Source organism: Macaca fascicularis, chromosome 3, assembly GCF_037993035.2.
Source record: "Macaca fascicularis isolate 582-1 chromosome 3, T2T-MFA8v1.1".
In the NCBI taxonomy this organism is placed as follows: domain Eukaryota; kingdom Metazoa; phylum Chordata; class Mammalia; order Primates; family Cercopithecidae; genus Macaca; species Macaca fascicularis.
This window is the reverse complement of record NC_088377.1, coordinates 66,636,170-66,924,527: the sequence shown is the minus strand read 5'-3', so window position 1 is coordinate 66,924,527 and position 288,358 is coordinate 66,636,170.

The following is a 288,358-nucleotide window of genomic DNA, read 5'->3' as shown; positions in this document are numbered from 1 at the left end:
TAGCCTTATTTCTGTGGAATCTGAGAACAGATATTTCGGATCCCTTTGAAGACTATGGGGCCAAAGGAAGTATCCTCCGATAACAAAGAGAAAGGAGGTTTCTGAGAAACTTCTTTGTGTTCTGTGAAATCATCTCACAGAGTTACAGCTTTCCCCTCAAGAAGCCTTTCGCTAAGACAGTTCTTGTGGAATTGGCAAAGTGATATTTGGAAGCCCATAGAGGGCTATGGTGAAAAAGGAAATATCCTCAGATGAAATCTGGAAAGAAGCTTTCTGAGAAACTGCTTAGTGTTCTGTTAATTCATCTCACACAGTTACATCTGTATTTCGTGGATCTCTTTGCTAGCCTTATTTCTGTGGAATCTGGGAACAGATATTTCGGATCCCTTAGAAGACTATAGGGCCAAAGGAAATATCTTGCGATAACAAAGAGAAAGAAGCTTTCTGAGAAACTTCTTTGTGTTCTGTGAAATCATCTCACAGAGTTACAGCTTTCCCCTCAAGAAGCCTTTCGCTAAGACAGTTCTTGTGGAATTGGCAAAGTGATATTTGGAAGCCCATAGAGGGCTATGGTGAAAAAGGAAATATCCTCAGATGAAATCTGGAAAGAAGCTTTCTGAGAAACTGCTTAGTGTTCTGTTAATTCATCTCACAGAGTTACATCTGTATTTCGTGGATCTCTTTGCTAGCCTTATTTCTGTGGAATCTGAGAACAGATATTACCGATCCCTTTGAAGACTATAGGGCCAAAGGAAATATCCTGCGAAAACAAAGAGAAAGAAGCTTTCTGAGAAACTTCTTTGTGTTCTGTGAAATCATCTCACAGAGTTACAGCTTTCCCCTCAAGAAGCCTTTCGCTAAGACAGTTCTTGTGGAATTGGCAAAGTGATATTTGGAAGCCCATAGAGGGCTATGGTGAAAAAGGATATATCCTCAGATGAAATCTGGAAAGAAGATTTCTGAGAAACTGCTTAGTGTTCTGTGAATTCACCTCACAGAGTTACATGTGTATTTCGTGGATCTCATTGCTAGCCTTATTTCTGTGGAATCTGAGAACAGATTTTTCGGATCCCTTTGAAGACTATAGGGCCAAAGGAAATATCCTCCGATAACAAAAGAAAGAAGCTTTCTGAGAAACTTCTTTGTGTTCTGTGAAATCATCTCACAGAGTTACAGCTTTCCCCTCAAGAAGCCTTTCGCTAAGACAGTTCTTGTGGAATTGGCAAAGTGATATTTGGAAGCCCATAGAGGGCTATGGTGAAAAAGGAAATATCCTCAGATGAAATCTGGAAAGAAGCTTTCTGAGAAACTGCTTAGTGTTCTGTGAATTCATCTCACAGAGTTACATCTGTATTTCGTGGATCTCTTTGCTAGCCCTATTTCTGCGGAATCTGAGAACAGAGATTTCGGATCCCTTTGAAGACTACAGGGCCAAAGGAAATATCCTCCGATAACAAAGAGAAAGAAGCTTTCTGAGGAACTTCTTTGTGTTCTGTGAAATCATCTCACAGAGTTACAGCTTTCCCCTCAAGAAGCCTTTCGCTAAGACAGTTCTTGTGGAATTGGCAAAGTGATATTTGGAAGCCCATAGAGGGCTATGGTGAAAAAGGAAATATCCTCAGATGAAATCTGGAAAGAAGCTTTCTGAGAAACTGCTTAGTGTTCTGTGAATTCATCTCACAGAGTTACATCTGTATTTCGTGGATCTCTTTGCTAGCCTTATTTCTGTGGAATCTGAGAACTGATATTTCAGATCCCTTGGAACACTATAGGGCCAAAGGAAATATCGTCCGATAACAAAGAGAAAGAAGCTTTCTGAGAAACTTCTTTGTGTTCTGTGAAATCATCTCACAGAGTTACAGCTTTCCCTTCAAGAAGCCTTTCGCTCAGACAGTTCTTGTGGAATTGGCAAAGAGATATATGGAAGCCCATAGAGGGCTATGGTGAAAAAGGAAATATCCTCAGACGAAATCTGGAAAGAAGCTTTCTGAGAAACTGCTTAGTGTTCTGTGAATTCATCTCACAGAGTTACATGTGTATTTCGTGGATCTCTTTGCTAGCCTTATTTCTGTGGAATCTGAGAAAAGATATTTCGGATCCCTATGAAGACTATAGGGCCAAAGGAAACATCCTCCGATAACAAAGAGAAAGAAGCTTTCTGAGAAACTTCTTTGTGTTCTGTGAAATCAACTCACAGAGTTACAGCTTTCCCCTCAAGAAGCCTTTCGCTAAGACAGTTCTTGTGGAATTGGCAAAGAGATATTTGGAAGCCCATAGAGGGCTATGGTGAAAAAGGAAATATCCTCAGATGAAATCTGGAAAGAAGCTTTCTGAGAAACTGCTTAGTGTTCTGTGAATTCATCTCACAGAGTTACATGTGTATTTCGTGGATCTCTTTGCTAGCCTTATTTCTTTGGAATCTGAAAACAGATATTTCGGATCCATTTGAAGACTATAGGGCCAAAGGAAATATCCTGCGATAACAAAGAGAAAGAAGCTTTCTGAGAAACTTCTTTCTGTTCTGTGAAATCATCTCACAGAGTTACAGATTTCCCATCAAGAAGCCTTTCGCTAAGACAGTTCTTGTGTAATTGGCAAAGTGATATTTGGAAGCCCATAGAGGGCTATGGTGAAAAAGGAAATATCCTCAGATGATATCTGGAAAGAAGCTTTCTGAGAAACTGCTTAGTGTTCTGTTAATTCATCTCACAGAGTTACATCTGTATTTCGTTGATCTCTTTGCTAGCCTTATTTCTGTGGAATCTGAGAACAGATATTTCGGATCCCTTTGAAGACTATAGGGCCAAAGGAAATATCCTCCGATAACAAAGAGAAAGAACCTTTCTGAGAAACTTCTTTGTGTTCTGTGAAATCATCTCACAGAGTTACAGCTTTCCCCTCAAGAAGCCTTTCGCTAAGACAGTTCTTGTGGAAATGGCAAAGAGATATTTGGAAGCCCATAGAGGGCTATGGTGAAAAAGGAAATATCCTCAGATGAAATCTGGAAAGAAGCTTTCTGAGAAACTGCTTAGTGTTCTGTTAATTCATCTCACAGGGTTACATGTGTATTTCGTGGATCTCTTTGCTAGCCTTATTTCTTTGGAATCTGAGAACAGATATTTCGGATCCCTTTGAAGACTATAGGGCCAAAGGAAATATCCTCCGATAACAAAGAGAAAGAAGCTTTCTGAGAAATTTCTTTCTGTTCTGTGAAATCATCTCACAGAGTTACAGCTTTCCCCTCAAGAAGCCTTTCGCTAAGACAGTTCTTGTGGAATTGGCAAAGTGATATTTGTAAGCCCATAGAGGGCTATGGTGAAAAAGGAAATATCCTCAGATGAAATCTGGAAAGAAGCTTTCTGAGAAAATGCTTAGTGTTCTGTGAATTCATCTCACAGAGTTACATCTGTATTTCGTGGATCTCTTTGCTAGCCTTATTTCGGTGTAATCTGAGAACAGAGATTTCGGATCCCTTTGAACACTATAGGGCCAAAGGAAATATCCTCCGATAACAAAGAGAAAGAAGCTTTCTGAGAAACTTCTTTGTGTTCTGTGAAATCATCTCACAGAGTTACAGCTTTCCCTTCAAGAAGCCTTTCGCTCAGACAGTTCTTGTGGAATTGGCAAAGAGATATTTGGAAGCCCATAGAGGGCTATGGTGAAAAAGGAAATATCCTCAGATGAAATCTGGAAAGAAGCTTTCTGAGAAACTGCTTAGTGTTCTGTGAATTCATCTCACAGAGTTACATGTGTATTTCGTGGATATCTTTGCTAGCCTTATTTCTGTGGAATCTGAGAAAAGATATTTCGGATCCTTAGAAGACTATAGGGCCAAAGGAAATATACTCCGATAACAAAGAGAAAGAAGCTTTCTGAGAAACTTCTTTGTGTTCTGTGAAATCATCTCACAGAGTTACAGCTTTCCCCTCAAGAAGCCTTTCGCTAAGACAGTTCTTGTGGAATTGGCAAAGTGATATTTGGAAGCCCATAGAGGTCTATGGTGAAAAAGGAAATATCCTCAGACGAAATCTGGAAAGAAGCTTTCTGAGAAACTGCTTAGTGTTCTGTGAATTCATCTCACAGAGTTACATGTGTATTTCGTGGATCTCTTTGCTAGCCTTATTTCTGTGGAATCTGAGAAAAGATATTTCGGATCCCTATGAAGACTATAGGGCCAAAGGAAACATCCTCCGATAACAAAGAGAAAGAAGCTTTCTGAGAAACTTCTTTGTGTTCTGTGAAATCATCTCACAGAGTTACAGCTTTCCCCTCAAGAAGCCTTTCGCTAAGACAGTTCTTGTGGAATTGGCAAAGAGATATTTGGAAGCCCATAGAGGGCTATGGTGAAAAAGGAAATATCCTCAGATGAAATCTGGAAAGAAGCTTTCTGAGAAACTGCTTAGTGTTCTGTGAATTCATCTCACAGAGTTACATGTGTATTTCGTGGATCTCTTTGCTAGCCTTATTTCTTTGGAATCTGAAAACAGATATTTCGGATCCATTTGAAGACTATAGAGCCAAAGGAAATATCCTGCGATAACAAAGAGAAAGAAGCTTTCTGAGAAACTTCTTTCTGTTCTGTGAAATCATCTCACAGAGTTAGAGCTTTCCCATCAAGAAGCCTTTCGCTAAGACAGTTCTTGTGTAATTGGCAAAGTGATATTTGGAAGCCCATAGAGGGCTATGGTGAAAAAGGAAATATACTCAGACGATATCTGGAAAGAAGCTTTCTGAGAAACTGCTTAGTGTTCTGTGAATTCATCTCACAGAGTTACATCTGTATTTCGTGGATCTCTTTGCTAGCCTTATTTCTGTGGAATCTGAGAACAGATATTTCGGATCCCTTTGAAGACCATAGGGCCAAAGGAAATATCCTCCGATAACAAAGAGAAAGAACCTTTCTGAGAAACTTCTTTGTGTTCTGTGAAATCATCTCACAGAGTTACAGCTTTCCCTTCAAGAAGCCTTTCGCTCAGACAGTTCTTGTGATATTGGCAAAGAGATATTTGGAAGCCCATAGAGGGCTATGTTGAAAAAGGAAATATCCTCAGATGAAATCTGGAAAGAAGCTTTCTGAGAAACTGCTTAGTGTTCTGTGAATTCATCTCACAGAGTTACATGTGTATTTCGTGGATATCTTTGCTAGCCTTCTTTCTGTGGAATCTGAGAAAAGATATTTCGGATCCTTATGAAGAATATAGGGCCAAAGGAAATATCCTCCGATAACAAAGAGAAAGAAGCTTTCTGAGAAACTTCTTTGTGTTCTGTGAAATCATCTCACAGAGTTACAGCTTTCCCCTCAAGAAGCCTTTCGCTAAGACAGTTCTTGTGGAATTGGCAAAGTGATATTTGGAAGCCCTTAGAGGTCTATGGTGAAAAAGGAAATATCCTCAGATGAAATCTGGAAAGAAGCTTTCTGAGAAACTGCTTAGTGTTCTGTTAATTCATCTCACAGAGTTACATCTGTATTTCGTGGATCTCTTTGCTAGCCTTATTTCTGTGGAATCTGAGAACAGATATTTCGGATCCCTTTGAAGACTATAGGGCCAAAGGAAATATCCTCCGATAACAAAGAGAAAGAAGCTTTCTGAGAAACTTCTTTGTGTTCTGTGAAATCATCTCACAGAGTTACAGCTTTCCCCTCAAGAAGCCTTTCGCTAAGACAGTTCTTGTGGAATTGGCAAAGTGATATTTGTAAGCCCATAGAGGGCTATGGTGAAAAAGGAAATATCCTCAGATGAAATCTGGAAAGAAGCTTTCTGAGAAACTGCTTAGTGTTCTGTTAATTCATCTCACACAGTTAAATCTGTATTTCGTGGATCTCTTTGCTAGCCTTATTTCTGTGGAATCTGGGAACAGATATTTCGGATCCCTTTGAAGACTATAGGGCCAAAGGAAATATCCTGCGATAACAAAGAGAAAGAAGCTTTCTGAGAAACTTCTTTGTGTTCTGTGAAATCATCTCACAGAGTTACAGCTTCCCCCTCAAGAAGCCTTTCGCTAAGACAGTTCTTGTGGAATTGGCAAAGTGATATTTGGAAGCCCATAGAGGGCTATGGTGAAAAAGGAAATATCCTCAGATGAAATCTGGGAAGAAGCTTTCTGAGAAACTGCTTAGTGTTCTGTGAATTCATCTCACAGAGTTACATCTGTATTTCGTGGATCTCTTTGCTAGCCTTCTTTCTGTGGAATCTGAGAACAGATATTTCGGATCCCTTTGAAGACTATAGGGCCAAAGGAAATATCCTCCGATAACAAAGAGAAAGAAGCTTTCTGAGAAAATTCTTTGTGTTCTGTGAAATCATCTCACAGAGTTACAGCTTTCCCCTCAAGAAGCCTTTCGGTAAGACAGTTCTTGTGGAATTGGCAAAGTGATATTTGGAAGCCCATAGAGGGCTATGGTGAAAAAGGAAATATCCTCAGATGAAATCTGGAAAGAAGCTTTCTGAGAAACTGCTTAGTGTTCTGTGAATTCACCTCACAGAGTTACATGTGTATTTCGTGGATCTCATTGCTAGCCTTATTTCTGTAGAATCTGAGAACAGATATTTCGGATCCCTTTGAAGACTATAGGGCCAAAGGAAATATCCTGCGATAACAAAGAGAAAGAAGCTTTCTGAGAAACTTCTTTGTGTTCTGTGAAATCATCTCACAGAGTTACAGCTTTCCCTTCAAGAAGCCTTTCGCTCAGACAGTTCTTGTGGAATTGGCAAAGAGATATATGGAAGCCCATAGAGGGCTCTGGTGAAAAAGGAAATATCCTCAGACGAAATCTGGAAAGAAGCTTTCTGAGAAACTGCTTAGTGTTCTGTGAATTCATCTCACAGAGTTACATGTGTATTTCGTGGATATCTTTGCTAGCCTTATTTCTGTGGAATCTGAGAAACGATATTTCGGATCCCTATGAAGACTATAGGGCCAAAGGAAATATACTCCGATAACAAAGAGAAAGAAGCTTTCTGAGAAACTTCTTTGGGTTCTGTGAAATCATCTCACAGAGTTACAGCTTTCCCCTCAAGAAGCCTTTCGCTAAGACAGTTCCTGTGGAATTGGCAAAGTGATATTTGGAAGCCCATAGAGGGCTATGGTGAAAAAGGAAATATCCTCAGATGAAATCTGGAAAGAATCTTTCTGAGAAACTGCTTAGTGTTCTGTGAATTCATCTCACAGAGTTACATCTGTGTTTCGAGGATCTCTTTGCTAGCCCTATTTCTGTGGAATCTGAGAACAGAGTTTTCGGATCCCTTTGAAGACTACAGGGCCAAAGGAAATATCCCGCGATAACAAAGAGAAAGAAGCTTTCTGAGAAACTTCTTTGTGTTCTGTGAAATCATCTCACAGAGTTACAGCTTTCCCCTCAAGAAGCCTTTCGCTAAGACAGTTCTTGTGGAATTGGCAAAGTGATATTTGGAAGCCCATAGAGGGCTATGTTGAAAAAGGAAATATCCTCAGATGAAATCTGGAAAGAAGCTTTCTGAGAAACTTCTTAGTGTTCTGTGAATTCATCTCACAGAGTTACATCTGTATTTCGTGGATCTCTTTGCTAGCCTTATTTCGGTGTAATCTGAGAACAGAGATTTCGGATCCCTTTGAACACTATAGGGCCAAAGGAAATATCCTCCGATAACAAAGAGAAAGAAGCTTTCTGAGAAACTTCTTTGTGTTCTGTGAAATCATCTCACAGAGTTACAGCTTTCCCTTCAAGAAGCCTTTCGCTCAGACAGTTCTTGTGGAATTGGCAAAGAGATATTTGGAAGCCCATAGAGGGCTATGTTGAAAAAGGAAATATCCTCAGATGAAATTTGGAAAGAAGCTTTCTGAGAAACTGCTTAGTGTTCTGTGAATTCATCTCACAGAGTTACATGTGTATTTTGTGGATATCTTTGCTAGCCTTATTTCTGTGGAATCTGAGAAAAGATATTTCGGATCCTTATGAAGACTATAGGGCCAAAGGAAATATACTCCGATAACAAAGAGAAAGAAGCTTTCTGAGAAACTTCTTTGTGTTCTGTGAAATCATCTCACAGAGTTACAGCTTTCCCCTCAAGAAGCCTTTCGCTAAGACAGTTCTTGTGGAATTGGCAAAGTGATATTTGGAAGCCTATAGAGGTCTATGGTGAAAAAGGAAATATCCTCAGATGAAATCTGGAAAGAAGCTTTCTGAGAAACTGCTTAGTGTTCTGTTAATTCATCTCACAGAGTTACATCTGTATTTCGTGGATCTCTTTGCTAGCCTTATTTCTGTGGAATCTGAGAACAGATATTTCGGATCCCTTTGAAGACTATAGGGCCAAAGGAAATATCCTCCGATAACAAAGAGAAAGAAGCTTTCTGAGAAACTTCTTTGTGTTCTGTGAAATCATCTCACAGAGTTACAGCTTTCCCCTCAAGAAGCCTTTCGCTAAGACAGTTCTTGTGGAATTGGCAAAGTGATATTTGTAAGCCCATTGAGGGCTATGGTGAAAAAGGAAATATCCTCAGATGAAATCTGGAAAGAAGCTTTCTGAGAAACTGCTTAGTGTTCTGTTAATTCATCTCACACAGTTAAATCTGTATTTCGTGGATCTCTTTGCTAGCCTTATTTCTGTGGAATCTGGGAACAGATATTTCGGATCCCTTAGAAGACTATAAGGCCAAAGGAAATATCCTGCGATAACAAAGAGAAAGAAGCTTTCTGAGAAACTTCTTTGTGTTCTGTGAAATCATCTCACAGAGTTACAGCTTTCCCCTCAAGAAGCCTTTCGCTAAGACAGTTCTTGTGGAATTGGCAAAGTGATATTTGGAAGCCCATAGAGGGCTATGGTGAAAAAGGAAATATCCTCAGATGAAATCTGGAAAGAAGCTTTCTGAGAAACTGCTTAGTGTTCTGTTAATTCATCTCACAGAGTTACATCTGTGTTTCGTGGATCTCTTTGCTAGCCTTATTTCTGTGGAATCTGAGAACAGATATTTCCGATCCCTTTGAAGACTATAGGGCCAAAGGAAATATCCTGCGATAACAAAGAGAAAGAAGCTTTCTGAGAAACTTCTTTGTGTTCTGTGAAATCATCTCACAGAGTTACAGCTTTCCCCTCAAGAAGCCTTTCGCTAAGACAGTTCTTGTGGAATTGGCAAAGTGATATTTGGAAGCCCATAGAGGGCTATGGTGAAAAAGGAAATATCCTCAGATGAAATCTGGAAAGAAGATTTCTGAGAAACTGCTTAGTGTTCTGTGAATTCACCTCACAGAGTTACATGTGTATTTCGTGGATCTCATTGCTAGCCTTATTTCTGTGGAATCTGAGAACAGATTTTTCGGATCCCTTTGAAGACTATAGGGCCAAAGGAAATATCCTCCGATAACAAAAGAAAGAAGCTTTCTGAGAAACTTCTTTGTGTTCTGTGAAATCATCTCACAGAGTTACAGCTTTCCCCTCAAGAAGCCTTTCGCTAAGACAGTTCTTGTGGAATTGGCAAAGTGATATTTGGAAGCCCATAGAGGGCTATGGTGAAAAAGGAAATATCCTCAGATGAAATCTGGAAAGAAGCTTTCTGAGAAACTGCTTAGTGTTCTGTGAATTCATCTCACAGAGTTACATCTGTATTTCGTGGATCTCTTTGCTAGCCCTATTTCTGCGGAATCTGAGAACAGAGATTTCGGATCCCTTTGAAGACTACAGGGCCAAAGGAAATATCCTCCGATAACAAAGAGAAAGAAGCTTTCTGAGGAACTTCTTTGTGTTCTGTGAAATCATCTCACAGAGTTACAGCTTTCCCCTCAAGAAGCCTTTCGCTAAGACAGTTCTTGTGGAATTGGCAAAGTGATATTTGGAAGCCCATAGAGGGCTATGGTGAAAAAGGAAATATCCTCAGATGAAATCTGGAAAGAAGCTTTCTGAGAAACTGCTTAGTGTTCTGTGAATTCATCTCACAGAGTTACATCTGTATTTCGTGGATCTCTTTGCTAGCCTTATTTCTGTGGAATCTGAGAACAGATATTTCAGATCCCTTGGAACACTATAGGGCCCAAGGAAATATCGTCCGATAACAAAGAGAAAGAAGCTTTCTGAGAAACTTCTTTGTGTTCTGTGAAATCATCTCACAGAGTTACAGCTTTCCCTTCAAGAAGCCTTTCGCTCAGACAGTTCTTGTGGAATTGGCAAAGAGATATATGGAAGCCCATAGAGGGCTATGGTGAAAAAGGAAATATCCTCAGACGAAATCTGGAAAGAAGCTTTCTGAGAAACTGCTTAGTGTTCTGTGAATTCATCTCACAGAGTTACATCTGTATTTCGTGGATCTCTTTGCTAGCCTTATTTCTGTGGAATCTGAGAAAAGATATTTCGGATCCCTATGAAGACTATAGGGCCAAAGGAAACATCCTCCGATAACAAAGAGAAAGAAGCTTTCTGAGAAACTTCTTTGTGTTCTGTGAAATCATCTCACAGAGTTACAGCTTTCCCCTCAAGAAGCCTTTCGCTAAGACAGTTCTTGTGGAATTGGCAAAGAGATATTTGGAAGCCCATAGAGGGCTATGGTGAAAAAGGAAATATCCTCAGATGAAATCTGGAAAGAAGCTTTCTGAGAAACTGCTTAGTGTTCTGTGAATTCATCTCACAGAGTTACATATGTATTTCGTGGATCTCTTTGCTAGCCTTATTTCTTTGGAATCTGAAAACAGATATTTCGGATCCATTTGAAGACTATAGGGCCAAAGGAAATATCCTGCGATAACAAAGAGAAAGAAGCTTTCTGAGAAACTTCTTTCTGTTCTGTGAAATCATCTCACAGAGTTACAGCTTTCCCATCAAGAAGCCTTTCGCTAAGACAGTTCTTGTGTAATTGGCAAAGTGATATTTGGAAGCCCATAGAGGGCTATGGTGAAAAAGGAAATATCCTCAGATGATATCTGGAAAGAAGCTTTCTGAGTAACTGCTTAGTGTTCTGTTAATTCATCTCACAGAGTTACATCTGTATTTCGTGGATCTCTTTGCTAGCCTTATTTCTGTGGAATCTGAGAACAGATATTTCGGATCCCTTTGAAGACTATAGGGCCAAAGGAAATATCCTCCGATAACAAAGAGAAAGAACCTTTCTGAGAAACTTCTTTGTGTTCTGTGAAATCATCTCACAGAGTTACAGCTTCCCCCTCAAGAAGCCTTTCGCTAAGACAGTTCTTGTGGAAATGGCAAAGAGATATTTGGAAGCCCATAGAGGGCTATGGTGAAAAAGGAAATATCCTCAGATGAAATCTGGAAAGAAGCTTTCTGAGAAACTGCTTAGTGTTCTGTTAATTCATCTCACAGGGTTACATGTGTATTTCGTGGATCTCTTTGCTAGCCTTATTTCTTTGGAATCTGAGAACAGATATTTCGGATCCCTTTGAAGACTATAGGGCCAAAGGAAATATCCTCCGATAACAAAGAGAAAGAAGCTTTCTGAGAAATTTCTTTCTGTTCTGTGAAATCATCTCACAGAGTTAAAGCTTTCCCCTCAAGAAGCCTTTCGCTAAGACAGTTCTTGTGGAATTGGCAAAGTGATATTTGTAAGCCCATAGAGGGCTATGGTGAAAAAGGAAATATCCTCAGATGAAATCTGGAAAGAAGCTTTCTGAGAAAATGCTTAGTGTTCTGTGAATTCATCTCACAGAGTTACATCTGTATTTCGTGGATCTCTTTGCTAGCCTTATTTCGGTGTAATCTGAGAACAGAGATTTCGGATCCCTTTGAACACTATAGGGCCAAAGGAAATATCCTCCGATAACAAAGAGAAAGAAGCTTTCTGAGAAACTTCTTTGTGTTCTGTGAAATCATCTCACAGAGTTACAGCTTTCCCTTCAAGAAGCCTTTCGCTCAGACAGTTCTTGTGGAATTGGCAAAGAGATATTTGGAAGCCCATAGAGGGCTATGTTGAAAAAGGAAATATCCTCAGATGAAATCTGGAAAGAAGCTTTCTGAGAAACTGCTTAGTGTTCTGTGAATTCATCTCACAGAGTTACAGGTGTATTTCGTGGATATCTTTGCTAGCCTTATTTCTGTGGAATCTGAGAAAAGATATTTCGGATCCTTATGAAGACTATAGGGCCAAAGGAAATATACTCCGATAACAAAGAGAAAGAAGCTTTCTGAGAAACTTCTTTGTGTTCTGTGAAATCATCTCACAGAGTTACAGCTTTCCCCTCAAGAAGCCTTTCGCTAAGACAGTTCTTGTGGAATTGGCAAAGTGATATTTGGAAGCCCATAGAGGTCTAAGGTGAAAAAGGAAATATCCTCAGACGAAATCTGGAAAGAAGCTTTCTGAGAAACTGCTTAGTGTTCTGTGAATTCATCTCACAGAGTTACATGTGTATTTCGTGGATCTCTTTGCTAGCCTTATTTCTGTGGAATCTGAGAAAAGATATTTCGGATCCCTATGAAGACTATAGGGCCAAAGGAAACATCCTCCGATAACAAAGAGAAAGAAGCTTTCTGAGAAACTTCTTTGTGTTCTGTGAAATCATCTCACAGAGTTACAGCTTTCCCCTCAAGAAGCCTTTCGCTAAGACAGTTCTTGTGGAATTGGCAAAGAGATATTTGGAAGCCCATAGAGGGCTATGGTGAAAAAGGAAATATCCTCAGATGAAATCTGGAAAGAAGCTTTCTGAGAAACTGCTTAGTGTTCTGTGAATTCATCTCACAGAGTTACATGTGTATTTCGTGGATCTCTTTGCTAGCCTTATTTCTTTGGAATCTGAAAACAGATATTTCGGATCCATTTGAAGACTATAGAGCCAAAGGAAATATCCTGCGATAACAAAGAGAAAGAAGCTTTCTGAGAAACTTCTTTCTGTTCTGTGAAATCATCTCACAGAGTTACAGCTTTCCCATCAAGAAGCCTTTCGCTAAGACAGTTCTTGTGTAATTGGCAAAGTGATATTTGGAAGCCCATAGTGGGCTATGGTGAAAAAGGAAATATACTCAGATGATATCTGGAAAGAAGCTTTCTGAGAAACTGCTTAGTGTTCTGTGAATTCATCTCACAGAGTTACATCTGTATTTCGTGGATCTCTTTGCTAGCCTTATTTCTGTGGAATCTGAGAACAGATATTTCGGATCCCTTTGAAGACCATAGGGCCAAAGGAAATATCCTCCGATAACAAAGAGAAAGAACCTTTCTGAGAAACTTCTTTGTGTTCTGTGAAATCATCTCACAGAGTTACAGCTTTCCCTTCAAGAAGCCTTTCGCTGAGACAGTTCTTGTGGAATTGGCAAAGAGATATTTGGAAGCCCATAGAGGGCTATGTTGAAAAAGGAAATATCCTCAGATGAAATCTGGAAAGAAGCTTTCTGAGAAACTGCTTAGTGTTCTGTGAATTCATCTCACAGAGTTACATGTGTATTTCGTGGATATCTTTGCTAGCCTTATTTCTGTGGAATCTGAGAAAAGATATTTCGGATCCTTATGAAGAATATAGGGCCAAAGGAAATATACTCCGATAACAAAGAGAAAGAAGCTTTCTGAGAAACTTCTTTGTGTTCTGTGAAATCATCTCACAGAGTTACAGCTTTCCCCTCAAGAAGCCTTTCGCTAAGACAGTTCTTGTGGAATTGGCAAAGTGATATTTGGAAGCCCATAGAGGTCTATGGTGAAAAAGGAAGTATCCTCAGATGAAATCTGGAAAGAAGCTTTCTGACAAACTGCTTAGTGTTCTGTTAATTCATCTCACAGAGTTACATCTGTATTTCGTGGATCTCTTTGCTAGCCTTATTTCTGTGGAATCTGAGAACAGATATTTCGGATCCCTTTGAAGACTATAGGGCCAAAGGAAATATCCTCCGATAACAAAGAGAAAGAAGCTTTCTGAGAAACTTCTTTGTGTTCTGTGAAATCATCTCACAGAGTTACAGCTTTCCCCTCAAGAAGCCTTTCGCTAAGACAGTTCTTGTGGAATTGGCAAAGTGATATTTGTAAGCCCATAGAGGGCTATGGTGAAAAAGGAAATATCCTCAGATGAAATCTGGAAAGAAGCTTTCTGAGAAACTGCTTAGTGTTCTGTTAATTCATCTTACACAGTTAAATCTGTATTTCGTGGATCTCTTTGCTAGCCTTATTTCTGTGGAATCTGGGAACAGATATTTCGGATCCCTTTGAAGACTATAGGGCCAAAGGAAATATCCTGCGATAACAAAGAGAAAGAAGCTTTCTGAGAAACTTCTTTGTGTTCTGTGAAATCATCTCACAGAGTTACAGCTTTCCCCTCAATAAGCCTTTCGCTAAGACAGTTCTTGTGGAATTGGCAAAGTGATATTTGGAAGCCCATAGAGGGCTATGGTGAAAAAGGAAATATCCTCAGATGAAATCTGGGAAGAAGCTTTCTGAGAAACTGCTTAGTGTTCTGTGAATTCATCTCACAGAGTTACATCTGTATTTCGTGGATCTCTTTGCTAGCCTTCTTTCTGTGGAATCTGAGAACAGATATTTCGGATCCCTTTGAAGACTATAGGGCCAAAGGAAATATCCTCCGATAACAAAGAGAAAGAAGCTTTCTGAGAAAATTCTTTGTGTTCTGTGAAATGATCTCACAGAGTTACAGCTTTCCCCTCAAGAAGCCTTTCGCTAAGACAGTTCTTGTGGAATTGGCAAAGTGATATTTGGAAGCCCATAGAGGGCTATGGTGAAAAAGGAAATATCCTCAGATGAAATCTGGAAAGAAGCTTTCTGAGAAACTGCTTAGTGTTCTGTGAATTCACCTCACAGAGTTACATGTGTATTTCGTGGATCTCATTGCTAGCCTAATTTCTGTGGAATCTGAGAACAGATATTTCGGATCCCTTTGAAGACTATAGGGCCAAAGGAAATATCCTGCGATAACAAAGAGAAAGAAGCTTTCTGAGAAACTTCTTTGTGTTCTGTGAAATCATCTCACAGAGTTACAGCTTTCCCTTCAAGAAGCCTTTCGCTCAGACAGTTCTTGTGGAATTGGCAAAGAGATATATGGAAGCCCATAGAGGGCTGTGGTGAAAAAGGAAATATCCTCAGACGAAATCTGGAAAGAAGCTTTCTGAGAAACTGCTTAGTGTTCTGTGAATTCATCTCACAGAGTTACATGTGTATTTCGTGGATATCTTTGCTAGCCTTATTTCTGTGGAATCTGAGAAACGATATTTCGGATCCCTATGAAGACTATAGGGCCAAAGGAAATATACTCCGATAACAAAGAGAAAGAAGCTTTCTGAGAAACTTCTTTGGGTTCTGTGAAATCATCTCACAGAGTTACAGCTTTCCCCTCAAGAAGCCTTTCGCTAAGACAGTTCCTGTGGAATTGGCAAAGTGATATTTGGAAGCCCATAGAGGGCTATGGTGAAAAAGGAAATATCCTCAGATGAAATCTGGAAAGAATCTTTCTGAGAAGCTGCTTAGTGTTCTGTGAATTCATCTCACAGAGTTACATCTGTGTTTCGAGGATCTCTTTGCTAGCCCTATTTCTGTGGAATCTGAGAACAGAGTTTTCGGATCCCTTTGAAGACTACAGGGCCAAAGGAAATATCCTGCGATAACAAAGAGAAAGAAGCTTTCTGAGAAACTTCTTTGTGTTCTGTGAAATCATCTCACAGAGTTACAGCTTTCCCCTCAAGAAGCCTTTCGCTAAGACAGTTCTTGTGGAATTGGCAAAGTGATATTTGGAAGCCCATAGAGGGCTATGTTGAAAAAGGAAATATCCTCAGATGAAATCTGGAAAGAAGCTTTCTGAGAAACTTCTTAGTGTTCTGTGAATTCATCTCACAGAGTTACATCTGTATTTCGTGGATCTCTTTGCTAGCCTTATTTCGGTGTAATCTGAGAACAGAGATTTCGGATCCCTTTGAACACTATAGGGCCAAAGGAAATATCCTCCGATAACAAAGAGAAAGAAGCTTTCTGAGAAACTTCTTTGTGTTCTGTGAAATCATCTCACAGAGTTACAGCTTTCCCTTCAAGAAGCCTTTCGCTCAGACAGTTCTTGTGGAATTGGCAAAGAGATATTTGGAAGCCCATAGAGGGCTATGTTGAAAAAGGAAATATCCTCAGATGAAATCTGGAAAGAAGCTTTCTGAGAAACTGCTTAGTGTTCTGTGAATTCATCTCACAGAGTTACATGTGTATTTCGTGGATATCTTTGCTAGCCTTTTTTCTGTGGAATCTGAGAAAAGATATTTCGGATCCTTATGAAGACTATAGGGCCAAAGGAAATATACTCCGATAACAAAGAGAAAGAAGCTTTCTGAGAAACTTCTTTGTGTTCTGTGAAATCATCTCACAGAGTTACAGCTTTCCCCTCAAGAAGCCTTTCGCTAAGACAGTTCTTGTGGAATTGGCAAAGTGATATTTGGAAGCCTATAGAGGTCTATGGTGAAAATGGAAATATCCTCAGATGAAATCTGGAAAGAAGCTTTCTGAGAAACTGCTTAGTGTTCTGTTAATTCATCTCACAGAGTTACATCTGTATTTCGTGGATCTCTTTGCTAGCCTTATTTCTGTGGAATCTGAGAACAGATATTTCGGATCCCTTTGAATACTATAGGGCCAAAGGAAATATCCTCCGATAACAAAGAGAAAGAAGCTTTCTGAGAAACTTCTTTGTGTTCTGTGAAATCATCTCACAGAGTTACAGCTTTCCCCTCAAGAAGCCTTTCGCTAAGAAAGTTCTTGTGGAATTGGCAAAGTGATATTTGTAAGCCCATTGAGGGCTATGGTGAAAAAGGAAATATCCTCAGATGAAATCTGGAAAGAAGCTTTCTGAGAAACTGCTTAGTGTTCTGTTAATTCATCTCACACAGTTAAATCTGTATTTCGTGGATCTCTTTGCTAGCCTTATTTCTGTGGAATCTGGGAACAGATATTTCGGATCCCTTTGAAGACTATAGGGCCAAAGGAAATATCCTGCGATAACAAAGAGAAAGAAGCTTTCTGAGAAACTTCTTTGTGTTCTGTGAAATCATCTCACAGAGTTACAGCTTTCCCCTCAAGAAGCCTTTCGCTCAGACAGTTCTTGTGGAATTGGCAAAGTGATATTTGGAAGCCCATAGAGGGCTATGGTGAAAAAGGAAATATCCTCAGATGAAATCTGGAAAGAAGCTTTCTGAGAAACTGCTTAGTGTTCTGTGAATTCATCTCACAGAGTTACATGTGTATTTCGTGGATATCTTTGCTAGCCTTATTTCTGTGGAATCTGAGAAACGATATTTCGGATCCCTATGAAGACTATAGGGCCAAAGGAAATATACTCCGATAACAAAGAGAAAGAAGCTTTCTGAGAAACTTCTTTGGGTTCTGTGAAATCATCTCACAGAGTTACAGCTTTCCCCTCAAGAAGCCTTTCGCTAAGACAGTTCCTGTGGAATTGGCAAAGTGATATTTGGAACCCCTAGAGGGCTATGGTGAAAAAGGAAATATCCTCAGATGAAATCTGGAAAGAATCTTTCTGAGAAACTGTTTAGTGTTCTGTGAATTCATCTCACAGAGTTACATCTGTGTTTCGAGGATCTCTTTGCTAGCCCTATTTCTGTGGAATCTGAGAACAGAGTTTTCGGATCCCTTTGAAGACTACAGGGCCAAAGGAAATATTCTGCGATAACAAAGAGAAAGAAGCTTTCTGAGAAACTTCTTTGTGTTCTGTGAAATCATCTCACAGAGTTACAGCTTTCCCCTCAAGAAGCCTTTCGCTAAGACAGTTCTTGTGGAATTGGCAAAGTGATATTTGGAAGCCCATAGAGGGCTATGTTGAAAAAGGAAATATCCTCAGATGAAATCTGGAAAGAAGCTTTCTGAGAAACTTCTTAGTGTTCTGTGAATTCATCTCACAGAGTTACATCTGTATTTCGTGGATCTCTTTGCTAGCCTTATTTCTGTGGAATCTGAGAACGGATATTTCGGATCCCTTTGAAGACTATAGGGCCAAAAGAGGTATCCTCCGATAACAAAGAGAAAGAAGCTTTCTGAGAAACTTCTTTGTGTTCTGTGAAATCATCTCACAGAGTTACAGCTTTCCCCTCAAGAAGCCTTTAACTAAGACAGTTCTTGTGGAATTGGCAAAGAGATATTTGGAAGCCCATAGAGGGCTATGGTGAAAAAGGAAATATCCTCAGATGATATCTGGAAAGAAGCTTTCTGAGAAACTGCTTAGTGTTCTGTGAATTCATCTCACAGAGTTACATCTGTATTTCGTGGATCTCTTTGCTAGCCTTATTTCGGTGTAATCTGAGAACAGAGATTTCGGATCCCTTTGAAGACTATAGGGCCAAAGGAAATATCCTCCGATAACAAAGAGAAAGAAGCTTTCTGAGAAACTTCTTTGTGTTCTGTGAAATCATCTCACAGAGTTACAGCTTTCCCTTCAAGAAGCCTTTCGCTCAGACAGTTCTTGTGGAATTGGCAAAGAGATATTTGGAAGCCCATAGAGGGCTATGTTGAAAAAGGAAATATCCTCAGATGAAATCTGGAAAGAAGCTTTCTGAGAAACTGCTTAGTGTTCTGTGAATTCATCTCAAAGAGTTACATGTGTATTTCGTGGATATCTTTGCTAGCCTTATTTCTGTGGAATCTGAGAAAAGATATTTCGGATCCTTATGAAGACTATAGGGCCAAAGGAAATATACTCCGATAACAAAGAGAAAGAAGCTTTCTGAGAAACTTCTTTGTGTTCTGTGAAATCATCTCACAGAGTTACAGCTTTCCCCTCAAGAAGCCTTTCGCTAAGACAGTTCTTGTGGAATTGGCAAAGTGATATTTGGAAGCCCATAGAGGTCTATGGTGAAAAAGGAAATATCCTCAGACGAAATCTGGAAAGAAGCTTTCTGAGAAACTGCTTAGTGTTCTGTGAATTCATCTCACAGAGTTACATGTGTATTTCGTGGATCTCTTTGCTAGCCTTATTTCTGTGGAATCTGAGAAAAGATATTTCGGATCCCTATGAAGACTATAGGGCCAAAGGAAACATCCTCCGATAACAAAGAGAAAGAAGCTTTCTGAGAAACTTCTTTGTGTTCTGTGAAATCATCTCAGAGAGTTACAGCTTTCCCCTCAAGAAGCCTTTCGCTAAGACAGTTCTTGTGGAATTGGCAAAGAGATATTTGGAAGCCCATAGAGGGCTCTGGTGAAAAAGGAAATATCCTCAGATGAAATCTGGAAAGAAGCTTTCTGAGAAACTGCTTAGTGTTCTGTGAATTCATCTCACAGAGTTACATGTGTATTTCGTGGATCTCTTTGCTAGCCTTATTTCTTTGGAATCTGAAAACAGATATTTCGGATCCATTTGAAGACTATAGAGCCAAAGGAAATATCCTGCGATAACAAAGAGAAAGAAGCTTTCTGAGAAACTTCTTTCTGTTCTGTGAAATCATCTCACAGAGTTACAGCTTTCCCATCAAGAAGCCTTTCGCTAAGACAGTTCTTGTGTAATTGGCAAAGTGATATTTGGAAGCCCATAGAGGGCTATGGTGAAAAAGGAAATATACTCAGATGATATCTGGAAAGAAGCTTTCTGAGAAACTGCTTAGTGTTCTGTGAATTCATCTCACAGAGTTACATCTGTATTTCGTGGATCTCTTTGCTAGCCTTATTTCTGTGGAATCTGAGAACAGATATTTCGGATCCCTTTGAAGACTATAGGGCCAAAGGAAATATCCTCCGATAACAAAGAGAAAGAACCTTTCTGAGAAACTTCTTTGTGTTCTGTGAAATCATCTCACAGAGTTACAGCTTTCCCTTCAAGAAGCCTTTCGCTCAGACAGTTCTTGTGGAATTGGCAAAGAGATATTTGGAAGCCCATAGAGGGCTATGTTGAAAAAGGAAATATCCTCAGATGAAATCTGGAAAGAAGCTTTCTGAGAAACTGCTTAGTGTTCTGTGAATTCATCTCACAGAGTTACATGTGTATTTCGTGGATATCTTTGCTAGCCTTATTTCTGTGGAATCTGAGAAAAGATATTTCGGATCCTTATGAAGACTATAGGGACAAAGGAAATATACTCCGATAACAAAGAGAAAGAAGCTTTCTGAGAAACTTCTTTGTGTTCTGTGAAATCATCTCACAGAGTTACAGCTTTCCCCTCAAGAAGCCTTTCGCTAAGACAGTTCTTGTGGAATAGGCAAAGTGATATTTGGAAGCCCATAGAGGTCTATGGTGAAAAAGGAAATATCCTCAGATGATATCTGGAAAGAAGCTTTCTGAGAAACTGCTTAGTGTTCTGTTAATTCATCTCACAGAGTTACATCTGTATTTCGTGGATCTCTTTGCTAGCCTTATTTCTGTGGAATCTGAGAACAGATATTTCGGATCCCTTTGAAGACTATAGGGCCAAAGGAAATATCCTCCGATAACAAAGAGAAAGAAGCTTTCTGAGAAACTTCTTTGTGTTCTGTGAAATCATCTCACAGAGTTACAGCTTTCCCCTCAAGAAGCCTTTCGCTAAGACAGTTCTTGTGGAATTGGCAAAGTGATATTTGTAAGCCCATAGAGGGCTATGGTGAAAAAGGAAATATCCTCAGATGAAATCTGGAAAGAAGCTTTCTGAGAAACTGCTTAGTGTTCTGTTAATTCATCTCACACAGTTAAATCTGTATTTCGTGGATCTCTTTGCTAGCCTTATTTCTGTGGAATCTGGGAACAGATATTTCGGATCCCTTTGAAGACTATAGGGCCAAAGGAAATATCCTGCGATAACAAAGAGAAAGAAGCTTTCTGAGAAACTTCTTTGTGTTCTGTGAAATCATCTCACAGAGTTACAGCTTCCCCCTCAAGAAGCCTTTCGCTAAGACAGTTCTTGTGGAATTGGCAAAGTGATATTTGGAAGCCCATAGAGGGCTATGGTGAAAAAGGAAATATCCTCAGATGAAATCTGGAAAGAAGCTTTCTGAGAAACTGCTTAGTGTTCTGTTAATTCATCTCACAGAGTTACATCTGTATTTCGTGGATCTCTTTGCTAGCCTTATTTCTGTGGAATCTGAGAACAGATATTTCCGATCCCTTTGAAGACTATAGGGCCAAAGGAAATATCCTGCGATAACAAAGAGAAAGAAGCTTTCTGAGAAACTTCTTTGTGTTCTGTGAAATCATCTCACAGAGTTACAGCTTTCCCCTCAATAAGCCTTTCGCTAAGACAGTTCTTGTGGAATTGGCAAAGTGATATTTGGAAGCCCATAGAGGGCTATGGTGAAAAAGGAAATATCCTCAGATGAAATCTGGGAAGAAGCTTTCTGAGAAACTGCTTAGTGTTCTGTGAATTCATCTCACAGAGTTACATCTGTATTTCGTGGATCTCTTTGCTAGCCTTCTTTCTGTGGAATCTGAGAACAGATATTTCGGATCCCTTTGAAGACTATAGGGCCAAAGGAAATATCCTCCGATAACAAAGAGAAAGAAGCTTTCTGAGAAAATTCTTTGTGTTCTGTGAAATCATCTCACAGAGTTACAGCTTTCCCCTCAAGAAGCCTTTCGCTAAGACAGTTCTTGTGGAATTGGCAAAGTGATATTTGGAAGCCCATAGAGGGCTATGGTGAAAAAGGAAATATCCTCAGATGAAATCTGGAAAGAAGCTTTCTGAGAAACTGCTTAGTGTTCTGTGAATTCACCTCACAGAGTTACATGTGTATTTCGTGGATCTCATTGCTAGCCTTATTTCTGTGGAATCTGAGAACAGATATTTCGGATCCCTTTGAAGACTATAGGGCCAAAGGAAATATCCTGCGATAACAAAGAGAAAGAAGCTTTCTGAGAAACTTCTTTGTGTTCTGTGAAATCATCTCACAGACTTACAGCTTTCCCTTCAAGAAGCCTTTCGCTCAGACAGTTCTTGTGGAATTGGCAAAGAGATATATGGAAGCCCATAGAGGGCTGTGGTGAAAAAGGAAATATCCTCAGACGAAATCTGGAAAGAAGCTTTCTGAGAAACTGCTTAGTGTTCTGTGAATTCATCTCACAGAGTTACATGTGTATTTCGTGGATATCTTTGCTAGCCTTATTTCTGTGGAATCTGAGAAACGATATTTCGGATCCCTATGAAGACTATAGGGCCAAAGGAAATATCCTGCGATAACAAAGAGAAAGAAGCTTTCTGAGAAACTTCTTTGGGTTCTGTGAAATCATCTCACAGAGTTACAGCTTTCCCCTCAAGAAGCCTTTCGCTAAGACAGTTCCTGTGGAATTGGCAAAGTGACATTTGGAAGCCCATAGAGGGCTATGGTGAAAAAGGAAATATCCTCAGATGAAATCTGGAAAGAATCTTTCTGAGAAACTGCTTAGTGTTCTGTGAATTCATCTCACAGAGTTACATCTGTGTTTCGAGGATCTCTTTGCTAGCCCTATTTCTGTGGAATCTGAGAACAGAGTTTTCGGATCCCTTTGAAGACTACAGGGCCAAAGGAAATATCCTGCGATAACAAAGAGAAAGAAGCTTTCTGAGAAACTTCTTTGTGTTCTGTGAAATCATCTCACAGAGTTACAGCTTTCCCCTCAAGAAGCCTTTCGCTAAGACAGTTCTTGTGGAATTGGCAAAGTGATATTTGGAAGCCCATAGAGGGCTATGTTGAAAAAGGAAATATCCTCAGATGAAATCTGGAAAGAAGCTTTCTGAGAAACTTCTTAGTGTTCTGTGAATTCATCTCACAGAGTTACATCTGTATTTCGTGGATCTCTTTGCTAGCCTTATTTCGGTGTAATCTGAGAACAGAGATTTCGGATCCCTTTGAACACTATAGGGCCAAAGGAAATATCCTCCGATAACAAAGAGAAAGAAGCTTTCTGAGAAACTTCTTTGTGTTCTGTGAAATCATCTCACAGAGTTACAGCTTTCCCTTCAAGAAGCCTTTCGCTCAGACAGTTCTTGTGGAATTGGCAAAGAGATATTTGGAAGCCCATAGAGGGCTATGTTGAAAAAGGAAATATCCTCAGATGAAATCTGGAAAGAAGCTTTCTGAGAAACTGCTTAGTGTTCTGTGAATTCATCTCACAGAGTTACATGTGTATTTCGTGGATATCTTTGCTAGCCTTATTTCTGTGGAATCTGAGAAAAGATATTTCGTATCCTTATGAAGACTATAGGGCCAAAGGAAATATACTCCGATAACAAAGAGAAAGAAGCTTTCTGAGAAACTTCTTTGTGTTCTGTGAAATCATCTCACAGAGTTACAGCTTTCCCCTCAAGAAGCCTTTCGCTAAGACAGTTCTTGTGGAATTGGCAAAGTGATATTTGGAAGCCTATAGAGGTCTATGGTGAAAAAGGAAATATCCTCAGATGAAATCTGGAAAGAAGCTTTCTGAGAAACTGCTTAGTGTTCTGTTAATTCATCTCACAGAGTTACATCTGTATTTCGTGGATCTCTTTGCTAGCCTTATTTCTGTGGAATCTGAGAACAGATATTTCGGATCCCTTTGAAGACTATAGGGCCAAAGGAAATATCCTCCGATAACAAAGAGAAAGAAGCTTTCTGAGAAACTTCTTTGTGTTCTGTGAAATCATCTCACAGAGTTACAGCTTTCCCCTCAAGAAGCCTTTCGCTAAGACAGTTCTTGTGGAATTGGCAAAGTGATATTTGTAAGCCCATTGAGGGCTATGGTGAAAAAGGAAATATCCTCAGATGAAATCTGGAAAGAAGCTTTCTGAGAAACTGCTTAGTGTTCTGTTAATTCATCTCACACAGTTAAATCTGTATTTCGTGGATCTCTTTGCTAGCCTTATTTCTGTGGAATCTGAGAACAGATATTTCGGATCCCTTTGAAGACTATAGGGCCAAAGGAAATATCCTCCGATAACAAAGAGAAAGAACCTTTCTGAGAAACTTCTTTGTGTTCTGTGAAATCATCTCACAGAGTTACAGCTTTCCCTTCAAGAAGCCTTTCGCTCAGACAGTTCTTGTGGAATTGGCAAAGAGATATTTGGAAGCCCATAGAGGGCTATGTTGAAAAAGGAAATATCCTCAGATGAAATCTGGAAAGAAGCTTTCTGAGAAACTGCTTAGTGTTCTGTGAATTCATCTCACAGAGTTACATGTGTATTTCGTGGATATCTTTGCTAGCCTTATTTCTGTGGAATCTGAGAAAAGATATTTCGGATCCTTATGAAGACTATAGGGCCAAAGGAAATATCCTGCGATAACAAAGAGAAAGAAGCTTTCTGAGAAACTTCTTTGTGTTCTGTGAAATCATCTCACAGAGTTACAGCTTTCCCCTCAAGAAGCCTTTCGCTAAGACAGTTCTTGTGGAATTGGCAAAGTGATATTTGGAAGCCCATAGAGGTCTATGGTGAAAAAGGAAATATCCTCAGATGAAATCTGGAAAGAAGCATTCTGAGAAACTGCTTAGTGTTCTGTTAATTCATCTCACAGAGTTACATCTGTATTTCGTGGATCTCTTTGCTAGCCTTATTTCTGTGGAATCTGAGAACAGATATTTCGGATCCCTTTGAAGACTATAGGGCCAAAGGAAATATCCTCCGATAACAAAGAGAAAGAAGCTTTCTGAGAAACTTCTTTGTGTTCTGTGAAATCATCTCACAGAGTTACAGCTTTCCCCTCAAGAAGCCTTTCCTAAGACAGTTCTTGTGGAATTGGCAAAGTGATATTTGTAAGCCCATAGAGGGCTATGGTGAAAAAGGAAATATCCTCAGATGAAATGTGGAAAGAAGCTTTCTGAGAAACTGCTTAGTGTTCTGTTAATTCATCTCACACAGTTAAATCTGTATTTCGTGGATCTCTTTGCTAGCCTTATTTCTGTGGAATCTGGGAACAGATATTTCGGATCCCTTTGAAGACTATAGGGCCAAAGGAAATATCCTGCGATAACAAAGAGAAAGAAGCTTTCTGAGAAACTTCTTTGTGTTCTGTGAAATCATCTCACAGAGTTACAGCTTCCCCCTCAAGAAGCCTTTCGCTAAGACAGTTCTTGTGGAATTGGCAAAGTGATATTTGGAAGCCCATAGAGGGCTATGGTGAAAAAGGAAATATCCTCAGATGAAATCTGGAAAGAAGCTTTCTGAGAAACTGCTTAGTGTTCTGTTAATTCATCTCACAGAGTTACATCTGTATTTCGTGGATCTCTTTGCTAGCCTTATTTCTGTGGAATCTGAGAACAGATATTTCCGATCCCTTTGAAGACTATAGGGCCAAAGGAAATATCCTGCGATAACAAAGAGAAAGAAGCTTTCTGAGAAACTTCTTTGTGTTCTGTGAAATCATCTCACAGAGTTACAGCTTTCCCCTCAATAAGCCTTTCGCTAAGACAGTTCTTGTGGAATTGGCAAAGTGATATTTGGAAGCCCATAGAGGGCTATGGTGAAAAAGGAAATATCCTCAGATGAAATCTGGAAAGAATCTTTCTGAGAAACTGCTTAGTGTTCTGTGAATTCATCTCACAGAGTTACATCTGTGTTTCGAGGATCTCTTTGCTAGCCCTATTTCTGTGGAATCTGAGAACAGAGTTTTCGGATCCCTTTGAAGACTACAGGGCCAAAGGAAATATCCTGCGATAACAAAGAGAAAGAAGCTTTCTGAGAAACTTCTTTGTGTTCTGTGAAATCATCTCACAGAGTTACAGCTTTCCCCTCAAGAAGCCTTTCGCTAAGACAGTTCTTGTGGAATTGGCAAAGTGATATTTGGAAGCCCATAGAGGGCTATGTTGAAAAAGGAAATATCCTCAGATGAAATCTGGAAAGAAGCTTTCTGAGAAACTTCTTAGTGTTCTGTGAATTCATCTCACAGAGTTACATCTGTATTTCGTGGATCTCTTTGCTAGCCTTATTTCGGTGTAATCTGAGAACAGAGATTTCGGATCCCTTTGAACACTATAGGGCCAAAGGAAATATCCTCCGATAACAAAGAGAAAGAAGCTTTCTGAGAAACTTCTTTGTGTTCTGTGAAATCATCTCACAGAGTTACAGCTTTCCCTTCAAGAAGCCTTTCGCTCAGACAGTTCTTGTGGAATTGGCAAAGAGATATTTGGAAGCCCATAGAGGGCTATGTTGAAAAAGGAAATATCCTCAGATGAAATCTGGAAAGAAGCTTTCTGAGAAACTGCTTAGTGTTCTGTGAATTCATCTCACAGAGTTACATGTGTATTTCGTGGATATCTTTGCTAGCCTTATTTCTGTGGAATCTGAGAAAAGATATTTCGGATCCTTATGAAGACTATAGGGCCAAAGGAAATATACTCGGATAACAAAGAGAAAGAAGCTTTCTGAGAAACTTCTTTGTGTTCTGTGAAATCATCTCACAGAGTTACAGCTTTCCCCTCAAGAAGCCTTTCGCTAAGACAGTTCTTGTGGAATTGGCAAAGTGATATTTGGAAGCCTATAGAGGTCTATGGTGAAAAAGGAAATATCCTCAGATGAAATCTGGAAAGAAGCTTTCTGAGAAACTGCTTAGTGTTCTGTTAATTCATCTCACAGAGTTACATCTGTATTTCGTGGATCTCTTTGCTAGCCTTATTTCTGTGGAATCTGAGAACAGATATTTCCGATCCCTTTGAAGACTATAGGGCCAAAGGAAATATCCTCCGATAACAAAGAGAAAGAAGCTTTCTGAGAAACTTCTTAGTGTTCTGTGAAATCATCTCACAGAGTTACAGCTTTCCCCTCAAGAAGCCTTTCGCTAAGACAGTTCTTGTGGAATTGGCAAAGTGATATTTGGAAGCCCATAGAGGGCTATGGTGAAAAAGGAAATATCCTCAGATGAAATCTGGGAAGAAGCTTTCTGAGAAACTGCTTAGTGTTCTGTGAATTCATCTCACAGAGTTACATCTGTATTTCGTGGATCTCTTTGCTAGCCTTCTTTCTGTGGAATCTGAGAACAGATATTTCAGATCCCTTGGAACACTATAGGGCCAAAGGAAATATCGTCCGATAACAAAGAGAAAGAAGCTTTCTGAGAAACTTCTTTGTGTTCTGTGAAATCATCTCACAGAGTTACAGCTTTCCCTTGAAGAAGCCTTTCGCTCAGACAGTTCTTGTGGAATTGGCAAAGAGATATATGGAAGCCCATAGAGGGCTATGGTGAAAAAGGAAATATCCTCAGACGAAATCTGGAAAGAAGCTTTCTGAGAAACTGCTTAGTGTTCTGTGAATTCATCTCACAGAGTTACATGTGTATTTCGTGGATCTCTTTGCTAGCCTTATTTCTGTGGAATCTGAGAAAAGATATTTCGGATCCCTATGAAGACTATAGGGCCAAAGGAAACATCCTCCGATAACAAAGAGAAAGAAGCTTTCTGAGAAACTTCTTTGTGTTCTGTGAAATCATCTCACAGAGTTACAGCTTTCCCCTCAAGAAGCCTTTCGCTAAGACAGTTCTTGTGGAATTGGCAAAGTGATATTTGGAAGCCCATAGAGGGCTATGGTGAAAAAGGAAATATCCTCAGATGAAATCTGGAAAGAAGCTTTCTGAGAAACTGCTTATTGTTCTGTGAATTCATCTCACAGAGTTACATGTGTATTTCGTGGATCTCTTTGCTAGCCTTATTTCTTTGGAATCTGAAAACAGATATTTCGGATCCATTTGAAGACTATAGGGCCAAAGGAAATATCCTGCGATAACAAAGAGAAAGAAGCTTTCTGAGAAACTTCTTTCTGTTCTGTGAAATCATCTCACAGAGTTACAGCTTTCCCATCAAGAAGCCTTTCGCTAAGACAGTTCTTGTGGAATTGGCAAAGTGATATTTGGAAGCCCATAGAGGGCTATGGTGAAAAAGGAAATATACTCAGATGATATCTGGAAAGAAGCTTTCTGAGAAACTGCTTAGTGTTCTGTGAATTCATCTCACAGAGTTACATCTGTATTTCGTGGATCTCTTTGCTAGCCTTATTTCTGTGGAATCTGAGAACAGATATTTCGGATCCCTTTGAAGACTATAGGGCCAAAGGAAATATCCTCCGATAACAAAAAGAAAGAACCTTTCTGAGAAACTTCTTTGTGTTCTGTGAAATCATCTCACAGAGTTACAGCTTTCCCCTCAAGAAGCCTTTCGCTAAGACAGTTCTTGTGGAAATGGCAAAGAGATATTTGTAAGCCCATTGAGGGCTATGGTGAAAAAGGAAATATCCTCAGATGAAATCTGGAAAGAAGCTTTCTGAGAAACTGCTTAGTGTTCTGTTAATTCATCTCACAGGGTTACATGTGTATTTCGTGGATCTCTTTGCTAGCCTTATTTCTTTGGAATCTCAGAAAAGATATTTCCGATCCCTTTGAAGACTATAGGGCCAAAGGAAATATCCTCCGATAACAAAGAGAAAGAAGCTTTCTGAGAAACTTCTTTGTGTTCTGTGAAATCATCTCACAGAGTTACAGCTTTCCCCTCAAGAAGCCTTTCGCTAAGACAGTTCTTGTGGAATTGGCAAAGTGATATTTGGAAGCCCATAGAGGGCTAGGGTGAAAAAGGAAATATCCTCAGATGAAATCTGGGAAGAAGCTTTCTGAGAAACTGCTTAGTGTTCTGTAAATTCATCTCACAGTGTTACATCTGTATTTCGTGGATCTCTTTGCTAGCCTTATTTCTGTGGAATCTGAGAACAGATATTTCGGATCCCTTTGAAGACTATAGGGCCAAAGGAAATATCCTCCGATAACAAAGAGAAAGAAGCTTTCTGAGAAAATTCTTTGTGTTCTGTGAAATCATCTCACAGAGTTACAGCTTTCCCCTCAAGAAGCCTTTCGCTAAGACAGTTCTTGTGGAATTGGCAAAGTGATATTTGGAAGCCCATAGAGGGCTATGGTGAAAAAGGAAATATCCTCAGATGAAATCTGGAAAGAAGCTTTCTGAGAAACTGCTTAGTGTTCTGTGAATTCACCTCACAGAGTTACATGTGTATTTCGTGGATCTCATTGCTAGCCTTATTTCTGTGGAATCTGAGAACAGATATTTCGGATCCCTTTGAAGACTATAGGGCCAAAGGAAATATCCTCCGATAACAAAGAGAAAGAAGCTTTCTGAGAAACTTCTTTGTGTTCTGTGAAATCATCTCACAGAGTTACAGCTTTCCCCTCAAGAAGCCTTTCGCTAACACAGTTCTTGTGGAATTGGCAAAGTGATATTTGGAAGCCCATAGAGGGCTATGGTGAAAAAGGAAATATCCTCAGATGAAATCTGGAAAGAAGCTTTCTGAGAAACTGCTTAGTGTTCTGTGAATTCATCTCACAGAGTTACATGTGTATTTCGTGGATCTCTTTGCTAGCCTTATTTCTTTGGAATCTGAAAACAGATATTTCGGATCCATTTGAAGACTATAGGGCCAAAGGAAATATCCTGCGATAACAAAGAGAAAGAAGCTTTCTGAGAAACTTCTTTGGGTTCTGTGAAATCATCTCACAGAGTTACAGCTTTCCCCTCAAGAAGCCTTTCGCTAAGACAGTTCCTGTGGAATTGGCAAAGTGACATTTGGAAGCCCATAGAGGGCTATGGTGAAAAAGGAAATATCCTCAGATGAAATCTGGAAAGAAGCTTTCTGAGAAACTTCTTAGTGTTCTGTGAATTCATCTCACAGAGTTACATCTGTATTTCGTGGATCTCTTTGCTAGCCTTATTTCGGTGTAATCTGAGAACAGAGATTTCGGATCCCTTTGAACACTATAGGGCCAAAGGAAATATCCTCCGATAACAAAGAGAAAGAAGCTTTCTGAGAAACTTCTTTGTGTTCTGTGAAATCATCTCACAGAGTTACAGCTTTCCCTTCAAGAAGCCTTTCGCTCAGACAGTTCTTGTGGAATTGGCAAAGAGATATTTGGAAGCCCATAGAGGGCTATGTTGAAAAAGGAAATATCCTCAGATGAAATCTGGAAAGAAGCTTTCTGAGAAACTGCTTAGTGTTCTGTGAATTCATCTCACAGAGTTACATGTGTATTTCGTGGATATCTTTGCTAGCCTTATTTCTGTGGAATCTGAGAAAAGATATTTCGGATCCTTATGAAGACTATAGGGCCAAAGGAAATATACTCCGATAACAAAGAGAAAGAAGCTTTCTGAGAAACTTCTTTGTGTTCTGTGAAATCATCTCACAGAGTTACAGCTTTCCCCTCAAGAAGCCTTTCGCTAAGACAGTTCTTGTGGAATTGGCAAAGTGATATTTGGAAGCCTATAGAGGTCTATGGTGAAAAAGGAAATATCCTCAGATGAAATCTGGAAAGAAGCTTTCTGAGAAACTGCTTAGTGTTCTGTTAATTCATCTCACAGAGTTACATCTGTATTTCGTGGATCTCTTTGCTAGCCTTATTTCTGTGGAATCTGAGAACAGATATTTCGGATCCCTTTGAAGACTATAGGGCCAAAGGAAATATCCTCCGATAACAAAGAGAAAGAAGCTTTCTGAGAAACTTCTTTGTGTTCTGTGAAATCATCTCACAGAGTTACAGCTTTCCCCTCAAGAAGCCTTTCGCTAAGACAGTTCTTGTGGAATTGGCAAAGTGATATTTGTAAGCCCATTGAGGGCTATGGTGAAAAAGGAAATATCCTCAGATGAAATCTGGAAAGAAGCTTTCTGAGAAACTGCTTAGTGTTCTGTTAATTCATCTCACACAGTTAAATCTGTATTTCGTGGATCTCTTTGCTAGCCTTATTTCTGTGGAATCTGAGAACAGATATTTCGGATCCCTTTGAAGACTATAGGGCCAAAGGAAATATCCTCCGATAACAAAGAGAAAGAACCTTTCTGAGAAACTTCTTTGTGTTCTGTGAAATCATCTCACAGAGTTACAGCTTTCCCTTCAAGAAGCCATTCGCTCAGACAGTTCTTGTGGAATTGGCAAAGAGATATTTGGAAGCCCATAGAGGGCTATGTTGAAAAAGGAAATATCCTCAGATGAAATCTGGAAAGAAGCTTTCTGAGAAACTGCTTAGTGTTCTGTGAATTCATCTCACAGAGTTACATGTGTATTTCGTGGATATCTTTGCTAGCCTTATTTCTGTGGAATCTGAGAAAAGATATTTCGGATCCTTATGAAGACTATAGGGCCAAAGGAAATATCCTGCGATAACAAAGAGAAAGAAGCTTTCTGAGAAACTTCTTTGTGTTCTGTGAAATCATCTCACAGAGTTACAGCTTTCCCCTCAAGAAGCCTTTCGCTAAGACAGTTCTTGTGGAATTGGCAAAGTGATATTTGGAAGCCCATAGAGGTCTATGGTGAAAAAGGAAATATCCTCAGATGAAATCTGGAAAGAAGCTTTCTGAGAAACTGCTTAGTGTTCTGTTAATTCATCTCACAGAGTTACATCTGTATTTCGTGGATCTCTTTGCTAGCCTTATTTCTGTGGAATCTGAGAACAGATATTTCGGATCCCTTTGAAGACTATAGGGCCAAAGGAAATATCCTCCGATAACAAAGAGAAAGAAGCTTTCTGAGAAACTTCTTTGTGTTCTGTGAAATCATCTCACAGAGTTACAGCTTTCCCCTCAAGAAGCCTTTCCTAAGACAGTTCTTGTGGAATTGGCAAAGTGATATTTGTAAGCCCATAGAGGGCTATGGTGAAAAAGGAAATATCCTCAGATGAAATCTGGAAAGAAGCTTTCTGAGAAACTGCTTAGTGTTCTGTTAATTCATCTCACACAGTTAAATCTGTATTTCGTGGATCTCTTTGCTAGCCTTATTTCTGTGGAATCTGGGAACAGATATTTCGGATCCCTTTGAAGACTATAGGGCCAAAGGAAATATCCTGCGATAACAAAGAGAAAGAAGCTTTCTGAGAAACTTCTTTGTGTTCTGTGAAATCATCTCACAGAGTTACAGCTTCCCCCTCAAGAAGCCTTTCGCTAAGACAGTTCTTGTGGAATTGGCAAAGTGATATTTGGAAGCCCATAGAGGGCTATGGTGAAAAAGGAAATATCCTCAGATGAAATCTGGAAAGAAGCTTTCTGAGAAACTGCTTAGTGTTCTGTTAATTCATCTCACAGAGTTACATCTGTATTTCGTGGATCTCTTTGCTAGCCTTATTTCTGTGGAATCTGAGAACAGATATTTCCGATCCCTTTGAAGACTATAGGGCCAAAGGAAATATCCTGCGATAACAAAGAGAAAGAAGCTTTCTGAGAAACTTCTTTGTGTTCTGTGAAATCATCTCACAGAGTTACAGCTTTCCCCTCAATAAGCCTTTCGCTAAGACAGTTCTTGTGGAATTGGCAAAGTGATATTTGGAAGCCCATTGAGGGCTATGGTGAAAAAGGAAATATCCTCAGATGAAATCTGGGAGGAAGCTTTCTGAGAAACTGCTTAGTGTTCTGTGAATTCATCTCACAGAGTTACATCTGTATTTCGTGGATCTCTTTGCTAGCCTTCTTTCTGTGGAATCTGAGAACAGATATTTCGGATCCCTTTGAAGACTATAGGGCCAAAGGAAATATCCTCCGATAACAAAGAGAAAGAAGCTTTCTGAGAAAATTCTTTGTGTTCTGTGAAATCATCTCACAGAGTTACAGCTTTCCCCTCAAGAAGCCTTTCGCTAAGACAGTTCTTGTGGAATTGGCAAAGTGATATTTGGAAGCCCATAGAGGGCTATGGTGAAAAAGGAAATATCCTCAGATGAAATCTGGAAAGAAGCTTTATGAGAAACTGCTTAGTGTTCTGTGAATTCACCTCACAGAGTTACATGTGTATTTCGTGGATCTCATTGCTAGCCTTATTTCTGTGGAATCTGAGAACAGATATTTCGGATCCCTTTGAAGACTATAGGGCCAAAGGAAATATCCTGCGATAACAAAGAGAAAGAAGCTTTCTGAGAAACTTCTTTGTGTTCTGTGAAATCATCTCACAGAGTTACAGCTTTCCCTTCAAGAAGCCTTTCGCTCAGACAGTTCTTGTGGAATTGGCAAAGAGATATATGGAAGCCCATAGAGGGCTGTGGTGAAAAAGGAAATATCCTCAGATGAAATCTGGAAAGAAGCTTTCTGAGAAACTGCTTAGTGTTCTGTGAATTCATCTCACAGAGTTACATGTGTATTTCGTGTATATCTTTGCTAGCCTTATTTCTGTGGAATCTGAGAAACGATATTTCGGATCCCTATGAAGACTATAGGGCCAAAGGAAATATACTCCGATAACAAAGAGAAAGAAGCTTTCTGAGAAACTTATTTGGGTTCTGTGAAATCATCTCACAGAGTTACAGCTTTCCCCTCAAGAAGCCTTTCGCTAAGACAGTTCCTGTGGAATTGGCAAAGTGATATTTGGAAGCCCATAGAGGGCTATGGTGAAAAAGGAAATATCCTCAGATGAAATCTGGAAAGAAACTTTCTGAGAAACTGCTTAGTGTTCTGTGAATTCATCTCACAGAGTTACATCTGTGTTTCGAGGATCTCTTTGCTAGCCCTATTTCTGTGGAATCTGAGAACAGAGTTTTCGGATCCCTTTGAAGACTACAGGGCCAAAGGAAATATCCTGCGATAACAAAGAGAAAGAAGCTTTCTGAGACTTCTTTGTGTTCTGTGAAATCATCTCACAGAGTTACAGCTTTCCCCTCAAGAAGCCTTTCGCTAAGACAGTTCTTGTGGAATTGGCAAAGTGATATTTGGAAGCCCATAGAGGGCTATGTTGAAAAAGGAAATATCCTCAGATGAAATCTGGAAAGAAGCTTTCTGAGAAACTTCTTAGTGTTCTGTGAATTCATCTCACAGAGTTACATCTGTATTTCGTGGATCTCTTTGCTAGCCTTATTTCGGTGTAATCTGAGAACAGAGATTTCGGATCCCTTTGAACACTATAGGGCCAAAGGAAATATCCTCCGATAACAAAGAGAAAGAAGCTTTCTGAGAAACTTCTTTGTGTTCTGTGAAATCATCTCACAGAGTTACAGCTTTCCCTTCAAGAAGCCTTTCGCTCAGACAGTTCTTGTGGAATTGGCAAAGAGATATTTGGAAGCCCATAGAGGGCTATGTTGAAAAAGGAAATATCCTCAGATGAAATCTGGAAAGAAGCTTTCTGAGAAACTGCTTAGTGTTCTGTGAATTCATCTCACAGAGTTACATGTGTATTTCGTGGATATCTTTGCTAGCCTTATTTCTGTGGAATCTGAGAAAAGATATTTCGGATCCTTATGAAGACTATAGGGCCAAAGGAAATATACTCCGATAACAAAGAGAAAGAAGCTTTCTGAGAAACTTCTTTGTGTTCTGTGAAATCATCTCACAGAGTTACAGCTTTCCCCTCAAGAAGCCTTTCGCTAAGACAGTTCTTGTGGAATTGGCAAAGTGATATTTGGAAGCCTATAGAGGTCTATGGTGAAAAAGGAAATATCCTCAGATGAAATCTGGAAAGAAGCTTTCTGAGAAACTGCTTAGTGTTCTGTTAATTCATCTCACAGAGTTACATCTGTATTTCGTGGATCTCTTTGCTAGCCTTATTTCTGTGGAATCTGAGAACAGATATTTCGGATCCCTTTGAAGACTATAGGGCCAAAGGAAATATCCTCCGATAACAAAGAGAAAGAAGCTTTCTGAGAAACTTCTTTGTGTTCTGTGAAATCATCTCACAGAGTTACACCTTTCCCCTCAAGAAGCCTTTCGCTAAGACAGTTCTTGTGGAATTGGCAAAGTGATATTTGTAAGCCCATTGAGGGCTATGGTGAAAAAGGAAATATCCTCAGATGAAATCTGGAAAGAAGCTTTCTGAGAAACTGCTTAGTGTTCTGTTAATTCATCTCACACAGTTAAATCTGTATTTCGTGGATCTCTTTGCTAGCCTTATTTCTGTGGAATCTGGGAACAGATATTTCGGATCCCTTTGAAGACTATAGGGCCAAAGGAAATATCCTGCGATAACAAAGAGAAAGAAGCTTTCTGAGAAACTTCTTTGTGTTCTGTGAAATCATCTCACAGAGTTACAGCTTCCCCCTCAAGAAGCCTTTCGCTAAGACAGTTCTTGTGGAATTGGCAAAGTGATATTTGGAAGCCCATAGAGGGCTATGGTGAAAAAGGAAATATCCTCAGATGAAATCTGGAAAGAAGCTTTCTGAGAAACTGCTTAGTGTTCTGTTAATTCATCTCACAGAGTTACATCTGTATTTCGTGGATCTCTTTGCTAGCCTTATTTCTGTGGAATCTGAGAACAGATATTTCCGATCCCTTTGAAGACTATAGGGCCAAAGGAAATATCCTGCGATAACAAAGAGAAAGAAGCTTTCTGAGAAACTTCTTTGTGTTCTGTGAAATCATCTCACAGAGTTACAGCTTTCCCCTCAATAAGCCTTTCGCTAAGACAGTTCTTGTGGAATTGGCAAAGTGATATTTGGAAGCCCATAGAGGGCTATGGTGAAAAAGGAAATATCCTCAGATGAAATCTGGGAGGAAGCTTTCTGAGAAACTGCTTAGTGTTCTGTGAATTCATCTCACAGAGTTACATCTGTATTTCGTGGATCTCTTTGCTAGCCTTCTTTCTGTGGAATCTGAGAACAGATATTTCGGATCCCTTTGAAGACTATAGGGCCAAAGGAAATATCCTCCGATAACAAAGAGAAAGAAGCTTTCTGAGAAAATTCTTTGTGTTCTGTGAAATCATCTCACAGAGTTACAGCTTTCCCCTCAAGAAGCCTTTCGCTAAGACAGTTCTTGTGGAATTGGCAAAGTGATATTTGGAAGCCCATAGAGGGCTATGGTGAAAAAGGAAATATCCTCAGATGAAATCTGGAAAGAAGCTTTCTGAGAAACTGCTTAGTGTTCTGTGAATTCACCTCACAGAGTTACATATGTATTTCGTGGATCTCATTGCTAGCCTTATTTCTGTGGAATCTGAGAACAGATATTTCGGATCCCTTTGAAGACTATAGGGCCAAAGGAAATATCCTGCGATAACAAAGAGAAAGAAGCTTTCTGAGAAACTTCTTTGTGTTCTGTGAAATCATCTCACAGAGTTACAGCTTTCCCTTCAAGAAGCCTTTCGCTCAGACAGTTCTTGTGGAATTGGCAAAGAGATATATGGAAGCCCATAGAGGGCTGTGGTGAAAAAGGAAATATCCTCAGACGAAATCTGGAAAGAAGCTTTCTGAGAAACTGCTTAGTGTTCTGTGAATTCATCTCACAGAGTTACATGTGTATTTCGTGGATATCTTTGCTAGCCTTATTTCTGTGGAATCTGAGAAACGATATTTCGGATCCCTATGAAGACTATAGGGCCAAAGGAAATATACTCCGATAACAAAGAGAAAGAAGCTTTCTGAGAAACTTCTTTGGGTTCTGTGAAATCATCTCACAGAGTTACAGCTTTCCCCTCAAGAAGCCTTTCGCTAAGACAGTTCCTGTGGAATTGGCAAAGTGATATTTGGAAGCCCATAGAGGGCTATGGTGAAAAAGGAAATATCCTCAGATGAAATCTGGAAAGAATCTTTCTGAGAAACTGCTTAGTGTTCTGTGAATTCATCTCACAGAGTTACATCTGTGTTTCGAGGATCTCTTTGCTAGCCCTATTTCTGTGGAATCTGAGAACAGAGTTTTCGGATCCCTTTGAAGACTACAGGGCCAAAGGAAATATCCTGCGATAACAAAGAGAAAGAAGCTTTCTGAGAAACTTCTTTGTGTTCTGTGAAATCATCTCACAGAGTTACAGCTTTCCCCTCAAGAAGCCTTTCGCTAAGACAGTTCTTGTGGAATTGGCAAAGTGATATTTGGAAGCCCATAGAGGGCTATGTTGAAAAAGGAAATATCCTCAGATGAAATCTGGAAAGAAGCTTTCTGAGAAACTGCTTAGTGTTCTGTTAATTCATCTCACAGAGTTACATCTGTATTTCGTGGATCTCTTTGCTAGCCTTATTTCGGTGTAATCTGAGAACAGAGATTTCGGATCCCTTTGAACACTATAGGGCCAAAGGAAATATCCTCCGATAACAAAGAGAAAGAAGCTTTCTGAGAAACTTCTTTGTGTTCTGTGAAATCATCTCACAGAGTTACAGCTTTCCCTTCAAGAAGCCTTTCGCTCAGACAGTTCTTGTGGAATTGGCAAAGAGATATTTGTAAGCCCATAGAGGGCTATGTTGAAAAAGGAAATATCCTCAGATGAAATCTGGAAAGAAGCTTTCTGAGAAACTGCTTAGTGTTCTGTGAATTCATCTCACAGAGTTACATGTGTATTTCGTGGATATCTTTGCTAGCCTTATTTCTGTGGAATCTGAGAAAAGATATTTCGGATCCTTATGAAGACTATAGGGCCAAAGGAAATATACTCCGATAACAAAGAGAAAGAAGCTTTCTGAGAAACTTCTTTGTGTTCTGTGAAATCATCTCACAGAGTTACAGCTTTCCCCTCAAGAAGCCTTTCGCTAAGACAGTTCTTGTGGAATTGGCAAAGTGATATTTGGAAGCCTATAGAGGTCTATGGTGAAAAAGGAAATATCCTCAGATGAAATCTGGAAAGAAGCTTTCTGAGAAACTGCTTAGTGTTCTGTTAATTCATCTCACAGAGTTACATCTGTATTTCGTGGATCTCTTTGCTAGCCTTATTTCTGTGGAATCTGAGAACAGATATTTCGGATCCCTTTGAAGACTATAGGGCCAAAGGAAATATCCTCCGATAACAAAGAGAAAGAAGCTTTCTGAGAAACTTCTTTGTGTTCTGTGAAATCATCTCACAGAGTTACAGCTTTCCCCTCAAGAAGCCTTTCGCTAAGACAGTTCTTGTGGAATTGGCAAAGTGATATTTGTAAGCCCATTGAGGGCTATGGTGAAAAAGGAAATATCCTCAGATGAAATCTGGAAAGAAGCTTTCTGAGAAACTGCTTAGTGTTCTGTTAATTCATCTCACACAGTTAAATCTGTATTTCGTGGATCTCTTTGCTAGCCTTATTTCTGTGGAATGTGGGAACAGATATTTCGGATCCCTTTGAAGACTATAGGGCCAAAGGAAATATCCTGCGATAACAAAGAGAAAGAAGCTTTCTGAGAAACTTCTTTGTGTTCTGTGAAATCATCTCACAGAGTTACAGCTTCCCCCTCAAGAAGCCTTTCGCTAAGACAGTTCTTGTGGAATTGGCAAAGTGATATTTGGAAGCCCATAGAGGGCTATGGTGAAAAAGGAAATAACCTCAGATGAAATCTGGAAAGAAGCTTTCTGAGAAACTGCTTAGTGTTCTGTTAATTCATCTCACACAGTTACATCTGTATTTCGTGGATCTCTTTGCTAGCCTTATTTCTGTGGAATCTGAGAACAGATATTTCCGATCCCTTTGAAGACTATAGGGCCAAAGGAAATATCCTGCGATAACAAAGAGAAAGAAGCTTTCTGAGAAACTTCTTTGTGTTCTGTGAAATCATCTCACAGAGTTACAGTTTTCCCCTCAATAAGCCTTTCGCTAAGACAGTTCTTGTGGAATTGGCAAAGTGATATTTGGAAGCCCATAGAGGGCTATGGTGAAAAAGGAAATATCCTCAGATGAAATCTGGGAAGAAGCTTTCTGAGAAACTGCTTAGTGTTCTGTGAATTCATCTCACAGAGTTACATCTGTATTTCGTGGATCTCTTTGCTAGCCTTCTTTCTGTGGAATCTGAGAACAGATATTTCAGATCCCTTGGAACACTATAGGGCCAAAGGAAATATCGTCCGATAACAAAGAGAAAGAAGCTTTCTGAGAAACTTCTTTGTGTTCTGTGAAATCATCTCACAGAGTTACAGCTTTCCCTTGAAGAAGCCTTTCGCTCAGACAGTTCTTGTGGAATTGGCAAAGAGATATATGGAAGCCCATAGAGGGCTTTGGTGAAAAAGGAAATATCCTCAGACGAAATCTGGAAAGAAGCTTTCTGAGAAACTGCTTAGTGTTCTGTGAATTCATCTCACAGAGTTACATGTGTATTTCGTGGATCTCTTTGCTAGCCTGATTTCTGTGGAATCTGAGAAAAGATATTTCGGATCCCTATGAAGACTATAGGGCCAAAGGAAACATCCTCCGATAACAAAGAGAAAGAAGCTTTCTGAGAAACTTCTTTGTGTTCTGTGAAATCATCTCACAGAGTTACAGCTTTCCCCTCAAGAAGCCTTTCGCTAAGACAGTTCTTGTGGAATTGGCAAAGTGATATTTGGAAGCCCATAGAGGGCTATGGTGAAAAAGGAAATATCCTCAGATGAAATCTGGAAAGAAGCTTTCTGAGAAACTGCTTATTGTTCTGTGAATTCATCTCACAGAGTTACATGTGTATTTCGTGGATCTCTTTGCTAGCCTTATTTCTTTGGAATCTGAAAACAGATATTTCGGATCCATTTGAAGACTATAGGGCCAAAGGAAATATCCTGCGATAACAAAGAGAAAGAAGCTTTCTGAGAAACTTCTTTCTGTTCTGTGAAATCATCTCACAGAGTTACAGCTTTCCCATCAAGAAGCCTTTCGCTAAGACAGTTCTTGTGGAATTGGCAAAGTGATATTTGGAAGCCCATAGAGGGCTATGGTGAAAAAGGAAATATACTCAGATGATATCTGGAAAGAAGCTTTCTGAGAAACTGCTTAGTGTTCTGTGAATTCATCTCACAGAGTTACATCTGTATTTCGTGGATCTCTTTGCTAGCCTTATTTCTGTGGAATCTGAGAACAGATATTTCGGATCCCTTTGAAGACTATAGGGCCAAAGGAAATATCCTCCGATAACAAAAAGAAAGAACCTTTCTGAGAAACTTCTTTGTGTTCTGTGAAATCATCTCACAGAGTTACAGCTTTCCCCTCAAGAAGCCTTTCGCTAAGACAGTTCTTGTGGAAATGGCAAAGAGATATTTGTAAGCCCATTGAGGGCTATGGTGAAAAAGGAAATATCCTCAGATGAAATCTGGAAAGAAGCTTTCTGAGAAACTGCTTAGTGTTCTGTTAATTCATCTCACAGGGTTACATGTGTATTTCGTGGATCTCTTTGCTAGCCTTATTTCTTTGGAATCTCAGAAAAGATATTTCCGATCCCTTTGAAGACTATAGGGCCAAAGGAAATATCCTCCGATAACAAAGAGAAAGAAGCTTTCTGAGAAACTTCTTTGTGTTCTGTGAAATCATCTCACAGAGTTACAGCTTTCCCCTCAAGAAGCCTTTCGCTAAGACAGTTCTTGTGGAATTGGCAAAGTGATATTTGGAAGCCCATAGAGGGCTAGGGTGAAAAAGGAAATATCCTCAGATGAAATCTGGGAAGAAGCTTTCTGAGAAACTGCTTAGTGTTCTGTAAATTCATCTCACAGTGTTACATCTGTATTTCGTGGATCTCTTTGCTAGCCTTATTTCTGTGGAATCTGAGAACAGATATTTCGGATCCCTTTGAAGACTATAGGGCCAAAGGAAATATCCTCCGATAACAAAGAGAAAGAAGCTTTCTGAGAAAATTCTTTGTGTTCTGTGAAATCATCTCACAGAGTTACAGCTTTCCCCTCAAGAAGCCTTTCGCTAAGACAGTTCTTGTGGAATTGGCAAAGTGATATTTGGAAGCCCATAGAGGGCTATGGTGAAAAAGGAAATATCCTCAGACGAAATCTGGAAAGAAGCTTTCTGAGAAACTGCTTAGTGTTCTGTGAATTCACCTCACAGAGTTACATGTGTATTTCGTGGATCTCATTGCTAGCCTTATTTCTGTGGAATCTGAGAACAGATATTTCGGATCCCTTTGAAGACTATAGGGCCAAAGGAAATATCCTCCGATAACAAAGAGAAAGAAGCTTTCTGAGAAACTTCTTTGTGTTCTGTGAAATCATCTCACAGAGTTACAGCTTTCCCCTCAAGAAGCCTTTCGCTAACACAGTTCTTGTGGAATTGGCAAAGTGATATTTGGAAGCCCATAGAGGGCTATGGTGAAAAAGGAAATATCCTCAGATGAAATCTGGAAAGAAGCTTTCTGAGAAACTGCTTAGTGTTCTGTGAATTCATCTCACAGAGTTACATGTGTATTTCGTGGATCTCTTTGCTAGCCTTATTTCTTTGGAATCTGAAAACAGATATTTCGGATCCATTTGAAGACTATAGGGCCAAAGGAAATATCCTGCGATAACAAAGAGAAAGAAGCTTTCTGAGAAACTTCTTTCTGTTCTGTGAAATCATCTCACAGAGTTACAGCTTTCCCATCAAGAAGCCTTTCGCTAAGACAGTTCTTGTGGAATTGGCAAAGTGATATTTGGAAGCCCATAGAGGGCTATGGTGAAAAAGGAAATATACTCAGATGATATCTGGAAAGAAGCTTTCTGAGAAACTGCTTAGTGTTCTGTGAATTCATCTCACAGAGTTACATCTGTATTTCGTGGATCTCTTTGCTAGCCTTATTTCTGTGGAATCTGAGAACAGATATTTCGGATCCCTTTGAAGACTATAGGGCCAAAGGAAATATCCTCTGATAACAAAGAGAAAGAACCTTTCTGAGAAACTTCTTTGTGTTCTGTGAAATCATCTCACAGAGTTACAGCTTTCCCCTCAAGAAGCCTTTCGCTAAGACAGTTCTTGTGGAAATGGCAAAGAGATATTTGGAAGCCCATAGAGGGCTATGGTGAAAAAGGAAATATCCTCAGATGAAATCTGGAAAGAAGCTTTCTGAGAAACTGCTTAGTGTTCTGTTAATTCATCTCACAGGGTTACATGTGTATTTCGTAGATCTCTTTGCTAGCCTTATTTCTTTGGAATCTCAGAAAAGATATTTCGGATCCCTTTGAATACTATAGGGCCAAAGGAAATATCCTGCGATAACAAAGAGAAAGAAGCTTTCTGAGAAACTTCTTTGTGTTCTGTGAAATCATCTCACAGAGTTACAGCTTTCCCCTCAAGAAGCCTTTCGCTAAGACAGTTCTTGTGGAATTGGCAAAGTGATATTTGTAAGCCCATAGAGGGCTATGGTGAAAAAGGAAATATCCTCAGATGAAATCTGGAAAGAAGCTTTCTGAGAAACTGATTAGTGTTCTGTGAATTCATCTCACAGAGTTACATCTGTATTTCGTGGATCTCTTTGCTAGCCTTATTTCTGTGGAATCTGAGAACAGATATTTCAGATCCCTTGGAAGACTATAGGGCCAAAGGAAATATCCTCCGATAACAAAGAGAAAGAAGCTTTCTGAGAAACTTCTTTGTGTTCTGTGAAATCATCTCACAGAGTTACAGCTTTCCCTTCAAGAAACCTTTCGCTCAGACAGTTCTTGTGGAATTGGCAAAGAGATATATGGAAGCCCATAGAGGGCTATGGTGAAAAAGGAAATATCCTCAGACGAAATCTGGAAAGAAGCTTTCTGAGAAACTGCTTAGTGTTCTGTGAATTCATCTCACAGAGTTACATGTGTATTTCGTGGATATCTTTGCTAGCCTTATTTCTGTGGAATCTGAGAAACGATATTTCGGATCCCTATGAAGACTATAGGGCCAAAGGAAATATACTCCGATAACAAAGAGAAAGAAGCTTTCTGAGAAACTTCTTTGGGTTCTGTGAAATCATCTCACAGAGTTACAGATTTCCCCTCAAGAAGCCTTTCGCTAAGACAGTTCTTGTGGAATTGGCAAAGTGATATTTGGAAGCCCATAGAGGGCTATGGTGAAACAGGAAATATCCCCAGATGAAATCTGGAAAGAAGCTTTCTGAGAAACTGCTTAGTGTTCTGTGAATTCATCTCACAGAGTTACATCTGTATTTCGTGGATCTCTTTGCTAGCCTTATTTCTGTGGAATCTGAGAACAGATATTTCAGATCCCTTTGAAGACTGTAGGGCCGAAGGAAATATCCTCCGATAACAAAGAGAAAGAAGCTTTCTGAGAAACTTCTTTGTGTTCTGTGAAATCATCTCACAGAGTTACAGCTTTCCCCTCAAGAAGCCTTTTGCTCAGACAGTTCCTGTGGAATTGGCAAAGTGATATTTGGAAGCCCATAGAGGGCTATGGTGAAGAAGGAAATATCCTCAGATGAAATCTGGAAAGAAGCTTTCTGAGAAACTGCTTAGTGTTCTGTTAATTCATCTCACAGGGTTACATGTGTATTTCGTGGATCTCTTTGCTAGCCTTATTTCTTTGGAATCTGAGAACAGATATTTCGGATCCCTTTGAAGACTATAGGGCCAAAGGAAATATCCTCCGATAACAAAGAGAAAGAAGCTTTCTGAGAAACTTCTTTCTGTTCTGTGAAATCATCTCACAGAGTTACAGCTTTCCCCTCAAGAAGCCTTTCGCTAAGACAGTTCTTGTGGAATTGGCAAAGTGATATTTGTAAGCCCATAGAGGGCTATGGTGAAAAAGGAAATATCCTCAGATGAAATCTGGAAAGAAGCTTTCTGAGAAACTGCTTAGTGTTCTGTGAATTCATCTCACAGAGTTACATCTGTATTTCGTGGATCTCTTTGCTAGCCTTATTTCGGTGTAATCTGAGAACAGAGATTTCGGATCCCTTTGAAGACAATAGGGCCAAAGGAAATATCCTCCGATAACAAAGAGAAAGAAGCTTTCTGAGAAACTTCTTTGTGTTCTGTGAAATCATCTCACAGAGTTACAGCTTTCCCTGCTAGAAGCCTTTCGCTCAGACAGTTCTTGTGGAATTGGCAAAGAGATATTTGGAAGCCCATAGAGGGCTATGTTGAAAAAGGAAATATCCTCAGATGAAATCTGGAAAGAAGCTTTCTGAGAAACTGCTTAGTGTTCTGTGAATTTTTCTCACAGAGTTACATGTGTATTTCGTGGATATCTTTGCTAGCCTTATTTCTGTGGAATCTGAGTAAATATATTTCGGATCCTTATGAAGACTATAGGGCCAAAGGAAATATACTCCGATAACCAAGAGAAAGAAGCTTTCTGAGAAACTTCTTTGTGTTCTGTGAAATCATCTCACAGAGTTACAGCTTTCCCCTGAAGAAGCCTTTCGCTAAGACAGTTCTTGTGGAATTGGCAAAGTGATATTTGGAAGCAAATAGAGGTCTATGGTGAAAAAGGAAATATCCTCAGATGAAATCTGGAAAGAAGCTTTCTGAGAAACTGCTTAGTGTTCTGTTAATTCATCTCACAGAGTTACATCTGTATTTCGTGGATCTCTTTGCTAGCCTTATTTCTGTGGAATCTGAGAACAGATATTTCGGATCCCTTTGAAGACTATAGGGCCAAAGGAAATATCCTCCGATAACAAAGAGAAAGAAGCTTTCTGAGAAACTTCTTTGTGTTCTGTGAAATCATCTCACAGAGTTACAGCTTTCCCCTCAAGAAGCCTTTCGCTAAGACAGTTCTTGTGGATTTGGCAAAGTCATATTTGGAAGCCAATAGAGGGCTATGGTGAAAAAGGAAATATCCTCAGATGAAATCTGGAAAGAAGCTTTCTGAGAAACTGCTTAGTGTTCTGTGAATTCATCTCACAGGGTTACATGTGTATTTCGTGGATCTCTTTGTAGGACTTATTTCTGTGGAATCTGAGAAAAGATATTTCGGATCCCTTTGAAGACTATAGGGCCAAAGGAAATATCCTGCGATAACAAAGAGAAAGAAGCTTTCTGAGAAACTTCTTTCTGTTCTGTGAAATCATCTCACAGAGTTACAGCTTTCCCCTCAAGAAGCCTTTCGCTAAGACAGTTCTTGTGGAATTGGCAAAGTGATATTTGGAAGCCCATAGAGGGCTATGGTGAAAAAGGAAATATCCTCTGATGAAATCTGGAAAGAAGCTTTCTGAGAAACTGCTTAGTGTTCTGTGAATTCATCTCACAGAGTTACATCTGTATTTCGTGGATCTCTTTGCTAGCCTTATTTCGGTGGAATCTGAGAACAGATATTTCGGATCCCTTTGAAGACTATAGGGCCAAAGGAAATATCCTCCGATAACAAAGAGAAAGAAGCTTTCTGAGAAACTTCTTTGCGTTCTGTGAAATCATCTCACAGAGTTACAGCTTTCCCCTCAAGAAGCCTTTAACTAAGACAGTTCTTGTGAAATTGGCAAAGAGATATTTGGAAGCCCATAGAGGGCTATGGTGAAAAAGGAAATATCCTCAGATGATATCTGGAAAGAAGCTTTCTGAGAAGCTGCTTAGTGTTCTGTGAATTCATCTCACTGAGTTACATGTGTATTTCGTGGATCTCTTTGCTAGCCTTATTTCTGTGGAATCTGAGAAAAGATATTTCGGATCCCTATGAAGACTATAGGGCCAAAGGAAACATCCTCCGATAACAAAGAGAAAGAAGCTTTCTGAGAAACTTCTTTGTGTTCTGTGAAATCATCTCACAGAGTTACAGCTTTCCCCTCAAGAAGCCTTTCGCTAAGACAGTTCTTGTGGAATTGGCAAAGTGATATTTGGAAGCCCATAGAGGGCTATGTTGAAAAAGGAAATATCCTCAGATGAAATCTGGAAAGAAGCTTTCTGAGAAACTGCTTAGTGTTCTGTGAATTCATCTTACAGAGTTACATCTGTATTTCGTGAATCTCTTTGCTAGCCTTATTTCTGTGGAATCTGAGAACAGATATTTCGGATCCCTCTGAAGACTATAGGGCCAAAGGAAACATCCTCCGATAACAAAGAGAAAGAAGCTTTATGAGAAACTTCTTTGTGTTCTGTGAAATCATCTCACAGAGTTACAGCTTTCCCCTCAAGAAGCCTTTCGCTAAGACAGTTCTTGTGGAATTGGCAAAGTGATATTTGGAAGCCCATAGAGGGCTATGGTGAAAAAGGAAATATCCTCAGATGAAATCTGGAAAGAAGCTTTCTGAGAAACTGCTTAGTGTTTGTTAATTCATCTCACAGGGTTACATGTGTATTTCGTGGATCTCTTTGCTAGCCTTATTTCTTTGGAATCTGAGAACAGATATTTCGGATCCCTTTGAAGACTATAGGGCCAAAGGAAATATCCTCCGATAACAAAGAGAAAGAAGCTTTCTGAGAAACTTCTTTGTGTTCTGTGAAATCATCTCACAGAGTTACAGCTTTCCCCTCAAGAAGCCTTTCGCTAAGACAGTTCTTGTGGAATTGGCAAAGTGATATTTGTAAGCCCATAGATTGCTATGGTGAAAAAGGAAATATCCTCAGATGAAATCTGGAAAGAAGCTTTCTGAGAAACTGCTTAGTGTTCTGTGAATTCATCTCACAGAGTTACATCTGTATTTCGTGGATCTCTTTGCTAGCCTTATTTCTGTGGAATCTGAGAACAGATATTTCGGATCCCTTTGAAGACTATACGGCCAAAGGAAATATCCTGCGATAACAAAGAGAAAGAAGCTTTCTGAGAAACTTCTTTGTGTTCTGTGAAATCATCTCACAGAGTTACAGCTTTCCCCTCAAGAAGCCTTTCGCTAAGACAGTTTTTGTGGAATTGGCAAAGTGATATTTGGAAGCCCATAGAGGGCTATGGTGTAAAAGGAAATATCCTCAGATGAAATCTGGAAAGAAGCCTTCTGAGAAACTGCTTAGTGTTCTGTGAATTCATCTCACAGAGTTACATCTGTATTTCGTGGATCTCTTTGCTAGCCTTATTTCTGTGGAATCTGAGAACAGATATTTCGGATCCCTTTGAAGACTATAGGGCCAAAGGAAATATCCTCCGATAACAAAGAGAAAGAAGCTTTCTGAGAAACTTCTTTGTGTTCTGTGAAATCATCTCACAGAGTTACAGCTTTCCCCTCAAGAAGCCTTTAACTAAGACAGTTCTTGTGAAATTGGCAAAGAGATATTTGGAAGCCCATAGAGGGCTACGGTGAAAAAGGAAATATCCTCAGATGAAATCTGGAAAGAAGCTTTCTGAGAAACTGCTTAGTGTTCTGTTAATTCATCTCACAGAGTTACATGTGTATTTCGTGGATCTCTTTGCTAGCCTTATTTCTGTGGAATCTGAGAAAAGATATTTCGGATCCCTATGAAGAAAATAGGGCCAAAGGAAACATCCTCCGATAAAAAAGAGAAAGAAGCTTTCTGAGAAACTTCTTTGTGTTCTGTGAAATCATCTCACAGATTTACAGCTTTCTCCTCAAGAAGCCTTTCGCTAAGACAGTTCTTGTGGAATTGGCAAAGTGATATTTGGAAGCCCATAGAGGGCAATGGTGAAAAAGGAAATATCCTCAGATGAAATCTGGAAAGAAGCTTTCTGAGAAACTGCTTAGTGTTCTGTTAATTCATCTCACAGAGTTACATCTGTATTTCGTGGATCTCTTTGCTAGCCTTATTTCTGTGGAATCTGAAAACAGATATTTCGGATCCCTTTGAAGACTATAGGGCCAAAGGAAATATCCTGCGATAACAAAGAGAAAGAAGCTTTCTGAGAAACTTCTTTGTGTTCTGTGAAATCATCTCACAGAGTTACAGCTTTCCCCTCAAGAAGCCTTTCGCTAAGACAGTTCTTGTGGAATTGGCAAAGTGATATTTGGAAGCCCATAGAGGGCTTCGGTGAAAAAGGAAATATCCTCAGATGATATCTGGAAAGAAGCTTTCTGAGAAACTGCTTAGTGTTCTGTTAATTCATCTCACAGAGTTACATCTGTATTTCGTGGATCTCTTTGCTAGCCGTCCTTCTGTGTAATCTGAGAACACATATTTCGGATCCCTTTGAAGACTATAGGGCCAAAGGAAATATCCTCCGATAACAAAGAGAAAGAAGCTTTCTGAGAAACTTCTTTGTGTTCAGTGAAATCATCTCACAGAGTTACAGCTTTCCCCTCAAGAAGCCTTTCGCTAGGACAGTTCTTGTGTAATTGGCAAAGAGATATTTGGAAGCCCATAGAGGGCTATAGTGAAAAAGGAAATATCCTCAGATGAAATCTGGAAAGAAGCTTTCTGAGAAACTGCTTAGTGTTCTGTGAATTCATCTCACAGAGTTACATCTGTATTTCGTGGATCTCTTTGCTAGCCTTATTTCTGTGGAATCTGGGAACAGATATTTCGGATCCCTTTGAAGACTATAGGGCCAAAGGAAATATCCTGCGATAACAAAGAGAAAGAAGCTTTCTGAGAAACTTCTTTGTGTTCTGTGAAATCATCTCACAGAGTTACAGCTTTCCCTTCAAGAAGCCTTTCGCTCAGACAGTTATTGTGGAATTGGCAAAGAGATATATGGAAGCCCATAGATGGCTATGGTGAAAAAGGAAATATCCTCAGATGAAATCTGGAAAGAAGCTTTCTGAGAAACAGCTTAGTGTTCTGTGAATTCATCTCACAGAGTTACATGTGTATTTCGTGGATCTCTTTGCTAGCCTTATTTCTGTGGAATCTGAGAAAAGATATTTCGGATCCCTATGAAGACTATAGGGCCAAAGGAAATATACTCCGATAACAAAGAGAAAGAAGCTTTCTGAGAAACTTCTTTGTGTTCTGTGAAATCATCTCACAGAGTTACAGCTTTCCCCTCAAGAAGCCTTTCGCTAAGACAGTTCTTGTGGAATTGGCAAAGTGATATTTGGAAGCCCATAGAGGACTATGGTGAAAAAGGAAATATCCTCAGATGAAATCTGGAAAGAAGCTTTCTGAGAAACTGCTTAGTGTTCTGTGAATTCATCTCACAGAGTTACATGTGTATTTCGTGGATCTCTTTGCTAGCCTTATTTCTGTGGAATCTGAGAAAAGATAATTCGGATCCCTTTGAAGACTATAGGGCCAAAGGAAATATCCTGCGATAACAAATAGAAAGAAGCTTTCTGAGAAACTTCTTTCTGTTCTGTGAAATCATCTCACAGAGTTACAGCTTTCCCCTCATGAAGCCTTTCGCTAAGACAGTTCTTGTGGAATTGGCAAAGTGATATTTGTAAGCCCATAGAGGGCTATGGTGAAAAAGGAAATATCCTCAGATGAAATCTGGAAAGAAGCTTTCTGAGAAACTGCTTAGTGTTCTGTGAATTCATCTCACAGAGTTACATCTGTATTTCGTGGATCTCTTTGCTAGCCTTATTTCTGTGGAATCTGAGAACAGATATTTCGGATCCCTTTGAAGACTATAGGGCCAAAGGAAATATCCTCCGATAACAAAGAGAAAGAAGCTTTCTGAGAAACTTCTCTGTGTTCTGTGAAATCATCTCACAGAGTTACAGCTTTCCCCTCCAGAAGCCTTTTGCTAAGACTGTTCTTGTGGAATTGGCAAAGTGATATTTGGAAGCCCATAGAGGGCTATGGTGAAAAAGGAAATATCCTCAGATGAAATCTGGAAAGAAGCTTTCTGAGAAACTGCTTAGTGTTCTGTGAATTCATCTCACAGAGTTACATCTGTATTTCGTGGATCTCTTTGCTAGCCTTATTTCTGTGGAATCTGAGAACAGAGATTTCGGATCCCTTTGAAAACTATCGGGCCAAAGGAAATATCCTGCGATAATAAAGAGAAAGAAGGTTTCTGAGAAACTTCTTTGTGTTCTGTGAAATCATCTCACAGAGTTACAGCTTTCCCTTCAAGAAGACTTTCCCTGAGACAGTTCTTGTGGAATTGCCAAAGAGATATTTGGAAGCCCATAGAGGGCTATGTTGAAACAGGAAATATCCTCAGATGAAATCTGGAAAGAAGCTTTCTGAGAAACTGCTTAGTGTTCTGTGAATTCATCTCACAGAGTTACATGTGTATTTCGTGGATCTCTTTGCTAGCCTTATTTCTGTGGAATCTGAGAAAAGATATTTCGGATCCCTATGAAGACTATAGGGCCAAAGGAAATATACTCCGATAACAAAGAGAAAGAAGCTTTCTGAGAAACTTCTTTGTGTTCTGTGAAATCATCTCACAGAGTTACAGCTTTCCCCTCAAGAAGCCTTTCGCTAAGACAGTTCTTGTGGAATTGGCAAAGTGATATTTGGAAGCCCATAGAGGGCTATGGTGAAAAAGGAAATATCCTCAGATGAAATCTGGAAAGAAGCTTTCTGAGAAACTGCTTAGTGTTCCGTGAATTCATCTCACAGAGTTACATCTGTATTTCGTGGATCTCTTTGCTAGCCTTATTTCTGTGGAATCTGAGAACAGATATTTCGGATCCCTTTGAAGACTATAGGGCCAAAGGAAATATCCTGCGATAACAAAGAGAAAGAAGCTTTCTGAGAAACTTCTTTGTGTTCTGTGAAATCATCTCACAGAATTACAGCTTTCCCCTAAAGAAGCCTTTCGCTAAGACAGTTTTTGTGGAATTGGCAAAGTGATATTTGGAAGCCCATAGAGGGCTATGGTGAAAAAGGAAATATCCTCAGATGAAATCTGGAAAGAAGCTTTCTGAGAAACTGCTTAGTGTTCTGTGAATTCATCTCACAGAGTTACATCTGTATTTCGTGGATCTCTTTGCTAGCCTTATTTCTGTGGAATCTGAGAACAGATATTTCGGATCCCTTTGAAGACTATTGGGCCAAAGGAAATATCCTCCGATAACAAAGAGAAAGAAGCTTTCTGAGAAACTTCTTTGTGTTCTGTAAAATCATCTCACAGAGTTACAGCTTTCCCCTCAAGAAGCCTTTAACTAAGACGGTTCTTGTGAAATTGGCAAAGAGATAATTGGAAGCCCATAGAGGGCTATGGTGAAAAAGGAAATATCCTCAGATGAAATCTGGAAAGAAGCTTTTTGTGAAACTGCTTAGTGTTCTGTTAATTCATCTCACACAGTTACATCTGTATTTCGTGGATGTCTTTGCTAGCCTTATTTCTGTGGAATCTGGGAATAGATATTTCGGATCCCTTTGAAGACTATAGGGCCAAAGGAAATATCCTGCGATAACAGAGAGAAAGAAGCTTTCTGAGACTTCTTTGTGTTCTGTGAAATCATCTCACAGAGTTACATCTTTCCCCTCAAGAAGCCTTTCGCTAAGACAGTTCTTGTGGAATTGGCAAAGTGATATTTGGAAGCCCATAGAGGGCTATGGTGAAAAAGGAAATATCCCCAGATGAAATCTGGAAAGAAGCTTCCTGAGAAACTGCTTAGTGTTCTGTTAATTCATCTCACAGAGTTACATTTGTATTTCGTGGATCTCTTTGCTAGCGTTATTTCGGTGGAATCTGAGAACAGATATTTCCGATCCCTTTGAAGACTATAGGGCCAAAGGAAATATCCTGCGATAACAAAGAGAAAGAAGCATTCTGAGAAACTTCTTTGTGTTCTGTGAAATCATCTCACAGAGTTACAGCTTTCCCCTCAAGAAGCCTTTCGCTAAGACAGTTCTTGTGGAATTGGCAAAGTGATATTTGGAAGCCCATAGAGGGCTATGGTGAAAAAGGAAATATCCTCAGATGAAATCTGGAAAGAAGCTTTCTGAGAAACTGCTTAGTGTTCTGTAAATTCATCTCACAGAGTTACATCTGTATTTCGTGGATCTCTTTGCTAGCCTTATTTCTGTGGAATCTGAGAACAGATATTTCGGATCCCTGGGAAGACTATAGGGCCAAAGGAAATATCCTCCGATAACAAAGAGAAAGAAGGTTTCTGAGAAACTTCTTTGTGATCTGTGAAATCATCTCACAGAGTTACAGCTTTCCCTTCAAGAAGCCTTTCGCTCAGACAGTTCTTGTGGAATTGGCAAAGAGATATATGGAAGCCCACAGAGGGCTATGGTGAAAAAGGAAACATCCTCAGATGAAATATGGAAAGAAGCTTTCTGAGAAACTGCTTAGTGTTCTGTTAATTCATCTCACAGGGTTATATGTGTATTTCGTGGATGTCTTTGCTAGCCTTATTTCTGTGTAATCTGAGAAAAGATATTTCGGATCCCTAAGAAGACTATAGGGCCAAAGGAAATATCCTCCGATAACAAAGAGAAAGAAGCTTTCTGAGAAACTTCTTTGTGTTCTGTGAAATCATCTCACAGAGTTACAGCTTTCCCCTCAAGAAGCCTTTCGCTAAGACAGTTCTTGTGGAATTGGCAAAGTGATATTTGGAAGCCCATAGAGGGCTATGGTGAAAAAGGAAATATCCTCAGATGAAATCTGGAAAGAAGCTTTCTGAGAAACTGCTTAGTGTTCTGTGAATTCATCTCACACAGTTACATCTGTATTTCGTGGATCTCTTTGCTAGCCTTTTTTCTGTGGGATCTGGGAACAGATATTTCGGATCCCTTTGAAGACTATAGGGCCAAAGGAAATATCCTCCGATAACAAAGAGAAAGAAGCTTTTTGAGAAACTTCTTTGTGTTCTGTGAAATCATCTCACAGAGTTACAGCTTTCCCCTCAAGAAGCCTTTCGCTAAGACAGTTCTTGTGGAATTGGCAAAGTGATATTTGGAAGCCCATAGAGGGCTATGGTGAAAAAGGAAATATCCTCAGATGAAATCTGGAAAGAAGCTTTCTGAGAAACTGCTTTGTGTTCTGTAAATTCATCTCACAGAGTTACATGTGTATTTCGTGGATCTCTTTGCTAGCCTTATTTCTGTGGAATCTGAGAACAGATATTTCGGATCCCTTTGAAGACTATAGGGCCAAAGGAAATATCCTCCGATAACAAAGAGAAAGAAGCTTTCTGAGAAAATTCTTTGTGTTCTGTGAAATCATCTCACAGAGTTACAGCTTTCCCCTCAAGAAGCCTTTCGCTAATACAGTTCTTGTGGAATTGGCAAAGTGATATTTGGAAGCCCATAGAGGGCTATGGTGAAAAAGGAAATATCCTTAGATGAAATCTGGAAAGAAGCTTTCTGAGAAACTGCTTAGTGTTCTGTGAATTCATCTCACAGAGTTACATGTTTATTTCGTGGATCTCTTTGCTAGCCTTATTTCTGTGGAATCTGAGAAAAGATATTTCGGATCCCTATGAAGACTATAGGGCCAAAGGAAATATCCTCCGATAACAAAGAGAAAGAAGCTTTCTGAGAAACTTCTTTGTGTTCTGTGAAATCATCTCACAGAGTTACAGCTTTCCCCTCAAGAAGCCTTTCGCTAAGACAGTTCTTGTGGAATTGGCAAAGTGATATTTGGAAGCCCATAGAGGGCTATGGTGAAAAAGGAAATATCCTCAGATGAAATCTGGAAAGAAGCTTTCTGAGAAACTGCTTAGTGTTCTGTGAATTCATCTCACAGAGTTACATCTGTATCTCGTGGATCTCTTTGCTAGCCTTATTTCTGTGGAATCTGAGAACAGATATTTCGGATCCCTTTGAAGACTATAGGGCCAAAGGAAATATCCTCCGATAACAAAGAGAAAGAAGCTTTCTGAGAAACTTCTTTGTGTTCTGTGAAATCATCTCACAGAGTTACAGCTTTCCCCTCAAGAAGCCTTTTGCTTAGACAATTCCTGTGGAATTGGCAAAGTGATATTTGGAAGCCCATAGAGGGCTATGATGAAAAAGGAAATATCCTCAGATGAAATCTGGAAAGAAGCTTTCTGAGAAACTGCTTAGTGTTCTGTTAATTCATCTCACAGGGTTACATGTGTATTTCGTGGATCTCTTTGCTAGCCTTATTTCTGTGGAATCTGAGAAAAGATATTTCGGATCCCTTTGAAGATTATAGGGCCAAAGGAAATATCCTCCGATAACAAAGAGAAAGAAGCTTTCTGAGAAACTTCTTTGTGTTCTGTGAAATCATCTCACAGAGTTACAGCTTTCCCCTCAAGAAGCCTTTTGCTAAGACAGTTCCTGTGGAATTGGCAAAGTGATATTTGGAAGCCCATAGAGGGCTATGATGAAAAAGGAAATATCCTCAGATGAAATCTGGAAATAAGCTTTCTGAGAAACTGCTTAGTGTTCTGTGAATTCGTCTCACAGGGTTACATGTGTATTTCGTGGATCTCTTTGCTAGCCTTATTTCTGTGGAATCTGAGAAAAGATATTTCGGATCCCTTTGAAGATTATAGGGCCAAAGGAAATATCCTGCGATAACAAAGAGAAAGAAGCTTTCTGAGAAACTTCTTTCTGTTCTGTGAAATCATCTCACAGAGTTACAGCTTTCCCCTCAAGAAGCCTTTCGCTAAGACAGTTCTTGTGGAATTGGCAAAGTGATATTTGGAAGCCCATAGAGGGCATGGTGAAAAAGGAAATATCCTCAGATGAAATCTGGAAAGAAGCTTTCTGAGAAACTGCTTAGTGTTCTGTGAATTCATCTCACAGAGTTACATCTGTATTTCGTGGATCTCTTTGCTAGCCTTATTTCTGTGGAATCTGAGAACACATATTTCGGATCCCTTTGAAGACTATAGAGCCAAAGGAAATATCCTCCGATAACAAAGAGAAAGAAGGTTTCTGAGAAACTTCTTTGTGATCTGTGAAATCATCTCACAGAGTTACAGCTTTCCCTTCAAGAAGCCTTTCGCTCAGACAGTTCTTGTGGAATTGGCAAAGAGATATATGGAAGCCCATAGAGGGCTATGGTGAAAAAGGAAATATCCTCAGATGAAATATGGAAAGAAGCTTTCTGAGAAACTGCTTAGTGTTCTGTTAATTCATCTCACAGGGTTATATGTGTATTTCGTGGATCTCTTTGCTAGCCTTATTTCTGTGTAATCTGAGAAAAGATATTTCGGATCCCTAAGAAGACTATAGGGCCAAAGGAAATATCCTCCGATAACAAAGAGAAAGAAGCTTTCTGAGAAACTTCTTTGTGTTCTGTGAAATCATCTCACAGAGTTACAGCTTTCCCCTCAAGAAGCCTTTCGCTAAGACAGTTCTTGTGGAATTGGCAAAGTGATATTTGGAAGCCCATAGAGGGCTATGGTGAAAAAGGAAATATCCTCAGATGAAATCTGGAAAGAAGCTTTCTGAGAAACTGCTTAGTGTTCTGTGAATTCATCTCACAGAGTTACATGTTTATTTCGTGGATCTCTTTGCTAGCCTTATTTCTGTGGAATCTGAGAAAAGATATTTCGGATCCCTATGAAGACAATAGGGCCAAAGGAAATATCCTCCGATAACAAAGAGAAAGAAGCTTTCTGAGAAACTTCTTTGTGTTCTGTGAAATCATCTCACAGAGTTACAGCTTTCCCCTCAAGAAGCCTTTCGCTAAGACAGTTCTTGTGGAATTGGCAAAGTGATATTTGGAAGCCCATAGAGGGCTATGGTGAAAAAGGAAATATCCTCAGATGAAATCTGGAAAGAAGCTTTCTGAGAAACTGCTTAGTGTTCTGTGAATTCATCTCACAGAGTTACATCTGTATTTCGTGGATCTCTTTGCTAGCCTTATTTCTGTGGAATCTGAGAACAGATATTTCGGATCCCTTTGAAGACTATAGGGCCAAAGGAAATATCCTCCGATAACAAAGAGAAAGAAGCTTTCTGAGAAAATTCTTTGTGTTCTGTGAAATCATCTCACAGAGTTACAGCTTTCCCCTCAAGAAGCCTTTTGCTTAGACAGTTCCTGTGGAATTGGCAAAGTGATATTTGGAAGCCCATAGAGGGCTATGATGAAAAAGGAAATATCCTCAGATGAAATCTGGAAAGAAGCTTTCTGAGAAACTGCTTAGTGTTCTGTTAATTCACCTCACAGGGTTACATGTGTATTTCGTGGATCTCTTTGCTAGCCTTATTTCTGTGGAATCTGAGAAAAGATATTTCGGATCCCTTTGAAGATTATAGGGCCAAAGGAAATATCCTCCGATAACAAAGAGAAAGAAGCTTTCTGAGAAACTTCTTTGTGTTCTGTGAAATCATCTCACAGAGTTACAGCTTTCCCCTCAAGAAGCCTTTTGCTAAGACAGTTCGTGTGGAATTGGCAAAGTGATATTTGGAAGCCCGTAGAGGGCTATGATGAAAAAGGAAATATCCTCAGATGAAATCTGGAAAGAAGCTTTCTGAGAAACTGCTTAGTGTTCTGTGAATTCGTCTCACAGGGTTACATGTGTATTTCGTGGATCTCTTTGCTAGACTTATTTCTGTGGAATCTGAGAAAAGATAATTCGGATCCCTTTGAAGATTATAGGGCCAAAGGAAATATCCTGCGATAACAAAGAGAAAGAAGCTTTCTGAGAAACTTCTTGATGTTCTGTGAAATCATCTCACAGAGTTACAGCTTTCCCCTCAAGAAGCCTTTCGCTAAGACAGTTCTTGTGGAATTGGCAAAGTGATATTTGGAAGCCCATAGAGGGCATGGTGAAAAAGGAAATATCCTCAGATGAAATCTGGAAAGAAGCTTTCTGAGAAACTGCTTAGTGTTCTGTGAATTCATCTCACAGAGTTACATCTGTATTTCGTGGATCTCTTTGCTAGCCTTCTTTCTGTGGAATCTGAGAACAGATATTTCGGATCCCTTTGAAGACTATAGGGCCAAAGGAAATATCCTCCGATAACAAAGAGAAAGAAGCTTTCTGAGAAAATTCTTTGTGTTCTGTGAAATCATCTCACAGAGTTACAGCTTTCCCTTCAAGAAGCCTTTCGCTGAGACAGTTCTTGTGGAATGGCCAAAGAGATATTTGGAAGCCCATAGAGGGTTATGGTGAAAAAGGAAATATCCTCAGATGAAATCTGGAAAGAAGCTTTCTGAGAAACTGCTTAGTGTTCTGTTAATTCATCTCACAGAGTTACATCTGTATTTCGTGGATCTCTTTGCTAGCCTTATTTCTGTGGAATCTGAGAACAGATATTTCGGATCCCTTTGAAGACTATAGGGCCAAAGGAAATATCCTCCGATAACAAAGAGAAAGAAGCTTTCTGAGAAACTTCTTTGTGTTCTGTGAAATCATCTCACAGAGTTACAGCTTTCCCCTCAAGAAGCCTTTAACTAAGACAGTTCTTGTGAAATTGGCAAAGAGATATTTGGAAGCCCATAGAGGGCTATGGTGAAAAAGGAAATATCCTCAGATGAAATCTGGAAAGAAGCTTTCTGAGAAACTGCTTAGTGTTCTGTGAATTCATCTCACAGAGTAACATCTGTATTTCGTGGATCTCTTTGCTAGCCTTATTTCTGTGGAATCTGAGAAAAGATATTTCGGATACCTATGAAGACTACAGGGCCAAAGGAAATATCCTCCGATAACAAAGAGAAAGAAGCTTTCTGAGAAACTTCTTTGTGTTCTGTGAAATCATCTCACAGAGTTACAGCTTTCGCCTCAAGAAGCCTTTCGCTAAGACAGTTCTTGTGGAATTGGCAAAGTGATATTTGAAAGCCCATAGGGGGCTATGGTGAAAAAGGAAATATCCTCAGATGAAATCTGGAAAGAAGCTTTCTGAGAAACTGCTTAGTGTTCTGTGAATTCATCTCACAGAGTTATATCTGTATTTCGTGGATCTCTTTGCTAGCCTTATTTCTGAGGAATCTGAAAACAGATATTTCGGATCCCTTTGAAGACTATAGGGCCAAAGTAAATATCCTGCGATAACAAAGAGAAAGAAGCTTTCTGAGAAACTTCTTTCTGTTCTGTGAAATCATCTCACAGAGTTACAGCTTTCCCCTCAAGAAGCCTTTCGCTAAGACAGTTCTTGTGGAATTGGCAAAGTGATATATGGAAGCCCTTAGAGGGCTTTGGTGAAAAAGGAAATATCCTCAGATGAAATCTGGAAAGAAGCTTTCTGAGAAACTGCTTAGTGTTCTGTGAATTCATCTCACAGAGTTACATCTGTATTTCGTGGATCTCTTTGCTAGCCTTATTTCTGTGGAATCTGAGAACAGATATTTCGGATCCCTTTGAAGACTATAGGGCCAAAGGAAATATCCTGCGATAACAAAGAGAAAGAACCTTTCTGAGAAACTTCTTTGTGTTCTGTGAAATCATCTCACAGAGTTACAGCTTTCCCCTCAAGAAACCTTTCGCTAAGACAGTTCTTTTGGAAATGGCAAAGTTATATTTGGAAGCCCTTAGAGGGCTATGGTGAAAAAGGAAATATCCACATATGAAATCTGGAAAGAAGCTTTCTGAGAAACTGCTTAGTGTTCTGTTAATTCATCTCACACAGTTACATCTGTATTTCGTGGATCTCTTTGCTAGCCTTATTTCTGTGGAATCTGGGAACAGATATTTCGGATCCCTTTGAAGACTATAGGGCCAAAGGAAATATCCTGCGATAACAAAGAGAAAGAAGCTTTCTGAGAAACTTCTTTGTGTTCTGTGAAATCATCTCACAGAGTTACAGCTTTCCCCTCAAGAAGCCTTTCGCTAAGACAGTTCTTGTGGAATTGGCAAAATGATATTTGGAAGCCCATAGAGGGCTATGGTGAAAAAGGAAATATCCTCAGATGAAATCTGGAAGGAAGCTTTCTGAGAAACTGCTTTGTGTTCTGTAAATTCATCTCACAGAGTTACATCTGTATTTCGTGGATCTCTTTGCTAGCCTTATTTCTGTGGAATCTGAGAACAGATATTTCGGATCCCTTTGAAGACTATAGGGCCAAAGGAAATATCCTCCGATAACAAAGAGAAAGAAGCTTTCTGAGAAAATTCTTTGTGTTCTGTGAAATCATCTCACAGAGTTACAGCTTTCCCCTCAAGAAGCCTTTCGCTAAGACAGTTCTTGTGGAATTGGCAAAGTGATATTTGGAAGCCCATAGAGGGCTATGGTGAAAAAGGAAATATCCTCAGATGAAATCTGGAAAGAAGCTTTCTGAGAAACTGCTTAGTGTTCTGTGAATTCATCTCACAGAGTTACATGTGTATTTCGTGGATCTCTTTGCTAGCCTTATTTCTGTGGAATCTGAGAAAAGATATTTCGGATACCTATGAAGACTACAGGGCCAAAGGAAATATCCTCCGATAACAAAGAGAAAGAAGCTTTCTGAGAAACTTCTTTGTGTTCTGTGAAATCATCTCACAGAGTTACAGCTTTCGCCTCAAGAAGCCTTTCGCTAAGACAGTTCTTGTGGAATTGGCAAAGTGATATTTGAAAGCCCATAGGGGGCTATGGTGAAAAAGGAAATATCCTCAGATGAAATCTGGAAAGAAGCTTTCTGAGAAACTGCTTAGTGTTCTGTGAATTCATCTCACAGAGTTATATCTGTATTTCGTGGATCTCTTTGCTAGCCTTATTTCTGAGGAATCTGAAAACAGATATTTCGGATCCCTTTGAAGACTATAGGGCCAAAGGAAATATCCTGCGATAACAAAGAGAAAGAAGCTTTCTGAGAAACTTCTTTCTGTTCTGTGAAATCATCTCACAGAGTTACAGCTTTCCCCTCAAGAAGCCTTTCGCTAAGACAGTTCTTGTGGAATTGGCAAAGTGATATATGGAAGCCCTTAGAGGGCTTTGGTGAAAAAGGAAATATCCTCAGATGAAATCTGGAAAGAAGCTTTCTGAGAAACTGCTTAGTGTTCTGTGAATTCATCTCACAGAGTTACATCTGTATTTCGTGGATCTCTTTGCTAGCCTTATTTCTGTGGAATCTGAGAACAGATATTTCGGATCCCTTTGAAGACTATAGGGCCAAAGGAAATATCCTGCGATAACAAAGAGAAAGAACCTTTCTGAGAAACTTCTTTGTGTTCTGTGAAATCATCTCACAGAGTTACAGCTTTCCCCTCAAGAAACCTTTCGCTAAGACAGTTCTTTTGGAAATGGCAAAGTTATATTTGGAAGCCCATAGAGGGCTATGGTGAAAAAGGAAATATCCACATATGAAATCTGGAAAGAAGCTTTCTGAGAAACTGCTTAGTGTTCTGTTAATTCATCTCACACAGTTACATCTGTATTTCGTGGATCTCTTTGCTAGCCTTATTTCTGTGGAATCTGGGAACAGATATTTCGGATCCCTTTGAAGACTATAGGGCCAAAGGAAATATCCTGCGATAACAAAGAGAAAGAAGCTTTCTGAGAAACTTCTTTGTGTTCTGTGAAATCATCTCACAGAGTTACAGCTTTCCCCTCAAGAAGCCTTTCGCTAAGACAGTTCTTGTGGAATTGGCAAAATGATATTTGGAAGCCCATAGAGGGCTATGGTGAAAAAGGAAATATCCTCAGATGAAATCTGGAAGGAAGCTTTCTGAGAAACTGCTTTGTGTTCTGTAAATTCATCTCACAGAGTTACATCTGTATTTCGTGGATCTCTTTGCTAGCCTTATTTCTGTGGAATCTGAGAACAGATATTTCGGATCCCTTTGAAGACTATAGGGCCAAAGGAAATATCCTCCGATAACAAAGAGAAAGAAGCTTTCTGAGAAAATTCTTTGTGTTCTGTGAAATCATCTCACAGAGTTACAGCTTTCCCCTCAAGAAGCCTTTCGCTAAGACAGTTCTTGTGGAATTGGCAAAGTGATATTTGGAAGCCCATAGAGGGCTATGGTGAAAAAGGAAATATCCTCAGATGAAATCTGGAAAGAAGCTTTCTGAGAAACTGCTTAGTGTTCTGTGAATTCATCTCACAGAGTTACATGTGTATTTCGTGGATATCTTTGCTAGCCTTATTTCTGTGGAATCTGAGAAAAGATATTTCGGATCCCTATGAAGACTATAGGGCCAAAGGAAATATCCTCCGATAACAAAGAGAAAGAAGCTTTCTGAGAAACTTCTTTGTGTTCTGTGAAATCATCTCACAGAGTTACAGCTTTCCCCTCAAGAAGCCTTTCGCTAAGACAGTTCTTGTGGAATTGGCAAAGTGATATTTGGAAGCCCATAGAGGGCTATGGTGAAAAAGGAAATATCCTCAGATGAAATCTGGAAAGAAGCTTTCTGAGAAACTGCTTAGTGTTCTGTGAATTCATCTCACAGAGTTACATCTGTATTTCGTGAATCTCTTTGCTAGCCTTATTTCTGTGGAATCTGAGAACAGATATTTCGGATCCCTTTGAAGACTATAGGGCCAAAGGAAATATCCTCCGATAACAAAGAGAAAGAAGCTTTCTGAGAAACTTCTTTGTGTTCTGTGAAATCATCTCACAGAGTTACAGCTTTCCCCTCAACCTTTTGCTCAGACAGTTCCTGTGGAATTGGCAAAGTGATATTGGAAGCCCATAGAGGGCTATGGTGAAAAAGGAAATATCCTCAGATGAAATCTGGAAAGAAGCTTTCTGAGAAACTGCTTAGTGTTCTGTTAATTCATCTCACAGGGTTACATGTGTATTTCGTGGATCTCTTTGCTAGCCTTATTTCTGTGGAATCTGAGAAAAGATATTTCGGATCCTTTTGAAGATTATAGGGCCAAGGAAATATCCTGCGATAACAAAGAGAAAGAAGCTTTCTTGTAAACATCTTTCTGTTCTGTGAAATCATCTCACAGAGTTACAGCTTTCCCCTCAAGAAGCCTTTCGCTAAGACAGTTCTTGTGGAATTGGCAAAGTGATATTTGGAAGCCCATAGAGGGCATGGTGAAAAAGGAAATATCCTCAGATGAAATCTGGAAAGAAGCTTTCTGAGAAACTGCTTAGTGTTCTGTGAATTCATCTCACAGAGTTACATCTGTATTTCGTGGATCTCTTTGCTAGCCTTATTTCTGTGGAATCTGAGAACACATATTTCGGATCCCTTTGAAGACTATAGAGCCAAAGGAAATATCCTCCGATAACAAAGAGAAAGAAGGTTTCTGAGAAACTTCTTTGTGATCTGTGAAATCATCTCACAGAGTTACAGCTTTCCCTTCAAGAAGCCTTTCGCTCAGACAGTTCTTGTGGAATTGGCAAAGAGATATATGGAAGCCCATAGAGGGCTATGGTGAAAAAGGAAATATCCTCAGATGAAATATGGAAAGAAGCTTTCTGAGAAACTGCTTAGTGTTCTGTTAATTCATCTCACAGGTTTATATGTGTATTTCGTGGATCTCTTTGCTAGCCTTATTTCTGTGTAATCTGAGAAAAGATATTTCGGATCCCTAAGAAGACTATAGGGCCAAAGGAAATATCCTCCGATAACAAAGAGAAAGAAGCTTTCTGAGAAACTTCTTTGTGTTCTGTGAAATCATCTCACAGAGTTACAGCTTTCCCCTCAAGAAGCCTTTCGCTAAGACAGTTCTTGTGGAATTGGCAAAGTGATATTTGGAAGCCCATAGAGGGCTATGGTGAAAAAGGAAATATCCTCAGATGAAATCTGGAAAGAAGCTTTCTGAGAAACTGCTTAGTGTTCTGTGAATTCATCTCACAGAGTTACATCTGTATTTCGTGGATCTCTTTGCTAGCCTTATTTCTGTGGAATCTGAGAACAGATATTTCGGATCCCTTTGAAGACTATAGGGCCAAAGGAAATATCCTCCGATAACAAAGAGAAAGAAGCTTTCTGAGAAACTTCTTTGTGTTCTGTGAAATCATCTCACAGAGTTACAGCTTTCCCCTCAAGAAGCCTTTTGCTTAGACAATTCCTGTGGAATTGGCAAAGTGATATTTGGAAGCCCATAGAGGGCTATGATGAAAAAGGAAATATCCTCAGATGAAATCTGGAAAGAAGCTTTCTGAGAAACTGCTTAGTGTTCTGTTAATTCATCTCACAGGGTTACATGTGTATTTCGTGGATCTCTTTGCTAGCCTTATTTCTGTGGAATCTGAGAAAAGATATTTCGGATCCCTTTGAAGATTATAGGGCCAAAGGAAATATCCTCCGATAACAAAGAGAAAGAAGCTTTCTGAGAAACTTCTTTGTGTTCTGTGAAATCATCTCACAGAGTTACAGCTTTCCCCTCAAGAAGCCTTTTGCTAAGACAGTTCCTGTGGAATTGGCAAAGTGATATTTGGAAGCCCATAGAGGGCTATGATGAAAAAGGAAATATCCTCAGATGAAATCTGGAAATAAGCTTTCTGAGAAACTGCTTAGTGTTCTGTGAATTCGTCTCACAGGGTTACATGTGTATTTCGTGGATCTCTTTGCTAGCCTTATTTCTGTGGAATCTGAGAAAAGATATTTCGGATCCCTTTGAAGATTATAGGGCCAAAGGAAATATCCTGCGATAACAAAGAGAAAGAAGCTTTCTGAGAAACTTCTTTCTGTTCTGTGAAATCATCTCACAGAGTTACAGCTTTCCCCTCAAGAAGCCTTTCGCTAAGACAGTTCTTGTGGAATTGGCAAAGTGATATTTGGAAGCCCATAGAGGGCATGGTGAAAAAGGAAATATCCTCAGATGAAATCTGGAAAGAAGCTTTCTGAGAAACTGCTTAGTGTTCTGTGAATTCATCTCACAGAGTTACATCTGTATTTCGTGGATCTCTTTGCTAGCCTTATTTCTGTGGAATCTGAGAACACATATTTCGGATCCCTTTGAAGACTATAGAGCCAAAGGAAATATCCTCCGATAACAAAGAGAAAGAAGGTTTCTGAGAAACTTCTTTGTGATCTGTGAAATCATCTCACAGAGTTACAGCTTTCCCTTCAAGAAGCCTTTCGCTCAGACAGTTCTTGTGGAATTGGCAAAGAGATATATGGAAGCCCATAGAGGGCTATGGTGAAAAAGGAAATATCCTCAGATGAAATATGGAAAGAAGCTTTCTGAGAAACTGCTTAGTGTTCTGTTAATTCATCTCACAGGGTTATATGTGTATTTCGTGGATCTCTTTGCTAGCCTTATTTCTGTGTAATCTGAGAAAAGATATTTCGGATCCCTAAGAAGACTATAGGGCCAAAGGAAATATCCTCCGATAACAAAGAGAAAGAAGCTTTCTGAGAAACTTCTTTGTGTTCTGTGAAATCATCTCACAGAGTTACAGCTTTCCCCTCAAGAAGCCTTTCGCTAAGACAGTTCTTGTGGAATTGGCAAAGTGATATTTGGAAGCCCATAGAGGGCTATGGTGAAAAAGGAAATATCCTCAGATGAAATCTGGAAAGAAGCTTTCTGAGAAACTGCTTAGTGTTCTGTGAATTCATCTCACAGAGTTACATGTTTATTTCGTGGATCTCTTTGCTAGCCTTATTTCTGTGGAATCTGAGAAAAGATATTTCGGATCCCTATGAAGACAATAGGGCCAAAGGAAATATCCTCCGATAACAAAGAGAAAGAAGCTTTCTGAGAAACTTCTTTGTGTTCTGTGAAATCATCTCACAGAGTTACAGCTTTCCCCTCAAGAAGCCTTTCGCTAAGACAGTTCTTGTGGAATTGGCAAAGTGATATTTGGAAGCCCATAGAGGGCTATGGTGAAAAAGGAAATATCCTCAGATGAAATCTGGAAAGAAGCTTTCTGAGAAACTGCTTAGTGTTCTGTGAATTCATCTCACAGAGTTACATCTGTATTTCGTGGATCTCTTTGCTAGCCTTATTTCTGTGGAATCTGAGAACAGATATTTCGGATCCCTTTGAAGACTATAGGGCCAAAGGAAATATCCTCCGATAACAAAGAGAAAGAAGCTTTCTGAGAAAATTCTTTGTGTTCTGTGAAATCATCTCACAGAGTTACAGCTTTCCCCTCAAGAAGCCTTTTGCTTAGACAGTTCCTGTGGAATTGGCAAAGTGATATTTGGAAGCCCATAGAGGGCTATGATGAAAAAGGAAATATCCTCAGATGAAATCTGGAAAGAAGCTTTCTGAGAAACTGCTTAGTGTTCTGTTAATTCACCTCACAGGGTTACATGTGTATTTCGTGGATCTCTTTGCTAGCCTTATTTCTGTGGAATCTGAGAAAAGATATTTCGGATCCCTTTGAAGATTATAGGGCCAAAGGAAATATCCTCCGATAACAAAGAGAAAGAAGCTTTCTGAGAAACTTCTTTGTGTTCTGTGAAATCATCTCACAGAGTTACAGCTTTCCCCTCAAGAAGCCTTTTGCTAAGACAGTTCGTGTGGAATTGGCAAAGTGATATTTGGAAGCCCGTAGAGGGCTATGATGAAAAAGGAAATATCCTCAGATGAAATCTGGAAAGAAGCTTTCTGAGAAACTGCTTAGTGTTCTGTGAATTCGTCTCACAGGGTTACATGTGTATTTCGTGGATCTCTTTGCTAGCCTTATTTCTGTGGAATCTGAGAAAAGATAATTCGGATCCCTTTGAAGATTATAGGGCCAAAGGAAATATCCTGCGATAACAAAGAGAAAGAAGCTTTCTGAGAAACTTCTTGATGTTCTGTGAAATCATCTCACAGAGTTACAGCTTTCCCCTCAAGAAGCCTTTCGCTAAGACAGTTCTTGTGGAATTGGCAAAGTGATATTTGGAAGCCCATAGAGGGCATGGTGAAAAAGGAAATATCCTCAGATGAAATCTGGAAAGAAGCTTTCTGAGAAACTGCTTAGTGTTCTGTGAATTCATCTCACAGAGTTACATCTGTATTTCGTGGATCTCTTTGCTAGCCTTCTTTCTGTGGAATCTGAGAACAGATATTTCGGATCCCTTTGAAGACTATAGGGCCAAAGGAAATATCCTCCGATAACAAAGAGAAAGAAGCTTTCTGAGAAAATTCTTTGTGTTCTGTGAAATCATCTCACAGAGTTACAGCTTTCCCTTCAAGAAGCCTTTCGCTGAGACAGTTCTTGTGGAATGGCCAAAGAGATATTTGGAAGCCCATAGAGGGTTATGGTGAAAAAGGAAATATCCTCAGATGAAATCTGGAAAGAAGCTTTCTGAGAAACTGCTTAGTGTTCTGTTAATTCATCTCACAGAGTTACATCTGTATTTCGTGGATCTCTTTGCTAGCCTTATTTCTGTGGAATCTGAGAACAGATATTTCGGATCCCTTTGAAGACTATAGGGCCAAAGGAAATATCCTCCGATAACAAAGAGAAAGAAGCTTTCTGAGAAACTTCTTTGTGTTCTGTGAAATCATCTCACAGAGTTACAGCTTTCCCCTCAAGAAGCCTTTAACTAAGACAGTTCTTGTGAAATTGGCAAAGAGATATTTGGAAGCCCATAGAGGGCTATGGTGAAAAAGGAAATATCCTCAGATGAAATCTGGAAAGAAGCTTTCTGAGAAACTGCTTAGTGTTCTGTGAATTCATCTCACAGAGTAACATCTGTATTTCGTGGATCTCTTTGCTAGCCTTATTTCTGTGGAATCTGAGAAAAGATATTTCGGATACCTATGAAGACTACAGGGCCAAAGGAAATATCCTCCGATAACAAAGAGAAAGAAGCTTTCTGAGAAACTTCTTTGTGTTCTGTGAAATCATCTCACAGAGTTACAGCTTTCGCCTCAAGAAGCCTTTCGCTAAGACAGTTCTTGTGGAATTGGCAAAGTGATATTTGAAAGCCCATAGGGGGCTATGGTGAAAAAGGAAATATCCTCAGATGAAATCTGGAAAGAAGCTTTCTGAGAAACTGCTTAGTGTTCTGTGAATTCATCTCACAGAGTTATATCTGTATTTCGTGGATCTCTTTGCTAGCCTTATTTCTGAGGAATCTGAAAACAGATATTTCGGATCCCTTTGAAGACTATAGGGCCAAAGGAAATATCCTGCGATAACAAAGAGAAAGAAGCTTTCTGAGAAACTTCTTTCTGTTCTGTGAAATCATCTCACAGAGTTACAGCTTTCCCCTCAAGAAGCCTTTCGCTAAGACAGTTCTTGTGGAATTGGCAAAGTGATATATGGAAGCCCTTAGAGGGCTTTGGTGAAAAAGGAAATATCCTCAGATGAAATCTGGAAAGAAGCTTTCTGAGAAACTGCTTAGTGTTCTGTGAATTCATCTCACAGAGTTACATCTGTATTTCGTGGATCTCTTTGCTAGCCTTATTTCTGTGGAATCTGAGAACAGATATTTCGGATCCCTTTGAAGACTATAGGGCCAAAGGAAATATCCTGCGATAACAAAGAGAAAGAACCTTTCTGAGAAACTTCTTTGTGTTCTGTGAAATCATCTCACAGAGTTACAGCTTTCCCCTCAAGAAACCTTTCGCTAAGACAGTTCTTTTGGAAATGGCAAAGTTATATTTGGAAGCCCATAGAGGGCTATGGTGAAAAAGGAAATATCCACATATGAAATCTGGAAAGAAGCTTTCTGAGAAACTGCTTAGTGTTCTGTTAATTCATCTCACACAGTTACATCTGTATTTCGTGGATCTCTTTGCTAGCCTTATTTCTGTGGAATCTGGGAACAGATATTTCGGATCCCTTTGAAGACTATAGGGCCAAAGGAAATATCCTGCGATAACAAAGAGAAAGAAGCTTTCTGAGAAACTTCTTTGTGTTCTGTGAAATCATCTCACAGAGTTACAGCTTTCCCCTCAAGAAGCCTTTCGCTAAGACAGTTCTTGTGGAATTGGCAAAATGATATTTGGAAGCCCATAGAGGGCTATGGTGAAAAAGGAAATATCCTCAGATGAAATCTGGAAGGAAGCTTTCTGAGAAACTGCTTTGTGTTCTGTAAATTCATCTCACAGAGTTACATCTGTATTTCGTGGATCTCTTTGCTAGCCTTATTTCTGTGGAATCTGAGAACAGATATTTCGGATCCCTTTGAAGACTATAGGGCCAAAGGAAATATCCTCCGATAACAAAGAGAAAGAAGCTTTCTGAGAAAATTCTTTGTGTTCTGTGAAATCATCTCACAGAGTTACAGCTTTCCCCTCAAGAAGCCTTTCGCTAAGACAGTTCTTGTGGAATTGGCAAAGTGATATTTGGAAGCCCATAGAGGGCTATGGTGAAAAAGGAAATATCCTCAGATGAAATCTGGAAAGAAGCTTTCTGAGAAACTGCTTAGTGTTCTGTGAATTCATCTCACAGAGTTACATGTGTATTTCGTGGATCTCTTTGCTAGCCTTATTTCTGTGGAATCTGAGAAAAGATATTTCGGATACCTATGAAGACTACAGGGCCAAAGGAAATATCCTCCGATAACAAAGAGAAAGAAGCTTTCTGAGAAACTTCTTTGTGTTCTGTGAAATCATCTCACAGAGTTACAGCTTTCGCCTCAAGAAGCCTTTCGCTAAGACAGTTCTTGTGGAATTGGCAAAGTGATATTTGAAAGCCCATAGGGGGCTATGGTGAAAAAGGAAATATCCTCAGATGAAATCTGGAAAGAAGCTTTCTGAGAAACTGCTTAGTGTTCTGTGAATTCATCTCACAGAGTTATATCTGTATTTCGTGGATCTCTTTGCTAGCCTTATTTCTGAGGAATCTGAAAACAGATATTTCGGATCCCTTTGAAGACTATAGGGCCAAAGGAAATATCCTGCGATAACAAAGAGAAAGAAGCTTTCTGAGAAACTTCTTTCTGTTCTGTGAAATCATCTCACAGAGTTACAGCTTTCCCCTCAAGAAGCCTTTCGCTAAGACAGTTCTTGTGGAATTGGCAAAGTGATATATGGAAGCCCTTAGAGGGCTTTGGTGAAAAAGGAAATATCCTCAGATGAAATCTGGAAAGAAGCTTTCTGAGAAACTGCTTAGTGTTCTGTGAATTCATCTCACAGAGTTACATCTGTATTTCGTGGATCTCTTTGCTAGCCTTATTTCTGTGGAATCTGAGAACAGATATTTCGGATCCCTTTGAAGACTATAGGGCCAAAGGAAATATCCTGCGATAACAAAGAGAAAGAACCTTTCTGAGAAACTTCTTTGTGTTCTGTGAAATCATCTCACAGAGTTACAGCTTTCCCCTCAAGAAACCTTTCGCTAAGACAGTTCTTTTGGAAATGGCAAAGTTATATTTGGAAGCCCATAGAGGGCTATGGTGAAAAAGGAAATATCCACATATGAAATCTGGAAAGAAGCTTTCTGAGAAACTGCTTAGTGTTCTGTTAATTCATCTCACACAGTTACATCTGTATTTCGTGGATCTCTTTGCTAGCCTTATTTCTGTGGAATCTGGGAACAGATATTTCGGATCCCTTTGAAGACTATAGGGCCAAAGGAAATATCCTGCGATAACAAAGAGAAAGAAGCTTTCTGAGAAACTTCTTTGTGTTCTGTGAAATCATCTCACAGAGTTACAGCTTTCCCCTCAAGAAGCCTTTCGCTAAGACAGTTCTTGTGGAATTGGCAAAATGATATTTGGAAGCCCATAGAGGGCTATGGTGAAAAAGGAAATATCCTCAGATGAAATCTGGAAGGAAGCTTTCTGAGAAACTGCTTTGTGTTCTGTAAATTCATCTCACAGAGTTACATCTGTATTTCGTGGATCTCTTTGCTAGCCTTATTTCTGTGGAATCTGAGAACAGATATTTCGGATCCCTTTGAAGACTATAGGGCCAAAGGAAATATCCTCCGATAACAAAGAGAAAGAAGCTTTCTGAGAAAATTCTTTGTGTTCTGTGAAATCATCTCACAGAGTTACAGCTTTCCCCTCAAGAAGCCTTTCGCTAAGACAGTTCTTGTGGAATTGGCAAAGTGATATTTGGAAGCCCATAGAGGGCTATGGTGAAAAAGGAAATATCCTCAGATGAAATCTGGAAAGAAGCTTTCTGAGAAACTGCTTAGTGTTCTGTGAATTCATCTCACAGAGTTACATGTGTATTTCGTGGATATCTTTGCTAGCCTTATTTCTGTGGAATCTGAGAAAAGATATTTCGGATCCCTATGAAGACTATAGGGCCAAAGGAAATATCCTCCGATAACAAAGAGAAAGAAGCTTTCTGAGAAACTTCTTTGTGTTCTGTGAAATCATCTCACAGAGTTACAGCTTTCCCCTCAAGAAGCCTTTCGCTAAGACAGTTCTTGTGGAATTGGCAAAGTGATATTTGGAAGCCCATAGAGGGCTATGGTGAAAAAGGAAATATCCTCAGATGAAATCTGGAAAGAAGCTTTCTGAGAAACTGCTTAGTGTTCTGTGAATTCATCTCACAGAGTTACATCTGTATTTCGTGAATCTCTTTGCTAGCCTTATTTCTGTGGAATCTGAGAACAGATATTTCGGATCCCTTTGAAGACTATAGGGCCAAAGGAAATATCCTCCGATAACAAAGAGAAAGAAGCTTTCTGAGAAACTTCTTTGTGTTCTGTGAAATCATCTCACAGAGTTACAGCTTTCCCCTCAACCTTTTGCTCAGACAGTTCCTGTGGAATTGGCAAAGTGATATTGGAAGCCCATAGAGGGCTATGGTGAAAAAGGAAATATCCTCAGATGAAATCTGGAAAGAAGCTTTCTGAGAAACTGCTTAGTGTTCTGTTAATTCATCTCACAGGGTTACATGTGTATTTCGTGGATCTCTTTGCTAGCCTTATTTCTGTGGAATCTGAGAAAAGATATTTCGGATCCTTTTGAAGATTATAGGGCCAAGGAAATATCCTGCGATAACAAAGAGAAAGAAGCTTTCTTGTAAACATCTTTCTGTTCTGTGAAATCATCTCACAGAGTTACAGCTTTCCCCTCAAGAAGCCTTTCGCTAAGACAGTTCTTGTGGAATTGGCAAAGTGATATTTGGAAGCCCATAGAGGGCTATGGTGAAAAAGGAAATATCCTCAGATGAAATCTGGAAAGAAGCTTTCTGAGAAACTGCTTAGTGTTCTGTGAATTCATCTCACAGAGTTACATGTGTATTTCGTGGATATCTTTGCTAGCCTTATTTCTGTGGAATCTGCGAAAAGATATTTCGGATCCCTATGAAGACTATGGGGCCAAAGGAAATATCCTCCGATAACAAAGAGAAAGAAGCTTTCTGAGAAACTTCTTTGTGTTCTGTGAAATCATCTCACAGAGTTACAGCTTTCCCCTCAAGAAGCCTTTCGCTAAGACAGTTCTTGTGGAATTGGCAAAGTGATATTTGGAAGCCCATAGAGGGCTATGGTGAAAAAGGAAATATCCTCAGATGAAATCTGGAAAGAAGCTTTCTGAGAAACTGCTTAGTGTTCTGTGAATTCATCTCACAGAGTAACATCTGTATTTCGTGGATCTCTTTGCTAGCCTTATTTCTGTGTAATCTGAGAACAGATATTTCGGATCCCTTTGAAGACTATAGGGCCAAACGAAATATCCTCCGATAACAAAGAGAAAGAAGCTTTCTGAGAAACTTCTTTGTGTTCTGTGAAATCATCTCACAGAGTTACAGCTTTCCCCTCAAGAAGCCTTTTGCTAAGACAGTTCCTGTGGAATTGGCAAAGTGATATTTGGAAGCCCGTAGAGGGCTATGGTGAAAAAGGAAACATCCTCAGATGAAATCTGGAAAGAAGCTTTCTGAGAAACTGCTTAGTGTTCTGTTAATTCATCTCACAGGGTTACATGTGTATTTCGTGGATCTCTTTGCTAGCCTTATTTCTGTGGAATCTGAGAAAAGATATTTCGGATCCCTTTGAAGATTATAGGGCCAAAGGAAATATCCTGCGATAACAAAGAGAAAGAAGCTTTCTGAGAAACTTCTTTCTGTTCTGTGAAATAATCTCACAGAGTTACAGCTTTCCCCTCAAGAAGCCTTTTGCTAAGACAGTTCTTGTGGAATTGGCAAAGTGATATTTGGAAGCCCATAGAGGACGATGGTGAAAAAGGATATATCCTCAGATGAAATCAGGAGAGAAACTTTTTGAGAAACTGCTTAGTGTTCTGTGAATTCATCTCACAGAGTTACATGTGTATTTCGTGGATCTCTTTGCTAGCCTTATTTCTGTGGAATCTGAGAAAAGATATTTCGGATACCTATGAAGACTATTGGGCCAAAGGAAATATCCTCCGATAACAAAGAGAAAGAAGCTTTCTGAGAAACTTCTTTGTGTTCTGTGAAATCATCTCACAGAGTTACAGCTTTCGCCTCAAGAAGCCTTTCGCTAAGACAGTTCTTGTGGAATTGGCAAAGTGATATTTGAAAGCCCATAGGGGGCTATGGTGAAAAAGGAAATATCCTCAGATGAAATCTGGAAAGAAGCTTTCTGAGAAACTGTTTAGTGTTCTGTGAATTCATCTCACAGAGTTATATCTGTATTTCGTGGATCTCTTTGCTAGCCTTATTTCTGAGGAATCTGAAAAGAGATATTTCGGATCCCTTTGAAGACTATAGGGCCAAAGGAAATATCCTGCGATAACAAAGAGAAAGAAGCTTTCTGAGAAACTTCTTTCTGTTCTGTGAAATCATCTCACAGAGTTACAGCTTTCCCCTCAAGAAGCCTTTCGCTAAGACAGTTCTTGTGGAATTGGCAAAGTGATATATGGAAGCCCATAGAGGGCTATGGTGAAAAAGGAAATATCCTCAGATGAAATCTGGAAAGAAACTTTCTGAGAAACTGCTTAGTGTTCTGTGAATTCATCTCACACAGTTACATCTGTATTTCGTGGATCTCTTTGCTAGCCTTATTTCTGTGGAATCTGAGAACAGATATTTCGGATCCCTTTGAAGACTATAGGGCCAAAGGAAATATCCTGTGATAACAAAGAGAAAGAACCTTTCTGAGAAACTTCTTTGTGTTCTGTGAAATCATCTCACAGAGTTACAGCTTTCCCCTCAAGAAGCCTTTCGCTAAGACAGTTCTTTTGGAAATGGCAAAGTGATATTTGGAAGCCCATAGAGGGCTACGGTGAAAAAGGAAATATCCTCAGATGAAATCTGGAAAGAAGCTTTCTGAGAAACTGCTTAGTGTTCTGTTAATTCATCTCACACAGTTACATCTGTATTTCGTGGATCTCTTTGCTAGCCTTATTTCTGTGGAATCTGGGAACAGATATTTCGGATCCCTTTGAAGACTATAGGGCCAATGGAAATATCCTGCGATAACAAAGAGAAAGAAGCTTTCTGAGAAACTTCTTTGTGTTCTGTGAAATCATCTCACAGAGTTACAGCTTTCCCCTCAAGAAGCCTTTCGCTAAGACAGTTCTTGTGGAATTGGCAAAGTGATATTTGGAAGCCCATAGCTGGCTATGGTGAAAAAGGAAATATCCTCAGATGATATCTGGAAAGAAGCTTTCTGAGAAACTGCTTAGTGTTCTGTGAATTCATCTCAAAGAGTTACATCTGTATTTCGTGGATCTCTTTGCTAGCCGTCTTTCTGTGTAATCTGAGAACACATATTTCGGATCCCTTTGAAGACTATAGGGCCAAAGGAAATATCCTCCGATAACAAAGAGAAAGAAGCTTTCTGAGAAACTTCTTTGTGTTCAGTGAAATCATCTCACAGAGTTACAGCTTTCCCCTCAAGAAGCCTTTCGCTAGGACAGTTCTTGTGTAATTGGCAAAGAGATATTTGGAAGCCCATAGAGGGCTATGGTGAAAAAGGAAATATCCTCAGATGAAATCTGGAAAGAAGCTTTCTGAGAAACTGCTTAGTGTTCTGTGAATTCATCTCACAGAGTTACATCTGTATTTCGTGGATCTCTTTGCTAGCCTTATTTCTGTGGAATCTGAGAACAGATATTTCGGATCCCTTTGAAGACTATAGGGCCAAAGGAAATATCCTGCGATAACAAAGAGAATGAAGCTTTCTGAGAAACTTCTTTGTGTTCTGTGAAATCATCTCACAGAGTTACAGCTTTCCCCTCAAGAAGCCTTTCGCTAAGACAGTTCTTGTGGAAATGGCAAAGTGATATTTGGAAGCCCATAGAGGGCTATGGTGAAAAAGGAAATATCCTCAGATGAAATCTGGAAAGAAGCTTTCTGAGAAACTGCTTAGTGTTCTGTTAATTCATCTCACACAGTTACATCTGTATTTCGTGGATCTCTTTGCTAGCCTTATTTCTGTGGAATCTGGGAATAGATATTTCGGATCCCTTTGAAGATTATAGGGCCAAAGGAAATATCCTGCGATAACAAAGAGAAAGAAGCTTTCTGAGAAACTTCTTTGTGTTCTGTGAAATCATCTCACAGAGTTACAGCTTTCCCCTCAAGAAGCCTTTCGCTAAGACAGTTCTTGTGGAATTGGCAAAGTGATATTTGGAAGCCCATAGTGGGCTACGGTGAAAAAGGAAATATCCCCAGATGAAATCTGGAAAGAAGCTTTCTGAGAAACTGCTGTGTGATGTGTGACTTCTACTCACAGAGTTATATCTGTATTTCGTGGATCTCTTTGCTAGCCTTATTTCTGTGGAATCTGAGAACGTATATTTCGGATCCCTTTGAAGACTATAGGGCCAAAGGAAATATCCTCCGATAACAAAGAGAAAGAAGCTTTCTGAGAAACTTCTTTGTGTTCTGTGAAATCATCTCACAGAGTTACAGCTTTCCCCTCAAGAAGCCTTTCGCCAAGACAGTTCTTGTGGAATTGGCAAAGTGATATTTGGAAGCCCATAGAGGGCTATGGTGAAAAAGGAAATATCCTCAGATGAAAACTGGAAAGAAGCTTTCTGAGAAACTGCTTAGTGTTCTGTTAATTCATCTCACAGAGTTACATGTGCATTTCGTGGATCTCTTTGCTAGCCTTATTTCTGTGGAATCTGAGAAAAGATATTTCGGATCCCTATGAAGACTATAGGGCCAGAGGAAATATCCTCCGATAACAAAGGGAAAGAAGCTTTCTGAGAAACTTCTTTCTGTTCTGTGAAATCATCTCACAGAGTTACAGCTTTCCCCTCAAGAAGCCTTTCGCTAAGACAGTTCTTGTGGAATTGGCAAAGTGATATTTGTAAGCCCATAGAGGGCTATGGTGAAAAAGGAAATATCCTCAGATGAAATCTGGAAAGAAGCTTTCTGAGAAACTGCTTAGTGTTCTGTGAATTCATCTCACAGAGTTACATCTGTATTTCGTGGATCTCTTTGCTAGCCTTATTTCTGTGGAATCTGAGAACAGAGATTTCGGATCCCTTGGAAGACTATAGGGCCAAAGGAAATATCCTCCGATAACAAAGAGAAAGAAGCTTTCTGAGAAACTTCTTTGTTTTCTGTGAAATCATCTAACAGAGTTACAGATTTCCCCTCAAGAAGCCTTTCGCTAGGACAGTTCTTGTGTAATTGGCAAAGAGATATTTGGAAGCCCTTAGAGGGCTATGGTGAAAAAGGAAATATCCTCAGATGAAATCTGGAAAGAAGCTTTCTGAGAAACTGCTTAGTGTTCTGTGAATTCATCTCACAGAGTTACATCTGTATTTCGTGGATCTCTTTGCTAGCCTTATTTCTGTGGAATCTGAGAAAAGATATTTCGGATCCCTTTGAAGACTATAGGGCCAAAGGAAATATCCTGCGATAACAAAGAGAAAGAAGCTTTCTGAGAAACTTCTATCTGTTCTGTGAAATCATCTCACAGAGTTACAGCTTTCCCCTCAAGAAGCCTTTCGCTAACAAAGTTCTTGTGGAATTGGCAAAGTGATATTTGGAAGCCCATAGAGGGCTATGGTGAAAAAGGAAACATCCTCAGATGAAATCTGGAAAGAATCTTTCTGAGAAACTGCTTAGTGTTCTGTGAATTCATCTCTCAGAGTTACATCTGTATTTCGTGGATCTCTTTGCTAGCCTTATTTCTGTGGAATCTGAGAACAGATATTTCGGATCCCTTTGAAGACTATAGGGCCAAAGGAAAAATCCTCCGATAACAAAGAGAAAGAAGCTTTCTGAGAAACTTCTTTGTGTTCTGTGAAATCATCTCACAGAGTTACAGCTTTCCCATCAAGAACCCTTTAACTGAGACAGTTCTTGTGTAATTGGCAAAGAGATATTTGGAAGCCCATAGAGGGCTATGGTGAAAAAGGAAATATCCTCAGATGAAATCTGGAAAGAAGCTTTCTGAGAAACTGCTTCGTGTTCTGTGAATTCATCTCACTGAGTTACATGTGTATTTCGTGGATCTCTTTGCTAGCCTTATTTCTGTGGAATCTGAGAAAAGATATTTCGGATCCCTATGAAGACTATAGGGCCAAAGGAAATATCCTCCGATAACAAAGGGAAAGAAGCTTTCTGAGAAACTTCTTTCTGTTCTGTGAAATCATCTCACAGAGTTACAGCTTTCCCCTCAAGAAGCCTTTCGCTAAGACAGTTCTTGTGGAATTGGCAAAGTGATATTTGTAAGCCCATAGAGGGCTATGGTGAAAAAGGAAATATCCTCAGATGAAATCTGGAAAGAAGGTTTCTGAGAAACTGCTTAGTGTTCTGTGAATTCATCTCACAGAGTTACATCTGTATTTCGTGGATCTCTTTGCTAGCCTCATTTCTGTGGAATCTAAGAACAGAGATTTCGGATCCCTTGGAAGACTGTAGGGCCAAAGGAAATATCCTCCGATAACAAAGAGAAAGAAGGTTTCTGAGATACTTCTTTGTGTTCTGTGAAATCATCTCACAGAGTTACAGCTTTCCCTTCAAGAAGCCTTTCGCTCAGACAGTTCTTGTGTAATTGGCAAAGAGATATTTGGAAGCCCATAGAGGGCTATGGTGAAAAAGGAAATATCCTCAGATGAAATCTGGAAAGAAGCTTTCTGAGAAACTGCTTAGTGTTCTGTGAATTCATCTCACAGAGTTACATGTGTATTTCGTGGATCTCTTTGCTAGCCTTATTTCTGTGGAATCTGAGAAAAGATATTTCGGATCCCTATGAAGACTATAGGGCCAAAGGAAATATCCTCCGATAACAAAGGGAAAGAAGCTTTCTGAGAAACTTCTTTGTGTTCTGTGAAATCATCTCACAGAGTTACAGCTTTCCCCTCAAGAAGCCTTTCGCTAAGACAGTTCTTGTGGAATTGGCAAAGTGATATTTGGAAGCCCATAGAGGGCTATGGTGAAAAAGGAAATATCCTCAGATGATATCTGGAAAGAAGCTTTCTGAGAAACTGCTTAGTGTTCTGTGAATTCATCTCACAGAGTTACATCTGTATTTCGTGGATCTCTTTGCTAGCCTTATTTCTGTGGAATCTGAGAACAGAGATTTCGGATCCCTTTGAAGACTATAGGGCCAAAGGAAATATCCTCCGATAACAAAGAGAAAGAAGCTTTCTGAGAAACTTCTTTGTGTTCTGTGAAATCATCTCACAGAGTTACAGCTTTCTCCTCAAGAAGCCTTTCGGTAGGACAGTTCTTGTGTAATTGGCAAAGAGATATTTGGAAGCCCAGAGAGGGCTATGGTGAAAAAGGAAATATCCTCAGATGAAATCTGGAAAGAAGCTTTCTGAGAAACTGCTTAGTATTCTGTGAATTCATCTCACAGAGTTACATCTGTATTTCGTGAATCTCTTTGCTAGCCTTATTTCTGTGGAATCTGAGAACAGATATTTCGGATCCCTTTGAAGACTATAGGGCCAAAGGAAATATCCTCCGATAACAAAGAGAAAGAAGCTTTCTGAGAAACTTCTTTCTGTTCTGTGAAATCATCTCACAGAGTTACAGCTTTCCCCTCAAGAAGCCTTTAACTAAGACAGTTCTTGTGAAATTGGCAAAGAGATATTTGGAAGCCCATAGAGGGCTATGGTGAAAAAGGAAATATCCTCAGATGAAATCTGGAAAGAAGCTTTCTGAGAAACTGCTTAGTGTTCTGTGAATTCATCTCACAGAGTTACAGCTTTCCCCTCAAGAAGCCTTTCGCTAAGACAGTTCTTGTGGAATTGGCAAAGTGATATTTGGAAGCCCATAGTGGGCTACGGTGAAAAAGGAAATATCCCCAGATGAAATCTGGAAAGAAGCTTTCTGAGAAACTGCTGTGTGATGTGTGACTTCTACTCACAGAGTTATATCTGTATTTCGTGGATCTCTTTGCTAGCCTTATTTCTGTGGAATCTGAGAACGTATATTTCGGATCCCTTTGAAGACTATAGGGCCAAAGGAAATATCCTCCGATAACAAAGAGAAAGAAGCTTTCTGAGAAACTTCTTTGTGTTCTGTGAAATCATCTCACAGAGTTACAGCTTTCCCCTCAAGAAGCCTTTCGCCAAGACAGTTCTTGTGGAATTGGCAAAGTGATATTTGGAAGCCCATAGAGGGCTATGGTGAAAAAGGAAATATCCTCAGATGAAAACTGGAAAGAAGCTTTCTGAGAAACTGCTTAGTGTTCTGTTAATTCATCTCACAGAGTTACATGTGCATTTCGTGGATCTCTTTGCTAGCCTTATTTCTGTGGAATCTGAGAAAAGATATTTCGGATCCCTATGAAGACTATAGGGCCAGAGGAAATATCCTCCGATAACAAAGGGAAAGAAGCTTTCTGAGAAACTTCTTTCTGTTCTGTGAAATCATCTCACAGAGTTACAGCTTTCCCCTCAAGAAGCCTTTCGCTAAGACAGTTCTTGTGGAATTGGCAAAGTGATATTTGTAAGCCCATAGAGGGCTATGGTGAAAAAGGAAATATCCTCAGATGAAATCTGGAAAGAAGCTTTCTGAGAAACTGCTTAGTGTTCTGTGAATTCATCTCACAGAGTTACATCTGTATTTCGTGGATCTCTTTGCTAGCCTTATTTCTGTGGAATCTGAGAACAGAGATTTCGGATCCCTTGGAAGACTATAGGGCCAAAGGAAATATCCTCCGATAACAAAGAGAAAGAAGCTTTCTGAGAAACTTCTTTGTTTTCTGTGAAATCATCTAACAGAGTTACAGATTTCCCCTCAAGAAGCCTTTCGCTAGGACAGTTCTTGTGTAATTGGCAAAGAGATATTTGGAAGCCCTTAGAGGGCTATGGTGAAAAAGGAAATATCCTCAGATGAAATCTGGAAAGAAGCTTTCTGAGAAACTGCTTAGTGTTCTGTGAATTCATCTCACAGAGTTACATCTGTATTTCGTGGATCTCTTTGCTAGCCTTATTTCTGTGGAATCTGAGAAAAGATATTTCGGATCCCTTTGAAGACTATAGGGCCAAAGGAAATATCCTGCGATAACAAAGAGAAAGAAGCTTTCTGAGAAACTTCTATCTGTTCTGTGAAATCATCTCACAGAGTTACAGCTTTCCCCTCAAGAAGCCTTTCGCTAACAAAGTTCTTGTGGAATTGGCAAAGTGATATTTGGAAGCCCATAGAGGGCTATGGTGAAAAAGGAAACATCCTCAGATGAAATCTGGAAAGAATCTTTCTGAGAAACTGCTTAGTGTTCTGTGAATTCATCTCTCAGAGTTACATCTGTATTTCGTGGATCTCTTTGCTAGCCTTATTTCTGTGGAATCTGAGAACAGATATTTCGGATCCCTTTGAAGACTATAGGGCCAAAGGAAAAATCCTCCGATAACAAAGAGAAAGAAGCTTTCTGAGAAACTTCTTTGTGTTCTGTGAAATCATCTCACAGAGTTACAGCTTTCCCATCAAGAACCCTTTAACTGAGACAGTTCTTGTGTAATTGGCAAAGAGATATTTGGAAGCCCATAGAGGGCTATGGTGAAAAAGGAAATATCCTCAGATGAAATCTGGAAAGAAGCTTTCTGAGAAACTGCTTAGTGTTCTGTGAATTCATCTCACTGAGTTACATGTGTATTTCGTGGATCTCTTTGCTAGCCTTATTTCTGTGGAATCTGAGAAAAGATATTTCGGATCCCTATGAAGACTATAGGGCCAAAGGAAATATCCTCCGATAACAAAGGGAAAGAAGCTTTCTGAGAAACTTCTTTCTGTTCTGTGAAATCATCTCACAGAGTTACAGCTTTCCCCTCAAGAAGCCTTTCGCTAAGACAGTTCTTGTGGAATTGGCAAAGTGATATTTGTAAGCCCATAGAGGGCTATGGTGAAAAAGGAAATATCCTCAGATGAAATCTGGAAAGAAGGTTTCTGAGAAACTGCTTAGTGTTCTGTGAATTCATCTCACAGAGTTACATCTGTATTTCGTGGATCTCTTTGCTAGCCTCATTTCTGTGGAATCTAAGAACAGAGATTTCGGATCCCTTGGAAGACTGTAGGGCCAAAGGAAATATCCTCCGATAACAAAGAGAAAGAAGGTTTCTGAGATACTTCTTTGTGTTCTGTGAAATCATCTCACAGAGTTACAGCTTTCCCTTCAAGAAGCCTTTCGCTCAGACAGTTCTTGTGTAATTGGCAAAGAGATATTTGGAAGCCCATAGAGGGCTATGGTGAAAAAGGAAATATCCTCAGATGAAATCTGGAAAGAAGCTTTCTGAGAAACTGCTTAGTGTTCTGTGAATTCATCTCACAGAGTTACATGTGTATTTCGTGGATCTCTTTGCTAGCCTTATTTCTGTGGAATCTGAGAAAAGATATTTCGGATCCCTATGAAGACTATAGGGCCAAAGGAAATATCCTCCGATAACAAAGGGAAAGAAGCTTTCTGAGAAACTTCTTTGTGTTCTGTGAAATCATCTCACAGAGTTACAGCTTTCCCCTCAAGAAGCCTTTCGCTAAGACAGTTCTTGTGGAATTGGCAAAGTGATATTTGGAAGCCCATAGAGGGCTATGGTGAAAAAGGAAATATCCTCAGATGATATCTGGAAAGAAGCTTTCTGAGAAACTGCTTAGTGTTCTGTGAATTCATCTCACAGAGTTACATCTGTATTTCGTGGATCTCTTTGCTAGCCTTATTTCTGTGGAATCTGAGAACAGAGATTTCGGATCCCTTTGAAGACTATAGGGCCAAAGGAAATATCCTCCGATAACAAAGAGAAAGAAGCTTTCTGAGAAACTTCTTTGTGTTCTGTGAAATCATCTCACAGAGTTACAGCTTTCTCCTCAAGAAGCCTTTCGGTAGGACAGTTCTTGTGTAATTGGCAAAGAGATATTTGGAAGCCCAGAGAGGGCTATGGTGAAAAAGGAAATATCCTCAGATGAAATCTGGAAAGAAGCTTTCTGAGAAACTGCTTAGTATTCTGTGAATTCATCTCACAGAGTTACATCTGTATTTCGTGAATCTCTTTGCTAGCCTTATTTCTGTGGAATCTGAGAACAGATATTTCGGATCCCTTTGAAGACTATAGGGCCAAAGGAAATATCCTCCGATAACAAAGAGAAAGAAGCTTTCTGAGAAACTTCTTTCTGTTCTGTGAAATCATCTCACAGAGTTACAGCTTTCCCCTCAAGAAGCCTTTAACTAAGACAGTTCTTGTGAAATTGGCAAAGAGATATTTGGAAGCCCATAGAGGGCTATGGTGAAAAAGGAAATATCCTCAGATGAAATCTGGAAAGAAGCTTTCTGAGAAACTGCTTAGTGTTCTGTGAATTCATCTCACAGAGTTACATCTGTATTTCGTGGATCTCTTTGCTAGCCTTATTTCTGTGGAATCTGAGAAAAGATATTTCGGATCCCTATGAAGATTATAGGGCCAAAGGAAATATCCTCCGATAACAAAGAGAAAGAAGCTTTCTGAGAAACTTCTTTGTGTTCTGTGAAATCATCTCACAGAGTTACAGCTTTCCCCTCAAGAAGCCTTTCGCTAAGACAGTTCTTGTGGAATTGGCAAAGAGATATTTGGAAGCCCATAGAGGGCTGTGGTGAAAAAGGAAATATCCTCAGATGAAATCTGGAAAGCAGCTTTCTGAGAAACTGCTTAGTGTTCTGTGAATTCACCTCACAGAGTTACATGAGTATTTCGTGGATCTCTTTGCTAGCCTTATTTCTGTGGAATCTGAGAAAAGATATTTCGGATCCCTGTGAAGACTATAGGGCCAAAGGAAATATCCTCCGATAACAAAGAGAAAGAAGCTTTCTGAGAAACTTCTTTGTGTTCTGTGAAATCATCTCACAGAGTTACAGCTTTCCCCTCAAGAAGCCTTTCGCTAGGACAGTACTTGTGTAATTGGCAAAGAGATATTTGGAAGCCCATAGAGGGCTATGGTGAAAAAGGAAATATCCTCAGAGGATATTTGGAAAGAAGCTTTCTGAGAAACTGCTTAGTGTTCTGTTAATTCATCTCACAGAGTTACATCTGTATTTCGTGGATCTCTTTGCTAGCCTTATTTCTGTGTAATCTGAGAACAGATATTTCGGATCCCTTTGAAGACTATAGGGCCAAAGGAAATATCCTCCGATAACAAAGAGAAAGAAGCTTTCTGAGAAACTTCTTTGTTTTCTGTGAAATCATCTAACAGAGTTACAGCTTTCCCCTCAAGAAGCCTTTCGCTAGGACAGTTCTTGTGGAATTGGCAAAGAGATATTTGGAAGCCCTTAGAGGGCTATGGTGAAAAAGGAAATATCCTCAGATGAAATCTGGAAAGAAGCTTTCTGAGAAACTGCTTAGTGTTCTGTGAATTCATCTCAGAGAGTTACATCTGTATTTCGTGGATCTCTTTGCTAGCCTTATTTCTGTGGAATCTGAGAACAGATATTTCGGATCCCTTTGAAGACTATAGGGCCAAAGGAAATATCCTGCGATAACAAAGAGAAAGAAGCTTTCTGAGAAACTTCTATCTGTTCTGTGAAATCATGTCACAGAGTTACAGCTTTCCTCTAAAGAAGCCTTTCGCTAACAAAGTTCTTGTGGAATTGGCAAAGTGATATTTGGAAGCCCATAGAGGGCTATGGTGAAAAAGGAAACATCCTCAGATGAAATCTGGAAAGAATCTTTCTGAGAAACTGCTTAGTGTTCTGTGAATTCATCTCACAGAGTTACATGTGTATTTCGTGGATCTCTTTGCTAGCCTTATTTCTGTGGAATCTGAGAACAGATATTTCGGATCCCTTTGAAGACTATAGGGCCAAAGGAAATATCCTCCGATAACAAAGAGAAAGAAGCTTTCTGAGAAACTTCTTTGTGTTCTGTGAAATCATCTCACAGAGTTACAGCTTTCCCATCAAGATCCCTTTAACTGAGACAGTTCTTGTGTAATTGGCAAAGAGATATTTGGAAGCCCATAGAGGGCTATGGTGAAAAAGGAAATATCCTCAGATGATATCTGGAAAGAAGCTTTCTGAGAAACTGCTTAGTGTTCTGTGAATTCATCTCACAGAGTTACATCTGTATTTCGTGGATCTCTTTGCTAGCCTTATTTCTGTGGAATCTGAGAAAAGATATTTAGGATCCCTTTGAAGACTATAGGGCCAAAGGAAATATCCTCCGATAACAAAGGGAAAGAAGCTTTCTGAGAAACTTCTTTCTGTTCTGTGAAATCATCTCACAGAGTTACAGCTTTCCCCTCAAGAAGCCTATCGCTAAGACAGTTCTTGTGGAATTGGCAAAGTGATATTTGTAAGCCCATAGAGGGCTATGGTGAAAAAGGAAATATCCTCAGATGATATCTGGAAAGAAGCTTTCTGAGAAACTGCTTAGTGTTCTGTCAATTCATCTCACAGAGTTACATCTGTATTTCGTGGATCTCTTTGCTAGCCTTATTTCTGTGGAATCTGAGAACAGAGATTTCGGATCCCTTTGAAGACTATAGGGCCAAAGGAAATATCCTCCGATAACAAAGAGAAAGAAGCTTTCTAAGAAACTTCTTTGTGTTCTGTGAAATCATCTCACAGAGTTACAGCTTTCCCCTCAAGAAGCCTTTCGCTAGGACAGTTCTTGTGTAATTGGCAAAGAGATATTTGGAAGCCCAGAGAGGGCTATGGTGAAAAAGGAAATATCCTCAGATGAAATCTGGAAAGAAGCTTTCTGAGAAACTGCTTAGTGTTCTGTGAATTCATCTCACAGAGTTACATCTGTATTTCGTGAATCTCTTTGCTAGCCTTATTTCTGTGGAATCTGAGAACAGAGATTTCGGATCCCTTTGAAGACTATAGGGCCAAAGGAAATATCCTCCGATAACAAAGAGAAAGAAGCTTTCTGAGAAACTTCTTTGTGTTCTGTGAAATCATCTCACAGAGTTACAGCTTTCCCCTCAAGAAGCCTTTAACTAAGACAGTTCTTGTGAAATTGGCAAAGAGATATTTGGAAGCCCATAGAGGGCTATGGTGAAAAAGGAAATATCCTCAGATGAAATCTGGAAAGAAGCTTTCTGAGAAACTGCTTAGTGTTCTGTGAATTCATCTCACAGAGTTACATCTGTATTTCGTGGATCTCTTTGCTAGCCTTATTTCTGTGGAATCTGAGAAAAGATATTTCGGATCCCTATGAAGATTATAGGGCCAAAGGAAATATCCTCCGATAACAAAGAGAAAGAAGCTTTCTGAGAAACTTCTTTGTGTTCTGTGAAATCATCTCACAGAGTTACAGCTTTCCCCTCAAGAAGCCTTTCGCTAAGACAGTTCTTGTGGAATTGGCAAAGTGATATTTGGAAGCCCATAGAGGGCTATGGTGAAAAAGGAAATATCCTCAGATGATATCTGGAAAGAAGCTTTCTGAGAAACTGCTTAGTGTTCTGTGAATTCATCTCACAGAGTTACATCTGTATTTCGTGGATCTCTTTGCTAGCCTTATTTCTGTGGAATCTGAGAACAGAGATTTCGGATCCCTTTGAAGTCTATAGGGCCAAAGGAAATATGCTCCGATAACAAAGAGAAAGAAGGTTTCTGAGAAACTTCTTTGTGTTCTGTGAAATCATCTCACAGAGTTACAGCATTCCCCTGAAGAAGCCTTTCGCTCAGACAGTTCTTGTGGAATTGGCAAAGAGATATTTGGAAGCCCATAGAGGGCTATGGTGAAAAAGGAAATATCCTCAGATGAAATCTGGAAAGAAGCTTTCTGAGAAACTGCTTAGTGTTCTGTGATTTCATCTCACAGAGTTACATGTGTATTTCGTGGATCTCTTTGCTAGCCTTATTTCTGTGGAATCTGAGAAAAGATATTTCGGATCCCTATGAAGACTATAGGGCCAAAGGAAATATCCTCCGATAACAAAGAGAAAGAAGCTTTCTGAGAAACTTCTTTGTGTTCTGTGAAATCATCTCACAGAGTTACAGCTTTCCCCTCAAGAAGCCTTTCGCTAGGACAGTACTTGTGTAATTGGCAAAGAGATATTTGGAAGCCCATAGAGGGCTATGGTGAAAAAGGAAATATCCTCAGATGATATCTGGAAAGAAGCTTTCTGAGAAACTGCTTAGTGTTCTGTGAATTCATCTCACAGAGTTACATGTGTATTTCGTGGATCTCTTTGCTAGCCTTATTTCTGTGGAATCTGAGAACAGATATTTCCGATCCCTTTGAAGACTATAGGGCCAAAGGAAATCTCCTCCGATAACAAAGAGAAAGAAGCTTTCTGAGAAACTTCTTTGTGTTCTGTGAAATCATCTCACAGAGTTACAGCTTTCCCCTCAAGAAGCCTTTCGCTAGGACAGTTCTTGTGTAATTGGCAAAGAGATATTTGGAAGCCCATAGAGGGCTATGGTGAAAAAGGAAATATCCTCAGATGAAATCTGGAAAGAAGCTTTCTGAGAAACTGCTTAGTGTTCTGTGAATTCATCTCACAGAGTTACATCTGTATTTCGTGGATGTCTTTGCTAGCCTTATTTCTGTGGAATCTGAGAACAGCTATTTCGGATCCCTTTGAAGACTATAGGGCCAAAGGAAATATCCTCCGATAACAAAGAGAAAGAAGCTTTCTGAGAAACTTCTTTGTGTTCTGTGAAATCATCTCACAGAGTTACAGCTTTCCCTTCAAGAACCCTTTAACTGAGACAGTTCTTGTGTAGTTGGCAAAGAGATATTTGGAAGCCCATAGAGGGCTATGGTGAAAAAGGAAATATCCTCAGATGAAATCTGGAAAGAAGCTTTCTGAGAAACTGCTTAGTGTTCTGTGAATACATCTCACAGAGTTACATCTGTATTTCGTGGATCACTTTGCTAGCCTTATTTTTGTGGAATCTGAAAAGAGATATTTCGGATCCCTTTGAAGACTATAGGGCCAAAGGATATATCCTGCGATAACAAAGAGAAAGAAGCTTTCTGAGAAACTTCTTTCTGGTCTGTGAAATCATCTCACAGAGTTACAGCTTTCCCCTCAAGAAGCCTTTCGCTAAGACAGTTCTTGTGGAATTGGCAAAGTGATATTTGGAAGCCCATAGAGGGCTATGGTGAAAAAGGAAATATCCTCAGATGAAATCTGGAAAGAAGCTTTCTGAGAAACTGCTAAGTGTTCTGTTAATTCATCTCACAGAGTTACATCTGTATTTCGTGGATCTCTTTGCTAGCCTTATTTCTGTGGAATCTGAGAACAGATATTTCGGATCCCTTTGAAGACAATAGGGCCAAAGGAAATATCCTCCGATACCAAAGAGAAAGAAGCTTTCTGAGAAACTTCTTTGTGTTCTGTGAAATCATCTCACAGAGTTACAGCTTTCCCCTCAAGAAGCCTTTTGCTAAGACAGTTCTTGTGGAATTGGCAAAGTGATATTTGTAAGCCCATAGAGGGCTATGGTGAAAAAGGAAATATCCTCAGATAAAATCTGGAAAGAAGCTTTCTGAGAAACTGCTTAGTGTTCTGTGAATTCATCTCACAGAATTACATCTGTATTTCGTGGATCTCTTTGATAGCCTTATTTCTGTGGAATCTGAGAACAGATATTTCGGATCCCTTTGAAGACTATAGGGCCAAAGGAAATATCCTCCGATAACAAAGAGAAAGAAGGTTTCTGAGATACTTCTTTGTGTTCTGTGAAATCATCTCACAGAGTTACAGATTTCCCTTCAAGAAGACTTTCGCTCAGACAGTTCTTGTGGAATTGGCAAAGAGATATTTGGAAGCCCATAGAGGGCTATGGTGAAAAAGGAAATATCCTCAGATGAAATCTGGAAAGAAGCTTTCTGAGAAACTGCTTAGTGTTCTGTGAATTCATCTCACAGAGTTACATGTGTATTTCGTGGATCTCTTTGCTACCCTTATTTCTGTGGAATCTGAGAAAAGATATTTCGGATCCCTATGAAGACTATAGGGCCAAAGGAAATATCCTGCGATAACAAAGAGAAAGAAGCTTTCTGATAAACTTCTATCTGTTCTGTGAAATCATCTCACAGAGTTACAGCTTTCCCCTCAAGAAGCCTTTCGCTAAGAAAGTTCTTGTGGAATTGGCAAAGTGATATTTGGAAGCCCATAGAGGGCTATGGTGAAAAAGGAAACATCCTCAGATGAAATCTGGAAAGAATCTTTCTGAGAAACTGCTTAGTGTTCTGTGAATTCATCTCACATAGTTACATCTGTATTTCGTGGATGTCTTTGCTGGCCTTTTTTCTGTGGAATCTGAGAACAGATATTTCGGATCCCTTTGAAGACTATAGGGCCAAAGGAAATATCCTCCGATAACAAAGAGAAAGAAGCTTTCTGAGAAACTTCTTTGTGTTCTGTGAAATCATCTCTCAGAGTTACAGCTTTCCCATCAAGAACCCTTTAACTGAGACAGTTCTTGTGTAATTGGCAAAGAGATATTTGGAAGCCCATAGAGGGCTATGGTGAAAAAGGAAATATCCTCAGATGAAATCTGGAAAGAAGCTTTCTGAGAAACTGCTTAGTGTTCTGTGAATTCATCTCACAGAGTTACATGTGTATTTCGTGGATCTCTTTGCTAGCCTTATTTCTGTGGAATCTGAGAACAGATATTTCGGATCCCTTTGAAGACTATAGGGCCAAAGGATATATCCTGCGATAACAAAGAGAAAGAAGCTTTCTGAGAAACTTCTTTCTGGTCTGTGAAATCATCTCACAGAGTTACAGCTTTCCCCTCAAGAAGCCTTTCGCTAAGACAGTTCTTGTGGAATTGGCAAAGTGATATTTGGAAGCCCATAGAGGGCTATGGTGAAAAAGGAAATATCCTCAGATGAAATCTGGAAAGAAGCTTTCTGAGAAACTGCTTAGTGTTCTGTGAATTCATCTCACAGAGTTACATGTGTATTTCGTGGATCTCTTTGCTAGCCTTATTTCTGTGGAATCTGAGAACAGATATTTCCGATCCCTTTGAAGACTATAGGGCCAAAGGAAATCTCCTCCGATAACAAAGAGAAAGAAGCTTTCTGAGAAACTTCTTTGTGTTCTGTGAAATCATCTCACAGAGTTACAGCTTTCCCCTCAAGAAGCCTTTCGCTAGGACAGTTCTTGTGTAATTGGCAAAGAGATATTTGGAAGCCCATAGAGGGCTATGGTGAAAAAGGAAATATCCTCAGATGAAATCTGGAAAGAAGCTTTCTGAGAAACTGCTTAGTGTTCTGTGAATTCATCTCACAGAGTTACATCTGTATTTCGTGGATGTCTTTGCTAGCCTTATTTCTGTGGAATCTGAGAACAGCTATTTCGGATCCCTTTGAAGACTATAGGGCCAAAGGAAATATCCTCCGATAACAAAGAGAAAGAAGCTTTCTGAGAAACTTCTTTGTGTTCTGTGAAATCATCTCACAGAGTTACAGCTTTCCCTTCAAGAACCCTTTAACTGAGACAGTTCTTGTGTAGTTGGCAAAGAGATATTTGGAAGCCCATAGAGGGCTATGGTGAAAAAGGAAATATCCTCAGATGAAATCTGGAAAGAAGCTTTCTGAGAAACTGCTTAGTGTTCTGTGAATTCATCTCACAGAGTTACATCTGTATTTCGTGGATCACTTTGCTAGCCTTATTTTTGTGGAATCTGAAAAGAGATATTTCGGATCCCTTTGAAGACTATAGGGCCAAAGGATATATCCTGCGATAACAAAGAGAAAGAAGCTTTCTGAGAAACTTCTTTCTGGTCTGTGAAATCATCTCACAGAGTTACAGCTTTCCCCTCAAGAAGCCTTTCGCTAAGACAGTTCTTGTGGAATTGGCAAAGTGATATTTGGAAGCCCATAGAGGGCTATGGTGAAAAAGGAAATATCCTCAGATGAAATCTGGAAAGAAGCTTTCTGAGAAACTGCTAAGTGTTCTGTTAATTCATCTCACAGAGTTACATCTGTATTTCGTGGATCTCTTTGCTAGCCTTATTTCTGTGGAATCTGAGAACAGATATTTCGGATCCCTTTGAAGACAATAGGGCCAAAGGAAATATCCTCCGATACCAAAGAGAAAGAAGCTTTCTGAGAAACTTCTTTGTGTTCTGTGAAATCATCTCACAGAGTTACAGCTTTCCCCTCAAGAAGCCTTTTGCTAAGACAGTTCTTGTGGAATTGGCAAAGTGATATTTGGAAGCCCATAGAGGGCTATGGTGAAAAAGGAAATATCCTCAGATAAAATCTGGAAAGAAGCTTTCTGAGAAACTGCTTAGTGTTCTGTGAATTCATCTCACAGAATTACATCTGTATTTCGTGGATCTCTTTGATAGCCTTATTTCTGTGGAATCTGAGAACAGATATTTCGGATCCCTTTGAAGACTATAGGGCCAAAGGAAATATCCTCCGATAACAAAGAGAAAGAAGGTTTCTGAGATACTTCTTTGTGTTCTGTGAAATCATCTCACAGAGTTACAGATTTCCCTTCAAGAAGACTTTCGCTCAGACAGTTCTTGTGGAATTGGCAAAGAGATATTTGGAAGCCCATAGAGGGCTATGGTGAAAAAGGAAATATCCTCAGATGAAATCTGGAAAGAAGCTTTCTGAGAAACTGCTTAGTGTTCTGTGAATTCATCTCACAGAGTTACATGTGTATTTCGTGGATCTCTTTGCTACCCTTATTTCTGTGGAATCTGAGAAAAGATATTTCGGATCCCTATGAAGACTATAGGGCCAAAGGAAATATCCTGCGATAACAAAGAGAAAGAAGCTTTCTGATAAACTTCTATCTGTTCTGTGAAATCATCTCACAGAGTTACAGCTTTCCCCTCAAGAAGCCTTTCGCTAAGAAAGTTCTTGTGGAATTGGCAAAGTGATATTTGGAAGCCCATAGAGGGCTATGGTGAAAAAGGAAACATCCTCAGATGAAATCTGGAAAGAATCTTTCTGAGAAACTGCTTAGTGTTCTGTGAATTCATCTCACATAGTTACATCTGTATTTCGTGGATGTCTTTGCTGGCCTTTTTTCTGTGGAATCTGAGAACAGATATTTCGGATCCCTTTGAAGACTATAGGGCCAAAGGAAATATCCTCCGATAACAAAGAGAAAGAAGCTTTCTGAGAAACTTCTTTGTGTTCTGTGAAATCATCTCTCAGAGTTACAGCTTTCCCATCAAGAACCCTTTAACTGAGACAGTTCTTGTGTAATTGGCAAAGAGATATTTGGAAGCCCATAGAGGGCTATGGTGAAAAAGGAAATATCCTCAGATGAAATCTGGAAAGAAGCTTTCTGAGAAACTGCTTAGTGTTCTGTGAATTCATCTCACAGAGTTACATGTGTATTTCGTGGATCTCTTTGCTAGCCTTATTTCTGTGGAATCTGAGAACAGATATTTCGGATCCCTTTGAAGACTATAGGGCCAAAGGATATATCCTGCGATAACAAAGAGAAAGAAGCTTTCTGAGAAACTTCTTTCTGGTCTGTGAAATCATCTCACAGAGTTACAGCTTTCCCCTCAAGAAGCCTTTCGCTAAGACAGTTCTTGTGGAATTGGCAAAGTGATATTTGGAAGCCCATAGAGGGCTATGGTGAAAAAGGAAATATCCTCAGATGAAATCTGGAAAGAAGCTTTCTGAGAAACTGCTAAGTGTTCTGTTAATTCATCTCACAGAGTTACATCTGTATTTCGTGGATCTCTTTGCTAGCCTTATTTCTGTGGAATCTGAGAACAGATATTTCGGATCCCTTTGAAGACAATAGGGCCAAAGGAAATATCCTCCGATACCAAAGAGAAAGAAGCTTTCTGAGAAACTTCTTTGTGTTCTGTGAAATCATCTCACAGAGTTACAGCTTTCCCCTCAAGAAGCCTTTTGCTAAGACAGTTCTTGTGGAATTGGCAAAGTGATATTTGGAAGCCCATAGAGGGCTATGGTGAAAAAGGAAATATCCTCAGATAAAATCTGGAAAGAAGCTTTCTGAGAAACTGCTTAGTGTTCTGTGAATTCATCTCACAGAATTACATCTGTATTTCGTGGATCTCTTTGATAGCCTTATTTCTGTGGAATCTGAGAACAGATATTTCGGATCCCTTTGAAGACTATAGGGCCAAAGGAAATATCCTCCGATAACAAAGAGAAAGAAGGTTTCTGAGATACTTCTTTGTGTTCTGTGAAATCATCTCACAGAGTTACAGATTTCCCTTCAAGAAGACTTTCGCTCAGACAGTTCTTGTGGAATTGGCAAAGAGATATTTGGAAGCCCATAGAGGGCTATGGTGAAAAAGGAAATATCCTCAGATGAAATCTGGAAAGAAGCTTTCTGAGAAACTGCTTAGTGTTCTGTGAATTCATCTCACAGAGTTACATGTGTATTTCGTGGATCTCTTTGCTACCCTTATTTCTGTGGAATCTGAGAAAAGATATTTCGGATCCCTATGAAGACTATAGGGCCAAAGGAAATATCCTGCGATAACAAAGAGAAAGAAGCTTTCTGAGAAACTTCTATCTGTTCTGTGAAATCATCTCACAGAGTTACAGCTTTCCCCTCAAGATGCCTTTCGCTAAGAAAGTTCTTGTGGAATTGGCAAAGTGATATTTGGAAGCCCATAGAGGGCTATGGTGAAAAAGGAAACATCCTCAGATGAAATCTGGAAAGAATCTTTCTGAGAAACTGCTTAGTGTTCTGTGAATTCATCTCACATAGTTACATCTGTATTTCGTGGATGTCTTTGCTGGCCTTTTTTCTGTGGAATCTGAGAACAGATATTTCGGATCCCTTTGAAGACTATAGGGCCAAAGGAAATATCCTCCGATAACAAAGAGAAAGAAGCTTTCTGAGAAACTTCTTTGTGTTCTGTGAAATCATCTCTCAGAGTTACAGCTTTCCCATCAAGAACCCTTTAACTGAGACAGTTCTTGTGTAATTGGCAAAGAGATATTTGGAAGCCCATAGAGGGCTATGGTGAAAAAGGAAATATCCTCAGATGAAATCTGGAAAGAAGCTTTCTGAGAAACTGCTTAGTGTTCTGTGAATTCATCTCACAGAGTTACATGTGTATTTCGTGGATCTCTTTGCTAGCCTTATTTCTGTGGAATCTGAGAACAGATATTTCGGATCCCTTTGAAGACTATAGGGCCAAAGGATATATCCTGCGATAACAAAGAGAAAGAAGCTTTCTGAGAAACTTCTTTCTGGTCTGTGAAATCATCTCACAGAGTTACAGCTTTCCCCTCAAGAAGCCTTTCGCTAAGACAGTTCTTGTGGAATTGGCAAAGTGATATTTGGAAGCCCATAGAGGGCTATGGTGAAAAAGGAAATATCCTCAGATGAAATCTGGAAAGAAGCTTTCTGAGAAACTGCTAAGTGTTCTGTTAATTCATCTCACAGAGTTACATCTGTATTTCGTGGATCTCTTTGCTAGCCTTATTTCTGTGGAATCTGAGAACAGATATTTCGGATCCCTTTGAAGACAATAGGGCCAAAGGAAATATCCTCCGATACCAAAGAGAAAGAAGCTTTCTGAGAAACTTCTTTGTGTTCTGTGAAATCATCTCACAGAGTTACAGCTTTCCCCTCAAGAAGCCTTTTGCTAAGACAGTTCTTGTGGAATTGGCAAAGTGATATTTGGAAGCCCATAGAGGGCTATGGTGAAAAAGGAAATATCCTCAGATAAAATCTGGAAAGAAGCTTTCTGAGAAACTGCTTAGTGTTCTGTGAATTCATCTCACAGAATTACATCTGTATTTCGTGGATCTCTTTGATAGCCTTATTTCTGTGGAATCTGAGAACAGATATTTCGGATCCCTTTGAAGACTATAGGGCCAAAGGAAATATCCTCCGATAACAAAGAGAAAGAAGGTTTCTGAGATACTTCTTTGTGTTCTGTGAAATCATCTCACAGAGTTACAGATTTCCCTTCAAGAAGACTTTCGCTCAGACAGTTCTTGTGGAATTGGCAAAGAGATATTTGGAAGCCCATGGAGGGCTATGGTGAAAAAGGAAATATCCTCAGATGAAATCTGGAAAGAAGCTTTCTGAGAAACTGCTTAGTGTTCTGTGAATTCATCTCACAGAGTTACATGTGTATTTCGTGGATCTCTTTGCTACCCTTATTTCTGTGGAATCTGAGAAAAGATATTTCGGATCCCTATGAAGACTATAGGGCCAAAGGAAATATCCTGCGATAACAAAGAGAAAGAAGCTTTCTGAGAAACTTCTATCTGTTCTGTGAAATCATCTCACAGAGTTACAGCTTTCCCCTCAAGAAGCCTTTCGCTAAGAAAGTTCTTGTGGAATTGGCAAAGTGATATTTGGAAGCCCATAGAGGGCTATGGTGAAAAAGGAAACATCCTCAGATGAAATCTGGAAAGAATCTTTCTGAGAAACTGCTTAGTGTTCTGTGAATTCATCTCACATAGTTACATCTGTATTTCGTGGATGTCTTTGCTGGCCTTTTTTCTGTGGAATCTGAGAACAGATATTTCGGATCCCTTTGAAGACTATAGGGCCAAAGGAAATATCCTCCGATAACAAAGAGAAAGAAGCTTTCTGAGAAACTTCTTTGTGTTCTGTGAAATCATCTCTCAGAGTTACAGCTTTCCCATCAAGAACCCTTTAACTGAGACAGTTCTTGTGTAATTGGCAAAGAGATATTTGGAAGCCCATAGAGGGCTATGGTGAAAAAGGAAATATCCTCAGATGAAATCTGGAAAGAAGCTTTCTGAGAAACTGCTTAGTGTTCTGTGAATTCATCTCACAGAGTTACATGTGTATTTCGTGGATCTCTTTGCTAGCCTTATTTCTGTGGAATCTGAGAACAGATATTTCGGATCCCTTTGAAGACTATAGGGCCAAAGGAAATATCCTGCGATAACAAAGAGAAAGAAGCTTTCTGAGAAACTTCTTTGTGTTCTGTGAAATCATCTCACAGAGTTACAGCTTTCCCCTCAAGAAGCCTTTTGCTAAGACAGTTCTTGTGGAATTGGCAAAGTGATATTTGGAAGCCCATAGAGGGCTATGGTGAAAAAGGAAATATCCTCAGATGAAATCTGGAAAGAAGCTTTCTGAGAAACTGCTTAGTGTTCTGTTAATTCATCTCACAGGGTTACATGTGTATTTCGTGGATCTCTTTGCTAGCCTTATTTCTGTGGAATCTGAGAAAAGATATTTCGGTTCCCTTTGAAGACTATAGGGCCAAAGGAAATATCCTGCGATAACAAAGAGAAAGAAGCTTACTGAGAAACTTCTTTCTGTTCTGTGAAATCATCTCACAGAGTTGCAGCTTTCCCCTCAAGAAGCCTTTCGCTAAGACAGTTCTTGTGGAATTGGCAAAGTGATATTTGTAAGCCCATAGAGGGCTATGGTGAAAAAGGAAATATCCTCAGATGAAATCTGGAAGAAGCTTTCTGAAAAACTGCTTAGTGTTCTGTGAATTCATCTCACAGAGTGACATCTGTATTTCGTGGATCTCTTTGCTAGCCTTATTTCTGTGTAATCTGAGAACAGATATTTCGGATCCCTTTGAAGACTATAGGGCCAAAGGAAATATCCTCCGATAACAAAGAGAAAGAAGCTTTCTGAGAAACTTCTTTGTGTTCTGTGAAATCATCTCACAGAGTTACAGCTTTCCCCTCAAGAAGCCTTTTGCTAAGACAGTTCTTGTGGAATTGGCAAAGTGATATTTGGAAGCCCATAGAGGGCTATGGTGAAAAAGGAAATATCCTCAGATGAAATCTGGAAAGAAGCTTTCTGAGAAACTGCTTAGTGTTCTGTGAATTCATCTCACAGAGTTACATCTGTATTTCGTGGATCTCTTTGCTGGCCTTATTTCTGTGGAATCTGAAAACAGATATTTCGGATCCCTTTGAAGACTATAGGGCCAAAGGAAATATCCTGCGATAACAAAGAGAAAGAAGCTTTCTGAGAAACTTCTATCTGTTCTGTGAAATCATCTCACAGAGTTACAGCTTTCCTCTCAAGAAGCCTTTCGCTAAGACAGTTCTTGTGGTATTGGCAAAGTGATATTTGGAAGCCCATAGAGGGCTATGGTGAAAAAGGAAATGTCCTCAGATGATATCTGGAAAGAAGCTTTCTGAGAAACTGCTTAGTGTTCTGTTAATTCATCTCACAGAGTTACATCTGTATTTCGTGGATCTCTTTGCTAGCCTTATTTCTGTGTAATCTGAGAACAGATATTTCGGATCCCTTTGAAGATTATAGGGCCAAAGGAAATATCCTCCGATAACAAAGAGAAAGAAGCTTTCTGAGAAACTTCTTTGTGTTCTGTGAAATCATCTCACAGAGTTACAGCTTTCCCCTCAAGAAGCCTTTCGCTAGGACAGTACTTGTGTAATTGGCAAAGAGATATTTGGAAGCCCATAGAGGGCTATGGTGAAAAAGGAAATATCCTCAGAGGATATTTGGAAAGAAGCTTTCTGAGAAACTGCTTAGTGTTCTGTTAATTCATCTCACAGAGTTACATCTGTATTTCGTGGATCTCTTTGCTAGCCTTATTTCTGTGTAATCTGAGAACAGATATTTCGGATCCCTTTGAAGACTATAGGGTCAAAGGAAATATCCTCCGATAACAAAGAGAAAGAAGCTTTCTGAGAAACTTCTTTGTTTTCTGTGAAATCATCTAACAGAGTTACAGCTTTCCCCTCAAGAAGCCTTTCGCTAGGACAGTTCTTGTGGAATTGGCAAAGAGATATTTGGAAGCCCTTAGAGGGCTATGGTGAAAAAGGAAATATCCTCAGATGAAATCTGGAAAGAAGCTTTCTGAGAAACTGCTTAGTGTTCTGTGAATTCATCTCACAGAGTTACATCTGTATTTCGTGGATCTCTTTGCTAGCCTTATTTCTGTGGAATCTGAGAACAGATATTTCGGATCCCTTTGAAGACTATAGGGCCAAAGGAAATATCCTCCGATAACAAAGAGAAAGAAGCTTTCTGAGAAACTTCTTTGTGTTCTGTGAAATCATCTCACAGAGTTACAGCTTTCCCATCAAGATCCCTTTAACTGAGACAGTTCTTGTGTAATTGGCAAAGAGATATTTGGAAGCCCATAGAGGGCTAAGGTGAAAAAGGAAATATCCTCAGATGATATCTGGAAAGAAGCTTTCTGAGAAACTGCTTAGTGTTCTGTGAATTCATCTCACAGAGTTACATGTGTATTTCGTGGATCTCTTTGCTAGCCTTATTTCTGTGGAATCTGAGAAAAGATATTTCGGATCCCTATGAAGACTATAGGGCCAAAGGAAATATCCTCCGATAACAAAGGGAAAGAAGCTTTCTGAGAAACTTCTTTCTGTTCTGTGAAATCATCTCACAGAGTTACAGCTTTCCCCTCAAGAAGCCTTTCGCTAAGACAGTTCTTGTGGAATTGGCAAAGTGATATTTGTAAGCCCATAGAGGGCTATGGTGAAAAAGGAAATATCCTCAGATGATATCTGGAAAGAAGCTTTCTGAGAAACTGCTTAGTGTTCTGTCAATTCATCTCACAGAGTTACATCTGTATTTCGTGGATCTCTTTGCTAGCCTTATTTCTGTGGAATCTGAGAACAGAGATTTCGGATCCCTTTGAAGACTATAGGGCCAAAGGAAATATCCTCCGATAACAAAGAGAAAGAAGCTTTCTAAGAAACTTCTTTGTGTTCTGTGAAATCATCTCACAGAGTTACAGCTTTCCCCTCAAGAAGCCTTTCGCTAGGACAGTTCTTGTGTAATTGGCAAAGAGATATTTGGAAGCCCAGAGAGGGCTATGGTGAAAAAGGAAATATCCTCAGATGAAATCTGGAAAGAAGCTTTCCGAGAAACTGCTTAGTGTTCTGTGAATTCATCTCACAGAGTTACATCTGTATTTCGTGAATCTCTTTGCTAGCCTTATTTCTGTGGAATCTGAGAACAGAGATTTCGGATCCCTTTGAAGACTATAGGGCCAAAGGAAATATCCTCCGATAACAAAGAGAAAGAAGCTTTCTGAGAAACTTCTTTGTGTTCTGTGAAATCATCTCACAGAGTTACAGCTTTCCCCTCAAGAAGCCTTTAACTAAGACAGTTCTTGTGAAATTGGCAAAGAGATATTTGGAAGCCCATAGAGGGCTATGGTGAAAAAGGAAATATCCTCAGATGAAATCTGGAAAGAAGCTTTCTGAGAAACTGCTTAGTGTTCTGTGAATTCATCTCACAGAGTTACATCTGTATTTCGTGGATCTCTTTGCTAGCCTTATTTCTGTGGAATCTGAGAAAAAATATTTCGGATCCCTATGAAGATTATAGGGCCAAAGGAAATATCCTCCGATAACAAAGAGAAAGAAGCTTTCTGAGAAACTTCTTTGTGTTCTGTGAAATCATCTCACAGAGTTACAGCTTTCCCCTCAAGAAGCCTTTTGCTAAGACAGTTCTTGTGGAATTGGCAAAGTGATATTTGGAAGCCCATAGAGGGCTATGGTGAAAAAGGAAATATCCTCAGATGATATCTGGAAAGAAGCTTTCTGAGAAACTGCTTAGTGTTCTGTGAATTCATCTCACAGAGTTACATCTGTATTTCGTGGATCTCTTTGCTAGCCTTATTTCTGTGGAATCTGAGAACAGAGATTTCGGATCCCTTTGAAGTCTATAGGGCCAAAGGAAATATCCTCCGATAACAAAGAGAAAGAAGGTTTCTGAGAAACTTCTTTGTGTTCTGTGAAATCATCTCACAGAGTTACAGCATTGACCTGAAGAAGCCTTTCGCTCAGACAGTTCTTGTGGAATTGGCAAAGAGATATTTGGAAGCCCATAGAGGGCTATGGTGAAAAAGGAAATATCCTCAGATGAAATCTGGAAAGAAGCTTTCTGAGAAACTGCTTAGTGTTCTGTGATTTCATCTCACAGAGTTACATGTGTATTTCGTGGATCTCTTTGCTAGCCTTATTTCTGTGGAATCTGAGAAAAGATATTTCGGATCCCTATGAAGACTATAGGGCCAAAGGAAATATCCTCCGATAACAAAGAGAAAGAAGCTTTCTGAGAAACTTCTTTGTGTTCTGTGAAATCATCTCACAGAGTTACAGCTTTCCCCTCAAGAAGCCTTTCGCTAGGACAGTTCTTGTGTAATTGGGAAAGAGATATTTGGAAGCCCATAGAGGGCTATGGTGAAAAAGGAAATATCCTCAGATGAAATCTGGAAAGAAGCTTTCTGAGAAACTGCTTAGTATTCTGTCAATTCATCGCACAGAGTTAAATCTGTATTTCGTGGATGTCTTTGCTAGCCTTATTTCTGTGGAATCTGAGAACAGCTATTTCGGATCCCTTTGAAGACTATAGGGCCAAAGGAAATATCCTCCGATAACAAAGAGAAAGAAGCTTTCTGAGAAACTTCTTTGTGTTCTGTGAAATCATCTCACAGAGTTACAGCTTTCCCTTCAAGAACCCTTTAACTGAGACAGTTCTTGTGTAGTTGGCAAAGAGATATTTGGAAGCCCTTAGAGGGCTATGGTGAAAAAGGAAATATCCTCAGATGAAATCTGGAAAGAAGCTTTCTGAGAAACTGCTTAGTGTTCTGTGAATTCATCTCACAGAGTTACATCTGTATTTCGTGGATCACTTTGCTAGCCTTATTTTTGTGGAATCTGAAAACAGATATTTCGGATCCCTTTGAAGACTATAGGGCCAAAGGATATATCCTGCGATAACAAAGAGAAAGAAGCTTTCTGAGAAACTTCTTTCTGGTCTGTGAAATCATCTCACAGAGTTACAGCTTTCCCCTCAAGAAGCCTTTCGCTAAGACAGTTCTTGTGGAATTGGCAAAGTGATATTTGTAAGCCCATAGAGGGCTATGGTGAAAAAGGAAATATCCTCAGATGAAATCTGGAAAGAAGCTTTCTGAGAAACTGCTAAGTGTTCTGTTAATTCATCTCACAGAGTTACATCTGTATTTCGTGGATCTCTTTGCTAGCCTTATTTCTGTGGAATCTGAGAACAGATATTTCGGATCCCTTTGAAGACAATAGGGCCAAAGGAAATATCCTCCGATACCAAAGAGAAAGAAGCTTTCTGAGAAACTTCTTTGTGTTCTGTGAAATCATCTCACAGAGTTACAGCTTTCCCCTCAAGAAGCCTTTTGCTAAGACAGTTCTTGTGGAATTGGCAAAGTGATATTTGGAAGCCCATAGAGGGCTATGGTGAAAAAGGAAATATCCTCAGATAAAATCTGGAAAGAAGCTTTCTGAGAAACTGCTTAGTGTTCTGTTAATTCATCTCACAGGGTTACATGTGTATTTCGTGGATCTCTTTGCTAGCCTTATTTCTGTGGAATCTGAGAAAAGATATTTCGGTTCCCTTTGAAGACTATAGGGCCAAAGGAAATATCCTGCGATAACAAAGAGAAAGAAGCTTTCTGAGAAACTTCTTTCTGTTCTGTGAAATCATCTCACAGAGTTACAGCTTTCCCCTCAAGAAGCCTTTCGCTAAGACAGTTCTTGTGGAATTGGCAAAGTGATATTTGTAAGCCCATAGAGGGCAATGGTGAAAAAGGAAATATCCTCAGATGAAATCTGGAAAGAAGCTTTCTGAGAAACTGCTTAGTGTTCTGTGAATTCATCTCACAGAATTACATCTGTATTTCGTGGATCTCTTTGCTAGCCTTATTTCTGTGGAATCTGAGAACAGATATTTCGGATCCCTTTGAAGACTATAGGGCCAAAGGAAATATCCTCCGATAACAAAGAGAAAGAAGGTTTCTGAGATACTTCTTTGTGTTCTGTGAAATCATCTCACAGAGTTACAGATTTCCCTTCAAGAAGACTTTCGCTCAGACAGTTCTTGTGGAATTGGCAAAGAGATATTTGGAAGCCCATAGAGGGCTATGGTGAAAAAGGAAATATCCTCAGATGAAATCTGGAAAGAAGCTTTCTGAGAAACTGCTTAGTGTTCTGTGAATTCATCTCACAGAGTTACATGTGTATTTCGTGGATCTCTTTGCTACCCTTATTTCTGTGGAATCTGAGAAAAGATATTTCGGATCCCTATGAAGACTATAGGGCCAAAGGAAATATCCTGCGATAACAAAGAGAAAGAAGCTTTCTGAGAAACTTCTATCTGTTCTGTGAAATCATCTCACAGAGTTACAGCTTTCCCCTCAAGAAGCCTTTCGCTAAGAAAGTTCTTGTGGAATTGGCAAAGTGATATTTGGAAGCCCATAGAGGGCTATGGTGAAAAAGGAAACATCCTCAGATGAAATCTGGAAAGAATCTTTCTGAGAAACTGCTTAGTGTTCTGAGAATTCATCTCACATAGTTACATCTGTATTTCGTGGATGTCTTTGCTGGCCTTTTTTCTCTGGAATCTGAGAACAGATATTTCGGATCCCTTTGAAGACTATAGGGCCAAAGGAAATATCCTCCGATAACAAAGAGAAAGAAGCTTTCTGAGAAACTTCTTTGTGTTCTGTGAAATCATCTCTCAGAGTTACAGCTTTCCCATCAAGAACCCTTTAACTGAGACAGTTCTTGTGTAATTGGCAAAGAGATATTTGGAAGCCCATAGAGGGCTATGGTGAAAAAGGAAATATCCTCAGATGAAATCTGGAAAGAAGCTTTCTGAGAAACTGCTTAGTGTTCTGTGAATTCATCTCACAGAGTTACATGTGTATTTCGTGGATCTCTTTGCTAGCCTTATTTCTGTGGAATCTGAGAACAGATATTTCGGATCCCTTTGAAGACTATAGGGCCAAAGGAAATATCCTGCGATAACAAAGAGAAAGAAGCTTTCTGAGAAACTTCTTTGTGTTCTGTGAAATCATCTCACAGAGTTACAGCTTTCCCCTCAAGAAGCCTTTTGCTAAGACAGTTCTTGTGGAATTGGCAAAGTGATATTTGGAAGCCCATAGAGGGCTACGGTGAAAAAGGAAATATCCTCAGATGAAATCTGGAAAGAAGCTTTCTGAGAAACTGCTTAGTGTTCTGTTAATTCATCTCACAGGGTTACATGTGTATTTCGTGGATCTCTTTGCTAGCCTTATTTCTGTGGAATCTGAGAAAAGATATTTCGGTTCCCTTTGAAGACTATAGGGCCAAAGGAAATATCCTGCGATAACAAAGAGAAAGAAGCTTACTGAGAAACTTCTTTCTGTTCTGTGAAATCATCTCACAGAGTTGCAGCTTTCCCCTCAAGAAGCCTTTCGCTAAGACAGTTCTTGTGGAATTGGCAAAGTGATATTTGTAAGCCCATAGAGGGCTATGGTGAAAAAGGAAATATCCTCAGATGAAATCTGGAAGAAGCTTTCTGAAAAACTGCTTAGTGTTCTGTGAATTCATCTCACAGAGTTACATCTGTATTTCGTGGATCTCTTTGCTAGCCTTATTTCTGTGTAATCTGAGAACAGATATTTCGGATCCCTTTGAAGACTATAGGGCCAAAGGAAATATCCTCCGATAACAAAGAGAAAGAAGCTTTCTGAGAAACTTCTTTGTGTTCTGTGAAATCATCTCACAGAGTTACAGCTTTCCCCTCAAGAAGCCTTTTGCTAAGACAGTTCTTGTGGAATTGGCAAAGTGATATTAGGAAGCCCATAGAGGGCTATGGTGAAAAAGGAAATATCCTCAGATGAAATCTGGAAAGAAGCTTTCTGAGAAACTGCTTAGTGTTCTGTGAATTCATCTCACAGAGTTACATCTGTATTTCGTGGATCTCTTTGCTGGCCTTATTTCTGTGGAATCTGAAAACAGATATTTCGGATCCCTTTGAAGACTATAGGGCCAAAGGAAATATCCTGCGATAACAAAGAGAAAGAAGCTTTCTGAGAAACTTCTATCTGTTATGTGAAATCATCTCACAGAGTTACAGCTTTCCCCTCAAGAAGCCTTTCGCTAAGACAGTTCTTGTGGTATTGGCAAAGTGATATTTGGAAGCCCATAGAGGGCTATGGTGAAAAAGGAAATATCCTCAGATGATATCTGGAAAGAAGCTTTCTGAGAAACTGCTTAGTGTTCTGTTAATTCATCTCACAGAGTTACATGTGTATTTCGTGGATCTCTTTGCTAGCCTTATTTCTGTGGAATCTGAGAACAGATATTTCGGATCCCTTTGAAGACTATAGGGCCAAAGGAAATATCCTCCGATAACAAAGAGAAAGAAGCTTTCTGAGAAACTTCTTTGTGTTCTGTGAAATCATCTCACAGAGTTACAGCTTTCCCATCAAGATCCCTTTAACTGAGACAGTTCTTTTGTAATTGGCAAAGAGATATTGGAAGCCCATAGAGGGCTATGGTGAAAAAGGAAATATCCTCTGATGAAATCTGGAAAGAAGCTTTCTGAGAAACTGCTTAGTGTTCTGTGAATTCATCTCACTGAGTTACATGTGTATTTCGTGGATCTCTTTGCTAGCCTTATTTCTGTGGAATCTGAGAAAAGATATTTCGGATCCCTATGAAGACTATAGGGCCAAAGGAAATATCCTCCGATAACAAAGAGAAAGAAGCTTTCTGAGAAACTTCTTTGTGTTCTGTGAAATCATCTCACAGAGTTACAGCTTTCCCCTCAAGAAGCCTTTCGCTAAGACAGTTCTTGTGGAATTGGCAAAGAGATATTTGGAAGCCCATAGAGGGCTGTGGTGAAAAAGGAAATATCCTCAGATGAAATCTGGAAAGAAGCTTTCTGAGAAACTGCTTAGTGTTCTGTGAATTCATCTCACAGAGTTACATGTGTATTTCGTGGATCTCTTTGCAAGCCTTATTTCTTTTGAATCTGAGAAAAGATATTTCAGATCCCTGTGAAGACTATAGGGCCAAAGGAAATATCCTCCGATAACAAAGGGAAAGAAGCTTTCTGAGAAACTTCTTTCTGTTCTGTGAAATCATCTCACAGAGTTACAGCTTTCCCCTCAAGAAGCCTTTCGCTAAGACAGTTCTTGTGGAATTGGCAAAGTGATATTTGTAAGCCCATAGAGGGCTATGGTGAAAAAGGAAATATCCTCAGATGATATCTGGAAAGAAGCTTTCTGAGAAACTGCTTAGTGTTCTGTCAATTCATCTCACAGAGTTACATCTGTATTTCGTGGATCTCTTTGCTAGCCTTATTTCTGTGGAATCTGAGAACAGAGATTTCGGATCCCTTTGAAGACTATAGGGCCAAAGGAAATATCCTCCGATAACAAAGAGAAAGAAGATTTCTAAGAAACTTCTTTGTGTTCTGTGAAATCATCTCACAGAGTTACAGCTTTCCCCTCAAGAAGCCTTTCGCTCAGACAGTTCTTGTGGAATTGGCAAAGAGATATTTGGAAGCCCATAGAGGGCTATGGTGAAAAAGGAAATATCCTCAGATGAAATCTGGAAAGAAGCTTTCTGAGAAACTGCTTAGTGTTCTGTGATTTCATCTCACAGAGTTACATGTGTATTTCGTGGATCTCTTTGCTAGCCTTATTTCTGTGGAATCTGAGAAAAGATATTTCGGATCCCTATGAAGACTATAGGGCCAAAGGAAATATCCTCCGATAACAAAGAGAAAGAAGCTTTCTTAGAAACTTCTTTGTGTTCTGTGAAATCATCTCACAGAGTTACAGCTTTCCCCTCAAGAAGCCTTTCGCTAGGACAGTACTTGTGTAATTGGCAAAGAGATATTTGGAAGCCCATAGAGGGCTATGGTGAAAAAGGAAATATCCTCAGATGATATCTGGAAAGAAGCTTTCTGAGAAACTGCTTAGTGTTCTGTTAATTCATCTCACAGAGTTACATCTGTATTTCGTGGATCTCTTTGCTAGCCTTATTTCTGTGGAATCTGAGAACAGATATTTCGGATCCCTTTGAAGACTATAGGGCCAAAGGAAATATCCTCCGATAACAAAGAGAAAGAAGCCTTCTGAGAAACTTCTTTGTGTTCTGTGAAATCATCTCACAGAGTTACAGCTTTCCCCTCAAGAAGCCTTTCGCTAGGACAGTTCTTGTGTAATTGGCAAAGAGATATTTGGAAGCCCATAGAGGGCTATGGTGAAAAAGGAAATATCCTCAGATGAAATCTGGAAAGAAGCTTTCTGAGAAACTGCTTAGTGTTCTGTCAATTCATCGCACAGAGTTACATCTGTATTTCGTGGATGTCTTTGCTAGCCTTATTTCTGTGGAATCTGAGAACAGCTATTTCGGATCCCTTTGAAGACTATAGGGCCAAAGGAAATATCCTCCGATAACAAAGAGAAAGAAGCTTTCTGAGAAACTTCTTTGTGTTCTGTGAAATCATCTCACAGAGTTACAGCTTTCCCTTCAAGAACCCTTTAACTGAGACAGTTCTTGTGTAGTTGGCAAAGAGATATTTGGAAGCCCATAGAGGGCTATGGTGAAAAAGGAAATATCCTCAGATGAAATCTGGAAAGAAGCTTTCTGAGAAACTGCTTAGTGTTCTGTGAATTCATCTCACAGAGTTACATCTGTATTTCGTGGATCACTTTGCTAGCCTTATTTTTGTGGAATCTGAAAACAGATATTTCGGATCCCTTTGAAGACTATAGGGCCAAAGGATATATCCTGCGATAACAAAGAGAAAGAAGCTTTCTGAGAAACTTCTTTCTGGTCTGTAAAATCATCTCACAGAGTTACAGCTTTCCCCTCAAGAAGCCTTTCGCTAAGACAGTTCTTGTGGAATTGGCAAAGTGATATTTGGAAGCCCATAGAGGGCTATGGTGAAAAAGGAAATATCCTCAGATGAAATCTGGAAAGAAGCTTTCTGAGAAACTGCTAAGTGTTCTGTTAATTCATCTCACAGAGTTACATCTGTATTTCGTGGATCTCTTTGCTAGCCTTATTTCTGTGGAATCTGAGAACAGATATTTCGGATCCCTTTGAAGACAATAGGGCCAAAGGAAATATCCTCCGATACCAAAGAGAAAGAAGCTTTCTGAGAAACTTCTTTGTGTTCTGTGAAATCATCTCACAGAGTTACAGCTTTCCCCTCAAGAAGCCTTTTGCTAAGACAGTTCTTGTGGAATTGGCAAAGTGATATTTGGAAGCCCATAGAGGGCTATGGTGAAAAAGGAAATATCCTCAGATAAAATCTGGAAAGAAGCTTTCTGAGAAACTGCTTAGTGTTCTGTTAATTCATCTCACAGGGTTACATGTGTATTTCGTGGATCTCTTTGCTAGCCTTATTTCTGTGGAATCTGAGAAAAGATATTTCGGTTCCCTTTGAAGACTATAGGGCCAAAGGAAATATCCTGCGATAACAAAGAGAAAGAAGCTTTCTGAGAAACTTCTTTCTGTTCTGTGAAATCATCTCACAGAGTTACAGCTTTCCCCTCAAGAAGCCTTTCGCTAAGACAGTTCTTGTGGAATTGGCAAAGTGATATTTGTAAGCCCATAGAGGGCAATGGTGAAAAAGGAAATATCCTCAGATGAAATCTGGAAAGAAGCTTTCTGAGAAACTGCTTAGTGTTCTGTGAATTCATCTCACAGAATTACATCTGTATTTCGTGGATCTCTTTGCTAGCCTTATTTCTGTGGAATCTGAGAACAGATATTTCGGATCCCTTTGAAGACTATAGGGCCAAAGGAAATATCCTCCGATAACAAAGAGAAAGAAGGTTTCTGAGATACTTCTTTGTGTTCTGTGATATCATCTCACAGAGTTACAGATTTCCCTTCAAGAAGACTTTCGCTCAGACAGTTCTTGTGGAATTGGCAAAGAGATATTTGGAAGCCCATAGAGGGCTATGGTGAAAAAGGAAATATCCTCAGATGAAATCTGGAAAGAAGCTTTCTGAGAAACTGCTTAGTGTTCTGTGAATTCATCTCACAGAGTTACATGTGTATTTCGTGGATCTCTTTGCTACCCTTATTTCTGTGGAATCTGAGAAAAGATATTTCGGATCCCTATGAAGACTATAGGGCCAAAGGAAATATCCTGCGATAACAAAGAGAAAGAAGCTTTCTGAGAAACTTCTATCTGTTCTGTGAAATCATCTCACAGAGTTACAGCTTTCCCCTCAAGAAGCCTTTCGCTAAGAAAGTTCTTGTGGAATTGGCAAAGTGATATTTGGAAGCCCATAGAGGGCTATGGTGAAAAAGGAAACATCCTCAGATGAAATCTGGAAAGAATCTTTCTGAGAAACTGCTTAGTGTTCTGTGAATTCATCTCACATAGTTACATCTGTATTTCGTGGATGTCTTTGCTGGCCTTTTTTCTGTGGAATCTGAGAACAGATATTTCGGATCCCTTTGAAGCCTATAGGGCCAAAGGAAATATCCTCCGATAACAAAGAGAAAGAAGCTTTCTGAGAAACTTCTTTGTGTTCTGTGAAATCATCTCTCAGAGTTACAGCTTTCCCATCAAGAACCCTTTAACTGAGACAGTTCTTGTGTAATTGGCAAAGAGATATTTGGAAGCCCATAGAGGGCTATGGTGAAAAAGGAAATATCCTCAGATGAAATCTGGAAAGAAGCTTTCTGAGAAACTGCTTAGTGTTCTGTGAATTCATCTCACAGAGTTACATGTGTATTTCGTGGATCTCTTTGCTAGCCTTATTTCTGTGGAATCTGAGAACAGATATTTCGGATCCCTTTGAAGACTATAGGGCCAAAGGAAATATCCTGCGATAACAAAGAGAAAGAAGCTTTCTGAGAAACTTCTTTGTGTTGTGAAATCATCTCACAGAGTTACAGCTTTCCCCTCAAGAAGCCTTTTGCTAAGACAGTTCTTGTGGAATTGGCAAAGTGATATTTGGAAGCCCATAGAGGGCTATGGTGAAAAAGGAAATATCCTCAGATGAAATCTGGAAAGAAGCTTTCTGAGAAACTGCTTAGTGTTCTGTGAATTCATCTCACAGAGTTACATCTGTATTTCGTGGATCTCTTTGCTAGCCTTATTTCTGTGGAATCTGAAAACAGATATTTCGGATCCCTTTGAAGACTATAGGGCCAAAGGAAATATCCTGCGATAACAAAGAGAAAGAAGCTTTCTGAGAAACTTCTTTGTGTTCTGTGAAATCATCTCACAGAGTTACAGCTTTCCCTTCAAGAACCCTTTAACTGAGACAGTTCTTGTGTAGTTGGCAAAGAGATATTTGGAAGCCCATAGAGGGCTATGGTGAAAAAGGAAATATCCTCAGATGAAATCTGGAAAGAAGCTTTCTGAGAAACTGCTTAGTGTTCTGTGAATTCATCTCACAGAGTTACATCTGTATTTCGTGGATCACTTTGCTAGCCTTATTTTTGTGGAATCTGAAAACAGATATTTCGGATCCCTTTGAAGACTATAGGGCCAAAGGATATATCCTGCGATAACAAAGAGAAAGAAGCTTTCTGAGAAACTTCTTTCTGGTCTGTGATATCATCTCACAGAGTTACAGCTTTCCCCTCAAGAAGCCTTTCGCTAAGACAGTTCTTGTGGAATTGGCAAAGTGATATTTGGAAGCCCATAGAGGGCTATGGTGAAAAAGGAAATATCCTCAGATGAAATCTGGAAAGAAGCTTTCTGAGAAACTGCTAAGTGTTCTGTTAATTCATCTCACAGAGTTACATCTGTATTTCGTGGATCTCTTTGCTAGCCTTATTTCTGTGGAATCTGAGAACAGATATTTCGGATCCCTTTGAAGACAATAGGGCCAAAGGAAATATCCTCCGATACCAAAGAGAAAGAAGCTTTCTGAGAAACTTCTTTGTGTTCTGTGAAATCATCTCACAGAGTTACAGCTTTCCCCTCAAGAAGCCTTTTGCTAAGACAGTTCTTGTGGAATTGGCAAAGTGATATTTGGAAGCCCATAGAGGGCTATGGTGAAAAAGGAAATATCCTCAGATAAAATCTGGAAAGAAGCTTTCTGAGAAACTGCTTAGTGTTCTGTGAATTCATCTCACAGAGTTACATCTGTATTTCGTGGATCACTTTGCTAGCCTTATTTTTGTGGAATCTGAAAACAGATATTTCGGATCCCTTTGAAGACTATAGGGCCAAAGGATATATCCTGCGATAACAAAGAGAAAGAAGCTTTCTGAGAAACTTCTTTCTGGTCTGTAAAATCATCACACAGAGTTACAGCTTTCCCCTCAAGAAGCCTTTCTCTAAGACAGTTCTTGTGGAATTGGCAAAGTGATATTTGGAAGCCCATAGAGGGCTATGGTGAAAAAGGAAATATCCTCAGATGAAATCTGGAAAGAAGCTTTCTGAGAAACTGCTAAGTGTTCTGTTAATTCATCTCACAGAGTTACATCTGTATTTCGTGGATCTCTTTGCTAGCCTTATTTCTGTGGAATCTGAGAACAGATATTTCGGATCCCTTTGAAGACAATAGGGCCAAAGGAAATATCCTCCGATACCAAAGAGAAAGAAGCTTTCTGAGAAACTTCTTTGTGTTCTGTGAAATCATCTCACAGAGTTACAGCTTTCCCCTCAAGAAGCCTTTTGCTAAGACAGTTCTTGTGGAATTGGCAAAGTGATATTTGTAAGCCCATAGAGGGCTATGGTGAAAAAGGAAATATCCTCAGATAAAATCTGGAAAGAAGCTTTCTGAGAAACTGCTTAGTGTTCTGTTAATTCATCTCACAGGGTTACATGTGTATTTCGTGGATCTCTTTGCTAGCCTTATTTCTGTGGAATCTGAGAAAAGATATTTCGGTTCCCTTTGAAGACTATAGGGCCAAAGGAAATATCCTGCGATAACAAAGAGAAAGAAGCTTTCTGAGAAACTTCTTTCTGTTCTGTGAAATCATCTCACAGAGTTACAGCTTTCCCCTCAAGAAGCCTTTCGCTAAGACAGTTCTTGTGGAATTGGCAAAGTGATATTTGTAAGCCCATAGAGGGCAATGGTGAAAAAGGAAATATCCTCAGATGAAATCTGGAAAGAAGCTTTCTGAGAAACTGCTTAGTGTTCTGTGAATTCATCTCACAGAATTACATCTGTATTTCGTGGATCTCTTTGCTAGCCTTATTTCTGTGGAATCTGAGAACAGATATTTCGGATCCCTTTGAAGACTATAGGGCCAAAGGAAATATCCTCCGATAACAAAGAGAAAGAAGGTTTCTGAGATACTTCTTTGTGTTCTGTGATATCATCTCACAGAGTTACAGATTTCCCTTCAAGAAGACTTTCGCTCAGACAGTTCTTGTGGAATTGGCAAAGAGATATTTGGAAGCCCATAGAGGGCTATGGTGAAAAAGGAAATATCCTCAGATGAAATCTGGAAAGAAGCTTTCTGAGAAACTGCTTAGTGTTCTGTGAATTCATCTCACAGAGTTACATGTGTATTTCGTGGATCTCTTTGCTACCCTTATTTCTGTGGAATCTGAGAAAAGATATTTCGGATCCCTATGAAGACTATAGGGCCAAAGGAAATATCCTGCGATAACAAAGAGAAAGAAGCTTTCTGAGAAACTTCTATCTGTTCTGTGAAATCATCTCACAGAGTTACAGCTTTCCCCTCAAGAAGCCTTTCGCTAAGAAAGTTCTTGTGGAATTGGCAAAGTGATATTTGGAAGCCCATAGAGGGCTATGGTGAAAAAGGAAACATCCTCAGATGAAATCTGGAAAGAATCTTTCTGAGAAACTGCTTAGTGTTCTGTGAATTCATCTCACATAGTTACATCTGTATTTCGTGGATGTCTTTGCTGGCCTTTTTTCTGTGGAATCTGAGAACAGATATTTCGGATCCCTTTGAAGCCTATAGGGCCAAAGGAAATATCCTCCGATAACAAAGAGAAAGAAGCTTTCTGAGAAACTTCTTTGTGTTCTGTGAAATCATCTCTCAGAGTTACAGCTTTCCCATCAAGAACCCTTTAACTGAGACAGTTCTTGTGTAATTGGCAAAGAGATATTTGGAAGCCCATAGAGGGCTATGGTGAAAAAGGAAATATCCTCAGATGAAATCTGGAAAGAAGCTTTCTGAGAAACTGCTTAGTGTTCTGTGAATTCATCTCACAGAGTTACATGTGTATTTCGTGGATCTCTTTGCTAGCCTTATTTCTGTGGAATCTGAGAACAGATATTTCGGATCCCTTTGAAGACTATAGGGCCAAAGGAAATATCCTGCGATAACAAAGAGAAAGAAGCTTTCTGAGAAACTTCTTTGTGTTGTGAAATCATCTCACAGAGTTACAGCTTTCCCCTCAAGAAGCCTTTTGCTAAGACAGTTCTTGTGGAATTGGCAAAGTGATATTTGGAAGCCCATAGAGGGCTATGGTGAAAAAGGAAATATCCTCAGATGAAATCTGGAAAGAAGCTTTCTGAGAAACTGCTTAGTGTTCTGTGAATTCATCTCACAGAGTTACATCTGTATTTCGTGGATCTCTTTGCTAGCCTTATTTCTGTGGAATCTGAAAACAGATATTTCGGATCCCTTTGAAGACTATAGGGCCAAAGGAAATATCCTGCGATAACAAAGAGAAAGAAGCTTTCTGAGAAACTTCTTTGTGTTCTGTGAAATCATCTCACAGAGTTACAGCTTTCCCTTCAAGAACCCTTTAACTGAGACAGTTCTTGTGTAGTTGGCAAAGAGATATTTGGAAGCCCATAGAGGGCTATGGTGAAAAAGGAAATATCCTCAGATGAAATCTGGAAAGAAGCTTTCTGAGAAACTGCTTAGTGTTCTGTGAATTCATCTCACAGAGTTACATCTGTATTTCGTGGATCACTTTGCTAGCCTTATTTTTGTGGAATCTGAAAACAGATATTTCGGATCCCTTTGAAGACTATAGGGCCAAAGGATATATCCTGCGATAACAAAGAGAAAGAAGCTTTCTGAGAAACTTCTTTCTGGTCTGTGATATCATCTCACAGAGTTACAGCTTTCCCCTCAAGAAGCCTTTCGCTAAGACAGTTCTTGTGGAATTGGCAAAGTGATATTTGGAAGCCCATAGAGGGCTATGGTGAAAAAGGAAATATCCTCAGATGAAATCTGGAAAGAAGCTTTCTGAGAAACTGCTAAGTGTTCTGTTAATTCATCTCACAGAGTTACATCTGTATTTCGTGGATCTCTTTGCTAGCCTTATTTCTGTGGAATCTGAGAACAGATATTTCGGATCCCTTTGAAGACAATAGGGCCAAAGGAAATATCCTCCGATACCAAAGAGAAAGAAGCTTTCTGAGAAACTTCTTTGTGTTCTGTGAAATCATCTCACAGAGTTACAGCTTTCCCCTCAAGAAGCCTTTTGCTAAGACAGTTCTTGTGGAATTGGCAAAGTGATATTTGGAAGCCCATAGAGGGCTATGGTGAAAAAGGAAATATCCTCAGATAAAATCTGGAAAGAAGCTTTCTGAGAAACTGCTTAGTGTTCTGTTAATTCATCTCACAGGGTTACATGTGTATTTCGTGGATCTCTTTGCTAGCCTTATTTCTGTGGAATCTGAGAAAAGATATTTCGGTTCCCTTTGAAGACTATAGGGCCAAAGGAAATATCCTGCGATAACAAAGAGAAAGAAGCTTTCTGAGAAACTTCTTTCTGTTCTGTGAAATCATCTCACAGAGTTACAGCTTTCCCCTCAAGAAGCCTTTCGCTAAGACAGTTCTTGTGGAATTGGCAAAGTGATATTTGTAAGCCCATAGAGGGCAATGGTGAAAAAGGAAATATCCTCAGATGAAATCTGGAAAGAAGCTTTCTGAGAAACTGCTTAGTGTTCTGTGAATTCATCTCACAGAATTACATCTGTATTTCTTGGATCTCTTTGCTAGCCTTATTTCTGTGGAATCTGAGAACAGATATTTAGGATCCCTTTGAAGACTATAGGGCCAAAGGAAATATCCTCCGATAACAAAGAGAAAGAAGGTTTCTGAGATACTTCTTTGTGTTCTGTGAAATCATCTCACAGAGTTACAGATTTCCCTTCAAGAAGACTTTCGCTCAGACAGTTCTTGTGGAATTGGCAAAGAGATATTTGGAAGCCCATAGAGGGCTATGGTGAAAAAGGAAATATCCTCAGATGAAATCTGGAAAGAAGCTTTCTGAGAAACTGCTTAGTGTTCTGTGAATTCATCTCACAGAGTTACATGTGTATTTCGTGGATCTCTTTGCTACCCTTATTTCTGTGGAATCTGAGAAAAGATATTTCGGATCCCTATGAAGACTATAGGGCCAAAGGAAATATCCTGCGATAACAAAGAGAAAGAAGCTTTCTGAGAAACTTCTATCTGTTCTGTGAAATCATCTCACAGAGTTACAGCTTTCCCCTCAAGAAGCCTTTCGCTAAGAAAGTTCTTGTGGAATTGGCAAAGTGATATTTGGAAGCCCATAGAGGGCTATGGTGAAAAAGGAAACATCCTCAGATGAAATCTGGAAAGAATCTTTCTGAGAAACTGCTTAGTGTTCTGTGAATTCATCTCACATAGTTACATCTGTATTTCGTGGATGTCTTTGCTGGCCTTTTTTCTGTGGAATCTGAGAACAGATATTTCGGATCCCTTTGAAGACTATAGGGCCAAAGGAAATATCCTCCGATAACAAAGAGAAAGAAGCTTTCTGAGAAACTCCTTTGTGTTCTGTGAAATCATCTCTCAGAGTTACAGCTTTCCCATCAAGAACCCTTTAACTGAGACAGTTCTTGTGTAATTGGCAAAGAGATATTTGGAAGCCCATAGAGAGCTATGGTGAAAAAGGAAATATCCTCAGATGAAATCTGGAAAGAAGCTTTCTGAGAAACTGCTTAGTGTTCTGTGAATTCATCTCACAGAGTTACATGTGTATTTCGTGGATCTCTTTGCTACCCTTATTTCTGTGGAATCTGAGAACAGATATTTCGGATCCCTTTGAAGACTATAGGGCCAAAGGAAATATCCTGCGATAACAAAGAGAAAGAAGCTTACTGAGAAACTTCTTTCTGTTCTGTGAAATCATCTCACAGAGTTGCAGCTTTCCCCTCAAGAAGCCTTTCGCTAAGACAGTTCTTGCGGAATTGGCAAAGTGATATTTGTAAGCCCATAGAGGACTATGGTGAAAAAGGAAATATCCTCAGATGAAATCTGGAAGAAGCTTTCTGAAAAACTGCTTAGTGTTCTGTGAATTCATCTCACAGAGTTACATCTGTATTTCGTGGATCTCTTTGCTAGCCTTATTTCTGTGTAATCTGAGAACAGATATTTGGGATCCCTTTGAAGACTATAGGGCCAAAGGAAATATCCTCCGATAACAAAGAGAAAGAAGCTTTCTGAGAAACTTCTTTGTGTTCTGTGAAATCATCTCACAGAGTTACAGCTTTCCCCTCAAGAAGCCTTTCGCTAGGACAGTACTTGTGTAATTGGCAAAGAGATATTTGGAAGCCCATAGAGGGCTATGGTGAAAAAGGAAATATCCTCAGAGGATATTTGGAAAGAAGCTTTCTGAGAAACTGCTTAGTGTTCTGTTAATTCATCTCACAGAGTTACATCTGTATTTCGTGGATCTCTTTGCTAGCCTTATTTCTGTGTAATCTGAGAACAGATATTTGGGATCCCTTTGAAGACTATAGGGCCAAAGGAAATATCCTCCGATAACAAAGAGAAAGAAGCTTTCTGAGAAACTTCTTTGTTTTCTGTGAAATCATCTCACAGAGTTACAGCTTTCCCCTCAAGAAGCCTTTCGCTAGGACAGTTCTTGTGGAATTGGCAAAGAGATATTTGGAAGCCCTTAGAGGGCTATGGTGAAAAAGGAAATATCCTCAGATGAAATCTGGAAAGAAGCTTTCTGAGAAACTGCTTAGTGTTCTGTGAATTCATCTCACAGAGTTACATCTGTATTTCGTGGATTTCTTTGCTAGACTTATTTCTGTGGAATCTGAGAACAGATATTTCGGATCCCTTTGAAGACTATAGGGCCAAAGGAAATATCCTGCGATAACAAAGAGAAAGAAGCTTTCTGAGAAACTTCTATCTGTTCTGTGAAATCATGTCACAGAGTTACAGCTTTCCGCTAAAGAAGCCTTTCGCTAACAAAGTTCTTGTGGAATTGGCAAAGTGATATTTGGAAGCCCATAGAGGGCTATGGTGAAAAAGGAAACATCCTCAGATGAAATCTGGAAAGAATCTTTCTGAGAAACTGCTTAGTGTTCTGTGAATTCATCTCACAGAGTTACATGTGTATTTCGTGGATCTCTTTGCTAGCCTTATTTCTGTGGAATCTGAGAACAGATATTTCGGATCCCTTTGAAGACTATAGGGCCAAAGGAAATATCCTCCGATAACAAAGAGAAAGAAGCTTTCTGAGAAACTTCTTTGTGTTCTGTGAAATCATCTCACAGAGTTACAGCTTTCCCATCAAGATCCCTTTAACTGAGACAGTTCTTGTGTAATTGGCAAAGAGATATTTGGAAGCCCATAGAGGGTTATGGTGAAAAAGGAAATATCCTCAGATGATATCTGGAAAGAAGCTTTCTGAGAAACTGCTTATTGTTCTGTGAATTCATCTCACAGAGTTACATGTGTATTTCGTGGATCTCTTTGCTAGCCTTATTTCTGTGGAATCTGAGAAAAGATATTTCGGATCCCTATGAAGACTATAGGGCCAAAGGAAATACCCTCCGATAACAAAGGGAAAGAAGCTTTCTGAGAAACTTCTTTCTGTTCTGTGAAATCACCTCACAGAGTTACAGCTTTCCCCTCAAGAAGCCTTTCGCTAAGACAGTTCTTGTGGAATTGGCAAAGTGATATTTGTAAGCCCATAGAGGGCTATGGTGAAAAAGGAAATATCCTCAGATGATATCTGGAAAGAAGCTTTCTGAGAAACTGCTTAGTGTTCTGTCAATTCATCTCACAGAGTTACATCTGTATTTCGTGGATCTCTTTGCTAGCCTTATTTCTGTGGAATCTGAGAACAGAGATTTCGGATCCCTTTGAAGACTATAGGGCCAAAGGAAATATCCTCCGATAACAAAGAGAAAGAAGCTTTCTAAGAAACTTCTTTGTGTTCTGTGAAATCATCTCACAGAGTTACAGCTTTCCCCTCAAGAAGCCTTTCGCTAGGACAGTTCTTGTGTAATTGGCAAAGAGATATTTGGAAGCCCAGAGAGGGCTATGGTGAAAAAGGAAATATCCTCAGATGAAATCTGGAAAGAAGCTTTCTGAGAAACTGCTTAGTGTTCTGTGAATTCATCTCACAGAGTTACATCTGTATTTCGTGAATCTCTTTGCTAGCCTTATTTCTGTGGAATCTGAGAACAGAGATTTCGGATCCCTTTGAAGACTATAGGGCCAAATGAAATATCCTCCGATAACAAAGAGAAAGAAGCATTCTGAGAAACTTCTTTGTGTTCTGTGAAATCATCTCACAGAGTTACAGCTTTCCCCTCAAGAAGCCTTTAACTAAGACAGTTCTTGTGAAATTGGCAAAGAGATATTTGGAAGCCCATAGAGGGCTAAGGTGAAAAAGGAAATATCCTCAGATGAAATCTGGAAAGAAGCTTTCTGAGAAACTGCTTAGTGTTCTGTGAATTCATCTCACAGAGTTACATCTGTATTTCGTGGATCTCTTTGCTAGCCTTATTTCTGTGGAATCTGAGAAAAGATATTTCGGATTCCTATGAGGATTATAGGGCCAAAGGAAATATCCTCCGATAACAAAGAGAAAGAAGCTTTCTGAGAAACTTCTTTGTGTTCTGTGAAATCATCTCACAGAGTTACAGCTTTCCCCTCAAGAAGCCTTTCGCTAAGACAGTTCTTGTGGAATTGGCAAAGTGATATTTGGAAGCCCATAGAGGGCTATGGTGAAAAAGGAAATATGCTCAGATGATATCTGGAAAGAAGCTTTCTGAGAAACTGCTTAGTGTTCTGTGAATTCATCTCACAGAGTTACATCTGTATTTCGTGGATCTCTTTGCTAGCCTTATTTCTGTGGAATCTGAGAACAGAGATTTCGGATCCCTTTGAAGACTATAGGGCCAAAGGAAATATCCTCCGATAACAAAGAGAAAGAAGCTTTCTGAGAAACTTCTTTGTGTTCTGTGAAATCATCTCACAGAGTTACAGCTTTCCCCTCAAGAAGCCTTTAACTAAGACAGTTCTTGTGAAATTGGCAAAGAGATATTTGGAAGCCCATAGAGGGCTACGGTGAAAAAGGAAATATCCTCAGATGAAATCTGGAAAGAAGCTTTCTGAGAAACTGCTTAGTGTTCTGTGAATTCATCTCACAGAGTTACATCTGTATTTCGTGGATCTCTTTGCTAGCCTTATTTCTGTGGAATCTGAGAAAAGATATTTCGGATCCCTATGAGGATTATAGGGCCAAAGGAAATATCCTCCGATAACAAAGAGAAAGAAGCTTTCTGAGAAACTTCTTTGTGTTCTGTGAAATCAACTCACAGAGTTACAGCTTTCCCCTCAAGAAGCCTTTCGCTAAGACAGTTCTTGTGGAATTGGCAAAGTGATATTTGGAAGCCCATAGAGGGCTATGGTGAAAAAGGAAATATCCTCAGATGATATCTGGAAAGAAGCTTTCTGAGAAACTGCTTAGTGTTCTGTGAATTCATCTCACAGAGTTACATCTGTATTTCGTGGATCTCTTTGCTAGCCTTATTTCTGTGGAATCTGAGAACAGAGATTTCGGATCCCTTTGAAGACTATAGGGCCAAAGGAAATATCCTCCGATAACAAAGAGAAAGAAGCTTTCTGAGAAACTTCTTTGTGTTCTGTGAAATCATCTCACAGAGTTACAGCTTTCCCCTCAAGAAGCCTTTCGCTAGGACAGTACTTGTGTAATTGGCAAAGAGATATTTGGAAGCCCATAGAGGGCTATGGTGAAAAAGGAAATATCCTCAGATGATATCTGGAAAGAAGCTTTCTGAGAAACTGCTTAGTGTTCTGTTAATTCATCTCACAGAGTTACATCTGTATTTCGTGGATCTCTTTGCTAGCCTTATTTCTGTGGAATCTGAGAACAGATATTTCGGATCCCTTTGAAGACTATAGGGCCAAAGGAAATATCCTCCGATAACAAAGAGAAAGAAGCTTTCTGAGAAACTTCTTTGTGTTCTGTGAAATCATCTCACAGAGTTACAGCTTTCCCCTCAAGAAGCCTTTCGCTAGGACAGTTCTTGTGTAATTGGCAAAGAGATATTTGGAAGCCCATAGAGGGCTATGGTGAAAAAGGAAATATCCTCAGATGAAATCTGGAAAGAAGCTTTCTGAGAAACTGCTTAGTGTTCTGTCAATTCATCGCACAGAGTTACATCTGTATTTCGTGGATGTCTTTGCTAGCCTTATTTCTGTGGAATCTGAGAACAGCTATTTCGGATCCCTTTGAAGACTATAGGGCCAAAGGAAATATCCTCCGATAACAAAGAGAAAGAAGCTTTCTGAGAAACTTCTTTGTGTTCTGTGAAATCATCTCACAGAGTTACAGCTTCCCCTTCAAGAACCCTTTAACTGAGACAGTTCTTGTGTAGTTGGCAAAGAGATATTTGGAAGCCCATAGAGGGCTATGGTGAAAAAGGAAATATCCTCAGATGAAATCTGGAAAGAAGCTTTCTGAGAAACTGCTTTGTGTTCTGTGAAATCATCTCACAGAGTTACAGATTTCCCCTCAAGAAGCCTTTTGCTAAGACAGTTCTTGTGGAATTGGCAAAGTGATATTTGGAAGCCCATAGAGGGCTATGGTGAAAAAGGAAATATCCTCAGATGAAATCTGGAAAGAAGCTTTCTGAGAAACTGCTTAGTGTTCTGTTAATTCATCTCACAGGGTTACATGTGTATTTCGTGGATCTCTTTGCTAGCCTTATTTCTGTGGAATCTGAGAAAAGATATTTCGGTTCCCTTTGAAGACTATAGGGCCAAAGGAAATATCCTGCGATAACAAAGAGAAAGAAGCTTTCTGAGAAACTTCTTTCTGTTCTGTGAAATCATCTCACAGAGTTACAGCTTTCCCCTCAAGAAGCCTTTCGCTAAGACAGTTCTTGTGGAATTGGCAAAGTGATATTTGTAAGCCCATAGAGGGCAATGGTGAAAAAGGAAATATCCTCAGATGAAATCTGGAAAGAAGCTTTCTGAGAAACTGCTTAGTGTTCTGTGAATTCATCTCACAGAATTACATCTGTATTTCGTGGATCTCTTTGCTAGCCTTATTTCTGTGGAATCTGAGAACAGATATTTCGGATCCCTTTGAAGACTATAGGGCCAAAGGAAATATCCTCCGATAACAAAGAGAAAGAAGGTTTCTGAGATACTTCTTTGTGTTCTGTGAAATCATCTCACAGAGTTACAGATTTCCCTTCAAGAAGACTTTCGCTCAGACAGTTCTTGTGGAATTGGCAAAGAGATATTTGGAAGCCCATAGAGGGCTATGGTGAAAAAGGAAACATCCTCAGAAGAAATCTGGAAAGAATCTTTCTGAGAAACTGCTTAGTGTTCTGTGAATTCATCTCACATAGTTACATCTGTATTTCGTGGATGTCTTTGCTGGCCTTATTTCTGTGGAATCTGAGAACAGATATTTCGGATCCCTTTGAAGACTATAGGGCCAAAGGAAATATCCTCCGATAACAAAGAGAAAGAAGCTTTCTGAGAAACTTCTTTGTGTTCTGTGAAATCATCTCTCAGAGTTACAGCTTTCCCATCAAGAACCCTTTAACTGAGACAGTTCTTGTGTAATTGGCAAAGAGATATTTGGAAGCCCATAGAGGGCTATGGTGAAAAAGGAAATATCCTCAGATGAAATCTGGAAAGAAGCTTTCTGAGAAACTGCTTAGTGTTCTGTGAATTCATCTCACAGAGTTACATGTGTATTTCGTGGATCTCTTTGCTAGCCTTATTTCTGTGGAATCTGAGAACAGATATTTCGGATCCCTTTGAAGACTATAGGGCCAAAGGAAATATCCTGCGATAACAAAGAGAAAGAAGCTTTCTGAGAAACTTCTTTGTGTTCTGTGAAATCATCTCACAGAGTTACAGCTTTCCCCTCAAGAAGCCTTTTGCTAAGACAGTTCTTGTGGAATTGGCAAAGTGATATTTGGAAGCCCATAGAGGGCTATGGTGAAAAAGGAAATATCCTCAGATGAAATCTGGAAAGAAGCTTTCTGAGAAACTGCTTAGTGTTCTGTTAATTCATCTCACAGGGTTACATGTGTATTTCGTGGATCTCTTTGCTAGCCTTATTTCTGTGGAATCTGAGAAAAGATATTTCGGTTCCCTTTGAAGACTATAGGGCCAAAGGAAATATCCTGCGATAACAAAGAGAAAGAAGCTTACTGAGAAACTTCTTTCTGTTCTGTGAAATCATCTCACAGAGTTGCAGCTTTCCCCTCAAGAAGCCTTTCGCTAAGACAGTTCTTGTGGAATTGGCAAAGTGATATTTGTAAGCCCATAGAGGGCTATGGTGAAAAAGGAAATATCCTCAGATGAAATCTGGAAAGAAGCTTTCTGAGAAACTGCTTAGTGTTCTGTGAATTCATCTCACAGAGTTACATCTGTATTTCGTGGATCTCTTTGCTAGCCTTATTTCTGTGTAATCTGAGAACAGATATTTCGGATCCCTTTGAAGACTATAGGGCCAAATGAAATATCCTCCGATAACAAAGAGAAAGAAGCTTTCTGAGAAACTTCTTTGTGTTCTGTGAAATCATCTCACAGAGTTACAGCTTTCCCCTCAAGAAGCCTTTTGCTAAGACAGTTCTTGTGGAATTGGCAAAGTGATATTTGGAAGCCCATAGAGGGCTATGGTGAAAAAGGAAATATCCTCAGATGAAATCTGGAAAGAAGCTTTCTGAGAAACTGCTTAGTGTTCTGTGAATTCATCTCACAGAGTTACATCTGTATTTCGTGGATCTCTTTGCTAGCCTTATTTCTGTGGAATCTGAAAACAGATATTTCGGATCCCTTTGAAGACTATAGGGCCAAAGGAAATATCCTGCGATAACAAAGAGAAAGAAGCTTTCTGAGAAACTTCTATCTGTTCTGTGAAATCATCTCACAGAGTTACAGCTTTCCCCTCAAGAAGCCTTTCGCTAAGACAGTTCTTGTGGTATTGGCAAAGTGATATTTGGAAGCCCATAGAGGGCTATGGTGAAAAAGGAAATATCCTCAGATGATATCTGGAAAGAAGCTTTCTGAGAAACTGCTTAGTGTTCTGTTAATTCATCTCACAGAGATACATCTGTATTTCGTGGATCTCTTTGCTAGCCTTATTTCTGTGTAATCTGAGAACAGATATTTCGGATCCCTTTGAAGACTATAGGGCCAAAGGAAATATCCTCCGATAACAAAGAGAAAGAAGCTTTCTGAGAAACTTCTTTGTGTTCTGTGAAATCATCTCACAGAGTTACAGCTTTCCCCTCAAGAAGCCTTTTGCTAAGACAGTTCTTGTGGAATTGGCAAAGTGATATTTGGAAGCCCATAGAGGGCTATGGTGAAAAAGGAAATATCCTCAGATGAAATCTGGAAAGAAGCTTTCTGAGAAACTGCTTAGTGTTCTGTTAATTCATCTCACAGGGTTACATGTGTATTTCGTGGATCTCTTTGCTAGCCTTATTTCTGTGGAATCTGAGAAAAGATATTTCGGTTCCCTTTGAAGACTATAGGGCCAAAGGAAATATCCTGCGATAACAAAGAGAAAGAAGCTTTCTGAGAACTTCTTTCTGTTCTGTGAAATCATCTCACAGAGTTACAGCTTTCCCCTCAAGATGCCTTTTGCTAAGACAGTTCTTGTGGAATTGGCAAAGTGATATTTGTAAGCCCATAGAGGGCTATGGTGAAAAAGGAAATATCCTCAGATGAAATCTGGAAAGAAGCTTTCTGAGAAACTGCTTAGTGTTCTGTGAATTCATCTCACAGAGTTACATCTGTATTTCGTTGATCTCTTTGCTAGCCTTATTTCTGTGGAATCTGAGAACAGATATTTCGGATCCCTTTGAAGACTATAGGGCCAAAGGAAATATCCTCCGATAACAAAGAGAAAGAAGCTTTCTGAGAAACTTCTTTCTGTTCTGTGATATCATCTCACAGAGTTACAGCTTTCCCCTCAAGAAGCTTTTTGCTAAGACAGTTCTTGTGGAATTGGCAAAGTGATATTTGGAAGCCCATAGAGGGCTATGGTGAAAAAGGAAATATCCTCAGATGAAATCTGGAAAGAAACTTTCTGAGAAACTGCTTAGTGTTCTGTTAATTCATCTCACAGGGTTACATGTGTATTTCGTGGATCTCTTTGCTAGCCTTATTTCTTTGGAATCTGAGAAAAGATATTTCGGATCCCTTTGAAGACTATAGGGCCAAAGGAAATATCCTGCGATAACAAAGAGAAAGAAGCTTTCTGAGAAACTTCTTTGTGTTCTGTGAAATCATCTCACAGAGTTACAGCTTTCCCCTCAAGAAGCCTTTCGCTCAGACAGTTCTTGTGGAATTGGCAAAGAGATATTTGGAAGCCCATAGAGGGCTATGGTGAAAAAGGAAATATCCTCAGATGATATCTGGAAAGAAGCTTTCTGAGAAACTGCTTAGTGTTCTGTTAATTCATCTCACAGAGTTACATCTGTATTTCGTGGATCTCTTTGCTAGCCTTATTTCTGTGTAATCTGAGAACAGATATTTCGGATCCGTTTGAAGACTATAGGGCCAAAGGAAATATCCTCCGATAACAAAGAGAAAGAAGCTTTCTGAGAAACTTCTTTGTGTTCTGTGAAATCATCTCACAGAGTTACAGCTTTCCCCTCAAGAAGCCTTTCGCTAGGACAGTTCTTGTGTAATTGGCAAAGAGATATTTGGAAGCCCAGAGAGGGCTATGGTGAAAAAGGAAATATCCTCAGATGAAATCTGGAAAGAAGCTTTCTGAGAAACTGCTTAGTGTTCTGTGAATTCATCTCACAGAGTTACATCTGTATTTCCTGAATCTCTTTGCTAGCCTTATTTCTGTGGAATCTGAGAACAGATATTTCGGATCCCTTTGAAGACTACAGGGCCAAAGGAAATATCCTCCGATAACAAAGAGAAAGAAGGTTTCTGAGATACTTCTTTGTGTTCTGTGAAATCATCTCACAGAGTTACAGATTTCCCTTCCAGAAGCCTTTCGCTCAGACAGTTCTTGTGGAATTGGCAAAGAGATATTTGGAAGCCCATAGAGGGCTATGGTGAAAAAGGAAATATCCTAAGATGAAATCTGGAAAGAAGCTTTCTGAGAAACTGCTTAGTGTTCTGTGAATTCATCTCACAGAGTAACATGTGTATTTCGTGGATCTCTTTGCTAGCCTTATTTCTGTGGAATCTGAGAAAAGATATTTCGGATCCCTTTGAAGACTATAGGGCCAAAGGAAATATCCTGCGATAACAAAGAGAAAGAAGCTTTCTGAGAAACTTCTATCTGTTCTGTGAAATCATGTCACAGAGTTAGCGCTTTCCGCTAAAGAAGCCTTTCGCTAACAAAGTTCTTGTGGAATTGGCAAAGTGATATTTGGAAGCCCATAGAGGGCTATGGTGAAAAAGGAAACATCCTCAGATGAAATCTGGAAAGAATCTTTCTGAGAAACTGCTTAGTGTTCTGTGAATTCATCTCACAGAGTTACATGTGTATTTCGTGGATCTCTTTGCTAGCCTTATTTCTGTGGAATCTGAGAACAGATATTTCGGATCCCTTTGAAGACTATAGGGCCAAAGGAAATATCCTCCGATAACAAAGAGAAAGAAGCTTTCTGAGAAACTTCTTTGTGTTCTGTGAAATCATCTCACAGAGTTACAGCTTTCCCATCAAGATCCCTTTAACTGAGACAGTTCTTGTGTAATTGGCAAAGAGATATTTGGAAGCCCATAGAGGGTTATGGTGAAAAAGGAAATATCCTCAGATGATATCTGGAAAGAAGCTTTCTGAGAAACTGCTTAGTGTTCTGTGAATACATCTCACAGAGTTACATGTGTATTTCGTGGATCTCTTTGCTAGCCTTATTTCTGTGGAATCTGAGAAAAGATATTTCGGATCCCTATGAAGACTATAGGGCCAAAGGAAATACCCTCCGATAACAAAGGGAAAGAAGCTTTCTGAGAAACTTCTTTCTGTTCTGTGAAATCACCTCACAGAGTTACAGCTTTCCCCTCAAGAAGCCTTTCGCTAAGACAGTTCTTGTGGAATTGGCAAAGTGATATTTGTAAGCCCATAGAGGGCTATGGTGAAAAAGGAAATATCCTCAGATGATATCTGGAAAGAAGCTTTCTGAGAAACTGCTTAGTGTTCTGTCAATTCATCTCACATAGTTACATCTGTATTTCGTGGATCTCTTTGCTAGCCTTATTTCTGTGGAATCTGAGAACAGAGATTTCGGATCCCTTTGAAGACTATAGGGCCAAAGGAAATATCCTCCGATAACAAAGAGAAAGAAGCTTTCTAAGAAACTTCTTTGTGTTCTGTGAAATCATCTCACAGAGTTACAGCTTTCCCCTCAAGAAGCCTTTCGCTAGGACAGTTCTTGTGTAATTGGCAAAGAGATATTTGGAAGCCCAGAGAGGGCTATGGTGAAAAAGGAAATATCCTCAGATGAAATCTGGAAAGAAGCTTTCTGAGAAACTGCTTAGTGTTCTGTGAATTCATCTCACAGAGTTACATCTGTATTTCGTGAATCTCTTTGCTAGCCTTATTTCTGTGGAATCTGAGAACAGAGATTTCGGATCCCTTTGAAGACTATAGGGCCAAAGGAAATATCCTCCGATAACAAAGAGAAAGAAGCATTCTGAGAAACTTCTTTGTGTTCTGTGAAATCATCTCACAGAGTTACAGCTTTCCCCTCAAGAAGCCTTTAACTAAGACAGTTCTTGTGAAATTGGCAAAGAGATATTTGGAAGCCCATAGAGGGCTAAGGTGAAAAAGGAAATATCCTCAGATGAAATCTGGAAAGAAGCTTTCTGAGAAACTGCTTAGTGTTCTGTGAATTCATCTCACAGAGTTACATCTGTATTTCGTGGATCTCTTTGCTAGCCTTATTTCTGTGGAATCTGAGAAAAGATATTTCGGATTCCTATGAGGATTATAGGGCCAAAGGAAATATCCTCCGATAACAAAGAGAAAGAAGCTTTCTGAGAAACTTCTTTGTGTTCTGTGAAATCATCTCACAGAGTTACAGCTTTCCCCTCAAGAAGCCTTTCGCTAAGACAGTTCTTGTGGAATTGGCAAAGTGATATTTGGAAGCCCATAGAGGGCTATGGTGAAAAAGGAAATATCCTCAGATGATATCTGGAAAGAAGCTTTCTGAGAAACTGCTTAGTGTTCTGTGAATTCATCTCACAGAGTTACATCTGTATTTCGTGGATCTCTTTGCTAGCCTTATTTCTGTGGAATCTGAGAACAGAGATTTCGGATCCCTTTGAAGACTATAGGGCCAAAGGAAATATCCTCCGATAACAAAGAGAAAGAAGCTTTCTGAGAAACTTCTTTTTGTTCTGTGAAATCATCTCACAGAGTTACAGCTTTCCCCTCAAGAAGCCTTTAACTAAGACAGTTCTTGTGAAATTGGCAAAGAGATATTTGGAAGCCCATAGAGGGCTACGGTGAAAAAGGAAATATCCTCAGATGAAATCTGGAAAGAAGCTTTCTGAGAAACTGCTTAGTGTTCTGTGAATTCATCTCACAGAGTTACATCTGTATTTCGTGGATCTCTTTGCTAGCCTTATTTCTGTGGAATCTGAGAAAAGATATTTCGGATCCCTATGAGGATTATAGGGCCAAAGGAAATATCCTCCGATAACAAAGAGAAAGAAGCTTTCTGAGAAACTTCTTTGTGTTCTGTGAAATCATCTCACAGAGTTACAGCTTTCCCCTCAAGAAGCCTTTCGCTAAGACAGTTCTTGTGGAATTGGCAAAGTGATATTTGGAAGCCCATAGAGGGCTATGGTGAAAAAGGAAATATCCTCAGATGATATCTGGAAAGAAGCTTTCTGAGAAACTGCTTAGTGTTCTGTGAATTCATCTCACAGAGTTACATCTGTATTTCGTGGATCTCTTTGCTAGCCTTATTTCTGTGGAATCTGAGAACAGAGATTTCGGATCCCTTTGAAGACTATAGGGCCAAAGGAAATATCCTCCGATAACAAAGAGAAAGAAGCTTTCTGAGAAACTTCTTTGTGTTCTGTGAAATCATCTCACAGAGTTACAGCTTTCCCCTCAAGAAGCCTTTCGCTAGGACAGTACTTGTGTAATTGGCAAAGAGATATTTGGAAGCCCATAGAGGGCTATGGTGAAAAAGGAAATATCCTCAGATGATATCTGGAAAGAAGCTTTCTGAGAAACTGCTTAGTGTTCTGTTAATTCATCTCACAGAGTTACATCTGTATTTCGTGGATCTCTTTGCTAGCCTTATTTCTGTGGAATCTGAGAACAGATATTTCGGATCCCTTTGAAGACTATAGGGCCAAAGGAAATATCCTCCGATAACAAAGAGAAAGAAGCTTTCTGAGAAACTTCTTTGTGTTCTGTGAAATCATCTCACAGAGTTACAGCTTTCCCCTCAAGAAGCCTTTCGCTAGGACAGTTCTTGTGTAATTGGCAAAGAGATATTTGGAAGCCCATAGAGGGCTACGGTGAAAAAGGAAATATCCTCAGATGAAATCTGGAAAGAAGCTTTCTGAGAAACTGCTTAGTGTTCTGTCAATTCAACGCACAGAGTTACATCTGTATTTCGTGGATGTCTTTGCTAGCCTTATTTCTGTGGAATCTGAGAACAGCTATTTCGGATCCCTTTGAAGACTATAGTGCCAAAGGAAATATCCTCCGATAACAAAGAGAAAGAAGCTTTCTGAGAAACTTCTTTGTGTTCTGTGAAATCATATCACAGAGTTACAGCTTCCCCTTCAAGAACCCTTTAACTGAGACAGTTCTAGTGTAGTTGGCAAAGAGATATTTGGAAGCCCATAGAGGGCTATGGTGAAAAAGGAAATATCCTCAGATGAAATCTGGAAAGAAGCTTTCTGAGAAACTGCTTTGTGTTCTGTGAAATCATCTCACAGAGTTACAGATTTCCCCTCAAGAAGCCTTTTGCTAAGACAGTTCTTGTGGAATTGGCAAAGTGATATTTGGAAGCCCATAGAGGGCTATGGTGAAAAAGGAAATATCCTCAGATGAAATCTGGAAAGAAGCTTTCTGAGAAACTGCTTAGTGTTCTGTTAATTCATCTCACAGGGTTACATGTGTATTTCGTGGATCTCTTTGCTAGCCTTATTTCTGTGGAATCTGAGAAAAGATATTTCGGTTCCCTTTGAAGACTATAGGGCCAAAGGAAATATCCTGCGATAACAAAGAGAAAGAAGCTTTCTGAGAAACTTCTTTCTGTTCTGTGAAATCATCTCACAGAGTTACAGCTTTCCCCTCAAGAAGCCTTTCGCTAAGACAGTTCTTGTGGAATTGGCAAAGTGATATTTGTAAGCCCATAGAGGGCAATGGTGAAAAAGGAAATATCCTCAGATGAAATCTGGAAAGAAGCTTTCTGAGAAACTGCTTAGTGTTCTGTGAATTCATCTCACAGAATTACATCTGTATTTCGTGGATCTCTTTGCTAGCCTTATTTCTGTGGAATCTGAGAACAGATATTTCGGATCCCTTTGAAGACTATAGGGCCAAAGGAAATATCCTCCGATAACAAAGAGAAAGAAGGTTTCTGAGATACTTCTTTGTGTTCTGTGAAATCATCTCACAGAGTTACAGATTTCCCTTCAAGAAGACTTTCGCTCAGACAGTTCTTGTGGAATTGGCAAAGAGATATTTGGAAGCCCATAGAGGGCTATGGTGAAAAAGGAAATATCCTCAGATGAAATCTGGAAAGAAGCTTTCTGAGAAACTGCTTAGTGTTCTGTGAATTCATCTCACTGAGTTACATGTGTATTTCGTGGATCTCTTTGCTACCCTTATTTCTGTGGAATCTGAGAAAAGATATTTCGGATCCCTATGAAGACTATAGGGCCAAAGGAAATATCCTGCGATAACAAAGAGAAAGAAGCTTTCTGAGAAACTTCTATCTGTTCTGTGAAATCATCTCACAGAGTTACAGCTTTCCCCTCAAGAAGCCTTTCGCTAAGAAAGTTCTTGTGGAATTGGCAAAGTGATATTTGGAAGCCCATAGAGGGCTATGGTGAAAAAGGAAACATCCTCAGATGAAATCTGGAAAGAATCTTTCTGAGAAACTGCTTAGTGTTCTGTGAATTCATCTCACATAGTTACATCTGTATTTCGTGGATGTCTTTGCTGGCCTTATTTCTGTGGAATCTGAGAACAGATATTTCGGATCCCTTTGAAGACTATAGGGCCGAAGGAAATATCCTCCGATAACAAAGAGAAAGAAGCTTTCTGAGAAACTTCTTTGTGTTCTGTGAAATCATCTCTCAGAGTTACAGCTTTCCCATCAAGAACCCTTTAACTGAGACAGTTCTTGTGTAATTGGCAAAGAGATATTTGGAAGCCCATAGAGGGCTATGGTGAAAAAGGAAATATCCTCAGATGAAATCTGGAAAGAAGCTTTCTGAGAAACTGCTTAGTGTTCTGTGAATTCATCTCACAGAGTTACATGTGTATTTCGTGGATCTCTTTGCTAGCCTTATTTCTGTGGAATCTGAGAACAGATATTTCGGATCCCTTTGAAGACTATAGGGCCAAAGGAAATATCCTGCGATAACAAAGAGAAAGAAGCTTTCTGAGAAACTTCTTTGTGTTCTGTGAAATCATCTCACAGAGTTACAGCTTTCCCCTCAAGAAGCCTTTTGCTAAGACAGTTCTTGTGGAATTGGCAAAGTGATATTTGGAAGCCAATAGAGGGCTATGGTGAAAAAGGAAATATCCTCAGATGAAATCTGGAAAGAAGCTTTCTGAGAAACTGCTTAGTGTTCTGTTAATTCATCTCACAGGGTTACATGTGTATTTCGTGGATCTCTTTGCTAGCCTTATTTCTGTGGAATCTGAGAAAAGATATTTCGGTTCCCTTTGAAGACTATAGGGCCAAAGGAAATATCCTGCGATAACAAAGAGAAAGAAGCTTACTGAGAAACTTCTTTCTGTTCTGTGAAATCATCTCACAGAGTTGCAGCTTTCCCCTCAAGAAGCCTTTCGCTAAGACAGTTCTTGTGGAATTGGCAAAGTGATATTTGTAAGCCCATAGAGGGCTATGGTGAAAAAGGAAATATCCTCAGATGAAATCTGGAAAGAAGCTTTCTGAGAAACTGCTTAGTGTTCTGTGAATTCATCTCACAGAGTTACATCTGTATTTCGTGGATCTCTTTGCTAGCCTTATTTCTGTGGAATCTGAGAACAGATATTTCGGATCCCTTTGAAGACTATAGGGCCAAAGGAAATATCCTCCGATAACAAAGAGAAAGAAGCTTTCTGAGAAACTTCTTTGTGTTCTGTGAAATCATCTCACAGAGTTACAGCTTTCCCCTCAAGAAGCCTTTCGCTAGGACAGTTCTTGTGTAATTGGCAAAGAGATATTTGGAAGCCCAGAGAGGGCTATGGTGAAAAAGGAAATATCCTCAGATGAAATCTGGAAAGAAGCTTTCTGAGAAACTGCTTAGTGTTCTGTGAATTCATCTCACAGAGTTACATCTGTATTTCCTGAATCTCTTTACTAGCCTTATTTCTGTGGAATCTGAGAACAGATATTTCGGATCCCTTTGAAGACTACAGGGCCAAAGGAAATATCCTCCGATAACAAAGAGAAAGAAGCTTTCTGAGAAACTTCTTTGTGTTCTTTGAAATCATCTCACAGAGTTACAGCTTTCCCCTCAAGAAGCCTTTAACTAAGACAGTTCTTGTGAAATTGGCAAAGAGATATTTGGAAGCCCATAGAGGGCTATGGTGAAAAAGGAAATATCCTCAGATGAAATCTGGAAAGAAGCTTTCTGAGAAACTGCTTAGTGTTCTGTGAATTCATCTCACAGAGTTACATCTGTTTTTCGTGGATCTCTTTGCTAGCCTTATTTCTGTGGAATCTGAGAAAAGATATTTCGGATCCCTATGAAGACTATAGGGCCAAAGGAAATATCCTGCGATAACAAAGAGAAAGAAGCTTTCTGAGAAACTTCTTTCTGTTCTGTGAAATAATCTCACAGAGTTACAGCTTTCCACTCAAGAAGCCTTTCGCTAAGACAGTTCTTGTGGAATTGGCAAAGTGATATTTGTAAGCCCATAGAGGGCTATGGTGAAAAAGGAATTATCCTCAGATGAAATCTGGAAAGAAGCTTTCTGAGAAACTGCTAAGTGTTCTGTAATTCATCTCACAGAGTTACATGTATATTTCGTGGATCTCTTTGCTAGCCTTATTTCTGTGGAATCTGAGAACAGATATTTCGGATCCCTTTGAAGACTATAGGGCCAAAGGAAATATCCTCCGATAACAAAGAGAAAGAAGCATTCTGAGAAACTTCTTTGTGCTCTGTGAAATCATCTCACAGAGTTACAGCTTTCCCCTCAAGAAGCCTTTTGCTAAGACAGTTCTTGTGGAATTGGCAAAGTGATATTTGGAAGCCCATAGAGGGCTATGGTGAAAAAGGAAATATCCTCCGATGAAATCTGGAAAGAAGCTTTCTGAGAAACTGCTTAGGGTTCTGTTAATTCATCTCACAGGGTTACATGTGTATTTCGTGGATCTCTTTGCTAGCCTTATTTCTGTGGAATCTGAGAACAGATATTTCGGATCCCTTTGAAGACTATAGGGCCAAAGGAAATATCCTGCGATAACAAAGAGAAAGAAGCTTTCTGAGAAACTTCTTTCTGTTCTGTGAAATCATCTCACAGAGTTACAGCTTTCCCCTCAAGAAGCCTTTCGCTAAGACAGTTCTTGTGGAATTGGCAAAGTGATATTTGTAAGCCCATAGAGGGCTATGGTGAAAAAGGAAATATCCTCAGATGAAATCTGGAAAGAAGCTTTCTGAGAAACTGCTTAGTGTTCTGTTAATTCATCTCACAGAGTTACATCTGTATTTCGTTGATCTCTTTGCTAGCCTTATTTCTGTGGAATCTGAGAACAGAGATTTCGGATCCCTTTGAAGACTATAGGGCCAAAGGAAATATCCTCCGATAACAAAGAGAAAGAAGCTTTCTGAGAAACTTCTTTCTGTTCTGTGATATCATCTCACAGAGTTACAGCTTTCCCCTCAAGAAGCCTTTTGCGAAGACAGTTCTTGTGGAATTGGCAAAGTGATATTTGGAAGCCCATAGAGGGCTATGGTGAAAAAGGAAATATCCTCAGATGAAATCTGGAAAGAAGCTTTCTGAGAAACTGCTTAGTGTTCTGTTAATTCATCTCACAGTGTTACATGTGTATTTCGTGGATCTCTTTGCTAGCCTTATTTCTTTGGAATCTGAGAAAAGATATTTCGGATCCCTATGAAGACTATAGGGCCAAAGGAAATATCCTCCGATAACAAAGGGAAAGAAGCTTTCTGAGAAACTTCTTTGTGTTCTGTGAAATCACCTCACAGAGTTACAGCTTTCCCCTCAAGAAGCCTTTCGCTAAGACAGTTCTTGTGGAATTGGAAAAGTGATATTTGCAAGCCCATAGAGGGCTATGGTGAAAAAGGAAATATCCTCAGATGAAATCTGGAAAGAAGCTTTCTGAGAAACTGCTTAGTGTTCTGTGAATTCATCTCACAGAGTTACATCTGTATTTCGTGGATCTCTTTGCTAGCCTTATTTCCGTGGAATCTGAAAACAGATATTTCGGATCCCTTTGAAGACTATAGGGCCAAAGGAAATATCCTCCGATAACAAAGAGAAAGAAGCTTTCTGAGAAACTTCTTTGTGTTCTGTGAAATCATCTCACAGAGTTACAGCTTTCCCGTCAAGAAGCCTTTCGCTAGGACAGTTCTTGTGTAATTGGCAAAGAGATATTTGGAAGCCCAGAGAGGGCTATGGTGAAAAAGGAAATATCCTCAGATGAAATCTGGAAAGAAGCTTTCTGAGAAACTGCTTAGTGTTCTGTGAATTCATCTCACAGAGTTACATCTGTATTTCCTGAATGTCTTTGCTAGCCTTATTTCTGTGGAATCTGAGAACAGATATTTCGGATCCCTTTGAAGACTATAGGGCCAAAGGAAATATCCTCCGATAACAAAGAGAAAGAAGCTTTCTGAGAAACTTCTTTGTGTTCTGTGAAATCATCTCACAGAGTTACAGCTTTCCCCTCAAGAAGCCTTTAACTAAGACAGTTCTTGTGAAATTGGCAAAGAGATATTTGGAAGCCCATTGAGGGCTATGGTGAAAAAGGAAATATCCTCAGATGAAATCTGGAAAGAAGCTTTCTGAGAAACTGCTTAGTGTTCTGTGAATTCATCTCACAGAGTTACATCTGTTTTTCGTGGATCTCTTTGCTAGCCTTATTTCTGTGGAATCTGAGAAAAGATATTTCGGATCCCTATGAAGACTATAGGGCCAAAGGAAATATCCTCCGATAACAAAGAGAAAGAAGCTTTCTGAGAAACTTCTTTGTGTTCTGTGAAATCATCTCACAGAGTTACAGCTTTCCCCTCAAGAAGCCTTTCGCTAAGACAGTTCTTGTGGAATTGGCAAAGTGATATTTGGAAGCCCATAGAGGGCTATGGTGAAAAAGGAAATATCCTCAGATGAAATCTGGAAAGTAGCTTTCTGAGAAACTGCTTAGTGTACTGTTAATTCATCTCACAGAGTAACATGTGTATTTCGTGGATCTCTTTGCTAGCCTTATTTCTGTGGAATCTGAGAAAAGATATTTCGGATCCCTATGAAGACTATAGGGCCAAAGGAAATATCCTCCGATAACAAAGGGAAAGAAGCTTTCTGAGAAACTTCTTTGTGTTCTGTGAAATCATCTCACAGAGTTACAGCTTTCCCCTCAAGAAGCCTTTCGCTAAGACAGTTCTTGTGGAATTGGCAAAGTGATATTTGGAAGCCCATAGAGGGCTATGGTGAAAAAGGAAATATCCTCAGATGAAATCTGGAAAGAAGCTTTCTGAGAAACTGCTTAGTGTTCTGTGAATTCATCTCACAGAGTTACATCTGTATTTCGTGGATCTCTTTGCTAGCCTTATTTCTGTGGAATCTGAAAACAGATATTTCGGATCCCTTTGAAGACTATAGGGCCAAAGGAAATATCCTCCGATAACAAAGAGAAAGAAGCTTTCTGAGAAACTTCTTTGTGTTCTGTGAAATCATCTCACAGAGTTACAGCTTTCCCCTCAAGAAGCCTTTCGCTAGGACAGTTCTTGTGTAATTGGCAAAGAGATATTTGGAAGCCAGAGAGGGCTATGGTGAAAAAGGAAATATCCTCAGATGAAATCTGGAAAGAAGCTTTCTGAGAAACTGCTTAGTGTTCTGTGAATTCATCTCACAGAGTTACATCTGTATTTCCTGAATCTCTTTGCTATCCTTATTTCTGTGGAATCTGAGAACAGATATTTCGGATCCCTTTGAAGACCATAGGGCCAAAGGAAATATCCTCCGATAACAAAGAGAAAGAAGCTTTCTGAGAAACTTCTTTGTGTTCTGTGAAATCATCTCACAGAGTTACAGCTTTCCCCTCAAGAAGCCTTTAACTAAGACAGTTCTCGTGAAATTGGCAAAGAGATATTTGGAAGCCCATAAAGGGCTATGGTGAAAAAGGAAATATCCTCAGATGAAATCTGGAAAGAAGCTTTCTGAGAAACTGCTTAGTGTTCTGTGAATTCATCTCACAGAGTTACATCTGTATTTCGTGGATCTCTTTGCTAGCCTTATTTCTGTGGAATCTGAGAAAAGATATTTCGGAACCCTATGAAGACTATAGGGCCAAAGGAAATATCCTCCGATAACAAAGAGAAAGAAGCTTTCTGAGAAACTTCTTTGTGTTCTGTGAAATCATCTCACAGAGTTACAGCTTTCCCCTCAAGAAGCCTTTCGCTAAGACAGTTCTTGTGGAATTGGCAAAGTGATATTTGGAAGCCCATAGAGGGCTATGGTGAAAAAGGAAATATCCTCAGATGAAATCTGGAAAGAAGCTTTCTGAGAAACTGCTTAGTGTTCTGTTAATTCATCTCACAGGTTTACATGTGTATTTCGTGGATCTCTTTGCTAGCCTTCTTTCTGTGGAATCTGAGAACAGATTTTCGGATCCCTTTGAAGACTATAGGGCCAAAGGAAATATCCTGCGATAACAAAGAGAAAGAAGCTTTCTGAGAAACTTCTTTCTGTTCTGTGTAATCATCTCACAGAGTTACAGCTTTCCACTCAAGAAGCCTTTCGCTAAGACAGTTCTTGTGGAATTGGCAAAGTGATATTTGTAAGCCCATAGAGGGCTATGGTGAAAAAGGAATTATCCTCAGATGAAATCTGGAAAGAAGCTTTCTGAGAAACTGCTAAGTGTTCTGTAATTCATCTCACAGAGTTACATCTGTATTTCGTGGATCTCTTTGCTAGCCTTATTTCTGTGGAATCTGAGAACAGATATTTCGGATCCCTTTGAAGACTATAGGGCCAAAGGAAATATCCTCCGATAACAAAGAGAAAGAAGCTTTCTGAGAAACTTCTTTGTGTTCTGTGAAATCATCTCACAGAGTTACAGCTTTCCCCTCAAGAAGCCTTTTGCTAAGACAGTTCTTGTGGAATTGGCAAAGTGATATTTGGAAGCCCATAGAGGGCTAAAGTGAAAAAGGAAATATCCTCAGATGAAATCTGGAAAGAAGCTTTCTGAGAAACTGCTTAGGGTTCTGTTAATTCATCTCACAGGGTTACATGTGTATTTCGTGGATCTCTTTGCTAGCCTTATTTCTGTGGAATCTGAGAACAGATATTTCGGATCCCTTTGAAGACTATAGGGCCAAAGGAAATATCCTGCGATAACAAAGAGAAAGAAGCTTTCTGAGAAACTTCTTTCTGTTCTGTGAAATCATCTCACAGAGTTACAGCTTTCCCCTCAAGAAGCCTTTCGCTAAGACAGTTCTTGTGGAATTGGCAAAGTGATATTTGGAAGCCCATAGAGGGCTATGGTGAAAAAGGAAATATCCTCAGATGAAATCTGGAAAGAAGCTTTCTGAGAAACTGCTTAGTGTTCTGTGAATTCATCTCACAGAGTTACATCTGTATTTCGTGGATCTCTTTGCTAGCCTTATTTCTGTGGAGTCTGAGAACAGAGATTTCGGATCCCTTTGAAGACTATAGGGCCAAAGGAAATATCCTCCGATAACAAAGAGAAAGAAGGTTTCTGAGATACTTCTTTGTGTTCTGTGAAATCATCTCACAGAGTTACAGCTTTCCCTACAAGAAGCCTTTTGCTCAGACAGTTCTTGTGCAATTGGCAAAGAGATATTTGGAAGCCCATAGAGGGCTATGGTGAAAAAGGAAATATCCTCAGATGAAATCTGGAAAGAAGCTTTCTGAGAAACTCCTTAGTGTAATGTGAATTCATCTCACAGAGTTACATGTGTATTTCGTTGATCTCTTTGCTAGCCTTATTTCTGTGGAATCTGAGAAAAGATATTTCGGATCCCTATGAAGACTATAGGGCCAAAGGAAATATCCTCCGATAACAAAGGGAAAGAAGCTGTCTGAGAAACTTCTTTGTGTTCTGTGAAATCATCTCACAGAGTTACAGCTTTCCCCTCAAGAATCCTTTCGCTAAGACAGTTCTTGTGGAATTGGCAAAGAGATATTTGGAAGCCCATAGAGGGCTATGGTGAAAAAGGAAATATCCTCAGATGAAATCTGGAAAGAAGCTTTCTGAGAAACTGCTTAGTGTTCTGTGAATTCATCTCACAGAGTTACATCTGTATTTCGTGGATCTCTTTGCTAGCCTTATTTCTGTGGAATCTGAGAACAGATATTTCGGATCCGTTTGAAGACTATAGGGCCAACGGAAATATCCTCCGATAACAAAGAGAAAGAAGCTTTCTGAGAAACTTCTTTGTGTTCTGTGAAATCATCTCACAGAGTTACAGCTTTCCCCTCAAGAAGCCTTTCGCTAAGACAGTTCTTGTGGAATTGGCAAAGTGATATTTGGAAGCCCATAGAGGGCTATGGAGAAAAAGGAAATATCCTCAGATGATATCTGGAAAGAAGCTTTCTGAGAAACTGCTTAGTGTTCTGTTAATTCATCTCACAGAGTTACATCTGTATTTCGTGGATCTCTTTGCTAGCCTTATTTCTGTGTAATCTGAGAACAGATATTTCGGATCCCTTTGAAGACTATAGGGCCAAAGGAAATATCCTCCGATAACAAAGAGAAAGAAGCTTTCTGAGAAACTTCTTTGTGTTCTGTGAAATCATCTCACAGAGTTACAGCTTTCCCCTCAAGAAGCCTTTCGCTAAGACAGTTCTTGTGGAATTGGCAAAGTGATATTTGGAAGCCCATAGAGGGCTATGGTGAAAAAGGAAATATCCTCAGATGAAATCTGGAAAGAAGCTTTCTGAGAAACTGCTTAGTGTTCTGTTAATTCATCTCACAGGGTTACATGTGTATTTCGTGTATCTCTTTGCCAGCCTTATTTCTGTGGAATCTGAGAACAGATATTTCAGATCCCTTTGAAGACTATAGGGCCAAAGGAAATATCCTGCGATAACAAAGAGAAAGAAGCTTTCTGAGAAACTTCTTTCTGTTCTGTGAAATCATCTCACAGAGTTACAGCTTTCCCCTCAAGAAGCCTTTCGCTAAGACAGTTCTTGTGGAATTGGCAAAGTGATATTTGTAAGCCCATAGAGGGCTATGGTGAAAAAGGAAATATCCTCAGATGAAATCTGGAAAGAAGCTCTCTGAGAAACTGCTAAGTGTTCTGTTAATTCATCTCACAGAGTTACATCTGTATTTCGTGGATCTCTTTGCTAGCCTTATTTCTGTGTAATCTGAGAACAGATATTTCGGATCCCTTTGAAGACTATAGGGCGATAGGAAATATCCTCCGATAACAAAGATAAAGAAGCTTTCTGAGAAACTTCTTTGTGTTCTGTGAAATCATCTCACAGAGTTACAGCTTTCCCCTCAAGAAGCCTTTCGCTAAGACAGTTCTTGTGGAATTGGCAAAGTGATATTTGGAAGCCCATAGAGGGCTATGGTGAAAAAGGAAATATCCTCAGATGAAATCTGGAAAGAAGCTTTCTGAGAAACTGCTTAGTGTTCTGTGAATTCATCTCACAGAGTTACATCTGTATTTCGTGGATCTCTTTGCTAGCCTTATTTCTGTGGAATCTGAAAACAGATATTTCGGATCCCTTTGTAAACTATAGGGCCAAAGGATATATCCAGCGATAACAAAGAGAAAGAAGCTTTCTGAGAAACTTCTTTCTGTTCTGTGAAATCATCTCACAGAGTTACAGCTTTCTCCTCAAGAAGCCTTTCGCTAAGACAGTTCTTGTGGAATTGGCAAAGTGATATTTGTAAGCCCATAGAGGGCTATGGTGAAAAAGGAAATATCCTCAGATGATATCTGGAAAGAAGCTTTCTGAGAAACTGCTTAGTGTTCTGTTAATTCATCTCACAGAGTTACATCAGTATTTCGTGGATCTCTTTGCTAGCCTTATTTCTGTGTAATCTGAGAACAGATATTTCGGATCCCTTTGAAGACTATAGGGCCAAAGGAAATATCCTCCAATAACAAAGAGAAAGAAGCTTTCTGAGAAACTTCTTTGTGTTCCGTGAAATCATCTCACAGAGTTACAGCTTTCCCCTCAAGAAGCCTTTCGCTAGGACAGTTCTTGTGTAATTGGCAAAGAGATATTTGGAAGCCCATAGAGGGCTATGGTGAAAAAGAAAATATCCTCAGATGATATCTGGAAAGAAGCTTTCTGAGAAACTGCTTAGTGTTCTGTTAATTCATCTCACAGAGTTACATCTGTATTTCGTGGATCTCTTTGCTAGCCTTAATTCTGTGGAATCTGAGAACAGATATTTCGGATCCCTTTGAAGACTATAGGGCCAAAGGAAATATCCTCCGATAACAAAGAGAAAGAAGCTTTCTGAGAAACTTCTTTGTGTTCTGTGAAATCATCTCACAGAGTTACAGCTTTCCCCTCAAGAAGCCTTTCGCTAGGACAGTTCTTGTGTAATTGGCAAAGAGATATTTGGAAGCCCATAGAGGGCTATGGTGAAAAAGGAAATATCCTCAGATGAAATCTGGAAAGAAGCTTTCTGAGATACTGCTTAGTGTTCTGTGAATTCATCTCACAGTGTTACATCTGTATTTCGTGAATCTCTTTGCTAGCCTTATTTCTGTGGAATCTGAGAACAGATATTTCGGATCCCTTTGAAGACTATAGGGCCAAAGGAAATATCCTGCGATAACAAAGAGAAAGAAGCTTTCTGAGAAACTTCTATCTGTTCTGTGAAATCATCTCACAGAGTTACAGCTTTCCCCTCAAGAAGCCTTTCGCTAAGAAAGTTCCTGTGGAATTGGCAAAGTGATATTTGGAAGTCCATAGAGGGCTATGGTGAAAAAGGAAACATCCTCAGATGAAATCTGGAAAGAATCTTTCTGAGAAACTGCTTAGTGTTCTGTTAATTCATCTCACAGAGTTACATCTGTATTTCGTGGATCTCTTTGCTAGCCTTATTTCTGTGGAATCTGAGAACAGATATTTCGGATCCCTTTGAAGACTATAGGGCCAAAGGAAATATCCTCCGATAACAAAGAGAAAGAAGCTTTCTGAGAAACTTCTTTGTGTTCTGTGAAATCATCTCACAGAGTTACAGCTTTCCCCTCAAGAAGCCTTTTGCTAAGACAGTTCTTGTGGAATTGGCAAAGTGATATTTGTAAGCCCATAGAGGGCTATGGTGAAAAAGGAAATATCCTCAGATGATATCTGGAAAGAAGCTTTCTGAGAAACTGCTTAGTGTTCTGTTAATTCATCTCACAGAGTTACATCTGTATTTCGTGGATCTCTTTGCTAGCCTTAATTCTGTGGAATCTGAGAACAGATATTTCGGATCCCTTTGAAGACTATAGGGCCAAAGGAAATATCCTCCGATAACAAAGAGAAAGAAGCTTTCTGAGAAACTTCTTTGTGTTCTGTGAAATCATCTCACAGAGTTACAGCTTTCCCCTCAAGAAGCCTTTCGCTAGGACAGTTCTTGTGTAATTGGCAAAGAGATATTTGGAAGCCCATAGAGGGCTATGGTGAAAAAGGAAATATCCTCAGATGAAATCTGGAAAGAAGCTTTCTGAGAAACTGCTTAGTGTTCTGTGAATTCATCTCACAGTGTTACATCTGTATTTCGTGGATCTCTTTGCTAGCCTTATTTCTGTGGAATCTGAGAACAGATATTTCGGATCCCTTTGAAGACTATAGGGCCAAAGGAAATATCCTGCGATAACAAAGAGAAAGAAGCTTTCTGAGAAACTTCTATCTGTTCTGTGAAATCATCTCACAGAGTTACAGCTTTCCCCTCAAGAAGCCTTTCGCCAAGAAAGTTCCTGTGGAATTGGCAAAGTGATATTTGGAAGTCCATAGAGGGCTATGGTGAAAAAGGAAACATTCTCAGATGAAATCTGGAAAGAATCTTTCTGAGAAACTGCTTAGTGTTCTGTTAATTCATCTCACAGAGTTACATCTGTATTTCGTGGATCTCTTTGCTAGCCTTATTTCTGTGTAATCTGAGAACAGATATTTCGGATCCCTTTGAAGACTATAGGGCCAAAGGAAATATCCTCCGATAACAAAGAGAAAGAAGCTTTCTGAGAAACTTCTTTGTGTTCTGTGAAATCATCTCACAGAGTTACAGCTTTCCCCTCAAGAAGCCTTTTGCTAAGACAGTTCTTGTGGAATTGGCAAAGTGATATTTGTAAGCCCATAGAGGGCTATGGTGAAAAAGGAAATATCCTCAGATGAAATCTGGAAAGAAGCTTTCTGAGAAACTGCTTAGTGTTCTGTTAATTCATCTCACAGAGTTACATCTGTATTTCGTGGATCTCTTTGCTAGCCTTATTTCTGTGTAATCTGAGAACAGATATTTCGGATCCCTTTGAAGACTATAGGGCCAAAGGAAATATCCTCCGATAACAAAGAGAAAGAAGCTTTCTGAGAAACTTCTTTGTGTTCTGTGAAATCATCTCACAGAGTTACAGCTTTCCCCTCAAGAAGCCTTTCGCTAGGACAGTTCTTGTGTAATTGGCAAAGAGATATTTGGAAGCCCAGAGAGGGCTATGGTGAAAAAGGAAATATCCTCAGATGAAATCTGGAAAGAAGCTTTCTGAGAAACTGCTTAGTGTTCTGTGAATTCATCTCACAGAGTTACATCTGTATTTCGTGAATCTCTTTGCTAGCCTTATTTCTGTGGAATCTGAGAACAGATATTTCGGATCCCTTTGAAGACTATAGGGCCAAAGGAAATATCCTCCGATAACAAAGAGAAAGAAGCTTTCTGAGAAACTTCTTTGTGTTCTGTGAAATCATCTCACAGAGTTACAGCTTTCCCCTCAAGAAGCCTTTTGCTAAGACAGTTCTTGTGGAATTGGCAAAGTGATATTTGTAAGCCCATAGAGGGCTATGGTGAAAAAGGAAATATCCTCAGATGATATCTGGAAAGAAGCTTTCTGAGAAACTGCTTAGTGTTCTGTTAATTCATCTCACAGAGTTACATCTGTATTTCGTGGATCTCTTTGCTAGCCTTAATTCTGTGGAATCTGAGAACAGATATTTCGGATCCCTTTGAAGACTATAGGGCCAAAGGAAATATCCTCCGATAACAAAGAGAAAGAAGCTTTCTGAGAAACTTCTTTGTGTTCTGTGAAATCATCTCACAGAGTTACAGCTTTCCCCTCAAGAAGCCTTTCGCTAGGACAGTTCTTGTGTAATTGGCAAAGAGATATTTGGAAGCCCATAGAGGGCTATGGTGAAAAAGGAAATATCCTCAGATGAAATCTGGAAAGAAGCTTTCTGAGAAACTGCTTAGTGTTCTGTGAATTCATCTCACAGTGTTACATCTGTATTTCGTGGATCTCTTTGCTAGCCTTATTTCTGTGGAATCTGAGAACAGATATTTCGGATCCCTTTGAAGACTATAGGGCCAAAGGAAATATCCTGCGATAACAAAGAGAAAGAAGCTTTCTGAGAAACTTCTATCTGTTCTGTGAAATCATCTCACAGAGTTACAGCTTTCCCCTCAAGAAGCCTTTCGCCAAGAAAGTTCCTGTGGAATTGGCAAAGTGATATTTGGAAGTCCATAGAGGGCTATGGTGAAAAAGGAAACATTCTCAGATGAAATCTGGAAAGAATCTTTCTGAGAAACTGCTTAGTGTTCTGTTAATTCATCTCACAGAGTTACATCTGTATTTCGTGGATCTCTTTGCTAGCCTTATTTCTGTGTAATCTGAGAACAGATATTTCGGATCCCTTTGAAGACTATAGGGCCAAAGGAAATATCCTCCGATAACAAAGAGAAAGAAGCTTTCTGAGAAACTTCTTTGTGTTCTGTGAAATCATCTCACAGAGTTACAGCTTTCCCCTCAAGAAGCCTTTTGCTAAGACAGTTCTTGTGGAATTGGCAAAGTGATATTTGTAAGCCCATAGAGGGCTATGGTGAAAAAGGAAATATCCTCAGATGAAATCTGGAAAGAAGCTTTCTGAGAAACTGCTTAGTGTTCTGTTAATTCATCTCACAGAGTTACATCTGTATTTCGTGGATCTCTTTGCTAGCCTTATTTCTGTGTAATCTGAGAACAGATATTTCGGATCCCTTTGAAGACTATAGGGCCAAAGGAAATATCCTCCGATAACAAAGAGAAAGAAGCTTTCTGAGAAACTTCTTTGTGTTCTGTGAAATCATCTCACAGAGTTACAGCTTTCCCCTCAAGAAGCCTTTCGCTAGGACAGTTCTTGTGTAATTGGCAAAGAGATATTTGGAAGCCCAGAGAGGGCTATGGTGAAAAAGGAAATATCCTCCGATGAAATCTGGAAAGAAGCTTTCTGAGAAACTGCTTAGTGTTCTGTGAATTCATCTCACAGAGTTACATCTGTATTTCGTGAATCTCTTTGCTAGCCTTATTTCTGTGGAATCTGAGAACAGATATTTCGGATCCCTTTGAAGACTATAGGGCCAAAGGAAATATCCTCCGATAACAAAGAGAAAGAAGCTTTCTGAGAAACTTCTTTGTGTTCTGTGAAATCATCTCACAGAGTTACAGCTTTCCCCTCAAGAAGCCTTTAACTAAGACAGTTCTTGTGAAATTGGCAAAGAGATATTTGGAAGCCCATAGAGGGCTATGGTGAAAAAGGAAATATCCTCAGATGAAATCTGGAAAGAAGCTTTCTGAGAAACTCCTTAGTGTTCTGTGAATTCATCTCACAGAGTTACATGTGTATTTCGTGGATCTCTTTGCTAGCCTTATTTCTGTGGAATCTGAGAAAAGATATTTCGGATCCCTATGAAGACTGTAGGGCCAAAGGAAATATCCTGCGATAACAAAGAGAAAGAAGCCTTCTGAGAAACTTCTTTGTGTTCTGTGAAATCATCTCACAGAGTTACAGCTTTCCCCTCAAGAAGCCTTTCGCTAAGACAGTTCTTGTGGAATTGGCAAAGTGATATTTGGAAGCCCATAGAGGGCTATGGTGAAAAAGGAAATATCCTCAGATGAAATCTGGAAAGAAGCTTTCTGAGAAACTGCTTAGTGTTCTGTGAATTCATCTCAAAGAGTTACATGTGTATTTCGTGGATCTCTTTGCTTGCCTTATTTCTGTGGAATCTGAGAAAAGATATTTCGGATCCCAATGAAGACTATAGGGCCAAAGGAAATATCCTCCGATAACAAAGAGAAAGAAGCTTTCTGAGAAACTTCTTTGTGTTCTGTGAAATCATCTCACAGAGTTACAGCTTTCCCCTCAAGAAGCCTTTCGCTAGGACAGTACTTGTGTAATTGGCAAAGAGATATTTGGAAGCCCATAGAGGGCTATGGTGAAAAAGGAAATATCCTCAGATGAAATCTGGAAAGAAGCTTTCTGAGAAACTGCTTAGTGTTCTGTGAATTCATCTCACAGAGTTACATCTGTATTTCCTGAATCTCTTTGCTATCCTTATTTCTGTGGAATCTGAGAACAGATATTTCGGATCCCTTTGAAGACTATAGGGCCAAAGGAAATATCCTCCGATAACAAAGAGAAAGAAGCTTTCTGAGAAACTTCTTTGTGTTCTGTGAAATCATCTCACAGAGTTACAGCTTTCCCCTCAAGAAGCCTTTAACTAAGACAGTTCTTGTGAAATTGGCAAAGAGATATTTGGAAGCCCATAAAGGGCTATGGTGAAAAAGGAAATATCCTCAGATGAAATCTGGAAAGAAGCTTTCTGAGAAACTGCTTAGTGTTCTGTGAATTCATCTCACAGAGTTACATCTGTATTTCGTGGATCTCTTTGCTAGCCTTATTTCTGTGGAATCTGAGAAAAGATATTTCGGAACCCTATGAAGACTATAGGGCCAAAGGAAATATCCTCCGATAACAAAGAGAAAGAAGCTTTCTGAGAAACTTCTTTGTGTTCTGTGAAATCATCTCACAGAGTTACAGCTTTCCCCTCAAGAAGCCTTTCGCTAAGACAGTTCTTGTGTAATTGGCAAAGTGATATTTGGAAGCCCATAGAGGGCTATGGTGAAAAAGGAAATATCCTCAGATGAAATCTGGAAAGAAGCTTTCTGAGAAACTGCTTAGTGTTCTGTTAATTCATCTCACAGGTTTACATGTGTATTTCGTGGATCTCTTTGCTAGCCTTATTTCTGTGGAATCTGAGAACAGATATTTCGGATCCCTTTGAAGACTATAGGGCCAAAGGAAATATCCTGCGATAACAAAGAGAAAGAAGCTTTCTGAGAAACTTCTTTCTGTTCTGTGAAATCATCTCACAGAGTTACAGCTTTCCACTCAAGAAGCCTTTCGCTAAGACAGTTCTTGTGGAATTGGCAAAGTGATATTTGTAAGCCCATAGAGGGCTATGGTGAAAAAGGAATTATCCTCAGATGAAATCTGGAAAGAAGCTTTCTGAGAAACTGCTAAGTGTTCTGTAATTCATCTCACAGAGTTACATCTGTATTTCGTGGATCTCTTTGCTAGCCTTATTTCTGTGGAATCTGAGAACAGATATTTCGGATCCCTTTGAAGACTATAGGGCCAAAGGAAATATCCTCCGATAACAAAGAGAAAGAAGCTTTCTGAGAAACTTCTTTGTGTTCTGTGAAATCATCTCACAGAGTTACAGCTTTCCCCTCAAGAAGCCTTTTGCTAAGACAGTTCTTGTGGAATTGGCAAAGTGATATTTGGAAGCCCATAGAGGGCTAAAGTGAAAAAGGAAATATCCTCAGATGAAATCTGGAAAGAAGCTTTCTGAGAAACTGCTTAGGGTTCTGTTAATTCATCTCACAGGGTTACATGTGTATTTCGTGGATCTCTTTGCTAGCCTTATTTCTGTGGAATCTGAGAACAGATATTTCGGATCCCTTTGAAGACTATAGGGCCAAAGGAAATATCCTGCGATAACAAAGAGAAAGAAGCTTTCTGAGAAACTTCTTTCTGTTCTGTGAAATCATCTCACAGAGTTACAGCTTTCCCCTCAAGAAGCCTTTCGCTAAGACAGTTCTTGTGGAATTGGCAAAGTGATATTTGGAAGCCCATAGAGGGCTATGGTGAAAAAGGAAATATCCTCAGATGAAATCTGGAAAGAAGCTTTCTGAGAAACTGCTTAGTGTTCTGTGAATTCATCTCACAGAGTTACATCTGTATTTCGTGGATCTCTTTGCTAGCCTTATTTCTGTGGAGTCTGAGAACAGAGATTTCGGATCCCTTTGAAGACTATAGGGCCAAAGGAAATATCCTCCGATAACAAAGAGAAAGAAGGTTTCTGAGATACTTCTTTGTGTTCTGTGAAATCATCTCACAGAGTTACAGCTTTCCCTACAAGAAGCCTTTTGCTCAGACAGTTCTTGTGCAATTGGCAAAGAGATATTTGGAAGCCCATAGAGGGCTATGGTGAAAAAGGAAATATCCTCAGATGAAATCTGGAAAGAAGCTTTCTGAGAAACTCCTTAGTGTAATGTGAATTCATCTCACAGAGTTACATGTGTATTTCGTGGATCTCTTTGCTAGCCTTATTTCTGTGGAATCTGAGAAAAGATATTTCGGATCCCTATGAAGACTATAGGGCCAAAGGAAATATCCTCCGATAACAAAGGGAAAGAAGCTGTCTGAGAAACTTCTTTGTGTTCTGTGAAATCATCTCACAGAGTTACAGCTTTCCCCTCAAGAATCCTTTCGCTAAGACAGTTCTTGTGGAATTGGCAAAGAGATATTTGGAAGCCCATAGAGGGCTATGGTGAAAAAGGAAATATCCTCAGATGAAATCTGGAAAGAAGCTTTCTGAGAAACTGCTTAGTGTTCTGTGAATTCATCTCACAGAGTTACATCTGTATTTCGTGGATCTCTTTGCTAGCCTTATTTCTGTGGAATCTGAGAACAGATATTTCGGATCCGTTTGAAGACTATAGGGCCAAAGGAAATATCCTCCGATAACAAAGAGAAAGAAGCTTTCTGAGAAACTTCTTTGTGTTCTGTGAAATCATCTCACAGAGTTACAGCTTTCCCCTCAAGAAGCCTTTAACTAAGACAGTTCTTGTGAAATTGGCAAAGAGATATTTGGAAGCCCATAAAGGGCTATGGTGAAAAAGGAAATATCCTCAGATGAAATCTGGAAAGAAGCTTTCTGAGAAACTGCTTAGTGTTCTGTGAATTCATCTCACAGAGTTACATCTGTATTTCGTGGATCTCTTTGCTAGCCTTATTTCTGTGGAATCTGAGAAAAGATATTTCGGAACCCTATGAAGACTATAGGGCCAAAGGAAATATCCTCCGATAACAAAGAGAAAGAAGCTTTCTGAGAAACTTCTTTGTGTTCTGTGAAATCATCTCACAGAGTTACAGCTTTCCCCTCAAGAAGCCTTTCGCTAAGACAGTTCTTGTGTAATTGGCAAAGTGATATTTGGAAGCCCATAGAGGGCTATGGTGAAAAAGGAAATATCCTCAGATGAAATCTGGAAAGAAGCTTTCTGAGAAACTGCTTAGTGTTCTGTTAATTCATCTCACAGGTTTACATGTGTATTTCGTGGATCTCTTTGCTAGCCTTATTTCTGTGGAATCTGAGAACAGATATTTCGGATCCCTTTGAAGACTATAGGGCCAAAGGAAATATCCTGCGATAACAAAGAGAAAGAAGCTTTCTGAGAAACTTCTTTCTGTTCTGTGAAATCATCTCACAGAGTTACAGCTTTCCACTCAAGAAGCCTTTCGCTAAGACAGTTCTTGTGGAATTGGCAAAGTGATATTTGTAAGCCCATAGAGGGCTATGGTGAAAAAGGAATTATCCTCAGATGAAATCTGGAAAGAAGCTTTCTGAGAAACTGCTAAGTGTTCTGTAATTCATCTCACAGAGTTACATCTGTATTTCGTGGATCTCTTTGCTAGCCTTATTTCTGTGGAATCTGAGAACAGATATTTCGGATCCCTTTGAAGACTATAGGGCCAAAGGAAATATCCTCCGATAACAAAGAGAAAGAAGCTTTCTGAGAAACTTCTTTGTGTTCTGTGAAATCATCTCACAGAGTTACAGCTTTCCCCTCAAGAAGCCTTTTGCTAAGACAGTTCTTGTGGAATTGGCAAAGTGATATTTGGAAGCCCATAGAGGGCTAAAGTGAAAAAGGAAATATCCTCAGATGAAATCTGGAAAGAAGCTTTCTGAGAAACTGCTTAGGGTTCTGTTAATTCATCTCACAGGGTTACATGTGTATTTCGTGGATCTCTTTGCTAGCCTTATTTCTGTGGAATCTGAGAACAGATATTTCGGATCCCTTTGAAGACTATAGGGCCAAAGGAAATATCCTGCGATAACAAAGAGAAAGAAGCTTTCTGAGAAACTTCTTTCTGTTCTGTGAAATCATCTCACAGAGTTACAGCTTTCCCCTCAAGAAGCCTTTCGCTAAGACAGTTCTTGTGGAATTGGCAAAGTGATATTTGGAAGCCCATAGAGGGCTATGGTGAAAAAGGAAATATCCTCAGATGAAATCTGGAAAGAAGCTTTCTGAGAAACTGCTTAGTGTTCTGTGAATTCATCTCACAGAGTTACATCTGTATTTCGTGGATCTCTTTGCTAGCCTTATTTCTGTGGAGTCTGAGAACAGAGATTTCGGATCCCTTTGAAGACTATAGGGCCAAAGGAAATATCCTCCGATAACAAAGAGAAAGAAGGTTTCTGAGATACTTCTTTGTGTTCTGTGAAATCATCTCACAGAGTTACAGCTTTCCCTACAAGAAGCCTTTTGCTCAGACAGTTCTTGTGCAATTGGCAAAGAGATATTTGGAAGCCCATAGAGGGCTATGGTGAAAAAGGAAATATCCTCAGATGAAATCTGGAAAGAAGCTTTCTGAGAAACTCCTTAGTGTAATGTGAATTCATCTCACAGAGTTACATGTGTATTTCGTGGATCTCTTTGCTAGCCTTATTTCTGTGGAATCTGAGAAAAGATATTTCGGATCCCTATGAAGACTATAGGGCCAAAGGAAATATCCTCCGATAACAAAGGGAAAGAAGCTGTCTGAGAAACTTCTTTGTGTTCTGTGAAATCATCTCACAGAGTTACAGCTTTCCCCTCAAGAATCCTTTCGCTAAGACAGTTCTTGTGGAATTGGCAAAGAGATATTTGGAAGCCCATAGAGGGCTATGGTGAAAAAGGAAATATCCTCAGATGAAATCTGGAAAGAAGCTTTCTGAGAAACTGCTTAGTGTTCTGTGAATTCATCTCACAGAGTTACATCTGTATTTCGTGGATCTCTTTGCTAGCCTTATTTCTGTGGAATCTGAGAACAGATATTTCGGATCCGTTTGAAGACTATAGGGCCAAAGGAAATATCCTCCGATAACAAAGAGAAAGAAGCTTTCTGAGAAACTTCTTTGTGTTCTGTGAAATCATCTCACAGAGTTACAGCTTTCCCCTCAAGAAGCCTTTCGCTAAGACAGTTCTTGTGGAATTGGCAAAGTGATATTTGGAAGCCCATAGAGGGCTATGGAGAAAAAGGAAATATCCTCAGATGATATCTGGAAAGAAGCTTTCTGAGAAACTGCTTAGTGTTCTGTGAATTCATCTCACAGAGTTACATCTGTATTTCGTGGATCTCTTTGCTAGCCTTATTTCTGTGTAATCTGAGAACAGATATTTCGGATCCCTTTGAAGACTATAGGGCCAAAGGAAATATCCTCCGATAACAAAGAGAAAGAAGCTTTCTGAGAAACTTCTTTGTGTTCTGTGAAATCATCTCACAGAGTTACAGCTTTCCCCTCAAGAAGCCTTTCGCTAAGACAGTTCTTGTGGAATTGGCAAAGTGATATTTGGAAGCCCATAGAGGGCTATGGTGAAAAAGGAAATATCCTCAGATGAAATCTGGAAAGAAGCTTTCTGAGAAACTGCTTAGTTTTCTGTTAATTCATCTCACAGGGTTACATGTGTATTTCGTGTATCTCTTTGCCAGCCTTATTTCTGTGGAATCTGAGAACAGATATTTCAGATCCCTTTGAATACTATAGGGCCAAAGGAAATATCCTGCGATAACAAAGAGAAAGAAGCTTTCTGAGAAACTTCTTTCTGTTCTGTGAAATCATCTCACAGAGTTACAGCTTTCCCCTCAAGAAGCCTTTCGCTAAGACAGTTCTTGTGGAATTGGCAAAGTGATATTTGTAAGCCCATAGAGGGCTATGGTGAAAAAGGAAATATCCTCAGATGAAATCTGGAAAGAAGCTCTCTGAGAAACTGCTAAGTGTTCTGTTAATTCATCTCACAGAGTTACATCTGTATTTCGTGGATCTCTTTGCTAGCCTTATTTCTGTGTAATCTGAGAACAGATATTTCGGATCCCTTTGAAGACTATAGGGCCATAGGAAATATCCTCCGATAACAAAGAGAAAGAAGCTTTCTGAGAAACTTCTTTGTGTTCTGTGAAATCATCTCACAGAGTTACAGCTTTCCCCTCAAGAAGCCTTTCGCTAAGACAGTTCTTGTGGAATTGGCAAAGTGATATTTGGAAGCCCATAGAGGGCTATGGTGAAAAAGGAAATATCCTCAGATGAAATCTGGAAAGAAGCTTTCTGAGAAACTGCTTAGTGTTCTGTGAATTCATCTCACAGAGTTACATCTGTATTTCGTGGATCTCTTTGCTAGCCTTATTTCTGTGGAATCTGAAAACAGATATTTCGGATCCCTTTGTAAACTATAGGGCCAAAGGATATATCCAGCGATAACAAAGAGAAAGAAGCTTTCTGAGAAACTTCTTTCTGTTCTGTGAAATCATCTCACAGAGTTACAGCTTTCTCCTCAAGAAGCCTTTCGCTAAGACAGTTCTTGTGGAATTGGCAAAGTGATATTTGTAAGCCCATAGAGGGCTATGGTGAAAAAGGAAATATCCTCAGATGATATCTGGAAAGAAGCTTTCTGAGAAACTGCTTAGTGTTCTGTTAATTCATCTCACAGAGTTACATCAGTATTTCGTGGATCTCTTTGCTAGCCTTATTTCTGTGTAATCTGAGAACAGATATTTCGGATCCCTTTGAAGACTATAGGGCCAAAGGAAATATCCTCCAATAACAAAGAGAAAGAAGCTTTCTGAGAAACTTCTTTGTGTTCTGTGAAATCATCTCACAGAGTTACAGCTTTCCCCTCAAGAAGCCTTTCGCTAGGACAGTTCTTGTGTAATTGGCAAAGAGATATTTGGAAGCCCATAGAGGGCTATGGTGAAAAAGAAAATATCCTCAGATGATATCTGGAAAGAAGCTTTCTGAGAAACTGCTTAGTGTTCTGTTAATTCATCTCACAGAGTTACATCTGTATTTCGTGGATCTCTTTGCTAGCCTTAATTCTGTGGAATCTGAGAACAGATATTTCGGATCCCTTTGAAGACTATAGGGCCAAAGGAAATATCCTCCGATAACAAAGAGAAAGAAGCTTTCTGAGAAACTTCTTTGTGTTCTGTGAAATCATCTCACAGAGTTACAGCTTTCCCCTCAAGAAGCCTTTCGCTAGGACAGTTCTTGTGTAATTGGCAAAGAGATATTTGGAAGCCCATAGAGGGCTATGGTGAAAAAGGAAATATCCTCAGATGAAATCTGGAAAGAAGCTTTCTGAGATACTGCTTAGTGTTCTGTGAATTCATCTCACAGTGTTACATCTGTATTTCGTGAATCTCTTTGCTAGCCTTATTTCTGTGGAATCTGAGAACAGATATTTCGGATCCCTTTGAAGACTATAGGGCCAAAGGAAATATCCTGCGATAACAAAGAGAAAGAAGCTTTCTGAGAAACTTCTATCTGTTCTGTGAAATCATCTCACAGAGTTACAGCTTTCCCCTCAAGAAGCCTTTCGCTAAGAAAGTTCCTGTGGAATTGGCAAAGTGATATTTGGAAGTCCATAGACGGCTATGGTGAAAAAGGAAACATCCTCAGATGAAATCTGGAAAGAATCTTTCTGAGAAACTGCTTAGTGTTCTGTTAATTCATCTCACAGAGTTACATCTGTATTTCGTGGATCTCTTTGCTAGCCTTATTTCTGTGGAATCTGAGAACAGATATTTCGGATCCCTTTGAAGACTATAGGGCCAAAGGAAATATCCTCCGATAACAAAGAGAAAGAAGCTTTCTGAGAAACTTCTTTGTGTTCTGTGAAATCATCTCACAGAGTTACAGCTTTCCCCTCAAGAAGCCTTTTGCTAAGACAGTTCTTGTGGAATTGGCAAAGTGATATTTGTAAGCCCATAGAGGGCTATGGTGAAAAAGGAAATATCCTCAGATGATATCTGGAAAGAAGCTTTCTGAGAAACTGCTTAGTGTTCTGTTAATTCATCTCACAGAGTTACATCTGTATTTCGTGGATCTCTTTGCTAGCCTTAATTCTGTGGAATCTGAGAACAGATATTTCGGATCCCTTTGAAGACTATAGGGCCAAAGGAAATATCCTCCGATAACAAAGAGAAAGAAGCTTTCTGAGAAACTTCTTTGTGTTCTGTGAAATCATCTCACAGAGTTACAGCTTTCCCCTCAAGAAGCCTTTCGCTAGGACAGTTCTTGTGTAATTGGCAAAGAGATATTTGGAAGCCCATAGAGGGCTATGGTGAAAAAGGAAATATCCTCAGATGAAATCTGGAAAGAAGCTTTCTGAGAAACTGCTTAGTGTTCTGTGAATTCATCTCACAGTGTTACATCTGTATTTCGTGGATCTCTTTGCTAGCCTTATTTCTGTGGAATCTGAGAACAGATATTTCGGATCCCTTTGAAGACTATAGGGCCAAAGGAAATATCCTGCGATAACAAAGAGAAAGAAGCTTTCTGAGAAACTTCTATCTGTTCTGTGAAATCATCTCACAGAGTTACAGCTTTCCCCTCAAGAAGCCTTTCGCTAAGAAAGTTCCTGTAGAATTGGCAAAGTGATATTTGGTAGTCCATAGAGGGCTATGGTGAAAAAGGAAACATTCTCAGATGAAATCTGGAAAGAATCTTTCTGAGAAACTGCTTAGTGTTCTGTTAATTCATCTCACAGAGTTACATCTGTATTTCGTGGATCTCTTTGCTAGCCTTATTTCTGTGTAATCTGAGAACAGATATTTCGGATCCCTTTGAAGACTATAGGGCCAAAGGAAATATCCTCCGATAACAAAGAGAAAGAAGCTTTCTGAGAAACTTCTTTGTGTTCTGTGAAATCATCTCACAGAGTTACAGCTTTCCCCTCAAGAAGCCTTTTGCTAAGACAGTTCTTGTGGAATTGGCAAAGTGATATTTGTAAGCCCATAGAGGGCTATGGTGAAAAAGGAAATATCCTCAGATGATATCTGGAAAGAAGCTTTCTGAGAAACTGCTTAGTGTTCTGTTAATTCATCTCACAGAGTTACATCTGTATTTCGTGGATCTCTTTGCTAGCCTTATTTCTGTGTAATCTGAGAACAGATATTTCGGATCCCTTTGAAGACTATAGGGCCAAAGGAAATATCCTCCGATAACAAAGAGAAAGAAGCTTTCTGAGAAACTTCTTTGTGTTCTGTGAAATCATCTCACAGAGTTACAGCTTTCCCCTCAAGAAGCCTTTCGCTAGGACAGTTCTTGTGTAATTGGCAAAGAGATATTTGGAAGCCCAGAGAGGGCTATGGTGAAAAAGGAAATATCCTCAGATGAAATCTGGAAAGAAGCTTTCTGAGAAACTGCTTAGTGTTCTGTGAATTCATCTCACAGAGTTACATCTGTATTTCGTGAATCTCTTTGCTAGCCTTATTTCTGTGGAATCTGAGAACAGATATTTCGGATCCCTTTGAAGACTATAGGGCCAAAGGAAATATCCTCCGATAACAAAGAGAAAGAAGCTTTCTGAGAAACTTCTTTGTGTTCTGTGAAATCATCTCACAGAGTTACAGCTTTCCCCTCAAGAAGCCTTTAACTAAGACAGTTCTTGTGAAATTGGCAAAGAGATATTTGGAAGCCCATAGAGGGCTATGGTGAAAAAGGAAATATGCTCAGATGAAATCTGGAAAGAAGCTTTCTGAGAAACTCCTTAGTGTTCTGTGAATTCATCTCACAGAGTTACATGTGTATTTCGTGGATCTCTTTGCTAGCCTTATTTCTGTGGAATCTGAGAAAAGATATTTCGGATCCCTATGAAGACTATAGGGCCAAAGGAAATATCCTGCGATAACAAAGAGAAAGAAGCCTTCTGAGAAACTTCTTTGTGTTCTGTGAAATCATCTCACAGAGTTACAGCTTTCCCCTCAAGAAGCCTTTCGCTAAGACAGTTCTTGTGGAATTGGCAAAGTGATATTTGGAAGCCCATAGAGGGCTATGGTGAAAAAGGAAATATCCTCAGATGAAATCTGGAAAGAAGCTTTCTGAGAAACTGCTTAGTGTTCTGTGAATTCATCTCAAAGAGTTACATGTGTATTTCGTGGATCTCTTTGCTTGCCTTATTTCTGTGGAATCTGAGAAAAGATATTTCGGATCCCTATGAAGACTATAGGGCCAAAGGAAATATCCTCCGATAACAAAGAGAAAGAAGCTTTCTGAGAAACTTCTTTGTGTTCTGTGAAATCATCTCACAGAGTTACAGCTTTCCCCTCAAGAAGCCTTTCGCTAGGACAGTACTTGTGTAATTGGCAAAGAGATATTTGGAACCCCTAGAGGGCTATGGTGAAAAAGGAAATATCCTCAGATGATATCTGCAAAGAAGCTTTCTTAGAAACTGCTTAGTGTTCTGTTAATTCATCTCACAGAGTTACATCTGTATTTCGTGGATCTCTTTGCTAGCCTTATTTCTGTGGAATCTGAGAACAGATATTTCGGATCCCTTTGAAGACTATCGGGCCAAAGGAAATATCCTCCGATAACAAAGAGAAAGAAGCTTTCTGAGAAACTTCTTTGTGTTCTGTGAAATCATCTCACAGAGTTACAGCTTTCCCCTCAAAAAGCCTTTCGCTAAGACAGTTCTTGTGGAATTGGCAAAGTGATATTTGGAAGCCCATAGAGGGCTATGGAGAAAAAGGAAATATCCTCAGATGATATCTAGAAAGAAGCTTTCTGAGAAACTGCTTAGTGTTCTGTTAATTCATCTCACAGAGTTACATCTGTATTTCGTGGATCTCTTTGCTAGCCTTATTTCTGTGGAATCTGAGAACAGATATTTCGGATCCCTTTGAAGACTATAGGGCCAAAGGAAATATCCTGCGATAACAAAGAGAAAGAAGCTTTCTGAGAAACTTCTTTGTGTTCTGTGAAATCATCTCACAGAGTTACAGCTTTCCCCTCAAGAAGCCTTTTGCTATGACAGTTCTTGTGGAATTGGCAAAGTGATATTTGGAAGCCCATAGAGGGCTATGGTGAAAAAGGAAATATCCTCAGATGAAATCTGGAAAGAAGCTTTCTGAGAAACTGCTTAGTGTTCTGTTAATTCATCTCACAGGGTTACATGTGTATTTCGTGGATCTCTTTGCCAGCCTTATTTCTGTGGAATCTGAGAGAAGATATTTCGGATCCCTTTGAAGACTATAGGGCCAAAGGAAATATCCTGCGATTACAAAGAGAAAGAAGCTTTCTGAGAAACTTCTTTCTGTTCTGTGAAATCATCTCACAGAGTTACAGCTTTCCCCTCAAGAAGCCTTTCGCTAAGAAAGTTCCTGTGGAATTGGCAAAGTGATATAAATGGAAGTCCATAGAGGGCTGTGGTGAAAAAGGAAACATCCTCAGATGAAATCTGGAAAGAATCTTTCTGACAAACTGCTTAGTGTTCTGCTAATTCATCTCACAGAGTTACATCTGTATTTCGTGGATCTCTTTGCTAGCCTTATTTCTGTGTAATCTGAGAACAGATATTTCGGATCCCTTTGAAGACTATAGGGCCAAAGGAAATATCCTCCGATAACAAAGAGAAAGAAGCTTTCTGAGAAACTTCCTTCTGTTCTGTGAAATCATCTCACAGAGTTACAGCTTTCCCCTCAAGAACCCTTTCGCTAAGACAGTTCTTGTGGAATTGGCAAAGTGATATTTGGAACCCCTAGAGGGCTATGGTGAAAAAGGAAATATCCTCAGATGAAATCTGGAAAGAAGCTTTCTGAGAAACTGCTTAGTGTTCTGTGAATTCATCTCACAGAGTTACATCTGTATTTCGTGGATCTCTTTGCTAGCCTTATTTCTGTGGAATCTGAGAACAGATATTTCGGATCCCTTTGAAGACTATAGGGCCAAAGGAAATATCCTCCGATAACAAAGAGAAAGAAGCTGTCTGAGAAACTTCTTTGTTTTCTGTGAAATCATCTCACAGAGTTACAGCTTTCCCCTCAAGAAGCCTTTTGCTAAGACAGTTCTTGTGGAATTGGCAAAGTGATATTTGTAAGCCCATAGAGGGCTATGGTGAAAAAGGAAATATCCTCAGATGAAATCCGGAAAGAAGCTTTCTGAGAAACTGCTTAGTGTTCTGTGAATTCATCTCACAGAGTTACAACTGTATTTCGTGGATCTCTTTGCTAGCCTTATTTCTGTGGAATCTGAGAACAGATATTTCGGATCCCTTTGAAGACTATAGGGCCAAAGGAAATATCCTGCGATAACAAAGAGAAAGAAGCTTTCTGAGAAACTTCTTTCTGTTCTGTGAAATCATCTCACAGAGTTACAGCTTTCCCCTCAAGAAGCCTTTCGCTAAGACAGTTCTTGTGGAATTGGCAAAGTGATATTTGTAAGCCCATAGAGGGCTATGGTGAAAAAGGAAACATCCTCAGATGATATCTGGAAAGAAGCTTTCTGAGCAACTGCTAAGTGTTCTGTAATTCATCTCACAGAGTTACATCTGTATTTCGTGGATCTCTTTGCTAGCCTTATTTCTGTGGAATCTGAGAACAGATATTTCGGATCCCTTTGAAGACTATAGGGCCAAAGGAAATATCCTCCGATAACAAAGAGAAAGAAGCTTTCTGAGAAACTTCTTTGTGTTCTGTGAAATCATCTCACAGAGTTACAGCTTTCCCCTCAAGAAGCCTTTTGCTAAGACAGTTCTTGTGGAATTGGCAAAGTGATATTTGGAAGCCCATAGAGGGCTATGGTGAAAAAGGAAATATCCTCAGATGAAATCTGGAAAGAAGCTTTCTGAGAAACTGCTTAGGGTTCTGTTAATTCATCTCACAGGGTTACATGTGTATTTCGTGGATCTCTTTGCTAGCCTTATTTCTGTGGAATCTGAGAACAGATATTTCGGATCCCTTTGAAGACTATAGGGCCAAAGGAAATATCCTGCGATAACAAAGAGAAAGAAGCTTTCTGAGAAACTTCTTTCTGTTCTGTGAAATCATCTCACAGAGTTACAGCTTTCCCCTCAAGAAGCCTTTCGCTAAGACAGTTCTTGTGGAATTGGCAAAGTGATATTTGAAAGCCCATAGAGGGCTATGGTGAAAAAGGAAATATCCTCAGATGAAATCTGGAAAGAAGCTTTCTGAGAAACTGCTTAGTGTTCTGTGAATTCATCTCACAGAGTTACATCTGTATTTCGTTGATCTCTTTGCTAGCCTTATTTCTGTGGAATCTGAGAAGAGATATTTCGGATCCCTTTGAAGACTATAGGGCCAAAGGAAATATCCTCCGATAACAAAGAGAAAGAAGCTTTCTGAGAAACTTCTTTCTGTTCTGTGATATCATCTCACAGAGTTACAGCTTTCCCCTCAAGAAGCCTTTTGCTAAGACAGTTCTTGTGGAATTGGCAAAGTGATATTTGGAAGCCCATAGAGGGCTATGGTGAAAAAGGAAATATCCTCAGATGAAATCTGGAAAGAAGCTTTCTGAGAAACTGCTTAGTGTTCTGTTAATTCATCTCACAGTGTTACATGTGTATTTCGTGGATCTCTTTGCTAGCCTTATTTCTTTGGAATCTGAGAAAAGATATTTCGGATCCCTTTGAAGACTATAGGGCCAAAGGAAATATCCTGCGATAACAAAGAGAAAGAAGCTTTCTGAGAAACTTCTTTGTGTTCTGTGAAATCATCTCACAGAGTTACAGCTTTCCCCTCAAGAAGCCTTTCGCTCAGACAGTTCTTGTGGAATTGGCAAAGTGATATTTGTAAGCCCATAGAGGGCTATGGTGAAAAAGGAAATATCCTCAGATGAAATCTGGAAAGAAGCTTTCTGAGAAACTGCTTAGTGTTCTGTGAATTCATCTCACAGAGTTACATCTGTATTTCGTGGATCTCTTTGCTAGCCTTATTTCTGTGGAGTCTGAGAACAGAGATTTCGGATCCCTTTGAAGACTATAGAGCCAAAGGAAATATCCTCCGATAACAAAGAGAAAGAAGGTTTCTGAGATACTTCTTTGTGTTCTGTGAAATCATCTCACAGAGTTACAGCTTTCCCTACAAGAAGCCTTTTGCTCAGACAGTTCTTGTGCAATTGGCAAAGAGATATTTGGAAGCCCATAGAGGGATATGGTGAAAAAGGAAATATCCTCAGATGAAATCTGGAAAGAAGCTTTCTGAGAAACTCCTTAGTGTAATGTGAATTCATCTCACAGAGTTACATGTGTATTTCGTGGATCTCTTTGCTAGCCTTATTTCTGTGGAATCTGAGAAAAGATATTTCGGATCCCTATGAAGACTATAGGGCCAAAGGAAATATCCTCCGATAACAAAGGGAAAGAAGCTGTCTGAGAAACTTCTTTGTGTTCTGTGAAATCATCTCACAGAGTTACAGCTTTCCCCTCAAGAATCCTTTCGCTAAGACAGTTCTTGTGGAATTGGCAAAGAGATATTTGGAAGCCCATAGAGGGCTATGGTGAAAAAGGAAATATCCTCAGATGAAATCTGGAAAGAAGCTTTCTGAGAAACTGCTTAGTGTTCTGTGAATTCATCTCACAGAGTTACATCTGTATTTCGTGGATCTCTTTCCTAGCCTTATTTCTGTGGAATCTGAGAAAAGATATTTCGGATCCCTATGAAGACTATAGGGCCAAAGGAAATATCCTCCGATAACAAAGAGAAAGAAGCTTTCTGAGAAACTTCTTTGTGTTCTGTGAAATCATCTCACAGAGTTACAGCTTTCCCCTCAAGAAGCCTTTCGCTAGAACAGTACTTGTGTAATTGGCAAAGAGATATTTGGAAGCCCATAGAGCGCTATCGTGAAAAAGGAAATATCCTCAGATGATATCTGGAAAGAAGCTTTCTTAGAAACTGCTTAGTGTTCTGTTAATTCATCTCACAGAGATACATCTGTATTTCGTGGATCTCTTTGCTAGCCTTATTTCTGTGGAATCTGAGAACAGATATTTCGGATCCGTTTGAAGACTATAGGGCCAAAGGAAATATCCTCCGATAACAAAGAGAAAGAAGCTTTCTGAGAAACTTCTTTGTGTTCTGTGAAATCATCTCACAGAGTTACAGCTTTCCCCTCAAGAAGCCTTTCGCTAAGACAGTTCTTGTGGAATTGGCAAAGTGATATTTGGAAGCCCATAGAGGGCTATGGAGAAAAAGGAAATATCCTCAGATGATATCTGGAAAGAAGCTTTCTGAGAAACTGCTTAGTGTTCTGTGAATTCATCTCACAGAGTTACATCTGTATTTCGTGGATCTCTTTGCTAGCCTTATTTCTGTGTAATCTGAGAACAGATATTTCGGATCCCTTTGAAGTCTATAGGGCCAAAGGAAATATCCTCCGATAACAAAGAGAAAGAAGCTTTCTGAGAAACTTCTTTGTGTTCTGTGCAATCATCTCACAGAGTTACAGCTTTCCCCTCAAGAAGCCTTTCGCTAAGACAGTTCTTGTGGAATTGGCAAAATGATATTTGGAAGCCCATAGAGGGCTATGGTGAAAAAGGAAATATCCTCAGATGAAATCTGGAAAGAAGCTTTCTGAGAAACTGCTTAGTGTTCTGTTAATTCATCTCACAGGGTTACATGTGTATTTCGTGTATCTCTTTGCCAGCCTTATTTCTGTGGAATCTGAGAACAGATATTTCAGATCCCTTTGAAGACTATAGGGCCAAAGGAAATATCCTGCGATAACAAAGAGAAAGAGCTTTCTGAGAAACTTCTTTCTGTTCTGTGAAATCATCTCACAGAGTTACAGCTTTCCCCTCAAGAAGCCTTTCGCTAAGACAGTTCTTGTGGAATTGGCAAAGTGATATTTGTAAGCCCATAGAGGGCTATGGTGAAAAAGGAAATATCCTCAGATGAAATCTGGAAAGAAGCTCTCTGAGAAACTGCTAACTGTTCTGTTAATTCATCTCACAGAGTTACATCTGTATTTCGTGGATCTCTTTGCTAGCCTTATTTCTGTGTAATCTGAGAACAGATATTTCGGATCCCTTTAAAGACTATAGGGCCATAGGAAATATCCTCCGATAACAAAGAGAAAGAAGCTTTCTGAGAAACTTCTTTGTGTTCTGTGAAATCATCTCACAGAGTTACAGCTTTCCCCTCAAGAAGCCTTTCGCTCAGACAGTTCTTATGGAATTGGCAAAGTGATATTTGGAAGCCCATAGAGGGCTATGGTGAAAAAGGAAATATCCTCAGATGAAATCTGGAAAGAAGCTTTCTGAGAAACTGCTCAGTGTTCTGTGAATTCATCTCACAGAGTTACATCTGTATTTCGTGGATCTCTTTGCTAGCCTTATTTCTGTTGAATCTGAAAACAGATATTTCGGATCCCTTTGAAGACTATAGGGCCAAAGGATATATCCTGCGATAACAAAGAGAAAGAAGCTTTCTGAGAAACTTCTTTCTGTTCTGTGAAATCATCTCACAGAGTTACAGCTTTCCCCTCAAGAAGCCTTTCGCTAAGACAGTTCTTGTGGAATTGGCAAAGTGATATTTGTAAGCCCATAGAGGGCTATGGTGAAAAAGGAAATATCCTCAGATGAAATCTGGAAAGAAGCTTTCTGAGAAACTGCTTAGTGTTCTGTTAATTCATCTCACAGAGTTACATCTGTATTTCGTGGATCTCTTTGCTAGCCTTATTTCTGTGTAATCTGAGAACAGATATTTCGGATCCCTTTGAAGACTATAGGGCCAAAGGAAATATCCTCCAATAACAAAGAGAAAGAAGCTTTCTGAGAAACTTCTTTGTGTTCTGTGAAATCATCTCACAGAGTTACAGCTTTCCCCTCAAGAAGCCTTTCGCTAGGACAGTTCTTGTGCAATTGGCAAAGAGATATTTGGAAGCCCATAGAGGGCTATGGTGAAAAAGGAAATATCCTCAGATGAAATCTGGAAAGAAGCTTTCTGAGAAACTGCTTAGTGTTCTGTGAATTCATCTCACACAGTTACATCTGTATTTCGTGAATCTCTTTGCTAGCCTTATTTCTGTGGAATCTGAGAACAGATATTTCGGATCCCTTTGAAGACTATAGGGCCAAAGCAAATATCCTCCGATAACAAAGAGAAAGAAGCTTTCTGGGAAACTTCTTTGTGTTCTGTGAAATCATCTCCCAGAGTTACAGCTTTCCCCTCAAGAAGCCTTTCGCTAAGACAGTTCTTGTGGAATTGGCGAAGAGATATTTGGAAGCCCATAGAGGGCTATGGTGAAAAAGGAAATATCCTCAGATGAAATCTGGAAAGAAGCTTTCTGAGAAACTGCTTAGTGTTCTGTTAATTCATCTCACAGAGTTACATCTGTATTTCGTGGATCTCTTTGCTAGCCTTATTTCTGTGGAATCTGAGAAAAGATATTTCGGATCCCTATGAAGACTATAGGGCCAAAGGAAATATCCTCCGATAACAAAGGGAAAGAAGCTGTCTGAGAAACTTCTTTGTGTTCTGTGAAATCATCTCACAGAGTTACAGCTTTCCCCTCAAGAAGCCTTTTGCTAAGACAGTTCTTGTGGAATTGGCAAAGTGATATTTGGAAGCCCATAGAGGGCTATGGTGAAAAAGGAAATATCCTCAGATGAAATCTGGAAAGAAGCTTTCTGAGAAACTGCTTAGTGTTCTGTTAATTCATCTCACAGTGTTACATGTGTATTTCGTGGATCTCTTTGCTAGCCTTATTTCTTTGGAATCTGAGAAAAGATATTTCGGATCCCTTTGAAGACTATAGGGCCAAAGGAAATATCCTGCGATAACAAAGAGAAAGAAGCTTTCTGAGAAACTTCTTTGTGTTCTGTGAAATCATCTCACAGAGTTACAGCTTTCCCCTCAAGAAGCCTTTCGCTCAGACAGTTCTTGTGGAATTGGCAAAGTGATATTTGTAAGCCCATAGAGGGCTATGGTGAAAAAGGAAATATCCTCAGATGAAATCTGGAAAGAAGCTTTCTGAGAAACTGCTTAGTGTTCTGTGAATTCATCTCACAGAGTTACATCTGTATTTCGTGGATCTCTTTGCTAGCCTTATTTCTGTGGAGTCTGAGAACAGAGATTTCGGATCCCTTTGAAGACTATAGAGCCAAAGGAAATATCCTCCGATAACAAAGAGAAAGAAGGTTTCTGAGATACTTCTTTGTGTTCTGTGAAATCATCTCACAGAGTTACAGCTTTCCCTACAAGAAGCCTTTTGCTCAGACAGTTCTTGTGCAATTGGCAAAGAGATATTTGGAAGCCCATAGAGGGATATGGTGAAAAAGGAAATATCCTCAGATGAAATCTGGAAAGAAGCTTTCTGAGAAACTCCTTAGTGTAATGTGAATTCATCTCACAGAGTTACATGTGTATTTCGTGGATCTCTTTGCTAGCCTTATTTCTGTGGAATCTGAGAAAAGATATTTCGGATCCCTATGAAGACTATAGGGCCAAAGGAAATATCCTCCGATAACAAAGGGAAAGAAGCTGTCTGAGAAACTTCTTTGTGTTCTGTGAAATCATCTCACAGAGTTACAGCTTTCCCCTCAAGAATCCTTTCGCTAAGACAGTTCTTGTGGAATTGGCAAAGAGATATTTGGAAGCCCATAGAGGGCTATGGTGAAAAAGGAAATATCCTCAGATGAAATCTGGAAAGAAGCTTTCTGAGAAACTGCTTAGTGTTCTGTGAATTCATCTCACAGAGTTACATCTGTATTTCGTGGATCTCTTTCCTAGCCTTATTTCTGTGGAATCTGAGAAAAGATATTTCGGATCCCTATGAAGACTATAGGGCCAAAGGAAATATCCTCCGATAACAAAGAGAAAGAAGCTTTCTGAGAAACTTCTTTGTGTTCTGTGAAATCATCTCACAGAGTTACAGCTTTCCCCTCAAGAAGCCTTTCGCTAGAACAGTACTTGTGTAATTGGCAAAGAGATATTTGGAAGCCCATAGAGCGCTATCGTGAAAAAGGAAATATCCTCAGATGATATCTGGAAAGAAGCTTTCTTAGAAACTGCTTAGTGTTCTGTTAATTCATCTCACAGAGATACATCTGTATTTCGTGGATCTCTTTGCTAGCCTTATTTCTGTGGAATCTGAGAACAGATATTTCGGATCCGTTTGAAGACTATAGGGCCAAAGGAAATATCCTCCGATAACAAAGAGAAAGAAGCTTTCTGAGAAACTTCTTTGTGTTCTGTGAAATCATCTCACAGAGTTACAGCTTTCCCCTCAAGAAGCCTTTCGCTAAGACAGTTCTTGTGGAATTGGCAAAGTGATATTTGGAAGCCCATAGAGGGCTATGGAGAAAAAGGAAATATCCTCAGATGATATCTGGAAAGAAGCTTTCTGAGAAACTGCTTAGTGTTCTGTGAATTCATCTCACAGAGTTACATCTGTATTTCGTGGATCTCTTTGCTAGCCTTATTTCTGTGTAATCTGAGAACAGATATTTCGGATCCCTTTGAAGTCTATAGGGCCAAAGGAAATATCCTCCGATAACAAAGAGAAAGAAGCTTTCTGAGAAACTTCTTTGTGTTCTGTGCAATCATCTCACAGAGTTACAGCTTTCCCCTCAAGAAGCCTTTCGCTAAGACAGTTCTTGTGGAATTGGCAAAATGATATTTGGAAGCCCATAGAGGGCTATGGTGAAAAAGGAAATATCCTCAGATGAAATCTGGAAAGAAGCTTTCTGAGAAACTGCTTAGTGTTCTGTTAATTCATCTCACAGGGTTACATGTGTATTTCGTGTATCTCTTTGCCAGCCTTATTTCTGTGGAATCTGAGAACAGATATTTCAGATCCCTTTGAAGACTATAGGGCCAAAGGAAATATCCTGCGATAACAAAGAGAAAGAGCTTTCTGAGAAACTTCTTTCTGTTCTGTGAAATCATCTCACAGAGTTACAGCTTTCCCCTCAAGAAGCCTTTCGCTAAGACAGTTCTTGTGGAATTGGCAAAGTGATATTTGTAAGCCCATAGAGGGCTATGGTGAAAAAGGAAATATCCTCAGATGAAATCTGGAAAGAAGCTCTCTGAGAAACTGCTAACTGTTCTGTTAATTCATCTCACAGAGTTACATCTGTATTTCGTGGATCTCTTTGCTAGCCTTATTTCTGTGTAATCTGAGAACAGATATTTCGGATCCCTTTAAAGACTATAGGGCCATAGGAAATATCCTCCGATAACAAAGAGAAAGAAGCTTTCTGAGAAACTTCTTTGTGTTCTGTGAAATCATCTCACAGAGTTACAGCTTTCCCCTCAAGAAGCCTTTCGCTCAGACAGTTCTTATGGAATTGGCAAAGTGATATTTGGAAGCCCATAGAGGGCTATGGTGAAAAAGGAAATATCCTCAGATGAAATCTGGAAAGAAGCTTTCTGAGAAACTGCTCAGTGTTCTGTGAATTCATCTCACAGAGTTACATCTGTATTTCGTGGATCTCTTTGCTAGCCTTATTTCTGTGGAATCTGAAAACAGATATTTCGGATCCCTTTGAAGACTATAGGGCCAAAGGATATATCCTGCGATAACAAAGAGAAAGAAGCTTTCTGAGAAACTTCTTTCTGTTCTGTGAAATCATCTCACAGAGTTACAGCTTTCCCCTCAAGAAGCCTTTCGCTAAGACAGTTCTTGTGGAATTGGCAAAGTGATATTTGTAAGCCCATAGAGGGCTATGGTGAAAAAGGAAATATCCTCAGATGATATCTGGAAAGAAGCTTTCTGAGAAACTGCTTAGTGTTCTGTTAATTCATCTCACAGAGTTACATCTGTATTTCGTGGATCTCTTTGCTAGCCTTATTTCTGTGTAATCTGAGAACAGATATTTCGGATCCCTTTGAAGACTATAGGGCCAAAGGAAATATCCTCCAATAACAAAGAGAAAGAAGCTTTCTGAGAAACTTCTTTGTGTTCTGTGAAATCATCTCACAGAGTTACAGCTTTCCCCTCAAGAAGCCTTTCGCTAGGACAGTTCTTGTGCAATTGGCAAAGAGATATTTGGAAGCCCATAGAGGGCTATGGTGAAAAAGGAAATATCCTCAGATGAAATCTGGAAAGAAGCTTTCTGAGAAACTGCTTAGTGTTCTGTGAATTCATCTCACACAGTTACATCTGTATTTCGTGAATCTCTTTGCTAGCCTTATTTCTGTGGAATCTGAGAACAGATATTTCGGATCCCTTTGAAGACTATAGGGCCAAAGCAAATATCCTCCGATAACAAAGAGAAAGAAGCTTTCTGGGAAACTTCTTTGTGTTCTGTGAAATCATCTCCCAGAGTTACAGCTTTCCCCTCAAGAAGCCTTTCGCTAAGACAGTTCTTGTGGAATTGGCGAAGAGATATTTGGAAGCCCATAGAGGGCTATGGTGAAAAAGGAAATATCCTCAGATGAAATCTGGAAAGAAGCTTTCTGAGAAACTGCTTAGTGTTCTGTTAATTCATCTCACAGAGTTACATCTGTATTTCGTGGATCTCTTTGCTAGCCTTATTTCTGTGGAATCTGAGAACAGATATTTCGGATCCCTTTGAAGACTATAGGGCCAAAGGAAATATCCTCCGATAACAAAGAGAAAGAAGCTTTCTGAGAAACTGCTTTGTGTTCTGTGAAATCATCTCACAGAGTTACAGCTTTCCCCTCAAGAAGCCTTTTGCTAAGACAGTTCTTGTGGAATTGGCAAAGTGATATTTGTAAGCCCATAGAGGGCTATGGTGAAAAAGGAAATATCCTCAGATGATATCTGGAAAGAAGCTTTCTGAGAAACTGCTTAGTGTTCTGTTAATTCATCTCACAGAGTTACATCTGTATTTCGTGGATCTCTTTGCTAGCCTTAATTCTGTGGAATCTGAGAACAGATATTTCGGATCCCTTTGAAGACTATAGGGCCAAAGGAAATATCCTCCAATAACAAAGAGAAAGAAGCTTTCTGAGAAACTTCTTTGTGTTCTGTGAAATCATCTCACAGAGTTACAGCTTTCCCCTCAAGAAGCCTTTCGCTAGGACAGTTCTTGTGTAATTGGCAAAGAGATAATTTGAAGCCCATAGAGGGCTATGGTGAAAAAAGAAATATCCTCAGATGAAATCTGGAAAGAAGCTTTCTGAGAAACTGCTTAGTGTTCTGTGAATTCATCTCACAGTGTTACATCTGTATTTCGTGGATCTCTTTGCTAGCCTTATTTCTGTGGAATCTGAGAACAGATATTTCGGATCCCTTTGAAGACTATAGGGCCAAAGGATATATCCTGCGATAACAAAGAGAAAGAAGGTTTCTGAGAAATTTCTTTCTGTTCTGTGAAATCATCTCACAGAGTTACAGCTTTCCCCTCAAGAAGCCTTTCGCTAAGACAGTTCTTGTGGAATTGGCAAAGTGATATTGGTAAGCCCATAGAGGGCTATGGTGAAAAAGGAAATATCCTCAGATGATATCTGGAAAGAAGCTTTCTGAGAAACTGCTTAGTGTTCTGTTAATTCATCTCACAGAGTTACATCTGTACTTCGTGGATCTCTTTGCTAGCCTTATTTCTGTGTAATCTGAGAACAGATATTTCGGATCCCTTTGAAGAATATAGGGACAAAGGAAATATCCTCCAATAACAAAGAGAAAGAAGCTTTCTGAGAAACTTCTTTGTGTTCTGTGAAATCATCTCACAGAGTTACAGCTTTCCCCTCAAGAAGCCTTTCGCTAGGACAGTTCTTGTGTAATTGGCAAAGAGATATTTGGAAGCCCATAGAGGGCTATGGTGAAAAAGGAAATATCCTCAGATGAAATCTGGAAAGAAGCTTTCTGAGAAACTGCTTAGTGTTCTGTGAATTCATCTCACACAGTTACATCTGTATTTCGTGAATCTCTTTGCTAGCCTTATTTCTGTGGAATCTGAGAACAGATATTTCGGATCCCTTTGAAGACTATAGGGCCAAAGGAAATATCCTCCGATAACAAAGAGAAAGAAGCTTTCTGAGAAACTTCTTTGTGTTCTGTGAAATCATCTCTCAGAGTTACAGCTTTCCCCTCAAGAAGCCTTTCGCTAAGACAGTTCTTGTGGAATTGGCGAAGAGATATTTGGAAGCCCATAGGGGCTATGGTGAAAAATGAAATATCCTCAGATGAAATCTGGAAAGAAGCTTTCTGAGAAACTGCTTAGTGTTCTGTTAATTCATCTCACAGAGTTACATGTGTATTTCGTGGATCTCTTTGCTAGCCTTATTTCTGTGGAATCTGAGAAAAGATATTTCGGATCCCTATGAAGACTATAGGGAAAAAGGAAATATCCTCCGATAACAAAGAGAAAGAAGCTTTCTGAGAAACTTCTTTGTGTTCTGTGAAATCATCTCAAAGAGTTACAGCTTTCCCCTCAAGAAACCTTTCGCTAGGACAGTACTTGTGTAATTGGCAAAGAGATATTTGGAAGCCCATAGAGGGCTATGGTGAAAAAGGAAATATCCTCAGATGATATCTGGAAAGAAGCTTTCTGAGAAACTGCTTAGTGTTCTGTTAATTCATCTCACAGAGTTACATCTGTACTTCGTGGATCTCTTTGCTAGCCTTATTTCTGTGTAATCTGAGAACAGATATTTCGGATCCCTTTGAAGACTATAGGGACAAAGGAAATATCCTCCAATAACAAAGAGAAAGAAGCTTTCTGAGAAACTTCTTTGTGTTCTGTGAAATCATCTCACAGAGTTACAGCTTTCCCCTCAAGAAGCCTTTCGCTAGGACAGTTCTTGTGTAATTGGCAAAGAGATATTTGGAAGCCCATAGAGGGCTATGGTGAAAAAGGAAATATCCTCAGATGAAATCTGGAAAGAAGCTTTCTGAGAAACTGCTTAGTGTTCTGTGAATTCATCTCACACAGTTACATCTGTATTTCGTGAATCTCTTTGCTAGCCTTATTTCTGTGGAATCTGAGAACAGATATTTCGGATCCCTTTGAAGACTATAGGGCCAAAGGAAATATCCTCCGATAACAAAGAGAAAGAAGCTTTCTGAGAAACTTCTTTGTGTTCTGTGAAATCATCTCACAGAGTTACAGCTTTCCCCTCAAGAAGCCTTTCGCTAAGACAGTTCTTGTGGAATTGGCGAAGAGATATTTGGAAGCCCATAGGGGCTATGGTGAAAAATGAAATATCCTCAGATGAAATCTGGAAAGAAGCTTTCTAAGAAACTGCTTAGTGTTCTGTTAATTCATCTCACAGAGTTACATGTGTATTTCGTGGATCTCTTTGCCAGCCTTATTTCTGTGGAATCTGAGAAAAGATATTTCGGATCCCTATGAAGACTATAGGGCCAAAGGAAATATCCTCCGATAACAAAGAGAAAGAAGCTTTCTGAGAAACTTCTTTGTGTTCTGTGAAATCATCTCAAAGAGTTACAGCTTTCCCCTCAAGAAACCTTTCGCTAGGACAGTACTTGTGTAATTGGCAAAGAGATATTTGGAAGCCCATAGAGGGCTATGGTGAAAAAGGAAATATCCTCAGATGATATCTGGAAAGAAGCTTTCTGAGAAACTGCTTCGTGTTCTGTTAATTCATCTCACAGAGTTACATCTGTATTTCGTGGATCTCTTTGCTAGCCTTATTTCTGTGGAATCTGAGAACAGATATTTCGGATCCCTTTGAAGACTATAGGGCCAAAGGAAATATCCTCCGATAACAAAGAGAAAGAAGCTTTCTGAGAAACTTCTTTGTGTTCTGTGAAATCATCTCACAGAGTTACAGCTTTCCCCTCAAGAAGCCTTTCGCTAGGACAGTTCTTGTGTAATTGGCAAGGAGATATTTGGAAGCCCATAGAGGGCTATGGTGAAAAAGGAAATATCCTCAGATGAAATCTGGAAAGAAGCTTTCTGAGAAACTGCTTAGTGTTCTGTGAATTCATCTCACAGTGTTACATCTGTATTTCGTGGATCTCTTTGCTAGCCTTATTTCTGTGGAATCTGAGAACAGATATTTCGGATCCCTTTGAAGACTATAGGGCCAAAGGAAATATCCTGCGATAACAAAGAGAAAGAAGCTTTCTGAGAAACTTCTATCTGTTCTGTGAAATCATCTCACAGAGTTACAGCTTTCCCCTCAAGAAGCCTTTCGCTAAGAAAGTTCCTGTGGAATTGGCAAAGTGATATTTGGAAGTCCATAGAGGGCTATGGTGAAAAAGGAAACATCCTCAGATGAAATCTGGAAAGAATCTTTCTGAGAAACTGCTTAGTGTTCTGTTAATTCATCTCACAGAGTTACATCTGTATTTCGTGGATCTCTTTGCTAGCCTTATTTCTGTGTAATCTGAGAACAGATATTTCGGATCCCTTTGAAGACTATAGGGCCAAAGGAAATATCCTCCGATAACAAAGAGAAAGAAGCTTTCTGAGAAACTTCTTTGTGTTCTGTGAAATCATCTCACAGAGTTACAGCTTTCCCCTCAAGAAGCCTTTCGCTAGGACAGTTCTTGTGTAATTGGCAAGGAGATATTTGGAAGCCCATAGAGGGCTATGGTGAAAAAGGAAATATCCTCAGATGAAATCTGGAAAGAAGCTTTCTGAGAAACTGCTTAGTGTTCTGTGAATTCATCTCACAGTGTTACATCTGTATTTCGTGGATCTCTTTGCTAGCCTTATTTCTGTGGAATCTGAGAACAGATATTTCGGATCCCTTTGAAGACTATAGGGCCAAAGGAAATATCCTGCGATAACAAAGAGAAAGAAGCTTTCTGAGAAACTTCTATCTGTTCTGTGAAATCATCTCACAGAGTTACAGCTTTACCCTCAAGAAGCCTTTCGCTAAGAAAGTTCCTGTGGAATTGGCAAAGTGATATTTGGAAGTCCATAGAGGGCTATGGTGAAAAAGGAAACATCCTCAGATGAAATCTGGAAAGAATCTTTCTGAGAAACTGCTTAGTGTTCTGTTAATTCATCTCACAGAGTTACATCTGTATTTCGTGGATCTCTTTGCTAGCCTTATTTCTGTGTAATCTGAGAACAGATATTTCGGATCCCTTTGAAGACTATAGGGCCAAAGGAAATATCCTCCGATAACAAAGAGAAAGAAGCTTTCTGAGAAACTTCTTTCTGTTCTGTGAAATCATCTCACAGAGTTACAGCTTTCCCCTCAAGAAGCCTTTCGCTACGACAGTTCTTGTGGAATTGGCAAAGTGATATTTGGAACCCCTAGAGGGCTATGGTGAAAAAGGAAATATCCTCAGATGAAATCTGGAAAGAAGCTTTCTGAGAAACTGCTTAGTGTTCTGTGAATTCATCTCACAGAGATACATCTGTATTTCGTGGATCTCTTTGCTAGCCTTATTTCTGTGGAATCTGAGAACAGATATTTCGGATCCCTTTGAAGACTATAGGGCCAAAGGAAATATCCTCCGATAACAAAGAGAAAGAAGCTTTCTGAGAAACTTCTTTGTGTTCTGTGAAATCATCTCACAGAGTTACAGCTTTCCCCTCAAGAAGCCTTTTGCTAAGACAGTTCTTGTGGAATTGGCAAAGTGATATTTGGAAGCCCATAGAGGGCTATGGTGAAAAAGGAAATATCCTCAGATGAAATCTGGAAAGAAGCTTTCTGAGAAACTGCTTAGTGTTCTGTTAATTCATCTCACAGGGTTACATGTGTATTTCGTGGATCTCTTTGCCAGCCTTATTTCTGTGGAATCTGAGAGAAGATATTTCGGATCCCTTTGAAGACTATAGGGCCAAAGGAAATATCCTGCGATAACAAAGAGAAAGAAGCTTTCTGAGAAACTTCTTTCTGTTCTGTGAAATCATCTCACAGAGTTACAGCTTTCCCCTCAAGAATCCTTTCGCTAAGAGAGTTCTTGTGGAATTGGCAAAGTGATATTTGTAAGCCCATAGAGGGCTATGGTGAAAAAGGAAATATCCTCAGATGAAATCTGGAAAGAAGCTCTCTGAGAAACTGCTAAGTGTTCTGTTAATTCATCTCACAGAGTTACATCTGTATTTCGTGGATCTCTTTGCTAGCCTTATTTCTGTGTAATCTGAGAACAGATATTTCGGATCCCTTTGAAGACTATAGGGCCAAAGGAAATATCCTCCGATAACAAAGAGAAAGAAGCTTTCTGAGAAACTTCTTTGTGTTCTGTGAAATCATCTCACAGAGTTACAGCTTTCCCCTCAAGAAGCCTTTCGCTCAGACAGTTCTTGTGGAATTGGCAAAGTGATATTTGGAAGCCCATAGAGGGCTATGGTGAAAAAGGAAATATCCTCAGATGAAATCTGGAAAGAAGCTTTCTGAGAAACTGCTTAGTGTTCTGTAAATTCATCTCACAGAGTTACATCTGTATTTCGTGGATCTCTTTGCTAGCCTTATTTCTGTGGAATCCGAAAACAGATATTTCGGATCCCTTTGAAGACTATAGGGCCAAAGGATATATCCTGCGATAACAAAGAGAAAGAAGCTTTCTGAGAAACTTCTTTCTGTTCTGTGAAATCATCTCACAGAGTTACAGCTTTCCCCTCAAGAAGCCTTTCGCTAAGACAGTTCTTGTGGAATTGGCAAAGTGATATTGGTAAGCCCATAGAGGGCTATGGTGAAAAAGGAAATATCCTCAGATGATATCTGGAAAGAAGCTTTCTGAGAAACTGCTTAGTGTTCTGTTAATTCATCTCACAGAGTTACATCTGTATTTCGTGGATCTCTTTGCTAGCCTTATTTCTGTGTAATCTGAGAACAGATATTTCGGATCCCTTTGAAGACTATAAGGCCAAAGGAAATATCCTCCAATAACAAAGAGAAAGAAGCTTTCTGAGAAACTTCTTTGTGTTCTGTGAAATCATCTCACAGAGTTACAGCTTTCCCCTCAAGAAGCCTTTCGCTAGGACAGTTCTTGTGTAATTGGCAAAGAGATATTTGGAAGCCCATAGAGGGCTATGGTGAAAAAGGAAATATCCTCAGATGAAATCTGGAAAGAAGCTTTCTGAGAAACTGCTTAGTGTTCTGTGAATTCATCTCACACAGTTACATCTGTATTTCGTGAATCTCTTTCCTAGCCTTATTTCTGTGGAATCTGAGAACAGATATTTCGGATCCCTTTGAAGACTATAGGGCCAAAGGAAATATCCTCCGATAACAAAGAGAAAGAAGCTTTCTGAGAAACTTCTTTGTGTTCTGTGAAATCATCTCCCAGAGTTACAGCTTTCCCCTCAAGAAGCCTTTCGCTAAGACAGTTCTTGTGGAATTGGCGAAGAGATATTTGGAAGCCCATAGAGGGCTATGGTGAAAAAGGAAATATCCTCAGATGAAATCTGGAAAGAAGCTTTCTGAGAAACTGCTTAGTGTTCTGTTAATTCATCTCACAGAGTTACATGTGTATTTCGTGGATCTCTTTGCTAGCCTTATTTCTGTGGAATCTGAGAAAAGATATTTCGGATCCCTATGAAGACTATAGGGCCAAAGGAAATATCCTCCGATAACAAAGAGAAAGAAGCTTTCTGAGAAACTTCTTTGTGTTCTGTGAAATCATCTCACAGAGTTACAGTTTCCCCTCAAGAAGCCTTTCGCTAGGACAGTTCTTGTGTAATTGGCAAGGAGATATTTGGAAGCCCATAGAGGGCTATGGTGAAAAAGGAAATATCCTCAGATGAAATCTGGAAAGAAGCTTTCTGAGAAACTGCTTAGTGTTCTGTGAATTCATCTCACAGTGTTACATCTGTATTTCGTGGATCTCTTTGCTAGCCTTATTTCTGTGGAATCTGAGAACAGATATTTCGGATCCCTTTGAAGACTATAGGGCCAAAGGAAATATCCTGCGATAACAAAGAGAAAGAAGCTTTCTGAGAAACTTCTATCTGTTCTGTGAAATCATCTCACAGAGTTACAGCTTTCCCCTAAAGAAGCCTTTCGCTAAGAAAGTTCCTGTGGAATTGGCAAAGTGATATTTGGAAGTCCATAGAGGGCTATGGTGAAAAAGGAAACATCCTCAGATGAAATCTGGAAAGAATCTTTCTGAGAAACTGCTTAGTGTTCTGTTAATTCATCTCACAGAGTTACATCTGTATTTCGTGGATCTCTTTGCTAGCCTTATTTCTGTGTAATCTGAGAACAGATATTTCGGATCCCTTTGAAGACTATAGGGCCAAAGGAAATATCCTCCGATAACAAAGAGACAGAAGCTTTCTGAGAAACTTCTTTGTGTTCTGTGAAATCATCTCACAGAGTTACAGCTTTCCCCTCAAGAAGCCTTTTGCTAAGACAGTTCTTGTGCAATTGGCAAAGTGATATTTGTAAGCCCATAGAGGGCTATGGTGAAAAAGGAAATATCCTCAGATGATATCTGGAAAGAAGCTTTCTGAGAAACTGCTTAGTGTTCTGTTAATTCATCTCACAGAGTTACATCTGTATTTCGTGGATCTCTTTGCTAGCCTTATTTCTGTGTAATCTGAGAACAGATAATTCGGATCCCTTTGAAGACTATAGGGCCAAAGGAAATATCCTCCGATAACAAAGAGAAAGAAGCTTTCTGAGAAACTTCTTTGTGTTCTGTGAAATCATCTCACAGAGTTACAGCTTTCCCCTCAAGAAGCCTTTCGCTAGGACAGTTCTTGTGTAATTGGCAAAGAGATATTTGGAAGCCCAGAGAGGGCTATGGTGAAAAAGGAAATATCCTCCGATGAAATCTGGAAAGAAGCTTTCTGAGAAACTGCTTAGTGTTCTGTGAATTCATCTCACAGAGTTACATCTGTATTTCGTGAATCTCTTTGCTAGCCTTATTTCTGTGGAATCTGAGAACAGATATTTCGGATCCCTTTGAAGACTATAGGGCCAAAGGAAATATCCTCCGATAACAAAGAGAAAGAAGCTTTCTGAGAACCTTCTTTGTGTTCTGTGAAATCATCTCCCAGAGTTACAGCTTTCCCCTCAAGAAGCCTTTCGCTAAGACAGTTCTTGTGGAATTGGCGAAGAGATATTTGGAAGCCCATAGAGGGCTATGGTGAAAAAGGAAATATCCTCAGTTGAAATCTGGAAAGAAGCTTTCTGAGAAACTGCTTAGTGTTCTGTTAATTCATCTCACAGAGTTACATGTGTATTTCGTGGATCTCTTTGCTAGCCTTATTTCTGTGGAATCTGAGAAAAGATATTTCGGATCCCTATGAAGACTATAGGGCCAAAGGAAATATCCTCCGATAACAAAGAGAAAGAAGCTTTCTGAGAAACTTCTTTGTGTTCTGTGAAATCATCTCACAGAGTTACAGTTTCCCCTCAAGAAGCCTTTCGCTAGGACAGTTCTTGTGTAATTGGCAAGGAGATATTTGGAAGCCCATAGAGGGCTATGGTGAAAAAGGAAATATCCTCAGATGAAATCTGGAAAGAAGCTTTCTGAGAAACTGCTTAGTGTTCTGTGAATTCATCTCACAGTGTTACATCTGTATTTCGTGGATCTCTTTGCTAGCCTTATTTCTGTGGAATCTGAGAACAGATATTTCGGATCCCTTTGAAGACTATAGGGCCAAAGGAAATATCCTGCGATAACAAAGAGAAAGAAGCTTTCTGAGAAACTTCTATCTGTTCTGTGAAATCATCTCACAGAGTTACAGCTTTCCCCTAAAGAAGCCTTTCGCTAAGAAAGTTCCTGTGGAATTGGCAAAGTGATATTTGGAAGTCCATAGAGGGCTATGGTGAAAAAGGAAACATCCTCAGATGAAATCTGGAAAGAATCTTTCTGAGAAACTGCTTAGTGTTCTGTTAATTCATCTCACAGAGTTACATCTGTATTTCGTGGATCTCTTTGCTAGCCTTATTTCTGTGTAATCTGAGAACAGATATTTCGGATCCCTTTGAAGACTATAGGGCCAAAGGAAATATCCTCCGATAACAAAGAGACAGAAGCTTTCTGAGAAACTTCTTTGTGTTCTGTGAAATCATCTCACAGAGTTACAGCTTTCCCCTCAAGAAGCCTTTTGCTAAGACAGTTCTTGTGCAATTGGCAAAGTGATATTTGTAAGCCCATAGAGGGCTATGGTGAAAAAGGAAATATCCTCAGATGATATCTGGAAAGAAGCTTTCTGAGAAACTGCTTAGTGTTCTGTTAATTCATCTCACAGAGTTACATCTGTATTTCGTGGATCTCTTTGCTAGCCTTATTTCTGTGTAATCTGAGAACAGATAATTCGGATCCCTTTGAAGACTATAGGGCCAAAGGAAATATCCTCCGATAACAAAGAGAAAGAAGCTTTCTGAGAAACTTCTTTGTGTTCTGTGAAATCATCTCACAGAGTTACAGCTTTCCCCTCAAGAAGCCTTTCGCTAGGACAGTTCTTGTGTAATTGGCAAAGAGATATTTGGAAGCCCAGAGAGGGCTATGGTGAAAAAGGAAATATCCTCCGATGAAATCTGGAAAGAAGCTTTCTGAGAAACTGCTTAGTGTTCTGTGAATTCATCTCACAGAGTTACATCTGTATTTCGTGAATCTCTTTGCTAGCCTTATTTCTGTGGAATCTGAGAACAGATATTTCGGATCCCTTTGAAGACTATAGGGCCAAAGGAAATATCCTCCGATAACAAAGAGAAAGAAGCTTTCTGAGAACCTTCTTTGTGTTCTGTGAAATCATCTCACAGAGTTACAGCTTTCCCCTCAAGAAGCCTTTCGCTAAGACAGTTCTTGTGAAATTGGCAAAGAGATATTTGGAAGCCCATAGAGGGCTATGGTGAAAAACGAAATATCCTCAGATGAAATCTGGAAAGAAGCTTTCTGAGAAACTGCTTAGTGTTCTGTGAATTCATCTCACAGAGTTACATCTCTATTTCGTGGATCTCTTTGCTAGCCTTATTTCTGTGGAATCTGAGAAAAGATATTTCGGATCCCTATGAAGACTATAGGGCCAAAGGAAATATCCTCCGATAACAAAGAGAAAGAAGCTTTCTGAGAAACTTCTTTGTGTTCTGTGAAATCATCTCACAGAGTTACAGCTTTCCCCTCAAGAAGCCTTTCGCTAGAACAGTACTTGTGTAATTGGCAAAGAGATATTTGGAAGCCCATAGAGGGCTATGGTGAAAAAGGAAATATCCTCAGATGATATCTGGAAAGAAGCTTTCTTAGAAACTGCTTAGTGTTGTGTTAATTCTTCTCACAGAGATACATCTGTATTTCGTGGATCTCTTTGCTAGCCTTATTTCTGTGTAATCTGAGAACAGATATTTCGGATCCCTTTGAAGACTATAGGGCCAAAGGAAATATCCTCCGATAACAAAGAGAAAGAAGCTTTCTGAGAAACTTCTTTGTGTTCTGTGAAATCATCTCACAGAGTTACAGCTTTCCCCTCAAGAAGCCTTTCGCTAAGACAGTTCTTGTGGAATTGGCAAAGTGATATTTGGAAGCCCATAGAGGGCTATGGAGAAAAAGGAAATATCCTCAGATGAAATCTGGAAAGAAGCTTTCTGAGAAACTGCTTAGTGTTCTGTGAATTCATCTCACAGTGTTACATCTGTATTTGGTGGATCTCTTTGCTAGCCTTATTTCTGTGGAATCTGAGAACAGATATTTCGGATCCCTTTGAAGACTATAGGGCCAAAGGAAATATCCTGCGATAACAAAGAGAAAGAAGCTTTCTGAGAAACTTCTATCTGTTCTGTGAAATCATCTCACAGAGTTACAGCTTTCCCCTAAAGAAGCCTTTCGCTAAGAAAGTTCCTGTGGAATTGGCAAAGTGATATTTGGAAGTCCATAGAGGGCTATGGTGAAAAAGGAAACATCCTCAGATGAAATCTGGAAAGAATCTTTCTGAGAAACTGCTTAGTGTTCTGTTAATTCATCTCACAGAGTTACATCTGTATTTCGTGGATCTCTTTGCTAGCCTTATTTCTGTGGAATCTGAGAACAGATATTTCGGATCCCTTTGAAGACTATAGGGCCAAAGGAAATATCCTCCGATAACAAAGAGAAAGAAGCTTTCTGAGAAACTTCTTTGTGTTCTGTGAAATCATCTCACAGAGTTACAGCTTTCCCCTCAAGAAGACTTTTGCTAAGACAGTTCTTGTGCAATTGGCAAAGTGATATTTGTAAGCCCATAGAGGGCTATGGTGAAAAAGGAAATATCCTCAGATGATATCTGGAAAGAAGCTTTCTGAGAAACTGCTTAGTGTTCTGTTAATTCATCTCACAGAGTTACATCTGTATTTCGTGGATCTCTTTGCTAGCCTTATTTCTGTGTAATCTGAGAACAGATAATTCGGATCCCTTTGAAGACTATAGGGACAAAGGAAATATCCTCCGATAACAAAGAGAAAGAAGCTTTCTGAGAAACTTCTTTGTGTTCTGTGAAATCATCTCACAGAGTTACAGCTTTCCCCTCAAGAAGCCTTTCGCTAGGACAGTTCTTGTGTAATTGGCAAAGAGATATTTGGAAGCCCAGAGAGGGCTATGGTGAAAAAGGAAATATCCTCCGATGAAATCTGGAAAGAAGCTTTCTGAGAAACTGCTTAGTGTTCTGTGAATTCATCTCACAGAGTTACATCTGTATTTCGTGAATCTCTTTGCTAGCCTTATTTCTGTGGAATCTGAGAACAGATATTTCGGATCCCTTTGAAGACTATAGGGCCAAAGGAAATATCCTCCGATAACAAAGAGAAAGAAGCTTTCTGAGAAACTTCTTTGTGTTCTGTGAAATCATCTCACAGAGTTACAGCTTTCCCCTCAAGAAGCCTTTCGCTAAGACAGTTCTTGTGAAATTGGCAAAGAGATATTTGGAAGCCCATAGAGGGCTATGGTGAAAAACGAAATATCCTCAGATGAAATCTGGAAAGAAGCTTTCTGAGAAACTGCTTAGTGTTCTGTGAATTCATCTCACAGAGTTACATCTCTATTTCGTGGATCTCTTTGCTAGCCTTATTTCTGTGGAATCTGAGAAAAGATATTTCGGATCCCTATGAAGACTATAGGGCCAAAGGAAATATCCTCCGATAACAAAGAGAAAGAAGCTTTCTGAGAAACTTCTTTGTGTTCTGTGAAATCATCTCACAGAGTTACAGCTTTCCCCTCAAGAAGCCTTTCGCTAGAACAGTACTTGTGTAATTGGCAAAGAGATATTTGGAAGCCCATAGAGGGCTATGGTGAAAAAGGAAATATCCTCAGATGATATCTGGAAAGAAGCTTTCTTAGAAACTGCTTAGTGTTCTGTTAATTCATCTCACAGAGATACATCTGTATTTCGTGGATCTCTTTGCTAGCCTTATTTCTGTGTAATCTGAGAACAGATATTTCGGATCCCTTTGAAGACTATAGGGCCAAAGGAAATATCCTCCGATAACAAAGAGAAAGAAGCTTTCTGAGAAACTTCTTTGTGTTCTGTGAAATCATCTCACAGAGTTGCAGCTTTCCCCTCAAGAAGACTTTCGCTCAGACAGTTCTTGTGGAATTGGCAAAGTGATATTTGGAAGCCCATAGAGGGCTATGGTGAAAAAGGAAATATCCTCAGATGAAATCTGGAAAGAAGCTTTCTGAGAAACTGCTTAGTGTTCTGTGAATTCATCTCACAGAGTTACATCTGTATTTCGTGGATCTCTTTGCTAGCCTTATTTCTGTGGAATCTGAAAACAGATATTTCGGATCCCTTTGAAGACTATAGGGCCAAAGGAAATATCCTGCGATAACAAAGAGAAAGAAGCTTTCTGAGAAACTTCTTTCTGTTCTGTGAAATCATCTCACAGAGTTACAGCTTTCCCCTCAAGAAGCCTTTCGCTAAGACAGTTCTTGTGGAATTGGCAAAGTGATATTGGTAAGCCCATAGAGGGCTATGGTGAAAAAGGAAATATCCTCAGATGATATCTGGAAAGAAGCTTTCTGAGAAACTGCTTAGTGTTCTGTTAATTCATCTCACAGAGTTACATCTGTATTTCGTGGATCTCTTTGCTAGCCTTATTTCTGTGTAATCTGAGAACAGATATTTCGGATCCCTTTGAAGACTATAGGGCCAAAGGAAATATCCTCCAATAACAAAGAGAAAGAAGCTTTCTGAGAAACTTCTTTGTGTTCTGTGAAATCATCTCACAGAGTTACAGCTTTCCCCTCAAGAAGCCTTTCGCTAGGACAGTTCTTGTGTAATTGGCAAAGAGATATTTGGAAGCCCATAGAGGGCTATGGTGAAAAAGGAAATATCCTCAGATGAAATCTGGAAAGAAGCTTTCTGAGAAACTGCTTAGTGTTCTGTGAATTCATCTCACACAGTTACATCTGTATTTCGTGAATCTCTTTGCTAGCCTTATTTCTGTGGAATCTGAGAACAGATATTTCGGATCCCTTTGAAGACTATAGGGCCAAAGGAAATATCCTCCGATAACAAAGAGAAAGAAGCTTTCTGAGAAACTTCTTTGTGTTCTGTGAAATCATCTCCCAGAGTTACAGCTTTCCCCTCAAGAAGCCTTTCGCTAAAACAGTTCTTGTGGAATTGGCGAAGAGATATTTGGAAGCCCATAGAGGGCTATGGTGAAAAAGGAAATATCCTCAGATGAAATCTGGAAAGAAGCTTTCTGAGAAACTGCTTAGTGTTCTGTGAATTCATCTCACAGAGTTACATGTGTATTTCGTGGATCTCTTTGCTAGCCTTATTTCTGTGGAATCTGAGAAAAGATATTTCGGATCCCTATGAAGACTATAGGGCCAAAGGAAATATCCTCCGATAACAAAGAGAAAGAAGCTTTCTGAGAAACTTCTTTGTGTTCTGTGAAATCATCTCACAGAGTTACAGCTTTCCCCTCAAGAAGCCTTTCGCTAGGACAGTACTTGTGTAATTGGCAAAGAGATATTTGGAAGCCCATAGAGGGCTATGGTGAAAAAGGAAATATCCTCAGATGATATCTGGAAAGAAGCTTTCTGAGAAACTGCTTAGTGTTCTGTTAATTCATCTCACAGAGTTACATCTGTATTTCGTGGATCTCTTTGCTAGCCTTATTTCTGTGGAATCTGAGAACAGATATTTCGGATCCCTTTGAAGACTATAGGGCCAAAGGAAATATCCTCCGATAACAAAGAGAAAGAAGCTTTCTGAGAAACTTCTTTGTGTTCTGTGAAATCATCTCACAGAGTTACAGCTTTCCCCTCAAGAAGCCTTTCGCTAGGACAGTTCTTGTGTAATTGGCAAAGAGATATTTGGAAGCCCATAGAGGGCTATGGTGAAAAAGGAAATATCCTCAGATGAAATCTGGAAAGAAGCTTTCTGAGAAACTGCTTAGTGTTCTGTGAATTCATCTCACAGTGTTACATCTGTATTTCGTGGATCTCTTTGCTAGCCTTATTTCTGTGGAATCTGAGAACAGATATTTCGGATCCCTTTGAAGACTATAGGGCCAAAGGAAATATCCTCCTATAACAAAGAGAAAGAAGCTTTCTGAGAAACTTCTATCTGCTCTGTGAAATCATCTCACAGAGTTACAGCTTTCCCCTCAAGAAGCCTTTCGCTAAGAAAGTTCCTGTGGAATTGGCAAAGTGATATTTGGAAGTCCATAGAGGGCTATGGTGAAAAAGGAAACATCCTCAGATGAAATCTGGAAAGAATCTTTCTGAGAAACTGCTTAGTGTTCTGTTAATTCATCTCACAGAGTTACATCTGTATTTCGTGGATCTCTTTGCTAGCCTTATTTCTGTGTAATCTGAGAACAGATATTTCGGATCCCTTTGAAGACTATAGGGCCAAAGGAAATATCCTCCGATAACAAAGAGAAAGAAGCTTTCTGAGAAACTTCTTTGTGTTCTGTGAAATCATCTCACAGAGTTACAGCTTTCCCCTCAAGAAACCTTTTGCTAAGACAGTTCTTGTGGAATTGGCAAAGTGATATTTGTAAGCCCATAGAGGGCTATGGTGAAAAAGGAAATATCCTCAGATGATATCTGGAAAGAAGCTTTCTGAGAAACTGCTTAGTGTTCTGTTAATTCATCTCACAGAGTTACATCTGTATTTCGTGGATCTCTTTGCTAGCCTTATTTCTGAGGAATCTGAGAACAGATATTTCGGATCCCTTTGAAGACTATAGGGCCAAAGGAAATATCCTCCGATAACAAAGAGAAAGAAGCTTTCTGAGAAACTTCTTTGTGTTCTGTGAAATCATCTCACAGAGTTACAGCTTTCCCCTCAAGAAGCCTTTCGCTAGGACAGTTCTTGTGTAATTGGCAAAGAGATATTTGGAAGCCCAGAGAGGGCTTTGGTGAAAAAGGAAATATCCTCAGATGAAATCTGGAAAGAAGCTTTCTGAGAAACTGCTTAGTGTTCTGTGAATTCATCTCACAGAGTTACATCTGTATTACGTGAATCTCTTTGCTAGCCTTATTTCTGTGGAATCTGAGAACAGATATTTCGGATCCCTTTGAAGACTATAGGGCCAAAGGAAATATCCTCCGATAACAAAGAGAAAGAAGCTTTCTGAGAAACTTCTTTGTGTTCTGTGAAATCATCTCACAGAGTTACAGCTTTCCCCTCAAGAAGCCTTTAACTAAGACAGTTCTTGTGAAATTGGCAAAGAGATATTTGGAAGCCCATAGAGGGCTATGGTGAAAAAGGAAATATCCTCAGATGAAATCTGGAAAGAAGCTTTCTGAGAAACTCCTTAGTGTTCTGTGAAATCATCTCACAGAGTTACAGCTTTCCCCTCAAGAAGCCTTTCGCTAAGACAGTTCTTGTGGAATTGGCGAAGAGATATTTGGAAGCCCATAGAGGGCTATGGTGAAAAAGGAAATATCCTCAGATGAAATCTGGAAAGAAGCTTTCTGAGAAACTGCTTAGTGTTCTGTGAATTCATCTCACAGAGTTACATCTGTATTTCGTGGATCTCTTTGCTAGCCTTATTTCTGTGGAATCTGAGAAAAGATATTTCGGATCCCTATGAAGACTATAGGGCCAAAGGAAATATCCTCCGATAACAAAGAGAAAGAAGCTTTCTGAGAAACTTCTTTCTGTTCTGTGCAATCATCTCACAGAGTTACAGCTTTCCCCTCAAGAAGCCTTTCGCTAAGACAGTTCTTGTGGAATTGGCAAAGTGATATTTGGAAGCCCATAGAGGGCTATGGTGAAAAAGGAAATATCCTCAGATGAAATCTGGAAAGAAGCTTTCTGAGAAACTGCTAAGTGTTCTGTTAATTCATCTCACAGAGTTACATCTGTATTTCGTGGATCTCTTTGCTAGCCTTATTTCTGTGTAATCTGAGAACAGATATTTCGGATCCCTTTGTAGACTATAGGGCCAAAGGAAATATCCTCCGATAACAAAGAGAAAGAAGCTTTCTGAGAAACTTCTTTGTGTTCTGTGAAATCATCTCACAGAGTTGCAGCTTTCCCCTCAAGAAGCCTTTCGCTCAGACAGTTCTTGTGGAATTGGCAAAGTGATATTTGGAAGCCCATAGAGGGCTATGGTGAAAAAGGAAATATCCTCAGATGAAATCTGGAAAGAAGCTTTCTGAGAAACTGCTTAGTGTTCTGTGAATTCATCTCACAGAGTTACATCTGTATTTCGTGGATCTCTTTGCTTGCCTTATTTCTGTGGAATCTGAAAACAGATATTTCGGATCCCTTTGAAGACTATAGGGCCAAAGGATATATCCTGCGATAACAAAGAGAAAGAAGCTTTCTGAGAAACTTCTTTCTGTTCTGTCAAATCATCTCACAGAGTTACAGCTTTCCCCTCAAGAAGCCTTTCGCTAAGACAGTTCTTGTGGAATTGGCAAAGTGATATTGGTAAGCCCATAGAGGGCTATGGTGAAAAAGGAAATATCCTCAGATGATATCTGGAAAGAAGCTTTCTGAGAAACTGCTTAGTGTTCCGTTAATTCATCTCACAGAGTTACATCTGTATTTCGTGGATCTCTTTGCTAGCCTTATTTCTGTGGAATCTGAGAACAGATATTTCGGATCCCTTTGAAGACTATAGGGCCAAAGGAAATATCCTCCAATAACAAAGAGAAAGAAGCTTTCTGAGAAACTTCTTTGTGTTCTGTGAAATCATCTCACAGAGTTACAGCTTTCCCCTCAAGAAGCCTTGCGCTAGGACAGTTCTTGTGTAATTGGCAAAGAGATATTTGGAAGCCCATAGAGGGCTATGGTGAAAAAGGAAATATCCTCAGATGAAATCTGGAAAGAAGCTTTCTGAGAAACTGCTTAGTGTTCTGTGAATTCATCTCACACAGTTACATCTGTATTTCGTGAATCTCTTTGCTAGCCTTATTTCTGTGGAATCTGAGAACAGATATTTCGGATCCCTTTGAAGAATATAGGGCCAAAGGAAATATCCTCCGATAACAAAGAGAAAGAAGCTTTCTGAGAAACTTCTTTGTGTTCTGTGAAATCATCTCCCAGAGTTACAGCTTTCCCCTCAAGAAGCCTTTCGCTAAAACAGTTCTTGTGGAATTGGCGAAGAGATATTTGGAAGCCCACAGAGGGCTATGGTGAAAAAGGAAATATCCTCAGATGAAATCTGGAAAGAAGCTTTCTGAGAAACTGCTTAGTGTTCTGTGAATTCATCTCACAGAGTTACATGTGTATTTCGTGGATCTCTTTGCTAGCCTTATTTCTGTGGAATCTGAGAAAAGATATTTCGGATCCCTATGAAGACTATAGGGCCAAAGGAAATATCCTCCGATAACAAAGAGAAAGAAGCTTTCTGAGAAACTTCTTTGTGTTCTGTGAAATCATCTCACAGAGTTACAGCTTTCCCCTCAAGAAGCCTTTCGCTAGGACAGTACTTGTGTAATTGGCAAAGAGATATTTGGAAGCCCATAGAGGGCTATGGTGAAAAAGGAAATATCCTCAGATGATATCTGGAAAGAAGCTTTCTGAGAAACTGCTTAGTGTTCTGTGAATTCATCTCACAGAGTTACATCTGTATTTCGTGGATCTCTTTGCTAGCCTTATTTCTGTGGAATCTGAGAACAGATATTTCGGATCCCTTTGAAGACTATAGGGCCAAAGGAAATATCCTCCGATAACAAAGAGAAAGAAGCTTTCTGAGAAACTTCTTTGTGTTCTGTGAAATCATCTCACAGAGTTACAGCTTTCCCCTCAAGAAGCCTTTCGCTAGGACAGTTCTTGTGTAATTGGCAAAGAGATATTTGGAAGCCCATAGAGGGCTATGGTGAAAAAGGAAATATCCTCAGATGAAATCTGGAAAGAAGCTTTCTGAGAAACTGCTTAGTGTTCTGTGAATTCATTTCACAGTGTTACATCTGTATTTCGTGGATCTCTTTGCTAGCCTTATTTCTGTGGAATCTGAGAACAGATATTTCGGATCCCTTTGAAGACTATAGGGCCAAAGGAAATATCCTCCTATAACAAAGAGAAAGAAGCTTTCTGAGAAACTTCTATCTGCTCTGTGAAATCATCTCACAGAGTTACAGCTTTCCCCTCAAGAAGCCTTTCGCTAAGAAAGTTCCTGTGGAATTGGCAAAGTGATATTTGGAAGTCCATAGAGGGCTATGGTGAAAAAGGAAACATCCTCAGATGAAATCTGGAAAGAATCTTTCTGAGAAACTGCTTAGTGTTCTGTTAATTCATCTCACAGATTTACATCTGTATTTCGTGGATCTCTTTGCTAGCCTTATTTCTGTGTAATCTGAGAACAGATATTTCGGATCCCTTTGAAGACTATAGGGCCAAAGGAAATACCCTCCGATAACAAAGAGAAAGAAGCTTTCTGAGAAACTTCTTTGTGTTCTGTGAAATCATCTCACAGAGTTACAGCTTTCCCCTCAAGAAACCTTTTGCTAAGACAGTTCTTGTGGAATTGGCAAAGTGATATTTGTAAGCCCTTAGAGGGCTATGGTGAAAAAGGAAATATCCTCAGATGATATCTGGAAAGAAGCTTTCTGAGAAACTGCTTAGTGTTCTGTTAATTCATCTCACAGAGTTACATCTGTATTTCGTGGATCTCTTTGCTAGCCTTATTTCTGAGGAATCTGAGAACAGATATTTCGGATCCCTTTGAAGACTATAGGGCCAAAGGAAATATCCTCCGATAACAAAGAGAAAGAAGCTTTCTGAGAAACTTCTTTGTGTTCTGTGAAATCATCTCACAGAGTTACAGCTTTCCCCTCAAGAAGCCTTTCGCTAGGACAGTTCTTGTGTAATTGGCAAAGAGATATTTGGAAGCCCAGAGAGGGCTATGGTGAAAAAGGAAATATCCTCAGATGAAATCTGGAAAGAAGCTTTCTGAGAAACTGCTTAGTGTTCTGTGAATTCATCTCACAGAGTTACATCTGTATTTCGTGGATCTCTTTGCTAGCCTTATTTCTGTGGAATCTGAGAACAGATATTTCGGATCCCTTTGAAGACTATAGGGCCAAAGGAAATATCCTCCGATAACAAAGAGAAAGAAGCTTTCTGAGAAACTTCTTTGTGTTCTGTGAAATCATCTCACAGAGTTACAGCTTTCCCCTCAAGAAGCCTTTAACTAAGACAGTTCTTGTGAAATTGGCAAAGAGATATTTGGAAGCCCATAGAGGGCTATGGTGAAAAAGGAAATATCCTCAGATGAAATCTGGAAAGAAGATTTCTGAGAAACTCCTTAGTGTTCTGTGAATTCATCTCAAAGAGTTACATGTGTATTTCGTGGATCTCTTTGCTAGCCTTATTTCTGTGGAATCTGAGAAAAGATATTTCGGATCCCTATGAAGACTATAGGGCCAAAGGAAATATCCTCCGATAACAAAGAGAAAGAAGCTTTCTGAGAAACTTCTTTGTGTTCTGTGAAATCATCTCACAGAGTTACAGCTTTCCCCTCAAGAAGCCTTTCGCTAGGACAGTACTTGTGTAATTGGCAAAGAGATATTTGGAAGCCCATAGAGGGCTACGGTGAAAAAGGAAATATCCTCAGATGATATCTGGAAAGAAGCTTTCTTGGAAACTGCTTAGTGTTCTGTTAATTCATCTCACAGAGTTACATCTGTATTTCTTGGATCTCTTTGCTAGCCTTATTTCTGTGGAATCTGAGAACAGATATTTCGGATCCCTTTGAAGACTATAGGGCCAAAGGAAATATCCCCCGATAACAAAGAGAAAGAAGCTTTCTGAGAAACTTCTTTGTGTTCTGTGAAATCATCTCACAGAGTTACAGCTTTCCCCTCAAGAAGCCTTTCGCTAAGACAGTTCTTGTGGAATTGGCAAAGTGATATTTGGAAGCCCATAGAGGGCTATGGAGAAAAAGGAAATATCCTCAGATGATATCTGGAAAGAAGCTTTCTGAGAAACTGATTAGTGTTCTCTTAATTCATCTCACAGAGTTACATCTGTATTTCGTGGATCTCTTTGCTAGCCTTATTTCTGTGTAATCTGAGAACAGATATTTCGGATCCCTTTGAAGACTATAGGGCCAAAGGAAATATCCTCCGATAACAAAGAGAAAGAAGCTTTCTGAGAAACTTCTTTGTGTTCTGTGAAATCATCTCACAGAGTTACAGCTTTCCCCTCAAGAAGCCTTTTGCTAAGACAGTTCTTGTGGAATTGGCAAAGTGATATTTGGAAGCCCATAGAGGGCTATGGTGAAAAAGGAAATATCCTCAGATGAAATCTGGAAAGAAGCTTTCTGAGAAACTGCTTAGTGTTCTGTTAATTCATCTCACAGGGTTACATGTGTATTTCGTGGATCTCTTTGCCAGCCTTATTTCTGTGGAATCTGAGAGAAGATATTTCGGATCCCTTTGAAGACTATAGGGCCAAAGGAAATATCCTGCGATAACAAAGAGAAAGAAGCTTTCTGAGAAACTTCTTTCTGTTCTGTGAAATCATCTCACAGAGTTACAGCTTTCCCCTCAAGAAGCCTTTCGCTAAGACAGTTCTTGTGGAATTGGCAAAGTGATATTTGTAAGCCCATAGAGGGCTATGGTGAAAAAGGAAATATCCTCAGATGAAATCTGGAAAGAAGCTCTCTGAGAAACTGCTAAGTGTTCTGTTAATTCATCTCACAGAGTTACATCTGTATTTCGTGGATCTCTTTGCTAGCCTTATTTCTGTGTAATCTGAGAACAGATATTTCGGATCCCTTTGAAGACTATAGGGCCAAAGGAAATATCCTCCGATAACAAAGAGAAAGAAGCTTTCTGAGAAACTTCTTTGTGTTCTGTGAAATCATCTCACAGAGTTACAGCTTTCCCCTCAAGAAGCCTTTCGCTCAGACAGTTCTTGTGGAATTGGCAAAGTGATATTTGGAACCCCTAGAGGGCTATGGTGAAAAAGGAAATATCCTCAGATGAAATCTGGAAGGAAGCTTTCTGAGAAACTGCTTAGTGTTCTGTGAATTCATCTCACAGAGTTACATCTGTATTTCGTGGATCTCTTTGCTAGCCTTATTTCTGTGGAATCTGAAAACAGATATTTCGGATCCCTTTGAAGACTATAGGGCCAAAGGATATATCCTGCGATAACAAAGAGAAAGAAGCTTTCTGAGAAACTTCTTTCTGTTCTGTGAAATCATCTCACAGAGTTACAGCTTTCCCCTCAAGAAGCCTTTCGCTAAGACAGTTCTTGTGGAATTGGCAAAGTGATATTTGTAAGCCCATAGAGGGCTATGGTGAAAAAGGAAATATCCTCAGATGATATCTGGAAAGAAGCTTTCTGAGAAACTGCTTAGTGTTCTGTTAATTCATCTCACAGAGTTACATCTGTATTTCGTGGATCTCTTTGCTAGCCTTATTTCTGTGTAATCTGAGAACAGATATTTCGGATCCCTTTGACGACTATAGGTCCAAAGGAAATATCCTCCAATAACAAAGAGAAAGAAGCTTTCTGAGAAACTTCTTTGTGTTCTGTGAAATCATCTAACAGAGTTACAGCTTTCCCCTCAAGAAGCCTTTCGCTAGGACAGTTCTTGTGTAATTGGCAAAGAGATATTTGGAAGCCCATAGAGGGCTATGGTGAAAAAGGAAATATCCTCAGATGAAATCTGGAAAGAAGCTTTCTGAGAAACTGCTTAGTGTTCTGTGAATTCATCTTACACAGTTACATCTGTATTTCGTGAATCTCTTTGCTAGCCTTATTTCTGTGGAATCTGAGAACAGATATTTCGGATCCCTTTGAAGACTATAGGGCCAAAGGAAATATCCTGCGATAACAAAGAGAAAGAAGCTTTCTGAGAAACTTCTTTGTGTTCTGTGAAATCATCTCACAGAGTTACAGCTTTCCCCTCAAGAAGCCTTTCGCTAAGACAGTTCTTGTGGAATTGGCGAAGAGATATTTGGAAGCCCATAGAGGGCTATGGTGAAAAAGGAAATATCCTCAGATGAAATCTGGAAAGAAGCTTTCTGAGAAACTGCTTAGTGTTCTGTGAATTCATCTCACAGAGTTACATGTGTATTTCGTGGATCTCTTTGCTAGCCTTATTTCTGTGGAATCTGAGAAAAGATATTTCGGATCCCTATGAAGACTATAGGGCCAAAGGAAATATCCTCCGATAACAAAGAGAAAGAAGCTTTCTGAGAAACTTCTTTGTGTTCTGTGAAATCATCTCACAGAGTTACAGCTTTCCCCTCAAGAAACCTTTCGCTAGGACAGTACTTGTGTAATTGGAAAGAGATATTTGGAAGCCCATAGAGGGCTATGGTGAAAAAGGAAATATCCTCAGATGATATCTGGAAAGAAGCTTTCTGAGAAACTGCTTAGTGTTCTGTTAATTCATCTCACAGAGTTACGTCTGTATTTCGTGGATCTCTTTGCTAGCCTTATTTCTGTGGAATCTGAGAACAGATATTTCGGATCCCTTTGAAGACTATAGGGCCAAAGGAAATATCCTCCGATAACAAAGAGAAAGAAGCTTTCTGAGAAACTTCTTTGTGTTCTGTGAAATCATCTCACAGAATTACAGCTTTCCCCTCAAGAAGCCTTTCGCTAGGACAGTTCTTGTGTAATTGGCAAGGAGATATTTGGAAGCCCATAGAGGGCTATGGTGAAAAAGGAAATATCCTCAGATGAAATCTGGAAAGAAGCTTTCTGAGAACCTGCTTAGTGTTCTGTGAATTCATCTCACAGTGTTACATCTGTATTTCGTGGATCTCTTTGCTAGCCTTATTTCTGTGGAATCTGAGAACAGATATTTCGGATCCCTTTGAAGACTATAGGGCCAAAGGAAATATCCTGCGATAACAAAGAGAAACAAGCTTTCTGAGAAACTTCTATCTGTTCTGTGAAATGATCTCACAGAGTTACAGCTTTCCCCTCAAGAAGCCTTTCGCTAAGAAAGTTCCTGTGGAATTGGCAAAGTGATATTTGGAAGTCCATAGAGGGCTATGGTGAAAAAGGAAACATCCTCAGATGAAATCTGGAAAGAATCTTTCTGAGAAACTGCTAAGTGTTCTGTTAATTCATCTCACAGAGTTACGTCTGTATTTCGTGGATCTCTTTGCTAGCCTTATTTCTGTGTAATCTGAGAACAGATATTTCGGATCCCTTTGAAGACTATAGGGCCAAAGGAAATATCCTGCGATAACAAAGAGAAAGAAGCTTTCTGAGAAACTTCTTTGTGTTCTGTGAAATCATCTCACAGAGTTACAGCTTTCCCCTGAAGAAGCCTTTCGCTCAGACAGTTCTTGTGGAATTGGCAAAGAGATATTTGGAAGCCCATAGAGGGCTATGGTGAAAAAGGAAATATCCGCAGATGAAATCTGGAAAGAAGCTTTCTGAGAAACTGCTTAGTGTTCTGTGAATTCACCTCACAGAGTTACATGTGTATTTCGTGGATCTCTTTGCTAGCCTTATTTCTGTGGAATCTGAGAAAAGATATTTCGGATCCCTATGAAGACTATAGGGCCAAAGGAAATATCCTCCGATAACAAAGAGAAAGAAGCTTTCTGAGAAACTTCTTTGTGTTCTGTGAAATCATCTCACAGAGTTACAGCTTTCCCCTCAAGAAGCCTTTCGCTAGGACAGTACTTGTGTAATTGGCAAAGAGATATTTGGAAGCCCATAGAGGGCTATGGTGAAAAAGGAAATATCCTCAGATGAAATCTGGAAAGAAGCTTTCTGAGAAACTGCTTAGTGTTCTGTGAATTCATCTCACAGAGTTACATCTGTATTTCGTGGATCTCTTTGCTAGCCTTACTTCTGTGTAATCTGAGAACAGATATTTCGGATCCCTTTGAAGACTATAGGGCCAAAGGAAACATCCTCCGATAACAAAGAGAAAGAAGCTTTCTGAGAAACTTCTATCTGTTTTGTGAAATCATCTCACAGAGTTACAGCTTTCCCCTCAAGAAGCCTTTCGCTAAGAAAGTTCTTGTGGAATTGGCAAAGTGATATTTGGAAGCCCATAGAGGGCTATGGTGAAAAAGGAAACATCCTCAGATGAAATCTGGAAAGAATCTTTCTGAGAAACTGCTTAGTGTTCTGTGAATTCATCTCACAGAGTTACATCTGTATTTCGTGGATGTCTTTGCTAGCCTTATTTCTGTGGAATCTGAGAACAGATATTTCGGATCCCTTTGAAGACTATAGGGCCAAAGGAAATATCCTCCGATAAGAAAGAGAAAGAAGCTTTCTGAGAAACTTCTTTGTGTTCTGTGAAATCATCTCACAGAGTTACAGCTTTCCCCTCAAGAACCCTTTAACTGAGACAATTCTTGTGTAATTGGCAAAGAGATATTTGGAAGCCCATAGAGGGCTATGGTGAAAAAGGAAATATCCTCAGATGAAATCTGGAAAGAAGCTTTCTGAGAAACTGCTTAGTGTTCTGTTAATTCATCTCACAGGGTTACATGTGTATTTCGTGGATCTCTTTGCTAGCCTTATTTCTGTGGAATCTGAGAAAAGATATTTCGGATACCTATGAAGACTATAGGGCCAAAGGAAATATCCTCCGATAACAAAGGGAAAGAAGCTTTCTGAGAAACTTCTTTGTGTTCTGTGAAATCATCTCACAGAGTTACAGCATTCCCCTCAAGAAGCCTTTCGCTAAGACAGTTCTTGTGTAATTGGCAAAGAGATATTTGGAAGCCCATAGAGGGCTATGGTGAAAAAGGAAATATCCTCAGATGAAATCTGGAAAGAAGCTTTCTGAGAAACTGCTTAGTGTTCTGTGAATTCATCTCACAGAGTTACATCTGTATTTCGTGGATGTCTTTGCTAGCCTTATTTCTGTGGAATCTGAGAACAGATATTTCGGATCGTTGGAAGACTATAGGGCCAAAGGAAATATCCTCCGATAGAAAGAGAAAGAAGCTTTCTGAGAAACTTCTTTGTGTTCTGTGAAATCATCTCACAGAGTTACAGCTTTCCCATCAAGAACCCTTTAACTGAGACAGTTCTTGTGTAATTGGCAAAGAGATATTTGGAAGCCCATAGAGGGCTATGGTGAAAAAGGAAATATCCTCAGATGAAATCTGGAAAGAAGCTTTCTGAGAAACTGCTTAGTGTTCTGTGAATTCATCTCACAGAGTTACATGTGTATTTCGTGGATCTCTTTGCTAGCCTTATTTCTGAGATATCTGAGAAAAGATATTTCGGATCCCTATGAAGACTATAGGGCCAAAGGAAATATCCTCCGATAACAAAGGGAAAGAAGCTTTCTGAGAAACTTCTTTGTGTTCTGTGAAATCATCTCACAGAGTTACAGCTTTCCCCTCAAGAAGCCTTTCGCTAAGACAGTTCTTGTGGAATTGGCAAAGTGATATTTGGAAGCCCATAGAGGGCTATGGTGAAAAAGGAAATATCCTCAGATGAAATCTGGAAAGAAGCTTTCTGAGAAACTGCTTAGTGTTCTGTTAATTCATCTCACAGAGTTACATCTGTATTTCGTGGATCTCTTTGCTAGCCTTATTTCTGTGGAATCTGAAAACAGATATTTCGGATCCCTTTGAAGACTATAGGGCCAAAGGAAATATCCTCCGATAACAAAGAGAAAGAAGCTTTCTGAGAAACTTCTTTCTGTTCTGTGAAATCATCACACAGAGTTACATCTTTCCCCTCAAGAAGCCTTTCGCTAAGACAGTTCTTGTGGAATTGGCAAAGTGATATTTGGAAGCCCATAGAGGGCTATGGTGAAAAAGGAAATATCCTCAGATGATATCTGGAAAGAAGCTTTCTGAGAAACTGCTTAGTGTTCTGTTAATTCATCTCACAGAGTTACATCTGTATTTCGTGGATCTCTTTGCTAGCCTTATTTCTGTGGAATCTGAGAACAGATATTTCGGATCCCTTTGAAGACTATAGGACCAAAGGAAATATCCTCCGATAACAAAGAGAAAGAAGCTTTCTGAGAAACTTCTTTGTGTTCTGTGAAATCATCTCACAGAGTTACAGCTTTCCCCTCAAGAAGCCTTTCGCTAGGACAGTTCTTGTGTAATTGGCAAAGAGATATTTGGAAGCCCAGAGAGGGCTATGGTGAAAAAGGAAATATCCTCACATGAAATCTGGAAAGAAGCTTTCTAAGAAACTGCTTAGTGTTCTGTGAATTCATCTCACAGAGTTACATCTGTATTTCGTGAATCTCTTTGCTAGCCTTATTTCTGTGGAATCTCAGAACAGATATTTCGGATCCCTTTGAAGACTATAGGGCCAAAGGAAATATCCTCCGATAACAAAGAGAAAGAAGCTTTCTGAGAAACTTCTTTGTGTTCTGTGAAATCATCTCACAGAGTTACAGCTTTCCCCTCAAGAAGCCTTTAACTAAGACAGTTCTTGTGAAATTGGCAAAGAGATATTTGGAAGCCCATAGAGGGCTATGGTGAAAAAGGAAATATCCTCAGATGAAATCTGGAAAGAAGCTTTCTGAGAAACTGCTTAGTGTTCTGTGAATTCATCTCACAGAGTTACATGTGTATTTCGTGGATCTCTTTGCTGGCCTTATTTCTGTGGAATCTGAGAAAAGATATTTCGGATCCCTATGAAGACTATAGGGCCAAAGGAAATATCCTCCGATAACAAAGAGAAAGAAGCTTTCTGAGAAACTTCTTTGTGTTCTGTGAAATCATCTCACAGAGTTACAGCTTTCCCCTCAAGAAGCCTTTCGCTAAGACAGTTCTTGTGTAATTGGCAAAGTAATATTTGGAAGCCCATAGAGGGCTACGGTGAAAAAGGAAATATCCTCAGATGAAATCTGGAAAGAAGCTTTCTGAGAAACTGCTTAGTGTTTTGTGAATTCATCTCACAGTGTTACATCTGTATTTCGTGGATCTCTTTGCTAGCCTTATTTCTGTGGAATCTGAAAACAGATATTTCGGATCCCTTTGAAGACTATAGGGCCAAAGGAAATATCCTGCGATAACAAAGAGAAAGAAGCTTTCTGAGAAACTTCTTTGTGTTCTGTGAAATCATCTCACAGAGTTACAGCTTTCCCCTCAAGAAGCCTTTCGCTAAGAAAGTTCCTGTGGAATTGGCAAAGTGATATTCGGAAGCCCATAGAGGGCTATGGTGAAAAAGGAAACATCCTCAGATGATATCTGGAAAGAATCTTTCTGAGAAACTGCTTAGTGTTCTGTGAATTCATCTCACAGAGTTACATCTGTATTTCGTGGATGTCTTTGCTAGCCTTATTTCTGTGGAATCTGAGAACAGATATTTCGGATCCCTTTGAAGACTAAGGGGCCAAAGGAAATATCCTCCGATAACAAAGAGAAAGAAGCTTTTTGAGAAACTTCTTTGTGTTCTGTGAAATCATCTCACAGAGTTACAGCTTTCCCATCAAGAACCCTTTAACTGAGACAGTTCTTGTGTAATTGGCAAAGAGATATTTGGAAGCCCATAGAGGGCTATGGTGAAAAAGGAAATATCTTCAGATGAAATCTGGAAAGAAGCTTTCTGAGAAACTGCTTAGTGTTCTGTGAATTCATCTCACAGAGTTACATCTGTATTTCGTGGATCTCTTTGCTAGCCTTATTTCTGTGGAATCTGAGAACAGAGATTTCGGATCCCTTTGAAGACTATAGGGCCAAAGGAAATATCCTCCGATAACAAAGAGAAAGAAGCTTTCTGAGAAACTACTTTGTGTTCTGTGAAATCATCTCACTGAGTTACAGCTTTCTCCTCAAGAAGCCTTTCGCTAGGACAGTTCTTGTGGAATTGGCAAAGAGATATTTGGAAGCCCAGAGAGGGCTATGGTGAAAAAGGAAATATCCTCAGATGAAATCTGGAAAGAAGCTTTCTGAGAAACTGCTTAGTATTCTGTGAATTCATCTCACAGAGTTACATCTGTATTTCGTGAATCTCTTTGCTTGCCTTATTTCTGTGGAATCTGAGAACAGATATTTCGGATCCCTTTGAAGACTATAGGGCCAAAGGAAATATCCTCCGATAACAAAGAGAAAGAAGCTTTCTGAGAAACTTCTTTGTGTTCTGTGAAATCATCTCACAGAGTTACAGCATTCCCCTGAAGAAGCCTTTCGCTCAGACAGTTCTTGTGGAATTGCCAAAGAGATATTTGGAAGCCCATAGAGGGCTATGGTGAAAAAGGAAATATCCTCAGATGAAATCTGGAAAGAAGCTTTCTGAGAAACTGCTTAGTGTTCTGTGAATTCATCTCACAGAGTTACATCTGTATTTCGTGGATCTCTTTGCTAGCCTTATTTCTGTGGAATCTGAGAAAAGATATTTCGGATCCCTATGAAAACTATAGGGCCAAAGGAAATATACTCCGATAACAAAGAGAAAGAAGCTTTCTGAGAAACTTCTTTGTGTTCTGTGAAATCATCTCACAGAGTTACAGCTTTCCCCTCAAGAAGCCTTTCGCTAAGACAGTTCTTGTGGAATTGGCAAAGTGATATTTGGAAGCCCATAGAGGGCTATGGTGAAAAAGGAAATATCCTCAGATGAAATCTGGAAAGAAGCTTTCTGAGAAACTGCTTAGTGTTCTGTGAATTCATCTCACATAGTTACATGTGTATTTCGTGGATCTCTTTGCTAGCCTTATTTCTGTGGAATCTGAGAACAGATATTTCGGATCCCTTTGAAGACTATAGGGCCAAAGGATATATCCTGCGATAACAAAGAGAAAGAAGCTTTCTGAGAAACTTCTTTCTGTTCTGTGAAATCATCTCACAGAGTTACAGCTTTTCCCTCAAGAAGCCTTTCGCTAAGACAGTTCTTGTGAAATTGGCAAAGTGATATTTGTAAGCCCATAGAGGGCTATGGTGAAAAAGGAAATATCCTCAGATGAAATCTGGAAAGAAGCTTTCTGAGAAACTGCTTAGTGTTCTGTGAATTCATCTCACAGAGTTACATCTGTATTTCGTGGATCTCTTTGCTAGCCTTTATCTGTGGAATCTGAGAACAGAGATTTCGGATCCCTTTGAAGACTATAGGGCCAAAGGAAATATCCTCCGATAACAAAGAGAAAGAAGGTTTCTGAGATACTTCTTTGTGTTCCCTGAAATCATCTCACAGAGTTACAGCTTTCCCTTCAAGAAGCCTTTCGCTCAGACAGTTCTTGTGTAATTGGCAAAGAGATATTTGGAAGCCCATAGAGGGCTATGGTGAAAAAGGAAATATCCTCAGATGAAATCTGGAAAGAAGCTTTCTGAGAAACTGCTTAGTGTTCTGTTAATTCATCTCACAGAGTTACATGTGTATTTCGTGGATCTCTTTGCTAGCCTTATTTCTGTGGAATCTGAGAAAAGATATTTCGGATCCCTATGAAGACTATAGGGCCAAAGGAAATATCCTGCGATAACAAAGAGAAAGAAGCTTTCTGAGAAACTTCTATCTGTTCTGTGAAATCATCTCACAGAGGTACAGCTTTCCCCTCAAGAAGCCTTTCGCTAAGACAGTTCTTGTGGAATTGGCAAAGTGATATTTGGAAGCCCTTAGAGGGCTATGGTGAAAAAGGAAATATCCTCAGATGAAATCTGGAAAGAAGCTTTCTGAGAAACTGCTAAGTGTTCTGTTAATTCATCTCACAGAGTTACATCTGTATTTCGTGGATCTCTTTGCTAGCCTTATTTCTGTGTAATCTGAGAACAGATATTTCGGATCCCTTTGAAGACTATAGGGCCAAAGGAAATATCCTCCGATAACAAAGAGAAAGAAGCTTTCTGAGAAACTTCTTTGTGTTCTGTGAAATCATCTCACAGAGTTACAGCTTTCCCCTCAAGAAGCCTTTTGCTAAGACAGTTCTTGTGGAATTGGCAAAGTGATATTTGGAAGCCCATAGAGGGCTATGGTGAAAAAGGAAATATCCTCAGATGAAATCTGGAAAGAAGCTTTCTGACAAACTGCTTAGTGTTCTGTTAATTCATCTCACAGGGTTACATGTGTATTTCGTGGATCTCTTTGCTAGCCTTATTTCTGTGGAATCTGAGAAAAGATATTTCGGTTCCGTTTGAAGACTATAGGGCCAAAGGAAATATCCTGCGATAACAAAGAGAAAGAAGCTTTCTGAGAAACTTCTATCTCTTCTGTGAAATCATCTCACAGAGTTACAGCTTTCCCCTCAAGAAGCCTTTCGCTAAGACAGTTCTTGTGGAATTGGCAAAGTGATATTTGGAAGCCCATAGAGGGCTATGGTGAAAAAGGAAATATCCTCAGATGAAATATGGAAAGAAGCTTTCTGAGAAACTGCTTAGTGTTCTGTGAATTCATCTCACAGAGTTACATCTGTATTTCGTGGATCTCTTTGCTAGCCTTATTTCTGTGGAATCTGAGAACAGAGATTTCGGATCCCTTTGAAGATTATAGGGCCAAAGGAAATATCCTCCGATAACAAAGAGAAAGAAGGTTTCTGAGAAACTTCTTTGTGTTCTGTGAAATCATCTCACAGAGTTACAGCATTCCCCTGAAGAAGCCTTTCGCTCAGACAGTTCTTGTGGAATTGGCAAAGAGATATTTGGAAGCCCATAGAGGGCTATGGTGAAAAAGGAAATATCCTCAGATGAAATCTGGAAAGAAGCTTTCTGAGAAACTGCTTAGTGTTCTGTGAATTCACCTCACAGAGTTACATGTGTATTTCGTGGATCTCTTTGCTAGCCTTATTTCTGTGGAATCTGAGAAAAGATATTTCGGATCCCTATGAAGACTATAGGGCCAAAGGAAATATCCTCCGATAACAAAGGGAAAGAAGCTTTCTGAGAAACTTCTTTGTGTTCTGTGAAATCATCTCACAGAGTTACAGCTTTCCCCTCAAGAAGCCTTTCGCTAGGACAGTACTTGTGTAATTGGCAAAGAGATATTTGGAAGCCCATAGAGGGCTACGGTGAAAAAGGAAATATCCTCAGATGAAATCTGGAAAGAAGCTTTCTGAGAAACTGCTTAGTGTTCTGTGAATTCATCTCACAGAGTTACATCTGTATTTCGTGGATCTCTTTGCTAGCCTTATTTCTGTGTAATTTGAGAACAGATATTTCGGATCCCTTTAAAGACTATAGGGCCAAAGGAAACATCCTCCGATAACAAAGAGAAAGAAGCTTTCTGAGAAACTTCTATCTGTTCTGTGAAATCATCTCAAAGAGTTACAGCTTTCCCCTCAAGAAGCCTTTCGCTAAGAAGGTTCTTGTGGAATTGGCAAAGTGATATTTGGAAGCCCATTGAGGGCTATGGTGAAAAAGGAAACATCCTCAGATGAAATCTGGAAAGAATCTTTCTGAGAAACTGCTTAGTGTTCTGTGAATTCATCTCACAGAGTTACATCTGTATTTCGTGGATGTCTTTGCTAGCCTTATTTCTGTGGAATCTGAGAACAGATATTTCGGATCCCTTTGAAGACTATATGGCCAACGGAAATATCCTCCGACAACAAAGAGAAAGAAGCTTTCTGAGAAACTTCTTTGTGTTCTGTGAAATCATCTCACAGAGTTACAGCTTTCCCATCAAGAACCCTTTAACTGAGACAGTTCTTGTGTAATTGGCAAAGAGATATTTGGAAGCCCATAGAGGGTTATGGTGAAAAAGGAAATATCCTCAGATGAAATCTGGAAAGAAGCTTTCTGAGAAACTGCTTAGTGTTCTGTGAATTCATCTCACAGAGTTACATCTGTATTTCGTGGATCTCTTTGCTAGCTTTATTTCTGTGGAATCTGAGAAAAGATATTTCGGATTCCTATGAAGACTATAGGGCCAAAGGAAATATCCTCCGATAACAAAGGGAAAGAAGCTTATTGAGAAACTTCTTTGTGTTCTGTGAAATCATCTCACAGAGTTACAGCTTTCCCCTCAAGAAGCCTTTCGCTAAGACAGTTCTTGTGGAATTGGCAAAGTGATATTTGGAAGCCCATAGAGGGCTATGGTGAAAAAGGAAATATCCTCAGATGAAATCTGAAAAGAAGCTTTCTGAGAAACTGCTTAGTGTTCTGTTAATTCATCTCACAGAGTTACATCTGTATTTCGTGGATCTCTTTGCTAGCCTTATTTCTGTGGAATCTGAGAACAGATATTTCGGATCCCTTTGAAGACTATAGGGCCAAAGGAAATATCCTGCGATAACAAAGAGAAAGAAGCTTTCTGAGAAACTTCTTTCTGTTCTGTGAAATCATCTCACAGAGTTACAGCTTTCCCCTCAAGAAGCCTTTCGCTAGGACAGTTCTTGTGTAATTGGCAAAGAGATATTTGGAAGCCCTGAAAGGGATATGGTGAAAAAGGAAATATCCTCACATGAAATCTGGAAAGAAGCTTTCTAAGAAACTGCTTAGTGTTCTGTGAATTCATCTCACAGAGTTACATCTGTATTTCGTGGATCTCTTTGCTAGCCTTATTTCTGTGGAATCTGAGAAAAGATATTTCGGATCCCTATGAAGACTATAGGGCCAAAGGAAATATCCTCCGATAACAAAGAGAAAGAAGCTTTCTGAGAAACTTCTTTGTGTTCTGTGAAATCATCTCACAGAGTTACAGCTTTCCCCTCAAGAAGCCTTTCGCTAAGACAGTTCTTGTGGAATTGGCAAAGTGATATTTGGAAGCCCATAGAGGGCTATGGTGAAAAAGAAAATATCCTCAGATGAAATCTGGAAAGAAGCTTTCTGAGAAACTGCTTAGTGTTCTGTGAATTCATCTCACAGTGTTACATGTGTATTTCGTGGATCTCTTTGCTAGCCTTATTTCTGTGGAATCTGGGAACAGATATTTCGGATCCCTGTGAAGACTATAGGGCCAAAGGAAATATCCTGCGATAACAAAGAGAAAGAAGCTTTCTGAGAAACTTCTTTGTGTTCTGTGAAATCATCTCACAGAGTTACAGCTTTCCCCTCAAGAAGCCTTTCGCTAAGACAGTTCTTGTGGAATTGGCAAAGGGATATTTGGAAGCCCATAGAGGGCTATGGTAAAAAAGGAAAGATCCTCAGATGAAATCTGGAAATAAGCTTTCTGAGAAACTGCTTAGTGTTCTGTGAATTCATCTCACAGAGTTACATCTGTATTTCGTGGATCTCTTTGCTAGCCTTATTTCTGTGGAATCTGAGAACAGAGATTTCGGATCCCTTTGAAGACTATAGGGCCAAAGGAAATATCCTCCGATAACAAAGAGAAAGAAGGTTTCTGAGATACTTCTTTGTGTTCTGTGAAATCATCTCACAGAGTTACAGCTTTCCCTTCAAGAAGCCTTTCGCTCAGACAGTTCTTGTGTAATTGGCAAAGAGATATTTGGAAGCCCATAGAGGGCTATGGTGAAAAAGGAAATATCCTCAGATGAAATCTGGAAAGAAGCTTTCTGAGAAACTGCTTAGTGTTCTGTGAATTCATCTCACAGAGTTACATGTGTATTTCGTGGATCTCTTTGCTAGCCTTATTTCTGTGGAATCTGAGAAAAGATATTTCGGATCCCTATGAAGACTATAGGGCCAAAGGAAATATCCTCCGATAACAAAGGGAAAGAAGCTTTCTGAGAAACTTCTTTGTGTTCTGTGAAATCATCTCACAGAGTTACAGCTTTCCCCTCAAGAAACCTTTCGCTAAGACAGTTCTTGTGGAATTGGCAAAGTGATATTTGGAAGCCCATAGAGGGCTATGGTGAAAAAGGAAATATCCTCAGATGATATCTGGAAAGAAGCTTTCTGAGAAACTGCTTAGTGTTCTGTGAATTCATCTCACAGAGTTACATCTGTATTTCGTGGATCTCTTTGCTAGCCTTATTTCTGTGGAATCTGAGAACAGAGATTTCGGATCCCTTTGAAGACTATAGGGCCAAAGGAAATATCCTCCGATAACAAAGAGAAAGAAGGTTTCTGAGAAACTTCTTTGTGTTCTGTGAAATCATCTCACAGAGTTACAGCATTCCCCTGAAGAAGCCTTTCGCTCAGACAGTTCTTGTGGAATTGGCAAAGAGATATTTGGAAGCCCATAGAGGGCTATGGTGAAAAAGGAAATATCCTCAGATGAAATCTGGAAAGAAGCTTTCTGAGAAACTGCTTAGTGTTCTGTTAATTCATCTCACAGAGTTACATCTGTATTTCGTGGATGTCTTTGCTAGCCTTATTTCTGTGGAATCTGAGAAAAGATATTTCGGATCCCTATGAAGACTATAGGGCCAAATGAAATATCCTCCGATAAGAAAGAGAAAGAAGCTTTCTGAGAAACTTCTTGTGTTCTGTGAAATCATCTCACAGAGTTACAGCTTTCCCCTCAAGAAGCCTTTCGCTAGGACAGTACTTGTGTAATTGGCAAAGAGATATTTGGAAGCCCATAGAGGGCTATGGTGAAAAAGGAAATATCCTCAGATGATATCTGGAAAGAAGCTTTCTGAGAAACTGCTTAGTGTTCTGTGAATTCATCTCACAGAGTTACATCTGTATTTCGTGGATCTCTTTGCTAGCCTTATTTCTGTGGAATCTGAGAACAGATATTTCGGATCCCTTTGAAGACTATAGGGACAAAGGAAATATCCTCCGATAACAAAGAGAAAGAAGCTTTCTGAGAAACTTCTTTCTGTTCTGTGAAATCATCTCACAGAGTTACAGCTTTCCCCTCAAGAAGCCTTTCGCTAGGACAGTTCTTGTGTAATTGGCAAAGAGATATTTGGAAGCCCATAGAGGGCTATGGTGAAAAAGGAAATATCCTCAGATGAAATCTGGAAAGAAGCTTTCTGAGAAACTGCTTAGTGTTCTGTGAATTCATCTCACAGAGTTACATCTGTATTTCGTGGATCTCTTTGCTAGCCTTATTTCTGTGGAATCTGAGAACAGATATTTCGGATCCCTTTGAAGACTATAGGGCCAAAGGAAATATCCTGCGATAACAAAGAGAAAGAAGCTTTCTGAGAAACTTCTATCTGTTCTGTGAAATCATCTCACAGAGTTACAGCTTTCCCCTCAAGAAGCCTTTCGCTCAGACAGTTCTTGTGGAATTGCCAAAGAGATATTTGGAAGCCCATAGAGGGCTATGGTGAAAAAGGAAATATCCTCAGATGAAATCTGGAAAGAAGCTTTCTGAGAAACTGCTTAGTGTTCTGTTAATTCATCTCACAGAGTTACATGTGTATTTCGTGGATCTCCTTGCTAGCCTTTTTTCTGTGGAATCTGAGAAAAGATATTTCGGATCCCTATGAAGACTATAGGGCCAAAGGAAATATCCTCCGATACAAAGAGAAAGAAGCTTTCTGTGAAACTTCTTTGTGTTCTGTGAAATCATCTCACAGAGTTACAGCTTTCCCCTCAAGAAGCCTTTTGCTAAGACAGTTCTTGTGGAATTGGCAAAGTGATATTCGGAAGCCCATAGAGGGCTATGGTGAAAAAGGAAATATCCTCAGATGAAATCTGGAAAGAAGCTTTCTGAGAAACTGCTTAGTGTTCTGTTAATTCATCTCACAGGGTCACATGTGTATTTCGTGGATCTCTTTGCTAGCCTTATTTCTTTGGAATCTGAGAAAAGATATTTCGGATCCCTTTGAAGACTATAGGGCCAAAGGAAATATCCTGCGATAACAAAGAGAAAGAAGCTTTCTGAGAAACTTCTTTGTGTTCTGTGAAATCATCTCACAGAGTTACAGCTTTCCCCTCAAGAAGCCTTTCGCTAAGACAGTTCTTGTGGAATTGGCAAAGTGATATTTGTAAGCCCATAGAGGGCTATGGTGAAAAAGGAAATATCCTCAGATGAAATCTGGAAAGAAGCTTTCTGAGAAACTGCTTAGTGTTCTGTGAATTCATCTCACAGAGTTACATCTATATTTCGTGGATCTCTTTGCTAGCCTTATTTCTGTGGAATCTGAGAACAGAGAGTTCGGATCCCTTTGAGGACTATAGGGCCAAAGGAAATATCCTCCGATAACAAAGAGAAAGAAGGTTTCTGTGAAACTTCTTTGTGTTCTGTGAAATCATCTCACTGAGTTACAGCTTTCCCTTCAAGAAGCCTTTCGCTAAGACAGTTCTTGTGGAATTGGCAAAGAGATATTTTGAAGCCCATAGAGGGCTATGGTGAAAAAGGAAATATCCTCAGATGAAATCTGGAGAGAAGCTTTCTGAGAAACTGCTTAGTGTTCTGTGAATTCATCTCACAGAGTTACATCTGTATTTCGTGGATCTCTTTGCTAGCCTTATTTCTGTGGAATCTGAGAAAAGATATTTCGGATCCCTATGAAGACTATAGGGCCAAAGGAAATATACTCCGATAACAAAGAGAAAGAAGCTTTCTGAGAAACTTCTTTCTGTTCTGTGAAATCATCACACAGAGTTACATCTTTCCCCTCAAGAAGCCTTTCGCTAAGACAGTTCTTGTGGAATTGGCAAAGTGATATTTGGAAGCCCATAGAGGGCTATGGTGAAAAAGGAAATATCCTCAGATGAAATCTGGAAAGAAGCTTTCTGAGAAACTGCTTAGTGTTCTGTTCATTCATCTCACAGAGTTACATCTGTATTTCGTGGATCTCTTTGCTAGCCTTATTTCTGTGGAATCTGAGAACAGATATTTCGGATCCCTTTGAAGACTATAGGACCAAAGGAAATATCCTCCGATAACAAAGAGAAAGAAGCTTTCTGAGAAACTTCTTTGTGTTCTGTGAAATCATCTCACAGAGTTACAGCTTTCCCCTCAAGAAGCCTTTCGCTAGGACAGTTCTTGTGTAATTGGCAAAGAGATATTTGGAAGCCAGGAGAGGGCTATGGTGAAAAAGGAAATATCCTCACATGAAATCTGGAAAGAAGCTTTCTAAGAAACTGCTTAGTGTTCTGTGAATTCATCTCACAGAGTTACATCTGTATTTCGTGAATCTCTTTGCTAGCCTTATTTCTGTGGAATCTCAGAACAGATATTTCGGATCCCTTTGAAGACTATAGGGCCAAAGGAAATATCCTCCGATAACAAAGAGAAAGAAGCTTTCTGAGAAACTTCTTTGTGTTCTGTGAAATCATCTCCCAGAGTTACAGCTTTCCCCTCAAGAAGCCTTTCGCTAAGACAGTTCTTGTGTAATTGGCAAAGTAATATTTGGAAGCCCATAGAGGGCTATGGTGAAAAAGGAAATATCCTCAGATGAAATCTGGAAAGAAGCTTTCTGAGAAACTGCTTAGTGTTTTGTGAATTCATCTCACAGTGTTACATCTGTATTTCGTGGATCTCTTTGCTAGCCTTATTTCTGTGGAATCTGAAAACAGATATTTCGGATCCCTTTGAAGACTATAGGGCCAAAGGAAATATCCTGCGATAACAAAGAGAAAGAAGCTTTCTGAGAAACTTCTTTGTGTTCTGTGAAATCATCTCACAGAGTTACAGCTTTCCCCTCAAGAAGCCTTTCGCTAAGAAAGTTCCTGTGGAATTGGCAAAGTGATATTCGGAAGCCCATAGAGGGCTATGGTGAAAAAGGAAACATCCTCAGATGATATCTGGAAAGAATCTTTCTGAGAAACTGCTTAGTGTTCTGTGAATTCATCTCACAGAGTTACATCTGTATTTCGTGGATGTCTTTGCTAGCCTTATTTCTGTGGAATCTGAGAACAGATATTTCGGATCCCTTTGAAGACTATGGGGCCAAAGGAAATATCCTCCGATAACAAAGAGAAAGAAGCTTTTTGAGAAACTTCTTTGTGTTCTGTGAAATCATCTCACAGAGTTACAGCTTTCCCATCAAGAACCCTTTAACTGAGACAGTTCTTGTGTAATTGGCAAAGAGATATTTCGAAGCCCATAGAGGGCTATGGTGAAAAAGGAAATATCTTCAGATGAAATCTGGAAAGAAGCTTTCTGAGAAACTGCTTAGTGTTCTGTGAATTCATCTCACAGAGTTACATCTGTATTTCGTGGATCTCTTTGCTAGCCTTATTTCTGTGGAATCTGAGAACAGAGATTTCGGATCCCTTTGAAGACTATAGGGCCAAAGGAAATATCCTCCGATAACAAAGAGAAAGAAGCTTTCTGAGAAACTTCTTTGTGTTCTGTGAAATCATCTCACAGAGTTACAGCTTTCTCCTCAAGAAGCCTTTCGCTAGGACAGTTCTTGTGGAATTGGCAAAGAGATATTTGGAAGCCCAGAGAGGGCTATGGTGAAAAAGGAAATATCCTCAGATGAAATCTGGAAAGAAGCTTTCTGAGAAACTGCTTAGTATTCTGTGAATTCATCTCACAGAGTTACATCTGTATTTCGTGAATCTCTTTGCTTGCCTTATTTCTGTGGAATCTGAGAACAGATATTTCGGATCCCTTTGAAGACTATAGGGCCAAAGGAAATATCCTCCGATAACAAAGAGAAAGAAGCTTTCTGAGAAACTTCTTTATGTTCTGTGAAATCATCTCACAGAGTTACAGCATTCCCCTGAAGAAGCCTTTCGCTCAGACAGTTCTTGTGGAATTGCCAAAGAGATATTTGGAAGCCCATAGAGGGCTATGGTGAAAAAGGAAATATCCTCAGATGAAATCTGGAAAGAAGCTTTCTGAGAAACTGCTTAGTGTTCTGTGAATTCATCTCACAGAGTTACATCTGTATTTCGTGGATCTCTTTGCTAGCCTTATTTCTGTGGAATCTGAGAAAAGATATTTCGGATCCCTATGAAAACTATAGGGCCAAAGGAAATATACTCCGATAACAAAGAGAAAGAAGCTTTCTGAGAAACTTCTTTGTGTTCTGTGAAATCATCTCACAGAGTTACAGCTTTCCCCTCAAGAAGCCTTTCGCTAAGACAGTTCTTGTGGAATTGGCAAAGTGATATTTGGAAGCCCATAGAGGGCTATGGTGAAAAAGGAAATATCCTCAGATGAAATCTGGAAAGAAGCTTTCTGAGAAACTGCTTAGTGTTCTGTGAATTCATCTCACATAGTTACATGTGTATTTCGTGGATCTCTTTGCTAGCCTTATTTCTGTGGAATCTGAGAACAGATATTTCGGATCCCTTTGAAGACTATAGGGCCAAAGGATATATCCTGCGATAACAAAGAGAAAGAAGCTTTCTGAGAAACTTCTTTCTGTTCTGTGAAATCATCTCACAGAGTTACAGCTTTTCCCTCAAGAAGCCTTTCGCTAAGACAGTTCTTGTGAAATTGGCAAAGTGATATTTGTAAGCCCATAGAGGGCTATGGTGAAAAAGGAAATATCCTCAGATGAAATCTGGAAAGAAGCTTTCTGAGAAACTGCTTAGTGTTCTGTGAATTCATCTCACAGAGTTACATCTGTATTTCGTGGATCTCTTTGCTAGCCTTTATCTGTGGAATCTGAGAACAGAGATTTCGGATCCCTTTGAAGACTATAGGGCCAAAGGAAATATCCTCCGATAACAAAGAGAAAGAAGGTTTCTGAGATACTTCTTTGTGTTCCCTGAAATCATCTCACAGAGTTACAGCTTTCCCTTCAAGAAGCCTTTCGCTCAGACAGTTCTTGTGTAATTGGCAAAGAGATATTTGGAAGCCCATAGAGGGCTATGGTGAAAAAGGAAATATCCTCAGATGAAATCTGGAAAGAAGCTTTCTGAGAAACTGCTTAGTGTTCTGTTAATTCATCTCACAGAGTTACATGTGTATTTCGTGGATCTCTTTGCTAGCCTTATTTCTGTGGAATCTGAGAAAAGATATTTCGGATCCCTATGAAGACTATAGGGCCAAAGGAAATATCCTGCGATAACAAAGAGAAAGAAGCTTTCTGAGAAACTTCTATCTGTTCTGTGAAATCATCTCACAGAGGTACAGCTTTCCCCTCAAGAAGCCTTTCGCTAAGACAGTTCTTGTGGAATTGGCAAAGTGATATTTGGAAGCACTTAGAGGGCTATGGTGAAAAAGGAAATATCCTCAGATGAAATCTGGAAAGAAGCTTTCTGAGAAACTGCTAAGTGTTCTGTTAATTCATCTCACAGAGTTACATCTGTATTTCGTGGATCTCTTTGCTAGCCTTATTTCTGTGTAATCTGAGAACAGATATTTCGGATCCCTTTGAAGACTATAGGGCCAAAGGAAATATCCTCCGATAACAAAGAGAAAGAAGCTTTCTGAGAAACTTCTTTGTGTTCTGTGAAATCATCTCACAGAGTTACAGCTTTCCCCTCAAGAAGCCTTTTGCTAAGACAGTTCTTGTGGAATTGGCAAAGTGATATTTGGAAGCCCATAGAGGGCTATGGTGAAAAAGGAAATATCCTCAGATGAAATCTGGAAAGAAGCTTTCTGACAAACTGCTTAGTGTTCTGTTAATTCATCTCACAGGGTTACATGTGTATTTCGTGGATCTCTTTGCTAGCCTTATTTCTGTGGAATCTGAGAAAAGATATTTCGGTTCCCTTTGAAGACTATAGGGCCAAAGGAAATATCCTGCGATAACAAAGAGAAAGAAGCTTTCTGAGAAACTTCTATCTCTTCTGTGAAATCATCTCACAGAGTTACAGCTTTCCCCTCAAGAAGCCTTTCGCTAAGACAGTTCTTGTGGAATTGGCAAAGTGATATTTGGAAGCCCATAGAGGGCTATGGTGAAAAAGGAAATATCCTCAGATGAAATATGGAAAGAAGCTTTCTGAGAAACTGCTTAGTGTTCTGTGAATTCATCTCACAGAGTTACATCTGTATTTCGTGGATCTCTTTGCTAGCCTTATTTCTGTGGAATCTGAGAACAGAGATTTCGGATCCCTTTGAAGATTATAGGGCCAAAGGAAATATCCTCCGATAACAAAGAGAAAGAAGGTTTCTGAGAAACTTCTTTGTGTTCTGTGAAATCATCTCACAGAGTTACAGCATTCCCCTGAAGAAGCCTTTCGCTCAGACAGTTCTTGTGGAATTGGCAAAGAGATATTTGGAAGCCCATAGAGGGCTATGGTGAAAAAGGAAATATCCTCAGATGAAATCTGGAAAGAAGCTTTCTGAGAAACTGCTTAGTGTTCTGTGAATTCACCTCACATAGTTACATGTGTATTTCGTGGATCTCTTTGCTAGCCTTATTTCTGTGGAATCTGAGAAAAGATATTTCGGATCCCTATGAAGACTATAGGGCCAAAGGAAATATCCTCCGATAACAAAGGGAAAGAAGCTTTCTGAGAAACTTCTTTGTGTTCTGTGAAATCATCTCACAGAGTTACAGCTTTCCCCTCAAGAAGCCTTTCGCTAGGACAGTACTTGTGTAATTGGCAAAGAGATATTTGGAAGCCCATAGAGGGCTATGGTGAAAAAGGAAATATCCTCAGATGAAATCTGGAAAGAAGCTTTCTGAGAAACTGCTTAGTGTTCTGTGAATTCATCTCACAGAGTTACATCTGTATTTCGTGGATCTCTTTGCTAGCCTTATTTCTGTGTAATCTGAGAACAGATATTTCGGATCCCTTTAAAGACTATAGGGCCAAAGGAAACATCCTCCGATAACAAAGAGAAAGAAGCTTTCTGAGAAACTTCTATCTGTTCTGTGAAATCATCTCACAGAGTTACAGCTTTCCCCTCAAGAAGCCTTTCGCTAAGAAAGTTCTTGTGGAATTGGCAAAGTGATATTTGGAAGCCCATTGAGGGCTATGGTGAAAAAGGAAACATCCTCAGATGAAATCTGGAAAGAATCTTTCTGAGAAACTGCTTAGTGTTCTGTGAATTCATCTCACAGAGTTACATCTGTATTTCGTGGATGTCTTTGCTAGCCTTATTTCTGTGGAATCTGAGAACAGATATTTCGGATCCCTTTGAAGACTATATGGCCAACGGAAATATCCTCCGACAACAAAGAGAAAGAAGCTTTCTGAGAAACTTCTTTGTGTTCTGTGAAATCATCTCACAGAGTTACAGCTTTCCCATCAAGAACCCTTTAACTGAGACAGTTCTTGTGTAATTGGCAAAGAGATATTTGGAAGCCCATAGAGGGCTATGGTGAAAAAGGAAATATCCTCAGATGAAATCTGGAAAGAAGCTTTCTGAGAAACTGCTTAGTGTTCTGTGAATTCATCTCACAGAGTTACATCTGTATTTCGTGGATCTCTTTGCTAGCTTTATTTCTGTGGAATCTGAGAAAAGACATTTCGGATTCCTATGAAGACTATAGGGCCAAAGGAAATATCCTCCGATAACAAAGGGAAAGAAGCTTATTGAGAAACTTCTTTGTGTTCTGTGAAATCATCTCACAGAGTTACAGCTTTCCCCTCAAGAAGCCTTTCGCTAAGACAGTTCTTGTGGAATTGGCAAAGTGATATTTGGAAGCCCATAGAGGGCTATGGTGAAAAAGGAAATATCCTCAGATGAAATCTGAAAAGAAGCTTTCTGAGAAACTGCTTAGTGTTCTGTTAATTCATCTCACAGAGTTACATCTGTATTTCGTGGATCTCTTTGCTAGCCTTATTTCTGTGGAATCTGAGAACAGATATTTCGGATCCCTTTGAAGACTATAGGGCCAAAGGAAATATCCTGCGATAACAAAGAGAAAGAAGCTTTCTGAGAAACTTCTTTCTGTTCTGTGAAATCATCTCACAGAGTTACAGCTTTCCCCTCAAGAAGCCTTTCGCTAGGACAGTTCTTGTGTAATTGGCAAAGAGATATTTGGAAGCCCTGAAAGGGATATGGTGAAAAAGGAAATATCCTCACATGAAATCTGGAAAGAAGCTTTCTAAGAAACTGCTTAGTGTTCTGTGAATTCATCTCACAGAGTTACATCTGTATTTCGTGGATCTCTTTGCTAGCCTTATTTCTGTGGAATCTGAGAAAAGATATTTCGGATCCCTATGAAGACTATAGGGCCAAAGGAAATATCCTCCGATAACAAAGAGAAAGAAGCTTTCTGAGAAACTTCTTTGTGTTCTGTGAAATCATCTCACAGAGTTACAGCTTTCCCCTCAAGAAGCCTTTCGCTAAGACAGTTCTTGTGGAATTGGCAAAGTGATATTTGGAAGCCCATAGAGGGCTATGGTGAAAAAGAAAATATCCTCAGATGAAATCTGGAAAGAAGCTTTCTGAGAAACTGCTTAGTGTTCTGTGAATTCATCTCACAGTGTTACATGTGTATTTCGTGGATCTCTTTGCTAGCCTTATTTCTGTGGAATCTGGGAACAGATATTTCGGATCCCTGTGAAGACTATAGGGCCAAAGGAAATATCCTGCGATAACAAAGAGAAAGAAGCTTTCTGAGAAACTTCTTTGTGTTCTGTGAAATCATCTCACAGAGTTACAGCTTTCCCCTCAAGAAGCCTTTCGCTAAGACAGTTCTTGTGGAATTGGCAAAGGGATATTTGGAAGCCCATAGAGGGCTATGGTAAAAAAGGAAAGATCCTCAGATGAAATCTGGAAATAAGCTTTCTGAGAAACTGCTTAGTGTTCTGTGAATTCATCTCACACAGTTACATCTGTATTTCGTGGATCTCTTTGCTAGCCTTATTTCTGTGGAATCTGAGAACAGAGATTTCGGATCCCTTTGAAGACTATAGGGCCAAAGGAAATATCCTCCGATAACAAAGAGAAAGAAGGTTTCTGAGATACTTCTTTGTGTTCTGTGAAATCATCTCACAGAGTTACAGCTTTCCCTTCAAGAAGCCTTTCGCTCAGACAGTTCTTGTGTAATTGGCAAAGAGATATTTGGAAGCCCATAGAGGGCTATGGTGAAAAAGGAAATATCCTCAGATGAAATCTGGAAAGAAGCTTTCTGAGAAACTGCTTAGTGTTCTGTGAATTCATCTCACAGAGTTACATGTGTATTTCGTGGATCTCTTTGCTAGCCTTATTTCTGTGGAATCTGAGAAAAGATATTTCGGATCCCTATGAAGACTATAGGGCCAAAGGAAATATCCTCCGATAACAAAGGGAAAGAAGCTTTCTGAGAAACTTCTTTGTGTTCTGTGAAATCATCTCACAGAGTTACAGCTTTCCCCTCAAGAAACCTTTCGCTAAGACAGTTCTTGTGGAATTGGCAAAGTGATATTTGGAAGCCCATAGAGGGCTATGGTGAAAAAGGAAATATCCTCAGATGATATCTGGAAAGAAGCTTTCTGAGAAACTGCTTAGTGTTCTGTGAATTCATCTCACAGAGTTACATCTGTATTTCGTGGATCTCTTTGCTAGCCTTATTTCTGTGGAATCTGAGAACAGAGATTTCGGATCCCTTTGAAGACTATAGGGCCAAAGGAAATATCCTCCGATAACAAAGAGAAAGAAGGTTTCTGAGAAACTTCTTTGTGTTCTGTGAAATCATCTCACAGAGTTACAGCATTCCCCTGAAGAAGCCTTTCGCTCAGACAGTTCTTGTGGAATTGGCAAAGAGATATTTGGAAGCCCATAGAGGGCTATGGTGAAAAAGGAAATATCCTCAGATGAAATCTGGAAAGAAGCTTTCTGAGAAACTGCTTAGTGTTCTGTTAATTCATCTCACAGAGTTACATCTGTATTTCGTGGATGTCTTTGCTAGCCTTATTTCTGTGGAATCTGAGAAAAGATATTTCGGATCCCTATGAAGACTATAGGGCCAAATGAAATATCCTCCGATAAGAAAGAGAAAGAAGCTTTCTGAGAAACTTCTTGTGTTCTGTGAAATCATCTCACAGAGTTACAGCTTTCCCCTCAAGAAGCCTTTCGCTAGGACAGTACTTGTGTAATTGGCAAAGAGATATTTGGAAGCCCATAGAGGGCTATGGTGAAAAAGGAAATATCCTCAGATGATATCTGGAAAGAAGCTTTCTGAGAAACTGCTTAGTGTTCTGTGAATTCATCTCACAGAGTTACATCTGTATTTCGTGGATCTCTTTGCTAGCCTTATTTCTGTGGAATCTGAGAACAGATATTTCGGATCCCTTTGAAGACTATAGGGCCAAAGGAAATATCCTCCGATAACAAAGAGAAAGAAGCTTTCTGAGAAACTTCTTTCTGTTCTGTGAAATCATCTCACAGAGTTACAGCTTTCCCCTCAAGAAGCCTTTCGCTAGGACAGTTCTTGTGTAATTGGCAAAGAGATATTTGGAAGCCCATAGAGGGCTATGGTGAAAAAGGAAATATCCTCAGATGAAATCTGGAAAGAAGCTTTCTGAGAAACTGCTTAGTGTTCTGTGAATTCATCTCACAGAGTTACATCTGTATTTCGTGGATCTCTTTGCTAGCCTTATTTCTGTGGAATCTGAGAACAGATATTTCGGATCCCTTTGAAGACTATAGGGCCAAAGGAAATATCCTGCGATAACAAAGAGAAAGAAGCTTTCTGAGAAACTTCTATCTGTTCTGTGAAATCATCTCACAGAGTTACAGCTTTCCCCTCAAGAAGCCTTTCGCTCAGACAGTTCTTGTGGAATTGCCAAAGAGATATTTGGAAGCCCATAGAGGGCTATGGTGAAAAAGGAAATATCCTCAGATGAAATCTGGAAAGAAGCTTTCTGAGAAACTGCTTAGTGTTCTGTGAATTCATCTCACAGAGTTACATCTGTATTTCGTGGATCTCCTTGCTAGCCTTTTTTCTGTGGAATCTGAGAAAAGATATTTCGGATCCCTATGAAGACTATAGGGCCAAAGGAAATATCCTCCGATACAAAGAGAAAGAAGCTTTCTGTGAAACTTCTTTGTGTTCTGTGAAATCATCTCACAGAGTTACAGCTTTCCCCTCAAGAAGCCTTTTGCTAAGACAGTTCTTGTGGAATTGGCAAAGTGATATTCGGAAGCCCATAGAGGGCTATGGTGAAAAAGGAAATATCCTCAGATGAAATCTGGAAAGAAGCTTTCTGAGAAACTGCTTAGTGTTCTGTTAATTCATCTCACAGGGTCACATGTGTATTTCGTGGATCTCTTTGCTAGCCTTATTTCTTTGGAATCTGAGAAAAGATATTTCGGATCCCTTTGAAGACTATAGGGCCAAAGGAAATATCCTGCGATAACAAAGAGAAAGAAGCTTTCTGAGAAACTTCTTTGTGTTCTGTGAAATCATCTCACAGAGTTACAGCTTTCCCCTCAAGAAGCCTTTCGCTAAGACAGTTCTTGTGGAATTGGCAAAGTGATATTTGTAAGCCCATAGAGGGCTATGGTGAAAAAGGAAATATCCTCAGATGAAATCTGGAAAGAAGCTTTCTGAGAAACTGCTTAGTGTTCTGTGAATTCATCTCACAGAGTTACATCTATATTTCGTGGATCTCTTTGCTAGCCTTATTTCTGTGGAATCTGAGAACAGAGAGTTCGGATCCCTTAGAGGACTATAGGGCCAAAGGAAATATCCTCCGATAACAAAGAGAAAGAAGGTTTCTGTGAAACTTCTTTGTGTTCTGTGAAATCATCTCACTGAGTTACAGCTTTCCCTTCAAGAAGCCTTTCGCTAAGACAGTTCTTGTGGAATTGGCAAAGAGATATTTCGAAGCCCATAGAGGGCTTTGGTGAAAAAGGAAATATCCTCAGATGAAATCTGGAGAGAAGCTTTCTGAGAAACTGCTTAGTGTTCTGTGAATTCATCTCACAGAGTTACATCTGTATTTCGTGGATCTCTTTGCTAGCCTTATTTCTGTGGAATCTGAGAAAAGATATTTCGGATCCCTATGAAGACTATAGGGCCAAAGGAAATATACTCCGATAACAAAGAGAAAGAAGCTTTCTGAGAAACTTCTTTGTGTTCTGTGAAATCATCTCACAGAGTTACAGCTTTCCCCTCAAGAAGCCTTTCGCTAAGACAGTTCTTCTGGAATTGGCAAAGTGATATTTGGAAGCCCATAGAGGGCTATGGTGAAAAAGGAAATATCCTCAGATGAAATCTGGAAAGAAGCTTTCTGAGAAACTGCTTAGTGTTCTGTGAATTCATCTCACAGAGTTACATCTGTATTTCGTGGATCTCTTTGCTAGCCTTATTTCTGTGGAATCTGAGAACAGATATTTCGGATCCCTTTGAAGACTATAGGGCCAAAGGATATAACCTGCGATAACAAAGAGAAAGAAGCTTTCTGAGAAACTTCTATCTGTTCTGTGAAATCATCTCACAGAGTTAAAGCTTTCCCCTCAAGAAGCCTTTCGCTAAGAAAGTTCTTGTGGAATTGGCAAAGTGATATTTGGAAGCCCATAGAGGGCTATGGTGAAAAAGGAAACATCCTCAGATGAAATCTGGAAAGAATCTTTCTGAGAAACTGCTTAGTGTTCTGTGAATTCATCTCACAGAGTTACATCTGTATTTCGTGGATGTCTTTGCTAGCCTTATTTCTGTGGAATCTGAGAACAGATATTTCGGATCCCTTGGAAGACTATAGGGCCAAAGGAAATATCCTCCGATAGAAAGAGAAAGAAGCTTTCTGAGAAACTTCTTTGTGTTCTGTGAAATCATCTCACAGAGTTACAGCTTTCCCATCAAGAACCCTTTAACTGAGACAGTTCTTGTGTAATTGGCAAAGAGATATTTGGAAGCCCATAGAGGGCTATGGTGAAAAAGGAAATATCCTCAGATGAAATCTGGAAAGAAGCTTTCTGAGAAACTGCTTAGTGTTCTGTGAATTCATCTCACAGAGTTACATGTGTATTTCGTGGATCTCTTTGCTAGCCTTATTTCTGAGATATCTGAGAAAACATATTTCGGATCCCTATGAAGACTATAGGGCCAAAGGAAATATCCTCCGATAACAAAGGGAAAGAAGCTTTCTGAGAAACTTCTTTGTGTTCTGTGAAATCATCTCACAGAGTTACAGCTTTCCCCTCAAGAAGCCTTTCGCTAAGACAGTTCTTGTGGAATTGGCAAAGTGATATTTGGAAGCCCATAGAGGGCTATGGTGAAAAAGGAAATATCCTCAGATGAAATCTGGAAAGAAGCTTTCTGAGAAACTGCTTAGTGTTCTGTTAATTCATCTCACAGAGTTACATCTGTATTTCGTGGATCTCTTTGCTAGCCTTATTTCTGTGGAATCTGAAAACAGATATTTCGGATCCCTTTGAAGACTATAGGGCCAAAAGAAATATCCTCCGATAACAAAGAGAAAGAAGCTTTCTGAGAAACTTCTTTCTGTTCTGTGAAATCATCACACAGAGTTACATCTTTCCCCTCAAGAAGCCTTTCGCTAAGACAGTTCTTGTGGAATTGGCAAAGTGATATTTGGAAGCCCATAGAGGGCTATGGTGAAAAAGGAAATATCCTCAGATGATATCTGGAAAGAAGCTTTCTGAGAAACTGCTTAGTGTTCTGTTAATTCATCTCACAGAGTTACATCTGTATTTCGTGGATCTCTTTGCTAGCCTTATTTCTGTGGAATCTGAGAACAGATATTTCGGATCCCTTTGAAGACTATAGGGCCAAAGGAAATATCCTCCGATAACAAAGAGAAAGAAGCTTTCTGAGAAACTTCTTTGTGTTCTGTGAAATCATCTCACAGAGTTACAGCTTTCCCCTCAAGAAGCCTTTCGCTAGGACAGTTCTTGTGTAATTGGCAAAGAGATATTTGGAAGCCCAGAGAGGGCTATGGTGAAAAAGGAAATATCCTCACATGAAATCTGGAAAGAAGCTTTCTAAGAAACTGCTTAGTGTTCTGTGAATTCATCTCACAGAGTTACATCTGTATTTCGTGAATCTCTTTGCTAGCCTTATTTCTGTGGAATCTCAGAACAGATATTTCGGATCCCTTTGAAGACTATAGGGCCAAAGGAAATATCCTCCGATAACAAAGAGAAAGAAGCTTTCTGAGAAACTTCTTTGTGTTCTGTGAAATCATCTCACAGAGTTACAGCTTTCCCCTCAAGAAGCCTTTAACTAAGACAGTTCTTGTGAAATTGGCAAAGAGATATTTGGAAGCCCATAGAGGGCTATGGTGAAAAAGGAAATATCCTCAGATGAAATCTGGAAAGAAGCTTTCTGAGAAACTGCTTAGTGTTCTGTGAATTCATCTCACAGAGTTACATGTGTATTTCGTGGATCTCTTTGCTGGCCTTATTTCTGTGGAATCTGAGAAAAGATATTTCGGATCCTATGAAGACTATAGGGCCAAAGGAAATATCCTCCGATAACAAAGAGAAAGAAGCTTTCTGAGAAACTTCTTTGTGTTCTGTGAAATCATCTCACAGAGTTACAGCTTTCCCCTCAAGAAGCCTTTCGCTAAGACAGTTCTTGTGTAATTGGCAAAGTAATATTTGGAAGCCCATAGAGGGCTATGGTGAAAAAGGAAATATCCTCAGATGAAATCTGGAAAGAAGCTTTCTGAGAAACTGCTTAGTGTTTTGTGAATTCATCTCACAGTGTTACATCTGTATTTCGTGGATCTCTTTGCTAGCCTTATTTCTGTGGAATCTGAAAACAGATATTTCGGATCCCTTTGAAGACTATAGGGCCAAAGGAAATATCCTGCGATAACAAAGAGAAAGAAGCTTTCTGAGAAACTTCTTTGTGTTCTGTGAAATCATCTCACAGAGTTACAGCTTTCCCCTCAAGAAGCCTTTCGCTAAGAAAGTTCCTGTGGAATTGGCAAAGTGATATTCGGAAGCCCATAGAGGGCTATGGTGAAAAAGGAAACATCCTCAGATGATATCTGGAAAGAATCTTTCTGAGAAACTGCTTAGTGTTCTGTGAATTCATCTCACAGAGTTACATCTGTATTTCGTGGATGTCTTTGCTAGCCTTATTTCTGTGGAATCTGAGAACAGATATTTCGGATCCCTTTGAAGACTATGGGGCCAAAGGAAATATCCTCCGATAACAAAGAGAAAGAAGCTTTTTGAGAAACTTCTTTGTGTTCTGTGAAATCATCTCACAGAGTTACAGCTTTCCCATCAAGAACCCTTTAACTGAGACAGTTCTTGTGTAATTGGCAAAGAGATATTTGGAAGCCCATAGAGGGCTATGGTGAAAAAGGAAATATCCTCAGATGAAATCTGGAAAGAAGCTTTCTGAGAAACTGCTTAGTGTTCTGTGAATTCATCTCACAGAGTTACATCTGTATTTCGTGGATCCCTTTGCTAGCCTTATTTCTGTGGAATCTGAAAACAGATATTTCGGATCCCTTTGAAGACTATAGGGCCAAAGGATATATCCTGCGATCACAAAGAGAAAGAAGCTTTCTGAGAAACTTCTTTGTGTTCTGTGAAATCATCTCACAGAGTTACAGCTTTCCCCTCAAGAAGCCTTTCGCTAAGACAGTTCTTGTGGAATTGGCAAAGTGATATTTGGAAGCCCATAGAGGGCTATGGAGAAAAAGGAAATATCCTCAGATGAAATCTGGAAAGAAGCTTTCTGAGAAACTGCTAAGTGTTCTGTTAATTCATCTCACAGAGTTACATCTGTATTTCGTGGATGTCTTTGCTAGCCTTATTTCTGTGGAATCTGAGAACAGATATTTCGGATCCCTTTGAAGACTATAGGGCCAAAGGAAATATCCTCCGATAACAAAGACAAAGAAGCTTTCTGAGAAACTTCTTTGTGTTCTGTGAAATCATCTCACAGAGCTACAGCTTTCCCCTCAAGAATCCTTTTGCTAAGACAGTTCTTGTGGAATTGGCAAAGTGATATTTGGAAGCCCATAGAGGGCTATGGTGAAAATGGAAATATGCTCAGATGAAATCTGGAAAGAAGCTTTCTGAGAAACTGCTTAGTGTTCTGTTAATTCATCTCACAGGGTTACATGTGTATTTCGTGGATCTCTTTGCTAGCCTTATTTCTGTGGAATCTGAGAAAAGATATTTCGGATCCCTTTGAAGACTATAGGGCCAAAGGAAATATCCTGCGATAACAAAGAGAAAGAAGCTTTCTGAGAAACTTCTTTCTGTTCTGTGAAATCATCTCACAGAGTTACAGCTTTCCCCTCAAGAAGCCTTTCGCTAAGACAGTTCTTGTGGAATTGGCAAAGTGATATTTGTAAGCCCATAGAGGGCTATGGTGAAAAAGGAAATATCCTCAGATGAAATCTGGAAAGAAGCTTTCTGAGAAACTGCTTAGTGTTCTGTTAATTCATCTCACAGAGTTACATCTGTGTTTCGTTGATCTCTTTGCTAGCCTTATTTCTGTGGAATCTGAGAACAGATATTTCGGATCCCTTTGAAGACTATAGGGCCAAAGGAAATATCCTCCGATAACAAAGAGAAAGAAGCTTTCTGAGAAACTTCTTTGTGTTCTGTGAAATCATCTCACAGAGTTACAGCTTTCCCTTCAAGAAGCCTTTCGCTCAGACAGTTCTTGTGGAATTGCCAAAGAGATATTTGGAAGCCCATAGAGGGCTATGGTGAAAAAGGAAATATCCTCAGATGAAATCTGGAAAGAAGCTTTCTGAGAAACTGCTTAGTGTTCTGTGAATTCATCTCACAGAGTTACATCTGTATTTCGTGGATCTCTTTGCTAGCCTTATTTCTGTGGAATCTGAGAACAGAGATTTCGGATCCCTTTGAAGACTATAGGGCCAAAGGAAATATCCTCCGATAACAAAGAGAAAGAAGCTTTCTGAGAAACTTCTTTGTGTTCTGTGAAATCATCTCACAGAGTTACAGCTTTCTCCTCAAGAAGCCTTTCGCTAGGACAGTTCTTGTGGAATTGGCAAAGAGATATTTGGAAGCCCAGAGAGGGCTATGGTGAAAAAGGAAATATCCTCAGATGAAATCTGGAAAGAAGCTTTCTGAGAAACTGCTTAGTATTCTGTGAATTCATCTCACAGAGTTACATCTGTATTTCGTGAATCTCTTTGCTTGCCTTATTTCTGTGGAATCTGAGAACAGATATTTCGGATCCCTTTGAAGACTATAGGGCCAAAGGAAATATCCTCCGATAACAAAGAGAAAGAAGCTTTCTGAGAAACTTCTTTGTGTTCTGTGAAATCATCTCACAGAGTTACAGCATTCCCCTGAAGAAGCCTTTCGCTCAGACAGTTCTTGTGGAATTGCCAAAGAGATATTTGGAAGCCCATAGAGGGCTATGGTGAAAAAGGAAATATCCTCAGATGAAATCTGGAAAGAAGCTTTCTGAGAAACTGCTTAGTGTTCTGTGAATTCATCTCACAGAGTTACATCTGTATTTCGTGGATCTCTTTGCTAGCCTTATTTCTGTGGAATCTGAGAAAAGATATTTCGGATCCCTATGAAAACTATAGGGCCAAAGGAAATATACTCCGATAACAAAGAGAAAGAAGCTTTCTGAGAAACTTCTTTGTGTTCTGTGAAATCATCTCACAGAGTTACAGCTTTCCCCTCAAGAAGCCTTTCGCTAAGACAGTTCTTGTGGAATTGGCAAAGTGATATTTGGAAGCCCATAGAGGGCTATGGTGAAAAAGGAAATATCCTCAGATGAAATCTGTAAAGAAGCTTTCTGAGAAACTGCTTAGTGTTCTGTGAATTCATCTCACATAGTTACATGTGTATTTCGTGGATCTCTTTGCTAGCCTTATTTCTGTGGAATCTGAGAACAGATATTTCGGATCCCTTTGAAGACTATAGGGCCAAAGGATATATCCTGCGATAACAAAGAGAAAGAAGCTTTCTGAGAAACTTCTTTCTGTTCTGTGAAATCATCTCACAGAGTTACAGCTTTTCCCTCAAGAAGCCTTTCGCTAAGACAGTTCTTGTGAAATTGGCAAAGTGATATTTGTAAGCCCATAGAGGGCTATGGTGAAAAAGGAAATATCCTCAGATGAAATCTGGAAAGAAGCTTTCTGAGAAACTGCTTAGTGTTCTGTGAATTCATCTCACAGAGTTACATCTGTATTTCGTGGATCTCTTTGCTAGCCTTTATCTGTGGAATCTGAGAACAGAGATTTCGGATCCCTTTGAAGACTATAGGGCCAAAGGAAATATCCTCCGATAACAAAGAGAAAGAAGGTTTCTGAGATACTTCTTTGTGTTCCCTGAAATCATCTCACAGAGTTACAGCTTTCCCTTCAAGAAGCCTTTCGCTCAGACAGTTCTTGTGTAATTGGCAAAGAGATATTTGGAAGCCCATAGAGGGCTATGGTGAAAAAGGAAATATCCTCAGATGAAATCTGGAAAGAAGCTTTCTGAGAAACTGCTTAGTGTTCTGTTAATTCATCTCACAGAGTTACATGTGTATTTCGTGGATCTCTTTGCTAGCCTTATTTCTGTGGAATCTGAGAAAAGATATTTCGGATCCCTATGAAGACTATAGGGCCAAAGGAAATATCCTGCGATAACAAAGAGAAAGAAGCTTTCTGAGAAACTTCTATCTGTTCTGTGAAATCATCTCACAGAGGTACAGCTTTCCCCTCAAGAAGCCTTTCGCTAAGACAGTTCTTGTGGAATTGGCAAAGTGATATTTGGAAGCCCATAGAGGGCTATGGTGAAAAAGGAAATATCCTCAGATGAAATCTGGAAAGAAGCTTTCTGAGAAACTGCTAAGTGTTCTGTTAATTCATCTCACAGAGTTACATCTGTATTTCGTGGATCTCTTTGCTAGCCTTATTTCTGTGTAATCTGAGAACAGATATTTCGGATCCCTTTGAAGACTATAGGGCCAAAGGAAATATCCTCCGATAACAAAGAGAAAGAAGCTTTCTGAGAAACTTCTTTGTGTTCTGTGAAATCATCTCACAGAGTTACAGCTTTCCCCTCAAGAAGCCTTTTGCTAAGACAGTTCTTGTGGAATTGGCAAAGTGATATTTGGAAGCCCATAGAGGGCTATGGTGAAAAAGGAAATATCCTCAGATGAAATCTGGAAAGAAGCTTTCTGACAAACTGCTTAGTGTTCTGTTAATTCATCTCACAGGATTACATGTGTATTTCGTGGATCTCTTTGCTAGCCTTATTTCTGTGGAATCTGAGAAAAGATATTTCGGTTCCCTTTGAAGACTATAGGGCCAAAGGAAATATCCTGCGATAACAAAGAGAAAGAAGCTTTCTGAGAAACTTCTATCTGTTCTGTGAAATCATCTCACAGAGTTACAGCTTTCCCCTCAAGAAGCCTTTCGCTAAGACAGTTCTTGTGGAATTGGCACAGTGATATTTGGAAGCCCATAGAGGGCTATGGTGAAAAAGGAAATATCCTCAGATGAAATATGGAAAGAAGCTTTCTGAGAAACTGCTTAGTGTTCTGTGAATTCATCTCACAGAGTTACATCTGTATTTCGTGGATCTCTTTGCTAGCCTTATTTCTGTGGAATCTGAGAACAGATATTTCGGATCCCTTTGAAGATTATAGGGCCAAAGGAAATATCCTCCGATAACAAAGAGAAAGAAGGTTTCTGAGAAACTTCTTTGTGTTCTGTGAAATCATCTCACAGAGTTACAGCATTCCCCTGAAGAAGCCTTTCGCTCAGACAGTTCTTGTGGAATTGGCAAAGTGATATTTGAAAGCCCATTGAGGGCTATGGTGAAAAAGGAAACATCCTCAGATGAAATCTGGAAAGAATCCTTCTGAGAAACTGCTTAGTGTTCTGTGAATTCATCTCACAGAGTTACATCTGTATTTCGTGGATATCTTTGCTAGCCTTATTTCTGTGGAATCTGAGAACAGATATTTCGGATCCCTTTGAAGACTATATGGCCAACGGAAATATCCTCCGACAACAAAGAGAAAGAAGCTTTCTGAGAAACTTCTTTGTGTTCTGTGAAATCATCTCACAGAGTTACAGCTTTCCCATCAAGAACCCTTTAACTGAGACAGTTCTTGTGTAATTGGCAAAGAGATATTTGGAAGCCCATAGAGGGCTACGGTGAAAAAGGAAATATCCTCAGATGAAATCTGGAAAGAAGCTTTCTGAGAAACTGCTTAGTGTTCTGTGAATTCATCTCACAGAGTTACATCTGTATTTCGTGGATCTCTTTGCTAGCTTTATTTCTGTGGAATCTGAGAAAAGATATTTCGGATTCCTATGAAGACTATAGGGCCAAAGGAAATATCCTCCGATAACAAAGGGAAAGAAGCTTATTGAGAAACTTCTTTGTGTTCTGTGAAATCATCTCACAGAGTTACAGCTTTCCCCTCAAGAAGCCTTTCGCTAAGACAGTTCTTGTGGAATTGGCAAAGTGATATTTGGAAGCCCAAAGAGGGCTATGGTGAAAAAGGAAATATCCTCAGATGAAATCTGAAAAGAAGCTTTCTGAGAAACTGCTTAGTGTTCTGTTAATTCATCTCACAGAGTTACATCTGTATTTCGTGGATCTCTTTGCTAGCCTTATTTCTGTGGAATCTGAGAACAGATATTTCGGATCCCTTTGAAGACTATAGGGCCAAAGGAAATATCCTGCGATAACAAAGAGAAAGAAGCTTTCTGAGAAACTTCTTTCTGTTCTGTGAAATCATCTCAGAGAGTTACAGCTTTCCCCTCAAGAAGCCTTTCGCTAGGACAGTTCTTGTGTAATTGGCAAAGAGATATTTGGAAGCCCTGAAAGGGATATGGTGAAAAAGGAAATATCCTCAGATGAAATCTGGAAAGAAGCTTTCTGAGAAACTGCTTAGTGTTCTGTGAATTCATCTCACAGAGTTACATCTGTATTTCGTGGATCTCTTTGCTAGCCTTATTTCTGTGGAATCTGAGAACAGATATTTCGGATCCCTTTGAAGACTATAGGGCCAAAGGAAATATCCTGCGATAACAAAGAGAAAGAAGCTTTCTGAGAAACTTCTTTCTGTTCTGTGAAATCATCTCACAGAGTTACAGCTTTCCCCTCAAGAAGCCTTTCGCTAAGACAGTTCTTGTGGAATTGGCAAAGTGATATTTGTAAGCCCATATAGGGCTATGGTGAAAAAGGAAATATCCTCAGATGAAATCTGGAAAGAAGCTTTCTGAGAAACTGCTTAGTGTTCTGTGAATTCATCTCACAGAGTTACATCTGTATTTCGTGGATCTCTTTGCTAGCCTTATTTCTGTGGAATCTGAGAACAGATATTTCGGATCCCTTTGAAGACTATAGGGCCAAAGGAAATATCCTGCGATAACAAAGAGAAAGAAGCTTTCTGAGAAACTTCTTTCTGTTCTGTGAAATCATCTCACAGAGTTACAGCTTTCCCCTCAAGAAGCCTTTCGCTAAGACAGTTCTTGTGGAATTGGCAAAGTGATATTTGTAAGCCCATATAGGGCTATGGTGAAAAAGGAAATATCCTCAGATGAAATCTGGAAAGAAGCTTTCTGAGAAACTGCTTAGTGTTCTGTGAATTCATCTCACAGAGTTACATCTGTATTTCGTGGATCTCTTTGCTAGCCTTATTTCTGTGGAATCTGAGAACAGAGATTTCGGATCCCTTTGAAGGCTATAGGGCCAAAGGAAATATCCTCCGATAACAAAGAGAAAGAAGCTTTCTGAGAAACTTCTTTCTGTTCTGTGAAATCATCTCACAGAGTTACAGCTTTCCCCTCAAGAAGCCTTTTGCTAAGACAGTTCTTGTGGAATTGGCAAAGTGATATTTGGAACCCCGTAGAGGGCTATGGTGAAAAAGGAAATATCCTCAGATGAAATCTGGAAAGAAGCTTTCTGAGAAACTGCTTAGCGTTCTGTGAATTCATCTCACAGAGTTACATCTGTATTTCGTGGATTTCTTTGCTAGCCTTGTTTCTGTGGAATCTGGGAACAGATATTTCGGATCCCTGTGAAGACTATAGGGCCAAAGGAAATATCCTGCGATAACAAAGAGAAAGTAGCTTTCTGAGAAACTTCTTTGTGTTCTGTGAAATCATCTCACAGAGTTACAGCTTTCCCCTCAAGAAGCCTTTCGCTAAGACAGTTTTTGTGGAATTGGCAAAGTGATATTTGGAAGCCCATAGAGGGCTATGGTGAAAAAGGAAATATCCTCAGATGAAATCTGGAAAGAAGCTTTCTGAGAAACTGCTTAGTGTTCTGTTAATTCATCTCACAGGGTTACATGTGTATTTCGTGGATCTCTTTGCTAGCCTTATTTCTTTGGAATCTGAGAAAAGATATTTCGGATCCCTTTGAAGACTATAGGGCCAAAGGAAATATCCTGGGATAACAAAGAGAAAGAAGCTTTCTGAGAAACTTCTTTCTGTTCTGTGAAATCATCTCACAGAGTTACAGCTTTCCCCTCAAGAAGCCTTTCGCTAAGACAGTTCTTGTGGAATTGGCAAAGTGATATTTGTAAGCCCATAGAGGGCTATGGTGAAAAAGGAAATATCCTCAGATGAAATCTGGAAAGAAGCTTTCTGAGAAACTGCTTAGTGTTCTGTGAATTCATCTCACAGAGTTACATCTGTATTTCGTGGATCTCTTTGCTAGCCTTATTTCTGTGGAATCTGAGAACAGAGATTTCGGATCCCTTTGAAGACTATAGGGCCAAAGGAAATATCCTCAGATAACAAAGAGAAAGAAGGTTTCTGAGATACTTCTTTGTGTTCTGTGAAATCATCTCACAGAGTTACAGCTTTCCTTCAAGAAGCCTTTCGCTCAGACAGTTCTTGTGTAATTGGCAAAGAGATATTTGGAAGCCCATAGAGGGCTATGGTGAAAAAGGAAATATCCTCAGATGAAATCTGGAAAGAAGCGTTCTGAGAAACTGCTTAGTGTTCTGTGAATTCATCTCACAGAGTTACATGTGTATTTCGTGGATCTCTTTGCTAGCCTTATTTCTGTGGAATCTGAGAAAAGATATTTCGGATCCCTATGAAGACTACAGGGCCAAAGGAAATATCCTCCGATAACAAAGGGAAAGAAGCTTTCTGAGAAACTTCTTTGTGTTCTGTGAAATCATCTCACAGAGTTACAGCTTTCCCCTCAAGAAGCCTTTCGCTAAGACAGTTCTTGTGGAATTGGCAAAGTGATATTTGGAAGCCCATAGAGGGCTATGGTGAAAAAGGAAATATCCTCAGATGATATCTGGAAAGAAGCTTTCTGAGAAACTGCTTAGTGTTCTGTGAATTCATCTCACAGAGTTACATCTGTATTTCGTGGATCTCTTTGCTAGCCTTATTTCTGTGGAATCTGAGAACAGAGATTTCGGATCCCTTTGAAGACTATAGGGCCAAAGGAAATATCCTCCGATAACAAAGAGAAAGAAGGTTTCTGAGAAACTCTTTGTGTTCTGAGAAATCATCTCACAGAGTTACAGCATTCCCCTCAAGAAGCCTTTCGCTCAGACAGTTCTTGTGTAATTGGCAAAGAGATATTTGGAAGCCCATAGAGGGCTATGGTGAAAAAGGAAATATCCTCAGATGAAATCTGGAAAGAAGCTTTCTGAGAAACTGCTTAGTGTTCTGTGAATTCATCTCACAGAGTTATATCTGTATTTCGTGAATCTCTTTGCTAGCCTTATTTCAGTGGAAACTGATAACAGATATTTCGGATCCCTTTGAAGAATATAGGGCCAAAGGAAATATCCTGCGATAACAAAGAGAAAGAAGCTTTCTGAGAAACTTCTTTCTGTGCTGTGAAATCATCTCACAGAGTTACAGCTTTCCCCTCAAGAAGCCTTTCGCTAAGACAGTTCTTGTGGAATTGGCAAAGTGATATTTGTAAGCCCATAGAGGGCTATGGTGAAAATGGAAATATCCTCAGATGAAATCTGGAAAGAAGCTTTCTGAGAAACTGCTTAGTGTTCTGTGAATTCATCTCACAGAGTTACATCTGTATTTCGTTGATCTCTTTGCTAGCCTTATTTCTGTGGAATCTGAGAACAGACATTTCGGATCCCTTTGAAGACTATAGGGCCAAAGGAAATATCCTCCGATAACAAAGAGAAAGAAGCTTTCTGAGAAACTTCTTTGTGTTCTGTGAAATCATCTCACAGAGTTACAGCTTTCCCCTCAAGAAGCCTTTCGCTAGGACAGTTCTTGTGTAATTGGCAAAGAGATATTTGGAAGCCCATAGAGGGCTATGGTGAAAAAGGAAATATCCTCAGATGAAATCTGGAAAGAAGCTTTCTGAGAAACTGCTTAGTGTTGTGTGAATTCATCTCACAGAGTTACATCTGTACTTCGTGGATCTCTTTGCTAGCCTTATTTCTGTGGAATCTGAGAACAGATATTTCGGATCCCTTTGAAGACTATAGGGCCAAAGGAAATATCCTGCGATAACAAAGAGAAAGAAGCTTTCTGAGAAACTTCTATCTGTTCTGTGAAATCATCTCACAGAGTTACAGCTTTCCCCTCAAGAAGCCTTTCGCTAAGACAGTTCTTGTGGAATTGGCAAAGTGATATTTGGAAGCCCATAGAGGGCTATGGTGAAAAAGGAAATATCCTCAGATGAAATCTGGAAAGAAGCTTTCTGAGAAACTGCTTAGTGTTCTGTTAATTCATCTCACAGGGTTACATGTGTATTTCGTGGATCTCTATGCAAGCCTTATTTCTGTGGAATTTCAGAAAAGATATTTCGTTTCCCTTTGAAGACTATAGGGCCAAAGGAAATATCCTGCGATAACAAAGAGAAAGAAGCTTTCTGAGAAACTTCTTTCTGTTCTGTGAAATCATCTCACAGAGTTACAGCTTTCCCCTCAAGAAGCCTTTCGCTAAGAGAGTTCTTGTGGAATTGGCTAAGTGATATTTGGAAGCCCATAGAGGGCTATGGTGAAAAAGGAAATATCCTCAGATGAAATCTGGAAAGAAGCTTTCTGAGAAACTGCTTAGTGTTCTGTGAATTCATCTCAGAGAGTTACATCTGTATTTCGTGGATCTCTTTGCTAGCCTTATGTCTGTGGAATCTGAGAACAGAGATTTCGGATCCCTTTGAAGACTATAGGGCCAAAGGAAATATCCTCCGATAACAAAGAGAAAGAAGGTTTCTGAGATACATCTTTGTGTTCTGTGAAATCATCTCACAGAGTTACAGATTTCCCTTCAAGAAGCTTTTCGCTCAGACAGTTCTTGTGGAATTGGCAAAGAGATATTTGGAAGCCCATAGAGGGCTATGGGGAAAAAGGAAATATCCTCAGATGAAATCTGGAAAGAAGCTTTCTGAGAAACTGCTTAGTGTTCTGTGAATTCATCTCACAGAGTTACATGTGTATTTCGTGGATCTCTTTGCTAGCCTTATTTCTGTGGAATCTGAGAAAAGATATTTCGGATCCCTATGAAGACTATAGGGCCAAAGGAAATATCCTCCGATAACAAAGGGAAAGAAGCTTTCTGAGAAACTTCTTTGTGTTCTGTGAAATCATCTCACAGAGTTACAGCTTTCCCCTCAAGAAGCCTTTCGCTAAGACAGTTCTTGTGGAATTGGCAAAGTGATATTTGGAAGCCCATAGAGGGCTATGGTGAAAAAGGAAATATCCTCAGATGAAATCTGGAAAGAAGCTTTCTGAGAAACTGCTAAGTGTTCTGTTAATTCATCTCACAGAGTTACATCTGTATTTCGTGGATGTCTTTGCTAGCCTTATTTCTGTGGAATCTGAGAACAGATATTTCGGATCCCTTTGAAGACTATAGGGCCAAAGGAAATATCCTCCGATAACAAAGAGAAAGAAGCTTTCTGAGAAACTTCTTTGTGTTCTGTGAAATCATCTCACAGAGTTACAGATTTCCCCTCAAGAATCCTTTTGCTAAGACAGTTCTTGTGGAATTGGCAAAGTGATATTTGGAAGCCCATAGAGGGCTATGGTGAAAATGGAAATATCCTCAGATGAAATCTGGAAAGAAGCCTTCCGAGAAACTGCTTAGTGTTCTGTTAATTCATCTAACAGGGTTACATGTGTATTTCGTGGATCTCTTTGCTAGCCTTATTTCTGTGGAATCTGAGAAAAGATATTTCGGATCCCTTTGAAGACTATAGGGCCAAAGGAAATATCCTGCGATAAAAAAGAGAAAGAAGCTTTCTGAGAAACTTCTTTCTGTTCTGTGAAATCATCTCACAGAGTTACAGCTTTCCCCTAAAGAAACCTTTCGCTAAGACAGTTCTTGTGGAATTGGCAAAGTGATATTTGTAAGCCCATAGAGGGCTATGGTGAAAAAGGAAATATCCTCAGATGAAATCTGGAAAGAAGCTTTCTGAGAAACTGCTTAGTGTTCTGTTAATTCATCTCACAGGGTTACATGTGTATTTCGTGGATCTCTTTGCTAGCCTTATTTCTGTGGAATCTGAGAAAAGATATTTCGGATCCCTTTGAAGACTATAGGGCCAAAGGAAATATCCTGCGATAAAAAAGAGAAAGAAGCTTTCTGAGAAACTTCTTTCTGTTCTGTGAAATCATCTCACAGAGTTACAGCTTTCCCCTAAAGAAACCTTTCGCTAAGACAGTTCTTGTGGAATTGGCAAAGTGATATTTGTAAGCCCATAGAGGGCTATGGTGAAAAAGGAAATATCCTCAGATGAAATCTGGAAACAAGCTTTCTGAGAAACTGCTAAGTGTTCTGTAAATTCATCTCACAGAGTTACATCTGTATTTCGTGGATCTCTTTGCTAGACTTATTTCTGTGGAATCTGAGAACAGATATTTCGGATCCCTTTGAAGACTATAGGGCCAAAGGAAATATCCTCCGATAACAAAGAGAAAGAAGCTTTCTGAGAAACTTCTTTGTGTTCTGTGAAATCATCTCACAGAGTTACAGCTTTCCCCTCAAGAAGCCTTTTGCTAAGACAGTTCTTGTGGAATTGGCAAAGTGATATTTGGAAGCCCATAGAGGGCTATGGTGAAAAAGGAAATATCCTCAGATGAAATCTGGAAAGAAGCTTTCTGAGAAACTGCTTAGTGTTCTGTTAATTCATCTCACAGGGTTACATGTGTATTTCGTGGATCTCTTTGCTAGCCTTATTTCTGTGGAATCTGAGAAAAGATATTTCGGATCCCTTTGAAGTCTATAGGGCCAAAGGAAATATCCTGCGATAAAAAAGAGAAAGAAGCTTTCTGAGAAACTTCTTTCTGTTCTGTGAAATCATCTCACAGAGTTACAGCTTTCCCCTCAAGAAACCTTTCGCTAAGACAGTTCTTGTGGAATTGGCAAAGTGATATTTGTAAGCCCATAGAGGGCTATGGTGAAAAAGGAAATATCCTCAGATGAAATCTGGAAACAAGCTTTCTGAGAAACTGCTAAGTGTTCTGTAAATTCATCTCACAGAGTTACATCTGTATTTCGTGGATCTCTTTGCTAGCCTTATTTCTGTGGAATCTGAGAACAGATATTTCGGATCCCTTTGAAGACTATAGGGCCAAAGGAAATATCCTCCGATAACAAAGAGAAAGAAGCTTTCTGAGAAACTTCTTTGTGTTCTGTGAAATCATCTCACAGAGTTACAGCTTTCCCCTCAAGAAGCCTTTTGCTAAGACAGTTCTTGTGGAATTGGCAAAGTGATATTTGGAAGCCCATAGAGGGCTATGGTGAAAAAGGAAATATCCTCAGATGAAATCTGGAAAGAAGCTTTCTGAGAAACTGCTTAGTGTTCTGTTAATTCATCTCACAGGGTTACATGTGTATTTCGTGGATCTCTTTGCAAGCCTTATTTCTGTGGAATTTGAGAAAAGATATTTCGGATCTCTTTGAAGACTATAGTGCCAAAGGATATATCCTGCGATAACAAAGAGAAAGAAGCTTTCTGAGAAACTTCTTTGTGTTCTGTGAAATCATCTCACAGAGTTACAGCTTTCCCCTCAAGAATCCTTTCGCTAAGACAGTTCTTGTGGAATTGGCAAAGTGATATTTGGAAGCCCATAGAGGGCTATGGTGAAAAAGGTAATATCCTCAGATGAAATCTGGAAAGAAGCTTTCTGAGAAACTGCTAAGTGTTCTGTGAATTCATCTCACAGAGTTACATCTGTATTTCGTGGATCTCTTTGCTAGCCTTATTTCTGTGTAATCTGAGAACAGATATTTCGGATCCCTTTGAAGACTATAGGGCCAAAGGGAATATCCTCCGATAACAAAGAGAAAGAAGCTTTCTGAGAAACTTCTTTGTGTTCTGTGAAATCATCTCACAGAGTTACAGCTTTCCCCTCAAGAAGCCTTTTGCTAAGACAGTTCTTGTGGAATTGGCAAAGTGATATTTGTAAGCCCATAGAGGGCTATGGTGAAAAAGGAAATATCCTCAGATGAAATCTGGAAAGAAGCTTTCTGAGAAACTGCTTAGTGTTCTGTTAATTCATCTCACAGGGTTACATGTGTATTTCGTGGATCTCTTTGCTAGCCTTATTTCTGTGGAATCTGAGAACAGATATTTCGGATCCCTTTGAAGACTATAGGGCCAAAGGATATATCCTGCGATAAAAAAGAGAAAGAAGCTTTCTGAGAAACTTCTTTCTGTTCTGTGAAATCATCTCACAGAGTTACAGCTTTCCCCTCAAGAAGCCTTTCGCTAAGACAGTTCTTGTGGAATTGGCAAAGTCATATTTGGAAGCCCATAGAGGGCTATGGTGAAAAAGGAAATATCCTCAGATGAAATCTGGAAAGAAGCTTTCTGAGAAACTGCTAAGTGTTCTGTGAATTCATCTCACAGAGTTACATCTGTATTTCGTGGATCTCTTTGCTAGCCTTATTTCTGTGGAATCTGAGAACAGATATTTCGGATCCCTTTGAAGACTATAGGGCCAAAGGAAATATCCTCCGATAACAAAGAGAAAGAAGCTTTCTGAGAAACTTCTTTGTGTTCTGTGAAATCATCTCACAGAGTTACAGCTTTCCCCTCAAGAAGCCTTTTGCTAAGACAGTTCTTGTGGAATTGGCAAAGTGATATTTGGAAGCCCATAGAGGGCTATGGTGAAAAAGGAAATATCCTCAGATGAAATCTGGAAAGAAGCTTTCTGAGAAACTGATTAGTGTTCTGTTAATTCATCTCACAGGGTTACATGTGTATTTCGTGGATCTCTTTGCTAGCCTTATTTCTGTGGAATCTGAGAAAAGATATTTCGGTTCCCTTTGAAGACTCTAGGGCCAAAGGAAATATCCTGCGATAACAAAGAGAAAGAAGCTTTCTGAGAAACTTCTTTCTGTTCTGTGAAATCATCTCACAGAGTTACAGCTTTCCCCTCAAGAAGCCTTCCGCTAAGACAGTTCTTGTGGAATTGGCAAAGTGATATTTGTAAGCCCATAGAGGGCTATGTTGAAAAAGGAAATATCCTCAGATGAAATCTGGAAAGAAGCTTTCTGAGAAACTGCTTAGTGTTCTGTGAATTCATCTCAGAGAGTTACATCTGTATTTCGTGGATCTCTTTGCTAGCCTTATTTCTGTGGAATCTGAGAACAGAGATTTCGGATCCCTTTGAAGACTATAGGGCCAAAGGAAATATCCTTCGATAACAAAGAGAAAGAAGGTTTCTGAGATACTTCCTTGTGTTCTGTGAAATCATCTCACAGAGTTACAGATTTCCCTTCAAGAAGCCTTTCGCTCAGACAGTTCTTCTGGAATTGCCAAAGAGATATTTGGAAGCCCATAGAGGGCTATGGTGAAAAAGGAAATATCCTCAGATGAAATCTGGAAAGAAGCTTTCTGAGAAACTGCTTAGTGTTCTGTGAATTCATCTCACAGAGTTACATGTGTATTTCGTGGATCTCTTTGCTAGCCTTATTTCTGTGGAATCTGAGAAAAGATATTTCGGATCCCTATGAAGACTATAGGGCCAAAGGAAATATCCTGCGATAACAAAGAGAAAGAAGCTTTCTGAGAAACTTCTTTGTGTTCTGTGAAATCATCTCACAGAGTTACAGCTTTCCCCTCAAGAAGCCTTTCGCTAAGACAGTTCTTGTGGAATTGGCAAAGTGATATTTGGAAGCCCATAGAGGGCTATGGTGAAAAAGGAAATATCCTCAGATGAAATCTGGAAAGAAGCTTTCTGAGAAACTGATTAGTGTTCTGTTAATTCATCTCACAGGGTTACATGTGTATTTCGTGGATCTCTTTGCCAGCCTTATTTCTGTGGAATCTGAGAAAAGATATTTCGGTTCCCTTTGAAGACTCTAGGGCCAAAGGAAATATCCTGCGATAACAAAGAGAAAGAAGCTTTCTGAGAAACTTCTTTCTGTTCTGTGAAATCATCTCACAGAGTTACAGCTTTCCCCTCAAGAAGCCTTCCGCTAAGACAGTTCTTGTGGAATTGGCAAAGTGATATTTGTAAGCCCATAGAGGGCTATGGTGAAAAAGGAAATATCCTCAGATGAAATCTGGAAAGAAGCTTTCTGAGAAACTGCTTAGTGTTCTGTGAATTCATCTCAGAGAGTTACATCTGTATTTCGTGGATCTCTTTGCTAGCCTTATTTCTGTGGAATCTGAGAACAGAGATTTCGGATCCCTTTGAAGACTATAGGGCCAAAGGAAATATCCTCCGATAACAAAGAGAAAGAAGGTTTCTGAGATACTTCTTTGTGTTCTGTGAAATCATCTCACAGAGTTACAGATTTCCCTTCAAGAAGCCTTTCGCTCAGACAGTTCTTCTGGAATTGCCAAAGAGATATTTGGAAGCCCATAGAGGGCTATGGTGAAAAAGGAAATATCCTCAGATGAAATCTGGAAAGAAGCTTTCTGAGAAACTGCTTAGTGTTCTGTGAATTCATCTCACAGAGTTACATGTGTATTTCGTGGATCTCTTTGCTAGCCTTATTTCTGTGGAATCTGAGAAAAGATATTTCGGATCCCTATGAAGACTATAGGGCCAAAGGAAATATCCTGCGATAACAAAGAGAAAGAAGCTTTCTGAGAAACTTCTTTGTGTTCTGTGAAATCATCTCACAGAGTTACAGCTTTCCCCTCAAGAAGCCTTTCGCTAAGACAGTTCTTGTGGAATTGGCAAAGTGATATTTGGAAGCCCATAGAGGGCTATGGTGAAAAAGGAAATATCCTCAGATGATATCTGGAAAGAAGCTTTCTGAGAAACTGCTTAGTGTTCTGTGAATTCATCTCACAGAGTTACATCTGTATTTCGTGGATCTCTTTGCTAGCCTTACTTCTGTGGAATCTGAGAACAGAGATTTCGGATCCCTTTGAAGACTATAGGGCCAAAGGAAATATCCTCCGATAACAAAGAGAAAGAAGCTTTCTGAGAAACTTCTTTGTGTTCTGTGAAATCATCTCACAGAGTTACAGCATTCCCCTGAAGAAGCCTTTCGCTCAGACAGTTCTTGTGGAATTGGCAAAGAGATATTTGGAAGCCCATAGAGGGCTATGGTGAAAAAGGAAATATCCTCAGATGAAATCTGGAAAGAAGCTTTCTGAGAAACTGCTTAGTGTTCTGTGAATTCACCTCACAGAGTTACATGTGTATTTCGTGGATCTCTTTGCTAGCCTTATTTCTGTGGAATCTGAGAAAAGATATTTCGGATCCCTATGAAGACTATAGGGCCAAAGGAAATATCCTCCGATTACCAAGAGAAAGAAGCTTTCTGAGAAACTTCTTTGTGTTCTGTGAAATCATCTCACAGAGTTACAGCTTTCCCCTCAAGAAGCCTTTCGCTAGGACAGTATTTGTGTAATTGGTAAAGAGATATTTGGAAGCCCATAGAGGGCTATGGTGAAAAAGGAAATATCCTCAGATGATATCTGGAAAGAAGCTTTCTGATAAACTGCTTAGTGTTCTGTTAATTCATCTCACAGAGTTACATCTGTATTTCGTGGATCTCTTTGCTAGCCTTATTTCTGTGTAATCTGAGAACAGATATTTCGGATCCCTTTGAAGACTATAGGGCCAAAGGAAATATCCTGCGATAACAAAGAGAAAGAAGCTTTCTGAGAAACTTCTTTGTGTTCTGTGAAATCATCTCACAGATTTACAGCTTTCCCCTCAAGAAGCCATTCGCTAAGACAGTTCTTGTGGAATTGGCAAAGTGATATTTGGAAGCCCATATAGGGCTAACGTGAAAAAGGAAATATCCTCAGATGAAATCAGGAAAGAAGCTTTCTGAGAAACTGCTAAGTGTTGTGTTAATTCATCTCACAGAGTTACATCTGTATTTCGTGGATGTCTTTGCTAGCCTTATTTCTGTGGAATCTGAGAACAGATATTTCGGATCCCTTTGAAGACTATAGGGCCAAAGGAAATATCCTCCGATAACAAAGAGAAAGAAGCTTTCTGAGAAACTTCTTTGTGTTCTGTGAAATCATCTCACAGAGTTACACCTTTCCCCTCAAGAATCCTTTTGCTAAGACAGTTCTTGTGGAATTGGCAAAGTGATATTTGGAAGCCCATAGAGGGCTATGGTGAAAAAGGAAATATCCTCAGATGAAATCTGGAAAGAAGCTTTCTGAGAAACTGCTTAGTGTTCTCTTAATTCATCTCACAGGGTTACATGTGTATTTCGTGGATCTCTTTGCTAGCCTTCTTTCTGTGGAATCTGAGAAAAGATATTTCGGATCCCTTTTAAGACTATAGGGCCAAAGGAAATATCCTGCGATAACAAAGAGAAAGAAGCTTTCTGAGAAACTTCTTTCTGTTCTGTGAAATCATCTCACAGAGTTACAGCTTTCCCCTCAAAAAGCCTTTCGCTAAGACAGTTCTTGTGGAATTGGCAAAGTGATATTTGTAAGCCCTTAGAGGGCTATGGTGAAAAAGGAAATATCCTCAGATGAAATCTGGAAAGAAGCTTTCTGAGAAACTGCTTAGTGTTCTGTGAATTCATCTCACAGAGTTACATCTGTATTTCGTGGATCTCTTTGCTAGCCTTATTTCTGTGGAATCTGAGAACAGATATTTCGGATCCCTTTGAAGACTCTAGGGCCAAAGGAAATATCCTCCGATAACAAAGAGAAAGAAGCTTTCTGAGAAACTTCTTTGTGTTCTGTGAAATCATCTCACAGAGTTACAGCTTTCCCCTCAAGAAGCCTTTTGCTAAGACAGTTCTTGTGGAATTGGCAAAGTGATATTTGGAAGCCCATAGAGGGCTACGGTGAAAAAGGAAATATCCTCAGATGAAATCTGGAAAGAAGCTTTCTGAGAAACTGCTTAGTGTTCTGTTAATTCATTTCACAGGGTTACATGTGTATTTCGTGGATTTCTTTGCTAGCCTTATTTCTTTGGAATCTGAGAAAAGATGTTACGGATCCCTTTGAAGACTATAGGGCCAAAGGAAATATCCTGCGATAACAAAGAGAAAGAAGCTTTCTGAGAAACTTCTTTCTGTTCTGTGAAATCATCTCACAGAGTTACAGCTTTGCCCTCAGGAAGACTTTCGCTAAGACAGTTCTTGTGGAATTGCCAAAGTGATATTTGTAAGCCCATAGAGGGCTATGGTGAAAAAGGAAATATCCTCAGATGAAATCTGGAAAGAAGCTTTCTGAGAAACTGCTTAGTGTTCTGTGAATTCATTTCACAGAGTTACATCTGTATTTCGTGGATCTCTTTGCTAGCCTTATTTCTGTGGAATCTGAGAACAGAGATTTCGGATCCCTTTGAAGACTATAGGGCCAAAGGAAATATCCTCCGATAACAAAGAGAAAGAAGGTTTCTGAGATACTTCTTTGTGTTCTGTGAAATCATCTCACAGAGTTACAGCTTTCCCTTCATGAAGCCTTTCGCTCCGACAGTTCTTGTGGAATTGCCAAAGAGATATTTGGAAGCCCATAGAGGGCTATGGTGAAAAAGGAAATATCCTCAGATGAAATCTGGAAAGAAGCTTTCTGAGAAACTGCTTAGTGTTCTGTGAATTCATCTCACAGAGTTACATGTGTATTTCGTGGATCTCTTTGCTAGCCTTATTTCTGTGGAAACTGAGAAAAGATATTTCGGATCCCTATGAAGACTATAGGGCCAAAGGAAATATCCTCCGATAACAAAGAGAAAGAAGCTTTCTGAGAAACTTCTTTGTGTTCTGTGAAATCATCTCACAGAGTTACAGCTTTCCCCTCAAGAAGCCTTTCGCTAAGACAGTTCTTGTGGAATTGGCAAAGTGATATTTGGAAGCCCATAGAGGGCTATGGTGAAAAAGGAAATATCCTCAGATGAAATCTGGAAAGAAGCTTTCTGAGAAACTGCTTAGTGTTCTGTTAATTCATCTCACAGGGTTACATGTGTATTTCGTGGATCTCTTTGCTAGCCTTATTTCTGTGGAATCTGAGAAAAGATATTTCGGATCCCTTTGAAGACTATAGGGCCAAAGGAAATATCCTGCGATAACAAAGAGAAAGAAGCTTTCTGAGAAACTTCTTTGTGTTCTGTGAAATCATCTCACAGAGTTACAGCTTTCCCCTCAAGAAGCCTTTCGCTAAGACACTTCTTGTGGAATTGGCAAAGTGATATTTGTAAGCCCATAGAGGGCTATGGTGAAAAAGGAAGTATCCTCAGATGAAATCTGGAAAGAAGCTTTCTGAGAAACTGCTTAGTGTTCTGTGAATTCATCTCACAGAGTTACATCTGTATTTCGTGGATCTCTTTGCTAGCCTTATATCTGTGGAATCTGAGAACAGATATTTCGGATCCCTTTGAAGGCTATAGGGCCAAAGGAAATATCCTCCGATAACAAAGAGAAAGAAGCTTTCTGAGAAACTTCTTTCTGTTCTGTGAAATCATCTCACAGAGTTACAGCTTTCCCCTCAAGAAGCCTTTTGCTAAGACAGTTCTTGTGGAATTGGCAAAGTGATATTTGGAAGCCCATAGAGGGCTATGGTGAAAAAGGAAATATCCTCAGATGAAATCTGGAAAGAAGCTTTCTGAGAAACTGCTTAGTGTTCTGTTAATTCATCTCACAGGGTTACATGTGTATTTCGTGGATCTCTTTGCTAGCCTTATTTCTGTGGAATCTGAGAAAAGGTATTTCGGATCCCTTTGAAGACTATAAGGCCAAAGGAAATATCCTGCGATAACAAAGAGAAAGAAGCTTTCTGAGAAACTTCTTTCTGTTCTGTGAAATCATCTCACAGAGTTACAGCTTTCCCCTCAAGAAGCCTATCGCTAAGACACTTCATGTGGAATTGGCAAAGTGATATTTGGAAGCCCATAGAGGGCTATGGTGAAAAAGGAAATATCCTCAGATGAAATCTGGAAAGAAGCTTTCTGAGAAACTGCTTAGTGTTCTGTTAATTCATTTCACAGGGTTACATGTGTATTTCGTGGATCTCTTTGCTAGCCTTATTTCTTTGGAATCTGACAAAAGATGTTTCGGATCCCTTTGAAGACTATAGGGCCAAAGGAAATATCCTGCGATAACAAAGAGAAAGAAGCTTTCTGAGAAACTTCTTTCTGTTCTGTGAAATCATCTCACGGAGTTACAGCTTTCCCCTCAAGAAGCCTTTCGCTAAGACAGTTCTTGTGGAATTGGCAAAGTGATATTTGTAAGCCCATAGAGGGCTATGGTGAAAAAGGAAATATCCTCAGATGAAATCTGGAAAGAAGCTTTCTGAGAAACTGCTTAGTGTTCTGTGAATTCATCTCACAGAGTTACATCTGTATTTCGTGGATCTCTTTGCTAGCCTTATTTCTGTGGAATCTGAGAACAGAGATTTCGGATCCCTTTGAAGACTATAGGGCCAAAGGAAATATCCTCCGATAACAAAGAGAAAGAAGGTTTCTGAGATACTTCTTTGTGTTCTGTGAAATCATCTCACAGAGTTACAGCTTTCCCTTCAAGAAGGCTTTCGCTCAGACAGTTCTTGTGGAATTGCCAAAGAGATATTTGGAAGCCCATAGAGGGCTATGGTGAAAAAGGAAATATCCTCAGATGAAATCTGGAAAGAAGCTTTCTGAGAAACTGCTTAGTGTTCTGTTAATTCATCTCACAGATGTACATGTGTATTTCGTGGATCTCTTTGCTAGCCTTATTTCTGTGGAATCTGAGAACAGATATTTCGGATCCCTTTGAAGACAATAGGGCCAAAGGAAATATCCTCCGATACCAAAGAGAAAGAAGCTTTCTGAGAAACTTCTTTGTGTTCTGTGAAATCATCTCACAGAGTTACAGCTTTCCCCTCAAGAAGCCTTTTGCTAAGACAGTTCTTGTGGAATTGGCAAAGTGATATTTGGAAGCCCTTAGAGGGCTATGGTGAAAAAGGAAATATCCTCAGATAAAATCTGGAAAGAAGCTTTCTGAGAAACTGCTTAGTGTTCTGTTAATTCATCTCACAGGGTTACATGTGTATTTCGTGGATCTCTTTGCTAGCCTTATTTCTGTGGAATCTGAGAAAAGATATTTCGGTTCCCTTTGAAGACTATAGGGCCAAAGGAAATATCCTGCGATAACAAAGAGAAAGAAGCTTTCTGAGAAACTTCTTTCTGTTCTGTGAAATCATCTCACAGAGTTACAGCTTTCCCCTCAAGAAGCCTTTCGCTAAGAAAGTTCTTGTGGAATTGGCAAAGTGATATTTGGAAGCCCATAGAGGGCTATGGTGAAAAAGGAAACATCCTCAGATGAAATCTGGAAAGAATCTTTCTGAGAAACTGCTTAGTGTTCTGTGAATTCATCTCACATAGTTACATCTGTATTTCGTGGATGTCTTTGCTGGCCTTTTTTCTGTGGAATCTGAGAACAGATATTTCGGATCCCTTTGAAGACTATAGGGCCAAAGGAAATATCCTCCGATAACAAAGAGAAAGAAGCTTTCTGAGAAACTTCTTTGTGTTCTGTGAAATCATCTCTCAGAGTTACAGCTTTCCCATCAAGAACCCTTTAACTGAGACAGTTCTTGTGTAATTGGCAAAGAGATATTTGGAAGCCCATAGAGGGCTATGGTGAAAAAGGAAATATCCTCAGATGAAATCTGGAAAGAAGCTTTCTGAGAAACTGCTTAGTGTTCTGTGAATTCATCTCACAGAGTTACATGTGTATTTCGTGGATCTCTTTGCTAGCCTTATTTCTGTGGAATCTGAGAACAGATATTTCGGATCCCTTTGAAGACTATAGGGCCAAAGGAAATATCCTGCGATAACAAAGAGAAAGAAGCTTTCTGAGAAACTTCTTTGTGTTCTGTGAAATCATCTCACAGAGTTACAGCTTTCCCCTCAAGAAGCCTTTTGCTAAGACAGTTCTTGTGGAATTGGCAAAGTGATATTTGGAAGCCCATAGAGGGCTACGGAGAAAAAGGAAATATCCTCAGATGAAATCTGGAAAGAAGCTTTCTGAGAAACTGCTTAGTGTTCTGTTAATTCATCTCACAGGGTTACATGTGTATTTCGTGGATCTCTTTGCTAGCCTTATTTCTGTGGAATCTGAGAAAAGATATTTCGGTTCCCTTTGAAGACTATAGGGCCAAAGGAAATATCCTGCGATAACAAAGAGAAAGAAGCTTACTGAGAAACTTCTTTCTGTTCTGTGAAATCATCTCACAGAGTTGCAGCTTTCCCCTCAAGAAGCCTTTCGCTAAGACAGTTCTTGTGGAATTGGCAAAGTGATATTTGTAAGCCCATAGAGGGCTATGGTGAAAAAGGAAATATCCTCAGATGAAATCTGGAAGAAGCTTTCTGAAAAACTGCTTAGTGTTCTGTGAATTCATCTCACAGAGTTACATCTGTATTTCGTGGATCTCTTTGCTAGCCTTATTTCTGTGTAATCTGAGAACAGATATTTCGGATCCCTTTGAAGACTATAGGGCCAAAGGAAATATCCTCCGATAACAAAGAGAAAGAAGCTTTCTGAGAAACTTCTTTGTGTTCTGTGAAATCATCTCACAGAGTTACAGCTTTCCCCTCAAGAAGCCTTTTGCTAAGACAGTTCTTGTGGAATTGGCAAAGTGATATTAGGAAGCCCATAGAGGGCTATGGTGAAAAAGGAAATATCCTCAGATGAAATCTGGAAAGAAGCTTTCTGAGAAACTGCTTAGTGTTCTGTGAATTCATCTCACAGAGTTACATCTGTATTTCGTGGATCTCTTTGCTGGCCTTATTTCTGTGGAATCTGAAAACAGATATTTCGGATCCCTTTGAAGACTATAGGGCCAAAGGAAATATCCTGCGATAACAAAGAGAAAGAAGCTTTCTGAGAAACTTCTATCTGTTATGTGAAATCATCTCACAGAGTTACAGCTTTCCCCTCAAGAAGCCTTTCGCTAAGACAGTTCTTGTGGTATTGGCAAAGTGATATTTGGAAGCCCATAGAGGGCTATGGTGAAAAAGGAAATATCCTCAGATGATATCTGGAAAGAAGCTTTCTGAGAAACTGCTTAGTGTTCTGTTAATTCATCTCACAGATTTACATCTGTATTTCGTGGATCTCTTTGCTAGCCTTATTTCTGTGTAATCTGAGAACAGATATTTCGGATCCCTTTGAAGACTATAGGGCCAAAGGAAATATCCTCCGATAACAAAGAGAAAGAAGCTTTCTGAGAAACTTCTTTGTGTTCTGTGAAATCATCTCACAGAGTTACAGCTTTCCGCTCAAGAAGCCTTTCGCTAGGACAGTACTTGTGTAATTGGCAAAGAGATATTTGGAAGCCCATAGAGGGCTATGGTGAAAAAGGAAATATCCTCAGAGGATATTTGGAAAGAAGCTTTCTGAGAAACTGCTTAGTGTTCTGTTAATTCATCTCACAGAGTTACATCTGTATTTCGTGGATCTCTTTGCTAGCCTTATTTCTGTGTAATCTGAGAACAGATATTTCGGATCCCTTTGAAGACTATAGGGCCAAAGGAAATATCCTCCGATAACAAAGAGAAAGAAGCTTTCTGAGAAACTTCTTTGTTTTCTGTGAAATCATCTAACAGAGTTACAGCTTTCCCCTCAAGAAGCCTTTCGCTAGGACAGTTCTTGTGGAATTGGCAAAGAGATATTTGGAAGCCCTAAGAGGGCTATGGTGAAAAAGGAAATATCCTCAGATGAAATCTGGAAAGAAGCTTTCTGAGAAACTGCTTAGTGTTCTGTGAATTCATCTCACAGAGTTACATCTGTATTTCGTGGATCTCTTTGCTAGCCTTATTTCTGTGGAATCTGAGAACAGATATTTCGGATCCCTTTGAAGACTATAGGGCCAAAGGAAATATCCTGCGATAACAAAGAGAAAGAAGCTTTCTGAGAAACTTCTATCTGTTCTGTGAAATCATGTCACAGAGTTACAGCTTTCCGCTAAAGAAGCCTTTCGCTAACAAAGTTCTTGTGGAATTGGCAAAGTGATATTTGGAATCCCATAGAGGGCTATGGTGAAAAAGGAAACATCCTCAGATGAAATCTGGAAAGAAGCTTTCTGAGAAACTGCTTAGTGTTCTGTGAATTCATCTCACAGAGTTACATGTGTATTTCGTGGATCTCTTTGCTAGCCTTATTTCTGTGGAATCTGAGAACAGATATTTCGGATCCCTTTGAAGACTATAGGGCCAAAGGAAATATCCTCCGATAACAAAGAGAAAGAAGCTTTCTGAGAAACTTCTTTGTGTTCTGTGAAATCATCTCACAGAGTTACAGCTTTCCCATCAAGATCCCTTTAACTGAGACAGTTCTTTTGTAATTGGCAAAGAGATATTGGAAGCCCATAGAGGGCTATGGTGAAAAAGGAAATATCCTCTGATGAAATCTGGAAAGAAGCTTTCTGAGAAACTGCTTAGTGTTCTGTGAATTCATCTCACTGAGTTACATGTGTATTTCGTGGATCTCTTTGCTAGCCTTATTTCTGTGGAATCTGAGAAAAGATATTTCGGATCCCTATGAAGACTATAGGGCCAAAGGAAATATCCTCCGATAACAAAGAGAAAGAAGCTTTCTGAGAAACTTCTTTGTGTTCTGTGAAATCATCTCACAGAGTTACAGCTTTCCCCTCAAGAAGCCTTTCGCTAAGACAGTTCTTGTGGAATTGGCAAAGAGATATTTGGAAGCCCATAGAGGGCTGTGGTGAAAAAGGAAATATCCTCAGATGAAATCTGGAAAGAAGCTTTCTGAGAAACTGCTTAGTGTTCTGTGAATTCATCTCACAGAGTTACATGTGTATTTCGTGGATCTCTTTGCAAGCCTTATTTCTTTTGAATCTGAGAAAAGATATTTCAGATCCCTGTGAAGACTATAGGGCCAAAGGAAATATCCTCCGATAACAAAGGGAAAGAAGCTTTCTGAGAAACTTCTTTCTGTTCTGTGAAATCATCTCACAGAGTTACAGCTTTCCCCTCAAGAAGCCTTTCGCTAAGACAGTTCTTGTGGAATTGGCAAAGTGATATTTGTAAGCCCATAGAGGGCTATGGTGAAAAAGGAAATATCCTCAGATGATATCTGGAAAGAAGCTTTCTGAGAAACTGCTTAGTGTTCTGTCAATTCATCTCACAGAGTTACATCTGTATTTCGTGGATCTCTTTGCTAGCCTTATTTCTGTGGACTCTGAGAACAGAGATTTCGGATCCCTTTGAAGACTATAGGGCCAAAGGAAATATCCTCCGATAACAAAGAGAAAGAAGCTTTCTAAGAAACTTCTTTGTGTTCTGTGAAATCATCTCACAGAGTTACAGCTTTCCCCTCAAGAAGCCTTTCGCTCAGACAGTTCTTGTGGAATTGGCAAAGAGATATTTGGAAGCCCATAGAGGGCTATGGTGAAAAAGGAAATATCCTCAGATGAAATCTGGAAAGAAGCTTTCTGAGAAACTGCTTAGTGTTCTGTGATTTCATCTCACAGAGTTACATGTGTATTTCGTGGATCTCTTTGCTAGCCTTATTTCTGTGGAATCTGAGAAAAGATATTTCGGATCCCTATGAAGACTATAGGGCCAAAGGAAATATCCTCCGATAACAAAGAGAAAGAAGCTTTCTTAGAAACTTCTTTGTGTTCTGTGAAATCATCTCACAGAGTTACAGCTTTCCCCTCAAGAAGCCTTTCGCTAGGACAGTACTTGTGTAATTGGCAAAGAGATATTTGGAAGCCCATAGAGGGCTATGGTGAAAAAGGAAATATCCTCAGATGATATCTGGAAAGAAGCTTTCTGAGAAACTGCTTAGTGTTCTGTTAATTCATCTCACAGAGTTACATCTGTATTTCGTGGATCTCTTTGCTAGCCTTATTTCTGTGGAATCTGAGAACAGATATTTCGGATCCCTTTGAAGACTATAGGGCCAAAGGAAATATCCTCCGATAACAAAGAGAAAGAAGCTTTCTGAGAAACTTCTTTGTGTTCTGTGAAATCATTTCACAGAGTTACAGCTTTCCCCTCAAGAAGCCTTTCGCTAGGACAGTTCTTGTGTAATTGGCAAAGAGATATTTGGAAGCCCATAGAGGGCTATGGTGAAAAAGGAAATATCCTCAGATGAAATCTGGAAAGAAGCTTTCTGAGAAACTGCTTAGTGTTCTGTCAATTCATCGCACAGAGTTACATCTGTATTTCGTGGATGTCTTTGCTAGCCTTATTTCTGTGGAATCTGAGAACAGATATTTCGGATCCCTTTGAAGACTATAGGGCCAAAGGAAATATCCTGCGATAACAAAGAGAAAGAAGCTTTCTGAGAAACTTCTATCTGTTCTGTGAAATCATCTCACAGAGTTACAGCTTTCCCCTCAAGAAGCCTTTCGCTAAGAAAGTTCTTGTGGAATTGGCAAAGTGATATTTGGAAGCCCATAGAGGGCTATGGTGAAAAAGGAAACATCCTCAGATGAAATCTGGAAAGAATCTTTCTGAGAAACTGCTTAGTGTTCTGTGAATTCATCTCACATAGTTACATCTGTATTTCGTGGATGTCTTTGCTGGCCTTTTTTCTGTGGAATCTGAGAACAGATATTTCGGATCCCTTTGAAGACTATAGGGCCAAAGGAAATATCCTCCGATAACAAAGAGAAAGAAGCTTTCTGAGAAACTTCTTTGTGTTCTGTGAAATCATCTCTCAGAGTTACAGCTTTCCCATCAAGAACCCTTTAACTGAGACAGTTCTTGTGTAATTGGCAAAGAGATATTTGGAAGCCCATAGAGGGCTATGGTGAAAAAGGAAATATCCTCAGATGAAATCTGGAAAGAAGCTTTCTGAGAAACTGCTTAGTGTTCTGTGAATTCATCTCACAGAGTTACATGTGTATTTCGTGGATCTCTTTGCTAGCCTTATTTCTGTGGAATCTGAGAACAGATATTTCGGATCCCTTTGAAGACTATAGGGCCAAAGGAAATATCCTGCGATAACAAAGAGAAAGAAGCTTTCTGAGAAACTTCTTTGTGTTGTGAAATCATCTCACAGAGTTACAGCTTTCCCCTCAAGAAGCCTTTTGCTAAGACAGTTCTTGTGGAATTGGCAAAGTGATATTTGGAAGCCCATAGAGGGCTATGGTGAAAAAGGAAATATCCTCAGATGAAATCTGGAAAGAAGCTTTCTGAGAAACTGCTTAGTGTTCTGTGAATTCATCTCACAGAGTTACATCTGTATTTCGTGGATCTCTTTGCTAGCCTTATTTCTGTGGAATCTGAAAACAGATATTTCGGATCCCTTTGAAGACTATAGGGCCAAAGGAAATATCCTGCGATAACTAAGAGAAAGAAGCTTTCTGAGAAACTTCTTTCTGTTCTGTGAAATCATCTCACAGAGTTACAGCTTTCCCTTCAAGAACCCTTTAACTGAGACAGTTCTTGTGTAGTTGGCAAAGAGATATTTGGAAGCCCATAGAGGGCTATGGTGAAAAAGGAAATATCCTCAGATGAAATCTGGAAAGAAGCTTTCTGAGAAACTGCTTAGTGTTCTGTGAATTCATCTCACAGAGTTACATCTGTATTTCGTGGATCACTTTGCTAGCCTTATTTTTGTGGAATCTGAAAACAGATATTTCGGATCCCTTTGAAGACTATAGGGCCAAAGGATATATCCTGCGATAACAAAGAGAAAGAAGCTTTCTGAGAAACTTCTTTCTGGTCTGTGATATCATCTCACAGAGTTACAGCTTTCCCCTCAAGAAGCCTTTCGCTAAGACAGTTCTTGTGGAATTGGCAAAGTGATATTTGGAAGCCCATAGAGGGCTATGGTGAAAAAGGAAATATCCTCAGATGAAATCTGGAAAGAAGCTTTCTGAGAAACTGCTAAGTGTTCTGTTAATTCATCTCACAGAGTTACATCTGTATTTCGTGGATCTCTTTGCTAGCCTTATTTCTGTGGAATCTGAGAACAGATATTTCGGATCCCTTTGAAGACAATAGGGCCAAAGGAAATATCCTCCGATACCAAAGAGAAAGAAGCTTTCTGAGAAACTTCTTTGTGTTCTGTGAAATCATCTCACAGAGTTACAGCTTTCCCCTCAAGAAGCCTTTTGCTAAGACAGTTGTTGTGGAATTGGCAAAGTGATATTTGGAAGCCCATAGAGGGCTATGGTGAAAAAGGAAATATCCTCAGATAAAATCTGGAAAGAAGCTTTCTGAGAAACTGCTTAGTGTTCTGTTAATTCATCTCACAGGGTTACATGTGTATTTCGTGGATCTCTTTGCTAGCCTTATTTCTGTGGAATCTGAGAAAAGATATTTCGGTTCCCTTTGAAGACTATAGGGCCAAAGGAAATATCCTGCGATAACAAAGAGAAAGAAGCTTTCTGAGAAACTTCTTTCTGTTCTGTGAAATCATCTCACAGAGTTACAGCTTTCCCCTCAAGAAGCCTTTCGCTAAGACAGTTCTTGTGGAATTGGCAAAGTGATATTTGTAAGCCCATAGAGGGCAATGGTGAAAAAGGAAATATCCTCAGATGAAATCTGGAAAGAAGCTTTCTGAGAAACTGCTTAGTGTTCTGTGAATTCATCTCACAGAATTACATCTGTATTTCTTGGATCTCTTTGCTAGCCTTATTTCTGTGGAATCTGAGAACAGATATTTCGGATCCCTTTGAAGACTATAGGGCCAAAGGAAATATCCTCCGATAACAAAGAGAAAGAAGGTTTCTGAGATACTTCTTTGTGTTCTGTGAAATCATCTCACAGAGTTACAGATTTCCCTTCAAGAAGACTTTCGCTCAGACAGTTCTTGTGGAATTGGCAAAGAGATATTTGGAAGCCCATAGAGGGCTATGGTGAAAAAGGAAATATCCTCAGATGAAATCTGGAAAGAAGCTTTCTGAGAAACTGCTTAGTGTTCTGTGAATTCATCTCACAGAGTTACATGTGTATTTCGTGGATCTCTTTGCTACCCTTATTTCTGTGGAATCTGAGAAAAGATATTTCGGATCCCTATGAAGACTATAGGGCCAAAGGAAATATCCTGCGATAACAAAGAGAAAGAAGCTTTCTGAGAAACTTCTATCTGTTCTGTGAAATCATCTCACAGAGTTACAGCTTTCCCCTCAAGAAGCCTTTCGCTAAGAAAGTTCTTGTGGAATTGGCAAAGTGATATTTGGAAGCCCATAGAGGGCTATGGTGAAAAAGGAAACATCCTCAGATGAAATCTGGAAAGAATCTTTCTGAGAAACTGCTTAGTGTTCTGTGAATTCATCTCACATAGTTACATCTGTATTTCGTGGATGTCTTTGCTGGCCTTTTTTCTGTGGAATCTGAGAACAGATATTTCGGATCCCTTTGAAGACTATAGGGCCAAAGGAAATATCCTCCGATAACAAAGAGAAAGAAGCTTTCTGAGAAACTCCTTTGTGTTCTGTGAAATCATCTCTCAGAGTTACAGCTTTCCCATCAAGAACCCTTTAACTGAGACAGTTCTTGTGTAATTGGCAAAGAGATATTTGGAAGCCCATAGAGGGCTATGGTGAAAAAGGAAATATCCTCAGATGAAATCTGGAAAGAAGCTTTCTGAGAAACTGCTTAGTGTTCTGTGAATTCATCTCACAGAGTTACATGTGTATTTCGTGGATCTCTTTGCTACCCTTATTTCTGTGGAATCTGAGAACAGATATTTCGGATCCCTTTGAAGACTATAGGGCCAAAGGAAATATCCTGCGATAACAAAGAGAAAGAAGCTTACTGAGAAACTTCTTTCTGTTCTGTGAAATCATCTCACAGAGTTGCAGCTTTCCCCTCAAGAAGCCTTTCGCTAAGACAGTTCTTGCGGAATTGGCAAAGTGATATTTGTAAGCCCATAGAGGACTATGGTGAAAAAGGAAATATCCTCAGATGAAATCTGGAAAGAAGCTTTCTGAGAAACTGCTTAGTGTTCTGTGAATTCATCTCACAGAGTTACATCTGTATTTCGTGGATCTCTTTGCTAGCCTTATTTCTGTGTAATCTGAGAACAGATATTTGGGATCCCTTTGAAGACTATAGGGCCAAAGGAAATATCCTCCGATAACAAAGAGAAAGAAGCTTTCTGAGAAACTTCTTTGTGTTCTGTGAAATCATCTCACAGAGTTACAGCTTTCCCCTCAAGAAGCCTTTCGCTAGGACAGTACTTGTGTAATTGGCAAAGAGATATTTGGAAGCCCATAGAGGGCTATGGTGAAAAAGGAAATATCCTCAGAGGATATTTGGAAAGAAGCTTTCTGAGAAACTGCTTAGTGTTCTGTTAATTCATCTCACAGAGTTACATCTGTATTTCGTGGATCTCTTTGCTAGCCTTATTTCTGTGTAATCTGAGAACAGATATTTGGGATCCCTTTGAAGACTATAGGGCCAAAGGAAATATCCTCCGATAACAAAGAGAAAGAAGCTTTCTGAGAAACTTCTTTGTTTTCTGTGAAATCATCTCACAGAGTTACAGCTTTCCCCTCAAGAAGCCTTTCGCTAGGACAGTTCTTGTGGAATTGGCAAAGAGATATTTGGAAGCCCATAGAGGGCTATGGTGAAAAAGGAAATATCCTCAGATGAAATCTGGAAAGAAGCTTTCTGAGAAACTGCTTAGTGTTCTGTGAATTCATCTCACAGAGTTACATCTGTATTTCGTGGATTTCTTTGCTAGCCTTATTTCTGTGGAATCTGAGAACAGATATTTCGGATCCCTTTGAAGACTATAGGGCCAAAGGAAATATCCTGCGATAACAAAGAGAAAGAAGCTTTCTGAGAAACTTCTATCTGTTCTGTGAAATCATGACACAGAGTTACAGCTTTACGCTAAAGAAGCCTTTCGCTAACAAAGTTCTTGTGGAATTGGCAAAGTGATATTTGGAAGCCCATAGAGGGCTATGGTGAAAGAGGAAACATCCTCAGATGAAATCTGGAAAGAATCTTTCTGAGAAACTGCTTAGTGTTCTGTGAATTCATCTCACAGAGTTACATGTGTATTTCGTGGATCTCTTTGCTAGCCTTATTTCTGTGGAATCTGAGAACAGATATTTCGGATCCCTTTGAAGACTATAGGGCCAAAGGAAATATCCTCCGATAACAAAGAGAAAGAAGCTTTCTGAGAAACTTCTTTGTGTTCTGTGAAATCATCTCACAGAGTTACAGCTTTCCCATCAAGATCCCTTTAACTGAGACAGTTCTTGTGTAATTGGCAAAGAGATATTTGGAAGCCCATAGAGGGTTATGGTGAAAAAGGAAATATCCTCAGATGATATCTGGAAAGAAGCTTTCTGAGAAACTGCTTAGTGTTCTGTGAATTCATCTCACAGAGTTACATGTGTATTTCGTGGATCTCTTTGCTAGCCTTATTTCTGTGGAATCTGAGAAAAGATATTTCGGATCCCTATGAAGACTATAGGGCCAAAGGAAATACCCTCCGATAACAAAGGGAAAGAAGCTTTCTGAGAAACTTCTTTCTGTTCTGTGAAATCACCTCACAGAGTTACAGCTTTCCCCTCAAGAAGCCTTTCGCTAAGACAGTTCTTGTGGAATTGGCAAAGTGATATTTGTAAGCCCATAGAGGGCTATGGTGAAAAAGGAAATATCCTCAGATGATATCTGGAAAGAAGCTTTCTGAGAAACTGCTTAGTGTTCTGTCAATTCATCTCACAGAGTTACATCTGTATTTCGTGGATCTCTTTGCTAGCCTTATTTCTGTGCAATCTGAGAACAGAGATTTCGGATCCCTTTGAAGACTATAGGGCCAAAGGAAATATCCTCCGATAACAAAGAGAAAGAAGCTTTCTAAGAAACTTCTTTGTGTTCTGTGAAATCATCTCACAGAGTTACAGCTTTCCCCTCAAGAAGCCTTTCGCTAGGACAGTTCTTGTGTAATTGGCAAAGAGATATTTGGAAGCCCAGAGAGGGCTATGGTGAAAAAGGAAATATCCTCAGATGAAATCTGGAAAGAAGCTTTCTGAGAAACTGCTTAGTGTTCTGTGAATTCATCTCACAGAGTTACATCTGTATTTCGTGAATCTCTTTGCTAGCCTTATTTCTGTGGAATCTGAGAACAGAGATTTCGGATCCCTTTGAAGACTATAGGGCCAAAGGAAATATCCTCCGATAACAAAGAGAAAGAAGCATTCTGAGAAACTTCTTTGTGTTCTGTGAAATCATCTCACAGAGTTACAGCTTTCCCCTCAAGAAGCCTTTAACTAAGACAGTTCTTGTGAAATTGGCAAAGAGATATTTGGAAGCCCATAGAGGGCTAAGGTGAAAAAGGAAATATCCTCAGATGAAATCTGGAAAGAAGCTTTCTGAGAAACTGCTTAGTGTTGTGTGAATTCATCTCACAGAGTTACATCTGTATTTCGTGGATCTCTTTGCTAGCCTTATTTCTGTGGAATCTGAGAAAAGATATTTCGGATCCCTATGAGGATTATAGGGCCAAAGGAAATATCCTCCGATAACAAAGAGAAAGAAGCTTTCTGAGAAACTTCTTTGTGTTCTGTGAAATCATCTCACAGAGTTACAGCTTTCCCCTCAAGAAGCCTTTCGCTAAGACAGTTCTTGTGGAATTGGCAAAGTGATATTTGGAAGCCCATAGAGGGCTATGGTGAAAAAGGAAATATCCTCAGATGATATCTGGAAAGAAGCTTTCTGAGAAACTGCTTAGTGTTCTGTGAATACATCTCACAGAGTTACATCTGTATTTCGTGGATCTCTTTGCTAGCCTTATTTCTGTGGAATCTGAGAAAAGATATTTCGGATCCCTATGAGGATTATAGGGCCAAAGGAAATATCCTCCGATAACAAAGAGAAAGAAGCTTTCTGAGAAACTTCTTTGTGTTCTGTGAAATCATCTCACAGAGTTACAGCTTTCCCCTCAAGAAGCCTTTCGCTAAGACAGTTCTTGTGGAATTGGCAAAGTGATATTTGGAAGCCCATAGAGGGCTATGGTGAAAAAGGAAATATCCTCAGATGATATCTGGAAAGAAGCTTTCTGAGAAACTGCTTAGTGTTCTGTGAATTCATCTCACAGAGTTACATCTGTATTTCGTGGATCTCTTTGCTAGCCTTATTTCTGTGGAATCTGAGAACAGAGATTTCGGATCCCTTTGAAGACTATAGGGCCAAAGGAAATATCCTCCGATAACAAAGAGAAAGAAGCTTTCTGAGAAACTTCTTTGTGTTCTGTGAAATCATCTCACAGAGTTACAGCTTTCCCCTCAAGAAGCCTTTCGCTAGGACAGTACTTGTGTAATTGGCAAAGAGATATTTGGAAGCCCATAGAGGGCTATGGTGAAAAAGGAAATATCCTCAGATGATATCTGGAAAGAAGCTTTCTGAGAAACTGCTTAGTGTTCTGTGAATTCATCTCACAGAGTTACATCTGTATTTCGTGGATCTCTTTGCTAGCCTTATTTCTGTGGAATCTGAGAACAGATATTTCGGATCCCTTTGAAGACTATAGGGCCAAAGGAAATATCCTCCGATAACAAAGAGAAAGAAGCTTTCTGAGAAACTTCTTTGTGTTCTGTGAAATCATCTCACAGAGTTACAGCTTTCCCATCAAGAAGCCTTTCGCTAGGACAGTTCTTGTGTAATTGGCAAAGAGATATTTGGAAGCCCATAGAGGGCTATGGTGAAAAAGGAAATATCCTCAGATGAAATCTGGAAAGAAGCTTTCTGAGAAACTGCTTAGTGTTCTGTCAATTCATCGCACAGAGTTACATCTGTATTTCGTGGATGTCTTTGCTAGCCTTATTTCTGTGGAATCTGAGAACAGCTATTTCGGATCCCTTTGAAGACTATAGTGCCAAAGGAAATATCCTCCGATAACAAAGAGAAAGAAGCTTTCTGAGAAACTTCTTTGTGTTCTGTGAAATCATCTCACAGAGTTACAGCTTCCCCTTCAAGAACCCTTTAACTGAGACAGTTCTTGTGTAGTTGGCAAAGAGATATTTGGAAGCCCATAGAGGGCTATGGTGAAAAAGGAAATATCCTCAGATGAAATCTGGAAAGAAGCTTTCTGAGAAACTGCTTTGTGTTCTGTGAAATCATCTCACAGAGTTACAGATTTCCCCTCAAGAAGCCTTTTCCTAAGACAGTTCTTGTGGAATTGGCAAAGTGATATTTGGAAGCCCATAGAGGGCTATGGTGAAAAAGGAAATATCCTCAGATGAAATCTGGAAAGAAGCTTTCTGAGAAACTGCTTAGTGTTCTGTGAATTCATCTCACAGAATTACATCTGTATTTCGTGGATCTCTTTGCTAGCCTTATTTCTGTGGAATCTGAGAACAGATATTTCGGATCCCTTTGAAGACTATAGGGCCAAAGGAAATATCCTCCGATAACAAAGAGAAAGAAGGTTTCTGAGATACTTCTTTGTGTTCTGTGAAATCATCTCACAGAGTTACAGATTTCCCTTCAAGAAGACTTTCGCTCAGACAGTTCTTGTGGAATTGGCAAAGAGATATTTGGAAGCCCATAGAGGGCTATGGTGAAAAAGGAAATATCCTCAGATGAAATCTGGAAAGAAGCTTTCTGAGAAACTGCTTAGTGTTCTGTGAATTCATCTCACTGAGTTACATGTGTATTTCGTGGATCTCTTTGCTACCCTTATTTCTGTGGAATCTGAGAAAAGATATTTCGGATCCCTATGAAGACTATAGGGCCAAAGGAAATATCCTGCGATAACAAAGAGAAAGAAGCTTTCTGAGAAACTTCTATCTGTTCTGTGAAATCATCTCACAGAGTTACAGCTTTCCCCTCAAGAAGCCTTTCGCTAAGAAAGTTCTTGTGGAATTGGCAAAGTGATATTTGGAAGCCCATAGAGGGCTATGGTGAAAAAGGAAACATCCTCAGATGAAATCTGGAAAGAATCTTTCTGAGAAACTGCTTAGTGTTCTGTGAATTCATCTCACATAGTTACATCTGTATTTCGTGGATGTCTTTGCTGGCCTTATTTCTGTGGAATCTGAGAACAGATATTTCGGATCCCTTTGAAGACTATGGGGCCAAAGGAAATATCCTCCGATAACAAAGAGAAAGAAGCTTTCTGAGAAACTTCTTTGTGTTCTGTGAAATCATCTCTCAGAGTTACAGCTTTCCCATCAAGAACCCTTTAACTGAGACAGTTCTTGTGTAATTGGCAAAGAGATATTTGGAAGCCCATAGAGGGCTATGGTGAAAAAGGAAATATCCTCAGATGAAATCTGGAAAGAAGCTTTCTGAGAAACTGCTTAGTGTTCTGTGAATTCATCTCACAGAGTTACATGTGTATTTCGTGGATCTCTTTGCTAGCCTTATTTCTGTGGAATCTGAGAACAGATATTTCGGATCCCTTTGAAGACTATAGGGCCAAAGGAAATATCCTGCGATAACAAAGAGAAAGAAGCTTTCTGAGAATCTTCTTTGTGTTCTGTGAAATCATCTCACAGAGTTACAGCTTTCCCCTCAAGAAGCCTTTTGCTAAGACAGTTCTTGTGGAATTGGCAAAGTGATATTTGGAAGCCCATAGAGGGCTATGGTGAAAAAGGAAATATCCTCAGATGAAATCTGGAAAGAAGCTTTCTGAGAAACTGCTTAGTGTTCTGTTAATTCATCTCACAGGGTTACATGTGTATTTCGTGGATCTCTTTGCTAGCCTTATTTCTGTGGAATCTGAGAAAAGATATTTCGGTTCCCTTTGAAGACTATAGGGCCAAAGGAAATATCCTGCGATAACAAAGAGAAAGAAGCTTACTGAGAAACTTCTTTCTGTTCTGTGAAATCATCTCACAGAGTTGCAGCTTTCCCCTCAAGAAGCCTTTCGCTAAGACAGTTCTTGTGGAATTGGCAAAGTGATATTTGTAAGCCCATAGAGGGCTATGGTGAAAAAGGAAATATCCTCAGATGAAATCTGGAAAGAAGCTTTCTGAGAAACTGCTTAGTGTTCTGTGAATTCATCTCACAGAGTTACATCTGTATTTCGTGGATCTCTTTGCTAGCCTTATTTCTGTGTAATCTGAGAACAGATATTTCGGATCCCTTTGAAGACTATAGGGCCAAATGAAATATCCTCCGATAACAAAGAGAAAGAAGCTTTCTGAGAAACTTCTTTGTGTTCTGTGAAATCATCTCACAGAGTTACAGCTTTCCCCTCAAGAAGCCTTTTGCTAAGACAGTTCTTGTGGAATTGGCAAAGTGATATTTGGAAGCCCATAGAGGGCTATGGTGAAAAAGGAAATATCCTCAGATGAAATCTGGAAAGAAGCTTTCTGAGAAACTGCTTAGTGTTCTGTGAATTCATCTCACAGAGTTACATCTGTATTTCGTGGATCTCTTTGCTAGCCTTATTTCTGTGGAATCTGAAAACAGATATTTCGGATCCCTTTGAAGACTATAGGGCCAAAGGAAATATCCTGCGATAACAAAGAGAAAGAAGCTTTCTGAGAAACTTCTATCTGTTCTGTGAAATCATCTCACAGAGTTACAGCTTTCCCCTCAAGAAGCCTTTCGCTAAGAAAGTTCTTGTGGAATTGGCAAAGTGATATTTGGAAGCCCATAGAGGGCTATGGTGAAAAAGGAAACATCCTCAGATGAAATCTGGAAAGAATCTTTCTGAGAAACTGCTTAGTGTTCTGTGAATTCATCTCACATAGTTACATCTGTATTTCGTGGATGTCTTTGCTGGCCTTTTTTCTGTGGAATCTGAGAACAGATATTTCGGATCCCTTTGAAGACTATAGGGCCAAAGGAAATATCCTCCGATAACAAAGAGAAAGAAGCTTTCTGAGAAACTTCTTTGTGTTCTGTGAAATCATCTCTCAGAGTTACAGCTTTCCCATCAAGAACCCTTTAACTGAGACAGTTCTTGTGTAATTGGCAAAGAGATATTTGGAAGCCCATAGAGGGCTATGGTGAAAAAGGAAATATCCTCAGATGAAATCTGGAAAGAAGCTTTCTGAGAAACTGCTTAGTGTTCTGTGAATTCATCTCACAGAGTTACATGTGTATTTCGTGGATCTCTTTGCTAGCCTTATTTCTGTGGAATCTGAGAACAGATATTTCGGATCCCTTTGAAGACTATAGGGCCAAAGGAAATATCCTGCGATAACAAAGAGAAAGAAGCTTTCTGAGAAACTTCTTTGTGTTGTGAAATCATCTCACAGAGTTACAGCTTTCCCCTCAAGAAGCCTTTTGCTAAGACAGTTCTTGTGGAATTGGCAAAGTGATATTTGGAAGCCCATAGAGGGCTATGGTGAAAAAGGAAATATCCTCAGATGAAATCTGGAAAGAAGCTTTCTGAGAAACTGCTTAGTGTTCTGTGAATTCATCTCACAGAGTTACATCTGTATTTCGTGGATCTCTTTGCTAGCCTTATTTCTGTGGAATCTGAAAACAGAGATTTCGGATCCCTTTGAAGACTATAGGGCCAAAGGAAATATCCTGCGATAACAAAGAGAAAGAAGCTTTCTGAGAAACTTCTTTGTGTTCTGTGAAATCATCTCACAGAGTTACAGCTTTCCCTTCAAGAACCCTTTAACTGAGACAGTTCTTGTGTAGTTGGCAAAGAGATATTTGGAAGCCCATAGAGGGCTATGGTGAAAAAGGAAATATCCTCAGATGAAATCTGGAAAGAAGCTTTCTGAGAAACTGCTTAGTGTTCTGTGAATTCATCTCACAGAGTTACATCTGTATTTCGTGGATCACTTTGCTAGCCTTATTTTTGTGGAATCTGAAAACAGATATTTCGGATCCCTTTGAAGACTATAGGGCCAAAGGATATATCCTGCGATAACAAAGAGAAAGAAGCTTTCTGAGAAACTTCTTTCTGGTCTGTGATATCATCTCACAGAGTTACAGCTTTCCCCTCAAGAAGCCTTTCGCTAAGACAGTTCTTGTGGAATTGGCAAAGTGATATTTGGAAGCCCATAGAGGGCTATGGTGAAAAAGGAAATATCCTCAGATGAAATCTGGAAAGAAGCTTTCTGAGAAACTGCTAAGTGTTCTGTTAATTCATCTCACAGAGTTACATCTGTATTTCGTGGATCTCTTTGCTAGCCTTATTTCTGTGGAATCTGAGAACAGATATTTCGGATCCCTTTGAAGACAATAGGGCCAAAGGAAATATCCTCCGATACCAAAGAGAAAGAAGCTTTCTGAGAAACTTCTTTGTGTTCTGTGAAATCATCTCACAGAGTTACAGCTTTCCCCTCAAGAAGCCTTTTGCTAAGACAGTTCTTGTGGAATTGGCAAAGTGATATTTGGAAGCCCATAGAGGGCTATGGTGAAAAAGGAAATATCCTCAGATAAAATCTGGAAAGAAGCTTTCTGAGAAACTGCTTAGTGTTCTGTTAATTCATCTCACAGGGTTACATGTGTATTTCGTGGATCTCTTTGCTAGCCTTATTTCTGTGGAATCTGAGAAAAGATATTTCGGTTCCCTTTGAAGACTATAGGGCCAAAGGAAATATCCTGCGATAACAAAGAGAAAGAAGCTTTCTGAGAAACTTCTTTCTGTTCTGTGAAATCATCTCACAGAGTTACAGCTTTCCCCTCAAGAAGCCTTTCGCTAAGACAGTTCTTGTGGAATTGGCAAAGTGATATTTGTAAGCCCATAGAGGGCAATGGTGAAAAAGGAAATATCCTCAGATGAAATCTGGAAAGAAGCTTTCTGAGAAACTGCTTAGTGTTCTGTGAATTCATCTCACAGAATTACATCTGTATTTCTTGGATCTCTTTGCTAGCCTTATTTCTGTGGAATCTGAGAACAGATATTTCGGATCCCTTTGAAGACTATAGGGCCAAAGGAAATATCCTCCGATAACAAAGAGAAAGAAGGTTTCTGAGATACTTCTTTGTGTTCTGTGAAATCATCTCACAGAGTTACAGATTTCCCTTCAAGAAGACTTTCGCTCAGACAGTTCTTGTGGAATTGGCAAAGAGATATTTGGAAGCCCATAGAGGGCTATGGTGAAAAAGGAAATATCCTCAGATGAAATCTGGAAAGAAGCTTTCTGAGAAACTGCTTAGTGTTCTGTGAATTCATCTCACAGAGTTACATGTGTATTTCGTGGATCTCTTTGCTACCCTTATTTCTGTGGAATCTGAGAAAAGATATTTCGGATCCCTATGAAGACTATAGGGCCAAAGGAAATATCCTGCGATAACAAAGAGAAAGAAGCTTTCTGAGAAACTTCTATCTGTTCTGTGAAATCATCTCACAGAGTTACAGCTTTCCCCTCAAGAAGCCTTTCGCTAAGAAAGTTCTTGTGGAATTGGCAAAGTGATATTTGGAAGCCCATAGAGGGCTATGGTGAAAAAGGAAACATCCTCAGATGAAATCTGGAAAGAATCTTTCTGAGAAACTGCTTAGTGTTCTGTGAATTCATCTCACATAGTTACATCTGTATTTCGTGGATGTCTTTGCTGGCCTTTTTTCTGTGGAATCTGAGAACAGATATTTCGGATCCCTTTGAAGACTATAGGGCCAAAGGAAATATCCTCCGATAACAAAGAGAAAGAAGCTTTCTGAGAAACTCCTTTGTGTTCTGTGAAATCATCTCTCAGAGTTACAGCTTTCCCATCAAGAACCCTTTAACTGAGACAGTTCTTGTGTAATTGGCAAAGAGATATTTGGAAGCCCATAGAGGGCTATGGTGAAAAAGGAAATATCCTCAGATGAAATCTGGAAAGAAGCTTTCTGAGAAACTGCTTAGTGTTCTGTGAATTCATCTCACAGAGTTACATGTGTATTTCGTGGATCTCTTTGCTACCCTTATTTCTGTGGAATCTGAGAACAGATATTTCGGATCCCTTTGAAGACTATAGGGCCAAAAAAATATCCTGCGATAACAAAGAGAAAGAAGCTTACTGAGAAACTTCTTTCTGTTCTGTGAAATCATCTCACAGAGTTGCAGCTTTCCCCTCAAGAAGCCTTTCGCTAAGACAGTTCTTGCGGAATTGGCAAAGTGATATTTGTAAGCCCATAGAGGACTATGGTGAAAAAGGAAATATCCTCAGATGAAATCTGGAAGAAGCTTTCTGAAAAACTGCTTAGTGTTCTGTGAATTCATCTCACAGAGTTACATCTGTATTTCGTGGATCTCTTTGCTAGCCTTATTTCTGTGTAATCTGAGAACAGATATTTGGGATCCCTTTGAAGACTATAGGGCCAAAGGAAATATCCTCCGATAACAAAGAGAAAGAAGCTTTCTGAGAAACTTCTTTGTGTTCTGTGAAATCATCTCACAGAGTTACAGCTTTCCCCTCAAGAAGCCTTTCGCTAGGACAGTACTTGTGTAATTGGCAAAGAGATATTTGGAAGCCCATAGAGGGCTATGGTGAAAAAGGAAATATCCTCAGAGGATATTTGGAAAGAAGCTTTCTGAGAAACTGCTTAGTGTTCTGTTAATTCATCTCACAGAGTTACATCTGTATTTCGTGGATCTCTTTGCTAGCCTTATTTCTGTGTAATCTGAGAACAGATATTTGGGATCCCTTTGAAGACTATAGGGCCAAAGGAAATATCCTCCGATAACAAAGAGAAAGAAGCTTTCTGAGAAACTTCTTTGTTTTCTGTGAAATCATCTCACAGAGTTACAGCTTTCCCCTTAAGAAGCCTTTCGCTAGGACAGTTCTTGTGGAATTGGCAAAGAGATATTTGGAAGCCCTTAGAGGGCTATGGTGAAAAAGGAAATATCCTCAGATGAAATCTGGAAAGAAGCTTTCTGAGAAACTGCTTAGTGTTCTGTGAATTCATCTCACAGAGTTACATCTGTATTTCGTGGATTTCTTTGCTAGCATTATTTCTGTGGAATCTGAGAACAGATATTTCGGATCCCTTTGAAGACTATAGGGCCAAAGGAAATATCCTGCGATAACAAAGAGAAAGAAGCTTTCTGAGAAACTTCTATCTGTTCTGTGAAATCATGTCACAGAGTTACAGCTTTCCGCTAAAGAAGCCTTTCGCTAACAAAGTTCTTGTGGAATTGGCAAAGTGATATTTGGAAGCCCATAGAGGGCTATGGTGAAAGAGGAAACATCCCCAGATGAAATCTGGAAAGAATCTTTCTGAGAAACTGCTTAGTGTTCTGTGAATTCATCTCACAGAGTTACATGTGTATTTCGTGGATCTCTTTGCTAGCCTTATTTCTGTGGAATCTGAGAACAGATATTTCGGATCCCTTTGAAGACTATAGGGCCAAAGGAAATATCCTCCGATAACAAAGAGAAAGAAGCTTTCTGAGAAACTTCTTTGTGTTCTGTGAAATCATCTCACAGAGTTACAGCTTTCCCATCAAGATCCCTTTAACTGAGACAGTTCTTGTGTAATTGGCAAAGAGATATTTGGAAGCCCATAGAGGGTTATGGTGAAAAAGGAAATATCCTCAGATGATATCTGGAAAGAAGCTTTCTGAGAAACTGCTTAGTGTTCTGTGAATTCATCTCACAGAGTTACATGTGTATTTCGTGGATCTCTTTGCTAGCCTTATTTCTGTGGAATCTGAGAAAAGATATTTCGGATCCCTATGAAGACTATAGGGCCAAAGGAAATACCCTCCGATAACAAAGGGAAAGAAGCTTTCTGAGAAACTTCTTTCTGTTCTGTGAAATCACCTCACAGAGTTACAGCTTTCCCCTCAAGAAGCCATTCGCTAAGACAGTTCTTGTGGAATTGGCAAAGTGATATTTGTAAGCCCATAGAGGGCTATGGTGAAAAAGGAAATATCCTCAGATGATATCTGGAAAGAAGCTTTCTGAGAAACTGCTTAGTGTTCTGTCAATTCATCTCACAGAGTTACATCTGTATTTCGTGGATCTCTTTGCTAGCCTTATTTCTGTGGAATCTGAGAACAGAGATTTCGGATCCCTTTGAAGACTATAGGGCCAAAGGAAATATCCTCCGATAACAAAGAGAAAGAAGCTTTCTAAGAAACTTCTTTGTGTTCTGTGAAATCATCTCACAGAGTTACAGCTTTCCCCTCAAGAAGCCTTTCGCTAGGACAGTTCTTGTGTAATTGGCAAAGAGATATTTGGAAGCCCAGAGAGGGCTATGGTGAAAAAGGAAATATCCTCAGATGAAATCTGGAAAGAAGCTTTCTGAGAAACTGCTTAGTGTTCTGTGAATTCATCTCACAGAGTTACATCTGTATTTCGTGAATCTCTTTGCTAGCCTTATTTCTGTGGAATCTGAGAACAGAGATTTCGGATCCCTTTGAAGACTATAGGGCCAAAGGAAATATCCTCCGATAACAAAGAGAAAGAAGCATTCTGAGAAACTTCTTTGTGTTCTGTGAAATCATCTCACAGAGTTACAGCTTTCCCCTCAAGAAGCCTTTAACTAAGACAGTTCTTGTGAAATTGGCAAAGAGATATTTGGAAGCCCATAGAGGGCTAAGGTGAAAAAGGAAATATCCTCAGATGAAATCTGGAAAGAAGCTTTCTGAGAAACTGCTTAGTGTTCTGTGAATTCATCTCACAGAGTTACATCTGTATTTCGTGGATCTCTTTGCTAGCCTTATTTCTGTGGAATCTGAGAAAAGATATTTCGGATCCCTATGAGGATTATAGGGCCAAAGGAAATATCCTCCGATAACAAAGAGAAAGAAGCTTTCTGAGAAACTTCTTTGTGTTCTGTGAAATCATCTCACAGAGTTACAGCTTTCCCCTCAAGAAGCCTTTCGCTAAGACAGTTCTTGTGGAATTGGCAAAGTGATATTTGGAAGCCCATAGAGGGCTATGGTGAAAAAGGAAATATCCTCAGATGATATCTGGAAAGAAGCTTTCTGAGAAACTGCTTAGTGTTCTGTGAATTCATCTCACAGAGTTACATCTGTATTTCGTGGATCTCTTTGCTAGCCTTATTTCTGTGGAATCTGAGAAAAGATATTTCGGATCCCTATGAGGATTATAGGGCCAAAGGAAATATCCTCCGATAACAAAGAGAAAGAAGCTTTCTGAGAAACTTCTTTGTGTTCTGTGAAATCATCTCACAGAGTTACAGCTTTCCCCTCAAGAAGCCTTTCGCTAAGACAGTTCTTGTGGAATTGGCAAAGTGATATTTGGAAGCCCATAGAGGGCTATGGTGAAAAAGGAAATATCCTCAGATGATATCTGGAAAGAAGCTTTCTGAGAAACTGCTTAGTGTTCTGTGAATTCATCTCACAGAGTTACATCTGTATTTCGTGGATCTCTTTGCTAGCCTTATTTCTGTGGAATCTGAGAACAGAGATTTCGGATCCCTTTGAAGACTATAGGGCCAAAGGAAATATCCTCCGATAACAAAGAGAAAGAAGCTTTCTAAGAAACTTCTTTGTGTTCTGTGAAATCATCTCACAGAGTTACAGCTTTCCCCTCAAGAAGCCTTTCGCTAGGACAGTTCTTGTGTAATTGGCAAAGAGATATTTGGAAGCCCAGAGAGGGCTATGGTGAAAAAGGAAATATCCTCAGATGAAATCTGGAAAGAAGCTTTCTGAGAAACTGCTTAGTGTTCTGTGAATTCATCTCACAGAGTTACATCTGTATTTCGTGAATCTCTTTGCTAGCCTTATTTCTGTGGAATCTGAGAACAGAGATTTCGGATCCCTTTGAAGACTATAGGGCCAAAGGAAATATCCTCCGATAACAAAGAGAAAGAAGCATTCTGAGAAACTTCTTTGTGTTCTGTGAAATCATCTCACAGAGTTACAGCTTTCCCCTCAAGAAGCCTTTAACTAAGACAGTTCTTGTGAAATTGGCAAAGAGATATTTGGAAGCCCATAGAGGGCTAAGGTGAAAAAGGAAATATCCTCAGATGAAATCTGGAAAGAAGCTTTCTGAGAAACTGCTTAGTGTTCTGTGAATTCATCTCACAGAGTTACATCTGTATTTCGTGGATCTCTTTGCTAGCCTTATTTCTGTGGAATCTGAGAAAAGATATTTCGGATCCCTATGAGGATTATAGGGCCAAAGGAAATATCCTCCGATAACAAAGAGAAAGAAGCTTTCTGAGAAACTTCTTTGTGTTCTGTGAAATCATCTCACAGAGTTACAGCTTTCCCCTCAAGAAGCCTTTCGCTAAGACAGTTCTTGTGGAATTGGCAAAGTGATATTTGGAAGCCCATAGAGGGCTATGGTGAAAAAGGAAATATCCTCAGATGATATCTGGAAAGAAGCTTTCTGAGAAACTGCTTAGTGTTCTGTGAATTCATCTCACAGAGTTACATCTGTATTTCGTGGATCTCTTTGCTAGCCTTATTTCTGTGGAATCTGAGAAAAGATATTTCGGATCCCTATGAGGATTATAGGGCCAAAGGAAATATCCTCCGATAACAAAGAGAAAGAAGCTTTCTGAGAAACTTCTTTGTGTTCTGTGAAATCATCTCACAGAGTTACAGCTTTCCCCTCAAGAAGCCTTTCGCTAAGACAGTTCTTGTGGAATTGGCAAAGTGATATTTGGAAGCCCATAGAGGGCTATGGTGAAAAAGGAAATATCCTCAGATGATATCTGGAAAGAAGCTTTCTGAGAAACTGCTTAGTGTTCTGTGAATTCATCTCACAGAGTTACATCTGTATTTCGTGGATCTCTTTGCTAGCCTTATTTCTGTGGAATCTGAGAACAGAGATTTCGGATCCCTTTGAAGACTATAGGGCCAAAGGAAATATCCTCCGATAACAAAGAGAAAGAAGCTTTCTGAGAAACTTCTTTGTGTTCTGTGAAATCATCTCACAGAGTTACAGCTTTCCCCTCAAGAAGCCTTTCGCTAGGACAGTACTTGTGTAATTGGCAAAGAGATATTTGGAAGCCCATAGAGGGCTATGGTGAAAAAGGAAATATCCTCAGATGATATCTGGAAAGAAGCTTTCTGAGAAACTGCTTAGTGTTCTGTGAATTCATCTCACAGAGTTACATCTGTATTTCGTGGATCTCTTTGCTAGCCTTATTTCTGTGGAATCTGAGAACAGATATTTCGGATCCCTTTGAAGACTATAGGGCCAAAGGAAATATCCTCCGATAACAAAGAGAAAGAAGCTTTCTGAGAAACTTCTTTGTGTTCTGTGAAATCATCTCACAGAGTTACAGCTTTCCCCTCAAGAAGCCTTTCGCTAGGACAGTTCTTGTGTAATTGGCAAAGAGATATTTGGAAGCCCATAGAGGGCTATGGTGAAAAAGGAAATATCCTCAGATGAAATCTGGAAAGAAGCTTTCTGAGAAACTGCTTAGTGTTCTGTCAATTCATCGCACAGAGTTACATCTGTATTTCGTGGATGTCTTTGCTAGCCTTATTTCTGTGGAATCTGAGAACAGCTATTTCGGATCCCTTTGAAGACTATAGTGCCAAAGGAAATATCCTCCGATAACAAAGAGAAAGAAGCTTTCTGAGAAACTTCTTTGTGTTCTGTGAAATCATCTCACAGAGTTACAGCTTCCCCTTCAAGAACCCTTTAACTGAGACAGTTCTTGTGTAGTTGGCAAAGAGATATTTGGAAGCCCATAGAGGGCTATGGTGAAAAAGGAAATATCCTCAGATGAAATCTGGAAAGAAGCTTTCTGAGAAACTGCTTTGTGTTCTGTGAAATCATCTCACAGAGTTACAGATTTCCCCTCAAGAAGCCTTTTCCTAAGACAGTTCTTGTGGAATTGGCAAAGTGATATTTGGAAGCCCATAGAGGGCTATGGTGAAAAAGGAAATATCCTCAGATGAAATCTGGAAAGAAGCTTTCTGAGAAACTGCTTAGTGTTCTGTGAATTCATCTCACAGAATTACATCTGTATTTCGTGGATCTCTTTGCTAGCCTTATTTCTGTGGAATCTGAGAACAGATATTTCGGATCCCTTTGAAGACTATAGGGCCAAAGGAAATATCCTCCGATAACAAAGAGAAAGAAGGTTTCTGAGATACTTCTTTGTGTTCTGTGAAATCATCTCACAGAGTTACAGATTTCCCTTCAAGAAGACTTTCGCTCAGACAGTTCTTGTGGAATTGGCAAAGAGATATTTGGAAGCCCATAGAGGGCTATGGTGAAAAAGGAAATATCCTCAGATGAAATCTGGAAAGAAGCTTTCTGAGAAACTGCTTAGTGTTCTGTGAATTCATCTCACTGAGTTACATGTGTATTTCGTGGATCTCTTTGCTACCCTTATTTCTGTGGAATCTGAGAAAAGATATTTCGGATCCCTATGAAGACTATAGGGCCAAAGGAAATATCCTGCGATAACAAAGAGAAAGAAGCTTTCTGAGAAACTTCTATCTGTTCTGTGAAATCATCTCACAGAGTTACAGCTTTCCCCTCAAGAAGCCTTTCGCTAAGAAAGTTCTTGTGGAATTGGCAAAGTGATATTTGGAAGCCCATAGAGGGCTATGGTGAAAAAGGAAACATCCTCAGATGAAATCTGGAAAGAATCTTTCTGAGAAACTGCTTAGTGTTCTGTGAATTCATCTCACATAGTTACATCTGTATTTCGTGGATGTCTTTGCTGGCCTTATTTCTGTGGAATCTGAGAACAGATATTTCGGATCCCTTTGAAGACTATAGGGCCAAAGGAAATATCCTCCGATAACAAAGAGAAAGAAGCTTTCTGAGAAACTTCTTTGTGTTCTGTGAAATCATCTCTCAGAGTTACAGCTTTCCCATCAAGAACCCTTTAACTGAGACAGTTGTTGTGTAATTGGCAAAGAGATATTTGGAAGCCCATAGAGGGCTATGGTGAAAAAGGAAATATCCTCAGATGAAATCTGGAAAGAAGCTTTCTGAGAAACTGCTTAGTGTTCTGTGAATTCATCTCACAGAGTTACATGTGTATTTCGTGGATCTCTTTGCTAGCCTTATTTCTGTGGAATCTGAGAACAGATATTTCGGATCCCTTTGAAGACTATAGGGCCAAAGGAAATATCCTGCGATAACAAAGAGAAAGAAGCTTTCTGAGAAACTTCTTTGTGTTCTGTGAAATCATCTCACAGAGTTACAGCTTTCCCCTCAAGAAGCCTTTTGCTAAGACAGTTCTTGTGGAATTGGCAAAGTGATATTTGGAAGCCCATAGAGGGCTATGGTGAAAAAGGAAATATCCTCAGATGAAATCTGGAAAGAAGCTTTCTGAGAAACTGCTTAGTGTTCTGTTAATTCATCTCACAGGGTTACATGTGTATTTCGTGGATCTCTTTGCTAGCCTTATTTCTGTGGAATCTGAGAAAAGATATTTCGGTTCCCTTTGAAGACTATAGGGCCAAAGGAAATATCCTGCGATAACAAAGAGAAAGAAGCTTACTGAGAAACTTCTTTCTGTTCTGTGAAATCATCTCACAGAGTTGCAGCTTTCCCCTCAAGAAGCCTTTCGCTAAGACAGTTCTTGTGGAATTGGCAAAGTGATATTTGTAAGCCCATAGAGGGCTATGGTGAAAAAGGAAATATCCTCAGATGAAATCTGGAAAGAAGCTTTCTGAGAAACTGCTTAGTGTTCTGTGAATTCATCTCACAGAGTTACATCTGTATTTCGTGGATCTCTTTGCTAGCCTTATTTCTGTGTAATCTGAGAACAGATATTTCGGATCCCTTTGAAGACTATAGGGCCAAAGGAAATATCCTCCGATAACAAAGAGAAAGAAGCTTTCTGAGAAACTTCTTTGTGTTCTGTGAAATCATCTCACAGAGTTACAGCTTTCCCCTCAAGAAGCCTTTCGCTAAGACAGTTCTTGTGGAATTGGCAAAGTGATATTTGGAAGCCCATAGAGGGCTATGGTGAAAAAGGAAATATCCTCAGATGAAATCTGGAAAGAAGCTTTCTGAGAAACTGCTTAGTGTTCTGTTAATTCATCTCACAGGGTTACATGTGTATTTCGTGTATCTCTTTGCCAGCCTTATTTCTGTGGAATCTGAGAACAGATATTTCAGATCCCTTTGAAGACTATAGGGCCAAAGGAAATATCCTGCGATAACAAAGAGAAAGAAGCTTTCTGAGAAACTTCTTTCTGTTCTGTGAAATCATCTCACAGAGTTACAGCTTTCCCCTCAAGAAGCCTTTCGCTAAGACAGTTCTTGTGGAATTGGCAAAATGATATTTGTAAGCCCATAGAGGGCTATGGTGAAAAAGGAAATATCCTCAGATGAAATCTGGAAAGAAGCTCTCTGAGAAACTGCTAAGTGTTCTGTTAATTCATCTCACAGAGTTACATCTGTATTTCGTGGATCTCTTTGCTAGCCTTATTTCTGTGTAATCTGAGAACAGATATTTCGGATCCCTTTGAAGACTATAGGGCCATAGGAAATATCCTCCGATAACAAAGAGAAAGAAGCTTTCTGAGAAACTTCTTTGTGTTCTGTGAAATCATCTCACAGAGTTACAGCTTTCCCCTCAAGAAGCCTTTCGCTAAGACAGTTCTTGTGGAATTGGCAAAGTGATATTTGGAAGCCCATAGAGGGCTATGGTGAAAAAGGAAATATCCTCAGATGAAATCTGGAAAGAAGCTTTCTGAGAAACTGCTTAGTGTTCTGTGAATTCATCTCACAGAGTTACATCTGTATTTCGTGGATCTCTTTGCTAGCCTTATTTCTGTGGAATCTGAAAACAGATATTTCGGATCCCTTTGTAAACTATAGGGCCAAAGGATATATCCAGCGATAACAAAGAGAAAGAAGCTTTCTGAGAAACTTCTTTGTGTTCTGTGAAATCATCTCACAGAGTTACAGCTTTCTCCTCAAGAAGCCTTTCGCTAAGACAGTTCTTGTGGAATTGGCAAAGTGATATTTGTAAGCCCATAGAGGGCTATGGTGAAAAAGGAAATATCCTCAGATGATATCTGGAAAGAAGCTTTCTGAGAAACTGCTTAGTGTTCTGTTAATTCATCTCACAGAGTTACATCAGTATTTCGTGGATCTCTTTGCTAGCCTTATTTCTGTGTAATCTGAGAACAGATATTTCGGATCCCTTTGAAGACTATAGGGCCAAAGGAAATATCCTCCAATAACAAAGAGAAAGAAGCTTTCTGAGAAACTTCTTTGTGTTCTGTGAAATCATCTCACAGAGTTACAGCTTTCCCCTCAAGAAGCCTTTCGCTAGGACAGTTCTTGTGTAATTGGCAAAGAGATATTTGGAAGCCCATAGAGGGCTATGGTGAAAAAGAAAATATCCTCAGATGATATCTGGAAAGAAGCTTTCTGAGAAACTGCTTAGTGTTCTGTTAATTCATCTCACAGAGTTACATCTGTATTTCGTGGATCTCTTTGCTAGCCTTAATTCTGTGGAATCTGAGAACAGATATTTCGGATCCCTTTGAAGACTATAGGGCCAAAGGAAATATCCTCCGATAACAAAGAGAAAGAAGCTTTCTGAGAAACTTCTTTGTGTTCTGTGAAATCATCTCACAGAGTTACAGCTTTCCCCTCAAGAAGCCTTTCGCTAGGACAGTTCTTGTGTAATTGGCAAAGAGATATTTGGAAGCCCATAGAGGGCTATGGTGAAAAAGGAAATATCCTCAGATGATATCTGGAAAGAAGCTTTCTGAGATACTGCTTAGTGTTCTGTGAATTCATCTCACAGTGTTACATCTGTATTTCGTGAATCTCTTTGCTAGCCTTATTTCTGTGGAATCTGAGAACAGATATTTCGGATCCCTTTGAAGACTATAGGGCCAAAGGAAATATCCTGCGATAACAAAGAGAAAGAAGCTTTCTGAGAAACTTCTATCTGTTCTGTGAAATCATCTCACAGAGTTACAGCTTTCCCCTCAAGAAGCCTTTCGCTAAGAAAGTTCCTGTGGAATTGGCAAAGTGATATTTGGAAGTCCATAGAGGGCTATGGTGAAAAAGGAAACATCCTCAGATGAAATCTGGAAAGAATCTTTCTGAGAAACTGCTTAGTGTTCTGTTAATTCATCTCACAGAGTTACATCTGTATTTCGTGGATCTCTTTGCTAGCCTTATTTCTGTGGAATCTGAGAACAGATATTTCGGATCCCTTTGAAGACTATAGGGCCAAAGGAAATATCCTCCGATAACAAAGAGAAAGAAGCTTTCTGAGAAACTTCTTTGTGTTCTGTGAAATCATCTCACAGAGTTACAGCTTTCCCCTCAAGAAGCCTTTTGCTAAGACAGTTCTTGTGGAATTGGCAAAGTGATATTTGTAAGCCCATAGAGGGCTATGGTGAAAAAGGAAATATCCTCAGATGATATCTGGAAAGAAGCTTTCTGAGAAACTGCTTAGTGTTCTGTTAATTCATCTCACAGAGTTACATCTGTATTTCGTGGATCTCTTTGCTAGCCTTAATTCTGTGGAATCTGAGAACAGATATTTCGGATCCCTTTGAAGACTATAGGGCCAAAGGAAATATCCTCCGATAACAAAGAGAAAGAAGCTTTCTGAGAAACTTCTTTGTGTTCTGTGAAATCATCTCACAGAGTTACAGCTTTCCCCTCAAGAAGCCTTTCGCTAGGACAGTTCTTGTGTAATTGGCAAAGAGATATTTGGAAGCCCATAGAGGGCTATGGTGAAAAAGGAAATATCCTCAGATGAAATCTGGAAAGAAGCTTTCTGAGAAACTGCTTAGTGTTCTGTGAATTCATCTCACAGTGTTACATCTGTATTTCGTGGATCTCTTTGCTAGCCTTATTTCTGTGGAATCTGAGAACAGATATTTCGGATCCCTTTGAAGACTATAGGGCCAAAGGAAATATCCTGCGATAACAAAGAGAAAGAAGCTTTCTGAGAAACTTCTATCTGTTCTGTGAAATCATCTCACAGAGTTACAGCTTTCCCCTCAAGAAGCCTTTCGCTAAGAAAGTTCCTGTGGAATTGGCAAAGTGATATTTGGAAGTCCATAGAGGGCTATGGTGAAAAAGGAAACATTCTCAGATGAAATCTGGAAAGAATCTTTCTGAGAAACTGCTTAGTGTTCTGTTAATTCATCTCACAGAGTTACATCTGTATTTCGTGGATCTCTTTGCTAGCCTTATTTCTGTGTAATCTGAGAACAGATATTTCGGATCCCTTTGAAGACTATAGGGCCAAAGGAAATATCCTCCGATAACAAAGAGAAAGAAGCTTTCTGAGAAACTTCTTTGTGTTCTGTGAAATCATCTCACAGAGTTACAGCTTTCCCCTCAAGAAGCCTTTTGCTAAGACAGTTCTTGTGGAATTGGCAAAGTGATATTTGTAAGCCCATAGAGGGATATGGTGAAAAAGGAAATATCCTCAGATGATATCTGGAAAGAAGCTTTCTGAGAAACTCCTTAGTGTTCTGTTAATTCATCTCACAGAGTTACATCTGTATTTCGTGGATCTCTTTGCTAGCCTTATTTCTGTGGAATCTGAGAACAGATATTTCGGATCCCTTTGAAGACTATAGGGCCAAAGGAAATATCCTGCGATAAGAAAGAGAAAGAAGCTTTCTGAGAAACTTCTATCTGTTCTGTGAAATCATCTCACAGAGTTACAGCTTTCCCCTCAAGAAGCCTTTCGCTAAGACAGTTCTTGTGGTATTGGCAAAGTGATATTTGGAAGCCCATAGAGGGCTATGGTGAAAAAGGAAATATCCTCAGATGATATCTGGAAAGAAGCTTTCTGAGAAACTGCTTAGTGTTCTGTTAATTCATCTCACAGAGTTACATCTGTATTTCGTGGATCTCTTTGCTAGCCTTATTTCTGTGTAATCTGAGAACAGATATTTCGGATCCCTTTGAAGACTATAGGGCCAAAGGAAATATCCTCCGATAACAAAGAGAAAGAAGCTTTCTGAGAAACTTCTTTGTGTTCTGTGAAATCATCTCACAGAGTTACAGCTTTCCCCTCAAGAAGCCTTTTGCTAAGACAGTTCTTGTGGAATTGGCAAAGTGATATTTGGAAGCCCATAGAGGGCTATGGTGAAAAAGGAAATATCCTCAGATGAAATCTGGAAAGAAGCTTTCTGAGAAACTGCTTAGTGTTCTGTTAATTCATCTCACAGGGTTACATGTGTATTTCGTGGATCTCTTTGCTAGCCTTATTTCTGTGGAATCTGAGAAAAGATATTTCGGATCCCTTTGAAGACTATAGGGCCAAAGGAAATATCCTGCGATAACAAAGAGAAAGAAGCTTTCTGAGAAACTTCTTTCTGTTCTGTGAAATCATCTCACAGAGTTACAGCTTTCCCCTCAAGAAGCCTTTCGCTAAGACAGTTCTTGTGGAATTGGCAAAGTGATATTTGTAAGCCCATAGAGGGCTATGGTGAAAAAGGAAATATCCTCAGATGAAATCTGGAAAGAAGCTTTCTGAGAAACTGCTAAGTGTTCTGTTAATTCATCTCACAGAGTTACATCTGTATTTCGTGGATCTCTTTGCTAGCCTTATTTCTGTGTAATCTGAGAACAGATATTTCGGATCCCTTTGAAGACTATAGGGCCAAAGGAAATATCCTCCGATAACAAAGAGAAAGAAGCTTTCTGAGAAACTTCTTTGTGTTCTGTGAAATCATCTCACAGAGTTACAGCTTTCCCCTCAAGAAGCCTTTTGCTAAGACAGTTCTTGTGGAATTGGCAAAGTGATATTTGGAAGCCCATAGAGGGCTATGGTGAAAAAGGAAATATCCTCAGATGAAATCTGGAAAGAAGCTTTCTGAGAAACTGCTTAGTGTTCTGTTAATTCATCTCACAGGGTTACATGTGTATTTCGTGGATCTCTTTGCTAGCCTTATTTCTGTGGAATCTGAGAAAAGATATTTCGGTTCCCTTTGAAGACTATAGGGCCAAAGGAAATATCCTGCGATAACAAAGAGAAAGAAGCTTTCTGAGAACTTCTTTCTGTTCTGTGAAATCATCTCACAGAGTTACAGCTTTCCCCTCAAGAAGCCTTTCGCTAAGACAGTTCTTGTGGAATTGGCAAAGTGATATTTGTAAGCCCATAGAGGGCTATGGTGAAAAAGGAAATATCCTCAGATGAAATCTGGAAAGAAGCTCTCTGAGAAACTGCTAAGTGTTCTGTTAATTCATCTCACAGAGTTACATCTGTATTTCGTGAATCTCTTTGCTAGCCTTATTTCTGTGTAATCTGAGAACAGATATTTCGGATCCCTTTGAAGACTATAGGGCCATAGGAAATATCCTCCGATAACAAAGAGAAAGAAGCTTTCTGAGAAACTTCTTTGTGTTCTGTGAAATCATCTCACAGAGTTACAGCTTTCCCCTCAAGAAGCCTTTCGCTAAGACAGTTCTTGTGGAATTGGCAAAGTGATATTTGGAAGCCCATAGAGGGCTATGGTGAAAAAGGAAATATCCTCAGATGAAATCTGGAAAGAAGCTTTCTGAGAAACTGCTTAGTGTTCTGTGAATTCATCTCACAGAGTTACATCTGTATTTCGTGGATCTCTTTGCTAGCCTTATTTCTGTGGAAATTGAAAACAGATATTTCGGATCCCTTTGTAAACTATAGGGCCAAAGGATATATCCAGCGATAACAAAGAGAAAGAAGCTTTCTGAGAAACTTCTTTCTGTTCTGTGAAATCATCTCACAGAGTTACAGGTTTCTCCTCAAGAAGCCTTTCGCTAAGACAGTTCTTGTGGAATTGGCAAAGTGATATTTGTAAGCCCATAGAGGGCTATGGTGAAAAAGGAAATATCCTCAGATGATATCTGGAAAGAAGCTTTCTGAGAAACTGCTTAGTGTTCTGTTAATTCATCTCACAGAGTTACATCAGTATTTCGTGGATCTCTTTGCTAGCCTTATTTCTGTGTAATCTGAGAACAGATATTTCGGATCCCTTTGAAGACTATAGGGCCAAAGGAAATATCCTCCAATAACAAAGAGAAAGAAGCTTTCTGAGAAACTTCTTTGTGTTCTGTGAAATCAACTCACAGAGTTACAGCTTTCCCCTCAAGAAGCCTTTCGCTAGGACAGTTCTTGTGTAATTGGCAAAGAGATATTTGGAAGCCCATAGAGGGCTATGGTGAAAAAGAAAATATCCTCAGATGATATCTGGAAAGAAGCTTTCTGAGAAACTGCTTAGTGTTCTGTTAATTCATCTCACAGAGTTACATCTGTATTTCGTGGATCTCTTTGCTAGCCTTAATTCTGTGGAATCTGAGAACAGATATTTCGGATCCCTTTGAAGACTATAGGGCCAAAGGAAATATCCTCCGATAACAAAGAGAAAGAAGCTTTCTGAGAAACTTCTTTGTGTTCTGTGAAATCATCTCACAGAGTTACAGCTTTCCCCTCAAGAAGCCTTTCGCTAGGACAGTTCTTGTGTAATTGGCAAAGAGATATTTGGAAGCCCATAGAGGGCTATGGTGAAAAAGGAAATATCCTCAGATGAAATCTGGAAAGAAGCTTTCTGAGATACTGCTTAGTGTTCTGTGAATTCATCTCACAGTGTTACATCTGTATTTCGTGAATCTCTTTGCTAGCCTTATTTCTGTGGAATCTGAGAACAGATATTTCGGATCCCTTTGAAGACTATAGGGCCAAAGGAAATATCCTGCGATAACAAAGAGAAAGAAGCTTTCTGAGAAACTTCTATCTGTTCTGTGAAATCATCTCACAGAGTTACAGCTTTCCCCTCAAGAAGCCTTTCGCTAAGAAAGTTCCTGTGGAATTGGCAAAGTGATATTTGGAAGTCCATAGAGGGCTATGGTGAAAAAGGAAACATCCTCAGATGAAATCTGGAAAGAATCTTTCTGAGAAACTGCTTAGTGTTCTGTTAATTCATCTCACAGAGTTACATCTGTATTTCGTGGATCTCTTTGCTAGCCTTATTTCTGTGGAATCTGAGAACAGATATTTCGGATCCCTTTGAAGACTATAGGGCCAAAGGAAATATCCTCCGATAACAAAGAGAAAGAAGCTTTCTGAGAAACTTCTTTGTGTTCTGTGAAATCATCTCACAGAGTTACAGCTTTCCCCTCAAGAAGCCTTTTGCTAAGACAGTTCTTGTGGAATTGGCAAAGTGATATTTGTAAGCCCATAGAGGGCTATGGTGAAAAAGGAAATATCCTCAGATGATATCTGGAAAGAAGCTTTCTGAGAAACTGCTTAGTGTTCTGTTAATTCATCTCACAGAGTTACATCTGTATTTCGTGGATCTCTTTGCTAGCCTTAATTCTGTGGAATCTGAGAACAGATATTTCGGATCCCTTTGAAGACTATAGGGCCAAAGGAAATATCCTCCGATAACAAAGAGAAAGAAGCTTTCTGAGAAACTTCTTTGTGTTCTGTGAAATCATCTCACAGAGTTACAGCTTTCCCCTCAAGAAGCCTTTCGCTAGGATAGTTCTTGTGTAATTGGCAAAGAGATATTTGGAAGCCCATAGAGGGCTATGGTGAAAAAGGAAATATCCTCAGATGAAATCTGGAAAGAAGCTTTCTGAGAAACTGCTTAGTGTTCTGTGAATTCATCTCACAGTGTTACATCTGTATTTCGTGGATCTCTTTGCTAGCCTTATTTCTGTGGAATCTGAGAACAGATATTTCGGATCCCTTTGAAGACTATAGGGCCAAAGGAAATATCCTGCGATAACAAAGAGAAAGAAGCTTTCTGAGAAACTTCTATCTGTTCTGTGAAATCATCTCACAGAGTTACAGCTTTCCCCTCAAGAAGCCTTTCGCTAAGAAAGTTCCTGTGGAATTGGCAAAGTGATATTTGGAAGTCCATAGAGAGCTATGGTGAAAAAGGAAACATTCTCAGATGAAATCTGGAAAGAATCTTTCTGAGAAACTGCTTAGTGTTCTGTTAATTCATCTCACAGAGTTACATCTGTATTTCGTGGATCTCTTTGCTAGCCTTATTTCTGTGTAATCTGAGAACAGATATTTCGGATCCCTTTGAAGACTATAGGGCCAAAGGAAATATCCTCCGATAACAAAGAGAAAGAAGCTTTCTGAGAAACTTCTTTGTGTTCTGTGAAATCATCTCACAGAGTTACAGCTTTCCCCTCAAGAAGCCTTTCGCTAAGACAGTTCTTGTGGAATTGGCAAAGTGATATTTGTAAGCCCATAGAGGGCTATGGTGAAAAAGGAAATATCCTCAGATGATATCTGGAAAGAAGCTTTCTGAGAAACTGCTTAGTGTTCTGTTAATTCATCTCACAGAGTTACATCTGTATTTCGTGGATCTCTTTGCTAGCCTTATTTCTGTGGAATCTGAGAACAGATATTTCGGATCCCTTTGAAGACTATAGGGCCAAAGGAAATATCCTGCGATAACAAAGAGAAAGAAGCTTTCTGAGAAACTTCTATCTGTTCTGTGAAATCATCTCACAGAGTTACAGCTTTCCCCTCAAGAAGCCTTTCGCTAAGACAGTTCTTGTGGTATTGGCAAAGTGATATTTGGAAGCCCATAGAGGGCTATGGTGAAAAAGGAAATATCCTCAGATGATATCTGGAAAGAAGCTTTCTGAGAAACTGCTTAGTGTTCTGTTAATTCATCTCACAGAGTTACATCTGTATTTCGTGGATCTCTTTGCTAGCCTTATTTCTGTGTAATCTGAGAACAGATATTTCGGATCCCTTTGAAGACTATAGGGCCAAAGGAAATATCCTCCGATAACAAAGAGAAAGAAGCTTTCTGAGAAACTTCTTTGTGTTCTGTGAAATCATCTCACAGAGTTACAGCTTTCCCCTCAAGAAGCCTTTTGCTAAGACAGTTCTTGTGGAATTGGCAAAGTGATATTTGGAAGCCCATAGAGGGCTATGGTGAAAAAGGAAATATCCTCAGATGAAATCTGGAAAGAAGCTTTCTGAGAAACTGCTTAGTGTTCTGTTAATTCATCTCACAGGGTTACATGTGTATTTCGTGGATCTCTTTGCTAGCCTTATTTCTGTGGAATCTGAGAAAAGATATTTCGGATCCCTTTGAAGACTATAGGGCCAAAGGAAATATCCTGTGATAACAAAGAGAAAGAAGCTTTCTGAGAAACTTCTTTCTGTTCTGTGAAATCATCTCACAGAGTTACAGCTTTCCCCTCAAGAAGCCTTTCGCTAAGACAGTTCTTGTGGAATTGGCAAAGTGATATTTGTAAGCCCATAGAGGGCTATGGTGAAAAAGGAAATATCCTCAGATGAAATCTGGAAAGAAGCTTTCTGAGAAACTGCTAAGTGTTCTGTTAATTCATCTCACAGAGTTACATCTGTATTTCGTGGATCTCTTTGCTAGCCTTATTTCTGTGTAATCTGAGAACAGATATTTCGGATCCCTTTGAAGACTATAGGGCCAAAGGAAATATCCTCCGATAACAAAGAGAAAGAAGCTTTCTGAGAAACTTCTTTGTGTTCTGTGAAATCATCTCACAGAGTTACAGCTTTCCCCTCAAGAAGCCTTTCGCTAAGACAGTTCTTGTGGAATTGGCAAAGTGATATTTGGAAGCCCATAGAGGGCTATGGTGAAAAAGGAAATATCCTCAGATGAAATCTGGAAAGAAGCTTTCTGAGAAACTGCTTAGTGTTCTGTTAATTCATCTCACAGGGTTACATGTGTATTTCGTGGATCTCTTTGCTAGCCTTATTTCTGTGGAATCTGAGAAAAGATATTTCGGATCCCTTTGAAGACTATAGGGCCAAAGGAAATATCCTGCGATAACAAAGAGAAAGAAGCTTTCTGAGAACTTCTTTCTGTTCTGTGAAATCATCTCACAGAGTTACAGCTTTCCCCTCAAGATGCCTTTTGCTAAGACAGTTCTTGTGGAATTGGCAAAGTGATATTTGTAAGCCCATAGAGGGCTATGGTGAAAAAGGAAATATCCTCAGATGAAATCTGGAAAGAAGCTTTCTGAGAAACTGCTTAGTGTTCTGTGAATTCATCTCACAGAGTTACATCTGTATTTCGTTGATCTCTTTGCTAGCCTTATTTCTGTGGAATCTGAGAACAGATATTTCGGATCCCTTTGAAGACTATAGGGCCAAAGGAAATATCCTCCGATAACAAAGAGAAAGAAGCTTTCTGAGAAACTTCTTTCTGTTCTGTGATATCATCTCACAGAGTTACAGCTTTCCCCTCAAGAAGCTTTTTGCTAAGACAGCTCTTGTGGAATTGGCAAAGTGATATTTGGAAGCCCATAGAGGGCTATGGTGAAAAAGGAAATATCCTCAGATGAAATCTGGAAAGAAACTTTCTGAGAAACTGCTTAGTGTTCTGTTAATTCATCTCACAGGGTTACATGTGTATTTCGTGGATCTCTTTGCTAGCCTTATTTCTTTGGAATCTGAGAAAAGATATTTCGGATCCCTTTGAAGACTATAGGGCCAAAGGAAATATCCTGCGATAACAAAGAGAAAGAAGCTTTCTGAGAAACTTCTTTGTGTTCTGTGAAATCATCTCACAGAGTTACATCTTTCCCCTCAAGAAGCCTTTCGCTCAGACAGTTCTTGTGGAATTGGCAAAGAGATATTTGGAAGCCCATAGAGGGCTATGGTGAAAAAGGAAATATCCTCAGATGATATCTGGAAAGAAGCTTTCTGAGAAACTGCTTAGTGTTCTGTTAATTCATCTCACAGAGTTACATCTGTATTTCGTGGATCTCTTTGCTAGCCTTATTTCTGTGTAATCTGAGAACAGATATTTCGGATCCGTTTGAAGACTATAGGGCCAAAGGAAATATCCTCCGATAACAAAGAGAAAGAAGCTTTCTGAGAAACTTCTTTGTGTTCTGTGAAATCATCTCACAGAGTTACAGCTTTCCCCTCAAGAAGCCTTTGCTAGGACAGTTCTTGTGTAATTGGCAAAGAGATATTTGGAAGCCCAGAGAGGGCTATGGTGAAAAAGGAAATATCCTCAGATGAAATCTGGAAAGAAGCTTTCTGAGAAACTGCTTAGTGTTCTGTGAATTCATCTCACAGAGTTACATCTGTATTTCCTGAATCTCTTTGCTAGCCTTATTTCTGTGGAATCTGAGAACAGATATTTCGGATCCCTTTGAAGACTATAGGGCCAAAGGAAATATCCTCCGATAACAAAGAGAAAGAAGCTTTCTGAGAAACTTCTTTCTGTTCTGTGATATCATCTCACAGAGTTACAGCTTTCCCCTCAAGAAGCCTTTTGCGAAGACAGTTCTTGTGGAATTGGCAAAGTGATATTTGGAAGCCCATAGAGGGCTATGGTGAAAAAGGAAATATCCTCAGATGAAATCTGGAAAGAAGCTTTCTGAGAAACTGCTTAGTGTTCTGTTAATTCATCTCACAGTGTTACATGTGTATTTCGTGGATCTCTTTGCTAGCCTTATTTCTTTGGAATCTGAGAAAAGATATTTCGGATCCCTATGAAGACTATAGGGCCAAAGGAAATATCCTCCGATAACAAAGGGAAAGAAGCTTTCTGAGAAACTTCTTTGTGTTCTGTGAAATCACCTCACAGAGTTACAGCTTTCCCCTCAAGAAGCCTTTCGCTAGGACAGTTCTTGTGTAATTGGCAAAGAGATATTTGGAAGCCCAGAGAGGGCTATGGTGAAAAAGGAAATATCCTCAGATGAAATCTGGAAAGAAGCTTTCTGAGAAACTGCTTAGTGTTCTGTGAATTCATCTCACAGAGTTACATCTGTATTTCCTGAATGTCTTTGCTAGCCTTATTTCTGTGGAATCTGAGAACAGATATTTCGGATCCCTTTGAAGACTATAGGGCCAAAGGAAATATCCTCCGATAACAAAGAGAAAGAAGCTTTCTGAGAAACTTCTTTGTGTTCTGTGAAATCATCTCACAGAGTTACAGCTTTCCCCTCAAGAAGCCTTTAACTAAGACAGTTCTTGTGAAATTGGCAAAGAGATATTTGGAAGCCCATTGAGGGCTATGGTGAAAAAGGAAATATCCTCAGATGAAATCTGGAAAGAAGCTTTCTGAGAAACTGCTTAGTGTTCTGTGAATTCATCTCACAGAGTTACATCTGTTTTTCGTGGATCTCTTTGCTAGCCTTATTTCTGTGGAATCTGAGAAAAGATATTTCGGATCCCTATGAAGACTATAGGGCCAAAGGAAATATCCTCCGATAACAAAGAGAAAGAAGCTTTCTGAGAAACTTCTTTGTGTTCTGTGAAATCATCTCACAGAGTTACAGCTTTCCCCTCAAGAAGCCTTTCGCTAAGACAGTTCTTGTGGAATTGGCAAAGTGATATTTGGAAGCCCATAGAGGGCTATGGTGAAAAAGGAAATATCCTCAGATGAAATCTGGAAAGTAGCTTTCTGAGAAACTGCTTAGTGTTCTGTTAATTCATCTCACAGGGTTACATGTGTATTTCGTGGATCTCTTTGCTAGCCTTATTTCTGTGGAATCTGAGAAAAGATATTTCGGATCCCTTTGAAGACTATAGGGCCAAAGGAAATATCCTGCGATAACAAAGAGAAAGAAGCTTTCTGAGAAACTTCTTTGTGTTCTGTGAAATCATCTCACAGAGTTACAGCTTTCCCCTCAAGAAGCCTTTCGCTAAGACAGTTCTTGTGGAATTGGCAAAGTGATATTTGGAAGCCCATAGAGGGCTAGGGTGAAAAAGGAAATATCCTCAGATGAAATCTGGAAAGAAGCTTTCTGAGAAACTGCTACGTGTTCTGTTAATTCATCTCACAGAGTTACATCTGTATTTCGTGGATCTCTTTGCTCGCCTTATTTCTGTGGAATCTGAGAAAAGATATTTCGGTTCCCTTTGACGACTATAGGGCCAAAGGAAATATCCTGCGATAACAAAGAGAAAGAAGCTTTCTGAGAAACTTCTTTGTGTTCTGTGAAATCATCTCACAGAGTTACAGCTTTCCCCTCAAGAAGCCTTTCGCTAAGACAGTTCTTGTGGAATTGGCAAAGTGATATTTGTAAGCCCATAGAGGGCTATGGTGAAAAAGGAAATATCCTCAGATGAAATCTGGAAAGAAGCTTTCTGAGTAACTGCTTAGTGTTCTGTGAATTCATCTCACAGAGTTACATCTGTATTTCGTGGATCTCTTTGCTAGCCTTATTTCTGTGGAATCTGAGAACAGAGATTTCGGATCCCTTTGAAGACTATAGGGCCAAAAGAAATATCCTCCGATAACAAAGAGAAAGAAGGTTTCTGAGATACTTCTTTGTGTTCTGTGAAATCATCTCACAGAGTTACAGATTTCCCTTCCAGAAGCCTTTCGCTCAGACAGTTCTTTTGGAATTGGCAAAGAGATATTTGGAAGCCCATAGAGGGCTATGGTGAAAAAGGAAATATCCTAAGATGAAATCTGGAAAGAAGCTTTCTGAGAAACTGCTTAGTGTTCTGTGAATTCATCTCACAGAGTAACATGTGTATTTCGTGGATCTCTTTGCTAGCCTTATTTCTGTGGAATCTGAGAAAAGATATTTCGGATCCCTATGAAGACTATAGGGCCAAAGGAAATATCCTCCGATAACAAAGGGAAAGAAGCTTTCTGAGAAACTTCTTTGTGTTCTGTGAAATCATCTCACAGAGTTACAGCTTTCCCCTCAAGAAGCCTTTCGCTAAGACAGTTCTTGTGGAATTGGCAAAGTGATATTTGGAAGCCCATAGAGGGCTATGGTGAAAAAGGAAATATCCTCAGATGAAATCTGGAAAGAAGCTTTCTGAGAAACTGCTTAGTGTTCTGTGAATTCATCTCACAGAGTTACATCTGTATTTCGTGGATCTCTTTGCTAGCCTTATTTCTGTGGAATCTGAAAACAGATATTTCGGATCCCTTTGAAGACTATAGGGCCAAAGGAAATATCCTCCGATAACAAAGAGAAAGAAGCTTTCTGAGAAACTTCTTTGTGTTCTGTGAAATCATCTCACAGAGTTACAGCTTTCCCCTCAAGAAGCCTTTCGCTAGGACAGTTCTTGTGTAATTGGCAAATAGATATTTGGAAGCCAGAGAGGGCTATGGTGAAAAAGGAAATATCCTCAGATGAAATCTGGAAAGAAGCTTTCTGAGAAACTGCTTAGTGTTCTGTGAATTCATCTCACAGAGTTACATCTGTATTTCCTGAATCTCTTTGCTATCCTTATTTCTGTGGAATCTGAGAACAGATATTTCGGATCCCTTTGAAGACTATAGGGCCAAAGGAAATATCCTCCGATAACAAAGAGAAAGAAGCTTTCTGAGAAACTTCTTTGTGTTCTGTGAAATCATCTCACAGAGTTACAGCTTTCCCCTCAAGAAGCCTTTAACTAAGACAGTTCTTGTGAAATTGGCAAAGAGATATTTGGAAGCCCATAAAGGGCTATGGTGAAAAAGGAAATATCCTCAGATGAAATCTGGAAAGAAGCTTTCTGAGAAACTGCTTAGTGTTCTGTGAATTCATCTCACAGAGTTACATCTGTATTTCGTGGATCTCTTTGCTAGCCTTATTTCTGTGGAATCTGAGAAAAGATATTTCGGAACCCTATGAAGACTATAGGGCCAAAGGAAATATCCTCCGATAACAAAGAGAAAGAAGCTTTCTGAGAAACTTCTTTGTGTTCTGTGAAATCATCTCACAGAGTTACAGCTTTCCCCTCAAGAAGCCTTTCGCTAAGACAGTTCTTGTGTAATTGGCAAAGTGATATTTGGAAGCCCATAGAGGGCTATGGTGAAAAAGGAAATATCCTCAGATGAAATCTGGAAAGAAGCTTTCTGAGAAACTGCTTAGTGTTCTGTTAATCATCTCACAGGTTTACATGTGTATTTCGTGGATCTCTTTGCTAGCCTTATTTCTGTGGAATCTGAGAACAGATATTTCGGATCCCTTTGAAGACTATAGGGCCAAAGGAAATATCCTGCGATAACAAAGAGAAAGAAGCTTTCTGAGAAACTTCTTTCTGTTCTGTGAAATCATCTCACAGAGTTACAGCTTTCCACTCAAGAAGCCTTTCGCTAAGACAGTTCTTGTGGAATTGGCAAAGTGATATTTGTAAGCCCATAGAGGGCTATGGTGAAAAAGGAATTATCCTCAGATGAAATCTGGAAAGAATCTTTCTGAGAAACTGCTAAGTGTTCTGTAATTCATCTCACAGAGTTACATCTGTATTTCGTGGATCTCTTTGCTAGCCTTATTTCTGTGGAATCTGAGAACAGATATTTCGGATCCCTTTGAAGACTATAGGGCCAAAGGAAATATCCTCCGATAACAAAGAGAAAGAAGCTTTCTGAGAAACTTCTTTGTGTTCTGTGAAATCATCTCACAGAGTTACAGCTTTCCCCTCAAGAAGCCTTTTGCTAAGACAGTTCTTGTGGAATTGGCAAAGTGATATTTGGAAGCCCATAGAGGGCTAAAGTGAAAAAGGAAATATCCTCAGATGAAATCTGGAAAGAAGCTTTCTGAGAAACTGCTTAGGGTTCTGTTAATTCATCTCACAGGGTTACATGTGTATTTCGTGGATCTCTTTGCTAGCCTTATTTCTGTGGAATCTGAGAACAGATATTTCGGATCCCTTTGAAGACTATAGGGCCAAAGGAAATATCCTGCGATAACAAAGAGAAAGAAGCTTTCTGAGAAACTTCTTTCTGTTCTGTGAAATCATCTCACAGAGTTACAGCTTTCCCCTCAAGAAGCCTTTCGCTAAGACAGTTCTTGTGGAATTGGCAAAGTGATATTTGGAAGCCCATAGAGGGCTATGGTGAAAAAGGAAATATCCTCAGATGAAATCTGGAAAGAAGCTTTCTGAGAAACTGCTTAGTGTTCTGTGAATTCATCTCACAGAGTTACATCTGTATTTCGTGGATCTCTTTGCTAGCCTTATTTCTGTGGAGTCTGAGAACAGAGGTTTCGGATCCCTTTGAAGACTATAGGGCCAAAGGAAATATCCTCCGATAACAAAGAGAAAGAAGGTTTCTGAGATACTTCTTTGTGTTCTGTGAAATCATCTCACAGAGTTACAGCTTTCCCTACAAGAAGCCTTTTGCTCAGACAGTTCTTGTGCAATTGGCAAAGAGATATTTGGAAGCCCATAGAGGGCTATGGTGAAAAAGGAAATATCCTCAGATGAAATCTGGAAAGAAGCTTTCTGAGAAACTCCTTAGTGTAATGTGAATTCATCTCACAGAGTTACATGTGTATTTCGTGGATCTCTTTGCTAGCCTTATTTCTGTGGAATCTGAGAAAAGATATTTCGGATCCCTATGAAGACTATAGGGCCAAAGGAAATATCCTCCGATAACAAAGGGAAAGAAGCTTTCTGAGAAACTTCTTTGTGTTCTGTGAAATCACCTCACAGAGTTACAGCTTTCCCCTCAAGAATCCTTTCGCTAAGACAGTTCTTGTGGAATTGGCAAAGAGATATTTGGAAGCCCATAGAGGGCTATGGTGAAAAAGGAAATATCCTCAGATGAAATCTGGAAAGAAGCTTTCTGAGAAACTGCTTAGTGTTCTGTGAATTCATCTCACAGAGTTACATCTGTATTTCGTGGATCTCTTTGCTAGCCTTATTTCTGTGGAATCTGAGAAAAGATATTTCGGATCCCTATGAAGAAAATAGGGCCAAAGGAAATATCCTCCGATAACAAAGAGAAAGAAGCTTTCTGAGAAACTTCTTTGTGTTCTGTGAAATCATCTCACAGAGTTACAGCTTTCCCCTCAAGAAGCCTTTCGCTAGAACAGTACTTGTGTAATTGGCAAAGAGATATTTGGAAGCCCATAGAGCGCTATGGTGAAAAAGGAAATATCCTCAGATGATATCTGGAAAGAAGCTTTCTTAGAAACTGCTTAGTGTTCTGTTAATTCATCTCACAGAGATACATCTGTATTTCGTGGATCTCTTTGCTAGCCTTATTTCTGTGGAATCTGAGAACAGATATTTCGGATCCGTTTGAAGACTATAGGGCCAAAGGAAATATCCTCCGATAACAAAGAGAAAGAAGCTTTCTGAGAAACTTCTTTGTGTTCTGTGAAATCATCTCACAGAGTTACAGCTTTCCCCTCAAGAAGCCTTTCGCTAAGACAGTTCTTGTGGAATTGGCAAAGTGATATTTGGAAGCCCATAGAGGGCTATGGAGAAAAAGGAAATATCCTCAGATGATATCTGGAAAGAAGCTTTCTGAGAAACTGCTTAGTGTTCTGTGAATTCATCTCACAGAGTTACATCTGTATTTCGTGGATCTCTTTGCCAGCCTTATTTCTGTGGAATCTGAGAACAGATATTTCAGATTCCTTTGAAGACTATAGGGCCAAAGGAAATATCCTGCGATAACAAAGAGAAAGAAGCTTTCTGAGAAACTTCTTTCTGTTCTGTGAAATCATCTCACAGAGTTACAGCTTTCCCCTCAAGAAGCCTTTCGCTAAGACAGTTCTTGTGGAATTGGCAAAGTGATATTTGTAAGCCCATAGAGGGCTATGGTGAAAAAGGAAATATCCTCAGATGAAATCTGGAAAGAAGCTCTCTGAGAAACTGCTAAGTGTTCTGTTAATTCATCTCACAGAGTTACATCTGTATTTCGTGGATCTCTTTGCTAGCCTTATTTCTGTGTAATCTGAGAACAGATATTACGGATCCCTTTGAAGACTATAGGGCCATAGGAAATATCCTCCGATAACAAAGAGAAAGAAGCTTTCTGAGAAACTTCTTTGTGTTCTGTGAAATCATCTCACAGAGTTACAGCTTTCCCCTCAAGAAGCCTTTCGCTAAGACAGTTCTTGTGGAATTGGCAAAGTGATATTTGGAAGCCCATAGAGGGCTATGGTGAAAAAGGAAATATCCTCAGATGAAATCTGGAAAGAAGCTTTCTGAGAAACTGCTTAGTGTTCTGTGAATTCATCTCACAGAGTTACATCTGTATTTCGTGGATCTCTTTGCTAGCCTTATTTCTGTGGAATCTGAAAACAGATATTTCGGATCCCTTTGTAAACTATAGGGCCAAAGGATATATCCAGCGATAACAAAGAGAAAGAAGCTTTCTGAGAAACTTCTTTCTGTTCTGTGAAATCATCTCACAGAGTTACAGCTTTCTCCTCAAGAAGCCTTTCGCTAAGACAGTTCTTGTGGAATTGGCAAAGTGATATTTGTAAGCCCATAGAGGGCTATGGTGAAAAAGGAAATATCCTCAGATGATATCTGGAAAGAAGCTTTCTGAGAAACTGCTTAGTGTTCTGTTAATTCATCTCACAGAGTTACATCAGTATTTCGTGGATCTCTTTGCTAGCCTTATTTCTGTGTAATCTGAGAACAGATATTTCGGATCCCTTTGAAGACTATAGGGCCAAAGGAAATATCCTCCAATAACAAAGAGAAAGAAGCTTTCTGAGAAACTTCTTTGTGTTCTGTGAAATCATCTCACAGAGTTACAGCTTTCCCCTCAAGAAGCCTTTCGCTAGGACAGTTCTTGTGTAATTGGCAAAGAGATATTTGGAAGCCCATAGAGGGCTATGGTGAAAAAGAAAATATCCTCAGATGATATCTGGAAAGAAGCTTTCTGAGAAACTGCTTAGTGTTCTGTTAATTCATCTCACAGAGTTACATCTGTATTTCGTGGATCTCTTTGCTAGCCTTAATTCTGTGGAATCTGAGAACAGATATTTCGGATCCCTTTGAAGACTATAGGGCCAAAGGAAATATCCTCCGATAACAAAGAGAAAGAAGCTTTCTGAGAAACTTCTTTGTGTTCTGTGAAATCATCTCACAGAGTTACAGCTTTCCCCTCAAGAAGCCTTTCGCTAGGACAGTTCTTGTGTAATTGGCAAAGAGATATTTGGAAGCCCATAGAGGGCTATGGTGAAAAAGGAAATATCCTCAGATGAAATCTGGAAAGAAGCTTTCTGAGATACTGCTTAGTGTTCTGTGAATTCATCTCACAGTGTTACATCTGTATTTCGTGAATCTCTTTGCTAGCCTTATTTCTGTGGAATCTGAGAACAGATATTTCGGATCCCTTTGAAGACTATAGGGCCAAAGGAAATATCCTGCGATAACAAAGAGAAAGAAGCTTTCTGAGAAACTTCTATCTGTTCTGTGAAATCATCTCACAGAGTTACAGCTTTCCCCTCAAGAAGCCTTTCGCTAAGAAAGTTCCTGTGGAATTGGCAAAGTGATATTTGGAAGTCCATAGAGGGCTATGGTGAAAAAGGAAACATCCTCAGATGAAATCTGGAAAGAATCTTTCTGAGAAACTGCTTAGTGTTCTGTTAATTCATCTCACAGAGTTACATCTGTATTTCGTGGATCTCTTTGCTAACCTTATTTCTGTGGAATCTGAGAACAGATATTTCGGATCCCTTTGAAGACTATAGGGCCAAAGGAAATATCCTCCGATAACAAAGAGAAAGAAGCTTTCTGAGAAACTTCTTTGTGTTCTGTGAAATCATCTCACAGAGTTACAGCTTTCCCCTCAAGAAGCCTTTTGCTAAGACAGTTCTTGTGGAATTGGCAAAGTGATATTTGTAAGCCCATAGAGGGCTATGGTGAAAAAGGAAATATCCTCAGATGATATCTGGAAAGAAGCTTTCTGAGAAACTGCTTAGTGTTCTGTTAATTCATCTCACAGAGTTACATCTGTATTTCGTGGATCTCTTTGCTAGCCTTAATTCTGTGGAATCTGAGAACAGATATTTCGGATCCCTTTGAAGACTATAGGGCCAAAGGAAATATCCTCCGATAACAAAGAGAAAGAAGCTTTCTGAGAAACTTCTTTGTGTTCTGTGAAATCATCTCACAGAGTTACAGCTTTCCCCTCAAGAAGCCTTTCGCTAGGACAGTTCTTGTGTAATTGGCAAAGAGATATTTGGAAGCCCATAGAGGGCTATGGTGAAAAAGGAAATATCCTCAGATGAAATCTGGAAAGAAGCTTTCTGAGAAACTGCTTAGTGTTCTGTGAATTCATCTCACAGTGTTACATCTGTATTTCGTGGATCTCTTTGCTAGCCTTATTTCTGTGGAATCTGAGAACAGATATTTCGGATCCCTTTGAAGACTATAGGGCCAAAGGAAATATCCTGCGATAACAAAGAGAAAGAAGCTTTCTGAGAAACTTCTATCTGTTCTGTGAAATCATCTCACAGAGTTACAGCTTTCCCCTCAAGAAGCCTTTCGCTAAGAAAGTTCCTGTGGAATTGGCAAAGTGATATTTGGAAGTCCATAGAGGGCTATGGTGAAAAAGGAAACATTCTCAGATGAAATCTGGAAAGAATCTTTCTGAGAAACTGCTTAGTGTTCTGTTAATTCATCTCACAGAGTTACATCTGTATTTCGTGGATCTCTTTGCTAGCCTTATTTCTGTGTAATCTGAGAACAGATATTTCGGATCCCTTTGAAGACTATAGGGCCAAAGGAAATATCCTCCGATAACAAAGAGAAAGAAGCTTTCTGAGAAACTTCTTTGTGTTCTGTGAAATCATCTCACAGAGTTACAGCTTTCCCCTCAAGAAGCCTTTTGCTAAGACAGTTCTTGTGGAATTGGCAAAGTGATATTTGTAAGCCCATAGAGGGCTATGGTGAAAAAGGAAATATCCTCAGATGATATCTGGAAAGAAGCTTTCTGAGAAACTGCTTAGTGTTCTGTTAATTCATCTCACAGAGTTACATCTGTATTTCGTGGATCTCTTTGCTAGCCTTATTTCTGTGTAATCTGAGAACAGATATTTCGGATCCCTTTGAAGACTATAGGGCCAAAGGAAATATCCTCCGATAACAAAGAGAAAGAAGCTTTCTGAGAAACTTCTTTGTGTTCTGTGAAATCATCTCACAGAGTTACAGCTTTCCCCTCAAGAAGCCTTTCGCTAGGACAGTTCTTGTGTAATTGGCAAAGAGATATTTGGAAGCCCAGAGAGGGCTATGGTGAAAAAGGAAATATCCTCAGATGAAATCTGGAAAGAAGCTTTCTGAGAAACTGCTTAGTGTTCTGTGAATTCATCTCACAGAGTTACATCTGTATTTCGTGAATCTCTTTGCTAGCCTTATTTCTGTGGAATCTGAGAACAGATATTTCGGATCCCTTTGAAGACTATAGGGCCAAAGGAAATATCCTCCGATAACAAAGAGAAAGAAGCTTTCTGAGAAACTTCTTTGTGTTCTGTGAAATCATCTCACAGAGTTACAGCTTTCCCCTCAAGAAGCCTTTAACTAAGACAGTTCTTGTGAAATTGGCAAAGAGATATTTGGAAGCCCATAGAGGGCTATGGTGAAAAAGGAAATATGCTCAGATGAAATCTGGAAAGAAGCTTTCTGAGAAACTCCTTAGTGTTCTGTGAATTCATCTCACAGAGTTACATGTGTATTTCGTGGATCTCTTTGCTAGCCTTATTTCTGTGGAATCTGAGAAAAGATATTTCGGATCCCTATGAAGACTATAGGGCCAAAGGAAATATCCTGCGATAACAAAGAGAAAGAAGCCTTCTGAGAAACTTCTTTGTGTTCTGTGAAATCATCTCACAGAGTTACAGCTTTCCCCTCAAGAAGCCTTTCGCTAAGACAGTTCTTGTGGAATTGGCAAAGTGATATTTGGAAGCCCATAGAGGGCTATGGTGAAAAAGGAAATATCCTCAGATGAAATCTGGAAAGAAGCTTTCTGAGAAACTGCTTAGTGTTCTGTGAATTCATCTCAAAGAGTTACATGTGTATTTCGTGGATCTCTTTGCTTGCCTTATTTCTGTGGAATCTGAGAAAAGATATTTCGGATCCCTATGAAGACTATAGGGCCAAAGGAAATATCCTCCGATAACAAAGAGAAAGAAGCTTTCTGAGAAACTTCTTTGTGTTCTGTGAAATCATCTCACAGAGTTACAGCTTTCCCCTCAAGAAGCCTTTCGCTAGGACAGTACTTGTGTAATTGGCAAAGAGATATTTGGAAGCCCATAGAGGGCTATGGTGAAAAAGGAAATATCCTCAGATGATATCTGGAAAGAAGCTTTCTTAGAAACTGCTTAGTGTTCTGTTAATTCATCTCACAGAGTTACATCTGTATTTCGTGGATCTCTTTGCTAGCCTTATTTCTGTGCAATCTGAGAACAGATATTTCGGATCCATTTGAAGACTATCGGGCCAAAGGAAATATCCTCCGATAACAAAGAGAAAGAAGCTTTCTGAGAAACTTCTTTGTATTCTGTGAAATCATCTCACAGAGTTACAGCTTTCCCCTCAAGAAGCCTTTCGCTAAGACAGTTCTTGTGGAATTGGCAAAGTGATATTTGGAAGCCCATAGAGGGCTATGGAGAAAAAGGAAATATCCTCAGATGATATCTGGAAAGAAGCTTTCTGAGAAACTGCTTAGTGTTCTGTTAATTCATCTCACAGAGTTACATCTGTATTTCGTGGATCTCTTTGCTAGCCTTATTTCTGTGGAATCTGAGAACAGATATTTCGGATCCCTTTGAAGACTATAGGGCCAAAGGAAATATCCTCCGATAACAAAGAGAAAGAAGCTTTCTGAGAAACTTCTTTGTGTTCTGTGAAATCATCTCACAGAGTTACAGCTTTCCCCTCAAGAAGCCTTTTGCTAAGACAGTTCTTGTGGAATTGGCAAAGTGATATTTGTAAGCCCATAGAGGGCTATGGTGAAAAAGGAAATATCCTCAGATGATATCTGGAAAGAAGCTTTCTGAGAAACTGCTTAGTGTTCTGTTAATTCATCTCACAGAGTTACATCTGTATTTCGTGGATCTCTTTGCTAGCCTTAATTCTGTGGAATCTGAGAACAGATATTTCGGATCCCTTTGAAGACTATAGGGCCAAAGGAAATATCCTCCGATAACAAAGAGAAAGAAGCTTTCTGAGAAACTTCTTTGTGTTCTGTGAAATCATCTCACAGAGTTACAGCTTTCCCCTCAAGAAGCCTTTCGCTAGGACAGTTCTTGTGTAATTGGCAAAGAGATATTTGGAAGCCCATAGAGGGCTATGGTGAAAAAGGAAATATCCTCAGATGAAATCTGGAAAGAAGCTTTCTGAGAAACTGCTTAGTGTTCTGTGAATTCATCTCACAGTGTTACATCTGTATTTCGTGGATCTCTTTGCTAGCCTTATTTCTGTGGAATCTGAGAACAGATATTTCGGATCCCTTTGAAGACTATAGGGCCAAAGGAAATATCCTGCGATAACAAAGAGAAAGAAGCTTTCTGAGAAACTTCTATCTGTTCTGTGAAATCATCTCACAGAGTTACAGCTTTCCCCTCAAGAAGCCTTTCGCTAAGAAAGTTCCTGTGGAATTGGCAAAGTGATATTTGGAAGTCCATAGAGGGCTATGGTGAAAAAGGAAACATTCTCAGATGAAATCTGGAAAGAATCTTTCTGAGAAACTGCTTAGTGTTCTGTTAATTCATCTCACAGAGTTACATCTGTATTTCGTGGATCTCTTTGCTAGCCTTATTTCTGTGTAATCTGAGAACAGATATTTCGGATCCCTTTGAAGACTATAGGGCCAAAGGAAATATCCTCCGATAACAAAGAGAAAGAAGCTTTCTGAGAAACTTCTTTGTGTTCTGTGAAATCATCTCACAGAGTTACAGCTTTCCCCTCAAGAAGCCTTTTGCTAAGACAGTTCTTGTGGAATTGGCAAAGTGATATTTGTAAGCCCATAGAGGGCTATGGTGAAAAAGGAAATATCCTCAGATGATATCTGGAAAGAAGCTTTCTGAGAAACTGCTTAGTGTTCTGTTAATTCATCTCACAGAGTTACATCTGTATTTCGTGGATCTCTTTGCTAGCCTTATTTCTGTGTAATCTGAGAACAGATATTTCGGATCCCTTTGAAGACTATAGGGCCAAAGGAAATATCCTCCGATAACAAAGAGAAAGAAGCTTTCTGAGAAACTTCTTTGTGTTCTGTGAAATCATCTCACAGAGTTACAGCTTTCCCCTCAAGAAGCCTTTCGCTAGGACAGTTCTTGTGTAATTGGCAAAGAGATATTTGGAAGCCCAGAGAGGGCTATGGTGAAAAAGGAAATATCCTCAGATGAAATCTGGAAAGAAGCTTTCTGAGAAACTGCTTAGTGTTCTGTGAATTCATCTCACAGAGTTACATCTGTATTTCGTGAATCTCTTTGCTAGCCTTATTTCTGTGGAATCTGAGAACAGATATTTCGGATCCCTTTGAAGACTATAGGGCCAAAGGAAATATCCTCCGATAACAAAGAGAAAGAAGCTTTCTGAGAAACTTCTTTGTGTTCTGTGAAATCATCTCACAGAGTTACAGCTTTCCCCTCAAGAAGCCTTTAACTAAGACAGTTCTTGTGAAATTGGCAAAGAGATATTTGGAAGCCCATAGAGGGCTATGGTGAAAAAGGAAATATGCTCAGATGAAATCTGGAAAGAAGCTTTCTGAGAAACTCCTTAGTGTTCTGTGAATTCATCTCACAGAGTTACATGTGTATTTCGTGGATCTCTTTGCTAGCCTTATTTCTGTGGAATCTGAGAAAAGATATTTCGGATCCCTATGAAGACTATAGGGCCAAAGGAAATATCCTGCGATAACAAAGAGAAAGAAGCCTTCTGAGAAACTTCTTTGTGTTCTGTGAAATCATCTCACAGAGTTACAGCTTTCCCCTCAAGAAGCCTTTCGCTAAGACAGTTCTTGTGGAATTGGCAAAGTGATATTTGGAAGCCCATAGAGGGCTATGGTGAAAAAGGAAATATCCTCAGATGAAATCTGGAAAGAAGCTTTCTGAGAAACTGCTTAGTGTTCTGTGAATTCATCTCAAAGAGTTACATGTGTATTTCGTGGATCTCTTTGCTTGCCTTATTTCTGTGGAATCTGAGAAAAGATATTTCGGATCCCTATGAAGACTATAGGGCCAAAGGAAATATCCTCCGATAACAAAGAGAAAGAAGCTTTCTGAGAAACTTCTTTGTGTTCTGTGAAATCATCTCACAGAGTTACAGCTTTCCCCTCAAGAAGCCTTTCGCTAGGACAGTACTTGTGTAATTGGCAAAGAGATATTTGGAAGCCCATAGAGGGCTATGGTGAAAAAGGAAATATCCTCAGATGATATCTGGAAAGAAGCTTTCTTAGAAACTGCTTAGTGTTCTGTTAATTCATCTCACAGAGTTACATCTGTATTTCGTGGATCTCTTTGCTAGCCTTATTTCTGTGCAATCTGAGAACAGATATTTCGGATCCATTTGAAGACTATCGGGCCAAAGGAAATATCCTCCGATAACAAAGAGAAAGAAGCTTTCTGAGAAACTTCTTTGTATTCTGTGAAATCATCTCACAGAGTTACAGCTTTCCCCTCAAGAAGCCTTTCGCTAAGACAGTTCTTGTGGAATTGGCAAAGTGATATTTGGAAGCCCATAGAGGGCTATGGAGAAAAAGGAAATATCCTCAGATGATATCTGGAAAGAAGCTTTCTGAGAAACTGCTTAGTGTTCTGTTAATTCATCTCACAGAGTTACATCTGTATTTCGTGGATCTCTTTGCTAGCCTTATTTCTGTGGAATCTGAGAACAGATATTTCGGATCCCTTTGAAGACTATAGGGCCAAAGGAAATATCCTCCGATAACAAAGAGAAAGAAGCTTTCTGAGAAACTTCTTTGTGTTCTGTGAAATCATCTCACAGAGTTACAGCTTTCCCCTCAAGAAGCCTTTTGCTAAGACAGTTCTTGTGGAATTGGCAAAGTGATATTTGGAAGCCCATAGAGGGCTATGGTGAAAAAGGAAATATCCTCAGATGAAATCTGGAAAGAAGCTTTCTGAGAAACTGCTTAGTGTTCTGTTAATTCATCTCACAGGGTTACATGTGTATTTCGTGGATCTCTTTGCCAGCCTTATTTCTGTGGAATCTGAGAGAAGATATTTCGGATCCCTTTGAAGACTATAGGGCCAAAGGAAATATCCTGCGATTACAAAGAGAAAGAAGCTTTCTGAGAAACTTCTTTCTGTTCTGTGAAATCATCTCACAGAGTTACAGCTTTCCCCTCAAGAAGCCTTTCGCTAAGACAGTTCTTGTGGAATTGGCAAAGTGATATTTGTAAGCCCATAGAGGGCTATGGTGAAAAAGGAAATATCCTCAGATGAAATCTGGAAAGAAGCTCTCTGAGAAACTGCTAAGTGTTCTGTTAATTCATCTCACAGAGTTACATCTGTATTTCGTGGATCTCTTTGCTAGCCTTATTTCTGTGTAATCTGAGAACAGATATTTCGGATCCCTTTGAAGACTATAGGGCCAAAGGAAATATCCTCCGATAACAAAGAGAAAGAAGCTTTCTGAGAAACTTCTTTGTGTTCTGTGAAATCATATCACAGAGTTACAGCTTTCCCCTCAAGAAGCCTTTCGCTCAGACAGTTCTTGTGGAATTGGCAAAGTGATATTTGGAAGCCCATAGAGGGCTATGGTGAAAAAGGAAATATCCTCAGATGAAATCTGGAAAGAAGCTTTCTGAGAAACTGCTTAGTGTTCTGTGAATTCATCTCACACAGTTACATCTGTATTTCGTGAATCTCTTTGCTAGCCTTATTTCTGTGGAATCTGAGAACAGATATTTCGGATCCCTTTGAAGACTATAGGGCCAAAGGAAATATCCTCCTATAACAAAGAGAAAGAAGCTTTCTGAGAAACTTCTTTGTGTTCTGTGAAATCATCTCACAGAGTTACAGCTTTCCCCTCAAGAAGCCTTTCGCTAAGACAGTTCTTGTGGAATTGGCGAAGAGATATTTGGAAGCCCATAGAGGGCTATGGTGAAAAATGAAATATCCTCAGATGAAATCTGGAAAGAAGCTTTCTGAGAAACTGCTTAGTGTTCTGTTAATTCATCTCACAGAGTTACATGTGTATTTCGTGGATCTCTTTGCTAGCCTTATTTCTGTGGAATCTGAGAAAAGATATTTCGTATCCCTATGAAGACTATAGGGCCAAAGGAAATATCCTCCGATAACAAAGAGAAAGAAGCTTTCTGAGAAACTTCTTTGTGTTCTGTGAAATCATCTCAAAGAGTTACAGCTTTCCCCTCAAGAAGCCTTTCGCTAAGAAAGTTCCTGTGGAATTGGCAAAGTGATATAAATGGAAGTCCATAGAGGGCTATGGTGAAAAAGGAAACATCCTCAGATGAAATCTGGAAAGAATCTTTCTGAGAAACTGCTTAGTGTTCTGTTAATTCATCTCACAGAGTTACATCTGTATTTCGTGGATCTCTTTGCTAGCCTTATTTCTGTGTAATCTGAGAACAGATATTTCGGATCCCTTTGAAGACTATAGGGCCAAAGGAAATAACCTCCGATAACAAAGAGAAAGAAGCTTTCTGAGAAACTTCCTTCTGTTCTGTGAAATCATCTCACAGAGTTACAGCTTTCCCCTCAAGAAGCCTTTCGCTAAGACAGTTCTTGTGGAATTGGCAAAGTGATATTTGGAACCCCTAGAGGGCTATGGTGAAAAAGGAAATATCCTCAGATGAAATCTGGTAAGAAGCTTTCTGAGAAACTGCTTAGTGTTCTGTGAATTCATCTCACAGAGTTACATCTGTATTTCGTGGATCTCTTTGCTAGCCTTATTTCTGTGGAATCTGAGAACAGATATTTCGGATCCCTTTGAAGACTATAGGGCCAAAGGAAATATCCTCCGATAACAAAGAGAAAGAAGCTGTCTGAGAAACTTCTTTGTGTTCTGTGAAATCATCTCACAGAGTTACAGCTTTCCCCTCAAGAAGCCTTTTGCTAAGACAGTTCTTGTGGAATTGGCAAAGTGATATTTGTAAGCCCATAGAGGGCTATGGTGAAAAAGGAAATATCCTCAGATGAAATCCGGAAAGAAGCTTTCTGAGAAACTGCTTAGTGTTCTGTGAATTCATCTCACAGAGTTACAACTGTATTTCGTGGATCTCTTTGCTAGCCTTATTTCTGTGGAATCTGAGAACAGATATTTCGGATCCCTTTGAAGACTATAGGGCCAAAGGAAATATCCTGCGATAACAAAGAGAAAGAAGCTTTCTGAGAAACTTCTTTCTGTTCTGTGAAATCATCTCACAGAGTTACAGCTTTCCCCTCAAGAAGCCTTTCGCTAAGACAGTTCTTGTGGAATTGGCAAAGTGATATTTGTAAGCCCATAGAGGGCTATGGTGAAAAAGGAAACATCCTCAGATGATATCTGGAAAGAAGCTTTCTGAGAAACTGCTAAGTGTTCTGTAATTCATCTCACAGAGT